This window comes from Neovison vison, chromosome 8 (genome assembly GCF_020171115.1).
Source record: "Neovison vison isolate M4711 chromosome 8, ASM_NN_V1, whole genome shotgun sequence".
Taxonomy (NCBI): Eukaryota; Metazoa; Chordata; class Mammalia; order Carnivora; family Mustelidae; genus Neogale; species Neogale vison.
Window position 1 is genome coordinate 21,090,466 of NC_058098.1, and position 288,358 is coordinate 21,378,823.

General features: G+C 46.4%; 2 protein-coding genes across 2 annotated transcripts; both read right to left on the reverse strand.

The window, feature by feature from the left end:
- Positions 1 to 6,100: 6,100 nt before the first annotated feature.
- Positions 6,101 to 38,787, reverse strand: VSTM2L (V-set and transmembrane domain containing 2 like). The gene is made up of 4 exons (XM_044262320.1): positions 38,667 to 38,787; positions 15,100 to 15,269; positions 13,474 to 13,524; positions 6,101 to 6,416 (listed from the first exon to the last, which is right to left on the reverse strand). Exons 1-4 carry the CDS (start codon positions 38,785 to 38,787, stop codon positions 6,144 to 6,146), a joined length of 615 nt encoding a protein of 204 aa, XP_044118255.1. The 3' UTR covers positions 6,101 to 6,143.
- A 24,075-nt stretch (positions 38,788 to 62,862) lies between these two features.
- On the reverse strand, positions 62,863 to 224,235 carry CTNNBL1 (catenin beta like 1). Its single transcript, XM_044263053.1, has 16 exons — positions 224,122 to 224,235; positions 190,620 to 190,808; positions 186,755 to 186,861; positions 176,832 to 176,971; positions 166,995 to 167,092; positions 159,594 to 159,687; positions 156,636 to 156,727; positions 148,553 to 148,625; positions 148,258 to 148,316; positions 146,624 to 146,772; positions 124,423 to 124,604; positions 91,364 to 91,461; positions 89,217 to 89,297; positions 73,301 to 73,438; positions 72,993 to 73,065; positions 62,863 to 63,052 (listed from the first exon to the last, which is right to left on the reverse strand). The coding sequence occupies exons 1-16, from the start codon at positions 224,149 to 224,151 to the stop codon at positions 62,964 to 62,966; spliced, it is 1,692 nt and encodes a 563-aa protein (XP_044118988.1). The 5' UTR covers positions 224,152 to 224,235; the 3' UTR covers positions 62,863 to 62,963.
- Positions 224,236 to 288,358: the final 64,123 nt, after the last annotated feature.

Below are 288,358 nucleotides of genomic sequence, written 5' to 3' on the forward strand. Positions count from 1 at the left end.
GTGAAGGTAACACACCAGGTCACATGACACTTACTAAGCTAGTCCCCAGCTAGCTTAGATAACGGAATTGCCAGTGTTGGCTTAGACCAAGGTTCATCCACCTTTTCTGTGCCGTGGGACCCCATGGGCAGTCTGGAGGAACCTGTGGACCCTTTCTCAGAAGACTGTTTTTGACTGCATAAAATAAAATGATGGGATTACAAAGGAAACCAATTATATTGAAATACAGTTTCCGAAATATATTTTTGAAAACGTGTGGTAGAGGAATAAACTCGCTTCTTTATTAGTGCATTAAATAACAAATTCTAGCAGCCGATCTAATAACAACCATAATTTCAAAGTAGTGATGAGTGTGAACAATGTTCCGAGATCCTGTAATAACTTCTGTGATATGAAAACATTTGTGATTCCTATTGGGGACAAAGTCACAAAGTTATGGCTAACTGTGGTTTGTTGCTTACGTTCATAGCAGGAGGAAATGCTAAATTTCCGTTGGAGGGTAGTGAAGATGAGATGGATTATTTTTTACCCCATGGAAGTCTGTGAATCCCATGCATACCGTCCACAGACCCCTCACTGGGGTGAGATGTGGACTCCCCGTGAAGTGCCCCTCGCTTAGATTAATCAAGATCCACACGGCAGGGCTGGGAGTGGGCAAGTCTTCACCGAGACAAGTGGCCTCAGACAAGTGTGGATTCCTAAGCTAAATCAGGGCCAAGTCAAGCAAAACAGGAAGTGGGACGGGGGAGGGGATGGCGGAGCATCATGGTGAGAAGAGTGGGATGGCCATGGCTCCAGCGTTCCCTCCACGTAGCACCGGGGACTCCTTCAGAAGGAGAACCCTCCTCACCACCGCAGCGAGAGACCTGGCAAGACCACTCGGACCCCACATGTGGCACATACCAGGATTCCCTTTATTTTATTTACTTAAAAAAATTTTTTTTAAAGATTTTATTTATTTATTGGACAGAGAGAGAGATCACAAGGAGGCAGAGCAGTGGGCAGAGAGAGAGGGGGAAGCAGGCTCCCTACTGAGCAGAGAGCCCGATGCAGGGCTCGATCCCAGGACCCTGGGGTCATGACCTGAGCCGAAGTCAGAGGTCTAACCCACTGAGCCACCCAGGGGGCACCTTTTATTTACCTTTTTTACCTTATTTACCTTTTTATTTACCTTTGTTTCCTCATTGGTTTTTGAAAAGTATCTCTATGCAGATCAAGTTACAAGTGGAACACTTGCCCTTTGCAAATATTTAGCCTACTGAGGTGTGTCCCTTCCATTCCACTCCTTAGAAGTGACCGCAGCTCTCAGCGTGGCGGGTGTCTTTCCAGACAACTTGCTAGCCACGCAGGGCATCCCAACAGCTCACAAGGGAGCCTGTGGGGAAGCTTTGTGAGCAATGCAGATTCCTGGGCCCTGCCCTCCCGTGTGGCTGAATGAAAGCAGCTTCAGTGTGCCAAATGCTGATTTCACGGTGTTCCCTTAAATTCCGCACCCCTCTCCGTTAAGTGTATCAGTGTTGTCTGGGGAGAGCAGTTCGTTAAAGTGCCTCAGATTGAAAGTGTAGATTTCTCTACCTGGTGCCAGTGATCTCCCACACACCTGAAAAACCTCAGGTGACCCAAGCAGGTCCTAGAACCATAGCTAGAGACTCATCACCTGTAACGGCAAATCACTAGAAATAACTTAGCTGTCCATCCATAGGGGAGCCCTTAGGCTAACGTGCTAGAATATGCATCCATGTGCTGGAAGGCTCTTTGGTTAGCAGCCCCAGAGCACGCTGATGAGAAACAAGACCAGTTGCATGTGGGTGAGTGAAACAAACACCCACTCTTATATGAAAAGTTGTTTTTTTTTTTTTTTAAGTTATGTGTGTTTATCTCTTTAAGGGATCATATGGTAAAGTTTTTCTCAAACTACCATCCGTTGGCCACCTCCCTTGGAATCCTGTGGGGCATACAGATTCCTGGGCTCCACTCTGGAACTCCTGGGTCAGAATCTCCAGGGACGGAGCCCCCAAACCTGGGTTGCTCACAAGCTCCCCAGACTCAGAAGCCCGGGTTTGGGCAAAGTGTGGGCCTGGGCGGGTAGGAGACCCCACTCACTTCCAAGGTCCCTGGTGGGGCTCTTGAGTCCCTCCCCCCTCCCCTTGGACCAGGCCCCCATCATCCCCTGCCCCCGACCTCATTCCTTATTCAGGTGCCCGGATGATTTCCGAACTGACCCCAGCCCTCTTAGTTAGCTAATCTACATAGCCAGCCCTTGTCAGGACTAGGAGCATAGTCAGTCCTGCCCTGAACCAGGAAGGCCAACCCCTGGGTTGAAACCTAGTGGCTACACTCTTACCTCCTAAGATGGGACATGCCTGCCTCATACTCTGAATCCTGGGGTAAAGGACCAAGAAGGGGGAACAGAAGTCTGTCCTTACTGTCAGTTAGCCATCCCCACCCTGCACAGGGCAGAAAGAGAAGCTCTGGGACAGGGTCAGCAGGGGAGCCCTGTGAGGGGCACACACTTGGGGGGGGGGCAGGCGTCCAGGGTGTGGGAGGGGTTGGGGCCAGAATTCAGGGCCTTGGAGACCAAGGGAGCTGGGGGCTAGAGATGCAAGAGTATGGGAGCAGAGTGAGTGTAGGGGAGGATGTCCCTGGCCAGGGGTCTGGTGCCTCTCAGGATCATGAGAACCACCTGGGGTTACTAGCTACTGACATGGGCAGAGATCTAAAGGCCAAGAGGGGGCTGAGGACATCCAAATTTATAACAAGCATACCACCGCTCCATTCTTACAATGCAGCACAAAGGGAACCATGGCCCACAACTAACCTGGGGGTGTGCAGAGGTTTACCTGGGATTCTAGAACAGGATGAGTTATAATTGATATGAACTTTCCTGCCCCAGGACTCATGTTTCTCTCCTGTCCTGGAGGGGGAGGGCACAACTTGGCTCTGGCTTCCATATAAAAGTCACAGCAATATTAATGGGAGCCAGAATCCCCTGGGGACCTCCCATGTGCCTGGTGGGGGCCCTCAGGCACGGAACTATAGTTAGGAGTACCCTCCTTTCCCTCAACAGATTTACTGAGATATAATTCACACACGTATCCAGTTCACCCAGGGAAAGTGTACGATTCAGTGGTTTTTAGGATTTCCACGGAGTGGTGCGTCCATCACCACAATCAATTTTAGAGTATTTCAGTCACCCCAAAAAGAACCCCATACCCACCCATTAGCCATCACTGTCCACTCTCCTCTCCCCTGCCCCTGGCAACCAGCAGTCTGCCTATTCCTACTCTGGACAGTTCATATAAATGGCATCGTACACTGTGGGACCTTTTGTGTCTAGCTGCTTGCTCTTAGAAAAATGTTTTCATGGTTCGTCTAGGGAGTAGCGTGTGTCAGGACTGCGATCCTCTTTATGGCCGAGTAATATTTCCAGCATCTGGAGACATCACATTCTATCCACCTGTTCTTCAGTTGATGGGTACCTGGGTTGTTTCCACTTTTTGGCTATTATGCATAAGGTTGCTGTGAGCATTCATGCACATGCTTTTGTGTGGACATAGATTTTCAGCTGTCTTGAGTATATACACAGGAGTGGAATTGCTGGGTCATGCAGTAACTCTCTGTTTACCATTCTGAGAAACCCAGACTATTTTCCCAAGTGGCTGCATCACGTTATAATCCCACCAGGAGAGCATGAGGGTCCCAGTTTGGCCCCATCTTTGCCAATGCTTGTTATTATCTGTCTCTTTGATTCTCGCCATCCTAGTGTGTGCCAAGAGGTAACTCAGGATTTTGATTTCTATCTCCCTGGGAGCCTCCCCATTTTACAGAAGAGGAAACTGAGGCTCAGAGATATGAAGAGCCTTGCTGGAGGTCCTGAGGATGTCCCTCTGCGTGTAGGGACAGTGTAGGTGGTGTTCGTGGTTCCTGTAGGTGCCAAGGAGGGATCACCTGGGTGTGAGGGGCTCACCTGAGAGCCCCAGAAGTACACGCCCTCAGGCAGATCCTCAGCAGGACCGTGGTGGGTGGGACTCCTGTCAGGGATGAGCCAAGGGGGATTTGAGCCCAGGGCATGATGGGAGAGGCAGTGAGGTTCGGTGGGTGGGGGAGGGATGGGGGGGGCGGTCCAGATGTGGCAGAGCAGAGTTCAACAACTGGGTGACCTTGAGCAAGCTACTTAAGCTCTCTGATGCTGTTTCCTCGAATATAAGAAGGTGCTGGCAATCCCTGTTGAGGGCAAATGGGATCCCTCATGGGTCTTAACTCACCCTCCTGCCCCAGAAACACACCCCGGAATCTCATGGTCGCATGCACTGGGAGACATGGGCGAGAATGCCCTCAGCGGTGTTGCCGAGCAGATGGGAACACACATTCTTGTCAACAGTAGGAAGAATCAGTAGGTTAAGTCGTGGGATATACATGCACTCATAAAAATGGGCAAATTACAGACACGCAACAACATGGATGGATCTCCCCAGCAGAGTGGTGAGTGCAGGGATGGATGGGCTGTGACTCCATGCATAGAAAGATCTAAATGATAGACAAAACTCAACTCTATTACTAAAGACGACGTACATTTAGGTAGTAAAGCTGTAAAAAGCACATGAAAAATGTGCTTCCCATAGAAGTCAGGGTGGTGATTCCTCTCTGAGAGGGAGGAGAGGGTGTGAACAGGGAGACACACGGGCTGGGGGCTTCTGTTCTGGAGTGCTGAGCTGCGTAGGTGACAGGCTCACCTTGACCTGCTTTCTAATGTGTTTATTGAACAAACAGTGTGAACATGTCTTATGCACTCCTCTGTGTGTGTATCTCAAAATCTAAGAATAATTCAAGCACCCGGTAGCTGGACAAAGGCCGGTTTCCCTTCGCTCTCTGTGCCCAGCCAACTCTTGTTCTGTGCTGGGGTCGGGTGGGGCGCGGAGAGCAGAAGTGAGAAGCTGCTGAGTGAGGCCGGCCCCTCCCCCGCCACACTGCTCCAGACACAAATGTCCCAGAAAGACACGGCCCAGAGGTTTCTTGAAACCGCTTTATTCAGGTGGGCTGGTAGTCACGGATTGGATCATGTATACAGGTTACCCACACACCCCTGGGCAGAGCCCTCGGCCTCTCCCACATCCCAACTCCATCACTGAGGGGCGGCCAGAGGTTTGAGCCAGTTCCCAGGGGGTGGTGGGCCCAAGAGAAATATTTACAAATTACCAGGGGGTGGGTGTCCCCCTAATCAGAATTGTGAGGGGACTGGTATTGGGGGCCCTTTGGCTCCCAGCAGCCCCAGGCCCTTGGGTGGGCGTGGCGTGGGCCCCAGGAGGGGGCTGGGATATAGGGAGCTGGCAGAGGGGGGCTCCTGGGAGAGCCTCGAAGACCCTTGAAGGGGTCCTGCTGGTGCAAATCTCTGCATAGGGCCACTGGGTCAGAGGGGAAAGGCCCTCCTTCGGACTTGCCATGTGAAGGGGCAGATTCCTGGTTCCCCCACCTCTGTGGACAGTGGGACAGTGAGCTGTTTCTTAGGTATAAGGAAGCTGAACATGAAGAACCCCCCGACCCAGGAGGCCGTGGGGTATCTCCCTCTCCCCCCAGGATGCCTGTGAGTGACCCTGTTCACAGGCCATGGGCAAGGAGATCCAGGCTCTCCTGGGGGCTCTGTGCCTCTGTTCTTTGCCAGGGTAGAGGCCCTAGTTCTGCTCAGAAGATTCCAGTCCAAATTCAGGGAGGGGCCATAGTCCACACCCCCAGGTTCAAGCGGAGGATGATGGGGAAGGAGGGAGAGGAAAGCTGGGAGGCCCCGGCTCGGGACAGGATGGGGGACAAGCAAGCAAAGCAAAACACTGGACTCCACGGAAGCTGGTGACAGAGAGGCAGCCTGGCCCCGGCATGGTGCCCGCCCCAGCATTTGGGGTGGTCGTCCCCTTGGCACACAGAGCCACCTTCTCCGAGCCAGGTCACCGCAGGGGTCTGAAAAGGAAGGGTTGGGCGGGGTTTACATGCTGAGCGAGGGAGTGGTGGGCAGAGGGCCGACGTGGTGGCCACAGGCAGTCTTGGGGATGGGGAGGCAGCTGGACCCAGGCAGTCCCGTCCCCAGCGGTCCAGCGTCTCCTCATGCTGTGGGTAGGGGCGTGGGGCAGGTGGGTGGCCGGGTAGGCATCAGTCTAGAGGCTGCAGGCCTCCTCCTCCACAGAACGCTTCCGCAGCTCCTTGCCTGGCTTCGGCGGGGGCGGGGCGGGCGCGGCGGGTGGGGCTTCCGGCAGGTGCAGAACCGAGTTCTCTCCGGGCTGCACCCGAAGGTAGGCCTTGACCTTGTGGTGCCGGGCCTTGCCGTCACTGAAGTCGATGACACGGCACTCGTAGGTGCCTTCGTCCGTGGGCTTCACCCTTGACAGACGCAATTTGTGGGAGATGTTGCTGCCCACCACCTTGACCACCTGGGAAGGGGGAGAGAGAGACCATGACCTGGCCATCAGGCAGCAGCTGGGAAGATGGAGAGCATTGGTTCTGGGAGCCCACTTGTAGCTCGGGGGCCCCAGAGACACTCCCACAAGGGCACTGGGAGGCTTGCGGGAAAGCGAGTCAAATAGCAAAAAAAGCAGAAACCACTTCAGTGTCCATCAACAGCACGAATAAGTAGGCGGCGGTTGATCGGATGAACTACTGCCCAACAGTTAAAAAGCCTGAGCCAGAGCTGCGCTCCCAGACAGCGGACACGGGGAGGGAGAAGGTCTCACTGCATAGCCCCTGAGGGGCCAGGCCGTTTCTGTAAACAAACGCATAAAAACACTCGGTCCTGGCTTTGGAGACATGTGTGTGCAAGTGTGGAAACAGACTGGAGGGAATGCGGGGGTCCCAGAATAGGGGCTGAGTCTGGGCTGGAGCCCAGGGGAGGGCCGGGGAGCTGCGGGACACGGCTGGGTCAAGTCTCACCTTTGTGTGAAAGGTCCTACTGCCTCAAACACACAAACACACAAAAAAGAAGGCTGACCGCAAACGTATCAGCATGCTAATAACTTCACACCGTTCTCAGGGAGCAAGAGTATCTGTGCTAGTTGTCTTTGTACTTTGGCTCTTTGCTTCTTTATTTATTTGATTAGGTTTTTACATTTTTATTTTAAAATTGAAATATACCTTGGAGGCAGTAAAGAACGTAAGAGTTTGATGGAATTGTATCCATGCACACCTGTGTGACCGCTGCCCAGAGCAAAGCATGGGACACTCAGAACCTTCTAGAACCCACCCTTGTGGCTCTTCCTCATCAACACCCCACCCACCCTGACTTTTGTCACTCCAGACTAGTTGGGTCTGTTCTTGAACTCTTTTGTTTGTGGCCACTTTCTCAAAAGGGAATATTAGTGAGGCTGCTCCGTGTTGTTTGCCCAAAGCTCTGTGCTTTTTCACTGCTGAATAATATTCCATCTGAGAAATAGCCCACAATGTGTTTATCCAGCCACCTGGGTGGGCACGTGTGGGTGGTTTCCACATCAGAGCTCTTACAAACAAACCTGCGGTGATTATAATGCTAAATTTTTTCTTCAATGAGAAGAGAAGAGGCAATTGGCTGGTTTTATAAGATACATGGCTGGGGAAGCCTGGGGAAGGGCACAGGGGACTCTGTGATCTATCATTGTAACTTTCTGTGAGTCGCAATTCAACGTAGGAAGTTAGAAAGTGGGAAGGGAGGTGGTGGGCCTGGAGAGGAAAGGTGGGAAGAGGCTTCCATCCTTCCCTGGCCCCTTCTTATTTGCCATGAAAGGAGACCCCCCTCCCCCGCCTCCTGCAGCCCATGCCCTGCCCACACAGAATGGGGAGATCGGTCCCCAACCTCACTGACCTCACCACCTGCTTCCCCACCTGGCATTACTGTAGGCTCTCCAGGCCCAGGCTGGAGCTTAGTGGGTGTCAGCCCTACAGCCCCAGCCCTATTGGCCCCTTACTCCCCTGAGTGGGGGGCGGGCATAGAAAACCAGCTGTCGGATTCTTGCCGCAAGGCCCAGGTCTCAGAGGGTTAGTCCCTGCAGGTCACCCTTGCCATGAAGAGTCCGGGATGCAAAAGAGGACAGTCTTCACATCTGCAGTGCTGGGTACATGCACACTTGACTTACAATATCTCACTGACCTGTTCGGACCTCCGGCCTCCTTTCAACTCCTCCAAACGCCAAGCTCTTTCCGACCTCATGACCTTTGCGCGTGCTGGTCTCTCTGCCCTGGTGTTCTTCCCCACCTGTCTTCACCTGCTTGACTCCTGTTCATTTTCAACATCACCTCCTCCAAGAAGCCCTCCATCACAACCCCCTGTTTAACTTCTTCGTAGCAGTCATTACAGTTTGAGAACCAATTGTCTGTCGACTTACTTTTTGTTTCTCTCCCTGGCCAAACTATAAACACCATGAAGGCAGGGAAGATAACAATTTTGTTCATCTCAGTGACCCTCCAGGGCCTTGTCCCCTATAAATGACAGCGACAACATTTGTTGAATGAGTAGATTCCCTCTAGGTCCTTCTTCCTCCACGCGAAGTGGTACCCAGATATTGTGCTTTCTAACTTGAGGTCACGTACACATGACTATACCCACTTTACAGATGAGGAAATGAAGTCTCGGAAAAGAGGAGAGGCTTCCTGCAGGCAGTGAGTCAGCGAAGGGCAGAGCTGGGAACTAAACCCAGGCCTGACTCCATGCATGCTATGCCTCCAAATAGTACAACCGGTTCATCCATGGTCACCCAGGCTGGCAGGGTCAGAGGGGGCATGTCCCAGGCTCCAGAAGGGAAGAGGAAAAGTAGGTGGGCAGCGGCAAGGAGCCCGCCCGTCTGAGACCTCCAGCTGGCCATCACTTCCACGAAGCAGAAAAAATGTGGGCTTCTGGTGGAGCAGGAGGCATAAGGTGGGACACAGGCAGAGCTCCCGGAAGGAAGCAGCAGGAGGCTCCCCCCAGCCGCCCCTCTTGGTGTGGGGCTGAGGACCAGCCTCCCCTGCCCAGCCATGGGATTGGCCCAGCTGGAGGCCACAGGCCCCGCTGATTCCATCACCTCTGACCAAGGGCACAGGGAGGCCCTGTGGCCCTGCCATGCTCTCAGGCGAGTTAGGAGATGCTGTTGCAAATGCACAGCGGGGAGCGAATTACCTCAACATCTGTTTCCCTCACGGATATTAATTATCCTTCATTTGTCAACCCTACAAGGCGCTAATGGAGTAATAATGCGAAGCACTGGGAGAAGCCGCTGCTAGGGAGGGAGCACCAGACTCAGCCCACCCCTCCCGCCCCAGGCGAGGGCCTCCCCCCACAGTCTGCGCCCCACCCCCACCCCCTGACCCTGTCGCCCCCTCACCAGCAGACAAGGTGGCCCTCAGGAGAGGAGAGGAGGGAGTCGGGGAGAAAGCTGGGAGGCTGTGTCTGGCCTGACTAGTCACCAGCATCCTGGCTCCCCGGATGCGTTCTTCCTGCATGTGGTGGACATTCAGCAGAGGCCCGCTCTGAGCTGGGTGCCGGGTGCTGGGTCACTGCTGGGAACCAGCCAGACCCCAGCAACACGGCATGGACTCACAGACAGCCAGACCCCACGCCGAACTGGCACTTCGGGAAGAGTCACGCATGAGACACGGCTCTCTCCGGCCCTGGTGTCTATCCCCTGAAGCACCATCGAGAAGGCAAAGAAAAAACCCACAGCAGCAGTAACAGCAACACAGGCAGCCAGTGTTTACCGAGCCCTCGATCACGGAGAGGTAATGGGCTAAAAGCTTCATACATCCTTTTTAAGTCCTGCAATCACCCTGTGTAATAGGCCCTGCCAGGATACCCTTTGTATGGGTCAGGAAACTGAGGCTCAGAGAGGTAAAGTACTGGGCCCAAGGTCACCCAGCTGGGGACAAAGATATCTGGGGCACCTCCCATGACCACAGGGCTACCTTTCACTCCCTCCTACCTCCTTCCCCAGCTCCCCAGCCTTCCTTGTCTTGGGGGAGCCCGGCCCATCCTCAGAGGCATATCCAGTGGGAGGGCGGCATCCTACGCCAGCTTCTTGGATGGGAAAGGAGCAGCCTCTTGGATTTCCTCATTCACACACTGCGCGGAAAACTCTATGGCCCAGCTGTCCAGGAAGACCGGAGAGGCCAGGAGGAGAGGAGACCCCGCACCGAGGTCTGGCTATAAATCATAATCACCTGGGCACAGGTATCGACAGGCCTTAGCGTGTAATTAAGCACCTAATTATGCTGAAAGAGACACGGCGAGTCCATGCCGTGACCAAGCCCAGCCTCCTCCCTGCTCATCCTGGACCCGGGCCTTTCTGGGCATGGCAGGGGCACCCCGGGGCCCTCAAGGTTGGGGTCTTTCTCCAGAGCCAGGCCGGGAGGAATGAGTCATGCTGATGTATGTCCGTGAGGTCAGACCTCTCTGACATGTGGCCTTATGGCTGAGACTGCAAGAGACAGGGAAGGATGGTCCCTGCCCCAGGCCAGGACCTGCTCTGAGCTCTGCCACTCCCAGGCCTCCATCAGCAGCTTCCAGACACTTCCACCAGCCCTCCCTGCCCCACACCGTGTGTTCACAATCCAGCTCAGGGCCCCTCTGAATCTGCACCCCAGGAGGCCTCACCCACTCCAGCCAGACCCTTCCAAGTATCTCTGCCCTTGCTCCTTGTGCATGCTCGCACAGTCTGATCCAGAATTCCGCGCTCTTCCTTCTCACCATCACCGGGCCCCTCTCTTTCCCTCCAGGGTCCAGCCCCCTTGCACCGACTGGGACCCAGCTTCTCCCATCTGGTCATCGTCCAGCCTCCTCCCAGTCTCCCTAAAGCCACCGTGGTCCCTTCTGATCTGCTCTCCATGACAGCCAAACAGATCTTTACACACAGAAGTTTCATAAGAAGTTTTCACTCTAGTAACCACTGTCATTCACATAGCTGATCTCTAGGACTTCCCGTGGTACAAGGTGATCTCGGTACGGGGATGTGAGGTGCCGGCCCCACTGTGTCCTCAGCACTGCTGACTCGGATCCTTCCCAGGGTTACCGCTGCAGCCGCAACAGGCCACAGAGCCCTCCTACACCAGGCTCTGGGAAGTGGAAGATATTTCTTCCCCCAGAGCCTGAGTCCCACGGCACCCAGGACACCTCGCTAGTATGTGACATGTGCTCAGCTCCCGTGGTGATTTTCAAAGTAGGTCCCAACAGTTTAAAATCAGGAGCTGTCCATCGTCATCAGGACTTTTAGAAGACAAGGAGTTACGGGGCCAAATTCCTGCCTGGCTCAGCTGAATCCTACAGATACAGGGCCTGGGTTCTAGGCCCTCTCCATGAGCCACCTTGTGCCTTCAAGTCACCTGTATACATACACATACAGGCATAGATGCACGGCGTGTTGGCAAGTCTGCATACCAAGATCTGTGTCTGGGTTTATACCACTGTTGGCCTGGGTGCGTGACAGTCATTCAGTTATTTATTGGGCACCTACTATGTCCCAGATGCTGTACTAGACTCTGGAAATGTAACAATTACTCAGGCAGGTCCAGCCCTGGCCCCACTGAGTCCAGGGGTGACAGGGGACGGATATAAAACAAATTCACACATGGATGATTGCAGACAGAAATGCAGCCAGGACAGAAATGGGATGCCGGCTGAGCCACAGGGTTAAGGGAGGCATCCTGAGCTGAGCTCTGAAGGAAGAGAGAGGGACAGTTTTCTGGGTGGAGGAACTGCCCGTGCAAAGGCCAGGAGGTGGGCAGGAACGGGATGGTGGCAAAGCAGCCAGAGCTGGGAGGGGAGAGGGAGTTCAGTCAAGCAAGATGAGACAGCCCAGTGGGCAAGCAGAATGAGTTGAGCAGAGCCTTGAAGGCCATGGAGAAAAGTCTGAACCTTCTAGCCTGCAGGAAACCGGGCTGTGCATCTGTTTCCAGGTGTCGGCGGACTCCACGTCTCTGTATTTAAAACTGCCGTGTGTGTGACACTGTCTGGACAAGGAAGTAGCCGATGCCTGTGTGTGAGTTTCGTCCCCAGACCCCCGGAGCCCCAGCTGGAGCAGGAATTGTGGGGGCTGCGGGTCGGGAGTGATTGCACCATCACGCGAGCACATTTATTTTATTTAACTAATTAGCATCTTCGCATTCCCCTCACGTGGGGCCTAGCAGCCTCGAATTCTAATCCTCTAAGTCCATTAGATTATTCTTCCCTTTGCCTGAGACACTCCTTAAACCCCAAACAAAATCCCAGGGGCGAGAGCTGCAGGCGTGTTAATGTATACACAGACCTCTACCCACCCAGGCTTAACCGCTGGGTGTCTGGGCAAGGAAGGGGGTATTGCCTATGGCTGTGCCCTGGGCAGAGGGTAAGGGGCAGGGGTGTAGGGGGAGCTGCGGCTGCCCTAATCTGGAAGTGGCTGGAATTTCCAGACCCCAGCTGGGAAGGGCCTTGGGCAGACTGCACAAAAGTTGCTGTAAAGGCCCTCATTCTCTAATCTGCCCACCTCCTGTTCGGGTGGTTGTAGGAGCCTCCCTGCCTCAGTTCTCCTATCTTCACTACCCAGCATGGAACCCCCTTTGCCTGCTGGGGCTCGGTCTTTGCGCTGTGACTTCTGCTCTGCGGCAAGGCTCTTCTGAACATCTGTGTCTCACTGGGCTTGGGGTCTGGAGCTCCCCCACAAACCCTTGAAAAATTGTGGAAGAATCAGCAGAGAAGAGTGAATTTGGAGGTCACTCCCTGCCCCATACTCACTCATACCCCTGTGGACACCTGCATTTCTGATGTCGTTAGTGGACTTGCTAGCGACCTGGCGGACCTGATACCCCACGCACCGATCCAGTCCTCCTGCACAAAAACTGGCGCTCCCTGAGCCCCCTGGGTCCCCACATGAGGCCCCAGCAGAGTCTAGGGACAAGGAGCTCAAGCCCTGAAGACAGGTAGCTCAGACACATCATGGCAAATCTTTGAGCCCTCTAAGCCTCAGTTGCCCTACCTGTAAAATGGGTGAATGCTTAGCTGTTCCCTACAGAGTTGTAGTAGCAATGATAAAACAAGTCCATGTAGAAGACCTGGCCAATCCCAAAATCCTTCGGCTGTAGTTCTCAGCCCCAGGAAAACCTCATGTCCCACCTCAGCCCTGGGAGCCACATGACCCAAGTGACCGTGACATGACTCCAGTCAGTCATGATGGGCTGAAAAAAGCCAGCTTGGTCCCATTAGACCCTATTGGTTCCCCAAGTTAAAAATGCTGCTGAAAGAGCCACAAAGCATCCGGGCCACCCACAGCCTTGGTCCTGACAGGAGAGAATGTGTCTTCTCTCCCCCTGTCATTTTTTATGCCTGTCATTCAATGAACCTGAAAAATCTGCATCTTTTAAAAAACAGAACGAAGCTGGGTTTTCCCCCCCTTTCTTTTTTCTTCTCCATCTTCACACCCAAGCTTCCAGCTGAACTGGACCCTTTTTTTTTTTTTTTTTTTTAAATTACAGATGTGTCCTCCATTAGAGCCCTTGCAAGAAGTCATTACCAAAACTCACACTTATTTTGGTGGCGTCCTTCCCTGTGTCTTCCTGCTGAGATGCTTTTAGCTGTCGGGAGGGAGCAGGAGGGGCAGAGAGAGCAGAGACAAGGCGTTAGCATCATGGGGCGGGAGCACACGGACAATAGCTAAGATTGTAGCTTCGAGGAGGACAAGCGATGCTGGGGGGGGTCCGGAGTTGGGCGTGCCTCGGCTCTGTGTCACCTCGGGGTGGGCGTGGGGGGTGAGTCTGAGCCAAGGACGATGCAGAGGGTCCCTGTAAAGCTGCGTGTGCTGCGCATTTAGATATGCGGGGATCTGTGGGGGTGAGTGAATCTGCCTTCTGAGTCTGTTGGAATGTCTGTCTCTACACTTGGGTCTCTCTGCCTGTGAACGTGTTCATTCCTAGGTGTATCATACCCGTGGTCGTGTGTTTGTGGCAAATCCCAACAGCGTCCTGCCCACACACTACTCCCTGCAGTCCGACCGCCCATGCGGCCAACTGCAGAAAACCCACAGGCTCTCTGCCTCCGGGCTTCCTCTGTCCCCCACACCCCCAATCTGCCTAGTCTTCTGAGTCCCATGAGGCAGACTGAGAGTGTTGGAGAGGCGACACCCCCCGGGAGCAAGACAGAGTTTAATAGGCATTTGTGAGGGGCACCTGGGTGGCTCAGTGGGTTAAGCCTCTGCCTTCGGCTCAGGTTATGGTCTCGGTCCTGGGATCAAGCCCTGCATCGGGCTCCTTGCTCGGTGGGAAGCCTGCCTCTCCCTCTGCCTGCTGCTCCCCCTGCTTGTGTGCTCTCTCTCTCTCTCATACAGGCATACATCAAAATCTTTAATATGTATTTGTGAACAAATAGAGGCTATTTCATGAACACGCAAGCATATGTGAGCACGCCCATGTGTGAGCATGCAAGTGTGTGAATGTACGTGCTCGTCGGGGAACGAGCGGGCAGATAGGCCCGTGCTCGTCCATTATTTGCATTTACCTTCATATAAGAATGGAAGGGACTTTGGGTTCCCCCAGAAGCAGACCTTGTGACAAAGATTCAAGTGCAACTAGTCTCCCCAGGAGGGGACCCCAGGGAGCATCAGGAGGGGAGTGGGCGGAAGGAAGTCAGTAGTGTGCGTGTTATCCAGCCGGGACCACCGTGGGCAGCCAGAACGGATTCCCACGGCCTCCTTCACCCTCCCCCACCGAGGGAGAGCATGTAGAACTCTCTTGTCACCCCGGCTTCGGGCGAGGCCGCTGGGGGATGCGGCCTCCAGCTCAGTCAGTCATTGCTGGGCTGCCTTGCAGGCCGGTGGGCTCTGTCACCCCGAGAAGATTCTGAGGCAGAGTGGCAGGGCTAGGGGTCGGTCGTGGGGTTGGTGGCAGGCGTGTGCACCTGGCACCAATAGCATCCACTCCAGGGAGGGCGTGTGCAATGATGGGGGTGCCTGCTGTGCCCGGAACCCTTGGCCTCAGTTTCCCCACCTGTACACTGATGGGAGGGCCTCTGTGCTCTTTGCAGGGTCCTCCTCGCTGCCGCCACCCTGAGTGTTCAGCCTAGCTCTGCCTCCTGCTCAGAGCGCAGCAAAACGTCCGCACCCTGGAGGCCAGGGTGGTCCCAGCCCCGCTCAGGGGTCTCCCCAGGGGCTGTACCTGGTTCGAGGCCCACGCCTGCTTGTCCGTCCAGTCCCTGTGGCTCCGCACGTACCACCACTGGATCTCCAGCGAGTAGGAGGGCGAGCCGCTGCCGCGGAAGGAACAGGCCATCTCCACGTCCTCGCCCGTCCGCGCCGTCATGTCGTGGGGCGTCTCTGTGAACAGGGCTGTGTGGAGAAGGGGGTGAGGAGTGGCTGGGGCTCAGGAAACAGCAAGGCCCGTGGGCGCTGGGCTGGCGGTTCGGGGAGAGGGTGGGAGCAGCCGGCTGGGATTGGGAACGACCTGGCTTCACGTGGGGCCCCTGGAGGAGCTCGGCGAGGCCGGACAAGGGTTGTGTGACAGCAGCTGGCAAGACATGGGTACGACAGGGCAGGTCCAGGGCCCTGAGGGTCCCACATGAGCTGGGTCTCTATCCCGGAGTCTGTGAGTGCCATGGGAGACCCACGTAGGGCAGTGAGGGATCAGGGGAGGGCTGGGTTGGAAGGCGGGAGCAAGGAGGCCTAGGAGGAGGTTGTGGTTTTCATCAATTCTTCCAGATTTTTCTAGTCACCCCCACTGGTCTCCCTTCCAGATTCTTCTCAACCCCAAGGCACAGGAGCCAGTGCCGCAATTTTTGTAAAACCAAGTCAGACCAGGGGAAACCCCTGCTCAGAACCTGCTCTAACTCCCCACTGCCCCTGGGATAAAGCCCACCAGGTTGGGGGTTGGGGCCTGCCCACTGCCCTGTGCTCTCGTCTCTGTCCTGTGGGCATGCCTCGCTTTCCCCTCACTTTTGCCCTGACTGTGCCCAATGCTGGAATGCTCTATCCTTGGTCTCTCTTTGCCCAGCTGGCTCCTTCAAATCACTCAGGGCTCTAACTTGATCCCTTTTGTCCTTGACCACCCAGAGCAGGACCCCCCCCATCTCAACCTCCTGGCACCCCCCCGCCATCAGACCATATATCTGTTCACTGCATGCACTGCCTGCTGAGCTCCGTGAGAACAGGGACCTGGAGCGTCTGGGGCCGTGCAGTTCCCAGCACCCAGCAGGCTGTCCGTGACTAGATTGAACATTCTCCATCCTCTGAGGGCCCCCAGGGTGCGCTGGGAGCCACATCTGCCTCCTGTCCTCCACAAGGCCCAGCTCCCCAGGAAAATTCTGGGGCAGGTGGTTCCCCCCACCCCCCACCCAATGACCTAGCAGGAGCCCCGTCCCCTCCCCCCCCCCACACCGCCAGGTAAATGAGAAAACAAATCCCCATTTAATGTGGCCCGCACCCCTCCCCGCCATATGTTCTGTCTCTCCTCTCTCCAAACAAATATTGTCCTGAGATGTAATTAGAATTCTTTCCTCTTCTCAGGAGAGATTATCTCGCCCTGGAAAGACGCCTGGCAACGTGCAGGTCACCCGGGGAATGTGTGTCCATCAGTGCTCCCACCCCCAGCCCCTCCTGGATACTGCAGCCTGCAGGGGGCCCGTCCTCCCCAGTGGCAGATGTGCCACCAGCCAGTCCCAAGGGTCCCTCCTGTATGTCGCCTTCCCCGAGCAGCTTGGGGTGGGAGGAACAGGGAGCCCTGGGCTGGGAGGTAGGGGTCCTGCTCTGGGGCCACTTGCTTCCCACCCCTCCCCAGGATTCCGAGGGCTTTGAAAGCATCAGGATGGACAAGAACCTCCATTGGGAAGCTTCTGCCTTTTCTGCTCTACACGTGGGGTTTCCATGTGGAGCTTGACTCCAGGAACTTGTTTCTGGACTAAGAGAAAGTTTGTGAGGTCCCTAATCCCTGAGGTTAAAGGTTTATGAGGCGCTTTCTGGAGGCTTCCCACATTCCGCGAGGCTGGGAAGGACTGGCCACTGTCCCATGGACACAGCCTGTTTAATGAGAATGGCTGAACTACTGAACACAAGCCCAGTGAGGTACGAGGTGCCCTCGCGTGCAGTCGATCTGAAAGTTGGGACTGTCCTTATTCCCACTGGGCAAGAGACAAAACCGGCCCATGCCCGCTTTTCCCTGCTGGGTGCCCAGGCCCCAACCTACAGAGTCAGCCTCGACGCCCCTCACCCTCCCTTCTAGCCCACATTCAGTCTGCAGGGAGCCCTGGGAATGTCACCTCCTGAATGTCTGCAGAATCCCACCCCCACCCCTGTGCTGGGCCAGTGCCACCACCTCCTGCCCATAGCAGTGCAGTGGCCTCCTCACTGGCCTCCCCATGGCCATCTGTCCTCCAGACAGTATCTTTGCAACTGGTCAGTGAGAGTTATCTCCGCAAAACATAAACCGATCCCAACTCCTTCTTTCCTCAAAACTCTCCTACGGCGTCTACCATGAAAGGGAAGGCCAAGTTTGGGTCCGTCCCCTCTGGTGCCAGCTTCTGCTTTTCCTCTGCTTATTCTGTTCCTGCCACCATGGCCTCCTGGCTGTTCTCTGAACATTCCAGTTGAGATCCTACCTCAGGATCTTTGCCTAAAGGTATTCCCTTTGGCTGGAACACTCTCCCCTCGACCCCAGATTCCCACATCGCCCCCCCCCTTCAGGACTCTGCTCAGACGTCATGTCCTCAAGGAGGCGTACCCTAACTACCTCATGTACATTACATCTCTCGCCCAAACCCATGCTTCAAATTACTGTTCCCTTCTAAGACTTTATTGGTGCCGTCCGACAAACTTTCTGCAATGAGGAAAATGCTCTATATCTGAGCTAATCCAGAAACCACCAGCCACACATGTCTACTGAGCACCTGAAGTGTGGCTAGTGCAGATGAGGAACTGAATTTTAAATTTAATTTCATTTTAACTCATGTAAAGTTAAACAAATAGTCACTTGTAGGTAATGGCTACTGTACCAGAGAGCACCGTGAAAACGCTTGTTTTGTGTTTATTGTCTGCTCTCCTGGGAGAAGGGACTGTCCCTGAGCCTGCCTTATCCACTGATATATCCTCAGCTCCTAGAACACTGCCTAGCACCTAGTAGGTGCTCAGTAAATACTTGCCGAGTGAACAAAAGGACAGATAAGACTGGGCAGTGGTGGAGCAGGGTCTAAAGCCAACAGGTCCCCACCTTTGAGCAGCTTAGGCCAGGCCCAGCCCCCCTCACCTTCCCTGATGCCAACCTGCCAGCTCAGGTAGGACTGCAGGGGGCCATGGAGGCTCTGAGCCATCAGGAGGGACTGAGAGGGGATCACAGTGAATGCTTGGCCCCTTCTCCTAGAACAGCTGAATTTTGATCCAGACCCAGTGGCCTTTGTGAAGAGGGGAGGAGGAGAGTTGGATCCAAAGCAGCCAACTGTGAGACCTGGCTGGCTAAGGGACAGTGAGAGGGACACAGCTGTGACCTTCTCCAGGTGCAACTACTGAGCCACAGGAATCAGAATGTGCTCACCATTTTTCCTCCTGCACCTGGGTAAAAGGGGTCCAGGGCTGTAGGATGACAGATTAGGAAGGCCGGAGCCGGCCCTGGAACCCGGGTCTGTAGGACTCCACCCCCCGCTTCTCCTCCCCTAGAGATGTGTGAGTGGAGGAAGCATGTCTGGCCAACAGGTATGTGGAGGGTCTCCTGGGTGGCAGGAAGGGCAGAAATGGGCTTTCCCTGGGTGGGAACTCCAACGGGGGACCTGGAGAAGGGCCAGGCCTTCATCTACCCTAGCTTAGCTTCCCCCACCCGCGGGCACCCCCAAACTGAAAATACAATCTTGGTGCACTGGTTCTTTTTACTGATGTATCAAGAAAAGGCTCAGAGGGCGTGGGGTCTGGCCTGGCATCACACAGCAGCCAGGGGACAGCAAAGTCAGGTGCCAGGCCCTGAGTCCTTCACCAGGCCCTTTAACTCTCAAACACACTTGGGGGATGACCCCTTCACCCCAGGGGCACCTGTCCTCTCCCTTGTCCCAGTAATGGCCCTCTAGAGGTCGCTGTCCAACAGACCAGAACGCAAGCCAGGGTTGCAGACACATGCAGAAATTGCCATTTTCTAGTAGCCATATTTAAAAAGTTAAAAAGAAATTTTTTTAAACAGATGAAATTAATTTTAATCATGTATTTTATTTAACCCAAGATATCAAAAAAATTATTTCGACATGTAATAGAAATGATTAATGAGATATTTTACATTCGCTTTTGCTCTAAGTCTTAGAAATCCAGCATGAATTGGACACGATTATAGTACATCTCAATTTCAACAAGCCACATTCCCAGTGCTCAGCTGTCACAGGGGCGGGGCGCGCGTTGGCAGGTGAATCCTTCCTCCCCATTGCTCAAGAGAGGCAGCCAAGGCCCAGTGCAGGGCAATGACCCTTCCAAGGCCACACAGCAGAGTTGGGATTTGAGCCCAGGCCTGTCTGACACCCACGGCCATGTTCTTTCCAGGGTATTTAAACTCTGTCTGGTTGCAGAGGTCTTTCTTAAAAAGTAACAGTCTAAGACGGTCAGCCTTATAGGGTCCTGTGGGGCAGGCTGGGGTGCGCAAAGACTTGGAAAAAGCATAGAAGAGGCATTTCACCTTTAAGGCAATCAGGGAAGACTTCTCAAAGGAGGTGCTGTGCTCCCTGCCCACCCACCCCAGCCCCAGGTGGGGAGATGGTCTGGGGCCAAGAGTGGGGAAGGGGTTTGAGGAGGAGGCGGGATAGAAATCTGGCTGCAAGGACTCACGGAGCCAGGTGAGTCATCTGTGTGTGCAGAAACCAGCTCCCTCCCCCCACCAAAGTAGACTCTTGTCCCAGGGTCTCTCTGGTCCCCTCAGATCCTGCCAGGAACTGCTTAGTTGGGATGGGAGAGGGCCCCCAGGATCCTGCTGTCTCCAAAATCAGTGATAATAGGGGCGATGTGTCTGCAAGACAAGTGGGGAATGAGGTTCCAGGCATTTGAGGGCATAACCCGAGTCTCCCTGTCCCTGGGCCTGTCCTAAGGAGCCCCTGATGGAGAAGCGGCATATGCCAATGAGCATCCGGGGCACAGGACTGGAACCAGGGATGGAGGACTGAGCCTCTTTCTGCCAACGGACGGGCCGTGTGGTCTAGGGAGCATCTCTCCCCTTCTCTGAGACTCGGTTTGCTCCTCTGTTCAATGGGGGTTGGTGCTGATGGTCCGAGAACCCCACCAGCTCAGACAAGCTGAGGGAGAAAGTGATGTACTAAGAGCAGTGTCCTGGGCACTGGGAAGGGGAGGGGTCACTGCTACTTGGGGGAGGAGGAGCATGTCAGCCGGGTCCTGAGTTGGTTGAATCCTGATAGGCAGAGGCAAGGAGCAAAGGAGGGGTATGAGCCAAGGCAAGGGGGAGGGAACTCCAGGAAGCTTTCTCATTGTTTTTAAAAAGAACCTGTACCATTTATGAAGCATCTACTACACGCCTAGCACTATGCAGGCACTGTCTCTAAGACTCTCTAATCCCCTCATCCCCATCCGACAGATGAGGAAAATGAGGCTCAAAAAGGAAGCAGGACTTGTCTGAGTTGACACAGAGCTGGGTTTTGAACCTGGGTCTGACTAGCAGTTGGGACCAAGCCCCGGGGCTCCGTCAGCCCCCATCAGGATTTAGTCTGAATTATCAGAAAAAGGTCAGCCACCAGGCTCCACACCTCTACATCCCACTTGCATACCTCCAGAGATGGGGAGCTCAGTTCCTCACACCTCTACTAGAAGCAGGCAGCTCTAACCAGCAAGAGGTTCTTACTCCCTGTCCCAGGTCTGTGAGAAAGGATACCCCATCAACACCAGAAACTGGAAGGCGGTCCGCATTAAGTTTGAGGATGATGATGGCACAGTAATAACGTCGAAGAAATACAGAGTACTTGTGTCAGGCACTGTGCGAAGCTCTGCACGGACATTTGTCCCCACCATGATGCTGTGGGGGCAAGGGGATCGTTATTATCCCCATTGTTCAGGTGGGGAAGCTGAGGCCCAGAGAGGTTAAGGATTTTCCCAAGGCCACAGAGAAAGCAGTTGCATTTGAACCCAGTTCCAGAGCACTTGAGAGAGGAGCCCATAAGTTCTAGACCTTGCTCCAGCGGCCCCTTTTCCTATCCCCTGCCCCATGTCCTTCCCTTCAGCCACCCAGACCAACCCCCCCCCATACCCCGCCCATCTCCAGTTAGCATCCCTGCTGAGCTTGGGACATAAAATCCATCTCTTCTCTTTGACGTCCCCCTGTCCTGAGCCCCCCCCCCCCCGGTCAGGTAACTCCTCATAGCCATCTCAGGGGAGGCTGGTATAATTATAGATTTTTGAGAAGGAAGCAATTGCGTTCTCCTGCCCCAGGGCCTGAGCAGGGCTGGGCTTGCTGGGAAGACAATTAAAACCGATGTCCACAAATTAGGATTCTGCAGGAGGAGAAAGGGGCTTGATTGAATGCAACTTCTTCTTCCTTTCTGCTTTTAATTGGGGGAGCAATGTAGTCATTAACCCCAAGCCCGGTAATCGGGGCATGGTCTGCAGGAAACAGCTCCGGGGCTCTGGCCCGAGTCAGTGGGTTTGGCTTCTGGTAAAGGCAAAGGAGGACCTGGAAAGATCTTGTCTGCTCAGGACCAGGGCCTGACCTCCTTCCTAACCTTCCAGGCCCTGATTCGATACCACATCGAGGGCTCTGTCTTCAGGCCTGGGTTCGAATCCTATTTCTTCTACTTTCCAGCTGTGTGACCTGGACAAGCCCCTTTGCCTCTCTGAACCCCAGTTCTTCATATGAAAAAAGGAGAGAAGGAGAGGGGAGGATGACACCAGACAACCCGTGTCTCATTCCTGGCACAGAGTCCGTGCTTGACAAGCATCATTCTCTTCGTTCACATTCTAGCTCCAAGTTCTGTCATCGCCAGAAAGATTGTAAAGATGCTTCCTCTTAGCTTCATCAGATCAAGCAGGGGTACAGTGTCTCTACCTCCCTCATGCCTGGGCCATGTGAAACCTCTTGTCCACCAGTCCTGTACCTCTGCTCCTTCCTCATTGGCTCCCGACAGCCCCCTGCCCCCTGGCAGCCGGTGACACACAGGCAGGCCACAGGGGACTTGTCTACCAGAGGCAGCCTCAGCCCAGCCCCCAGCCCCCCGCTCCCTCCACCTCTGAGGCCAGAGCCCACGAACCCTGACCCTCTGATCCAGCCCCATATCTCCTCTCTCCCTTCATACAGCCTTCTTTGCCCTTCTCATCTTCAAATCTCTGGTTTGAGGCTGCCTCCTCCATGAAGCCTGCAGGGACTGGACCCTAGGCCACCTATCAGTCTCTCCCAGAATGAAAGCAGACTCCCCTTGGTCCCTGCTCAGCCCATCTCTTGCCAAGTCCTACTGGGTTGTGGCCCGTTCCAGTGATGAACAGATACACAAAATGTAGTTTCTCCGCACAACGGAATATTATCCAGCCTTAAAAGGAGGGACATTCCAACGCAGACGAACCTGGAGGATATGACGCTGAATGAAACAAGCCAGGAGCAAAAGGACAAATACCGTCTGATACCGCGAGGCCCGGAGGCAGCCAAACTCAGAGACAGAGGTGGAAGGGTGGCTGCCTGGGGCAGGGGGAGAGGAGGAGGATGACGGGGGAGCATTGAATGGATGGGAGCACAGCCTCAGCTGGGGACGGGTGCACAGCAACCTGAACGTATTTGACGCCATGGAACTGTATGCCTAAAAACGGTGAAAATGGTAAATTTGATGTTGTTTTACCACAATTTTTTTAAAAAGCCTCTTGGGCTTCCCTGGCCCGCAGCAGTGGCTTTCACACCACAAGCCTCTCCGTGGACTTTGTGCCGGGAGTGCTCCCCAGTGCACGGTGGCGAGGGGGCGCGGCAGGGGAGGGTAACACCGCCCTCAAGTCTTAGCTCCAGCGTCACTGCCTGAGTCTTCCCTACCCCGTCTGTCTGCCTCTTCTCTACTTCACACTTTTCCCTTACCACTTAGTTCTCTCTGACTTCCCTCACCCGATGTCCCTCTCCCACCCTGAGTGTAAGCCCCCCCAAAGGTGGGAGATGGGAGTCGGCTTTGTTGACCGCTGCATCCCAGCAGCTAGGACACCAGGCCCACGAGGCATGCAGTCGGTGTTTGCGGGACACTGCCTGCTATGACACCAGATATACACAGTGGCTCTGGCAGAAGGCAGAGAAAGGATCCCTTTCTCTCCTCTCGGCTCTGGGCCACCTGGGAGCACCAGGAAACCCTCATACTCAGGATGCCCCATGGGAAACTGCCAGCTCTCAGAGCTAGAGTCAGGCTCTTGGGCTGGGCATCCAAAGTCTGTGGCTCTGGTTCTGCTGGACCCCAGCTGTGTGGCCCCTCCTGTCTCTCCCGACACTTCTAAGAGTCCATAACCGACCGACCCGCCCTGCCCGCTGGGCGCAGTTCCCAGAGTCCCGGCTCACAGGGGGCCCTGGGCCTGGAGGTGACTTTCCTGCCCAGGCAGGTGTGGAAGCCATTGTTGGGGCCCCGGATGGCCCCCCTGGAGCGTGTCCTGTGACGGACACTAAGGTGTCTGTGTCTCCCCTTGCCTGGGAGCTCCCCCAGCTCCAGCACTGCCCAGCTGTCCGGCATGTGCTGAAGGAGTGAATGAATGCACAAAGGGAGGAAGTTCACACAAAAACCCAGAGGAGTTCAGTTCTTGAAACTATAAGAAACAAACCGAGGGAGACAGACATCGTTCATTTACTGGGCACCTACTATGTGCCAGAAGAGAATTTCGGGGGGGAACTGTGCCCAAAAGAGCAGGGATAGGCACAGACAAATGAACAATATGGACACAGGCATCCTGAAAGGCCCTGAATGGGGCCCCAGCGGCTGGTCCCCTCCCCACCCTCCCTTCTTCTGGCCCCCCTGACCACTGGCCATCCAAGCCCAGCCTGAGTGCCCCGAGAGGGTCCCTAAAGTTGTCATATGAAATGTGCCCAGAAATGAAATGGGGCAGAAACAAAGGTCAGCAGGGCCAGGAAGTGCTGTGGCGGCCTCAGGGGGAGCTCTCTGAACCCTTGAGGCCCAGGGCCGGCACCAGCCACCCTCTGGGCTCACCTTTCTCATCGGGGACCTGCAAGGCACCAGACAGCTGAAGTGTCTGATCCCACATAAACCTCAGAGTGATCCTGCAGGTCAGGGGTCTTTGACTCTTTACTACAGGTGGGGAAACTGAGGCTCACAGAAGGTCACGGTAGGTCAGGGACTAGAGCTGGGACTGGGACCCGGGTCTTTGAGGATCTGGGATTCAGACTGAGGTCTTGGGAACCCCAAATGCAAAGAACCCCCTACCCCCACCCCATTCTAAGCAGGAAGTAAGTCCACAAGAGGGCTCTCGAAGCGCCCCCCTCCCCCTTCCAGCCACCTGAGCTTTTTCCAATGACTTGAGCAACATCGCTCAGAGAACCTGGGGTCCCGCCCCGGGGACCACAGGAAGCAAGCCCCTCCAGGCACCGTGCACAGGACCCAAGGACTTGAGGAGGTGGTGTTCTTTATCACCTGCCCAATCTCAGAGGGAGGTAGCCTGGTTCAGAGAGGGCGTGTCAGGGTCTGAGGCCACACAGTATGAAGGGACAAAGCCAGATGTCAGCCCCAAGGCTGGCTGAAGGGATCTCCCAGGCAGAAGCCCAGTCCTCCCTTGGCCCTCTTCTCCTTCAGCTTTATGCAGTGTGACTCCTTGGGGGTTATTTCCAGAAAGCCTGCTCTGTGTCCAGCTCAGCTGGGGGCCAGAGCTGCAAAAGGCCCATGGCCACCTTAACTCTCGGCTGGGAGGCAGGACAGGGAAAGGCTGCAGAGGGAGTGTTTGAGGAAGCCCCAGCTCACCTGTGAACCTCACCTTGCTCCTGAAATCAGGAGATGTAAAATGTCCCTAAGAGGAAAAACCAGATAAACTGAATGACAAAGCCCCTACGGACTGAGAAGCCAGGCTTGTAGAAGGAGCCCTCTCCTCCCTGGGGATGGGTACAGCGTCTGCTCTGGGAGGGGCAGGGCCCTGGGGAGCATTCTGGCCAGCTGCCTGGAGGGAGAAGGATCGAGGTGTGAGTCGATGAAGGTTGTTTGATCTTGGAGTGGACAAGTTTTCCTCTTCTCAAGAAGTACAATAAGGGGGGCGCCTGGGTGGCTCAGTGGGTTAAAGCCTCTGCCTTCGGCTCAGGTCATGATCTCAGGGTCCTGGGATTGAGCCCCGCATCGGGCTCTCTGCTCAGTGGGGAGCCTGCTTCCTCCTCTCTCTCTCTGCCTGCCTCTCTGCCTGCTTGTGATCTGTCAAATAAATAAATAAAATCTTTAAAAAAAAAAAAAAAGAAGAAGAAGAAGAAGTGCAAGAAGGCTGTTTGTACAAAAGCTTGGGGAATTGCAGTGTGCCTTGGTGGGAAGATGGCAGCCTGGGCGTGCAGAAGGACCTCAAGTCCTCCCTGCAAAAGCAATGAAGGAGATCAGCCTTCATGGACCCGTCCCTGTGCTGGGCTTCCCAGGATGCACTGGCCAGGGTCTGGCCCTCACGGGGCCCAGAGTTCACAGGAAGGGCAGATACACAGACCTGTGACCACTGTATGGACAATGACTAGGGCTGAACCTGTATCGCCATGTACAGTTGTTCAGGGTGTGCACCATTCACAGAGCCATGAATTGTGGTCCCCCCTTCTCCTCCCCAGAGATATGCAGAAGCTCAGAATGGAGGTGCAAGTATTAGGGAAGATGAAGGCATGCCCACATCTGCCTGGACTCAGGGATAACTTCTGGAAGGTGGGCCACATTTGGACTCGAAGGCTGGTTGGGGTTGGCACGGTTATAAGGAGCTCTGAACAGGAAAGGGCATGCCCGAGGGAGAGAGTCTCACAAGTCCAACCTTTTGGGGACCCCCCCCACCATTTCTGCAGGATCCCTGAAGCACCTGCACTATTATTTACTTAATATTTATTTTCAAAGCACCTTTCCCTTTTTACTTAAATAAATTCAGCTTAAAAGGAGACTTTTATTGCTGCCATAAACGGAAAATCAGCATCACTTGCCATAAATAGAGGGTAACTGCAAAAATAAACACCATGAGAACCATACAGTGTCTGTAAATTCCAGCGAGGGAAGGTGGCTTGCTGAAGGCTATGGGTCTCAGTGTCCATTTTCTTGCAGGAACAGGGGAGGTTGGCGAGAGTTGTGCATTAAATTCAGGGGAGGACCAGGTAGAGATGCTTCTCGGTCAGAAAGACTTGGGATGCAGGGTTGCTGAGGGGCGGGGATGCTTAGAGGTGGCCTGGCTTTGGCTTTTGACTTCCTGGCTATTGACTCTCTGTCACCTTCATCCCCTGTCCCCACCTCCCAGCCCTGGCTTACCGAGAGGCCCAGGAACTGGACCCTCCCTGCCACTCACCTGTCACAACCCTACCGATCCCACCAGTCCTGCCCGACCGGGCAGCTTTCTGTCTGATTCACCGCGTCTTGCACTTGGGGAGGACTGACGCCCTTTCAGGCTCAACGAGGCCCGAAGGAGGCCTGCTTGCAGAAGGAGGGAACAAAGAAAGGAAGGGCGGATGCCCTCATGGTCTCCGCTGCTTAAACCAGGGAAGCGACCTCCTGAGGCATGGATCCCCCCCACGGCCCCAAATGGGGAAAGAACATTATTTTTGTATTAAAACAAACATAAATATATTATGGAATAGAATACGGAATTCATGAATTTTGAATGACACAGGAGAACATCAAAGAAACGTTGCCCCTGGTGGGGCACTGTTCGCTCTGCCTCATGGGCTGACCCCCCCCAGTCCATGGCCCTCTGCCTGGTCCAGTCAGAGGCCTCCTTTGTCTCCACCGCAGGAGTACTGATGTGTCCCTAAGGGGGCAGGTGGGGGAGGGGAACCAGGAGGAGGCAGAGGGATGGGGGGCTGGGCAGTGAAGCCTAGGACTTACGAGTGGGCATGCAAGCTGAGGTTCTGCCCTGACTTGCTGTGTGGCTTCGTGTAAGTTGCCTGCCTTCTCTGAGCGTCCGTTTCCACGTGGCTCATTGTGAGGATGAAATGAATGCAGGATGAAATGAATGCAGGTGAAGAGTGTTTGCATGTGCGGGAACCAGGAGAGCCTCCTTCCCTGCCGTTCTCTGGTGGCGGCTGCTCACTGCTGAGTTACATGCGCGCGCACACACACACGCATGTGTACACACACACATGCAGAAGGACACGTGCCAGGTTGGGGGGGGTCCTTGCCCCGCCCCACTAACTGGGAAGGAGGGCAGCCTCACCCAATAAAAGTCAAAAAGCTGGGCATCTGGGTGGCTCAGTTAGTTGCACGTCGGCCTTCAGCAGGTCAGGATCTTGGAGCCCCAGGATCAAGCCCTGCATGGGGCTCCCTGCTCGGTGGGGAGTCTGCTTCTCCCTCTGACCCTCCTCGCTCTCGTGGTCTCTCAAATAAATAAATAAAATCTTTAAGAAATCCAAAGAGCTAACATTTTGAACACATGCTGTGTGCTAAGTGCCTGGCGGCGCTGTGCCTCGGTTTACTCATCTGTAAAATGGGGATGATGGTAACAGCAACCTCTCGAGGCCGCTGTAAGGATTAGGTACGCTGACAATTATAAAGTGGCCGATCTGGCACAGAGGACTGCTATAGAGATGGGTCCTTTCTACTTAGTTTGTCACTGAGGTAAAATTCACACCACAAAATCAACTGTTCTCACGTGACCGAGCTGGTGGCCCTGAGGGCATTCACAGTGCTGTGTCACCCACCTCCCTCTAGCCCCCCACATTCTCATCCCCCCAAAGGGAAACCCTGTGCCCCTGAAGCAGGTATGCTCCCTTCTGCCATCCCCTGGCAACCACCAATCAATGTCAAGTCTCTGACTGGATCTGCTGTTCTGGAAAGTTCCCACAAACGGAAGAATATAATACGTGGTCTTTGGGGACCGGCTTTTTTCACTTAGCATCATGTTTTCGAGATTCGCCCACACTGTCCCATATATCAGATTGCGTTCCTTTTTATAGAGACGCTCCTTTCTCATCAGATAAAATCTCACACGGGTTCCCCACACAACACGGGAAGTAGCCTCTCTGACTCTCCTGTTCTTGGGGACAAAGAAACTGAGGCACAGAGAGAGTGGGGGGGGACAGGCCCGGTCCCTCGCCCAGCCTTCCTGACACTGCTGGGCGGGCAGTGCCGTTGCCTGCAGCTGGGGGCACGGTGCCTCCCAAGGCCACGGGCACATATTGAGGGAGACAGCAGTGGAATTACAAATCTAGGGAGATTTAAGGAGAGTGAAAATATTCTGGCACTTGCAGGATGTGGGAGCGGAGCAGGTTTCCCCAGTGGAATTCCCGCCTCCTCTTCCCACACATCTGGGCCACAGGGAGGGAAAGGGTTGGGAGGGAGGGAGGCAAGGGTGGGAACGCACAGGAAGGCAGGGACAGGGCCGGGACCAGAATGGGGGAGCTGGGGACGGGAGAAGGCAAACAGGCATCCTCATGGTCGTGCCCACGGCAGGTCTTTTTCTCCTCACCTGTACAGCCTGCGAAGCCGGCGGGGTGAGGCCACTGCACAGACGGCTAGTCAGGCTCGGAGAGCTCGAGGGAACTCAGGATCTGAGCCCTAGAGTCTGACCCCAAAGCCCAGGCACGCACCGTCCTTACTGCCTGCCAGAGGCAGAGAGGGGGTGAGTGCGGGAAGCAGAGGGAGGTTGCAACAGCCACAGCGGAGCAGCTGCCTTGGAGCCCAGAAGGGAGCATCCCCAGGTTCACTGAAAAGCAGAAGGCAGGGGAGAGGGGTGGGGGGCACCAAAGCAGGGGCCAACAAGCTCCAGGGCCATGAAGACCAGAGCAGAAGGGGAGAGGGCACAAGAAAGCCAAGCGCAGAGACCAACAGGAAGGGAGAAACTGAAGCAGACTCTGGCAGCCGTATCATCTCCCCGGGACCTAGTGTGGGGCCAACGCAGCCCCACTTGGGACCCAGGGCCTGCCCTGCCCTAGCCTTCCACACCTGCCTGGCTGTGTGTGGGAAATCCAGCAGCCCAGCCATTAACGTATGAAGTCTGGAGTCAGGCTGACCCCAAAGTGAACCTGAACTGTACCTCCTTGTGGTTGGCAAATCACTAAGCATCAGTGTCCTCACCTGGAAAATGGGTATTGTGGGGACTCAAGAAGATCACCCATGCCTGTAAACATCCAGCACCTAGTGGGCTCCGTGAAGCACTATTAGACTCTCACAGGCTGGACTTTTCCAGCTCCTCTTTCTCCAAGGCTCCCACCTACCCTTTCCTCACCTAGAAGACTAAACTGGCCTGGCCTCTTGAAACACAAGGGCTATTCAGGAACCAGAGAATCTCTAGCTGAAGGGGTTCTGACCCACCCCAGGGCCTTTGTACTTACTGTCCCCTCTGCCCGGGAGGAGATTTAATGGAAAGCAGAAGGGCCAGGATGGGGCTCAGGACTCCCCGTGCCTAACTGGGTTAGGGACCACTGCTGGGGCCTCTGGGGACACAAGGAGACCAGCTGGTGAATCTCAGGGCCCCTGCCCAGAGGTCTTCCATCAGCTGTCAGCCAGCCTGCCTTCCCCCTCCCTCTCCTCTGCCTGCCAGGAGACCATTAGTGTAGGGTTGTTTTGAACGCAATTTCCACTACCATGCACTCTGGCCACCGGGCCTCCATTAGGGACCCTTTCCTGGGGCCAATGACAGGCGGCAAACAGCTCCCCAGTGAGCCAGCCCTAATTGCTGCTGCCTCTGAGGCCGGAAATCATTTTTTTAGAACCTCACAAAGCAAAACAGACACCCTGCAGTCTGTTCCGCACCTTCCCTGCCCTGGGCTAGAAATCAAGCCCAAGGGCTGTGAGAAAGGGGGCCTCGGTCAAGATCCCCAACCCCCAGTTGGCTAGTGAGGCTCAGAGAGTCTGAGTGGGGGCCAGGATCTGAACCCAAGAGTGTTTGACCCTGAAGCCCAGCCAGGCACCATCCCCTACCACCTTAGCACGCCAGGTTAAGGGAAGAGAAGTTTGGGTTCTGCCCCCCTGGCTTTGACCGAGGTGTGGGCCCTCAAACGACCGTACCTCTGAAGCCTGTCTCCTCCTTTGCAAGTTGGGCGTGTTGATGGGGGCCGCAGGGTGCCTGCTGGGGTCACCACAGTCGGGCTCTGACAGGTGGTGGGGCCCCATGAGGAGGTCAGCAGGGCATGGAGAGAGCCAGAGGGTGGAAGAGGTGGGGGAGAGCCTGCCAGTCAGATGAAATTGCTGGGCTAAAGTCCTGAGGAGGGATCCTAGGGGTGGTGAGCATTAGAAAGGAAGCAGGGTAGGTACACACACACACACACACGCATGTGTGCTCAGCTCCTATCTCCTGCCCAACCCACGTTTCCTTCAACCCCTCTGCGGCCAGCCCCAGCATCCTGCGAGCCTGCAAACTCGGACCTAGTCCAGGAAGCAGCCTCTCCCCCTCCTCCTCCAAGAGCACCCCCGCAGCCTCCAAGTCCTGTTTGACCCCCACTTCAGTCCCACCTGCATGCCAGCCACACCCCGCGCCTTCCCCTTCAGAACCCCCTGGGTTGTGGGGGCCGCACCAAGCTTTGACTTTGCTTCGCCCGATACGCATGCACGCTCTCTGGATGAAGCCCCTGCCAGACCCAGGCAGTCGGGGAAGCTCCTGTAGCCTCTGGAGTCCCCGCTCAGCCCCAGCAAGGCCCTAGAGACCAGGAGCCCACTTCCCCCAGGAAGTCCTCCTGACTGCACTGGGACACAGCCACCACTCTGGTGAGAGAGACCCCCGCGGGAGAGTTCACTGCCTGAGCCACTTCCAGGGCTCCCATCTCTGGTTTGCTGTCCTCCCTGACCTCTCCCCCATGCCCACCCGCTAAAGACACTCACCCAGAGCTCGCTGGGGAAGGACAGGAAAGCTTGTTATGTTAGGGCTGCAGTGTGGAGTTGTGGGAGGGGGGGGACTCCACACCCGCTCCTGGCTCTGCTGCGCACTGACCCTACATCCCTGGGCCCCGGCCTGGCTCCTCCCTGGGCCTCAGTTTCCTCGAAGGTGAAATGAAGATCGTTTCCCCTGGAGCCACAGGTGAGCCCTGGGGGCCTCCCCGAACCTGCTGGAACGAACCCGAACCCATGTGGCATTTTTCTGAGGCAATGGTCCAGTTTTCATCAGATGCTCCAGAAGACGGCTACCTCCAAGAAAATTAGGAACCACGAGTCTAGGCAAGCTCCAGGGCCCCCTGGAGCCCCTCCCCCTTGGTCATTCATACCTCCACTTCATTCATTCACCTGGCATCTGTCGAGTGCCTGCTCTGCGTGGGAGTCACGATGACACACAGAACAGACGCATGTGTAATCCCGAGGTGTCACCTGGAGAGAGGAGTGTGTGTGTGCGTGCGTGTGTGCGTGTGAAGACAGAGAGGGGGAGGTGGGGCGACAAGAAGAGGGAGGGAGGTGGATGCAGCAGACACAGGGAGAGGGACAAAGAAAGATGGAGAGTTTGAAAGAGAGAGAGGGAGAGCGAGAGCGCGCGTCCGACCCTGGGAGAGAGCGAGCCGGAGAGAGGGGCAGGCAAAACACTTGCCACAGATGGGCACTGCCAGCCCCCTAATTGATAGCTCTGAGTGAACCCCCCCCTCCAGCTCCAGCTCTAACCTTCCAGATGCTCCCAGAGCCTCCATGCCTCATGTCCCAAGGGCACCCGCTTGCAGGGGCTGGGGAGGCAGGTCCGCATACCGCACAGCGCAGAGGGCCCCGTCTGGCCCCCTCGGCTGGGACGCTACACGGCCACCCAGGTTCCTTCCCGCCCACAGTTCCTCCACCGCACATGACCAAATAGCCGAACACATACACTCCAGACACACGGTCAGGCAAAACCACCAGCCCCTGGCAGAATACCCCAGCAGGAGCGCCCAGGGCCCCACGCGTACTCACAAGGTCCCAGCACCCCCTCCGACACGGCTGGGCTTGGATCCAGGAGCCTAGGCTCTCAGATCACGCTCGTGCAGCCAGACCCAGGCCTTCCCAGCATTTTGGCATCCTGGACCCCGAGAGAATCCAGTAAAGCCAGAGTGCCACTCCAGAACAAAGCAACCGTCCCCACGCCCACCAGGGTCGGTAGCCAGGAGCAGGACAGACGAGCGGGAAAGAACTCCAGCCCTGCAGCCCCACAAGCTGGGCTCGAGCCCGGCTCTGTCATTCAACAGCCGTGTGGCCTCAGGCCGATCCCAGAGCACCCCCCGAGCCTCCATGTCCTGGTCTCTAAAATGGGAACATCCTCCACGTGGACCTGCATGAGGCTGAACGGAGGAGGTGAGGAAGATGCCAGGGAGAGAGAGAAAATGCTCCGGGGATGCTGTCTGGCATCTTGGTTCTCAGACCCCTGAAGCACCACATGCAGGACAGAATCCCTCTCCGCTCCCTCTGCACCTGTCACTAAGAGGACAAAGGAAAGGGTCACAGATGGAAGGATTCTGGAGGCTTAGAGCCTGGGTGAACTCACCATTTTCAGGGGTCACTGAGGCAGGCCCAGAGGAGGGCAGAGACCCGCCAAGCCTACCCAGTAAGGCAGAGGCGGAGGGAGAGAGGATCAAGGCTCAAGGTCTACTTCTCTCACCCAAACTTGGGCACTTTAACCTGGAGCTGAAGTGAGTCACAAAGGAGCCACTGCCCGCACTTCTTCACACAGAAGACAGCAGAGGCCCTCACCCCTGCCATGGCCTCCCTGGTTGGAGGCGGGGTGGCCAGGCATCCTCTGAGTTGGGAGCTCTGCCCCTCAGGGCCCGTCACTAAATTACTATGTGACAGATTGCTGTGAGCACCCACAGTGTTCTGACTTCTCTGCCCACTTCACCAGTCTCTGCTCCTTGGGGACATAAAACAGGGATTCTCCCATAATGCCCCCAGCTAATACATGGTGGGCTCCGGCTTGCACCTCTTGTATGACAGGGAGCTCACTACCAATCACCCTCGCTGCCTTGGGAGTGCCTTTTCCCGGCTGAGCGTCATCTCTGCTTCTTCACTCTTATCACAATTTATACTTATATATTTTTTATAGGTTTAGTTGTCTGAGCAAGAACCTTATCTGTCTTCTTCGCTGATATGTCCCCAGTGGCTAAAAGAGCCTGGTACATGGCAGGTGCTCAAACACTATTTGTTGAATGAATGAAGGAATAAATGAATGCTCACTTCCAATAGCTGACAGCAGCCTCTGTTAGGCCAGCAGCTCGCGACGACAGCACAGAGTACGAGGCAGGAGGGGCAGCCCGTGGGCCAAGAGGCCCCACGTCCAGCCATTCCTGCCCACAGACCTGCCTGTGTACCACCCTCACTGTTCTGTCCTTAATGTTTTCCTATAAACCAACCTTCTATTTTTGAATATCCCTGTTAGTATCCTCCTAAGCAATCATATCTGCGAAACCACAGTTTTGATGTGCTAGGTTTATTTTTCCAATCCACATTAAAATAAATGCATAACTATTAAAATGTAAGAGGTTTTGTCTGGGCTCTGCCTAAAACCATCTCTCAGGTAGGACCAAATCCTGCCGAGGGTCCTGGGGGTTCTTAAAGAGGGGTTTCCACTGGGTGTGATGGGGCAGAGTCTCAGAGACTTCTTGCCTCACCAGGGCTGGGGAGAAGAGGACAGACCCTAGGGCCCCATCCCCTTAGGGTCTTAGCATATCATATGCGCTCCAAGGAGCCGGGTCCAGGTCTGCCCACTGCAAAGTGAAGTCAGCCTTGCCCACCCCAGGGTGTCCTTGTACTGGTCCCTAAGGATGAGGGAGGGGCTGTGATCTTGGGATCATTCCACTAAAAACATGGATTCCTTACAAAATTAAAATCATGGGAATGTTTAAAACTATAATAACTTGGAATACCCAGAAGTTTTAGCATTCGGATCTCAGACTCCACCCCTCCCCTCTCCAGGACTCAGCAGCATTGTGAGCCTGGGCTCTGGGGTCACGTTCCTGGGATCGAATGCAGGCTCCAACCCTTGCTAGGTGAGTGACCTTGGGCAAGCCTTGTAACCTCACAGAGACTCAGTTCCCGCATGAATGCCGCAGGCCAGGGGAAGTCCCCTCCTCTGAGGGTTCTTGTGGGGGTCAAATGCCATTTAAGGCTCCAGCATGACACTCGATCAGCATTTGCTTCCCTAGATCTCTCACCTTATTTGCACAGAGTTGAATAAGGGGACACCACAAGCCAAGCGCTGGCCTCCCCACCAATTTGGGTAAAATGAACCCTTGCCTAGGACCTCCATCTCCCGTCCCGGTGGCTGACCACTCTCCCTCACCCCGACCCTGCCCACTTGTTTGTCACCAGGAGACTTCCCCCCAGCACCCCTGCTGTTACCGTGTCACCGTGTCACCGTGGAGATGAGCTGAATTCCTGTCCCGCTGGCCGCCCACGGCTCCCGTTGCTCCGGGAAAAGGCCGCTGGAGCCGCTGATAGGCAAGGTGTCAAAACCAATTGGTGTGAAGGACTCGGGGAAAACCGCTTGTGAGGGCCAATTCCCCACAGGAGGCCGGGAACCCTCAGCCCAAGGCTGAGTGTTTACGGGCGTAATTGATAGAGTAATCACCAACACCCGAGACAACGCGAACACATTTTTAACATCATAACCTTCGGAAGACAGCACTCAATTTTCTCCATCTTCCAGCCACCAAACTGGCTGGCTTATTGATGGCGAGGTACCCACGGCTGGGTAAAGAATGAGAGAATGCCGGGGTGGGTGTTCAGTGCACGGGCTGTTGGCCAAACGGCCTGTGGCCCCCGCCCCTGCCTCCACACCCCGCCGCTCCCTCCTGGCAACGGAGAGAACCTCAGGACAGCAAATCACTCAATGGACAAAGCGCCGGGCCAAGCCAGGATCTGTGTCTGCACTGGGGTGTATTAATAATTGAAGGTGCTGGCCGAGGGGTGTGTGTGTGTGTGTGTGTGTGTGTGGACGGATGTTTGCTGCAGTGTAAGGCTTTCTGGGGATCCTCTCAGGGTCCACATGCCTGCTCCAGCTTGGCCCTCTCCCTATCTCGCAAACCAAACCAACCCAGCATCCCCTGGCACCAGACGACGTCCCATCCCTACATGTGTCCTCTGGCCTGGCTGAGTGTGTAAGGCCAAGGCTCCCAAACTCCAGGCTGTGTGGGAATCATCTGGGGGAGCTTATAAAATGCAGATTCCAGGGTCTCATAAACAATCATTCTGGCCACTGGGTCTGGGTAGGAGTTTGCTCCCTGGGGTTTGCATTTTAACAAACCCCCTGGTGAGTCCAAGGCAGGAGGTCTGCAAAGATCCTCGCAAAGATCCTGCCTTCCGGTCCCCTGCCCTGGCCAAGATCTGGAAAACGGACCTGAGAAGGAGTCCAGTCCAGCTGTCTTTTTCTAACTTGCATGTGGCCGCAGCAAGATCCCGTCTAGCTGCCGGTTCCTCTTGGGGCCCCCCCCACAGCTTTACCAGTTCTCTGGGGAGCTGGAAGGAAGCGCTGCGATAGAAAGAACAAGTCCTGTAACGTGACCGGCCAAGCTTGCCTCGAGGTCATCCTAGAGGAGGCAGGCACAGCTCTCTGGCTCTCTGTACAGACTCAGTGACCTTGGGCAAGTCACTGGCCCTCTCTGAACCTCAGTATTCTCATATGCCCAACACCAGCCTTGCGTGAATAACATCAGCCTTAGGGAGTTAACACTGGCAAGGGTATTTAGCAGCACAGAGCACACAGTAGGCAGTTCATACATGCTAGCCCTGCTCCCCGCCCCCCCACCACTGCTGGGCTGAAGGCAATGAGCTGACCCTTTCTCCTAAAGAGTAATCAAAACAGCTGCCGTTCATTGAGTACCTAGTAGGTACGAACACGGACCAGTGCAAACCCAGCCTCCAATCCCTTATGCCTCTCCAAGGAGCACGTACCACTCACCCCCCATTCATTCCTCATGCCTTTAAAGGCGCTCTGAGAAGTGGGCTGAGTGGAGATAGCAGGGAGACGGGAGGCGAGCCAGATGTCCTTGCCGACCCATCTGACCACGGGATCTCCCTGTGACAAGTCCCGGGCGGGCACAAGGCATCAGCCTGGCAGCTGGGCTGGGCTCAGATTGAGCTGGAGAGGTGAGGCGCCACCAAGTGGTTGGGGTTCATGGGCTCCTCTGGAGGAGCCCCCACTTCCAGCCTCCCATTCTCACCCCAGACACAGACACCTCCCTAACCCGGCCACATCTCCTGAATCAGCTGAGGACACGCGGAGCCCAGAAATAATGAAACGATCAGGCTCCAATCTGCTAAACAGCAATTTCTGGGCTTTTTCAGCACACACAGCTTTTATCAAATTGGTATTCTCCTCCTGAACACAAATGGCTTATTAGACATGACCCACTTATTCGCCGCGTCTCACTATCATTAATAACAGTTTCTTTTTGTGATTAAGTGAGTGGCTCCAAAACCTTCCTGTGGTCGGGCGCTTGGCCCAGCAGAGGGGCAGCCATGGGGGCTCCTTAGCATCCACTACTTGGTGACTTTGAACCTGGTAATGGTGGGAGAAGGCAGTCTGGCCCCTGCAGAGCAGCCTGGTCTCCTCATTTCAGGAGGGACAGAAGGAGCCCCAGAGGGCTGACCCACTTGCCCAGAACTGCACATGGGGTCAGTGAGAGAAGTCAGGTTCCCCTGCAGTCGGTGCTGCGACTTCTCTGTCCAGCCCGTCTTCGGGGCCTTAGCGGGACCTGGCTAGGGTTTAGAGGCGACATATAGCTGGCAGGGCAGAGCTGTGCCCCTACTAAGCACACCTGGCACCAGAGGGCAGACAGAAACTACCACACAAAGGGCAAAACCTGATTTCCTATGAGGGGGCCCCTCGGGGCCTCAGGAATGATAGAATAGCACCCAAATCCTTGGGGCCTGCTGCTCCAGGGACAGGATGACCATAAAACTCAGAGCCCCAGTCCTCGTATCTCTTGGGACTGCAAACTCAGGAAAACCCTTCCTTGGAAAACCCTTCTAGTCTAAGTTTTAACCGTGCCAAGGAACTGAGCAGAGCGAGGAGGGGAGGGAAGGAGGAATTCCCAGTTTCCTTTAAATGGGAGGGAATCTGACAGGGAGATGAATATCCTGGAAAATGATCTGCCTTTACCCAACAGACCCTGTGGCCAGTCCCAGCTCAACCACTCACTCACTGTGTGACCTTGGACAAGTCCCTTCACCTCTCAGAGCCTTGGTTTCTCCATCCGTGAGTTGAGGGTCAAAATAACCCTTCCCCTGTTCACCAGTGCTCCAGCCACGTCAGTAGAAATTCGATGAGGGATATGAAGGATTCAGAGATGAAACACAGAGCACTTACACCAAACGTGGTGAGGCAGAAGGGTGCAGGGAGTTAGGCTTCCCAAAAAGTAGAGACCCTGAGAAGGGATTTGGAAGCACCCACACCCCCTGCAACAATCCTACTCGTGCGTCAGGCCCCATCAAAGCCTCCTCTAATTACCTACATCCCCCCACTTTCCCATCAAAATAAATCACACAGTTCTCTGCTCTTTGTGCAAACCTCCCCTTGCACCCAGCTCTGGGCTTACAGTGCCCAACCTTGGTCCTGCAGCCTCTCCCACCAGACTGGAAAGGGACTGATAGAAGAAAGGTCTCCATTTTCATTTATGCTCTGGTCCCCATTCTGGAGCCTGGCTCATAGGGGTAGGGGAAGCCCCCACAGCTACCACCTCAGAAGCTACAACTCTGCTGCCAACTTGGGCTCCTTTGGGGCTGAACGCAGCCTCTGACACTCAGGCTACCAATGTGGGATTGCTTGCTTGCTCCCTGGCTCCCATGGTGGCTGAGTTGATTTTCCCACCTTTCCAGTCCTCGGGGCCAAGGATGAGGATGGGTGGGTTCCCGGTAGAAGGATGGCAGGGTCTTTCTGTTCACCCCCAGAGAGACAAAAGCCCCTGGTATCCTTTTCCCCCTTTCACGTCCGTGGCTGGAAGCAGCAATCCCAACTATTCCAATGTCTTTGAGGGGCTCCCACCAAGCTTTCGTCACCCACCCTGCAGGGACACTTGAAGCCCTAGACTGCTGGTTCTCAATAGGCAGGGTTTGCTGTCCCCTAGGACCTTTCCCAGTGGTTCCCAGTGGCATAAGGGGCAGGGGAGGCGTGGGAGGGGATAAGGGCAGCTACAGGGTTAAGCCCACAAAAGGGAAAGGCAGATGGGGAAAGAGGAGTGGGCGAGCAAAGTGTGTTCACAAGTGTGTGTGTGTGTGTGAGTGTGTCTGCAGGCAGAAGGGCAGGCAAGAGTTGTGCAGAGTGTGTGCGCCTGGGCACCAGCTGGTAGGGGGTGAGCCCCCAACCGTAGTGCCTGTGTGTGTGTGTGCAGCGGGCATAAGTGTGAGTGTTTATGAGTGAGGAAGGGGATCTGGAAGGTGTCTGGAGATGTGTGAGGGCAGGAGTTGTGAGTGTGAGAACAGTGAGTGTGCCCCTGGCTGCAAATATCTGTGTAGTCCTGGAGGTGGGTGCATCGGCGCGAGTGTGTTGGGGAGTAGGAGGCTCTCCGCGAGGGCGGGATCGGGTTGCACACGGGGAGCCCCGTCCTCTGCAGGGGTGGTCGGGGCGCCAGGGCGGGTCTATGGACCCGGCAGGGGGCGCCACTGGACTCCCGCCAGGGCCGGCGCGGGCTCCAGCCCCGGGGACGGTCAAGTTGGAGCGGCGCAGTCCGGGGTGGGGTTGGGTGGGGAAGTCCGCGGAGGCGGCGACCGAACTCACCATGGCCGGAGACGTGGTTGTCCCAGGGCGCGTGGCCCGCGGGCCGCGTGGCGCCTCCGAGTTGCAGGAAAAGTGCCAGGTAGTGGAGGGCGCCCAGCGCCACGGCGAGCGGGGCCCCCATGGTGCGCGCTCGGGCCGGGGCGCCGCCGCCTCACATCGGGGCTCAGGAGACCGCAGACCCCGCGCCCGTCGCTCCCTGCCCGATGCGGCCTGGCTGCCCAGCTCCGGCCGCTGCCCCTCGCCCGCCGAACCCGGCCCGGCCCCGGCCCCAGCCCTCGCCCGGCTCCGGCCCAGCCCCGGCTGCGGGTAGCGAGCGCACGCCCAGCCGGCCGCCTCCGACTGCGGGACTCTTCCCTTCCGCGGAAGGCCACTCCGCTCGGCGCCGCTGCCGCCGCACCCCCTCCCTCCCACTCCCTCCCGCCCGCCCAGAGGAGGCGGCGGCGGAGGGATCTGCCGCTTGATTTATCATCAAAGTTTTGCCCAGGCTGGGATTTTTAAAGCGGTACCCGCAACTTCCCCTGCCCGAGAGTGCAAATGGGAGAGCGAGACGAGGTGGAGGAAGCCACCCTAGGGACCTAGTTCCCGCAAAGCACAAGACAACTGGCTTCAGAAACAGATAAACTATCCAGCGGGATAAGGAGAAAAAAACCACTCCACCTGCCGCCAGACACAGCGCTCTCAGAGGGACTCCCAACTTTGCTAGCAGCGCGGTGTTGGGGTCAGGGGGTCGGAGGAGGTGGGGGTGAGGTCGGGCAGGAACCTGGGCTGAGGCACAGGGGACCTGGTGATAGTCTTTAGTTCCCTGTGCGGACGTGTCCTTATGTCTATCCCCATCTGAGCCTCAAAGTTTTCATCTGAGAAATGGGAAAAGCAGCTACCGGCAGGGGTCCTGGTGAGGATTTATGAAATTGTGTATGTTAAAGCGCTTAGCATAATGCCGTCTTCATGGTAGGAGCTGGATAGATTTTACTGTTGTTATCCTCTCTGTGTCTCAGTTTTCCTGTCTGCATAATGGGAGTGAGGCTGGCCAGTTGCTCGGGCTCCTTCTAGCTTAGAGATGCTGGGCCTTACGCGGTGGATTGGATCGCCCCCTTCTGGACTGTAAATCTCCGTTCCTCGGACCGATGGGCCTAGATGAAATGTTGGAGAGGCGGGCAGGTAACAAAGACACTCCCATTCCCAAGACCAGGAATCCAACGAAAGCCTCCGATTCCGATTCCTTCCCTGACGGTTTTCCTGGAGCTGTTGGGACAGACCTTCAGTAGAGACAAGAGGGCCGACCGGTGGCCTCCTTTAAATTTAATTTAAATTTAAATTTCATTTAAATCGGAGAGGTAGCTTCTCCGAGGTCCCACAGAGAGGTCCTTTCCTGCCCTCATCCCTTATCCTTCCTCAGGCCTCTTTCCCTACACGGCCATGTCCGCCGCGGTTTCAGCACTACGGAGGACGACAGCGTCAACTCCGACCCCCAACTTTTTGGCCTCAAGTACCTCGCCTAGGCGGGCGCTTAGATTCGAGGATTCAGCACCATGGACAGACCTTCCAGTTTCCTCTCCTGCCCCGCGGAATGGGAGTGAACGCTGCAAACAGACCACTCCCTCTCCACAGACTACAGGTGGATCCAGCATTGTGGACAGAGCCCCAAGTTTGAGAATGAAGTTAGAACCCGAGGGACAGCTCCCCACCCCATCTTTACTCTGTCCTTGCATCCCCCCCACCTTCCCAGTATTATGGCGGGCAACACACTGTTTGGGGCCTGTGGTCGCCAGTAGCAATCCGGTTCGTTCACATCTATGGACAGCCCCTTGAAGTCCCCAATTACAAATGCTATGTTTCAGCACAACTGAGCCCCAATAGGAAGTTACTTTCAGCACTGCGGACAGATCCCCGCCGTTGACCCATCTTCCCGCCCGCATTCACTAGAGGAAGGGTTTGGTTTTGCCAGATTGGTCCCCTTCTTTTCACTTCCTTCCTACACAGAGATAGCACCTAGGTTATCCTGGGACGGCCAGGTGTCTTGGACTCTACCAAAGTGTTTTCTCATTCATTAACTTGAACCTCACTCCCAATAGAAATGGGCTCCAATGCCCCCATTATAAAGATGAAGGAACAGAATCTTTGAAATCACATAGCAGCACGGAGACTGAAACCCAGACTCTATGTTGCAGCCTGAGACCTCTCCAGGACAATGTGGTGGTAGAAGTCAGGCTCAAACTTAGGGCTTTCTCCTCTTAACCTACAGATTGTAGGCGGGGGGTGGGGGGGGCGGCACAGACAAGGGGACAGGGAGGGAGGGGATTAGAAGAGTGAAAACAAGAGACTCAACTTGGGGGCTGCCAAGGAAGAAGGTCAGAGTGGGACCACAGCCCACTGCTGCTCTGACAATAACCCATTGTTTGACCTTCAAGAATCTTTTCTCCTCATAGTCTAGAACAGGGTTAAACACAGTGACCTCTAAATCTCCTTCAAGGACAGATATCCAGGGATTGTCTGACTTTGAAAAGGCTTACACTGTGAAGACTCTGCCCCAAACCTTCCAATGGCCTTGTTTATTACAGAAATCCCAGCTTCTCTAGCTTGTATTCCAGGTCCCAGCCTCACCTCCTGCACATGCCCTTGGTCCAAATACCATTTCTGCCACATTTCCTCCCTCAACAAGCCTGATCTTCATTATGTCCTTACCCTTCTCAGTGCTTCCCCCTCCTCTTGCATGCCTTCCCCTCTGTCTAGCTAAGTGTCCTATTGACCAAGGCCCAGTCTAAGTCCCCCACAGGGAGAAATGAATTTTCCCAGCCCCCAAGCCTCTGTTGGCTCATCACTTGTACACAACACTGTGCTAAGAACTTGACTTGTCCCACTTAATCTTCAGAACAACCAGGCCAAATAGAGTAGAATAGTGTGGTTCTAAGTGTGGATACTAGTTTTGAATCATGCTACTTCCTAGTTGTGTGACCTTAGACAAGTTTCTTAGCCTTTCTGTGCCTGAACTTCCTCATCTGTAAAATAGAGACTGTAATAGTTCCATCACAAGATTATTGCGAGGGCTAAATGAAAAGCACTACATAGAAAGCCCTTAGTGGTACAGAGTAAATACATGATACATGTTGGCTATTATTATTATCACTACTACTACTCTTATTTGCAGATAAAAGCAGATGCTCAGAGAGGTTAGGAATCTTATCCAATGTCACACAGAAGGCAGTTGTACAGCCAAAACATGTTTGATTCTAGAGCCCATGCTCTTAGGCATAATACTGAAGCACATCTAATGCAATCATCCTCTTTGAGGAAACTTAGGAAACTAAGACCCAGAGAGAGTAAGTGACTCCCTCAGAGTCACACAGCCAGCCATGACAGAACTAGATCCAGGTTCCCTGTCTCCCAGCTCAGGACTTTCCCACTATACCAGACTGTCCCATCTGTATTTCCTACAGCACCTGAATTGTAGTTTATAAATCACATTTACATCCATGATCTCATATAATTCATGCGACAAAGCCTGAGGCCAAAATTATTACCTTCCTTCTTTTACAGATAAGGACACTGACGCTCAGAGAGAGGTGGTAACACGCACAAGCTGGCACAGTGAGGCAGGGCAGAAGCTGGAGGTGAAAGAAGACCCCCAGCCCCTACTCCACCCCTGTGTAATTCTGTCTCTTCTGCTCATGGATTCAAGTGCAGGCACTGCGGAAGCTAGATGCTTGGTAGAGGAAGGAGGGAACCGAAGACTATCCCAGAAAATAGTGTCCAGGAATTCACTAGGGTGGGTGATTCTCGTCATTCTGGGAATGCTCCAGGAGAGAGTAAACGTCCCGTCCCTGGAGGCAAGCATCCCATGGTCACGTGGATGCCATGAGACAAATATCCCGTTTCCCAGATGAGACTCCGAAGGCAAACATCATGTCGGGTATTGCAGGTGGGAAGGACAATCCTTTGATTTTAGTACATATATTAAATAGTTATTACATATAATACAAATACATGTATTTTATAAATATGTGTGTGTGTGTTTAGATCTTATTTATTTGCAAGAGAGAGAGCATGAGTGGGAGGGAGGAGGAGAGGGAGAAGCAGACTCCCCTGCTGAACTGGGAGCCCGACATGGGGCTCAATCCCAGGACCCTGAGATCATCACCTGAGACTAAGGCAGACGCTTAACCGACTGAGTCACCCGGATGCCCCAAGACAATCTATTTTAAGTTCACCCTAGGCAAGGCATCTTGCACTGTCCCCTGCCTCTGACCCAAGCTCCCTGGAGAGCCTCCACCCTCCCCTTGACTCTGGGAGGCCACCCTCTCCCGCCCCTCCTTGAGAGGTGTCACTTGAGCACCATAGCTCTGTCAGTGGTAACAGCGGTAAGATTTGTCCTTTTAATCCAGAATCAATAACAAATTTCATTTAAAAATAAATTAAACCAGGCATTGGAAATCATTCACCGTGTGGGCCAGGGCCCTATATAGCGCCGTCTAAATGGCTTCCTTTCGCTCATCTATCAATGCCAAGAGGGGGGAAATACCTAAGCTGCCTGATTCATGGAGAAACTACTTAAATGTATCAGCCCCTAACAATGAGCAATGTGAGCCCGGAGTTGCGCCTTTTAACACACCAATAACATGTGCAGCGCGGCTTCATGAGAGCTTATCAGAGACCCCACGGTCACTGGCTTCGAGGGAGCCCATTTATAAGGGGGAACAATGGCTTCAGTATGTAGCCGCCTAATTTCCAGAATGCATTACTGAGCTCTGAGGAGCACTGGAATTCTATTAGACTCTTATCTGCCATGGGAGGGTGTGAAACCGGCAGGGAAATCCAGACTTGGTATGGACATGCCCAGAAAGTGCGGGGCCTGACCCGTGGAGGTGGGTGAACAAACCTGGAGGAAGGGGGGGGCAGGCGAGGTCCCGGATGTGTGAAAATATGTGCGTTAATAGAGCTCAGGTTTCCAGCGATTACGTTTACATCAGCGAATAAAACTTGGCAATAAAACATCGGAGCTGCGTCTCAGACAGCATTTCCTTTTACAGCCCGGTGTATTTCACTCATTATAACAGGAGGCAAGGAGCTTCAGGTGTCCCCGTTTCTCCCCCTTTAATTAAATTTCCTAAATTACTGCCCAAGATTTGGATAAAGCGAAAGACTTACGGCTCCACTAATCGCCAATGCAAGCTCCCGCCCCTCACCGTGGTGGCCCTGACTGTACCAGGTTCCAATATTATTAAAGTGAAATACTGTGAGCACTGCCTGCCTGGGCTCTGGTTTGTAAAAGGAGAGGGAGCCTCGGGAGAGAAATTGGCCCAAGCTCAGGAAAGAGGCCTGGGTTCCAGGATGGGCTTTTCTATCACCTCACTGTGTGACTTTGGGCAAGTTACTTCCCTTCTCTGGGCCTCACAAGTCCTACCCCCCTCCCCCGCCTTTCCCTAAACATCCATCCTGAGGCACTTAGAACTGACCTGGGGCTGGGGCAGCCCTTGAAGGCACACTGGGATGACTTGGGGGAGCTTTAACAATATGAATTCTAAGGCCACACCCCAGAGATACTGACACAATTGGTCTGGGTTGAGGTCTGGGTATCAGGCTCCTAAAACATCCCCCAGGTGACTGATGCCAGTGGCCAGCTGGGGTTGAGCACCACTGGCCTCGACACCGTTATGAGATGTTAGTGGATGAACGACTCTGAGGAGTCTAGCTGTGCCTGTGGAGACCCAAGCCCCGCCCGGGGGCTTCTCTCTCAGTCTGGCTGGAACAGGTATCTGGGCCCCCGGGTGTATCTCCTGCAGGGATCCAGGATAGGGTAAAAGAATAGGGCCTCTTCCTCTCCTGTTCCTAGAATTGGGTCCAGCCAGCCTCTGGGGCCAGGAAGCCACCACTCATCTGGAGGGTGGCACGGGGTGTGCCGAACAATGACCCCCACCCAGGTCTAGGGGGCTCTTCTCTTCTGCTGATGGATTTATCCATTCCCCACAAGGGTGGCAGGATCCAGGAGTGGCCTCCGCAGCTGGGCCATGCGCCTGTCGTAGGAGCCAGCCTCCAGGTTCTGATGCCTCTGTGCACGTGCCCCACCCTTGGTGCCGACCCAGGTTGCCGCCTGTGCAGGTTCAGAGCCTCCCTCTGCGCTCTGCCTCTCTCGGAACCCATGTTCCAACTAGGTCAGGCTGAGTGAGGGTCAGGCCTGGGCCAGAGGCCTGGGGCAGGAGGACGTCCTCCCGCCCGTCCCTGCCCCCGACAGACTGCGTAACCTCATGAAGACCTGTGGGGCCCCTTGGAGGTACCCGAGTGCACCACACAGAGTGAAAGCATCATCTAGAACCTAGAATTTAAAATGTCACCATTTTTTTTTTTTAACAGAGAAAGGTCATCAAGGATCAGCCCCCATTTCTCCCATTGTAGAGACCGGGGAACTGAGGCCCAGAGAGGGATGATGACAAGCCTGTGATCTCACAGGGAAGAAACGGCAGAGCCAGGCCAAGGACCGAAACCCCCTGTCTCCAGAGGGGTCTTTCCACCGCATGTCATTGCCTGAGGAGGGCAGAGAGGGTCCAAAGACCTTCCACCCTTCGGCTTCCCAAAAGGGGCACCTCTCTGAGGTCCAGAGAGCACTTGTAAGCTCTGACCCTCACATTGTAACCCAAGCCCAGAAGTTGGGCTCTACCAAGGCCAGTAAGGTGTGCACGTGGTGTGCGTCTGTGTTCTCCCAGCGGGAGGCCTAGGGATAATCTCCATCAAAGGCAATTAAATGCATCAGAGAGACGGGGTTCCTGGGCCCTTCGCCCCGCAAGCTGGGTGCTTATTAAACACGACGGGACAGCAGAGGCTCTGCCAATTCGAGGCTCTGCTTTGTAGGAGTGTTTTTTTTAAATGCTGAAATGACTTTGATGGCACGCTTCACGCCCGTCTAAATATTCCACGGCGGTGACTAATTAGCTAGACCGACACCGCCCAATGGAAAGCAAACGCAGCCTGCTGGTGTAATTTTAAATTTTCTAGTAGCCACAATAAAAAAACAAAGTAAACAGGAACAGGTGAAATGAGTTTAATAATACATACATACATACCCCAAATATCGTCATTTCAACACGTGACCAATATAAAACGTTAGTGAGATATTTTACATTTCTTGTATGTACCTCGTCACCAGAATCTGCGGTGTATTTTATACACGGTGCCTCTCAGTTTGGGGGGCCCCACTTTCAGGGCTCAACAGCCCCATGGGGGGCAGGGCCTCCCCAGCAGACCGCACCGAGCTGGACCACTCCAAGGGGAGGCCTGGGACGAGTATGTCCACGGATCCCGTGCAGGGTGTGCTCGGCGCTGGAATGAGACCCTGGGGACCTGGGACTGGCGCCATCCAGGTGACTCGTCACAGCACCGTGACCAGGGCACTCGCCACACCTCATAAGAGCCATCGTGACCTGGGCTGGACACCTCACATTAGTCTGCCCTTGGCTCCCCTGCTGTCCCCCTGGCCCCCTGCTCTGGTTACCCTGGCCTTCTGGTGGCTCTCCAAATGTCCCAGGGACGCTCCTGCCTCAGGGCCTTTGCATTTGCTCCTCATGTTCCCTGAAACATGCTTCTTTCAGATCTGGTCTCTGATCAAATGTTGCCCCGACCATCTTGCCCAAAATGCCCCTCACCTTTCTCTGTCTCAGCGCTTATCATTATCTGCCACTGTCCCTGTTGATATCTTGACTTTCTGTCTCCCTCCCTGCAGTGTGAACCCCATGGGAACAAGGGCTGTATCTGTCCTGTGCTCCAGCCAGTCCCCAGGGAACAGTGCAGGCTCAACAAGTGATTACTGAAGAAAAAGTGATTACTGAAAAATCACAAGTGTGATTTTTGAAACTTGTCTGTGCCTGTCTCCCCTGCAGCTTGGGAGACCCTCGAGGGAGGGACCAGGCTGCTTCTGCTCATCCCCTTGTACTGTAGGCCCCGTCACATCCCAAAGTGGCCATCCGACCAGTATCTGATCTTCGCTGGTGATGTGATGAGAGCTTGCCCATAGGGTCCAAATCTGAACCCACTGGAACCCCGGGCAAGTGTCCTCACCTCTCTGAGCCTCCGTTTCCCTGTCTGAGACATGTGCTTGCCCTTCCCTCACCCTAGAGCTGTTGCAAGAGCAGAGGACATAGAATCTGGGCACCCAATTTAGCAGTAGGCACCAGGCCAGCTCTCGGCATACCAGCTAATTGAAACAGCCGTGGGTTGGGGGCCCCTGATTCTCCCTAGCGGAGACTGGAGAGGTCAGAGAACTTGGCCAAGGAGCCACATTTGCTTGTTCTCACTCACTTCTACCCACACCCACTGCAATTTTCTCCCCATGCTCCCATCCATGCCCTTCCCCAAATACCACCTGCCCCAAACCCTTGCCATTGCCCAATTTCCTGGGTCACTGGTTTGATTCAGTGGATATTCCCCAGGTGGGCTCCTGTTCAGGTCTGGAGAAGTCTGAGGAGTGAGGGAAGCTCACTTCTCATGGATGACCGTGGTGCTGCCTGGAAATCACTCACATCTCTTCCAGAACTGGCTCCTGTGTCAATTCCTGGAGGGGCCAACCGTCCCCCTCAGGGCTCTCCTCATCCCTTGTCCTCTCCTCAAGGTTCTCGGGGGGGCTTCTAGCCCCACTGACAACAATAGGGATGAGGCTGTCGGCCAGGCCATGTAGCCCCTGGTAGCATTAATAGGAGCATACAGCCTAGAACAAGGGAGGAGATGGTTTGTCCTATTCTTCTCTGTCCAGCTCTGGTCTCCCCTATCCCTGCCCCAGCCTCTTCTGCCCCTTTCAGGGAAGGGGACATGGGGATGGGATGGGCCTGCAGACCACATGCGTTCAGCATCTGGAAGAACTGACGGGTCTGGGCCTGCAGACCACATGCGTTCAGCATCTGGAAGGACTGACGGGTCTGGCTCCGGCTGTCATTGGCCCTGACCCAGGCATCACCTGTCTACAGCATACTCCCTCCTGAATGGCCCCTCACATCCAACACGCCTCCCTCCAAGGCTCTGCTTTTGCCCTCAGTCCTGCCCTGCTTTAGGCTTCCCTGTCTCAGGCAATGTCCCCTTCCCAACCCCCCCAGCTAGCCTGCCCCCAGAGATGGAATCTGTCCCTAAGCCCCTCGTGGAACCCCTGTCGGCATGCACGTTCTCTGAGCTGACAGGTGGGTGGGCACCTCCTCGGTGCAGGAACTTCCCGTGTCCCCGGTGCCCACCCCCATCCCACCAGAAGTCAGAGGGAGCGCTTCGACCAATGCAAATCCCACCCCCCTCCCCCACTTAGAGCTCTGGATGGTTCCTGCTGCTTAGAATAAAATCCAAACTGCTTCCTTAGGTGACCTCACCTCCCACTAGCTCCCCCTCACTCTTGCTTCCAGCCATTTGGCCTTCTGGCGGTTTCTGGAATGTACCACGCTCCCTCTCACCACAGTTCCCTCTGCCTGGAACATGTTCGCACCTCTTCCAGAACTTGGCTCCTGTGCCAGTTCCTGGAGGGGCCAACTCTCCTGCTCAGGACTCTCCTTGCCCCTCGTCCTTTCCTGCGTGGCGCTGCCACCCTGACAGGGCCGTGAGTACCTCCACAGGAAGGTCGGATCTCTCTCCTTCTCTCATTCTCACATTCTCCGAGACTGGCACAGGGTCAGGCCCCAGTAAATCCCACTGAACGAGTAGGGGAGGGAAGTCATGGAGAAATGAAGAGCTGTAACAGTTCGGGGAGTGGAGGCTGTGGGCCCCCCCGGGGGCCTGATCACTGTATTTCAGACATGCGGGGGGCGGGCCCCACTGTGACATCAGCTCCCTGTGCCACTCTGGCGTTTTGGTCCTCCTCTGGGCCTCAGTGTCCCCAGGAGGATGAAGGGCTTGGGCGAGACTTGGAAGGCTTCCCCGCCCCTTGGGGGTCTTTATTCTGGGATGTGAAGGAGGCAGGCAGGTGGCAGAGCCCTGGAGGTGGGGTTGGGGAGGGTTAGACTAGGTCCACGCAAGGACAAACGCTCCCATAGCCAGAGCTGTCTGGCCAAGGGACAGGCTGTCTTGGGAGAAAGTGAGCTCACAGGGCACCTGGGTGGCTCAGTAGGTTAGAGCCTCTGCCTTCGGCTCAGGTCATGATCCCAGGGTCCTGGGATCGAGCCCTGCATCGGGCTCTCTGCTACTTGGGGAGCCTGCTTCTCCCTCTCTCTGTGCCTGCCTCTCTGCCTACTTGTGATTTCTGTCTGTCAAATAAGTAAATAAAATCTTTAGAAAGAAAAAAAAAAGAGTGAGCTCACCACTGCTGGAGGCATGTAATCAGGGGGCCATAGAGAAGACCCCTGTATTGCCTGAGCATTCGGACTTGTGACCGGGCACCCGATCTAGAACTCAGAAAGGCACAGGCTCTGGAGGTCAGTCTCTGCTCTGTTCATATTAGCTGTGTGACCTTGGGCAAGTTGCTTCAGCTCTCTGAATCTCTCAGGGGGTGTAATCCAGGACACAGAGGAAGAGCTTTGAACTCGCGATGTCTTGAGAAGATGCACGGGGCCACCCCGCCCGGCCTGCACATCCAGGATGATAAAAGTTTGGGGTGCACACAGGACCGTTAGGCTGCTTCACCCCCGGAGTCCAGCAAGCGCCCGGCCCCCAGTCACAGGTAGTGTGGGGTGCTCCCTAGCTGCACCCATGTGCCCAAAGGAAGGGCAGGCTTGAGCAGGCCCCCTCACCCCGCCGGGTGGCCTGCCATCCATGGGCCTGTGAATACCTCCTCCTGCACCCCTCCCCCCTCCCCTCCATGCAGGGAGCCCCCTCCTTTCCATGCCTCCCAATCACGGCGAACTGCCTCATCAATCATGTTCTCTCTAATTAACTTCTAATTTACCTCTTTAGTCAAATCTGTTTACAATCAGAGACAAGAAAACACGCAGCAGCTCGAGGTGCGGATGTGGGTCCCTGCTCCGGGGACCGTGGCAGATCAATCAGCCCTTGACCGGGGGGTGGGAGCCTCGCTTCCCCTTCCCTCCAGGGAGGCCCGAGGGCTCTAAAGGGCAGGGGTGGGGGGGTACAGTGGCCCAGTGCCCTGGAATCCAGCACCCCTGTCCCCAGGGGCCACACTGCACCCCTCAGCTTCCCCACAGGCTCCCTTCCGTCTGGGCTTTCTGCCCCACCAGGTGGGGAGCTCCTCGTGGGCAGGCGCACGGCCACGTCCTGGTTCCTCAGAAAATGCTTTGGCGACTCTGAACTTCTGTTTCCTTGTTTGCAGAGTCAGGGATCAAATACCATCCCCCCCTTTGCGTGTAGGCAATGAGTCCAAAAGGGGTCCCCATCTCCAGGCCGGCCCAGCTAGGCCTGAACACTATGCCCAGCGTGGAAGGATCATGGGCCTGGTTTGGTTGGGTTTTGTTTCCACATTTTGAACGTTTAAAAAAAAATTTTTTTTTAAATTAAGATTTTATTATTTATTTATTTGACAGAGAGAAATCACAAGTAGATGGAGAGGCAGGCAGAGAGAGAGAGGGAAGCAGGCTCCCTGCTGAGCAGAGAGCCCGATGCGGGACTCGATCCCAGGACCCTGAGATCATGACCTGAGCCGAAGGCAGCGGCTTAACCCACTGAGCCACCCAGGCGCCCCGAACGTTTAAAATTTTTTAAAAATTTAAATTCGCTTTTAACTCAGGGGAAAGTTGCAAGCACAGCATGTGGTACACCACCGTCTCCGAATATTCTAGCATGCATTTTCTAGAATGAAGACCTATAAAACCACAGTACAGGCACCGGAATCAGGGAGTTCGTGTTGAAGCATCACTACCCTTTCATCTCAGCCGGGCCCTCTTACTGGCTGTGGGCCCAGCCACAGGACCCCGTTGAGGCCCAGTTCTGGCCTCTGTGAAGGGGGTGGAAGCGGTAAGAACCCGAAGTCTACCATGCAGGGCTGCTGTGTGACATCCACAGCTGGTGCATAGGAAGCAGCCTGGGGCAGGGGTGTGAGGTCCTGTCCATGCTGGAGTCGAGAGGGAAGCCCAGGGAGGCCAGGCCTTGTTCTAGGTCACGCAACATGATGGCCACAGTCAGATCCCATGGCCTAAAGAGACAGAGCCCCAAGTCTTGGGTGGCTCTTATGTTCTCCCCGCCAGGGATGGATCACCAGGGGCTCAGAAAACCCCAAAGCTTGTCTTCAGGCTCCGTGACCTACGCAGAGGACGCAAACTGCTGCCGTGCAAAGACAGAAGCAGGGAGGGAGGTGAGGGGTAACGATTATTAATGGCACACCAATAATACTAACAATAAATAATGAGCAGAGTCACCTTAGAGGAGGTCCCTTGTGGGGGTGGCATCTGGGCTCGCTGCAGTGGGGAGGGCCCGGAGCCCCGAGGTGGGAAGGAAGGATGCCCACACTGAGGGCACCGTGCCCTGCCTGCGGGGGACTCTCAGAGGAGCCTGTGACCCTCTGCAGCGGAAAGCGAGGGGACCCTGTGGGCTCCGAGCCTGTCTTCCCACAGTGCACCCCCTTCTGCCTCCCCTCACTCGTCCACATACCCATGCACTGGTTCATTTGACTTGGGAGTCACCTAGAATGTCCCCCCAGCTCTGCCCTTGGCTGCCCCTTCTCATTGTTCAGGTCTCAGCTCAAGTATCTCCCAAGAGAGGCCTTCCAGAAGCATCTTATCTCCAGGAGCCCCCACCCCCACCCCCACCCCCGGGCTGATTTGATTCACTCTTCATTCCATCACCTTGTTTCCTGCATCTCACTTATTTCTACCCAAAGTTACATCATTTAATTCTCTTCTTCTAATTGGTCTGGCCTTGCTCAGTGTCTGTGTCCCCCGAGCTCATGGGTTCCTCCCGAGCAGGGGCCTCTGTTTTGTTCATTCCTGTCTCCCCAAGACCAGCACGAACACAGCGGGAATAGGGCAAAATGAATCCTGAAATTACCCAGTCGTTACTGTCTGCTACAGTGCCTCTTGATGTGGGGGACATGGAAACAGGATCACACAGGGCCCCTGCCCCCCCCAGCTTACAATCCTGCTCAGTATAAAATCACAGGTTCTCACAATGGTTGGGGGGCAGCCGAGCCCGGCGCCTGCACCCAGCACAGCCACAGGGCCAGAACCTGCTCGGACAGCCCTCCAGCTGGGAGATAGAGCCCTAGTTCCCAGGCCAAGCCAGCTCTGCCCCAGCTCGCTGTCCTGCCTGCTGGAGGCCTAGAGCGACCCCTGTCCCCCACGCATCCGAGGGGGTGCTGAGACAGGCTCCCACCGACATGCTCTTTTGTCATGGAGCCCTGACTGGCGGCAGCAGGTGGAGCGTGGGGGGCTCTGCCAGGCTTCCTCCAGCTGGGGAGCCCCTTCCTGGGAGCGGGGACCTTATTCAAGGACCAGGAGTTGTGCCCCGTCCTCCTGTCTGGAGGCCTCGGGGAGATGACAGCTTCTGGCGATGGGGAGAGCGCTCTGCTGCCGGCTGCACTGTTTGTTCATATTCCTGTTTCCCTGCCCATGTTTCTCGTTCCAGACTGTGTAATTAGGTGTCCAGGGGTGTCTCTGATTCTGTTCCGATAGAATTTGCCTTGTTTAATCGGTAACAGGATGGCTGCCTCTGACAGCTGTTTTTCCTAGGAAAAAAAAAGGCTTTTAGGGATGGGGCAGGTTGGGAGGCAGGTGGGCTGGTATTCAAGGCTCCTTGGCTTGAATTTCCCTTTGTCACTGACTTGGGCGTGAGCCCAGGGCCCCGTACTGTCCCCTTCCTGGGCCTCAGTGTGCTCACTGGTGGAATGACGGGAGTGGGACCTTGCGATCCCTCCGTGGTGACTCTGAAATAGGCGGGTGGGCCGTGCACCCACTGAGCCAGCGGTGCTGCAGTGGGGGGTGGGCTGAGCTCCTGGAAAGTCATTTGTGGATCCATTTAAACCCAAGGTGGCATTTTTATCACTGTGTTCTTAAATGTAATTGCCATTTAATTAGATTAATGGTAATTAATAACGCTAATAATGTACGGTCCTTTGGGATGATGACATTGCAAACCCACCTTCTGGAGGTGGAACTGGGCCGTGCCAAGTTCCCAGGATCCCCTCTTCTCTCCCCACTCCCTCTGATCACCTGTTCTCCGCACGCTGGGTTGGAATTGCCTCTTGTCACGATGGTCTTCCCATTAGACCGAGAAGTGCTCCAGAGGGCCAGGGACCAGCACAGGCACTTCCGTACCCTCCCCTGCGACAAAGACAGGGACTGGCCCAAGGAAGAGACTAACACGTGCTGGACGGAAGGAAGGAGAAGTTGTGGGTTGGTGGACAGGTGGTCAGAGAGGTGGGTGAATGAATGGCTTTAGTCTCTGGCCAGGGGAGGTGACCGAGTTAATTGACGCCCTCGGGAATGTAAACTGTGCTCCCCCGCTTCCACCCAAGCAAGTCGGGCCCACTCTAACTCCATAATAGCTTTCAAATATGCTCTTTCCTCCCCATCCTCAAGGTCACCACCAAGGCCTGCCTAGCTACAGCACCAGCCCTCTCCTTCAGCATGAAACGGGAGGGTCATTCAGATTCGCTCAGAGCCCTTCCAGGGCCCCACTGTGTCTTCGGAATAGAGTACCACCACTTGGCCTTGGCCTTGGAGCGTTTCCAACCTGACTCCTGTTCATCTCCCAGTCCCGTTTTCTATCTCCTCTCCTCTGCAACCTCCTCCCCACCCATCAAAATCTCACCACCCTACATGGTTGAATTCAAATGCTACCTCCATCACGATGTGCTCCATGATACCCCAGGAAGAATGAGCTGCTCAGCAATGCCTACAGTGTGTGTGTGTGTGTGTGTGTGTGTGTGTGTGTGTGTGTGTCTTTGACAGTATCGTCCCTCCTGCCTGCCATGAGGACTCCCAACCCTCACAAGAGTGTTGGGATATGTTTTATTGATGATTCTTGGGCTTTGAGGTCAAGATTCAGCTCTTGCCCGGAATAGTTGTGTGGCTATCCAGCCTCTTCCCTTTCCCAAGCCTCAGTTCTCTCATCTATAAAATGGGGACAGCAGCTTGCCCTTCACAGAGTTGTGGTGACAATTAATTGGATTTGGGTCTGTAAGGCCCCCAGCTCAGATCTGGGCTCTTTCCTGCCTCTCTGCCTCTGCCCCTCTCAGAACCTTTCCCGGGAGACCCTCCTGTCTCCTTTCCTGGTGAAGTTCCTCTTGCCCTTTCATCCCCAGGCCATTGTTGCCTCCTTCTGGAAGCGAAGCATCAGGAACTTCCAAGACTCGGGTCAGATATTCCCAGAATCACCGCTTCCCACCCTGACTCAGGGTGCCTTTGTGTCTGTCGCTCTGACCACCACGAGCCTGGGCTAGGTGCGGCCATTCCAGACAGTGGGCCAGAAGGGACGTAGAAGTTAAGGACAGGAGGGACCCAGGTCCTGCTGCATCCGTGGTGGCATCTCCTTCATGCAGGTAGCCAGCTGGGTCCTTTTCCCTATGCTTTGCCGTTCATTCCTTCATCCTCTCTTCCTTCACCCATCCCCTCCCATTCTCCCTCCTTCACTGGGTTGTTATATTCCACACACTCCTGGGATCATTTTTCCCTCCACTGCTTCAAACCCTTGCATGGTTTCCCACTGTGTGTGGAAGAAAATCCAAATTCCTCACTGTGACCAACAAGGGCCTGTGCAGCCTGCTCCCAGCCCCTTCTCTGCAAATTCACCTAGCTTTCCTCATTCACGTGGCACCTAGCTGTTCCTTAATATGCAAATCATGCTCCTGCCCCAGGACCTTTGCACTTGCTCTTCCTTCTGCCTAGAATCCTATTCCCAACTTTCCTTGGCACCTGCTCTGCTTGTCAATTCTGCCTCAACTCAGCATCACCTCCTCAGAAAGCCCTTCCCTGACCATCCAGACAGAAGGAGCTACTCTTCCTTCCTGTCACTCTCTTTTATTTTGTGTATAGCTCCCAGGGCCACCTTGAGCTGTCTTGCTGGTTTGCGGGACAAGGAGCCTCGTTTGTTCTCTAACCCCACCGCCGCACATGGGGCCTGGCACATGGTAGGTGCTCAGAAAAGATTTGCTGAGGAAATGCTGCAGGGGCTCGTGCTGAGCACTCAGCAGAGAAATGGAGGAAGGCGGCTCCTACCTTCAGGCAGCTCACGGGGCAGGTCAGGAGAAGCAGGCTTGGGGAAGGCTTCCTGGGGATCTGGGGAGAGCAGAGAGGGGGTGAAAGAGGAACTAGGGACTTCGGGGTGGAGGGCAAAGTGCATGGGGTTCTCAGGACCTCTGCTCGTCGTGTTCTGGTTGATGAGGGGTGCATCTGCCTATGAGAACAGGACCCATGCTCCTGCCCCCAGGGAGGGCAGTGTCTGGCCCTGGGCGAGTCTTGAGTGACAGCAGAATCATCACAGAGCAGGAACACAGGGATGGACGAAGGCCTGGGGGGAGGGAGCACCAGAGAGGCTGTAAGCAGTGGCTGGGCAGGTGGTCAGGTGAGGCCCACCCACGCCACTCTTGTTCAACACCCCAGCCCCTTAGAGAACAGCTGTGGGGTATGGCATACTCACTCTTTGCTCCTAAAGGACCTTGGCATGGGTGTTTGCTGATAGAAGGACTGATGCCCTCACAGGTTTGCTCATTCGTTCTGGAAGGTATAAATAAAGATGAATCTGCTCCCAGTCTAGTGGGGAAAGGGAACAAGAAAATCCGCTAACATAAGGATGACTGTTAATGATGGTATGATCCTTGATCAGCACTTAACCGTTGGTCAAGGACTTTCTATGTATGAGCTTGTCTCGGGTCGAGATGGCGAGTAGTATCACTGAGCACCATCCCCATTTTACAGATGAGGAGGCCGAGGCCCAGAGTGGGGACCGCACAACTGGGGAGGAGCAGGGCTGGGTTTGAACCCAGGGAGCCTGTCTCCAGCACTCATGCCCGGTCCCCACCGGTCCGGGAGCCAGCCCGGTGAAGCTTGCTTGCATATCTTTTCATCTTAATTACAGAGAGACACTGGCTTACAGCTGGTAAAAGCAGAAACCTGTCCTCAGGCCTTGCTCTCAGGAGGGCTGGAGTGAGGTGAGGAGGGAAGGCAGCTGGCCAGGGCCATGTCCTGTCCTGGCCACTTAATGAGCTTAACTGATAACCATGGGCTTAGGCGGGTTGCCAGCTGTACACCACTGGTAGGGTGGAGGGTGGCCATGGGGCCAGGGGGCGGGGCCTGAGGATCCCCAGCTGTTTGAGCAAATAGCCGGTCTCCGTGACACAGCTGTGTGACCTTGGACACATTCTTTGACCTCTCTGTGCTTCCTTTGCTCATTTATAAAATGGAGGTGAGCATGGCAACATTCTTGGAAGATGCTCCCAGGACGCAGCCAGGGGCTGGGGATGATGGCCTTTAGTTTGGAGACTACCTGGCACGTAGTAGGCAATCGGTACATTTTCTACTCCAGTCTTTGGAAGGTCTCAAAAAAGAACAGAACATTTGCATAAAGGAGAGAAAGGCAGCTGTGGTCCGGCCGAGACAGACTCTCATCTGGCTGTCGCTGACACGGGCGGTGACCTGGATCCTACTTCTCTCTGGGCCTCAAGTGTTCTCATCTGTAAAATGGTACGGCGCCATTTCTTTGCCTCCTCCCTACACTCTGGTGATGTGGAGACGAGCATCGTGGTCTGTCATGGCATTTAGTTGGTGCTCAATAAAGGAGCCCCCGCCACGTTTGGGAGGGCTGGATCTGCTGACCGTGAGTGATCGTGGGACAGTCCCCTATTTTCTTGGGCCTCTTGTTTTCTCGTTTGTAAAACGGTCTGACCCCAGGCATGCTTTCCCTCAGCTCTGTTGTTCCTGGAATTCAGCATCATTGGTTACTGTCTTCTCTGAAACCCACCTCAACTGCACTAGTGGGGAGGGGATGAAGTCTCTGCCATCCTGGGAGGGGCTGGAAGTGGAGGTGGGGGCAGGAATTGCTGTGTCTGATTCCCGAGGGGAGTGAGGTCCCTGCCCACTGCTGCTTCTTGCCTGTTCTAGTGGGGTTGGGGGTGCTGCACTGGGGCAGGAAAAGACCAGACTTCTGTGGTGGGGTGGGGGTCCCAGGAATGCTCGGGGAGGAGGGCCTGGGTCCGGATTCTCCGTGGAGCGGGGCTGAGTGGGCCCAGCGTGGAGGCGGGGCCGGGGAGGTGGGTGGGCAGATTCATTGCAGCCATTCCTCTCCCCCTGCAGCGCCTGCTTCTAATGAAATTTTACGGCAGGTGGAAATGATAGGACTCCGCCAGCCCTAAAAGCACTTCTATTTATTCATTAAAGATATTTATATACTGAGCGGCTCTCTCGGGCGGCCCCACCCGCCTCTGGCTGGGCCATTAAGTGGCTCCCAGCCCTCGGTGCTGGGGAAAGGCTCTGGGGGCAGGGTCCCCTCCCTGCATGGTGACCCGTGGCTCTGCCTCAGCCTGTCCCCACAGGCCACCTCCTCCTGGCCCCCAGCACCAGCTTTTCCTCCTTGGGAGCGTGCCCCAGGCTCTTCTTGGGGCTCCTGCTCCTATGCTGTTGTCCACGATGAGTCCTCCATCAAGCAAAGGAATCTTTTCAAAACTCAGATGGCGTTCCTTCCTGGCCCAAACTGCTCCATGGGCCTCAGGGCCCTCAGATCTGGCCCCTGTCTCCCTCCCTGGTCTGCTGCCCCAGCAGCCCCTGCCTCACTTGGGGGACCAGCCACATGGCTCCTGGCTCTTTTCTGGAGAATGATGGCGCTATCCCTTTCAGAACTCCCCAGTACTCATTCTTTGTTTACCTGTTTATTGTCTCTCTGTCTGTCCCAGGAGCTCCTTGAGGCCAGCAACAACACCTGTCTTGTTCCCTACACAGCTTACGGGGGTGCCCCGAGCTGGTTGCAGGTGGATTTCCACAGGCTGACCCCTCAGAGACCCTCTCGTTCAGTCCTGGAATGAAGGAGAGCCGAGACTCCAAGAGGTGAGGGCTGTGGTCTTGTCTGAAGGAGGCTGGGCTTGAGGCCCCGGTGTCCTGCTCTTCTGCTCCGTGGCATTTCCAGTCTGGGACCCTCACTGAGGCCCCACCCACGAGCTGGAGCTTTCTTGGCGGTGGCCAGACTTAGGTCCCAGCTTCTGCAGCCCCTACCTCTGGTGCCTTTTCCCATCCGTGCCCTGGGGGCCTCCCGCAGCCTTCCTGCTGCCTTAGGGGCCGAGGCCTTGCTTGTCGCTCAGCTGTCACCAGCATTATCTGGGGCCTGGTTACTTCCCAGACAAACTTGGGAGGTCAGATCTTGCTTCAGGGGTCAGAATCTGTTTCTGTATCATTTGAGGACTGGGAGAGCCTGCAGGAAGGGGAGGCAATGCGTCCTAGAACAAGCTCGGTGACTAGACGTGACGCCAAGCTCCCAGAAAGCAGAGGAATCCACATGCGTGTGATTCTGCCGGGTTCTGCCACGGCCAGGTTCTGCCACGGTCAGGAGCTCATTCAGCCCTTGCCCTGGGACCACAGAGCAGTCTCAGCATCCCTAAAGGACCGTTTTACCTGGCCCCTGCCCCTTTGCCTGTGCGATTCCCTCTGTCTCGAAGGACTTTCTACCTCTTGTTTTTTGAGACTCATGGCCCTCTTAAGAGCCCTGAATGTCACTTGAGATAACAGATATGGCGCACTGTCCTAGCTTTCCTGATCCCTCCTGTCAGATTTGGGGACCCTCTCTGTCCCTTGCGTCTCTTAAAGCTCGTTATCGCTTCCTTGGGACACCCTGTTGGGCAACGTGGGGAGCTAACTTCAGGCTGGGGTGCATGCCCCTCGTGCCCAGCATGAGGCCCTGTCCAGAGCACGTGTGCAGCAGACATGCCCTGGCCAGGGTTGGGGGGAGTAGGGAGCAGGAAGATGTGCACTGGGAGGTTACAGTGACATGTGACATGGGTTGGGGGGTGCAGAAGAGGAGTCTGAGCTCAGTGGACAGGTGAGGATCAAGTAGATGGGGGAAGGTACGCAAGGATCCTCACTACGAGCTGCTGGAAGGTGGCTCCTCCTCCCCATTGCTGCAGAGAGAAAGCCTCACCTTCCAGATGTTTCTTGGACTTCCCCCTTCGCATGGTGGAGCAGCCAGGGCCACACTAATGTGATTGCCCATGTCCAGCCAGGAAACCTGGCCTTGGGCCCCCCACCCAGGCAAGTGTCGCAGCCAGCTGCCCAGATGTGGGAGCGAGGGCCACTGTGGGCTCCCGTCACAAGGCCATCAACGGGCTGCTTCTCTGGGGCTTCCTGCACAAGTGCACCAAAGGCTTCTGCCTCTGATGCATTCTGTATGGACAGAATGGGGTGGGGGGGCTCCCCAGAGGTCTGCTGCCACTCTCCAACCTCCCTCGAGCCTCTTCTCTGCCAGTTGGTTGGGAGACGGGGCGGCTCTGAGGTCAGGAGTATGGAATTCAGAGCCAGTCTGCTTCTGTTCTGGACCCAGATTTGTCACTTTGTAAGCCACAGGCCCCGGCGTCTCGTGTCATCTGTGAAAGGGGGCTGATGACAGTGGCACCCTTAGGAATGAGGGTGCCATGAACTGATTGGAGAGAAGCATGAGCTCACAGAATGGACTCGATGAGTACTAGCTAATATGTCCATGTACAATCAATTCATCCTTCTGAAACTCTAGATGACTTCACTCCTGGGAGAAATGCAAGTGAAGACGCAACCACTGTCGCCATCAGACAGGCAGAGACGCCAGGGCAGGCGCCGTGCTTGGTGGGGGGAGTGCGGGGGTGGGGTGGCCCACGAGCCCTCGATGGAGGGCGGGCCACGTGGCAGCAGGTATCACAGTGAAAAACGCGCATTCTGACTCAGCAATTCTGCTTGGGAGTTTAAACTCACATGTGTGTGAAATGGCCAAGGATGTTCACTGCAGCGTTTTACCAACCAAAGATTGGAGACACCCAAACGTCCCTGAATGTGATTAGCGGAATCACGTGTGCCCCTGCCACAGTCGAGCTCAGCGACGGAAGGAGCGGGGCCACTGGTGTGTACGGAGGGTGGAGAGCGAACAAAAAGGCGCAGGACAGAGGGCATGATATGCTCCCGTTTGTGTTAAATACGTTTTTATTCACTTAAAAACACATCCCTGAAAGGACAGTCTGGCTATTCAGCAGTGGCTGCTTCTGGGGAAGGGCGCTGCGGGGGGTGGGGGTATCAGACATGAAATGCCCTCGCGGACCTTCTCAAGTTTACACCAAGGGCATGCGTCACCTGATCAAGAAAAAGGTGGCGGGGGAGCACCTGTCTTTCCCGCAGCCCCGAGAACGGAGGCCCAGCGCTGGGACATCAGCCACTTTCCATGTGGACCAAGGAGGAAGACAGGTTGAAGACCGTGGTTCTGCTCTTAACCTTTGCTGTTGGGTAAGAAAATCTAATCAGGAAGTTTTTGCCTTTAGGAAAGTGAGTCTTGCCTCTCTGTCAACACTAAATTGACGTTCTTGGTAATGGCAGAGGATGCCCCCCGGGCACGGGTGCTCTGGTTGGGGGTGACCCAAGAAGGGTGGCTTCTAGCTCCCCCGACAAAGCGCTCCCCACTCCAGATAAAGGAGGAGTGTGGCCTAACAATCTCTTTAAATTAGACACGACCCATCTCGCTGCCACTGAACTCAGGCGTGTGGACCAGCCCAGAGCAGCAGACTGAGGGAAGAGGTATGTGACATCCTCGCTTCCCTCGTGAAGAAATTCTAATCCTGCTTAAAGGCTGCTTTACTGCCGTGTTTGGATAGGAAAAGGCATACCGCCCTGCTGGGATGGTGGGTGCTGGCACCACGCAGCTATGGGCACAAGGATGGCCATGGGGGATTTGGGTTGAAGGGAAGAGTTTGGGAGCCCCAACAGTGGACAGACGTGGAAGTCAAGTTCAGAACTTCATATGGCATGGGCGGCCTTTACTGGATGCCCAAGAAGTCCTTCTGGAGGGGTTAGGGCTGCTTGACGAGGCAGAAAGGGTCTCAGCAATGAGCAGACACAAAAGGGAGGCCCACACCCCAGGAGCCGGTGGGTTAGCAAGGTTAGTAATGAGTATCTTTACCTTGTTCTTAACACCTTTTCTTAGCCCTGTGCAGGGGGTTGTTAAAATCAGAAAGCAGAGGGTCGAGATTTCTCCTCACTCCGTCTTCCCAGTCCCTGCAGCACCTCTGAACTACAACCCCCTTCTGAATCCTAAGGGATTATATACCTCATGTCCCCCCCCACCCCCCGCCAAAGCCTCCTGTCACAAAACTGATAGAAAAGGGGACCCACTTCCTCATTTGTAAAGTGAAGACAGGAGTTGAAACCTCCTTTTGGCAGAGGGACTTGTCAAACCAACCCCAGGAGGCACCCCCATGTGGGAAGCAAGGCGGCGTGGAGCAACTGTGGTTGAAGCGGGGTGAGCGGCCCGAGCCCGGCGCACCCTCTTCTGTGCTGGCTTCTGACGCGCTTCTGGGAAACCTAGAGCCTTGGGAGAAGGCGGGTCTAGGGGTCGGGCTGTCGGAGAGTGGATGGCTGGCTGCCTACCTTTCTGTCGAATTTTGAACTTCCGTACTGCGTACAAGCCTCACCTGGCTAAAAGCAAAGAGAATTTAAGAAAGAGGACAATGCTGAAGGAATAATGCTCTCTGAAGTATCATTCTTAATTCAAGAAGTCTCTGATTCTGCAGGTTACATCTGGACATGCTTTATTCTTTGTGAATTCATTACACCACATATCGACAGTGGAACCGATCGAAGTGTCATGTCAGTCAGTGATCCGTGGTGGTCTCCCGGTCGAAGCAGCGGGTGGAGGGGAGCGCGCAGCCCGCACAGGCAGGCAGACGCGGCTGTGAACGCAGGTGCTGCTGCTTCTCGGGCCCAGGACCTCGCACAAGTCCCTCACCCTCTCTGGGACCCCCGTCTCCGCTCTCGTGAGTGGGGGGTAACGATGCCAGCAGGGCTGTCGCGCATGTTAAAAGAATGGATGCACAGCAAGAAACACAGAGCAGGTGTCCGATACACGGGCACTGCCGTAGTTACAGGAAAGTGAAATAAAAACACCAAACGCCTAAATCCAAAACAACACTGTAAGGCCATTCTGATTCTGGCTAGGTCCTGGGGCAACACCCACCCCACGACAAGCATGAGCACGCTGTCCCGTTTCCCGCTGGGCTGACAAGAGCACCAGGAGGGCAGGGTGGTCTTACTCGATACCCTCCCAGCTGCCCGACACTGGGCATGACGCAGGTGCCATCTCATTCGGCGTCCCCTTAGGCGGCTGCCCGGAATGGCAACTGGGTCTCCCCCGGCTCGCTGACAGAGCCAGATGGTGGGGGCCGCCCGCAGCCCTATACTTGGGGCTCGATGAGAAGAGCGGGGCCGCCTGGCAGTGTTGGCCACGGGCACCGGCAGGGAGTGCGGCAGCCCCGTAGCCTATGTGCTGACCCTGGGCCATTTTAATGAAATGCTGCTTTTCTGAATTGGCTCATCTTCTACCTCGCTCACGAGGACGCTTTTCTTTGGGACACGCTAAAAGCAGGCTAACGGCCCGCTGACTTCTGTAAAGGAGGAGAGCCATTTTCTCACACCCTGCAAAATGAGTGGGACTCCAATGCTGAAGCCCCAGCATGTGGGGGGGGGAAGAACAAAGGAAATCCTACTTCTAAGGTTCCCACTATGTGCGGCATGCTCAGATGACTCCGCTCACCCGCCCTGAACACCACCCCTCCTCTGCAGAGGAAGGAAGGTAAACTGGCAGGTGCGGCTGGAATTTGGGCCCAAGGCCTGTTTACTTACTTCCGGCAGTGGCGCTCACCCTGACGCATGGAGCTGCCCAGGAGCTAGAGCCCAGCCCAGCACCCGGCCATACCCCAGACCCCGACTCATCAACCCAGGGTGGGGCCCGATGAGAACGTGTTTGTTCATGCTCCCCTCCCGACCAGTGGCTCCGATGGATGCCAGGGTCCAAGATGCTGTTCCAAGGTCTGTGCTCTGGGTGGCAGGGGCCTCGCTGGGCCATGGAGGCTTCCAGGGCTGCTTCCGCCCCAGCCACATGGCTTGTGTCACTGTTGGGGTCAGGGCTGGACCAGAGAGGTCACCAGTCCGTGTGCTCCCCTTCCCTGCAGGACCATGGAGCAGCTGCGCGGCCACGGTGCGCTGCGCCACTGGCTCACTAAGACGCTCTCTGGGCCTCGGTTCCCTCCCAGGGAGAGTGAGGCCCACCACTGAGCTTCTTCAGAGGTGTCCCCGGACAGCCGCTGGGAAAGAGCCGGGGAAAGAGCAGAGGGTACTGCCCTGCTACAAAGAATGCCAGCCAGGAATACCAAAACTAGCTTTAATTTGTCCAAAAGTCACATTGAGCCATGTAAAAACTTTCTGGGAGGCCCAGAGAGAGTCCATGCTGCCTGAGGCCAAGGGGTTTCTAGAAGTTCTCCAGCAAGCCGAGGATGCGCTTCTGCTCGTTCTCCCGGAACTCCGGGCTCCGGCCATCACCGATGTTCTCTGCATACTCTGGGGAGACAAAGGCAGCGTGAGGCGTGGATCCAAGGTGTACGGCTGGGTCCCTAGATGCCCTTCCCTAAATCTTGCTCCTGCTGAGGTGTGTGCTGTGCTAAAGACCCTGACGCCAACCACCACCCCACTCCTGGGTCCTGCATTGGAGAAGCTCAGTCATCAGGGCCCAGCTCTCCCGTCCTCACTCAGGGGCCTCCCCAGCTGCACCCCTCACCCGCGCAGGAGAAGTGGACGCTTGCGACGGGCACGTTCGTTCCGGCCAGTGTTTGTCAGAGTGTGACCCGACCAGCAGCAGCGGCAGCAGGCAGCAACTTGTTAGAAAGGCAGATTGTGGGGCCCAACTCAGACCCACTTACAGACCACGCAGTCCGTGTGAACCAGCCCTTCAGGGAATGACGCACAGAAGTCTGAGAACCACCATTTGAGGCCGTGGGGATAAAGTAATGATCAAAAGAGATGAAAATCTCTGCTCTTGTGAAGCCTACTTTCTAGTGGGGAAACAACCAGGTAAATAACAGAGACGGGGGCTGTCAGAAGGCCTCACAGACATGTGATGAAGATGTGCAGCAAACTCCTGTGGGGAGGTCTGCGAGCGAGCGGCAGAGGGCTGGCCGGTGAAGACTGAGCGGGAAGCTCGCCTGGCTCGGTGGAGGGTGAGTGTGGAGGTCTGTGTGGCCCGAGCTCTGCATGGGGGACAGGAAGGGGCAGGCACAGACCACAGGGCCTGTGCGCTGCTGCAAAGACTCTGGCCTTTCCCCTGTGACCAGAGCTATGGGAGGGCTCCACTCCAGCGGCTGTGTGGGAGATGCCCTGAAGGGGGCAAGGGCAGAAGGAGGCAGATGTGATTTGATGGTGACTGGGACCAAGAAGGTCACAGTGGGAGTGAGAAGTCTTCAGATCTTACATGCATTCTGAAGCCAGGCTGGAAGTGGGGCAGCAGAGAGACACGTGGATATTGACACCACCAAGAAGCATATGACTGAGTCGTGGAGAAGGTGACAGCAAGCCTCGAGCTCCCCCCATGAGGTGACCAGGTGCTGCACCACTAAAGAGGGGTCAGAGTACAGTCCCCTGATGTGAGATTCAAACAGTTGGAAGTTTTTAGGTAAATGGGGAGGTGGGAGAAACAATGGCGTCGAGATGCCCTCCCCTGTCTTCAGTGGCAGGAGGATGTGGGAGAAAAGCACCACCACGGGAGAGGGGGGTTCCGGAGCACAGAGACAAGGAGAACGCTCCAAGAGGGAGGAGGGTACAGAGGATGGCATTGAAGACAGATCTCCAAAGAACACCATCAGAGTGGCAACGTAGGTCACCACGTGATCCGCTTAACCCACACACCCCAGCACAATACTTGTAGCTCTCCATTTCATTTTCAGAAGTATCCCCCCTCCAATTATATACTCACGCTGATTTTAGGGGGTGGGGGCGTATGGTGCAGAAACGCTGTGGAAGTTAGGGACTGGAGGGCAGGAATGGGGGTGGGGAGTGGGCTTCCTATAGTGAGTCCCAGGAGGAAGGATACAGAATGTGCCAGAAGGGAAGGGAGGCCAGCATTCTCACTGCCCACAATCCCAGAGGGAAGATGGTGTGACATCGTGGGCTGGGTTTGAACCCTGTCTCCAACTCACAATCCTAAGTGACCTTGGGAGGGTCTCCTCTGAAAATGTATGGGAAGTACTTGGCAAATAACAGATGTTCGAGACACACTAGCTCCTTCCCTGAGGCTCCTTTGCTCAGGCCAGCAGAGTCATGTATGGAGAGCCCACATATCCTGTAGGTCCCTCTTAAAGGCCATCTTCTTGATGAAGCCTACCTGGTCCTCTCTTCCTCTGGCTCCTGTCGTCAGGCCAGGGTCCCCATCACAGGCCTGAATTCTAGACCACTCCTCTCCCTCCAGATGGGGAGTTTCAGGAAGGCAGAGGCGTGTGCCTTACTTTTGGCTGAATACCCAGCAGAGTCTGGCTGAGAGTCAACTATCAGTGCGGCGAGGTGCACGAGCTCTCCGAGCAGTGATTAGGGCGATGGCTTGCCTCCCTGCCCCACTCCTCACACTGGGCCCAGCTTCAGGTAGAACAGAGAACCCTGGGCCAGAGGCTTTTATATAATAAAACATCTGCTGAGCCAAATCAGACAAAGATTGGGGAGAGAAAAGAAAGTGTGCAACTCCTCCCCTGCTCCCTCCCACCCCCACTGTGCCGGGGAATAACTCTGCTCCTGCCACTTCTTCATTTTTCCTCCTTCCTCTTTATTACTTTGGACATGTGCCGGAAAACGGGATTTGGGATTCAGACATGTGCCAGCTGTGTGTCTCCCCCTGGAAATCATCCTCTTCCGTTAGATGCATCCATCACCTCCAGCAGCACATGGTTGTGATGCCTTCTATTAAAGGCCCCTTAAAGAAAGGGCTGGGGCGATGGGAGAACAGGATCCGGGCTGCGGAGGCAGCTACAGGGCCCTATGTAAGTGCTATCTCTTACTCACGTGTGAATGATCTAGTATTTGATGCCCCAGGAGACAGAGAAATGACCATTACAGCATTTAATACCCCCAGAGGCATGGTCTGGAAGCAAGAGTCTTAATGGATTGAACTAACACTTTGCTCTCCTAATGTATTCTCAGACCCAGGAGGGAGGGAAGTGGAGAAACAGTCTGATCCTTTGGGGCAGTGATTTTCCAACTCAAGCCAGCTTCCCTGTAGGGACTTAATCTCTTTCCAGAGACCTACAAGGTAGAGGAAAGCAGAGTCCGTATCAAGGGGATTAGAAAACGCCAAGGCCTTCGAAAATCCAAGCACACAGAGCACCCATCCCATGGCCTGTCTCCCGTGGCTCTCTGTGGGGAAGGAGGAAGCCATCAGATTCCGGTTCTCTGCGAATGGGTGGAGAATGGAACAGGCGCGATGTGGAAGGGGGCTGTCTCCTCCGCAGCGTGTGCTGGGCGGGTGTGTCTGGTGGCTCATCTGATCTTTGCAGCATCACACAAGGGAGAGAAGCCATTCTGGTTTGCAGACAAGGAAACTGAAGCTTATTAGAGAACTGGAGCAACGTGCCCAAGTCTGGGACGGTAGAGAGGCTGGGATTCAAACCAAAAGGTGTATGAGTTGGGAAAAAGGTACCTGAAGAGCCGGGGGCGGGGGAGCCAGGCCCCACATTGGCATCGTCTTCCTTAAGCAATATGCCGCCTGGCCTGCTCTCCATCCTTTGGGGAGGAAAGTGCTCTGTGAGTGCTCCAGAGCAGCCCAGCCCCCTGGGGCTTCTGGCTACAAAGTGCTCCAGAAGGCTAAGGCTCCAAATGCCATGTCCTGTGGTAAAGGGGCCCCAGTGGCCACAGGTGTGGAGCGGGTCAGAATGTCAGAACCGGCTGGGCTCTCAGAAATGGAGTACAACTCTGAAGGCCGGGTGACCGGCCAGCGCCCCACAGCAAGCCAGCGGGAGCCAGGCCCAGAACCAGGTCTGACAAGGCCCCAGTGCTCTTCCACGACCCCTGGCAGCCGGCACAGCTGTGCCATGCGCCCTCGCCCTCCACCCCCTACCCCTACTCATTCTTTGTTTCCACAGTAGAATCCTATTTAGAGAAAATCTTGGTGGTGGCAGCTACCTCTGGTTATTACAGCTGCTGCAGCAGTTTATAAATATTGAACAGATCCCTCCCAGAGGTCTTGGGGAAGAGTTCTCTTTGCTCTGTGCGTGTGTGTGTGTGTGTGTGCGTGCGTGCGTGCGCGTGTGTGTGTGTGTGTGTAAGAAAGGAAGAGAGAATGCAGGAGAAAGAGAGATGCTAGATGAAGGGGGAACTAGGAGTGGGGGAGCTGGGGGAGCCGGGAGAGAAGAAGAGGGTGAGTCGGGCTGGAGAGAGTGAGAAAGGTGGTTCGCACATCAACTCCCTTCTCTACTGCCCCAGCATTTTCAAATGCTCTTATAATAAAGGCTTTGATGGAGCTCAAAAACAGGCAGCAGTGCTGAACGCATAAATATTAAAGCAAACTTAGACAGCAGGTTTACTATTCAGACATGGAATACAAGCTGTTCTGTTTATGTTAAACGGGAGAGGGAGGGGCCCCGGGGCTGGCGGTGGGGAGAACTATCCTCAGGGCAGAGACTGGGCCAGACTCACAAGCCTGGTTCGGACCCCTGAAACTGAAGCCTCAAAGGCTTACCCTTGAAGAAATGCAGGAGGAAGAGGGGTGAGGGGAGGAGAATGCCCCTATCTGTCACACTGAAAACTTGGAAGACGCAAGAAACCGGGAAAGGAAAATGCATGTCTAACAGATTCGTTAATGACAGTGACAAGCCTGGAAGGTCTAGTGTCATACTTCCCTAGAAGGACACTCACCTGTAGCTACAGGACACAAGTCCATCAGAAATTCCACTAAAGTGACACCCATTTAAAGGAAAAGGATACCATCTGCTTCTCATGCTAACAGGGGTCATGTTCCCATTGTCCCGAGGACGCCTGAGTTGCTGGGAAAACACCCCCCCCTCCCAGGCCCCAGGAGGAATCTGTCCGGGTGCTAGTCCACTGGCCTTCCTGCCAGCACCTGAGTCCAGGCTGCTGTCACCTCCAGGTCAAAGGATTAGGCTGAGGAAGCCAGGGAAGGAGGCTCCATTCGCTGAGCACATACTGTCCCAGCCGCCCGACTGTAGCTCGACTTGAGCCTTCCCAAGGGGCAATATTCACTCCGGGTCTGTGTTTTACAGAGAGGAAACCAAGGCTCGAATGCGTCATCTACCAACTTAGCCAAAGTTGCAGAGAGAGCCAGAATCACGCGCGCCTGTGCGTCTCTGATCGGTTTCCTGCAGGAGGAGACCACACATGGGTTCTAGCAGCGGAGGCGCTGACATGGAGCAAGCACGTGCCACGTGCCAGCCGCGTGTCAGGCTGTGCGTGCGCACGGTGCCTCCCGGGACTCTCACAGAACCTGGTGCGGCAGGTTATCTCCACCTCACAGATGAACAGCTGTGGCTTACGGAGGGTAACGAGCTGCCCAGGGTGAAACGCACGCCTCTCTCCAGGATTCTCTCCTGCCAGCGGTCAGAGCAGCCATGACCTGGGGCAAGTCACGCACACATCAACAGGTCATCTAAAAAGAAATCCTGTCAGCTTCTGCCATTTCAAAATGGCAGAGGCAATGCTCAGGCTACCAAGAGCCCCTAATCAACATGGAAATACAGGTTTATGAGCTTCTAGAGGAAACTTTAAGCCATTATGAAAAAAAACAAATCAAAGGGCCAGGAGCCAATTTCTGAAGGCATTTTGAAGTCTTTGGCTCAGTCTTCTTGCCACCAATAAGAGAGTCTGGGGTTAGTAATCCTCTACGCTTTCCCCGGCACAATAGCCCAGCAGCCATGCGGTCTTCCGCTAACTTTCCCCAGTGACCAAAACATTGAAGAGACTTGCCAGCAGCTTCCACAGTAACCCCTGGCACAAGTATTTATACTAAACAGTATTTCCAGGTCACAGCTCCCACACCACATCCAAGGAGGTGGCCCCTTGATGATGGGCATCTGTGCCTGCCCTTAAGAGGTCAATCATGTGCTTCCAGAACCTCCTTAGTCACTTACCAGCTTCACGGAGACAGAAAGGACAAGGGTGGCTGCCAAGAACCAATGAAATGGGGGGAGGAGGGACAGGAGTGAGTGTTTAATGGGTACAGAGTTTCAGTTTTGCAAGACGAACATTAAAGGTGTGGATAGTGGTGGTGACGGTCGCAATGGTTACAATGGTAAATCTGACGTATATTTTACTACCACAAAAAGAAAGTACTTCCTCTGTGCAGCCCCCCTGGACCCTTGTTCCTTTTAATCTGCAGCAGAACGAACCATGCCTTCATGATTCCTGCTCTATATCTTCGCACTGACTTCATGCTGCCTTGTGTAGTGATCAGTCATTTCACCTGTGGTGGGACTGTATGCTCCCAGGGGACAGGGACTCCTAAGTGTCTCGTTCATCTTAGGAGCCCGCCTAGTGCCCTGTGATGCCAACTCAGTGCTCCATAAAAGTGGATGCCCTCAATTTTCTTTCTTAAAAGATGGGAGGACTGGGGGCACCTGGGTGGCTCAATTGTTAAGCACCTGCCTTTGGCTCAGGTCATGATCTGGGGTCCTGGGATTGAGCCCCACATCGGGCTCCCTGCTCAGCGGGAAGCCTGCATCTCCCTCTCTCACTACCCCTGCTTGAATTCCCTCTCACTGTTTCTGTCAAATAACTAAATAAAATCTTAAAAAAAAAAAAAAAAAAGATGGGAGGACTGTTTAAGCCAATCGACAAAGTTAGAGGTTTCCTTTCTGCCAGATGAAAGACCGACTGTGTCTAGTTCTGAGTTTTGGTCTGGTTTTCAACAGTGTTAGTGACTCAAGTACAAGGCACAAGACTACAGGCAGGAAGACTGTCAGGTCCTCCTAGAGCACATGGTGGGGCCCGCCCTTCCCCAGGGAAGAGACCACCCTCTCCTACATGTGCGCCCCAGTGCTCAGGCCTGGAGCAGCTGCCAGCTCCAGGGAAGGCTGGACTTTGGGAGCGCCGAGTAAGCAGTCTGCAGAAAGAGGGACTTTAATGAGCCATCAATTATTCCCAGCTCTCTTGGCACCCCCCAACAGAAGAGGAGGGAGGAAAATGGTGAGAAAGGGGACTGAGATACAACGGGAAAAGTCCCCTGCTGGGCTTGCCTCATCAGCGTTTTCCTGCGACCTCAAGGGATACATCAGCTGTCATCCTGCCAGCAAAACTTAGGAAATATGTAGGCCATAAAATCAAAGAAAAAGCTTGCATCTAATTAGTATGTTAAAAAAAAAAAAAAAAAAAAGGAAGCAACCCAAACTGAAAAACAAAATTAAAATCAAAGAGGACAGACTGATGAGCTGGTTTTCTTTATGAGCCTTTGTTTTCTCATGTTTTTGATGGAAGGAAGGGTGGAGGAAGAAGGGGGAGGGAGTGAAGGCTTTTAAAGGGGAGGGCCTGAGCAGAGCCTCGTCATCCACCCCGCCGCCAGCCGGCCTGACCCCTTTTCAACACCAACAGGGCCCTGAGGGGCTCGCTGGCTGCAGACAGGCAGGCCACGGGGCTCAGCTCCCTGGCACAGCACCACATGCAGAGGGGCTTCCCCTACGTGGGAGCGAGCCAGGGCGGGCGCCTGCAGTGCACAGAGGGTCGATAACACTTTGATGTCCTGTCCTACCCCTGGGTCTCCTCTCTCTCTGCCTGGAATGTGTCTTTACCCCTGGAACACTCTTTCCAGTCCTGGGAGGAGCCTCTCCCCACAGGAATGGCCTGTCCCTCCAGAACTGCTCTTACCACTCGGTTAGCACGCTGTTCACAACTTCAACCAGCACTTAGCATGCTGTAATTAGTTCCGAGTATCTCTCCCCACCAGACGTGAACGGCTCAAAAATACGGCTCATGCTCACTCTCTTTGCCTCTCAAGTCCTGAACCCAGAGCCGGGCACTCGGCAAATGCCAGCTGAGAAGCTGCTGGAGCATGTATTTCGCTTGAAGTATGGCTGGTCACTTACACACCGGTGTCCCCCAGATTATAAACCCCATGAGGGCAGGCGCCGTGTAGCACCCGAGGATAGTATCCAGCACGGTGCTTAGCCCTGAGGAAAGTCTCAGCAAACATCTGCCAAATTCAACTTGCACAAAGGTGAGGCTGAAGTTAACAATATGTAAGATACTCAGTGGGTTCTCCTTCCGTGCCCAGCACGGCTCTGGGGGCTGAGGACACATGGTGAACAAGCCAGACAACGTCCCTACGTTACAGAGCTTACATTTTCATGTATGAGACACACAAAACGAGTAAACAAAGACATAAATAAAAACAATTACAGATTGTAATAAAGGCTAGGAAGGAAATAAACTGGGTGCTATGATGGGAAGTAACAGATGGAGACAGCCGCACGGATTCAAGATGGAGTCTAGAGGCGGATCTGGCGGATTTACTACTCTGTGGCTGCACAGGGCGCCGGAGGGAGAAAGAAGGGCTGGCCCGAGGCTCCGGCACAGCTCGGGGGAAAGAAAGCAACAGCGGACAGGACCAAGAGTGGCGGGAATGCAGGCGGCATCTGTGCATCAGCAAACAAACCTCCGCTCAGTGTCCAGTGTGTGCCCGACACCCCACGAGACACTGCGGGGCTAGACGGTGCTGAGGGAGACAGAGCCCGGCTCACAACCACTGGAAACTCCGAATAACCTAAGGTATACGTGTGAGAATTTCACAAAGGAAACATCCACCTACTCTGTGTCAGTACCCGTTAAAACACCTTTTCTTCCTCAGAAGATCACTGTTTTGATTGCAGGGACGGAGGTGCAGGAAGAAGGAGAAAGCGAGAGAGAAGAGCTGAGAGCGATAAAAAGTTCTAATTGAACAAGTGGGCGTTAGACGGAAATGCCATTTAAGAACCGGAGATGCAAATCACCACGGCTACACCCCGGGGAGGAGGCGGCAAGCCACGCTGCGCAGAAATTCAGATGAACGCGACACCGAGAGGGGAAGGAGCACCCGGGATGCTGCCGTGGAAGGCAGGGTGCTGGGCTCGCTTCGTGAACGGTTTCCCTTTCTGCTTTCTCTGAGGGAGAAAACAAGATTCTAATACCTCAAATTCTCCATCTGCAAAATGGACACGATGGCAGTCCCGCTGGCACCTGCCCGGGGCGGCTGTGCTGAACACGGGGCTTCCTGCTCCCATGCCTTCAAACACATCCTGTGTCAAGACTTGCCATAAGACTGTAGCCATGCCTCACTTACAGTAAGGATGACGACAATCATCACCATCATATTTCACAATATTCATAACAGCTAACATTTACGGAGAACTTATTAAGGGCCGGTATTTCAATCTATCATCTTATTTAATTTTCTCACCCATACTATGAGATCACATAGCACACGGGTGTCTCGCTCCAGGTAACACAGTAAGTAACAGAGGCAGGACTCAGTTCCAGGAGGCGGATCCCAGTGACCATGGCTCTTAACTTCTCTCCGCCATTTATCTTCACATTTCATCCCCCTGCTTGAAATGGGAGTTATAAGCCACTTACAGGCAAACCCTTAGAGTAAACCTAGCCTACTCCTTCACCTTGGGAATGGGCAGAATATGGGCCAGGGTGGGAAAATGAATATCTGCTCATAGCGACCAGTCTGCCCTGGCTCTCTCTGACCTCTGGCAGGAGCCATACCACGAAGTCCAATATAGGCATCTATACTGCCGTGTGTGTGAGTCTGTGCTAAGGGGCCCACGGGCATGGCCGCATCAGAGTCCAGCTCTGGTATCCTTGTGAGTGCGAGCCTGCTCACCACTGCAGGCCTCATAAGCCACTCCAAGCTGAGGAAGGTCCCAAAGATGTCACGGCATCTGAGGGACTCCCTGGGGTAACTGAGGGCAGGGGGGAGGCTCACCTGACCAAGCACTGTCTGGGTGGCAGGCACTACCTACCGCTGGGCACTAGACTGGACGCTGTCATGCAGTGTCTCCTGAACCTTTGCAAAAGTTCTAGATCACACTCACACAGCTGGGGGAAGGCAGGGTCAAGGCTGGACGGCAGGTTTGCTCTTTCTGCCACACTACACTGCCTCAGATTCACTTCCTGCGGTCTTGCATGATTCTGGGGATTTCCTGTTACTTCCTTGGTTTTTTTCTCCCAAAGAAAGCCATTTCCTTCCACTACATGTAGTTTGCAACTGGATTTTTTATTTGTTTTGTCTTCTTCTTTCTTTTAAATTCTTAACAAATATTTCTAAGCCTTGCTGCCTCTCATGTGTTACATGTTCTTTAAATGCTGGAATGGAAGGGTCAGAGGCATAGAATGAATACCTAGGCTAGTCTTCGGCATCCTAACAGAGATGATCTGGACGCATAGTGCACGTGACAACACAGTGAAGCCTGTAGTGCAGAGAATGCTGGGCACCAAATGCCGGGAGCCTCAGACACAAGCAGCACCAACTCACCCTTGATGATGTGTCTGACGATCTTGATGGAGCTCCCCCGCATGTTTAGGATTTGGTGAACCCTCTGGCGAATCTACGAGGAAGGGGAAGGGAGGGGAGAGAAAGGGAAAGCACTGTTTGTCCTGGCAGACACCAGCATCCATCCTGTAGAGAGCATGCACCGCACACCCACCCCTGATGGAGCGGGCCCACACAGAGCGCAGGGAGGCAAGGAGAGTGGATCCCCTTCTTTCTCGGAGTCTCCGCCCAGGCAGGGGCTCAGGAAGGAGGCAGGCGTGGACAGGCCCGTTGGGGGCAGCCCCTCCTACCTGGGGCACGTTGGCATTGCAGATCTCCGCCATGATGTAGCAGATGTGCTGAAGGACAAAGAGCCCCGCGTCCAAGCGCCGGAGGTAGAACTCGTCCTCCGTGTCGTTGTCTATGATCTCCCCGCGCCGGACCATGTCCTGCAAGCAAATGAGCATTGGGGACAAATGAGCTGGCCAGTGAGCCCACAGTACACAAAAGAATGGCAACTACAACAACAATGACAACAGCACCAGGAGACCGTTCCATTGTGGTCTCCTGCTCCGCCCATTATCTTCTAAAGTCTCCTCCTTACGTTTTCATTTTTAATGGACTAGAGGCCCAGGGAGTCAGATTAAAGCCCTTTTTTTCCCTATGCAGTCAAGGCCAAAATGATCTCATCCTCATATTCAATCTGAAAAATAAGCTGACAGGGACACAAATCTCAGCTGTATCTGCTTCCAGCCATTCTTCACTCTTTGTTTCTGGCCCCCGTATATCACCTCTCTAGAAGACCTGTGGATCTCTTTCCCTTCCCAGTCAGGTGGAACTTGGGAGGAGTGGTGCCGTGTCCACAAGTCTGTCTTGCTGCCCTGGTGAGGCTGAGGGCGACTGTGCCGTACGCGCGCCCCTCGGGCTCACACCACATCAGCAGCAAAACGCCACCACCCCTTCGGTGGCGCTTCACCCGCAGGCACTCCCCTAGGCCGACACCCCGACGAGTGACAGGAGTCTCCTTCCTCAACCGCTGCAACTCCAGACCTATCCGTCTTGCTGTCCCCAGATGTATTCCTCTTTAGCAGATTCTTTTCTTAAACAGCTTTACTGAGATACAATTCACATACCACACAATTTGCCCGTCTAAAGTGCACCGCGTACCGGCTTCTGGTGCGCTCAGAGCCGTGTGACCGGCACCATGGTAGGACAAGTCCACCAGCATGCCCGAGCCCCCCAGCCAGCAGATTATCACCGCCTCTGCCACCAGAGCTCCTCTTCCCTGCCTTCCCTCCTCGGGATCCTTGGGTATCTCCGAGGCCAGTGCTGCCTCTATGCTTGCCTTCCCTGATGACAAGGCTAACACTGCTCCTCTCCACACGCCTCTCCCGCACACGACCTGCTCCCACACGCCACGCTCGCACGGATCCCCACCGTAACCCTCCTCCGTTGTGAACGCCCGTCTCCAACTCCCTTCATTTCACAAGGGTGGACTATGAACTCTGTAAGGCAGGGACTGAATTCTGTCTTCATGTCTCCACTCAGTAAACATCCACACACTGAACGAAAGGGAAAAGACATCTCTGTTTTGGGCTGTCGGCTCTCAGGAGTAAGAACTGGGAGTCGGACGCGTTCCATGTGACTGGCAGACTGGCTTGAGAAGACAGGTGCTTGACACATGCTTTTGATGACAACAATCCATTTCTTAATTCTGTCAGTAGTTTTATGGCTGCGGTTCCCTCTGACAGCTCGGGCTCCTGTCACTGATAGAAGCCCCTGGGACCCTGCTTTCCACTCTCCCAAACTTGGAGGACTTACCGCTTGGTCATCAATCTCCAAAGAGAACCCTTAGAGACTATTTAGACGCAGATAATGCTCTTCTTTATTTGCCCAAGGGGCCGGCCTGTAGCAACACAAGGCTACTTTTCATCTCGCTCCTAAAGGCCTCTGTCTGAGGCAAAGGAGGGCTGCACTGTCTGGCAAATCAGCACCGCTAATTCCTAGCTTCATTTAGTAGCAAATTCCTTGGTAATCTGGTAATGGTGTTAATGTCCATGAGGTAGTCATGGAGCACTGGACTGATGTCCGAGGAGTTTAAAAATAGAAGGGTCTCTTTACTTTCTCATTTACTCATAATTGTAACTTCCTGCTCCAGAACTCCTAAGTGTTCAGCAGCTGGGGGCACAGGAAGCAAAATCACTCCAGACTTCCACTCATGCAAAAAGCATTTGCTGCTAATACTTTACATTTCTATAATGCTGTAGAGTTTAAAGTGTCATTATATATATGGTTCTGACTACCACATTTAAAGAGAGCAGGGAGGGGATTATTAATCCCATCGTACAAATCAGAATCAAAGGCACACAGAGGTTAAGTAAGTTGCCTGTAATTACATGATTACCAGTTACTAGAATATGGACCCCCTGGGGATGGGAATCCTGTCTGATTCACCTCTGAGGTGCAGATGATTAACGTAACACCAAGTGCTCAGATCCCAGCCCAGGTAAGCACCCAGCAGCAAGGGTGCCATTCTAAGCATTGACTTAAGGCAGAAAAAGAATGAAAATGGAGGTAAGGGGATGCTCTGGTCTTAGTCATGGAGGGGCCGACTGTCTGGGGAGGCCATAGGGACCCAGGAAATGACCAGAGAGTAATATGATATTAAAGATAATGACAGGTAGTGGGTGCTGATCAGGGTTGGCTAAGACAGAAGGGCACCTGGAGGAAGTGACTCCCGGGCAGCCTTTCCAGCTCCTGAGAGACAGCAGAATGAAGGCCTTAAGGATGAGGCCTTCCAGGGGTCTGAGACCTCGTGCGGCTCATTGCTCTCTGCTCACCAGCAACCCCCCCCAGCCCCCCTGCCTTGCACACAGAACAGACAGGCCTGCCCTCTGCTCTCTGTCTCTTCACCGTTGTTGGCGATGTTGGTACTAGTCCCACCTCCTAATCTCTATCATAACATAGTTAAAGTCTATAATGGGATATTGCTTTCAAAAATTTTCCTGAGAGTTTTGAAAACTTTTCAAAGTTTTCCAACTTGTAAACTTTTCCAACTACTAGGATTTTTCAGTCCGGAAAACCCCCAAGACTTTGATTTATCCATTTACGGCACCTCCCATGACCCGCCTTCCAGCAGTTATTCTGATGTGTGCCTCTCACATGTAGGCTCCTTAGAAGCAAGAGCTGTGTTTCACTCTTCTTTGTGTCCTAGAAAGCACCTCGCATACCACTTTGAGCACAGGAGGCTCTTGGAAAGCATTTGTCAAACAGGACTGGGAAACGCAGCTAGAAGTTCAGTGCTGCTTAAGGAGCTGTGTGTGCTAAGACTCCCGTGGATGGGGAGGGGGGAAGCATCAGACGTGGTGAGGGACAGGACCATGGTGGACCAGCTGATGGGGGCCTGAACCCTGGCGAGAGAACTGAGACACAATGGGCTGCAGGCTGGGGCGCATGGGTGGCTCAGTGGGTTAAGCCTCTGCCTTCAGCTCGTCATGGTCTTGGGGTCCTAAGATCAAGCCCCTTGTCAGGCTCTCTGCTCGGCAGGGAGCCTGCTTCCTCCTCTCTCTCTGCCTGCCTCTCTGACCACTTGTGATCTCTGTCTGTCAAATAAGTAAATAAAATCTTAAAAAAAAAAAATTAAAAAAATTAAAAAAAAAAAAAAGGGCTGCAGGCTGCCTGTGCAGGAAAACGTCAAACAGGGGAACAGGCAACTCCTGTGTGACAGACGCGCCGGCTCACAGCCCTGAGAGGCAAGCAGAGTGCATGGCTGGGAGCCTGCAGTACCAGCCTCCGTGAGGAGCTGATCAGACGGAGGAGAGAAGAGGTGATGAAGCCCTTAGAGGTTTGCAAACATGGAAACTGGGAGAGGAACACATTTCGTTTGTCCACCTAATAAAGATTTCCTGAACACCAAAAGGTGGGCCAGGTACTGGATGATGAATTAAGAGTCCACATCGTCAAGGAGATTATAGCCTAATAACATTGTCAAATTACTAATTTTTAAAAATGTAATAATGCCTATGATCAAGGGCCTCTCAAATGGTACCACATGCTGTGGGCACCCAGGACACACTTTGTCTGTCTGGAGGGGTCAAAAGACTTCAGGAAATGTACATTTGAGGTGGACTCTGTAGGAGTCTGATAGGCTGGAAAGAGCATTCTAAGCAGAAGGAGAAACAGCATGGATCAAGGCACGGAAAAGTCAGCTTGGCTATGGTGAGAGAGATCAACAGTGGAACATCAGTATCACTAAAAGAAAGGTTAGAAAGGAGGAAGGGAGTGTGGTTTTTTGCTTATAAAGACCCTGGCTGTCGGCAGATGATATTATTTTTGATTGATTGCTACAGATGAGGCACTGTGGGAGGCCGTCTGAATACAGACCTCTGCCGCCACCATCCATCCACCTCAGAGGGCCAGCCAGTGTTTACAGAGGGCTCGTTGTGTGTCAGACCGAGTCTAAGTGCATTTAAATTCCTTTGCTTCTCACAAATATTGGAGGAAACGGGACTCGGCAGAGCAGTCTCCCCAAGGCCAGTGGGTGGCAGAACTGGGACTCAAAACCAAGACTCAAACCCGAGTTTCATGCTGCCATGTTTGCGTGGGTGCAGGTTTTGGAGCTGTTTGCGAGAACAAAGATGCTCACTAAGAGTGGTAGAGGCTCAAGAATGGAGCACAGCAAAATTAAGTTTCTTCCTTCCTGGTGCTTTTTCCTTTTCCACACTCTCCCCTACGATCTCATCTTCTTTTAACCAGACAGGCACATACTGTACCTTCCCATTTCTCTAAATATTGTCATCCAGAAAGGACGGACCCAAGAGACCAATGCCAAACTCCATTTTTGTCTCTCTCCTTAGAACTTCAAGACTCTGACAACGTTCAAGTCAACATTCTACTTTTAGATATACGGCCAGATGATTTGAAAGGGAAAATTTCAAATGTAGATCTGAGATGCAGCTTTAGCTCATCTCCAAGAAAGGCATCACCATCGCTGGGCTGAACATGCACAAAGATGAAACAGAGATTGGCTTCTAAGACGAAGTCTCTGCCCTGACAGTTTCAGAAGCATCATAGAAACCAGCAAGCAGAGAAGGTGACTGCTGTCAGGATAGCACCTTATCTAGCCTGGTACGACTCCGTGGCAGGGAATATTTACTGCTGACTGGATTCAGAAAAGTTGAGCGGAAACGTGTACTCAGTGTTTAAAGGGAAATAAAAGAAGCAGGATGGTTATGTATCATTCTGATAGCAAATAAGAAAGTTTGGGGAGGGACGCCTGGATGCAGTAAGTTAAAGCCTCTGCGCCTCTGCGTTTGCTCAGGTCATGATCCCAGGGTCCTGGGATCGAGCCCTGGACTGGGCTCTCTGCTTAGCAGGGAGCATGCTTCCCCCCACCCCCTGTCCCCGCCTACTGTTATCTCTGTCTGTCAAATAAATAAATAAAAAATCTCAAAAAAAAAAAAAAAGAAAGTAAGTTTGGGGACAGTTCTTTTGGAATATATTCTCGAGTTTTGGTCTGTCTTAAGAAGGAGGAGGATCATATATAACCTTTATTATAAATGGATTAATGAATTTCTGACTCCTTTCTGGATTCTAAAATACCAGATTAAAAAAACTGATGTGGAGATAAGGAAGTGGACCTAACCGTGGAAAGACTTCTCGGCTGTCTGAGACTCCAAGATAGCTGCCGGTACAACCCAACTCATGATCATCTGGCTAGGATTCAGTCTCTGAAGTAACAGAAAAGTAACATTAACATTCTAGCATCACCACAAGCTTTTCCCTACTGTCTTATTTTCCTCACAGAAGGCTCTGGAAGAACTGAAGGAGTCCGATTTAGAAAACTCTGATGGTTACATACTAGTAGCACGTAAGTAGTCTTGCCTCACTAGCGGTAGGGAGCAAGTGACTTCTGCCCCACTGACCAGTGAGACATCCTTCAAAGCGACCGACAAGGAAAAGAGTGAGGCTGGCTGGCCCACGCAGAGATTAAACCTGCAGCTCCCCAGCCTCAGCACGTGGGCACCAAACCTAGTAACATGAGTCTAACAGGCCCAAACATGAGTATAATAGGCCCATTCTAAAAAGATACCTAACCTCCCTTGCCTTCTTTCCCTCTTAAGAGATCCTTTGACATTACAAGAAGCATTTAGACACTGGGTTTTGACATTACAAGAAGCATTTAGACACTGGGTTTTAGACAATGATGATGTATTAATTCTACAAACAGGTTCCTCTGCCAAGATTGGACAGAGTACTAAACAAACTAACACTTGCTAACTTACTGGTGTCCTTAGAGAGGTCATCTAACTTTTCATGGCCTTGGCTTCTTTGCTTGGAAACGAGAAGCCTGCCCTGGATCAGGGAAGGAAAACAGGTTTCACCTGGAGCGCCCACTCTCACGCACCTCAGTGGCTGTCAAGTGCTCAACGTGGAAAAGGGCTGGGGGACTAACGGGAGCTTGTGCAGGAGGAGCCCTGAGACCAGTTAAGCTGTGTCTGCGCTGACGGCAGGGTGGGGAGTGGCAGGAGGCGCCAACTGTCTTCCCTGATCTTGTGCTCTAGATGGCTCCTTTCAGCTTTGATAAACCAGGGCAAATCTAGAACTGAGCCATCTCCATCACCAGACAGGATGGATTTCTGCTTGTATCTGGGTGTCGGTATGGACGGACTGAAGCTGTTGACTGGTGGTGCTCCCAGACAGTCAGAAGAGCCACTGTGACAAAGGCCTCAGGTAGGAGACAGGGAGCGTCACCCTGACATGACGTAGTGGTCAGCACTGACAACGAGCTCATTCTCTCACAGTAAATTAGACTTCCTCGTCCCAAAGAGATGAGAGCCCTGGATCTGCTGCTACATTGGGCAGGACATCTTTAAACAATCTAGACATGAAAATCGAGTGTTCTTCAAAAGGCAATACGATTAACAGAGATTAAAGAGAAATTCCAACAATCCAGTAACTTCCTCAAGTATCGTAAACATACCTACTTTAAAAAATTTCAGAGTGAAAATGTGTGTGTACACTAAACTACATCTAAAATGAGACAGGTGAGTTAAGATGTAAAGGAAGTCTTCCACAAATTCATTCAACTCTCACCGCTGTGGCGAGTGAAGGTGACGGTCCTCTTTGTGAAGCTATGACAACTCGACATCCACAGAAGCACTTTCTACTTTTTTTTTTTTAAAGATTTTATTTATTTATTTGAGAGAGAGAGACAGTGAGAGAGAGCATGAGAGGGGAGAAGGTCAGAGAGCGAAGCAGACTCCCCATGGAGCTGGGAGCCTGATGTGGGACTCGATCCCGGGACTCCAGGATCACGCCCTGAGCCGAAGGCAGTCGTCCAACCAACTGAGCCACCCAGGCGTCCCAGCACTTTCTACTTTTGAGAGCAAAGTATCTTCATTAACCTCACTATGCCCTGTGTTGGGTATGCACATTTCAAATATCATTTCCAGATTCCACAGATGGAAAAACTGAGACAGATGTCAAATGATTGTCACTGAGTTTCGGTTAAAGACTCTGGTGGAACATGATTTCCTAGTCCAAGACCTTTTTTTATTTGTCCTTTCACTCTGGCAAGAGATGGGATGTAGCACATGGAAAATGACAACAGCAACCTTTCCTGAGTCCTCACTGTGTGCCAGGTGCTGGGCTAAGCACTTTCATGGATTTTTCCTCATGAGGAGTTGGGAACTTTGTGTCCGCCTTTCAGACGGGAAAGGAAGGCTTACAGAGGTGGAATGTCTCAGAAGGCCACAAAGCTCATGGTTGAGTAAGAGTTGAAGACAGGATAAAACACACACAGTTTGGCTCCAAGCCTGTGATACCTTTCACAGTCCAAAGAAGGAAAAACTTTGTTTTATAGACCTTTTCCATTATTAACATATGAACAAAGAGCATTTTTTTCTTGATGCCCTATCTAGGGTCTAATGCAAACCAGCTATATTAAATGTGTGGTCCTCTGGTGTCTTCCTGGGCCTGTCTTTTCCTTGTAAATTAAAGGAATTAAAAAATAAATAAATAGAAATTTAAAAAAAGGCAAAGGGGGTCTGGGTGGCTGGTTAAGTAAGTGTCTGCTTTCGGCTCAGGTCATGATCACCGGGTCCTGGGATTGAGCCCTGCATCAGGCTCCCTCCTCAGAGGGGAGTCTGCTTCTCCCTCTCCCTCTGCCGCTCCCCCTGCTTGTGCTCTCTCTTTGCAAGCATGTTCTCTCTCAGATAAATAAATAAATCTTTTTTTTTTTTAAAAAAAGGTGCACGTGTGTGTGTGTGTTTGTGTGTGTGTGTGTGTGTGAATCTACAACTAGGCTAGCAAATTCCACATGCAATTTGGAAGAGTTGAAAAAAACGGAAGACACTCGGAAAGGTTTTGTGTTGCTCATTCCACGAGAGAAGGCTAGAATAAAAACTTAGATGGTAATTCAGTGAATGGCGCATTAAGTAGAACAGATTGCAATTCACAGCAGCATAAGCCTGTTTGGGGACTGCTAAAATCAACAGATTCATCTCCAAAGATACACAAGGAGGTGGTACGTGTGGTGTCAAGGTGCCATTTCTGCAGGGCTGTGTGTTGTTTTCCCCTCCCCCAGCCATATCCTCACTTTAAATGTTAATCTGTCGTCAGGAGCACTACCGAATCACCACCTTTCCACGAGCCTCTATCTCTCTCAGCAGGCAAGTCACAAGCCTCCAAATGAGCATGTGGATGCCATTTCTAATCTGCCCCTGACAGGCAGCGAGCTGCCCCTCGCTGATGGAAGGAGACAGTCATAAAAGAAGCTGCTATGTAGCCAATAAGAATTCCTCTTGCCTTAATAAGAGGGGACGTGACTCAGAGCCCCGATGGGTCACAGTTATGGTCTGTAGTCATGGGTAAGAACACCCCACCATTTACAAAAGGCCCATCTCTTTTTTCTTCAAAAGCAAGGGAAGAGTTTAAGCCACGGGAGAGACAGGTAAGTGGAGCTGTGTGTGTTGGGGTGTGGGGGTGGGGTGCACACAACACCAGCAAACGAAACCTTCTTCTAAGAGCTTCTAAAATAGGGCAGACTATTAGAGAAGGATCCTAGAGACGGCCAGTCATTTTTAGCTGGGGAAACCGAGGCTGAAGAAATAACAAAAGGGATTTTGGGGGGGAGGGGAGAATGCGTAACTAACTGGCAGAAACTCTGATAAGGGTCCAAGAACCTCAGGCCAGACCCTTGTCCACGGTGGAGAACTGACTATGTGTTAGGCCAACCCTAGCACACATGCTTGTGACTCGTTGCTATAAACAATCTCATTAATCTTTAAAATGGTAAAGTCACTGTGAAAACTAAAACACGCAAAGGACAAGTCATCTCCCCCAAAACAGAGGTCGTGTGTGGCTGAGCTGAGATTCAACCTTGGGCCGTATGACCTCAGGATTCACGCTTCCTTCCAGCTACCATGTCTCCATGATGCGTGTGTCTTCCATTTCTACATTTCTAAATTTACTGAAAAAACAAAACAAAACAAAAAATACCCATGACTGCTCATCTGAATCTTGAAAACATATAAGCCAGGCTTGAGAGAACCGGAGCTTCTGTGACAGCAGGTACAAGAACACAAGGCCAGAAAATAACAATCCTGTTGGAGGTGCCGAGGAAGGAAGATCAGGACAGGCTTGTGGAGCCTCAGCTTTAGAGAGAGAGAGAGACAAGTATACAGGCCAAAAACACTTACAATAATAGCTACCACTTATGGCATACTTGATTGTGCCAGAAACTGTTCCAAGTGATTTCTGTATATTGATCTATTTCATCTTCCCTGTAACCCTTCAATATAGGTATTACCATTCTCCCCCTTTTCCTGACGAGGAAACTGAAGCAGAGGCAAGACTTGGGTCTACGGCTTGCAAGCTGCTGCGCACAGGGAGCACAGAGCACAGGGGTGGGGGGAGCAGCATGGGGGCTGGGACGCTTTCTGCAGGCACTGGCCCAGCAACACTAGGCAGCATGCTTGGTACACACTCAACATGCATCTATTGACAGACTTTTCTGCCAAAGCTCTTGAGGATACAGAGGAATTAGCCAGCTGCAGGAGATGGCTGTGGGAAACATGGTACGGAGAGGTATTCTGGGCAGAGAAGAGAAAGGTTAGGAAGGCACAGGTGGTACAGAGCTGTTTTTGCACGTCACAAGGGGAGGGGCGGTAAGGGATGCAGCCCTGAGGTGGGGAGGCAGGGGCAGGCAGGGGCCCCGGTGGGAGAGGCCTAGCAAGGCCTGGAAGGAATGTAGAGCATATCCCCAGGTAACACAGAGCCACTGTGTACTGGGTTTGGGTAGGTGAGTAGCACAGCTGCATTTTCAGTTTCAAAAAAATCTCTGGTTACTGTGTAAGAAATGGATCGAAGAGGAAACAGGTTAGCGAGGAGGGTGCTGCACTCCTACAAGAAGAAAAGATGCTGGCTGCCCAAGTGTCCACGGTGGTAGTGAGGACAGGGAACACGAAGAGGATGCACAGAGATCAGAGGTAAAACTTACCAGACGGACCCAGCGGGCAGAAAGGAGGAAAGAGATGTAGCGCAGGTTTCTGACCTGGTGAAACTGGTGCCTGGCCCCGGTGCGGTGAAGGAGGGGAGGGGATGATACACGGATAGGGCCACAGACCAGGCTTTGGACTGGCTGAGCCACAAAAGCCTCTGCGTGATGGCCCGTGGGAGGGGCTATGAGAGTCAACAGACACCCGGGAGTCCCCGGCGCACAGCCCTAGAGCCTATGAACCCCGCTGGAACAGGAAGGCAGGGAGGATGACAAAAGCCAAACAGAGCATGCAGGGCCACACTGCGAGGTAAGTGGCAGCAGCACAGGATCAGAACTGAGCTCCTCTGACTTCCCTTCTATGGCAGAAAGGATGACGGACTGGGAAGGGGGCAGGCAGGGGGGTTACAGAGGGTAAACGTGCACATGGCTACGTCAGCGGGCATCTAAAAGAGAGGACAAAGCATCAGGACACACCCTCCCCCACCATCACTGGCTTCTACTGGCTATCAGCTGTGTCCTGGCAAATTCTTGAACAGAGAGAGTCTGGGAACGACTGGCTTAAAGAACAGCCGGAGGAACTCTCAGCAGGATTCTCTTTTTAAAGCGCATCCCAGAAGCCTGCCGCCCAGTTAGCAGAAGAATCAATGGCAGTCTCCTACTTCTCCTGTCCTACATCCTTCCCCACTGCTCTAGGATCACGTTCTGCACGCATCCACTCCTGTGCTCCCCCAGCTCTGTAGAGATCTTTAAATGAGTTTCAAATGCTAAGGAAATAGTCCAAGTCTGTTCCAGACATCAAGTCCTGTGGATACTGTTTCATTACAAGGAGTCCATCTTTCTCTTTCCAGGATAAAGCCTAGAATGATTTAACTGTGGCAAAATTAGCATGCAATTTGTAAGTCATTATAGTGCAAAGTATGTGGTGAGAACACTTTATTGAATAAACCTGCTGAGTATAATTTTCCCAGGAACTAAAAAAGGGAAACCTCTCTCCAAGGCTCTCCTCCCTCTTAAAATCCCTGCCAGTACCTATATAATTATGTCTCACTCTGACAGTCAGAAGCCAGGCATCTCTGTACATTTAACCAAGAGAAGCCAGAAGGAACCAACGAGAAGTCAGGACATCTTCCCAATAACAGGGACCTTGCTGTTTTCCGGGCTTGGTGTTGGTTTGGGAGTCAGGTGAAATCTGCTGAGACAAGCATCCTGAATATTTACAGATCACGGAGAAGTGAGGCTCACTAGAAGAGTCTAAGAATTACATGCCCTTTAAAAGTTCAGGTCAAATCTTGTTAACCAGGAGCCCCAAGGGCATGTCCAGATACACTGTGGCCCTGAATCGGGCAGTCACAGAAGACATGCCAATGCAGTGGGCCACGGCCCCAGATGTGGAAGTCTCTGCCAGTCACAGATTATTGCAGTAATGTGAATGTGTATATAGTTACCAGCTTGTCCTGTAGACTCTTCTAAATAGGCGTGTTTCACCTTACTGAACACCGCCACAGGTAGGCCACAGAACCTAGACAGAGGTCCTGAGATACTTTTGATGATGAGGCTAATCATAGAGCAAACCAAAAAAGAGGGTTAAAAATGAGAGTTAAGGAACAATGTAGGGAAAAACCCTCAGACCTTCAATTTTCCTTAATACTCAGGGACAAATACTAATTTCATCTCATAAGTGATGGTCCTTCATTTAGTGCATGTCAATCACTATGTAAGTCCTGAGAAAATGAGGAACAAGAGAGATTACAGCCCCAGAGACAGAGAATAAACAAATACTGAGAGGTGATGAAGTGCCCTGGAGATTGGGGTGATGCTACTTTACGCACAGCGATGACTGAAAACTCTCTGACGGGGTGACATTTAGGCTGAGACCTGAAGGTGGAGGGAAGCTCCAGCAAGGGAAGAGCCAGGACATTGGGGAGAAGCAAATGCAAAGGTGCTAAGGCAGGAAGGAGTGCCCAGGTGCGGGAGAGGACACTAAAGAAACGGGAGGCACCCGGATCATGTGAAATGTTGCAGTCCTAGGGGAGTTAGGAAGTGTGTATGTATGCAGGGTGATGGGGTACAGAAGTCCTTAAAGAGACAATGAAAGGTTCTCTGGCCACCAGCTATGTGCCAAGGCCTGTGAAAGAGCTTTCAGGTGTTAGGTCACCAAATCCCACCTTCTGAATGCACCAAAGTACACAGGTTGGGACATACACCTTAGAAAGAAAACACTACTGAGCAACAAAATAAGGCTGAGAAGTTAAGCTACTTGTCCGAAGTCAGAAAGCAGAAAGAAGCCGGGCTCTAGAGCCCACATTCTCCCCTCTCACCCTCTTCTCCTGGGGTTTAACTTCCCACTCAGCCCCCAAACTCGGCTCTCCCTGTCCCTCCTTTGCTCCTGCTCCTCTTCAGTTGGAAATGCCTGATGCATCTCTGTCTTGTAACATGCAGCTCGTACCCTGCATCATACACAAACAGCTGAGGGTCTCGCAGGGCGCAGTCCACAGCTCCCGGATCCCTGGGCTTCTCTAGGCCTCGTCAGCAGCACCGCTCCTGGGGCCCCTTCTTCCACGGGCACTTCCAACTCTCACCCCCTGCCGGTGGCTGGCCCGGTGCCTTGCAGAGAGCAGGCGCCTGAGAAATATTTGCCAAATGACTGGATTCTGTCCAGTGACTCCTGGTCAATTGCAAACCACGGCCATTCACACCGTGCCTGTGGACATCTGAAGTGTACAGGGAAGATGGGGTTTCTGAGACACTAAAGCTGTCAATACCTGACCTGCCTTATCTGGGGGCAGTCCCCGACCCTGCTATCTAAGTTTTTTGTTGTTGTTGCAGACTTGGTGGAGTGTGGAAGTCCGGGAGATATTTATTCATTACTGATCTGACCGTCAATGTCATCAAATGCATGAGAAATAAGCATTCAATTCAAGTCAACAAATATTTGCTGAGCTCCCAAGGGGTGCAGGACATCTGAGTTTAACAGAGATGGGTGGGGTGAGGCAACAAATTGCTTATGACTTAAGAGAGAAGAGTGCATGAAGGAGAGGTGAAAAAGAGGTCGTTCTGTTCCGAGTCACTCCACACCTGCCAGGCGGCTGCACCTGCCAGGACGGAGCCCGAGTGCTGGCAGAGAGCACTGCTCGCTAATGCATCCTTCGCCCTACCACCCCGCCCTGTCTCTCTGAGCAACACTGGGGCTGCTGAGCACTAATGGCCTTGGAATGTTTGCCAGTGCCCAGCAAAACGGCCTTGGCATCAAGGAGACAGATGTTTGTCAGGGAACGGCAGGAGCCCCGGTGCCCATGGTACACAGGCACTCTGTGAAGGCCGGGGGAGAGTGGCTGTGGCGATTACTCTCCGTCAGTGCTAATCAATTTCACACCCTCTTCAGCGCTGATAATAGATAATCTTGCGGGAAGCGGGCCAAGTTTCCTAACGGCTACATGCAAGCTGCTCCCTCACGCCCCACAGCTTACTCGGTCGCCTTCAGAAAAGCCATCTACTCCAGCTTCCCCTCAAACGAAGTAGATGATGGGGCCAACACTCTGGTCTGTTAGGGGCACTCCTTCTGGGACAGATGGCAAGGAGGATGCCCTCAGGAGAAGGGCCGCCTGGCTCACTTTAAAAGCTGCGCAAGAACGAACACCAAGCAGCAGCGGCTCTCAGAAATGTAGCGACGTGCTTTCCGTACTTTATGCTTCCTCTTTATAATAACCCCCAAAGGGAAGTGTTATTTCCATTTTGCAGATGACACAACCAAAGTTTAGAGAGGTCAACTCATTTGTCCAAGGTCTCAGAGCTAGGACGTGGCAGAGTTGGAATCCAAATCCAGGGTTCTCTGACTCCCCACTCACCCAATACTTTCTCGGAGGCTGCCGCTCCTCTGTATGAAGGGCCGCGTGGTCACCGATCATCCCCTCCCTGTGCTCTTACTCCACCCCACTGCTAGAAGCCGGCCCAGTGACCCAAGGATGTGCGCTTGAACCTGAGGGGCAACACTGAGTTGGAAAGGATCTGAGAGGTGTTTGCTGATACCACATTATAGCTAAGAAGCTGGCTACATGAAGCATGGTGACAAGCCAGGGTCACACAGTGATGGAGAGAGGGTGCCTGCCTAAAATTCTAGGTCCCTCAACTCCCAGGTCCTCCTTCTACCCCTGAAAATCTCCTCTTGTAGATAACATAGGTCTTCAGTCAGAGCTGGAGTTCTAATTGTCTTGTGGCTGTTTCCCCACAAAAGTCTAGGGAAATTTCTTCCAATTATCATTCAGACGAAGAGAAAGAAGACATTATTCTGCCACTTAAACAGTCACTAAGTGTCCACCATGCACAAGTTACTGTAAAGGGAAGAAAGGATGGAGAAGGAAACCCCAGTCAAAAATAAAGGGGGTGGGAGGGCAGAACAAGAACTGCGCGTGCAACACGCTGGCGTCTGCAGTCCAGCCTCAGGATTCGGAGCCTCTGCCTTTATCTTGTAGGAGTGTCACCCCATAAACGAGGAAGTCCCAGTCGGTCAATTCAATCAATCAACAAACATCTGAGGACTTACTAGGGGGAGGGAGATCCCGTGCACGACTCCCACAGCGACCTGTCCCCTGGCATTCATAAAGGAAGGTATAGCTTATGAAGCGGGGGCGGTTGTTACAAAGGGGTGAAGAGAAACAGGACACAGACAAGAGGGTCGCTGTCTCCCCATAAGCTCGGGGCTCTCACCCTGGCCTAAGGTCTAGCTTGGGAGCAAATGCCAGCGCAGTCCCCTGTGCGCTGGGCTCTGCCCCACAGCTGCACTGCTCCACCACAGATGGGAGCTGGGGCCCAACTGGCTCTCCCACCTGTGCGGCTCAAAAGCCTCCAGTATATCTTTAAGGCAAGAAGAACAAAAGAGAATGGAGCAGTAGAGCAAATCAAGATCACAAAGAAAATGAAGTCTATTAGAGACTTTGAAAAAAAGCAAGGCAAGGATCCTCTGGCAATGTGACCGCAGACTGAGGAATGTCTTGCGGGGAGGAGACCGGACATTAAACAACACAAATGCCTGCCCCCAGTGAAGGTGACAGATGAGAAAGGTAGAGGCCAGAGATGGCAGAGAACAAAATGGAAGCAGGTGGAAAGTACAGAAGGCAGGGTAGCAGCATAGCAAGCCCAACTCCTCAAGAAACAAACCTGACAGGCTTCACTTCCCTCAGCAGCCATGAGGGGAAGAAATTAGGGTCAGTCCTCTGGAACCTGGTACACAGGCTTTGCTGCAATACCTCTGAGGCCCTTTCTCCAGGTCTCCAGCTTTTCTTATGTCAGTGAGTGACCTCGACCTTTCCTTCCAGTTCTTATCCCATGATCACCCTTCCCTTGGACGCTTCCCCTATGACTACAGAAGCCAGCAGGGTATGAACCAAGATGGACTCTGCCAGCTCTGCCAGCGTGGAACCAAGTCAGTACACCGCACTTTGGCCAGATGTTTTAAGAGAAGCTCATGTCAAGGGTACTTGTGCTATCACCCAGACCCCCGGCTGGACAGGGATCATTCCGACACGTCCTCCCTCTTAAAGGACATGCACTCCTATTAGAAGATCTAACCACTGGCAGACTGTCACCTGCTCTGCTCTAACAGGTTAGGCGGCACATGAGGGTAGGTGGTACCTCTGCCCTTGCCTGTCCTATGGGGACAGAGAAGATACAAAGGGACCCAAATGAAATGCTAAGTCGACGGTCGGCAAAAGACAGGCGAGGATACGTACGTGTTTCTCCCCTTCAATCTTCTTGTCCGCCACCTGCATTGCATCCAGATACTTAAAATGCAACTCCATCAGTCTGTCAACCTGAAAGAGAGATATTTCAGACATGAGTGAGAAGGAAAAAGAATACCAAGGCAAGAGAACAGTGGGGCTCCCATTCATCTCACTGTCACTCCGTACAATAGGAGACCCACTCTCCCACTTCTGACATCGAGGATGAGCTCTGCTCAGAAACACAGCAGGAATGAATTGAAGAGCCGGGGCAGAACAGGCCAACACCTAGGATGGGTGCAGTCCCAACACAGGCCCATTCCTCAAAGGGCACTGCATTCCGGCCGTTCGAGGGCTCCTGTGAATTCGAGTTGTTGAAAACAAACAGATAAATAAAAATTCAAGTCCCTTCTTGCAAAGAGAAGGAGCCTGAAGTTACATACTTGGTATTCACTTAGAACTTTATAGAAATTTCTTTCTTCCAACTGAAACCTTTCATGTTCAGATTCTACCCCAGAGCTGATCTTTTTTTAAAAAGGTCTGAGTAAAATCTCTTTAGTTGCTTTCGAGTTAGAAGAGAGTACACGAAAAAAACTCTTTCAGCAACTTAAAAAAAGGCCCTGACTTCTGCTCAGCAATAACTTAAAAATCAGTTTTCAACTTAGCAAAAGTCATGCTTCAAACATGGCCCAAGGAACACTTCAAGGAAACTTGAAAAAGTTTCATTTTTCCCTAAGACTTCCAAAAGACTGAACAAACACCGTGAAACCAGCTTAGAGTTCTAAACTATCTCTTTACTAGGATGGCACCACCACGGCTCTTGGCAACCCTGATATTTACTCAAGAGCTTATAGTGGTTAACACCAGATGGTGCTTCAACACGCCCTCAGAGTCCAGGAGGACTGTACCCAAATCTTCTCTGGATAACAATGACGACCCCAAGATCTTATATATTTCAGTTGATAGAGTATCTTCGTGTCCATTATTTCCTTACACCTTAAAAAAAAACCCTGAGAACGTAGGCAGGAAAGATAGTGACCCTAATTTTAGAGACAAAAAAACTGAAGCACAGACGTTAAATGTCACCAGGGTGATATGTCTGCTAAGGTGTTCTGTGCCTAACCTCATGATGGCCTCTTCCCCATGCTACACAGCTAGCGAGGCTAGAGGAAACGGTGAGGCGCAAGCTCAGAGAGACAGCCATAAACCTCCCTCAGAAGGAGGACAAACTTTCAGCCTTTCCTTGGACACAGAAAGGAATTATGGTAAGTTATAAAAGGGGTTTGGGTCTTTGATTTCATTCATCTAGAATGATCTAACTCGTAACTAGCGGCACGCCCACAGTAGACCGTGATCGTGGGCAAGCAATGTAATGCCTTCAAGCCTATTTCCTAACCTGCAAATGTGGACGAAAGCCACACAGAGGGTAAACCCCACGGTGCCAGGAGGATACATGAAACAATGAAAGGAGCCTGCTAAGCCCCCCAAACATTGAATATATGCTGACTCTTAAAAAAAAAAAAATATATATATATATATATATATATATATGACTCTTGCTACTGTTGAAACTCTTATGGTTTGGCACACTAAATCACAATGTAAAAGATGCACCTAATCTCATTTATGTGATCATTCTCTTATCCCACAGGACGTGGAGGACAGGCTCTCCCTTCTCTATGTCCATAACAGAACCTTCCATTACTGCCACCTAGGAAGGCCACATTTAGTCTTCCTTTCCTTGACTGTTGAAGATGGGAATTAACATGTCCATTTCAAAGACAGGGAAAACAAGGCTCAGAGTGGTACACATGTTGAAAATAGCAAAACCAGGTTCAAATCGAGACGTCTGAATCTAAAGCCTATGGTTCTTGATGACTTTGCCCCAATCCAAATCGTATTACAACTCCACTCTCACTGGGTCTAAAAATCACCCTGAGGTACTAGCTGCTGCCACCCCAAGGTGCTACTACTCCCAGAAGGATGGATCTGGAGAGGAGAGGCAGAGTCACAGAAAAACCCGAGACCCAAAGCCATGCTGGAGAAAATACTTTAGGGCAGGAGCGCTCAGCCCAGCACCCCCCAGATGGCATCAGGTAAAGAGCTCTTCCAGCCCCCCAGCCCTGGGCCCGGCCTTACCGTGCAGCAGGCACACCCACCTTCTCACTGTCATTTTCAGTGAATTTATTCAGAAGCCGCGTTCGCTGCTGCCCTCTCAGGTTCCGCAGGAGGGAAGCCAGGATCGAACAGACATGCTCTGGGTTGGGAAGGAGAAAAGGGAACATGCTGTGATCAGAGCGGTAATTATTACCTCTCTTCAAGCCTGATCTGGTTCTATTGGAGGAGGAATAAGTAGGCCTTCCCTGACTGCTGCTATTGATTAATAAGACAAGAACTTAAATTGTGTCACTGGAAACCTGAACTGATCTTGACACGCTGCACAAGAAACATATTCAAAAGGGATGATATCCTCAAGGACAACTTGAACGAGTGAATCAAAACTAAGTCAGAACTTCTAGTCCACCTGGAATTAATTGATTTTATTGTCCACAACAGAACCTTAAACTAATCCCCCATTTACAGAAATAACCTGTGAACACAGTATGAATGTCTGCTATGAGATGAGTATATAATGAACAAACAAGACGTGTTCTATCAAATCCTCAAAATTCCCTCATACCTTCCCCAGGTAAATATCCTGGAATTCAGTAAGGGACCTGACAGGGCACCAGGGTTATCACTGCCATTCTGATGCAGCTAAAACTCCTCCAAGTTTGAAAGCAGTTGGCCAGTAAGTACTTCAAAATGGTAACGATGCTTTTTCAGTTCATGTAACCCACAGGCTTCTATTATGAGCTACTATTTTTCTACTGTGGGAAGAAGAGGGTAATTGAAGGGTATATTATAGGCTTTAGCTGTGAAGAGATTCTTTTCTTTAAAAAGAATTTTTAAAAATCAAGAATAATGACCTTGAAAAGGAGGCGGCAGAAGTCTAGTCGTGGAGAAATGACAGAGGGAAGTTTATTTTGAGATAATGCCCAGAGCGTAGGCAACAAATACTCTATCTGAAAAGTGACTGAAGAACATCTTCACGTGTCAAACTCCCCTTGAGTTCTCAAAAAGTCACCTATTAATTAAAGCCCCCGGTAGGCATTCACCACAGCACAGATGCGACTGTTTGCCCCTCATTTACGTCGGAAGCATTCCCTGCCTCTCCACATCCCCGGTCTCGTACTGCCCGAGGTTGTCTGGCATCCTGTCTTCTATCCACAGTCACCTCTCTGGGAAGGCCCACGCTAGTCCCACTGCTCTAAAAACCACCTACACGCTGACAGCTGCCAAACCTGGGTGTACTGGCCAGTCCTGTTCTCTGAAAGCAGACTCATGTGCTCACCTTTCTCCCTGCTCTCTCCACGTGGCTGACAACAGCTCCTTTTAAATTGGACACATCCCAAATCCAGCTCCTGCTCTGCCTCCTCAAACCTGTTCCCCACAGTCTTCCCCACCTGGTTAATGGCAGCCAAATTCTCCAGTTCCTCAGGCTGAAAACAGTGGAGATGTCCCTTAACCTCTCCTTCTTCATAGGTCTCACAGGAAACCTTGTCAGCTTTACCTTCAAATTATATCCAGAATCCCACCTCTTCTTCCTGCTGCCCCCGCGGCGGCTACTCAGGTCCACACCACTGTCCTTTCTTGCTTGGAATATTCAATTCAATATCCCCTGCTTCCCCCCTTGCTCCCTCTGGCCCCATGTCCATACAGCAGTCAGAACGATCCTTTAGGTTAAAACCCAAAGTCAGAGCCCAACATCTCTCTGTTTAAAGCCCGCTGATGGCTCCCCCACTCACTTGGACTAAATGCCGTTTTAACGTCAGGCGAGCTCCTGCTCTCGTCACCAGATTATTGCATGGCTCTATCGTCACACCAGTTTTACTCAGCTGCCATCTTCTAGATGAGGCTTTTCCTTGACCACCCCATTTAAAAACGCAATACCCTGACACTACCTAGTTCTAAGTCTTAGCTGCTTTATTTTTCTCTTCAGCATAATTACCTTCTAAAACACCATATAATTCATTCATTCATTCATTCATTCTGTTCAGTCTCCCTTCAATCAGAATGTCAGCTCCTTAAAGGCAGGAATCTTTGTCTGCTTTTTTCATTGGTCTATCCCTCCCTGGTCCCCAAACAATGCCCCAGGTTTACCCCAATCTCTCTCTTCCAACTTTTGTGTGAAGCTGAGATTGAGGTGGTATAATCTCCATCTTGAACAAAATGAAGGGAGCAGAGAACAGGGAATAGGATGGGGTGAGTGCAGAAAGCAGACAGTGGACAGCACAGGACCTGTTTTCACAAGAAGGCAAAGACTGTCATGGAACCGATGGTACAGACAGTGAACCAAACAGCTCAGCTCAGGGTGAGAATGTAGGATAAGACAAGGCCATCTTTGGAGGCACATGTCAGGGAAAGTTCTCTGACCTCACTGCATGCCAAGGAGAGGAGAGAAGGACAGAGTAGGGGATGTCATCAGTTCTCAATCTTGGGCTCTGATCTCTTCAGCTGCTGAGCAGATGTGGGATCAGCCATAATCAACGCAGTGAACTCTAACAGGCTCAGTTCTGAAACTTTGAAATTACTCAGCATAACCAGTGGCAATAATCTCCACGTGTACATATGACAATCTGACAACCACAGAGGAAGAAAAAGAAATCAGCCAGAGTTCTCATAGACTATCTGGGCCAAATCTCTCATTGTACAGACGGAGTAAAGAGCACAGGGACTGTCTGCACAGCTAACTGGTGAAAGAGGCAGAGCTCAAACTTCAGATGACTCATGTCATCATTCACTGGCTACTTGCTTATCTTTGTGCTGGCAAGCACAAATAAACACCACATTATCCCTAATCTTAAGGAGCTCCTTATTTAGTGCAGAAACAAAACAATGGTAACAGGGTAGTGTGACAAGTCCCATCACTGAGGTAGGCACAGGGGACCTAGGGAGCACAGAGAAAGGATATCTGACCTAAAAGGATTCCCACTGGAGGTAACAAACAACTACATCTTCAAAAAGTTCCAATACAACAGCTCTGGCTGACAACCAGGTTGAGAAGAGGAGAGAGCAACGCAGGCGGAAAGAACAATATATGCAAAGGCCAGTTTGGATGGAGTGTCATATCCACATGGAGGAGGGGAGGCCAGTTAGGTGGCAGAGGGTAGATCATGAAAAAAAGTTGCAAGAATCCACCCATGAATTTCAAGATGGGGAGAGACAAGACAAAATGTGAGTTTAGACCAACCCTTAGCGCTAGAGTCCTTTTAGAGATGAAGATCAGGAAAATGTTTCTCTTTCCTGATGAATTTTTTATGCTTATCAGGGCTCCCTCTTTGCCTTGGCTACTGGGAAGCTCAAAGATGAGTTTCAGCTCACCGACAGGAAGCAATTTCTTTTACTGCCTTATTAGGAATTCCCACCATGATCCACCAATTGATTTTAAAATAAAAGTAAGGGGGTACCTGGGTCACTCAATCGATTAAGCATCTCCCTTTGGCTTATGTTATAACCCCATCGTGCTGGATCTAGCCCCATGTTTGGTTCCCTGCTTGGCTTCTCCCTCTGCACCTCCCCTCTGCTTACATCCTCTCCCATTCTCTCAAAGAAATAAATAACATCTTTAAAAAATTAAATAAAATAGAAGTAATGGATACACATGGTAAAAATGAGACCATACACAAAGGTCTAAAACACATTCAAAAAGTATTTATTGAACACCTAATATTTGTCTTTTCTCATACTGCTGCCATCATCCTTTTCTTCTCTCCCAAGGGGAAAATACCTATAAGGTATCTTGTGTATATTCTTAGAGGAGAGGAAAAAAAAATAATATACATACATAATAGTAATATACATTCACATAAGATGTAAAAATACACATATATATTTGTGTATATATATACATATAGATGTATATATCTATCTATCTTTCCATATCAGTACACACTTCGTTTTTTTCTAATGGCGATCTAGGATTCCACTGACCTTATTTATCATAATTTAACTAGTGTCCTGCTCAATCATGAGTATTTTAGGTGGTTTCCAGTTTTCGGTTTTGTTTTGTTTTTGCTGTTAGGAACAATGCTGCACCAAACATCCACGTACACATATTCTGGCATGTGTACTTTTTTTCTGGCATTAATACACCTTTGTATGTGTATTTTTTTAAAAAAGATTTCATTTATTTATCTGACACAGAGAGAGAGAGATCACAAGTGGGCAGAGAGGCAGGGAAGCAGTCTCCCCACTGAGCAGACAGCCCGATGCGGGGCTTGATCCCAGGACCCTGGGATCATGACCTGAGCTGAAGGCAGAGGCTTTAACCAACACTGACCCACCCAGGTGCCCCACAGCATGTGTATACTTATGGCAAATTCCTAGCAGTGAAATTTGGTGAGTCAAAAAGTATTCATACAGAATATACTGAAAGACGCTGATAAGTTATTTGCCAAAAAGGTTGTACCAATTTCATGTCCACTCTCAGTGTCACGCACACACACACGCGTGCATGCACACACAGAATGGAAGCAAAATTTTATGTATGTATATACAATAGATATATATATATAGATATATATGTATATACAATAGATATACAATACAATACATATATATATGTATTTATACTCTTACATATAAAGAGTATCCGTTTTCCCATATCCTCACTCAGATTGGATACTATCCACTTAAAAATTATGACAACTTAGTGGGTGAAAAGTGGGATCTTCTTCTGATTAGCATGTTTTTGTTCTTGTTATGAACAAGGTTAAGCAGCTTTTCTGATGTTTACTGACCGCTTGTATTGCTTTCTGGGTGAGCTGCCTGGCCTTATTTCCAATTTGATTTCTATGAGCTCTATGTAAATTAAGACTATTATCCTTTTGTCATATACACTGCAAATATTTTCTCCAGCTGGACATTTGTGTTTTGACAAATTCTTATTCAAAGCTAAGGTTTAGCATCACCATATTGTTTTGCTACAAGTAGCTTCAAGTACCTAGCTGAAAGTAAGTAGGGTACAATAGTAACTGTCACCAATTGTGTATCTGTGACAGCAGGCTTGAGTCTGTACACAATTTTCTCACCGAATCCTCACTACTAAGCCATGAGAAAGGTACCATTCTCATCCCTCTTTTATAAATGGAGAATCCAAGGCTCAGAGAGGTTCATCAACTTACTTAATGTCATGTCCTTCAGTCAGTGGTGGGAACTAGGTCGGAACCCAAGATGCCTGACTCTAAACAATAAGCTTTCCTACTATGTTGTTATAGGTTTTCTGGATATAAAAAGTAACCATCAGAGCTTTTAAAGAAGATAAAAGAAACCAGAAACTAAACCATGCGAAGCCTGATGATGTGCTTCATGTAGGGCTCATTGTGTCCAAAAGGTTGGCACTATGTAAATGTGGATTTTAAAAAAATTCAACAATTTTAATGAAAGAAAATGAAGCAACAGGCCATATGGAGTAAGACGTGAATAACAACCCCTCTTCTCTCCTACTGAGTTACTCTTTCCAGAGGTGATTTCTACCCGAGTCCAAATAAAGAAGAGACTTTGGGTTTTAGGCAGTTCTGCAAATACTGAACCAGAACTTCTCAAATTTCCCTTTTCATCATGCTGATTATGATGGAGGGTAAAGAGCTGGAAGAGAAAGTTCTCTATATACCCGAACAAGATGGGAGGGTGGGGTGCCAATGGAACAGCGCTGCTATCAGGAGCTGTGATTTTCAAAGAGGAAAATGTAATATACAGAATAATCATCTTTTTTGGCACTAGATCATATTAGCATGCATTTCTACAGCTCATCCCAGCCTGGAGCAGGAGATACCTTGATCTATTACAGAGTATATACTAAGAACAAATGGCATTCACCTATTTGGGATTTTAAGCAAAAAAACAGGCTGTTAATTTCCGGAGACCCGAAGCTGCTTAGGTAGCTTAGGTACTTTCTGTCTCTTTCTCTCTGGGTCTTGTGGTTGGCTGTAGGTCACTGGTGCCTGACAGATAGGAAAACACTTCAGCTACCCCAAGTTTTACACACACACACACACACACACACACACACACACACACATAAACACTCACAGTTTCATTAGCCACTAATAAATGTAGCCTACCTAGGAACAGATTTCAGCCCAAGGTAGTGTCAATTTTTCATGCACCAAGAAGATGGGGAGAACTGCTGGCACAGAGAGCAAGGGAGATAACAGGTTTATCTGCTGGCCAGCACCACTCAGCTGCTCTGTCATTTCGACAGGATAAAATGGAGTCGAAGGATGGCTATGGAGCTGTCAACGCAGATGGCGTGGATGTGGTGATTCCCGCTGCAGAAAACCACCTCTAAGGCAGGGTCCAGAGAGAGCAGAACACACACATACACACACACACAGGGCCCGGGAGAGCAGAATGAACACACACACACACACACACACACACACACACACGGTAAAGGAAGCCACAGGTTCCTAGACGGGAAGGCCAAGCCAACCTACAATGTCAAGTCACTAGGTAGGGAGGCTGGGGTCTTGGTGGAATATTCCAGAGCCAGTACTGACACTGTGTCAGTGTGAGCCCCTGCCTGCCGGTGCCCCGCTCAACAGACAACTGCCAGCCTCAGGCACTAATCAGTGACACCACTGCGAGGGGTGGTTCTGGCCCCTCTTCCCTAGCTTTAGGGGCCTCTCAAGGGTGATTAGCAATGGGTTAGACCCCTGGGTATCTGGAGTTTGATTCTCTGGGGTCAGTTTGAGTTCTGTCATTTTCAGAGCTGGAAGGAGAATTAGAAATCTTTGCTTCAACTCCTCTGGAATTTTGAGTATAGAAACCATAGCCCTGATAAGGGATGTGATTTGCTTCAGGTCAAAAGGACCGCTGGCATCTAGATCTGCAATTTATCTTTTTTAAAAATCACAACAGAAACTTTCGAGAATCTGATGAACTCTTATGCATGCTATCCTTTGCAAAACGTTATTATATACAAATGTAACACTTCCATTGAATTTCAGAGTGTTTCCATCTCTTGGGGATGGCTCCTTGGTTAAGAACCTATGATCTAGTATACCCAGATCAGAGGTCTTTCCAGAACGGAACAAACCAGACAGGGGCAGTGACTCCAACTAGCCTCATACAGGGTGCACTGTTTTTGTAAAGGAGGAGATGGACTAACATTTCTCATTCTCAGTCTTAAAAAAGGGTGGTCCAAACCCCAGGAGGTTAACACCTCTCTCTGTGAGGAGAGCTCCTTATCCATAGATAGGTCTGTTAACAACCAGGCCTACTGGTGGCCCACTGCTGATAAAGATGCATAGGTACAGCAGGAAGTCTAACTTCTAGGACCTGCTCCAGAAAGGCCAACAATGAACTAACCTTATGTGGAGCTTTAGGATCAGACAGACTTGGATTTGAGTCTTGCCTCTGGTGCTCACTAAAACGTGGGCATATTGTTTAATCAGTAAGTCTGTTTTCCTGTTTGTAAAATGGGGCTGTCCCTTCCAGCTATTAAATCCCCTGTATCAAATGAGACAGGTGCACAACAGGCACCCAACAGACATTCATTTGAGATTTTCTGTGCTGATGAGGAACATGGCAAGACAGTCTCCAGCCCACATACCTGTCGCAGATCACCACCTAGCGCCTCCCACAGTGCTTCCTGGTCGCGTGACTGCCACTGAATGTGTTTTAGTCTGCCTGTGCCACCCTCACTAGCCTGTGCTGAGGGAAACAGGAACTTAGGTGGCCTGACTTTCTCAGCTGGTGGGGTTATCTTCTGTAACTCGAGATTTGTTCTAACCCTAAGATGGCATAAGGCCAACTTCACTCAGACTCTTTAATCCTAGAATAAATTAAAATAAAGTGCTTGTGCATGACTGCCTATAAAGCCAGATAATACAAGTTCTGGGAGACCTGCAGACAGCCCTGCAGTGGGCGGTGGCTATTTACTAGTAAGCTGAAGGACACAGCACAGAGAAGCAGAGATGGTCCTACCTTTTAATAAAAATAAATGTACTCGGCCATGGTAATCATTTGCCTTTTGATCTTGCTGTGGAATTGAAAACACAGCTCATGATCTGTAGAGGAAATGAAAAATACCTTCTCTTTTATGAGTTTTGTGAGCACAGGATAATTAATTACAGGGCATGAAGTGGTGCATACACCAGCTCAAACTTCTGGGCACCTACTATGTGCCGGGCAATGTAGCAAGTGCTGGGACACAGAGAAGAAAGAAGATAGACCACCCTAAAGGAGCTCATCATCCTAGGAGCGAGGCCAAGAAATAAACACCTACCATTGAGTACGTGAGTGTGTGGTACACGTGGCATACGCAGAGCACACATGTGGAGGGTCCCTAACTCAGTTGGGGTAGGGGAGGAAAGAGGAAGGAATGGGAATGGGCAGGGCTGGCTATTTTCGTCATTTCGCATTTTCAGACTCCTGGAAGTGACACAGAGCTGGGTGCGTTACATAGGCAAGTGAACAGCTGTGAGCTCATAGCTCCAAGCTCTCTGTGGGAAAGTGGATAGAGAAACAGAGGCCAGGATTTTGGGTTCTATGGACACATTTAGTTCCTACAGGTCTCCCAAAGTAGGGATTGGAGTGGGAGGTGGGGAACAGGGGGATGGAGGTGACAGGGAGCACAGTGTCAATCCTTAAACGACTTCCTTACCATTCTGTGCCAAGAAAAAGGCCTCCAGATGTCTGAGGTGTCCTGCTTGCATCTGTTGAAGTTTTGGTTCCAGGAGGCCACCAAAAGGGAAGAAGAGGCACTAACAACCTGAGCTGGGCCACAGGAGGCAGCTTCCAGGGGTCTTAGACACAGGAACGGACATAACTTCATTCATTTATTCATAAAATAGAACCCTACAATGTATAAGATACAGTGTTTGGGGACAAAGACATCCAGACACTGACTCTGCCCTCCAGGTGCTTGCAGTCTATCAAGTCTAAAATTACTTGACAGGAAGTGGTAGTGATGAGAAAGAGGCAGAAACTGAGGAGGCAAATACTCTGCTAGCCAGAGTGTCTGGGAAGACTGGTGGGCAAGATGCCATGTGAGCTGAGCCTGGGAGAAGAGAAGCAAGCAAGAAAAGAGCTTTGAAGGGGAGGAGAGGGAATGGGAACAAAGGTATTCCAACCAGACGGAAAGCGTGCATCAAAGGCGTTAAGCTGGAATGCGCAGGTTATGGACAAAGAACTGGGAAAGGATTTGTGTGGCAGGGGGAAGGGAGGATGAAAGGTGATGAGGTTGGAAAGGTGGGGGCGGAGCGCAGACCATAGATAAGTACAAATGCTGGACTATGGACCCTGATCAGTGCCTTGCTAGCCTAGCATCTAAATACTGGCCCAGCCTGTGTGGTTGGACAATGAATTCAGGGCCCCTCTGAGGCACATCCAGCTTCAAAGCCTGCACCTGCCTTCCAGAAGCCCAAATGGTTAAGAAAGACATGGGTCAGCTACAGCTCTACTCTTAGGATGGAAATGGTCCCTGTACTTCAACCAGGCGGCCCATGTCTTGGCAACATCTTGCAGGGCCACTTTTAAATTCAAGGCCATGCAGCAGGGCTGCCTTTGTTTCCATGGAACATCTAAGGCCATTAGCTCTTTTGTCTTAAGGAGATCATACAGAATTGTTGTTCTCTCGTTTCTAAAATTAAAACCATCTCTGTTTTATTGCCCATCCTTGCTGCCCTCCTGTCCCTGAACTCCCTCAGACAGACAGACAGACATCCTGCTTCCTGGTAAGACTCTAGATGCAAACAGGATGTTTAAAATACCCTAATTAAACCGATCCCGACTTCAGCAGTAGTGTGCTGGAATACAGATTAATCTGCTTCATGCCCGGCACTAGCAGCTGAAGTAGCAGGAGGCCCTGTCAAATCAAGCCACAACATTACACTCCTCTGCCTTTATTACTATTTTTCCCTTTTTACATTCCATTATAATGGACATCTGCTTAGCAGGGGATGTGGTAACCCAAGAAGAGTCACGCGCGTGTGCTCAGCCACTCCAGTCGAATATTGATGCAAGTCAAGTCAAACACTCTTCTCGAAACAGATGGATCTGTGTTAGCATCTATATATAGCCCTTTAGACACATACATACAAAATGCATACATTCCTATTCTTCATAAACATTTACTGACTCCTGAATATGAGGCAGGCCCTGGGCTAGAGAGTGGGGACTTAAAGAGGCAATCAATATTTCCTGTAAACCTACTATGTGCCTGTGTGTACTCTGCATGTATTACTTCACTGAATTCTCGTAACAATCCTAGGAAACATGTTTATTATTCTCCCCATTTTATAGATAAGAAGCCAGAGACTCAGCCAGGGAAAAAAGTTTGCTTCCCAGGGTTTCACAGCTAGGAAGTGACCTAATTAGTTCCACTATACTAAAACTTGATTATCTTCCTCATGAGTTAAAAATACTCCATAAGCAGATTTAAAAACCATTCAACCTCACTAGTGTTGCAGATAAAGCCATGAGGTAGTTTCATGCGATGAAAATTTCACAACAGTTGATGCCTGGAAGGCTGCAGGGCAGTGAGTTCCCTACGCTGCTGGCCACGGGAGTACTCGGGCCACTGCGCCGAAACCACTGCTCTGCCGTAGGAGTCTTCTCAAGAGATGGCAAGCCCGCCTCCCAAGTGGGGGCCACATCATACTCATCTCTACACCTTCAGCACTTAGTCTTGCACCACAAAAATTCAACTAATACTGAATGTGACATCCTAAGAGAACACCATGGTTTTAAGAGTTAGCCGTCAGAGATATCTATGCATAAAAAAGGAGTAACTGATTTCCTGCGGAGGGTCTGGGTCAATCAGGGAATTTTCAGAGTCTCCTCTGAAGACTGAGGAGGAATTTATCAGAGACACAAAGGAGGAACACCATTCTAGACAAAACACAAGAGGCTGAAAGGCACGGAGGTGTGAAGGAGCACAACAGAGGACAGGCTGCAGGGGTGGGTGGTGGCGTGTAAGATGAAGCAAGAGAAGCAGGAACCCTGCACACTCAACTAGAGGCAGGACTTTGTCCCATAAGACCTATAGAACACAGGATGGAGAATAAGTAGTATGGTCAGACTTATGTTCCAGAAAGATCATTCTGGAAGATTTACTAGAATGTACACTGGAGGGAAAGCAGGAACAGATCCAGATCATTACAGAAACATAGGAAACAAATGCAATAAACTGCATTTGGGTGTATCTAATAGTTACTTCTCCCTAAGCAAAAATTGAAATAGTTAATGGTCTTTCAGAAACAAGCCCAGTTTCCTTGCCCCCTTCTGGAGGGAAGAAGTAAAGTATGACATAAAGAACACCAGAAAAGACTTAAGAGACAGGGATTTCTAGTACAAACTTTAAAAAAAGTCTTCTCCTTGGCTCTGCATAGGTCTCTTGTCCATCTACTCTCTGGACCTCAATATCCTTGTCTATAAAAGAGAGAAGTAGCTTAGATTACACACAAGTAAGGTCTTCTCTTAACTGACTTACAAGATTCTACTTATCAAAATGAGATGTGAACTACCAAGTGGCCCAGCAATTTCTCTCTCAGATAGTACTCAAGAGACAATGAAAACACAGGACCACAAAAAGACTCGGACACAGAACATTCTACAAAAACAACGTTCAGGCCAGCTCCACTCGTAATGATCAAAAACCTGAAATAGTTTGGCAACAGGAAAAATGCGCCCACACTATGGAATACTACTCAGGGACAGAAAAGAACAAACTATTGATGTACTAGAGACAGCATGGGTGAATGTCAAAAACAGTCTGCTCAGAGAAAGCTTTATCCCTAAAGGGTATCCGTTGCCTAAGCCTGCAGACATGGAGCTCTAGATGAGGTTTACCTAAGACACGGTGAAAACCTCAGAACAGTGGATGCCTTTGTGGATCCCCCCCTTTGTGGGGGAGGGCTTGACTAGGGAAGGGCATGAGGGAATTTTCTGGGTAGTGATAACATTCTGGACCTTGACAGAATATGTATCTGTCCAAATCTGCCAAACAGTGCACTCAAGATGTGTGCATTTCACTCTATGTGCTTTTTGTTGTTAACTGAACTCTAGGCTAATACTAGGAGTAGGAGTAGGAGTAGGAGTAGGCTAATACTCCTGCTTAAGTGTTTAGGGTGAAGTGTACTGATGTCTGTAACTTATTTCCTGCATCAAAAATTAAAATGAATGGCTGAGAGAAATGGACGGAAGTGACAAAGCAAATACAGTAAAATGTTAACTACAGAATCTAGGTGGTGAGTATGTGAGCATTTACTGTACAATTCTTTCAACTTTCCTGTATGTTTGAAAATTTCTGTAAGAAAATATTGGGAGGAAGAAGGCAAGGGAAAAAAGTGAGAGATGAGCACTTGGAATATAAATGGAATGAGATTCCTAAAGGTTATTTTTCCAAAAAGTAGTTTTTAATATGTCTGTTGTTTGAAATTTTGAATGCATTTTCCATTGAAATAGGCCCACTGAAACCCATTTAACCTGAAATATAGCCAAAATTAATTCAGTATTCTCATTTTTCAGTTGCGATGAGATTCCACAAACATTGCCTAATCACCTACTGACTGCAAAGCAATATGATAGGTGTTGCTTTTGGTTGATTTATTTTCTCTTTCCCATGGGATATCCCCCTCCTTTCAGAGCTTGAGCAGCAGTATGGGTTTAAAAAAGTGTTTAAGTGCTAGCTTAACTAATTTACAGCCTTGAATCTGTGGGAAAATAGGCCTTGCAGCAAGAAAGGGATACATATGCTCAAAAAATACTTCTTTCTGCTACACAACTATTCTCCAAGGGCTCCGAGTGAAAAGAACAGAATGATGTGGTAGCTAACATTCTGTCTCAGGGTTTGAGGGGAAAAGCATGAAGCTCTCTAGGTCAAATGTTTGTGTATCAGGGAAAGCCCGTACCTCAGATGGGTTGAAAGGGAAGTCCATGAAGCTTTAAGGGCCTGCTATGTGCATACCCAACCATCTCCAGTGGAAAATGACTCCAACCTGTAGTTTTTGATGACTCCTACAATGTGCTGTGCCAGTGCAATCACCCCATCACTCTAGTGGCGGCAGTGGGCACTGGGAAATGATGCTGGTTCTGGTGGGCACCATGAGGAATGAACTGGCCACCAGTGACTTCAGGAACTCTTTAGAAGGCCTGGACTATCTCTACCGAAGAGAGATGCTCTATGCCAACTGGTAGCATCCTGACCAGTTAGGACTGCCAGTTACCTACCCATTTTCTTTGATTCCTTACCAATAGAACCCATATATGTCTGGTAATTTACCCAGCTTAAAAAAAAACAAAGGCAGAAAAACAAACGACAGCCTCCCTTATAGCTAGGTATGACCTAGCTTGACCCAAGTGACCCAAGTGACTCACTTTGGGTCAAGACTTAAGAAAAATGGGGAAATGGAACTTCTGGGAGGAGATATGTCACCTTCTGCCCTGCCTCCTTCCCCTTTTTGCTTTTCTGCAGCCTGGAATATAGACACAGTTACTGGAACTCCATGATCAAGACCATGAGACAATCTTGAAAACAGAAGCCAGGCACATTTATATGCGCTTGGGATGCACCAATAAGGAAACAAATATCGCTGGTCCTGTGAGAAGGACAGCAGAGCAGAATAACAAAAAGAACGTGGGTTCCTGAAGACATCTTAAAACTACCAGTCTAGGGGCGCTTGGGTGGCTCAGTGGATTAAAGTCTCTGCCTTCTGCTCAGGTCATGATCCCAGGATCCTGGGATTGAGCCCCATATCGGGCTCTCTGCTCAGCGGGGAGCCTGCTTCCCCCTCTCTCTCTGCCTGCCTCTCTGCCTACTTGTCATCTCTGTCTGTCAAATAAATAAATAAAATCTTAAACAACAACAAAAAAAGCTACCAGTCTAGTTCTATCTCTGGACTTCTTTATTTGAGACAAAAATAAATCTCTAGTGATCTATTTTATTTAAACCAGTGTTGTTTCCAGTCTCTGTTACTAGCAATGAACTGTAGTTCCTAACTGATAACACTAATCCGGTAAGTTCTTTTCTAGGAAGTCCAAAGAGACACTGTGTGCCTAGAAGTCAGGTATTCACTCCAAGAAAGCTGAGTATACAGTCCCACTTGTTTTGGGGGAGCTAGCCACACATCCCAGTGGGGAAAGTCCTAGAACCAGAGGTAACAGCTAGTAAGAAGGTACATTCCCTTTCTTCTCTGCCTCAATGTCTCTAAGGTTCTATACGCTTTTCCATTATATTCTGGAGAACTTGGTTGGAAGCACTAACATGTTTTTGTTTTTTAGGTTATTAGTCCTCATCCTTGTGATGACAGAAATAAATGCCTAGTGTTTCAGGACCTCTGTTTTCTCTCTGCACTCCTGCCAATACTTAGGTTGGTAGCACCCACACCCGGCAATATTGGGAAGAACTGGTCTGAGATGGCCGGAGATGGCCCAGATGCAGGGTTTCTGACTCCCAAGACTGATAGCTCCAGTAATGAAGACAGCTGAATGTCAGGTGTGACTGGTTACAGCTTCCTTTTCCATAGCATATCACTTTTAGGGGTATTCCACCTAAGTGAATTTAAACTGATTCTGTGGCCTAGAAGCTCTCTTCGGGTCTGAAAAGGGCATGATACAGTTACCATCATCTTCCTTCCCACATCCAAACAAAAACATAGAAACCTTCAGATCCTAAAATGAGATAATCCCCCTGAATGTGTGTAGTGTGATTTTTTTTTTTTTTTTTAAAAGAGTCCTTTTCAATGGTTAGCTTACTATATTCTCAGATAGTCCTGAAAGTCTGGGAAGGCTCAGCACAACCCAGGCAGTTTTTTGGATACCTGGGTATGTATGGACATATCTGGGGCTAAGCCTGGGTACCAGAATTCCCCCACATTCTCTCCTCTCCATGATCTGTCCACCATTCCAAGTCCCACTTTCCAAGTACCCGCCTGTCAAGGAGCAGCAGAACTTATCATCACAGCCCCAAAGCAAGGGCGGTGTTCTCGCGCTCTGAAAGCCATCCCTGGATGCCTGCTTTAGATTAGAAATTCAGTTTAGAGAAGAAAAAAAAGAAAAAGGAGAGCCTGTTTTCAGGGCCTTCAGGGAATGATCTAAACCTAGCTCTTCACTCCTTTCATCTGCTTCACCAGGCCTGCCTTAGCGCTCTTCAAACAGCCACCGGCCCCTCCTCCCATTCTTCCGCAGTTGGCGGCCTGGCCCTCCTTCCAGCTGCTGTGGCCTCACCAACTGCTGAGCTCCGCACACTCTTCCTCCAGACTCTGGGGCTTCAGCTGATTTCCACAGAAACCAGAAAACCCTGCTTGCAGACCCAAGGCGGCCTTCTGTTCATTTTCTTGAAGTCTGACTTCTTAACCTTCTTCCATCAGCCAGTAACAGCGCAGAGCGAGAGGATAGGAGCATCTCGGTGCCGCACTAACGCAGTACTTTCATTTCCAGTTTCAGGCTAACGAACTAAACTGTCCTCCAGTCTTGCACACACAAAACCACTGCAAAAACAAGTAGTGATCTCTGTGAAGATGGTTCCTGATCAGATTCTAACAGGGATGAGGCCCTTAATAAGGAGGAGAGAAGGGAAGCTGCTTAATCTTAAGAAGCACTGCACTTGTGAACAGCAACTCCATGTTCTGGTTAGTAAGAGGCTATCATCAACAACTGGCAAATAGATGAAGTGGTCTGCCACCCCCACTGCCTCACACACGCCCCCAGTGCAACTAGTTGTCCAAGAAAGAATGATGGGCCTGAGAGGTCAACGTGACTTTCCCAAGGGGTCTCTCTGAGGAGGAAAAAAGCATTTATTAGTGTTATGTACCAGGTTCCTGTGCTAGGTGCTTTACACACTCTTCCTCACTTATTAATCATGACACTCTTGGAGTAGAATATTCTCCCCATTTTACAGAGGAGAAAAAATAAGGTGCACTGGGGTTAAGTGCCTTACCCAAGTTCTCAGAGCTAGTGAGAGTCCGAGACCGATCTGACCTCCAAGGCTAGCTTTCTTTTTTTTTTTAAAGATTTTATTTGTCAAAGAGAGAGGGGGAGAGAGAGAGAGAAAGAGCAAGCACAAGGGGGAGTGGCCGGCAGAAGGAGAAGTAGGCTCCGTGCCAAGCAAGGAGCTCGATGTAGGGCTCGGTCCTGGGATCATGACTTCAGCTGAAGGCAGATGCTTAACCGACTAAGCCATGCAGGCAACCCCCAACAAGGCCAGCGTTCTTTCTGTCACCCTAAATCTGCCTTTCTAGTGGTGAACTAAAATTACTAGCACCCAAATTTCCAGGGTACTGCTTAGCAAACTGAGTTGTGGGAAATAAAAAGAGGCCGTTTTGAACAAACCTACAAACTGAACTGCCGATGTCCCTTTGCTTTATATAAAACAGATGGTTTCTGGCAAAAACTGACTTCAAAGTAATTTCTGTGAAACAAATCCTACTTGTTTACCACTGTGGAACCCCAGATGCATTCCCAAGGAAAAAATTCCCTTGCCTGCTTCATCATAAATATTTGGTAAGGGGGAATGATGAGCGGCCTCGGCGGATACTTGGCGTGACAGCAAATCAGCAGCGGCATGTCCTTGCTGGTCCTAGGATTCTAGAACTCCCCTCAGCCGAGCCACATGATCTTCCCTCCTCAATGAGACACCCCCAACAGGCCTCTGATGTCACTCTGGTAGCTCCTAGAAAGTCTGTGTGGTAGAGAGGGACAAGCACAGTAATAATCAGAATGGCACTCTTCCTCTGGGACCTCAGTTTCCCCAGTTGTCTTTTGAACAGTGCTCCTAGCCCTCAAAATCTACAAAATTTACAAAATTCTTCTTTCTCTATGTCAAAAGAGAGAATCTTTCTCTTTTGAGGGATCTTTCACATCCCTGTCAGAATATGATCAGGAAGCATCTTCACACAGATCACCACATGTTTTTGCAGTGGTTTTGTGTGTGCAAGTTTGGAGAACAGTTTGGTTCGTTAGCCTGAAACTGAAAATGAAAGATTTTCTCTTTTGACATAGAAAAAGAAGATGTTGACAGAAGGATTCCACTGTTGGAGGCGGTCTGTAATTTTTATGTGTGTGCTTGTGACAACTGAGGGGTGCTACCAGCATCTCTTGGGTGGAGGGGAGGCATGCTGCTGCACACCTTATAATAATGCACACGACAGCCTCCCACCACGAAGAGTTAACTAGCTCAGAGTGTCAGTAGTGCCCAGGCTGAGAATTGCCACAATTGAAGCTACCTCTAACATCTAATAATAAGACACTATAATATCAACAGATCCTTATGTTAGAATATATATTCTAGCTAGAAAAATGCCTATATCCAAGGCTCTCATTCATTTAAGTTATTAATTTTGTAAATTACAAATTGCACACACACAGTGAAATTATATAATGTCTAGTGTTACCTTAAAATATTCCAGGGAGAAAAAAGAGGAGAATGAAATAAGGTTGGAAAATGTTAATCACAGAAGTTGGGTGATGGGTATATAAAGCTCAAGGTATAATTTTCTCTACCTTGTGTTTTTGAAATCTTTCATAATATTTTTTTTTCTTCTTCTTTTTTTAAATACACTCTATGGCCAACAAGGGGTTTGAACTCAACCCTGAGATCAAGGGTTGCTTGCTCTACTGACTGCGCCAGCCAGGTGTCCCTGAAATCTTTCATAGTAAAAGTGTTTTTTCTTCCAAGTGAGTTTTTATTCAGAGGGATATAAAAGATCAAAGGGATTCTACCCCTTCCCCTGCTTCAGCTTGAGACATAGCCTATGGCTGGGCAGAACTCACAAATGAATGGAAAAAAGCCAGCCAAGACCACCACACATGAGGATGCTATTAGGAGCCCAAGAAAGGGACCAGTCTAAATACAAATGTGGAAAACCAGGGAATGCTTCAAGGAGGGAGCAGGTTTGGGGGAAATTCCAAGGAGTAAGTAATCAGTCCCACAGAAAAGGAAGTAAAGGAGTGTCTATGTCAAGGGAAAACATCAAGTGTCAACACATGGCAGTCAAGACACGGAGGAACTACTATAGTGCAGGCTAGAGACAGGGCAGGGACGAGAACGGGAACAGCAAGAGAAGACCATGCGGAGAGGTTTTCTAGGTCATGCTAAACAATCTAGACTTTCTCCTGGACCTGCACGAAGAAGGCCTCAAGAAAGCAGCAGCACAGTCCTGTGATCAGATATGTGTTTTAGAGGTGCCTGAGGCAGTTCACCTGTGCTTTGGAAGAAGCAAAATGGACTGGAGAGAAGCAAGGATTCCAATAGGGAGTCTGTAAGAGGAGAAAAATGTTATCCTCATCTGAGAAAGGAACTAAAAGGGAATGGGGGTTAGTGTGGACTTACTGGAATTATAATGAGATTAACTTAAGGAGGTATTTATGATTATAACTAATTCCATCAATTAACTGCAAAGACACTGAAAGAGAGATATGCCTTAAGGATACCAAAATTGGGATCAACAGAGAAGAATCTACAAAAGGGCTAGAAAAATAAAATAAATTTAGTAGATTTATCAATGATAGCCAAGGAGGACAACAATACACGGGCTGTGGCTCTTTCCTTTCTCAGTTTTTGAAGGTTTCAGGCACATTTAAGAGCTAGGACCCTGAGTCTAGGAGTGTCTGCTCCGGCGGGGTTAGGAGAAGGCTGTCCTGGCCCAGGTCCTCTGCCTCTTGGTCACCTCAACTAGCTTTGACAAATACAGTCAGCAGTCTGGTTCACTCTGTTTATTAGACTCTAACCCTAAGACCACAACATCGAATGCCTGCCTCTTCCAGAGCCCCACACCATATCCTCTGGTACCCTGGTAAATGCTATTCCCTCACCTCAAAGCGCTTCCCTTTCTTGTCCACTTGGGACATTCCCACTCACTTTCAACCTTCATTGGGATCAATGAAGGTAATTAATGTGCCTAAGGTTACTGTGATATTGTGATTTATAGTAAGATACATATATTTGGTCTTTGTCCCCCTTTCTGGCATAAAATTCCTAAAACCCTTGCAATTTCCTAAGTGAAGAGAGCCATAAAGGTGTCTTTTGGCTTTTTAATTAGGTGACTTCCCGAATGCCTAAGGGTGAGCGGCTGATTGCCAGGAAAACCCATCATGTGATTAGAGGGTTATAACTTTCAGTCCCACCCCCAGATCTCCCGGGAGGGGAGAAAGGTTGCAGGTTCAATCTACCATGCCTATATAGAGAAGCCTCCCTAATACCTAAAAGGACAGGTCTGGAGAGGTTCTAGGCAGGTCAACATACAGAGGTGTTGGGAGAGTGGCAGCTGGAGAGGGCATGAAAGCTCCACAGCCCTTCCCCATCACCTGCCCTGTGCAGCTCTTCGTCTGCTGCCCCTGACTCATCCTTTCATATTTAACTGGTAACCTAGTACTTAAATTGTTTCTCTGAGTTTTGTGAACTGCTCTAACAAAATTAATTGAACCAGAGGAGGGGGTCCTGAGAACCTCTGATTTAGAGCCACTTGGTCAGAAGAACAGGGCTTCTGGGCTTGCGAATGCCATCTGACGGAGGAGGGTAATCTTGTAGGACTGAGCCCCGAATCTGTGGAATGTGAAGCTATCTCTGCGTAGATAGTGTCAGACGGAGCTGAATTCTTGTTGGAAAGCATGCTGGTGTCCATGAATTGCTTGTTGCTGTGAGGAACCTCCCTCCGTCACACTGAAAACTGAGTCTCAAAATACAACTGGTGTGGCATTTGAACTCAAGTCTGCATCATGTTCTTTCTAGAAGGCTATTCTGCTATTAAGAACCATGCCAAGCTTCTGGCTCGGAAAAAATATCCAACTTAATATAAAATGTACAGAAAAGAACTTTATTATAATAAGCGTCATTATTTCAAAAATTTAGATTGACGTAAAAAAAATTTCACATCCCACATTACAAAATATACCCGTCCCCCCCAAAAAAAAAGGAAGAAAGAAAAAGAAAAAAATTCACAACCCATTACCAGATACCAAAGCATTTGTTCATAGAACTTTACAGCCATGCCAGTATTATAAATTTTCCTATTATATTTCTAGAAATAACTAAAGTTACTGGATTGTTGCTTTGGTGATTAAAAGTCATTTAACTTCTTGGTTTTCAGATGTCTCCTTGGGAAACTGAAGCACCAGGTCAAGAATACGGGCTTTGTGTTCCAGCAGAGGTTAATTAATTAATTAATTAATTAACTTTTAAAAGATTTTGTTTATTTATTTGACAGAGATCACAAGTAGGCAGGGCAGCAAGCAGAGAGAGAGAGGGGGAAGCAGGCTCCCTGCTGAGCAAAGAGCCCAAATGTGGGGCTTGATCCCAGGAGCCTGGGAAGTCAGAGGCTTTAACCTGCTGAGCCACCCAAGCGCCCCCAGAAGATGTTAATTTAAACCATGTGCATGATTTGAAAAAGTACTTAACTTCTCTGGGGCTGTTTCCTCAGTCATGAAACAGGCTAATGACAACCCACATGGGGCTGATGGTAGGGACACTGACAGCACATATTCGAGGAACACAGCCAATACTCCATAAACACGACACCACTGCTGCCTTGGTCAGCAGAAAAATCAGCCTGTTACCAAGGCTGGCAAACATTGTTATTCTGCAAGCTTGCCAGCCAGCAGGCGTACTTAACAGAGACATGATTTATTAGTAATCAATACATTTAAGAAAGTTGTAGGCATATTTTTTAGTGATTATCAAAATGATACGCTTAATTTATTTTACAGTAACCCTGCAGCAAATAGGGAATATATTAACAATCATTTTCTTTCTATTTTGGAGCCAGGAACAAGAAAGAAAACTATTAAAAGAAAAAAAATACATAAGGAATGTAGACGAGACCAGGGAAAGACCATGGAACACACACCGCCACACTACGGACACTGCATCATTGTATGGTATACAAAGCACTCCCCCCATACATTATCTTAAGCAATTCTCACACTGAAATGTTACTGTTTCCTTCTTAAAGATGGGGAAACAGGTTGGAAGGGGGCAAACTACTTAACCCAAGTCACAGAGCTTGAGCCTCAGTTGTGCCAGAAACATAAACACAGATCCCCTAACCCAGCCCAGAAGCTTTTCTAACAGGCTACTGAAGGGATTTAAAGTTACTATGTCACAGAGGCACTCAGCTGCAGACAGAAAATCACCCCCATGCCCCGTGACTCTCCAGCCCCATTCCCAGTGGTGATCTCCTCAGCCAACACTCCTGCACTTTAATAGACCCACACCTAAAAGAGAAAGGAGCTGCTTCCCTTGGACCTGATACCTGAGAATAATTTCTGTTTGGGGATCTTCGTTTGGCTACCAGAGAAGAATGTTCAACATCTTTCCAACCTCCTTCTTATGCTAATTACAGCTCATCAGCATCTGGACACCCACAAGCAAAATCAATCTGACTATAAAGACAAGCCAAAAACATTTCTTACCATAAAAAACACAACAAAAAAATACAAACAAGTAAGACTGCAACATGATTAAATACATAGAGCATTTCCCCAGCAACCTGCAGGCGGCTGCACGTAAAAAAATCACATCCCATACCCCAAGAGTCCGGGAAGGTGGACACCGACAAACATGGAACTCGTGTAACTGTATTCTTTATGACCAGTGAAAATTATTATTTTCAGTTTACCCCCTTCCACATTGTATCTACTGCTAGATGCCAACATGTCTAACACATTCAAAGTCACACAATTAAAAAAAAAAAACAAACAAACCATTTGAAAGGCCTCTTCACCTCCCCTTACCCTGTAACCAAGGGACCGCAGACGTGTTAGCCTTCAGTCAACGCCTCATTTCCTTACCATCCTGAAGTCCCAGCACATTCACAATCCTTAGAAAAGCCCACATCACCATCTAAGCACAGCTTACCTTTCCAAACTATCTCCTCCACAAGCTGATCATGAAACCTAAAATCTAGCCTGCCTTCTACAAATACCGTCTAGCTTCCTAACTGTATTAAAAGACTCACCCCCCACAAATATGCCCAAGACACACTGAGTAAAAACAGCAGGTTACAAAACAGCACACGCACCACGATTCCATTTATGTAAAATTATATGCACATAGACACAACCCCTACTCCTAACATAGATGTCTGAATGGATGGGGTCCATGATGCTTCTAGTAATTAACTCTGGGTGGTGAGACTGGGGTGATTTTTATTTTCCCTCCATCCTTTCCACAATGCTTGAGTTTCCTACCCTAGGTTATTCTATTCATACTCAGAAAAAGCAACAAAGCCATTTTTAGCAAGCCTCCCCCTAAGACCCACCATGTCAAGACTCTTCACTTGGCATAGAGGGAAAGCAAAAAGGAAGCTTATCTATGCTTCTACTTCTAGCCAGTGGTTCTCAGAACTAGCTAAGCAACGGGCTCTGAAGCTGTTTAAAAATATAGAGGCTCGGAGTCCCAGTCCTCAGAAATTCTGGAAGTGGGGCCCAGGCATGTGTATTTTGTCAAAGCTCTTGGAGTGATACTGATCAGTGGGGGGTCAAAAACTACAGATTTATGTCTCATTCTCAAAAGGGGCCCCACGGAGGGAGAAAACAGACCAGTGCTGAGTGAAGTGTTTAAAGGCAGGCAATTGCAAGGGAAGCAGACAGGACTGTTTAGGAACAGAAACCAAAGGCTGAAGAGGTATTGAGCTTCAGGTCTGGGAGGCCATGAGGAGAGAGGAGGCTATCAGTAGGTAGGTACACTTAAAGCTGGAAGCCAAGAAAAGATGAATAAAGTATGACGGGGCAAATGTTCAGGATTAAGAGACAGAGGACTTTTATGCAATAGTTGGGGGCAGGGCTACTGAGGACTTAAAGAAACTGAATAGGAAAAGGCAATGGGCAGTTTAAATTAGGTCCGCTATAGGTGACCAGCCCTGATTTATGATTAAAAGAAGAACACTGATTCAATTTCTGGAAGCCACAGAAAAATCCTAGCAAAGGCCATGCACTATGCTCTGTGATTTTCCAAGACAACAACTTCTCTGTGCCTCAGTGTTTTCATCCATAAAATGTGGGTAATTGCACATGTTTCATGGGGTTATTGTGGGTTATTAGGTGAAATGAGATAATGCATATAAAAAGCTTCCAGAGTACTCAGAACACCAAATGCTCCCAAATGATAACATTAGGAAGCGAATTTGACTAAAGATAATGTTTTGAATTCTAAGAAACCAGAGCCCTCAGTGCCTGGCCCCTAGGTTACTTCCTCATTTTGGCACCACTTAAAAATGCTGGGGAAATACCATAAAAAGGTTTGGCTACTTCCCTACTGTTGCTTCTACATTCCTGGTATTTGTCTTACTTCTATGAAGGAGATGCATTGCATACAAAACTAGTTCTATAAAATTTAATCAAGATTATAAATGAAAACTAACAGAGTTATATTGACAAAATAATAAATGTACTGGTGGAAAATTCTATATCCAAAATACAAATTCAGCTAATGCTGTCACTAGAGAACTAAGTTTCTACCTGGCAAAATGAAAAACGCAAAAGAAAAACAGGAGGGACTGTTTCTCCTTCATCCTCTCCACTCCGATTTGTGCCAAATTAGCTGAGATAGTCAAACAACTAAAATTATTACTATACCATGATCTGTAAAAATTTGGGGGAGTCCGTTTCTTAGTATAACATAATGAAATAATATAAGAACAGCAACAACCACCACCAACAATGAATGCTTATTATATGCCAGGTACTGTCCTAAGCATCTTACATGAATTAACTAAGTCAGTCCTCATAACAGCTCTATAGGATCCTTCAAGGTCTGGCTTCTGCTTAACTACCTCATCTCTGCCTCCATGCTCGTGTCACCACGGCTGGTGCCAGACTGGTCTCAGAGGGTACTCCTGGGAAGCCAAATATAAATATAGATCTGCCGACATCAGGCAGACTGGTGAAACCGGGAAGTATGAGAAGTTGTCCCAGAAGAATACATTTGAAACAAAATTCCAGATGATTCTTACAGGCAGCTAGGTTTAAGGCTCAGTACAGTCTATCCCTTCCAACTTTTATTTATACGTGCTACTTTATTCTTTCACCTGGCTTACTCATACTGAACACTGACTCAAGAGCCATGTACGTGACGTGGAATGATTTCTAATATCCACTTGCTTTCTCACCACCCAGGACAGATGAGAGAAGCCCCTGGTCCCTGCTCCCACAGTGCTTCACGCTTGCTTCTGCCTTTTACCTTGCAATATAAATACAGGTTTCTATGTCTCCCTAATTGAGCTGTGAGCTTGTTCACTGTCCATCTACAGCACCAAGCCTGGCACAAAACAGGGGCTAGTGATCTGTTAATGAAAGAATGAATGAAGCTTCACTAACCTACCTTCAGGGCTCTTATCCATAGAAACAGACCCTCTACATGCGAGTCAAACTCAAACAGAAGGGTCTGGTACCTCATTTGAGACATGATATATTTTGATGGAATTAGCATGATCAAGATAAGTGAGGCCCCATGTTAACAGGCCATCGAGATGAATAGTGGCTGTTCTATTTCTTTGGAAGTGTTGCTATGACCCAGCTTGTCCATACATGAAGTCCTGGCCATAACTGGGCTTCACACCTACAAAAGTTAATGAACAGGCATCCTACACATAAACGTGAAAACTGGAACAGGTTGACAAAAGGAGACTGATATGCAATATCTATATTATCGTTTTTTTTTTTTATTTTTTAAAAGATTTTATTTTTTTCTTATTTGACAGACAGAGATCACAAGTAGGCAGAGAAGCAGGCAGAGAGAGAGAGAGGAGGAAGCAGGTTCCCCGCAGAGCAGAGAGTCCGATGTGGGGCTCGATCCCAGGACCCCGGGATCATGACCTGAGCCGAAGGTAGGGGCTTTAACCCACTGAGCCACCCAGGCACCCTTTATTATCGTTTATTAAACTGTCATATGCTGGCTATATAGGATGCTCATGATTGTTATTCTTCACACAGCGTTTTTAGAAAGATTTTATCCAGCTTGTTGATCGAAGAGGAATTCAAAATCCAGAGAGCATAACCTGCCTAAGGCTACCTGGTAGTTTGGGGGTAGAGCTGGGATTTGAAGCCAGGTCCATCCGCCTCAAAGACAATCCCTCCCTCCACTGCTCTGTGTTGCCTCTGGATCCCAGCCAGAAGACCACAGGAGCCACCTTGGTGTGGGAAGGAGCTTTGGAAGCAGACCCAGGCTCAAATTCTGCTTTTGTGACTTACTCGCTAAAAGGTATTTGGTAATTAACAAACTCTCTAAGACTCATCTCTAAAAAGAAGATTAAACTGCCTAATTCATAAAGTATGTACCCTGTAAAGCCCTGAGTCTCTTAGTAGATGCCCAATAAATGTGAGCTGGCCATGAGCCTACTTTCCCTCTTGCCCTGCAAAAAAGAGCAGTTTCTTCCGGGATGGCAAATAAATCCTGTTTCACGGTCTTCCTCACTGGCAAACAACTATGTTGTGCTCTAGTTGGGAAAGGCCTGTGGGTAAATCCTTAATATGACTGGAACCAGTTAGCAAGCCAGATGTGCAACACTCAAAATCATCCCCTCAAGCCTGATGATTGGAACACAAACACATTGCTTATTTCAGCATCCCTACATTTTGTCATCTGAGGTCAGGAATGAGACAAGCAGCTGGAGGGAGAGAAAAGGAATTGATCCAGAAACTGTTCAATTATGAGGTTTTCAAATAGCAACGAAACAACAGCAAGACATTTCCATCCTTGTTTAACATAAAGTGCCTGTTAGTACATGACTTAATGCTATTCTTAAAATTAAATACCGCTCGCTCTTCACTTGCTTACTGTTCTGACCACTATAACCAACCCTTTCGTAATTTTCAAGCTTGAGGAATATAAAAAGGGGGAAAAACCTTTGACGTTTCTGTTTACAGACCATGTGGAGAAGTAGGGACATGGGACTCCCTGGTAAGTCCTCTCTGAGGAAGGTTTTTGTTACCTTCCATAGGGGACCAGTACACAGCTATGAATGGCAGACTCGGGGAGGGAAAGCATTTCTTTAGGTAGATACTTTAAAAATCACCAACAGAGTAGAAAGAAGAGAAACACAAATGGGAAACCCGTCTTCATCCCAGCCACTAATATTAAGGAAGCAGACACTGTGCTAATAAGCACTTGATCTGCATAGCACTGAGATAAGATTCCAATATCATCCCAATTTTACAAATGAGGAAATACAGGCTCAGAGAGGTTAAGCAACTTTCCCAAAGTCACACAGCTTATAAACAATAAGACCAAGACACCAACATAAGTCTTGTTTTAATCAAAAGCCCATATTCTTAATCATCTATATCACAATAACTAGCTATATATGCTTTAGCACTCACTGTCCCCCACCCCTGCCATTTCCCTCACTGTATAAGAAGGAATACTATGTATCTTTCAAGGAACACTCCAGTGCCATCTCTTTTCTTAAGCATTCCCAGAATCCTGAGAATACTCTTTCCTTTAGGCCTTTGCAACCTCTAGTATAACAAGTCTTAGTATAGTATGATGTCTAGGGTCAGTATTAAAATAATAATCTATAATACACTAACATTTATCAGACCCCCACATGATGTTAGACCTGCATTAAGCCAGTCACCTCACAGTAATAAATCTCACACTAACCCGAGGAGGTCTGTATTAATCCTATTCTTACAGATGAATAAACAAATATATTTTAAACACTATGGTGGACAAAAGCTGAGTGGCCTTGTGGGAGAACCATACACTGGTTACCAGGGCAAGAATCTCTTGAATTGTGCAATGCTTTTAACTACTAACATGTGCCTTGATCCTAACCGTTGATGGTTAATGTTACACGTGTTAAATAAATTCATCTGTACATTCCACCAATATTTACTGAGCACCTACCATAAGTGAGCCCCGTGAAGGGCACTAGAATTGCCTAGACACAATCTCACTGAGTCATTTTGCCATTTGCTCCTAATAACTTGAGCAATTTGAAAGGGTAAGTAATTAAAGTCTCCACCATCTTAATGACCTGCCCTGGGTCAAAGCATCGAGATTAGAACCAAGGTCTTCTGGTTAAGATCTTTTGATTTCACCAGCAACCCAGAGAAGAGCAAGCTGGCTTGGATCCAGCAGAACACATACTGATGGCTTCGTTTCATGAGACGAGTGTGGGATTTGTGGTCAGAAGCTGAGGGTGTAGGTCTTCGTTTAGACACTTACCTACTATATGACTTGAAGTCATTACAATTTCCTCATTTTCAGGAAGAGAAAAGCCACCACTCTTGTGGGGTAGCTGTAAGACTCGAACGTGATCAGATATGTAAAGATACTGCTACAAGCGCTGACTACAGTAATGGCAAACTGGCACGTTGAAATCCTGGTACTGTCTGCTATTAGCCAATACCCCTCCTCTCCCTTCCACCGGAAGCGCCTTCCTCACTGAGCATTCCTATTCTCCTGCTCCCTTTAATAATGAAGTCATTCTTGTTCGGTATGTTTTTATATTTCTGGTAAATACAGGTAAAACTGCTTTATTCCCTATGTTTATTCCTTCCCTTCTATGAACTGTAATTTTCCAGTTGTGGGCTGGGAGTGTCTCTCTCATCTGGGTGGGGGCATGCAGGACAGATTTTGAGGGGACATGAGAGCTGGGAGGCTAGGGCAGAGAGACTTAGTAAGGCTGTAGTGAGTTAGGAAAGGTGGTAGGTAAGGGCAGAGTCACTGGTACTGGAGAGGACTGACTCACAATGTAATCAATTACGTGTGGGGACCATGAGACTTAAGCACGGCATGTGGATCTCTGCCTTGGCTGGTGGAGTGGAGGGTGGTGCCGTGACCATTTCCAGAGGGAAAAAGCAGATGAGTCTTGGGCAATGAAGGAATAGGAATGGTTTTGAATGAGCTGAGTTGGCCTGTCTGATGGGAGTTTTCTGTTCGTTAATTAGCTGAACTGACTAGAGCCTGGAAGAGACACAAGGTTGAAGATTTGGGGATCAACAGCAGAGAGATGTGGGTTAAAGCTGCAGGAAGTAGATGAAATCAAGGAGAGTGCACACAGTAAAACACAAAAACAACTGAGGGGAAGACACTGCCAACCCATGCAAAAATGAACGCTTGAGAAACAGGGACAGGGCAAGAAAAAAGGATCCGGAGATGGAATACCAGGAAAGAGCAGCAGGCCCCAGGATTTTGTTCCTGTCTTTGTTAAATTTTGAACATAGCAGGAGCCCTGATAAAAGGCAGCACCAAATGATGCCATGTCACTGCCACGACCTACTGTGGAGGCATCAAAAATGTTTCTTTTTCACTGATGCTGACCAAACTCGGTTCTCTTCTGACGGTAGGAAAGGTTTTGCCATTTCCCTCTTCTGACTCAGGCAGGTGGCAGGAGCTCTGGTCTGCACCTCCTGGCTGCTGGGAGTCTGAGAAGTTCCAGGCAACTACACACTTCCTGATGCGTGGAGTCCACTGGAATCACAATTCTTTGCTGATGACAGAAAAGTAGTCTTTAAAACACTGATTTGTTATCAACTGCTGTCACTGTTGATGAGGTAGAATGTGTGCATATGCCTAGCATGCACACCATACACCTACACACTGCTTCCTAGCCCCCGCACCCCCCAAAGCCTGTAACAGCCTCCAGGGGAACCATGTTAAAACAGCGCAATTAACTAGAACTGCTACAAACTCAATAACTCACCTACCTAATGAAGCAATACAAGGAAAATTGGACCTCTTTTAATAAGAATTTTAAAAGAGACAAGACGTAAAGGTCAAATGCCATTTTTGGATCCCAGCTCTTTTCTTCTTCCCTCCCATTCTGAAGCAGTTAATACCAAGGAGACAACGCACACTGCACTAATCCTTATAAAACCAAGGAGGCAGCCAATCACGCTATTATACCCAAGGGCAAATTTTTTTCTTTCCAACCCAACCCCCAAGCTAAGTGCCTCCCCTGATCTTTTTCTGAAAGTTTTATTATGCAAACCTAAAGGGTTTCAATTACAATAATTCTTGTCCTTCTCCAGCCCAACTCACAAAAGCGGAACTAAATTACCAGCAATTCTAGGCCATAACGGTGGTTTTTTTGCTTCTTACCTTCCCTCCAGAGTCACCTTAATCTAGAGAGTCTTCTCTCCCAACCCCTTCTGTCGGAGTGGGGAACACAGCTGTGTTTATGCCACCCCACTAGTTAGCATATCATGACGCTGTACATGCCCATCAACAAGCAGTCTGCCCAGTCTACGCAGATCTCATGGAGCAATTACACTGCAGGCTAGTAAAACCCACTCACACTCTCCCACCGGCTTCCCGGTGACCTCTCAGGATGGGTGCATGGGACAAGGGCCCAGAGGGGCAGGGGAAACAGGGCTGGCAGACATGAGAACTTACACTTCTTAAAGAACCTACTCTATTCTGGCGTCCACACTGAGTTTACATAGGTCATTTCCCCTGACGCTCACAACCACCCCATGTGGTAGAGCTAGTATTTCACAGACAAGGCAACTAAGGCTTGGAGAAGTTTAGGAAGACCACCACGGTTCCTAAGCAGTGGAGCTATTGGTAGCGCACCAAGCGATATGGCTACCTGAGGAGTTTAGTGGATGGTGCTGAGAGATGACAAGTGCTAGGCCTTGACCAGGATGAACTTTAAGGCAATCCACTCTCACACGTGACAAGTCCCTGAGGTTTGATAAGAAAGGGAGCAGCCCAGGGCAGCTCTCTAGGGGTTCTGGGCTGCAAGCTAATTCCCAGCCTATGGTGCTTAATTAGGAGTTGTTGGATTACCAGAAGAAGCTTGTCATAGGAGGGCCTCATTTATATAAGGAAGTTCTATCCATAATGTATGTTAATCTTAAAAATAAAACTGTTAGTAATTTTACCAAAACAAAAGGGTTTTCTCAGGATTGGTAGAGAATTACAATTCAGGCCATTCAAGCTATGACAAATTTATAAGCAAGGCCAGAGAACAAAGGAGAAGACTGCTCTTTTATGGGGGGAGGAGGAGGGTTCTGAGGAGATGCTATAAACAAAAGTACATCTGAATAAACCAGGAGTTTGAAGTGTAGTGGCTTGTCATTGGCTAGGCTACTACTGGGCAAGGGGAAAATCTTTCTTCCTCCTGCTGGGTTAGTAAATTATAAGCTTCCTCCTGTGGGGAGTGCAAGATCTGTCTCTTCCTTTTGGGGTCTGCAACTGATAGCAAGTGTGAGGGGGTGAGAGCTCCCCCTTCTGGCCTCCTTGCTCCATATTAAATGAGGTTTTCTTTATTCAATTTCAGAGGTGGTTCTTAAGGGCATGGCTCTAAAGTGGGGCTTCTGCCATAATTTCAAAGCCAGTGAGACAAAGTAAAACTTATGACTAGCCACCCACTTGTTTTTGTTTTCAAACAATCTACTAAAGTCAACTGCATTGACTTCAACTATGCAGTGTTCCAGGGAGAGTCCCAAATCCTTGTTTGTGCTTAACTTTCTTTAAAAGTCCTTTAGAGAAGTGGCTGCTCATTCCTGCAGTCAGTGAATGTTTACTGTGCATCCCCCACAAGCGGAGCACCAGGCTGAGCCCTGGATCTGAGAGGTGACCTGGACATCGGTTCCATAATCTTAGAGAGGGCTAGGAAGGCAAAATCCTAGGACCAAGACTCCATGTAACACGAGGCTCTATTCTAATCTAGGGGCTCATCATAGGCTTCCCTGAGAAAGGGACACCAAAACTAAGGACCTGAAGTGGTGCCTGGGTGGCACAGTCGGCTGAGCATTCTGACTCTCGGTTTCAGCTTAGGCTGTGATCACATGGTCATGAGATGGAGATCTGTGTTGGGCTCTGTACTCAGCCCAGAGTCTGCTCTTGGGATTCTCTCTCCCTCTCATGCTCTTTCTCTCTCTAAGACGAGTAAGTAAATCTTAAAAAGACACAAAACCCAAAAAACTAAGCACCTGAAAATGACTGAAAGGTATCCAGACAGAAAGGTCAGAGAAAATTGTTGTGGATGGAGGGGAGAGCAGGGTAGAAGCCTGGCAGCCAGAATGAGCTGGGCGTGTCTGCAGATACTCCTAAGTGGTCTGAGGCTGCTGAGCTCCAGCTTACTACTACATAAACCTGGTCCACTTGCATCAGAAGGGCCAGCAAAGGGAGAATAACCCAGAGGAGAGGACAAGACAAAGAAACCATGTGCCCCTGCTCTGCTCTGCCTCCCTTCTCAACTCCCATCAAGGCCTGAGGGCCAGTGTGCCAGGAGCAGCAGCAGCCGGCAGGGGCGGGAAGAGGCCCAGGGCTGCATTTCCTCCTTGGGGTTCACTTCTGCCTGGGTGCTGGTGTGTTCAGAATGCAGCGCTCATCCTCACCAGCCATTACAGGCCAAACATGCCTTCCAGGAGCTGTCTTACCAAGCCATTGCCCTCACTAATATAATGTTATCAAATTTCTAATGCGGGTACTCTAAAGCAAATGTACTGTTACCAGCACGCCACTGGGCACATTTTTCAGAAGGAAACAGCTGCTCACTGAATCTGTCACTTTTCCTCTACTTGGTACCATGTGCACAGAACAAGAGCCGGCTGAGGGCTGTTTTTCTACTGTACCTTCCTTCAAGCATGCTCAAGAGGCAGCATCAGGTCTTTCAACAGAACCTAGTGGGTCAGCCATGGCACAGCTCCTGAGGAGTTTCCCGGATGGCATGATGAAGCCTTGACAACTAGGACCTATGCCTCGGAATCTTAAGGTACAGATATCAGAGCTTCTAGTTCACTAGTCTAGTCTCCTCATTATAGACCTGAAAATGCAGCCCAGAGAAGTCAAGTAAAAGGTCTGTCATTACACAGCCAGTGAGCTGTAGAACTACAAGTTGGTTCCTTTCTCAGCTGATTTCTTTACCGAAAAAACAGATTTATTTTGTAGGTTGTGAGGCCTAAATAAGAGAGCCTGTAACCCAGCAGTGCCGGAAAGGTGGCAAGTGTCCAATGACTAGTGACTGTCTGCAAAACTTTGTCTCTTAGATCTCCGAAACAACCCATTCCCTTTCCTGGGGCCTCATTTTGCTGAATTCCCACTGAGGAGAGAAAACAGACTGGCCATGGGGTTAACGTGTTCACCGCTGGTGTGCGGCCAATAACTGATCAGGGGTCAACTGAACTCTCTCCTTGATCTCAGATCTCAAGTCCAGTTCTTTGCCCTGCCAGTTCCACCCCTGCCAGACTCTCTGTTGTCTCTGGAGGGCTGGTGTGATCAGAGAAGACACCCCTGAAGACAGCCACATCTCCTTCCCTTTAGCTACTCTGAGTTGGAAGAGGCTAATAAGCCAAATCCATTTGAGAAGGGGTAGACAGGAACTCTCAAACTTTTACCTACGAGGGTGAAGAGTGCAAAAGATCCTGTAGATACCCACACCAATTCTACCAATAGCCAACAAAAAAATCATCCAAACCATGGAACAAACATGAACTTCTGACAAGACAACCAAATGGGCCAATCAGCTCCACACACCAGCTCCTCAGTGCCCCCGCTACCCCCTCTCTCTCCCTCCTTTAAAATAACCATCCAACCATGTAAATTGCCCGGTGCAAGTGTCTGTTAGTCTCCAGCAGAACTGTCAGTGCTCCTAAGTTGCTGGCCTTCCAGATTACACTGTAGCTTCTTCCTCGGGGGAGGGATGCAGCAGGCCACCAGACAATAGCAGGAGGAGATTGGCCGAGTAGTAACTACTCTGGTTACGGCATCGCAATTCATGGCAGCATTTTGCTGGGAGTGTGTACCACCAGGGAGGAGAAACATAAAAAGGGGAACCTGGGCTGTAAATAGTTTATTTCGGCAATTCCTGATGTTGGCTGAATCATACTTTAATACAGAAATACAGGAAAGCACCACTCTGGAGGTGACATGTGTTGCCACCTCATTACTCTTTTCAAAAGGGTCTTCCATCAGAGAGACGCCTCACCACAAATTACAGCAAAGAAAACAAAACCCTCACGCACAGACTTATTAATAGAACAGAAGGAAATGGAACCACAGGATTTAAGGGAGCAGAGAACCAAAGCAACAAAGACCATCCGTGATCTGGGGTCTCCGGGCTGCATTTCCATGCACAGAAAATGGGAAGGAAAAAAAAAAAAAAAGTGGCCCTCAGAGTCCGCTCCTCAACCGCACATCACAGTTTTTCAAAGTAGCTCTCATTCCCCACCCCCATTCCTTCTAATGCACCTAAAGTAGGCTGATTTCTCCAGTGAACCCTACCTTCATGTTCCTTCTCAGTGGTTCCCACTTTCTTGATCTTCCTGGGAGATTTCATAAAGAGGGGAAAGATGGTTCGTAAGCCAAGAATATCAACAAACTTATGGCAATTGTCTGTGCCCTCGGGTCCAATCATGGCATGGTCCAGCACTTTCAGGGCACTGCTCCGGGAGATCTTCTTTTCTCTGGGAACAAAAGAGGTTTCATATAAGGCATGTCATAGGAATGTTCTAGTCTCCAAAAAAGTTGGGAGGGGGGTTCTCATTATAATTGGGGGAAAAGAAAGAAAAAAACAAACAACCGTCCACCAATGACAAAATTATTACATAATGATAGATTTACACAGAATATTATATACTTCTTAAAAATTAGGAAAGTCCATATAGAATGACTAAATTCCTATGGTCAGAGTGATAAGCACAAAAGGTAATATTCAAAATTCTATATGAAGCATTACCTCAATTATGTGAAAAATATGCATTAAAAAAGACTGGAAAGAAATGGATCAAAATGTTAACAGGTTATTTCAGGGTGGTGGGATTATGGATTACCTTATTATTCCTTTTTCTTTCTTTTAATAGCTTTTTCAAAATATAATTCCCATACCACACAATTCACCCACACAAAATACATAATTCAATGAATTTTAGTATATTCACAGATATGTGCAACTATCACCTCAATTACAGAAATTTTCACTATCCTGACAAGAAATCCCCTACTCTTTAGCTGTCACCCCCCCCATCTCACCGTAGCAACCACGGACTACTTCCTGTTTCTATGCCTTTGCCTATTCCAGACACGTCAGGTAAAGGGTATCCTACAAAATGTGGTCTTTTGTGACTGGCTTCCTTCCCTTAGCATGTTTTCAAGATTCATCCAAGCTGTAGTATGTGTCGTATTTCTTTTCTGTGGCCGAGTAACACCTCATTGTATGCATATGCTACAATTTGTCTATCTGTTCATCTACTAATGAACATTGGGGGTGTTTCTACCTTTTGGCCATTATGAATAATGCTGCCAAAAACATTCACGTACAAGGTTCTGAGTGGACATATGTTTTCATTTCTCTTGGATGTATGTACACATAGGAGTGGAATTGCTGGGGCATATGGTAACTCTTTCTTTAACTTTCTGAGGAACGATCACTGTCCAAATTGACATGCCCACAAATAGTATGTAGGTGTCCTGACTTCTCCACAGCTTTACCAATACCTGTCCGCTGACTTGTTGGTTCTGGCCATCCTAGTGAGTATGAAATGTTATCTCACTGTAGTTTTTGTTTGTTTGTTTGTTTTTTAAAGATTTTATTTATTTATTTGACAGACAGAGAGCACAAGTAGGCAGAAAGTCAGGCGGGGAGAGAGAGGAGGAAGCAGGCTTCCTGCTGAGCAGAGAGACCGATGCCAGGCTCGCTTGATCCCAGGACCCTGCGATCATGACCTGAGCCAACGGTGGAGGCTTAGCCCACTGAACCACCCAGGTGCCCCTATCTCACTGTAGTTTTAATTTACACTTCCCTGATAACTAATGCTGTCAAGCATCTTTTCCTGTGCTTATTACGCATTTTTTTATCTTCTTCAGAGAAATGCCTATTCAGATCCTTTGCCTGTTTTTTAATTAGCTTAATTCTTTTTATTACTTAGTTGTAAAAGCTCTTTATTCTGGATACAAGTCCCTGATATATGATTTGTAAATATTTTATTCTATTCTAGGAGTCATCTTCTCACTTTCCTGATGGTATCCTTTGAAGAACACCAGTTTTTAATTTTGTTGAAATTCAACTGACTTGTTTTATCTTTTGTTACCTGCATTTTTGGTGTCGGGGCTAAGAAACCTCTGCCAAATCCAATGTCATAAAGATGTACACCTATGTTTGCTTTTAAGTGTTTAATTGTTTAAGTTCCAGTATTTAATTCTTTGATTCATTTTCAGTTAATCTTTGTATGGAGTGTGAAATAATGATACAATTTCATTCATTTGCATGGGGATACCCGACGGTCCTAGTACTATTTGTTGAAGACTAATCTTTCCCCTTTCCATAGTCTTGGTATTCTTGTGGCAAATCAGCTGACCACAGACACAGTTTTTATCTCTGGATTCTCAAATATATTCTAATTTATGCCAGTACCACACTGTCTTGATTATGAACCACTGCTTTGTAGTAAGTTTTAAAATTGGGAATCCTACGTTATTATTCTTTTTTCAAGACTGTCTGGCTATTCTAGGTCCCCTGAAATTCCATATGAATTTCAGGATCAGTCTGTCAGTTTTTACAATGAAGTCAGTTTGCTTTTTGATAGGGATTGTGGTGGATCTGTATATCATTCTGGGGAGTACTGCTATCTTCACACTATTAAGCCTTCGATCCATGAATATGAAATATTTTTCCATTTATCAGCTCTCCTTTAATTTCTTTCAACAACGTTTTATAGTTTTCAGAGTATAAATTTGCACTCCTTTTGTTAAATTTATTCCTAGGTATTGTATTCCTGATGCTATTGTAAATGGAACTGTCTTCATAGTTTCATTTTTGGACTGTTCACTCCAAGTGTACAGAAATACAACTGATTTTTATACACCGATCTCTACATTACTCTGCAACCTTGCTGAACTCACTTATTAGTTCTAATAATTTTTTGGTGGATTCTTTAGGATTGTCTACAGACAAGATAATGTCATTTGCAAAGAAATAGTTTTCCTTCTTCCTTTCCAATCTGGATGCCTTTTACTTCATTTCCTTGTCTAACTGACCTGGCTAGAACCTTCAGTACAAAGCTGAATATAAGTGGGGAAGAAGGATATCCTTGTCTTGTTGGGGATCTTAGGGGGAAAGCATGCAGTCTTTCACCATTAAGCATGATATTAGCTGTGGATATTTTGTGGATACTCTAATACGAAAGGTTGGAGAAGTTCTCTTCTATTCTTAATTTAGGGTTTTTTTTTTTTTTTAAATCATGAAAGGTGTTGGGTTTTGTCAAATGCTTTCTGCATCTTATTATTCCTTTCTCTATTTTCCAGTATCTTTCATTTTTCCATAATGAACATGCATTACTTTCTAGACTTAGGAAAGTTAAATTGTTTTCAAGAAAAAACAAAGGTGATTTTTCCCCTGCCGCTGGCTACTGTTCTTGCAAACAGTTCTTTAAGGGGTATGATTTTCTATAACCTTACAGTGTTTTCTTTTAACACTCTATGAGGTAGAGAAGAATAAGTCAATTGTTTCATATCTTAGTATACCTGGTAAATCAACCAACCAAGCCAATATTCAGTATTCATTGAGGACTTACTCAGTACTGTAGTAGACACAAGAGAAAATAAAAAATTAAGACATGGCTTCTGCTTTCAAAAACATGAAAATCTATTCAGGGAGATTAAATTAATATGAAATAATAAAGCAAAAGTAGAAGTCAGCAAATAAACTTCTCCCCCATGTATTATTCAATCTAGAAATATTTACTGGCTACATCTCCTGTGAGTAAGACAGCTCAAGTTCCAGTCCCCATGGAGCTTGTATTCTAACTGCAGGAGACAAATGGAAAGTCAAGATACTTGATAGTGTTAAATGTCATGGAAATACTGCAATGTAAAAGAATGAACGGAGAGGATATTTTAGGTTAGGTTATTAAGGAAAGCCTCTTTAGGGTTAACATCTGTGTTGAGATCTGAGTGTTGAGAGGATTCAGTCTTGTACATTTTAGGGGCAAACATTAAAGGCAGAAGAAACAGTATGTGCAAAGACCCTAAGGTGGGAATGTGCTGGCATGCTCTAAGAACAGACAGAAGGCTGGCTTTCTGAAGCAAAAAGAAATGGTATTCCTAGCTTAGATCTGAAGGGAAAAATGAACTATACCAAAGGCCATGTTACCTTGTCTTGTATGATACAATAAGACCTTCAAGTAAAGAACTGGTTCTAGGAGTTGGAGATCTAGTTCAATGTACTTGTTCTGAGACCATTATGTATGTTTCAGTTACTTTAGAGGGAGAGATTGTATGTATTTGGAGGAGTACTATAGGAAAAGACAGATATATTTGGATATATCTATCCAAATATTTGGATATATATATCTATATATTTGGATAGATATATCCAAATATATCTGTCGTTTCCTACAGTATATATTTTCTATATATATATTTTATATAGAAATATATACCATATATATAGTATATATTTTCATATATATATATATATATATATATATATATATATATATATATTTGAAAGCAGGTGAGAGAGTAAGAGGGATGAGTGTGAGCTACTCCTAGTAAAGCCTGGAGAAGAAAGTCTATTAGTTTGAGAAGGAAACCAGGGTAAGATTTTTTAAAAAATTATTACTTTTAAGAATATGGACAACCCAATCATATCTTCTGAGCATCAAGAAGCCAATGATGAGGGCACCTGGATGGCTCAGTGGGTTAAGCCGCTGCCTTCGGCTCAGGTCATGATCCCAGAGTCCTGGGATCGAGTCCCGCATCGGGCTCTCTGCTCAGCAGGGAGCCTGCTTCCCTCTCTCTGCCTGCCTCTCCATCTACTTGTGATCTCTGTCAAATAAATAAATAAAATCTTAAAAAAAAAAGAAGCCAATGATGATAAGGATATTAAAGATATAAAAGGGGAGAATGGACAGATGGAATTAAGGTGATTATCAGGAAAGGGGAGGCAAGCCTAACCAAAAAGGTGGAAATAACATAACCCGAAGCTCTTCACCCCATTTCTCACCTGAAAACCAAGGAAAAGGAATCGGAAAGAACATCCCTTTGGCTAGGTCTCTGTAGAGAAAATAATACTAAAACAATGCATTATTAAAGTGCTAAGGATGACAAGGCATGCTTATCCTTGGTGAGAGGAGCCAGCCAAAACTGAGTCCCAGTAAGGGGAAAAAAAGTCGAGTATGTAAAAATCTTTTTTTTTTTTTTTAAAGATTTTATTTATTTATCTGACAGAGAAAGAGATCACAAGTAGGCAGAGAGGCAGACCGAGAGAGGGCGGGGGGAAGCAGTCTCCCCGCTGAGCAGAGAACCTGATGTGGGGCTCAATCCCGGGATCCTGAGACCATGACCTGAGCTGAAGGCAGAAGCTTTACCCACTGAGCTACCCAGGCACCCCTAAGTACGTAAAAATCTCGTTGACAGTGCCCCTTGGGTTTAGCCCAACTGGGTTTACCTGAGACTGTTCCATTTTTGGCACTGAAAGTGCCACATCCTGGGAAACCTCTTATTCCCAGAAAAACCAAGACAGACATCTTACCTGGTGTCAACCTCAAAAGATCAAGGATGTATTGTAAATATTCCTACCTTAACTCTCCTCACCAAAGAATTAATCAAAATAGCTCACAGATACTCACAAATAACACTCAACATAACTACTGAGTTTAAAAGAAAAAAAAAAAGGTTCCTTCTGAGTTCGTACCTGCATGCAGCAGGCACTGCACTAGCTGCTGGGAACTCTAAGCTCCCAGTCTTTGAGCAATTTAAGGACAGTTAAACAAAAATAATATCAAAAGCCCAAAGTGATGGAAATTAAGTCTAAGGAGGTGAGAGGCAGAGAAAATTAATTTTATCTAGGACAAGTCAGTGAAGGTGTCACATGTAGGTAACATCTGAACACAGTCTGAAGAATGAGTATTGGCCAGGCAGAGAGGAGAGTGTGGCCACTGGTGACGGTGTGGGTACACAGCCTGTGCAAAGGTATGGGAGACCATAAGATTATGCCACTCAGGGGAAGCAGAGGTAGCTGTGAATGACCGGGGCTGGCAGATGACTGAGGAGAGGTGGGCAGAGGTCACAACAGACCCTAGATGTGTTCTTGGGGCCCCTGGGCTCCATGCCACAGACACTGAGAAGCCATGAGATGTTGGAGAAAAGGAGGGCACTGGACTGGACGGTAATTCTAGAAAGCTTACTCTGGTGGCCGTGTGATGAAGGCACTAGAGCAAAGACAGGGCTGGGGAGCAAGGAGGACAGTTAGGAGACCATGATACTGCTATCAGTGTAAAATGACAAAGAGTTTATCTACCATACTAGTATAAAAAAAGACATATTTGTGAGACATGAAATCTTAAATATCAGGAGTAGGGTAAACAAGGTTCCAAATTCAGCAGAAAAGGGTTTTTTTGCACCAAGCTGGAATTCTAACAGGAAACAAGGCAAATAATACATTTGTTTTCACTGCGGCTGGACTCGAGCATCCTACTTCACAAAGCTGAATTTGCAAAGGTTATGACTAGGGCACATAACGATGTGAGCAGAAATTAGGAAACCGAGCTATAATATCCTCATTGTTTAGTCACTAGGAAAAGGCCTCCTGACATGAAAGATGGTCATGTACCAGGGCACCTTCAGTTACCATGCAGCATACATTCAAACCATTTCACAAACAACACAGCAATCTTGGAAATACTAAAGGTAAAAGACTCTGATTTGGCCAAGTCTCCCTCTCTCTTTTTTCCTGCCTAAGCAAATTCAACAAACAAAAGATTTAAAAAGTAAAACCTTTCTTCACGTAGGCAGTGTAAGACACGTTTAAAGGGGGCAGTAATTGCATATTGATCACCATTTAGGCAAGCTGCATGGAGGTGAACTTTGGAATATTCATTGGCTTAAGTTCAGGCTTTTAGCAATCAATAGCTGTTTGGCCTGACTTTCTTGGGTTGACTTTATTTGAAATATTTATTCTACTGGAGGACAAGTAGTTTATCTTAGTCTTGTCTGGGTTCATCGGGTTGTCGATCACGCCAGGACCAAAGTGAATGCTAGACTCTGTAAAAGTGGGTGGATGTGGGAAATGACACAGAGTCATCTACTGCTCCTTATTCTGCCAAAATGAACTTTATGATGAGGAGAAAGGGATGGGGGAAGGAAAGTTTCTTAATTAGCTTGTTCTTCTTTACTATGCAAAACCACTTTTGCAATAAACACACATTTTGACTATAATTTTGTTTTGTTCATTTGTTCTTTTCATCAAATATATGAGGTACCTAACAGGTGCCAGATATAAGTTGACGACATAGAGGCAGGCCCAGCTTGTGGGTGTCAGGAACTCAGCTCACAGACGAGACAGATATGCAAATGATGAGTATAATGAGAAAAGCAAAGCACCACAGTAAAGGTTTTGTTCTACAAAGTAGAAAATGACTGCAGGAAGGAGGGCTGATGGTATCTGCAGCACAGAGGCCTCACAAGAGATGATGCCTGAACCATCAGCCATTCACTGGATATCTTTCCCAGACAGGTGAAAAGGGAGAGGGTGTTTCAAGCAGATGGAAACAATAGCACATGAGAAGACACAAGTGAGCTGGGAACATTTAGGAAAGCGGTGCATAGTACAGTTAGAATACAAAGAGCAAGAGGGGCAGCAGCAAAACATGAAGCCTGCTGACTCTGTGTATTAGAAAGATTACACCTGCCACAGTGGATCGAACAGTATGTGGTGGTGGTGAGGGGAGCGGAAGACAGAGGGAAAATATATTAGAGGCAGAGAGATGGGGGGAAGCAAAGTAATAGTAGACTAGGAGTGAAAAGGACTGAATTCAGATTGAACCTGAGGTGCCTATGAGACATAGCGTTGATGTCTAGCTTAAACTTATGGGTCTGAAGTCTGGGAATGAGATTAAAAATAGGGGCAAATTTGGAAGAATTATTCAATCTATGGGCAATGTCTGAATCCATGGTGTAAATACGACTACCAGGAAAGGGTACAGAAAAAAGGGAAGAACCTTGGAGGAAAGTGACTTGAAGAACAAGTGAAAGAGGTAAAGTCTACTCCTTCCCTAAGGGACTGGTGAATGGGGGAAAAAAAAGTGACAGGTAGTCTTTAAAAGATACTGAGAACCACAAACTCGTCCTGGCAAGAAACTTGGATAATGCCATATGAAATCATTTTTGTTTGCTTGACAATGTACACAATAAAGTTAATTTCCTTTTAGCTCCCAGGACAGAAGATCTCTTTCCAGGATCTAGGATTTCTATGAATGAGACCATGAGATCAATGTAACTAAACTAATAATTGCTCTCAAACTATTGTGCCAAAGAACAGTGGTGCTCTGGGAGATGCTAAGAGATACTCCACTGCTAAAACACAATAATGGCGATCTTCTATGTTACTAGACATAGTTTTTCAATTTTCCATTTCTATTCCCATCCATTTTTCATAAACTCCTGGCACCAACCACTGCTTGACTAACTGCCAGAGGACAAAACAAATATGTAAAAAACAGAGGTTAAGATTTCAGTGTATAGCACTATGGTGGGCCGGATATGCAGAGAAACCACTCACAGAATGGCTGAGCTGACAGTGAAGTAAGATGAACAATCAGTGACCAAAATCCAGGGCTCTGAAGTGCACAGGTTGGCAAATGCTATGCAAAGGGCCAGACAGAAAATAACCATAGGCTTCATGGGCCGTGTATGGTTTCTGTAGCATCTTTTTCTTTGTGTGTGTTTTAAAATACATGTGACACTTCTAAGGTACAAAAACCATTCTTAGCTTGTTGGTCACAGAAAAACAGGCCTTAGCTGCCAATTCCCAATAAAGAGGATCAACAAAGCTCAAATCCGGTTCTTCAAAACCACCAATAAAATGGACAAACTTTTGGCAAGGTAATCAAGAAAGAAAAAAAAAAGCACACAGAAAAAAACCAATAACGGGTATGGTAAGAAAGGGCGAGAACTACAGATAGAACCGATACTAAGACGACAGAGCATAAGGCATAATTTTATGTCAAAAACTTGGAAAACAGGTGAGATGGACAAATACCTAGGAAAATATAAATTTCCCCAACTAACTCAACAAAAAGAAAAAAGAAAACCTGAAAGGGTCTACAGCCATCCAGAAAACTCAATCAGTAGTTAAAACCTTCTCTCAAAGCAATCACTATCAAGTTCTATCAAATATTTAAGAAGGAAATAATTCCAGTATTACTTAAACTCCTATATTCTTCGATTCCTTTAATAAAGCTAAAAAAAAAAAAAACAAAAAACCTTTCTGAGAGTAAACTTACGGCTAAACTCACTGAGGTATAGGTATCTAATTCCTACATAAAATACAGAATCTTAAAAAACATTAAAAAGATGGGCTTCTTCCAGGAAACCAAGGCTAGTTCAACACTAGAAAATCCATTAATGCAATTTTCACCATATTAACTTTAAAAAACCATTTCAATAAATGCAGAAAAAGCATCTGATAAAACTGGTTGATCAATTATGTAAAATCTGTGACATTAGTAAGAGAAGAAATTTCCTTAATTGGATAAGTGCTATCTCCAAAAACCTCGAAATAAACATTATACTCAATAAAATACATTCCCTGTAACACCAGGAATAAGAAGTTTGCCCTTGATCACTACTCCTTCCTATTCAACCCCACATTAGAAGTCATAGCTAGTAAAACGTAAATACACACATACACACAACTAATAAATTACTGAAATGAAATGTGACAGAAAATAATCTTGTTCCCACCTATTAACTACTACTCCCTAATAGGGGCATATACCCTGGGCTTTCCTAGTAAATGTTCAACAACTAGCTCTCCAGGAAAAAGGTGCTGATTTGTCTTATTTTTCCAATTTACATGGTGTAAATACTCTCACTATACTGGATTTCAAGTTACCAATGTGATCCCACTAAACATGGTGCTGGAAAGAGAGGTGTACAGTGAGCTTTCATGAGCCTGTATGAGCTAGCTCAGCTCAAACATATTACTGTTTATACTTCCCTCCCCGCACCATGGACATCAAGCTTGGCCATGTGACTTTTTATGGCCAATAAAATGTGAGCATAAGTAATACATGTGTCTTCAGAGGAGAAGTTTAAAGATTTATTGCATTATTCAGCCTTTCTCTCTGCTATGAGAAAGTCACATCCCATTGAACACTGTTCCTTTAGTGTGGATCCCAAAACAAAGATGTGGAGCAGAACTTCAGATGGCCAGTGATGGATGTATCAGGAGTGAAAAATAAATATGTCACTGAAAGTCCTTGAGGTTGCAGAGTTGCTACTGCAACAAAACCAGACTGATATGTGACAGAGCAAAGTTGCTTAATATAAGATCAATATATAAAAGTTATCTGTATTACTGTCCACTAGCATTGAATAGTAAGAAAATGTATACTAGAAGGTATTTTTTTATAAAGGTCTTATTTATTTATTTGACAGAGAGCACGCAAGCAGGAGGAGAGTCAGATGGAGAAGCAGACTTCCCAATGGGTAGGGAGCCCGATGTGGTGCTTGATCCCAGGACCCCGAGATCATGACCTGAGCTGAAAGCAGATCCAACCGACTGATCCACCCAGGCACCCCAACTAGAAAGTACTTTTAAAAATAGATAATACACTCTTGGACTTCCACTTTGGGCCAAGATGGAGTAATAGGGACTAAATTTATATCCCCCCCCCAAACAAACTAACACACAAAAGGACAAAACATATAAAGCAATGGTTTTCAGACACTTGACATCAGGTAGCACAAGACAATGATCCCCAAGAGAGGGAAACACCTGCCATGAGCCCAGCTGGCTGCCTGGGAGAGTCTCCAGACCTCAGAACAGGGTGGAGACACAGGGCAAAGCAATAGGGCAGACAAGTGCAGCTGGAGCTCACAGGGCAGACTGCCAGACCACGAGCCATGCAGAGATATGCACAGGGTCTCTGAGTCTGCAGCTGAGTGCTAATTAGGACGTGCCTGTGAGGAAACTAACCAAGGCTACAGAAAGGAGCCACCTGAAAGAAGGGGAAGCAATGCCTAGAACTCATCCAGGGCCAGAAATAGCTTGTGTTCCCACCAGCTGGAATGGAAAAACTGTGAATTCACAGTTCCTGAGTCCTCAGGAGGGTACTACTTCAGTCCTGAGGGAAAATTGACCAGAGACTAAAGGCTAGTCTGGTCCCACCTAACAGAGCTTAAAAGTAGGCCTCCACAGGAACAAACTACTTCTAGTAATTTAACTATATCTTAGAAAAAGGTTCAAGAATATTTATGAGAAACAGAAACACACACACACATACAGACAGGCACACACTTCCAGCATCCAACAAGGTAAAATTCACAATATTTAAATTTCAGAAAAAAATTAACAGGCATTTAAAGAGGCAGGAAAATATGAACTATAAACAGGAGAAAAATAATAAAAATAACATAGATGACAGAATCAGAAGACGTTAGTTTTATTATAACTATATTTGATATATTCAAGAAGGTTAAAAAAAGCTTGAGTATGCTAACTAGAAACAGGGAAGATATCTACAGAAGAAAAATACATGTCTAATGAACAACACACTAGATGAGATTAAGTGCAGAAGAAAAGAGTGAGCTTGAATACATAATAGAAACTAAAACACAGAAAGAAAGAAAAGACTGAAATTAATTAATAGATTACCAGTGAATGGTGACTGGACAACTTCAAATAGCTTAATACACATGTAATTGGAGTTCTTGACAGGAGGACAGGGACAGGAAAAAAAAATTGAAAATCCCAGTGATTTCAAAAATTTCCACTATTAATGAGATCTATAAGCTCACAGATCCAAGACACTCAATGAAGCCCACACCCAAGAGACATGAAGGAAATTACATCAAGGTACCTCATAACCAGACTGCTCAAAATCAGCAAAAGAGAGGATCCTAAAAACATCCAGACAAAAGGGGACACCATTACATACAGAAGAACTAACATAAGAATGACAGCAGACTTCTCACAGCTAACCATGCAATCCAGAAGACAGTGAAGCAATGTTGTTAAGAGAACTGAATGAAAACAAAACAAAACAAAACTCTATTAAAACAGAATTCTATACCTGGTGAAAATATCATTCAAAGGTGAAGGCAAATATTATTTTAGACATACCCAAGCTGATGAAAGTCATCACCAATAGACCAGCACTATAAGAGATGTTGAAGGAAATCATTTGATAAGAAAGAAACTCATACCAGATGAAAATCTGAATCTATACAAAGAATTCTCAAAGAGCACTGGTGATGGCAAATGTGTTGGTAAAAATAAAAGATTTTTTTCTAATGTTAAAAAAACTCTATAAAATATATTGATTTAAACAAAAAGATAAAACAATACGTATTGATATTTATAACATACATAGAAGTAAAATATATGACAACAATAGCACAAAAACCAGAAGAAGTGGAAGTTTATTGTTGCAAAGTCCTTATACTATAGATGAAATGGTACACTACTACCTGAAGACAGACTGTATATATTAAAGATGTATACTATAAATTTAAAAACAACCACTAAAAAAGCAAAGACAAAGAGCTAAGAAACCACCCAAGAAAATAACACGGATTAATAAAAAATGTTAAGCTAAAGGAGGGCAGATGTGGGGCACCTGGCTGGCTCAGTTGGTACAGCAACTGACTCTTGATCCCAGGGTTATGAGTGCGGGCCCACACTGGGAGTAGAGATTACTTAGGAAACAAAATCTTAAATAAATAAAATTTAAAAAAAAGAAGGCAAACAAAGCAAAAATGTAAATGGCATAAACATCTCAATTAAAAGGCAGAAATTGTTACGGAAGACTCCAATGTAATACTGCCTACAAAAAAACTTCCATATTTTAAATATAAAGACACATAGGCTTGCAGATAGCTGTCTTCTCAACATGTCCTCCCATAGCCTTTTTTCTGTGTACCCATATTCCTGATGATGCCTCTTCTCATAAGACCACCAATTCTACTGGATTATGAACCTATCCTTATGACCCTATATAGCCTTAATTACCATCTTAAAGGCCCTATTTCCAGATACAGTCACCTTGGGAATTAGGGCTTCAAATATGAATAGAGGAGTGACAAAATTTACTCAGTGATAGATGGTAAAAGATGTAGTATGCCTATAGTAATCAAGAGAAAGTTGTGGTGGCTACACTAATATCAAACAAAGCAGATTTCAGATCAAGGGACATTAACAGGGATAAAGAGAGTTATTTCATAATGATGAAAGAGTCAATTAAACGAGACAGCATATACCCCTAAATGTTTAAGCATCTAAAAGAATTTCCAAATACATAAAGTAAAAACTGACAGAACTCAAAGGAGAAACAGACATATTCAGTTATAGTCAGAGGTTTCACCACCCCTTTTATAACTGATAGAATAAGTAGACAGAAAATCTGTAAGGATACAGAAGACTTAAACATCACCATTAACTTAACCTAGTTGATATTTACAGAACATTCTTTTCAGATGCACGTGGAATATTCAGCAACACAGACTATGTCCTGGGCTAAAAACAAGTTTTAATAAATTTAAAAGGATATAAAGTATGTTCTCTGACCACAATGGTACTAAAGTAGAAATGAAAAATGGACATATCATTTGGGAAATCCCCAAATATTTAGAAACTAAATAATACATTTCTAAATAACTCATGGTTCAAGGATGAAATGAAAAGATAAATCAGAAAGTATTTTGAACTGAATAAAAGTATTTTTCAAAAGATTTTATTTATTCATTTGACAGAGAGAGCAAGAGGGCACAAGCAGGGGGAGAGGGAAAAGCAGGCTCTCTGTTGAGCAGGGAACCCGACTCGGGCCTTGATCCCAGGGTCCTGGGCAGAAGACAGATGCTTAACTGTATGAGCCACCCAGGCGCCCCTAAATAAAAGTATTTTGAACTGAAAATACAACATACCAATATGTGTATGACAAGGCTTAAGGCAGCAGTTAGGAATTTATAGCATCAAACATATTAAAAAATAAGATCTTGGGACTCTTGAGTGGTTCAATTGGTTCAGCGGTCAACTCTTGATTTGGGCTCTGGTCATGATCTCAAGGTGGTGAGATCAAGTCCCCTATCAGGCTCTAGGCTCAGCGGGGAGTCTGCTTGAGACTCTCTTCCTCTCCCCGTGTCCTTCCCCGAGTTGTGTGCTCTCTCTCTAAAATAAATAAATAAATAAATCTTTAAAAAAATAAGATCTCAATTAAATGATCTTCAATTCCCACCTGGAGAAATCAGAAAAATAGCAAACTGAACTCCCACATAATCAGAAGAAAAAAAATAATGATCATAGAAACAAACAAACAAACAAAAAAACAGGAGATAAATCAATAAAGAAAAACCTGATTCTCTGACAAGATCAACCAAATGGGTAACCAGTCTGATGAGGAAAAAAAGAAGACATCAGTGGCCAACATTGGGAATAAGGGAGAGCACTCACTACAGATTCTACAGATATTAAAAAATAAGGGAATACTCATGAACAACTTTATGCCAATTTGTTCTACCACTAAGATAAAATGAATTCCCTGAAAGACACTGACTACCTAAGTTTACTCAAATGGGGAAAAAAATTGGTATAAATTTAAAAATTATTTCATCAAAATTTTAAACTTTTCAAAAAACTATGAAAAGGAAGCAGCAAGTTATGGGTTCAGAGAAACTATATGTAAAACATGTATCTGACAAAAGATTGTATCTATGATATATAAAGAACTGTTATAATTCAACAATAAGACAAACAACTCCCCCTCCTCCCACCAAAATGAGCAAGAGATTGAAAAGACACCACACCAAATTGGATGTATGAGTGCCAAATAAGCATATGGGAAAAGTCCATTACCATTAGCCACAGGGGAACTGAAAATTAAAAGCACAAGATATCTATACATACCCATTAAAATGACTAAAACAAAAAACACTGATCACACCAAGAATTAGTGAGGACAGGGAGTAAATGAAGTTTCATACACTGCTGGTGAGAATATAAAAATGGTATGGAGTAACAATTTTGTAAGAACAGATAGATAGTGTCTTAAAAAGTTAACCATATTCCCATCATATGACCCAGACATTCAACTCATAGGCATTTATCCAAGAGAAATGAAAAATATGTACACCCAAAGATATGTACCTAAATATTTGTAACTTTGTTCATTAGAGCAAAAAACTAGAAACCCAATTGTCTATCAACAAGTGAATAAACTGTGATATATTCATAAAATGGAATGCTACCCAGCAAAGAAAAAGGAATAAACTATTGATATACATGAAATGAATCTTGAAATAATTAGTTAAATACGCCAGGCCAAAAAAAAGAGTACAGACTATATGACTCCATTTACATAAAGTTCTAGAAAATGCAAACTAACCTATAATGGACAGAAAGCAAAATCAATGGTTGCCTGGAGACTTGAGCTGGAGGGAGAGGAGTTATGGATTACCAAGGGCCCAAGGAAACATTTGGGTACAATAAATATGTTTGTTGCTATGTTTGCAGTGATGGTATGATAGGTGGACACATGCTGCAAAACTCATCAACCTGTGTACTTTAAATATGTACAATTTAGCAGCCCTGGAATGATGAACAGCAATGAAGTCTGATGGAAGGGCTCCAACACGTCCTTCACCATTTCCTGCCAAGTAATCTTGCTTCAGTTTAATCTGTCTTCCCAGCCACAGCACTTTCCATTTATGAAGAGGTAACACCAGCGTGGAGGGTTGTCGGAAGGATTACTTTGTGCTTTGAAGTGTTTTTCTGATTCCCAGAGAACAGGTGCAAACTACTATTACCCATCTAAGAAAGAATGATAATACTCAGTGAATGGGGAAAGGGAACGCTTGCTCACTGGACAAACAGCAAGCAAGATGTGAGTACGCAGCTTGGAGCACACACTGTATACAAACCCACCAGGAAGCTCAACTGATTTCTAAAATGTCAGCATTATTATTTTGCTTTTTCAGTTAAATTTCAAGTTAAATTTCAGAGACTGAAAGTCAGAAGAAAAGGCTGTAGTTCTTAAAAAAACAACAAAAACCTGAAAAGGACCACAAGAATAAAAATGTAACCGAGTTTGGACCTTCCCATGCTCATTAGGAATAAAACCAACACACAACAAGGTAAAAACAAAGTGAATAAAATTCCAAGATTTAGAAGTTCCCCAGGCCGGCCGGCCTACCTTTACACTTTGGTTCAAGCCCACAATCCAGAACTGGGCCTGCAAAAGCTGACTTTGCAGATGGTATACCATCGTCATTTTTTTGTTTTCTTTGTCGGAGACACTTTTCTTTAGATTAAGGACAATCTTACTGAGAAACCTCAGGGGGAATAAAATGGTGGTTCCTAAAGGGATGTGTCTATGTACCCTTCTCTTTCTTTCTTTCTTTTTCTTCCCCCATCTATACAGTTAATAACCAAGACGGGTTCACTGTGTTTCTGCTACACAACCCCAAGCTGCGTTTGTACACATCCCCTGGGATCTCAGTGGTCTCTTCTTTTTCTAACTGGAACAGGGTTTTACAACAGAAGTAATAAGCTTCATGTCAACATTTTCAAGGAAACTGACAATGTAATTCTTCTGTCTCTCAGTGGCTTTGTTGTTTCTTAAAGAACACTGAACCATTTGAAACAAGGACATACTGTTAAAAAAAGCGCTTTGTGGTGGCAGGAATCAAATGATTTGGAGTACAGTCTATAATTAAACCTGATATATTGAAATCTATTTGCAGCAACCATCTTACCAGAGAGACATCTATAACCAAGAATGCAGAAATGGAAAATCAGTCTCCATGCAGGGGTAAAGAGGACTTTGTATAGTTCTACCCTCATGTCTGGATAAATCTATAATGGCCATTCCCCCATAAGTATAAGTTAGTTTTATTTCTGTGAACTGGACTCTCTGAATCTGATCATTCTGTTAAATTCACAATAAACTGTGACTTCCCTAAATTGTCTTTTTCTCTCCACTATCCCTGACTACAAAAATACCACTTGGTTCATAGTCGTATCTTAACTCTTCTGCTACTAGCCAAAGACCATGCACATCTCTTCCCTATACCATAACCCTTGACAATCAAAGCACAGTGTGTGTGTGTGTGTGTGTGTGTACACACACACAGAATATTCTGTCCAAGAGGTTCTGCGCCTTCTACCCTCACTCCATCTTTTCTCCTTCCTTATCAAAACACTAAGACTAAATAAGAAATTCCTTTGGGGAGGGGATTCCCTAGATGCTAGAATGGCTATCTGCGGCTTTTTCCAAAGCATGAGTTCCATTTTTAAATATCATCTCAACAATCTTTTCTTCCTTTCCAAAATGCTCTGTCTGTCCTTTGATAGAGGAAAAACAAAAAATGAAAAGGTTTTTTTTTTTCTTATTGATTCTGTCGAGTACTGTAAAATCCAAACATTCTTAACATAGGAGTGAAAAAAAGTCACCGGACAACTAAACTAACACCTGGGTGGGAGGGTAAAGCAGAGGAGAAGGCCTGTCCAGTAAAGGCAAAGGCGTAGTAGACCTCCTTACAGCCCCTATAAACAAATGCTGAGAAACTACGAATCTGCATGAAGGAATTCTCTGGACCTTGAGTAGAAAGGTTACAAAAAATGAATGCCTAACCATAACTCTGAAATACCTTGGAGGATGATGGAGGAAGAGTGTTGAGAGGTTCAAGTGTCCCAAAGGAGGATAAAGTGAAGTGTGGACACTTGTGTTGGCTTCTTCTCTGCAGCACAGCATGAGCACGGGCCGATCAGGGCAGCAAGCCCAGTGCTGCAGCTACTGCCTGGCCTCCCCAGTCCTGAAGATCAGGTTCAAAACCTGATCTGACAGGGAAGAGCACCTGGGTGGCTCAGTCAGTTGAGCAGCTGACTCCTGATTTTGGCTCAGGTCATGATCTCAGGGTCCTGGGATGGAGCCCTGTACCTGGCTCTGCGCTCAGCATGGAATCTATCTGCTTGAGGATTTTCTCTCTCTCCCACTTCCCCTCCCCCTGCTCTCTCTCTCAAATCAATCAATCAATCTTTTTTAAAAAAATCTGACAGGGAAAACTAGGACTAAATAGATCTAGGCAGAAGAATGAACTCTCAACTATACAGCTTTTAATAAATCACTCCTCATTCTTTGGGTCTTTGAATGGAATTTGCTAGAAATTCTATAACGCAATGATTTAAAACATCAAAAATGTTTCTCAGATCCTTCTCTCATTCATTTAGAAAATATTTACAACCTAATGTTTATCTATTACTAGGTGCTAGGGATAAAAGAGGAAGGCTTGGTTTCTGTTCTCAGGAGTCTTCCAGTACAGTCAGAGACAAACAGATGCCTTCCACACAGAATGGTAAATGCTCCCACAGTACAAAGGACAGGATGCTAGAACCTAATTCTCAACATTTGTGAGTGGGTGGGTGGGTGTAAGGACAGGGCTGAGGAAGTGACATGGGAGGAGAAGATTCTTAAAGAAATTTAGCCTAATTATCAAGTGTTAAGGAGGATATGCTGGAATTCTCATGCTTTGCAGGCGTGTGGGGGGAGGTGGGGAATAGAAAATGATACAACCACTTTGGAAAACAGCTTGGTAGTTTCTAATAGTGAACTTACATTTCCAATACGACCTAGTCATTCCACTCCTAGGTATTTACCCTACAGAAATGAAAATATATGTTCATCTAAAGACTTTAAAGCAGCTTTATTAATAATAGCAAGACACTGTAAACAACCCAAATGTTCATCAATAGGTGACTAAATTAAAAAAACAGATATACTCTGGAATGCAAAAATATAATGAATACTGCTAAAAGTGAGTAAGAACCAAATTACTGATATATGCAAAATGAATGAATCTTAGAAAGAATGTGTTGAGTGACACGAGCTAAACAAAACACGGACTAAATAAATTTAAATTTAAACACTGATACTTGATTCAGTTATTAGAAAATATTTAAGTAGGTTTGGAGAAACTTAGGTATGGGAATCTACTTTTCAACTAGAAATCTTATGAAATCTAGATACAAAGCAAGTACTTTATGAAAATTTAGCACTGAATTGAGATGTAAACACGCACTAGATTTCAAAGACTTAGTAGGAAAAAAAGTAAAATGGCTCAGCACTATTTTTTTGATTTTTGATTACTTGTTTTTACATGGTTATTAAACTGGGTTAAATAAAATGTATTATTAAAATTAACTGTGTTTCTTTTCACCTTTTTAGCATGCTACTGTAAAATATAAAACTATATACCTTGCTTGCATTACATTTCTATTGGACATTGCCATTTCATATCTTCATTGTGTTGAAAACAAAGATGGATGCTTCTGTCAAAATGAAAACTGTACACTTAAATGGGCATGTTTTATTATAAATAAATTATGCTTCAATAAAGTTGATAAATATTAAATTGGGTAGTATATGTATATGTGTGATAATGTGTATGGGTAAATGACTATCTTGCTAATGACCTTTGCTTATCAATAATCAGAAATGTAAAAAAAAAAATCTCACAGACATGCAAACCCTTAAGAGGAACAGTTCATTTAACACATTAAATTATACTGCCATTACTTAACATCAGCCTCCTTCACTAGTGACTGAGTTTCTTGAAGGCAAGAATCCTATCTTGTTCCTCTCTGTATTAAGCCTAGCTCTTAACATAGTGAGTTAACATGGTACTTTATCGGTGTTTTAATAGCTGCAGAATTGTCCCAGGCACATTACATGTAATTTAATGTCCATAAAATCCCTGCAAATTTGGCATTGTTACTCCCATTTTTCAGATGAAAAACTAAGGGCTAGAGGTCAGAAAGTTTAGAGTAACTCACCAAATATCCACTAATAAGTGAAAGAGCTTTGTTCCAAACCTACATTGACCTCAACTCCCAAAGCCCACTCTTCCATGTTGTACCACACTGCCACCTTTCCAGGAGGGCATTTCATGACTGCTCAATGCCTGAATCATAGTAAAGACTAATACTTAGGGACAGTGCAACCACAGTAACTTTCCTGAACTTCTGTACTATAGCCTCCAAGTCCTAAACGGGCTTCTCTCTAGACGGAGAGCAACTTGGCAGCTCTTGCTAGATCAGGATGAATCTAGTAGGAGAGAAAAAATTCCCTCCCAATTAAACTTTCCACTTGGGAGTCTGAAGAAGAAAAATAACACAGAACAAAGAAGCATGGGAAAAAGAAAAAAGGGAATGCTGAATCTGCTATAATAGCTAGTTAATGCAAAAGAATTAATCTAACAGTAACTTCAGTGTTCAAAAATGAAAAGTTAGGAGATCTAGAGAGGTACAGTTTCTAAGGCTTTTGGAGCACCTTTTTAATTAGGCTCCTAGAATCTCAGCACTCCTGTTTGAATAATCCATATTTCTGGTTATTTATTCAGCTCCCCACTGCTGCACATTACCAAGCCATATGCTACAGGAATACATCACTTCATATTTGTGCTCAACCATCCACAGACACTGGCAGTTCAGACCTTTAAGAATCTTAGGGAAAAGTCCCCGTAGAGTACAGTTTTAAGGTTAAAAGGCCCAGGAAGCCAAATGCATCTTCTTTATATGCTATTTATTGGAGAGACGGTGGGGTCATTTCAACAAAAGGACAGGCAATTAGAAGGGTAAAGGAGATAAACAAACAAAAGACTCAAGAGAATAAAGCTAGCAAAAAATCAGCTGAACACTAAAGGCCTCCGAATAATTCCAATGCCCCACTCTGCACTTTAAAAGATTTTTTAGAGCAATTCCACAAAGGGAATTTTCAATCAATCCCAGGTCTGGTGTGCGCTGACAAACGAAGAGGTCTACTGTGCCCCCAGCCCTCCACAGGCCTAAAGAGAAGATATTTTAGAAACATATTCCTTGATAAGCTTAAATACGAAAACAGTTTTAAACAAAAACATGATCATTGTAGAATTTGCTACAATATCAAAACAATGGAAACAGTCTCAATACCACCAACAGAATACTATGTAAGCTATATTTCCTTGGAGCCCATTATGCATTTATTGAAAACTCTCACGAAGATTATGTCACCACATGGGAAATGCCATGTTAAGTTCAAAAAGAAACAGTATCGAAAATTACATGTGTGACAGGACTAAAAAGCTGGTAAAAACAAGGAAATTATTACAGGAAAGGAAAAAAAAAGAGTGAAAGAAGTCTACACCCAAAGTTGGGCTGTGTTTATGAGATAGCTGTTTTTTTAGCTTCTTAGAGGCAAGAATCCTGTCTTCTTCCTTTCTTTGTAAGCACAGCACTTAGCATAGTATCTTAGCATAGCACAGCACTTATCAGCATTTTAACAGCAGTTTTGCATGTCTATATTCTAAATTATATTTAATAGCTATATTTATTGAATTTATAAAAAATTTTTTCAAAGAACTAGTTCAACAGCGTTTTGCATGATCACGAACAGAAGTTTTAAGAGTGCAGACTCCAGCTCAATTTCATTAAGAATAATAATGACTAGTGTCTTCCACCCATACAAACATGCTCTAGTGGTGCTCAGTTTAAAAAATGGTCCCTTGACCCCACACCACACTCTGGTCACTATACCTCCTGCCCCCATTTCTCTACCCCTCTTCCATGCCAGATTTTTCAAGAGTTATAGACATAAGCTACCTCCCATTTACTTCCAACAGTAGGATTCTATGAAATATACTAAATATGATATCCATTTTAAATACCTTAAGGAATTAGAACATCAATAATAAGATCTATAAAGAAAGTACTATAAAGAAAAGTTCTAGGGGCGCCTGGGTGGCTCAGTGGATTAAGCCGCTGCCTTCGGCTCAGGTCATGATCTCAGTGTCCTGGGATCGAGCCCCGCATCGGGCTCTTTGCTTGGCGGGAGCCTGCTTCTCTCTCTCTCTCTGCCTGCCTCTCCGCGTGCTTGTGATCTCTCTCTCTGTCAAATAAATAAATAAAATCTTTAAAAAAAAAAAAAGAAAAAAGAAAAGTTCTAGAACTTTCACATTTTCATATCTCCTATGCTAGCCACATAGCTCATGTGCAATTTACAGAAAATAATATATAATGAAAAATATGTATAAATAAAAAATGATATTCTGTCAATAAGAAAAATACAGACAAACATATGGCATTGACAGGTCTATGTGTGACACAAAGTTTAAAAATTAACATAGGTTATGTTTAGAAGGTCATGACTAGATTTCCCAAAACCAACACAGTAAGAGAAGGAGCAAAAAGACATTTCCCTTCAATGGAGCGGTCGTATCACCAACTGACACAACAGGGCACAAACAGACCAAAATGTACCTTCTACTTACATACTCCCCCCCGCCCACACATACACACAGAGGCACATGCCGCATGCACATACCCACCCCTGAAGGTCTGTTTTTCATATCTAAGAAACTCAATGGACTCAAAGACCATAGACATGTGTTCTGGAATTTGGGCTAACAGTGAGGAGCTGGACAGAAAAAACAGAGGACTAGGAGATAAGAAACCTACCTGAGCATGAGATTCATCAGCTGCAGACCCTCACCCTTCAGGAAGCGTTCACGATTGGAACTGAGCATTAGGCAGGAACAGAGTGAATCAAACAGGTTCTCCATCATCTCCTGCTCCTCAGCAGTGCTTGGATTGTGTCTTTTAAATACCTGTCAAATGAAGACACCAGAAAGCACAAAGCCAGAAGAGAATATCTTTCATCAGCTAGCACTCAACAGTTTCCAAAGTCTGCTTGTCCTGATAACCCCAACAACTGAGGAAGCAGAAGCTCATCCAACAAGATTCTCAGCATCTTCCATGTTAGAGAACCTGGGCTTTCTGAGTCACAGGTATTAGATAGCTATCAGTTCATACAAAAAAACAAAACACTCAACTGACTATTGGGCCCATGAGTGACTGATGGCTTCAAGGAGGCAGATTAAAAAAAAAAAAAAAAAAAAAGATTAAAAAAAAACACCCAACAGCAACAACGAACCAACAAAGCCCTTTTTCTGTGAAATAGAACACAGATACAGACTATTCTATAAAAGGCATATACGGCTGAAACCACCACCTCCAGGACAAAAAACAACTTTGCCAGCTACCTCAAAAGCCCACTATTTGCCCAGCCGAACCACGACTTATTCTACTCCTTCTAAAAGAAACCACAATCCGGAAGGGCCACAACCCGAGGAAGAATTTTCTAACCATTGGGGCTACTGAACTGCCTCACATAGCAGCTGTGGCTCGAAGTCAGGGAAAGAGCTGAAAGCAGACGTTTTGTCTTTGCCAGACATATATGGCATGTTAAGAGGAAAGCCTTTTAACAGTATATACATACCCATAGACTCTACTACGAAATGATCAATAATCTTGCAGAACAGGACTAAGCACCTTCCCAGAAAACTGGAAACAGATTCATATTTCAAAGCTCTATTTTTTGGGGTGGAGGCCAAGCCACTCTGGCTGCTGGCACCAAGATGGCAGCTGTATGCAAACTGACATCTCAGACACTCCCAACACTCAAGAGTTTATCCAAATGGTCTATTTTCAGTCTGGGTTTTGGAATAGCACAGATGAGATTTGTTAGAAGAAATCTTAACAGTATTTTCAGAATGCCAGCAGAACATTTCAAGTAGATTTACATGTCTTACAATGAGAAAACGGCATTTTCTAATTTCTTATTCCAGCCTCTAGAACCACATCTTTCCCTATCCTCCTCTGTGACCTCCATCCCACTGCACTGGAACTTGGACTCCTCGAGCTTATGAGGATTCTAAATGAACAGAATCCATTTTACTGGGAGATTAAAAGGAAAGGAAGTGAAAAATCTTGGGAGTGGGTCAACTGGAAATAATTTGGTATTCTCGGCCCAAGAATATACACTTAAGCAGGAAGCACACCTCTTCTGAATTGACCAATACCAGAAGACGGAGAAAATCCACAGCAGATACACAGTGGTATCTGGGCATAAAGAGCAAATGACTAAGAACGGGAGGCAAACTACGTAGCTCCACTGTAACCTCAAACCTGCCAACATACTCCATATGGCTTGCATCACATGGCCTATTTCTTCCCACAATTTCCAGCTCCACCTCCCCTTTAAAGCAGGCCATGTATCTTCATGGCAGACAGGAAGCATAAGAATTACTCACGGATAACTGCTGAAGAAGCACATCGATTCCATCCAGCTCCCCAAGCAATTCCCTGTTTTCTAAAAGAGGAAAAAAATAGAGGAAGAAAAAAATGAAGCTAACTGTCAGATTTTACAGCCGTCTAACACTGATACATCAGCAAACAAAATCAATACAGCTTGACAGAGTACAAAAGCTGCACAGAGAGCGAGAGGGAGAGCAAGGGGATGCCAAAGGCAAGAGAGCTCGCTGTCATGATCTGAAACAAGGCTGGCTCCTATCCTAACAGAATATCAATACCGAGAGGGAGCCTCACCATCATTGTCCTGGAGCAATATGGCCAGCACTTCGCTACAATACAGTTTGTTGGCATCGAAAGGCATCTTTGCCTGTGGGGAAATAGGAGAGATGAGAAAAAAACATTAAGGGGCCTTGCTTCCTTCCCCAAGATGAATTTTTCACAAAAACTAGGATCTGAGTTAGAAAGTAGAAGTTAGAAAGCAAAAAGGCAGGTTAAAGGTAAAAAACAAAAAACAAACAAACAAACAAAAAAGCCTGCCTCTGCTCTCAAGAGATCAGACTCAAATACTACATAGTAAAACCATAAATGGCAGATGGACACAATGGCTCTCACATTGCTCATGCCCAGGTATGAAAGTCACGTCCTCAGTGAAGCCTTCCCAGATTCCCCATTTTGAGTCCAGGGACTGCTGTCTAGCACACAGTATATACTGAAATGTGAACTAGAGGAATGATTGAAAGTTTTGAAATTTTAAACTAAAATCCATTATGAAGCTTTGCTCACATATTACAATCATAAAATTAGGCTGACAGATGATCAGAGAAGGTGAAAAGAAAGCAAGTTCTTGTTTAGAATAGTTGAATGTATTTATAACAAAGTAGTTCCTTTTGGATTTTTTTTAATGCTTAAAATTTAATTTGAAATCATAAACCTATCTGCTCGTGTGCCATAATCTGCCTACTATTTAAAAAGGAAACCACATTAAAAATGCAGAAATGTGTTAATATTTTAACACCCAAATTACTACCCACAATTCTTTCCCTGCTGCACGCTCTGCTACTTGGTGTTTCAGAGGGGACATATCTACTGCAGAGACTATCTTTTATGGCTGTCCATATTGTTGCTTCCGTAGCGAGATGCGAATATCTCACCACTAATAAGGCTCCTTTGGATAAAGGTGCACAGAGAAGAGCAAACCTGATCGACGTGTTTTTATTTACTGTCCCTTGATCCTTAAAATGCAGGCACATACACAACAATTGTTAATCAGCAGCAGCCTTGCTACCCACCCAGGTTTTTGAAATGACAAATCATTTCTGTACCTGGAAAGGACAGGGAAGTGTTCATCTTAGAGCTAACACCTCCATCACCTCAGAGCTATTCCCAATTCTGTCTGGACATTGATTTTGTACTTAAGAAGGAAGAGTGGCCCCTAATGAAGCAACACCCAGCAACTTTTCAGTTTTCTATGCACGTCTTTCTCGTCAAGCCCAAGTGCACCCCACAGGGTTTCAGGAAGCAGACCATCTTAGGTTAAAAGATCTGTTAATGCAAAGTCTTACGTGTACTGACTGCAGGGTATGTTCCCTGGGCAAGCTTGAGGCCTTGTTTCAAGAAATTCAGTATAACAGCCAGGGTTTAAATGCAATCTGTAGCGTGTTTCACTTTAAGGAAAACAGTTTTATGAAAATGAAAACATGGTGATAAGCCAAGGGGTAAGCATCTCTATCAGAATCAAGAATTTGTTAATAAAATTACTTATCCAAAATTATTTAAATTATAAGTATTGGTATTTTAAATGACTTAAGCCACACCACTTCACTTATATGCAGCTTTTCAAGGACGAGGGTTCTTGTTTGAAACAAGATGCACTTAACTAAAAGAAGCCAAAAGATCTCACAGCCTTTCTGTGTTTTCGATGCCTCTTGTCTTTTATTTGATTTTATAAATCTTATCTCCAAGATAAGGGGGAGATTTTCTTTTTGTTTTTCAACGAGTATTTGCTGGGCATCTGCTGTATGCAAGACAAAGAAATAAACACGAAAGCACACGTGAACCTTGAATTAGACGTGAATTAGACGTGAACCTTGTCCATTGTTAATGGCATTTAAAAAATATTACACTGAATTAAAATTAATTTTAGAAAGTAATATGGTCCTGTTAAAGAAAAAAAAGAGAAGAATATCAATCTAGGATTGATGCACCTAGGTTTGACTCATGAGCATGTACTACCTACATGAGACAAAATCTGCAGTTCCCAAACTGTGTGCCAAGGTACCTAGGATGTCAAACTCAACTCACAGGGGCACTGCAGGGTACTTTAAAATTTCCAAAGAAAGCACAGTGACATATGACATGTGTTGAACACTGCATTAACTACTAGCTCCAGGTATACTCTTTTGATGACATCCTGTCTTTGTGAAGCTGGTTTTTGGTGGTTGCTGTAATAAAAGAACTGTGTGAAAATCAGTATGGAGCAGGAATGAGGGTAGTGGTGTTCAACTGTATTCCAAGGCTTTAGAAGTTGTGCAGGACTCAAAAGGCACACACATCTATTAATAAGTAACTGCGGTCTTTAAGTATAAAATAAAAATATTTTTTCTTTTAATTCATGTGTATTACTTTTTCAAATGGCTACTAAATTGTTAGGACATAAATACGTATTAAATCATTTGGATCTAACTACTTAATAAACATGATTGTTAGGTCTCTGGCATAGAGGCACAGTTTCATGTAAACACGTAAAAACGAAATTCTAAGACATCCAGGGCACCAGGAACTGAGAGTGGACATCTATGACCCAAGAAATGTATCTCGATCTTAAGTTTTCTTAAAGTTTCCTTGTCTGTAAAAAGCAAATAATAAAATAACAGCCTAATAAAAATAAAATAATAAAACAGATTAACATAACATCAGGAGAGTTACTATGAGAAATAAATAAGGTTATAGTATGGAAGTACCTAACATAAATTAAGTACTAGAAGTTTTTCTAATGACTGGAATCAGAAATATCCAGGCTAGAATCTCAGCCTTATTGGTTTCCAGCTACGTGATCTTGGCCAAATTATTTTGCCTCTCTTGCCCAATTTCTCTTATGTTAAGTAAAAATAAGTAATAATTTCCTCATGGGGTAGTTGGATTAAATTAACCAGCTTATATATCACAGGCACCCAACAGCTAGTTCCCCTCTACTGAGAAGGAGTCCCCCAGGAAATCTCCAGCTTTTGCTGTGACACTTCAAGGAGTTTCCAATGTGCCCAAAGTAAATTTTTAAAAATCAAAATAATAATTTCATCACTTTTTCTGTTAAAATAAAGGTTCTTTGAAAAACTGGCAGGAAGGAGGAATCTAATTAGAAAGTCATTTGATTAGACCCCATAACTCCACAATCCTGAGCCCTAAAATGCTTCAGAGCCTGAAATGGGTACCAGCTGGAAAGTACCTTGCCAAGAGGGAAAGGCTTTGGAGATACCTATGCCCAACTGTCACAGGCTCTGCCATGTAATTCCTGTGGGGTTAGGACAATCACTTCCCCTCTGTAGAATTGTTCCAATAACTGTAAACTGAGGACAGGAGCACTCACTTGGAAGGGCGTAAGGATCAGAAATAATATACGTGAGGTATCCAGAATAACGCTTCCCACATAATCAATAGCCAACACATGACACTTGTAGCAGATGGGAAAAACTTAATGGTGATGATAATGACAACCAAGTATTTTACTTTTGTGGAAAAGAAATAAAGGAAATGGTGGGACTGGTGGGAAGGAAGGAGTCTAATCCTTCATGTCTAAGCAAAGACAAAAAGTCACCAAGGAAGTTTTATTTCTACTTAAGTATCAGCCAGAGATGATGGCCTCCAAGCTTACAAAATATCAAACTGACAAATTACAAGGATAGTTAGTGGACATCAGGAGAAAGGAGAATTCAGTTTGGAGGTATGGTCTCTTGGAGTTTGCAAAGTTAACCAATGGGACTTGAAGCTTCTGGGGGCTCTCTTCTATCCAGGAGCCTGGTGATCCTAAATCTTTCAGCTGTCAGAGTAATTACAGAGTCAAGCATAGGTTTGTACTCAGCATGTACCAGCCTTGAATAAAATTAAACTTCACCTTTCTGGGAACTGCTGCCTTTTTGGAAAGTACAAAACAATTATGCTACCACCCGCAGCCAGAAGCTGCAGGTTATTTCTGCAGCTCACCTCTGGTACCTGGAACACATGGGGCAGGTTCAGACACATCCACAGCTCTGTACAACTGCTGAAGCAGATTGTGCCCTGTAAAATCCCAGCTCCTGGTCATAGGAGGCTAAGAACTTCTCATCAACCAGTTGTACATGTAGTATCGTGTAGCCAATTCTCAATCCATTAGCTCATATGCTGAATGTTGCAACTGTTTCTGAAACATTGACCTCACTGGGAAACAAAGGGAATCCTAATTTTGTTTCTTTAGAAAAGGAAAAATAAAACTTTGGGTTTGGGCATTATTTTCAATAGTACACACGTCCTAAAGTCTTGTATTCTCCATAAAAATGAACTGTGATAGTCTCACTCACAATCCTGTTATCTGCTCACCTGCTAACCCATTTAATGCAATCGGTCTGCAGTGGGTTTCATCCTCATTAGCACAAATTAGTGACATTTCATTTAATGGATGAAGAAATCCGTATCTCTATATACTGCTAGGCTACCAGCACAAAAAGAGGACTCATCAAGGTGCCACTCACTAAAGAATCACTCAAAGACTACTGAATAAATACAGGATGATCAGTTAAAGAACAGGGCTTAACAAGCAACATAAACTTTGGTGTTCTCAGATGTTAACCTACCTCCAACTCACCTGGAGGGCTTCTTAAAACTGATTACCAGTCTCACCCAGGAGGGGTGGAGTCAGCAGGTGAAGGGGTGGATTCAATAATTTGCATTTTTAACAAGTTGCCAGGGGAACCACACCTTAAGAACAACTGAGAGAAGCAAAAATAATGGAGACCCAGTCCTTGCTTTTATTTTATTTTATTTTTTTTTAAGATTTTTATTTATTTATTTGTCAGAGATAGAGCGCACAAGCAGACAGAGTGGCAGGCAGAGGCAGAGAGAGAAGCAGGCTCCCCGCCGGCAAGAAGCCCGATTTGGGACTCGATCTCTCTAAGTCTTGATTTTTTTTTAATCTGCAATGGAAGTTATAAATTTCCTTTCAGTTCTAAAAATGATGGTGGCTACGTGGAAGATTAGGGATTTAAACTGCTTAATGAAGGCTGTGTATACCTGAGAAGTACATAAGAAAGACAGGAGTCATTCCTGGTGGAAAGAGGAGCATGAACAACAAAACAGATACAGAGGTCAAAATCATTCTGACCTTTGCAGAGCAGATGGTAGGTAAAAAAGATGCCTGAAAGGTAATAATAATGTTTAAAAAGGGAGAAATGAAAAAGTCAGACTAGGCCAGGTATAAGAGGACTTTAAAAGTAGGCAGAGAAGGTGGGCTCTGGTGGAGAAGTCATCAGCATCTTGTAGAGGAAGGTTCTGGAATAGAGAATGGCACACTGAAAATGGAGTATTAAATCTAGTGCAGGAGTAGAGCAGAATAAAAATGGCTAACAGTAATGTTCATATCTCCAGAGAACAGAGGGTATCAGTGAGGGCTGTCCATTAGCATCATAGGCAGAACTTCTCTAAAATATGCCAAAGACAGAGACTAGACAATGGGTCTGGAAAACTGGTTTTGTTTTGTTTTTTTAAGTGTATTTATTTGAGAGAGACAGAGTGTATGAGAGAGTGTGCACAAGATGGGAAGGGTCAGTGGGAGAAGCAGACTCCCTGCTGAGCGGGGCTGGATCCTGGGACTCCAGGATCATGACCTCAGCTGACGGCAGACGTTTAACTAAGCCACCCAGGCGCCCCATGGAAATCTGAATTTTTTAGAGTTCTGCTGGTAAAAATCAGGGCCTATGCCCAGCACTCAGATTCAATGTTTATGACAGTGAAAGTTATAGCAAGCACTGTCCCAGATGATGAGAAAAAAGAGCAAGGCATTGTTTTTTTAAAAAACATGCCTTCTTGCTGGCCTCATACTTAAGCAGGATTCTTCTTAATGATCTGGGCAGCACAGGATTTTTCTAAGGGCACTTGCTTACTAGTAAAATAACTGAATAGCATTTTAATGTTTAGATACCCTGAAACCTTGAAAAAACGGTTTTAGAGACAGCAACATGGCTATTTATGCCCTGAGGATTACATAAACATTGTGCCTAAAAGGCAAGAGTCACCAGCTTGCTAGACTATCAAGTGGGACTCTTTACTCTCATTAGGGTAATGTAATCCAAGCTAAACCCCCAAAGGTCTCAATTTTCCTTCCTGTTACCAATTCAAAAAAAGACTGGCAGTGTCAACACCTTTCGAAGGGCAGAGGAGGCCTGACATCCTGGTTTAATGAAGGATCCCTGAAGTCTCAAGGAACTAAAAGGAATTGGTCTTGACTTCAGAGACAAAAGTCATTGGATTGTTTTGTATATTTTACCATTGGAGCTCTCACCTATGGCCACCCCATGAACAGCTCAGGTCCCTGTAATCTATTCCATCCCCTCAACTCTGTGTCCTACTTTTCTCCCCTCCACTCCTCACTCCCAAAATGTTTTAAGGCTTTGGAGAATAAAAATGTGTTGAATGTTGAGGAAAGAAAAAACTGAGAATTACATGGGGAAACAGTTCTAGTCCTAAAAACCAAAAGACATCGAGACTCATGAGAAGAGGTCAAGGAAGTTGCAAAGATGACAATGCATGAATTAACCAGACCTGATTTTTTTTCCCCTAAAAGGTAGGGGTCTGTGTGTGTGTGTGTGTGTGTGTGTGTAAAGGGAGTTGCAATCTACTGAAATAGGCACTGAGTTTATACTCTGCCAGGCAAATGTGCCCATTCCCACTGATGGAAGTATCTAGACGAGCTGAATATGAATACATTCAAGTCATGCTATATAATCTGTGTTACAGATTTCATGGAAACAAATGGTATTTAACTTATTTAAAGTAGGATTGGGGAAGACCTAGATGGTCAGAAAGAAGGGTAATCATTGGGCATATGCCCTCTTAGGCAGAACATTCTTTCTCAGTCCTGCCAAGACAATGGGGGGGCGGGATAAATCTGACCTGACATCCTGAGGTACCTCAGACTTTCTGGATCTCTGTGAAGCTCTGAAGCATAGCAAGGCCATGAACACTTAGAGAATCATTCTATCTATGAACAAATGCCTCCTCACAGAAAAGCTGGGAATCCTTGCTTGCTAACCATTTCAGTAGCATATAAGCAATCCCAAACTGCCTCCCATCATGCCTTTGGTTAAAACTACTCTTTTAAGAGAAGCTCTTGCCACTTGTTCCTCATTTACTCTATGGGACAGCACTAGTTGTTAAAAAGATAGTCAAAGGGGCTATCCTAAGAAGAAAAGAGAATAAATAATCTAACAGAAATATAAATATGCACAAAGGATAATAGTAAATTAAAAGAGTTGAATACAAATATCTAACAAACATGTAGAAGCCAATATTCTTTCCCTGATTTTAAAATTCCAAAATTTAAAAAAAAAAACCCGTTTTCATTTAGCAGATTAACAAAATTTTAAGTTTGATAGTACCCAACGTTGCTAGGGGAAATAGATACTCTCAAATCAGTGGGGCACCCTTACACAGAACAATTTTGCAATACCCACCAAAAATGTTAATGTGTATATCCTTTGATCTCTATCAATTCTAATTCCAGGAATTTATCTTACAGATAAACTAAAAGAAGTGTGCAAGAAAAAAAAATGTGTATGTGTATATGAGAATAGTCACTACAGCACTGCTTTTAACAGTAGAAAATTGTTATACAGCAGTGAGTAAGTGTTATAAAAAGGGGGAATGGCTAAATTAATTTTGGTATATGCATAAAACAGACTACTAGGCAGCTATTAATTCACCGAAAAAGCCAACTTGTAAAATAAAATATTGTATAATTCTATTTGTGAAACACACACACTCCTAGATACACAGAAAACTTCTGGAAGGATAGGTAAAATATTGTTAACAATATTTTAGTTAACTCTGGCAAGTGGAACTAGAAAGACTCTACTGAGGAGAGCTTTTACTTTTATGCCCTCTGTACCACACGAACTTATTTGTATTTACAAAATGTTTTAAATATTTTCAGAGGTATTAAAGGCTACTTTGAAAGCCTCTTCTTTTAAAACAAACAAAGGAAAAGCAGAAAAAGACAAAAGGGATCTTCTAGTGAAGATTCCCAAACTAGATCCCACAGCAAAAGGGACAAACATCGGTGTCGGTGAGCCAGCTTCAGCCAGACCCAGAGGAAAGGCTGGTGTGAGCTGCCGTCCCACAACATCAAACTGACCTTCAGCCTCTTCAACAGCCACTGCAGAAGACCCTGCTGGGCAGCCTCGGTGCACATCTCAGGCCGGAACTCTGCCATGTTTTCCACAATAGCTAAAGGGAGACAGACACCAGTCATTTGGGAGGGCAATTTTGTTTCCATCTGCAACAAGCCAGCTTCTCTGCCCATGACAGACACCGTATTCCTCTTCCCACTTCCTGTATTCCTCCCAGCCAGATGCTATGTTGTCATTATTAGATTAACCAGGGAGATGCTATGGTTTGTTTTCAATTCAAGTAAGGTTGCAAGTAAAACTCATAATGAAAATGATGAAATTCACAAAAGGAATGTGATAGATGTTCTGCGCTCATAGGGAACAACCCCAGAGCAGAACACAGGGAAATGTGGGTATCTGCCCAGGAAGGCCTTCTTAACTCATTGCACTGGGGTCCCAGAGACCCGTAACTGAAGATACAGGACTAGGCAGGAAGCCTAGGAAAAAAAACGGGATGGTGAATTCAGTCTCTTCCCTTTCTGATTCATTCACTTTCAGTTCTCTTTCTCTGGATACAGCAAAGGAGGAAAGCATGATCCTCTTAATTGCACAAAATAAAGTGCACAGAGGGGAAAGGCCATGCCGGCAGAGGTAACTGTCAGGTACTCGAAGCAAATATAATTGGTCTTGCTATCTCCTACAATGGTCAAATTGCTGCTTAATAGAAAATTACAACTTAGGATGCCAAAAGAAAAAAATTATTACATGACTATGATACTAAAAAGGGGAATATTTTTTAAAAACCCCTTCAGTTCCATTCTAACACATCCAATGTTTTCATTTCTTTCAGGGCCCCTTCTGCTCCATATCCTAGGATATGTTACATTATAAAGGAGACATAGTTAGTTCCACGTTCTCTAAGCCCAATGCCCAGACATCAGATTTGAGTTTTGAAGGAGAAAGGGATAAAGAAATCACCATGCCTCTTACGTTCATCTTCACTCCTCTGCCCTTGTCAGCCAGTGGCAAGTTAAAAGACTCAGTGGGCAGCCTCCTCAGGGCATGGAATACAAAGCCAGGTTAGCAGAGTAGTAAGAGACCCCTGAGAGGCAAGGATCATCACAATACCCTAAGTTACTTTTTCACATTTCCTGGGAAAATCAACTCATTCATTTTAATCTCCAATGCCCTTATCTGATTCCTCTGCTTACACTTTAGATGGCTTCCTGTTGCTCACTACAGTCAAATCCAATCATCCTGTCTCAGTTTACAAGGTCTTCCACCATCTGGGCAAACTCACGCCTCCCGTCCCATCTTCCACTACTGCTACCTCTCACTGCCACAGTACATCTCTAATCTTTTCCCAGTCCACGCCCACTCCTGGCTTTGCAACTGTGACTCTTTCCCACCCAAGGGTCCTTCTCACATTTCTCTGTCAAAATGCACCCGTCTTCATACTCAGCCCCATTCAGCTGCCTTTGGAGGCCCTCCCTCACTTCCACACTGTTCTCCACTGACTATTATCCCATTTGTCACCCTGTATTATTTTTTCTTTCCGATCAAGACTCTCCCAGAGTTAAGACCATGCCCAATTCATCTTTAATCTACTTCAGTGCCTAGCCCAGTGCTTCACAAACAGCAGGTGCTCAATAAATGAGAGTGGGATGGACCTCCTGAGCTGCTGGTAGGTGACCATGCTGAAACCAGACAGATCTCCACAGACAGCAAGCCTGGGGCTTTTTTCATTACACCAGGCCCTTTTTATTAACATTCAGTTAAAACTTTTTTTTTTTTTAAAGATTTTATTTGACAGAGAGAGATCACAAGTAAGCAGAGAGGCAGGCAGAGAGAGAGGAAGGGAAGCAGGTTCCCTGCCAAGAAGAGAGCCTGATGCAGGACTCGATCCCAGGACCCTGAGATCATGACCTGAGCCGAAGGCAGCCGTGTAACCCACTGAGCCACCCAGGCGCCGCCCATCAGTTAAAACTTTTGATAAGCTTTCTATCCAGCAAAATCCAGCATTAGGCTAACAGATGGCAACACCAAATTCTAGCTCTAGACTAAAGCCAACCCCAAAGTTAGATTGTTGTGTTCTCTCTTCTCTTATTCCCTCGGTGATATGTCTTCCCTCTTCTTTATGATAATGCTCACAGAAGAGAGTATAAAATCACAAGAGAAATCTGTGGTAGACAAAAAGAGCTGAGAGAAAAATCTAATCTCATCAAAATTTCTGCTTCAGCTGGACTTCATTCGTTTCTCAAGCTCTGCTTAAGATATGTCACCTTTATTTTTTTTTTTTTAAATAAGACAATGACCAGTGATAAAGAGGACTACTCAAAAGCACGATTTTAAATAGGATAATGGTTCAGTAACTTTGCAGGGAGAAAGATCTGGGAGATTTGAGGAGGAGGAAGAGAAATACAGCAAAGACACCCACTTAAATTAACATATGATGAAAGTGCATCCAAGTTAACAGCAATATTTCAATTTGGTTCACATGGCAAACTACACATAAGACAAAGACACACTTAACTGTTTTCCAAATAAACTGTCTTATAAAGGTATTCCACTGTTCCAAAGTTTGTAGTCCCACTGAAGGGAGTAGGAAGAAAAACCAATATAGAGAGATTAAAAATAGTAAAATATACACTTTCTAAAGCTAAAAAAATTTTAAAAATTAAAAAAATTCACCCTGCACAGACATGACCCTAACATTTGGAGGCAGAGGCCTGCTAAAAGGGGCCAGTTTTTGTCCAGGAAGTTACCCGACTTAGTGGATTTCTGCTTTTATTACTTGCAAGCCAAAGCAAAGCTGCCGTTATATGAAATTTACACAAGGGTCTTCATTTCTGGAAAAGCAGTCTGGGACTAGAAGGAAAGAAAACACCACTGCTGTTGACTCTATTATGAAGGAAGAAAGAAATGAGCACCGAACCCCCAAACAAACACAAAGGTCTCAGATCACTGGTTGCCCTGCCCCTCACCTAGAGTGTTGTGGACACCATCCGCCTCTTCTTTCACGGACTCATCCAGGCGCTCCAGATTCTGCACTAGCAGGGCCACCACCTGCCCATCCACCTTCAGCAACAGGGGAGCAAGGGGAGAGAGGGATACATGTCACAGAACAGTCCCAAAATGTTCCCATTCCCATGCTTTCTTCTCACCTGTACCAACAAAAGAACAAATCAGATGGTTTACAGTGTGCTCTTCCATCCCATTACCTCTTTGGGTCTTGAAGAGACCCCAAGACAAAGAAAGGGCAGGCTTCCTTACCCCTAACTTAAGATGAGTAAATCTAAGCTTAAGGAGACAAAGTAAAGTTCAAGGTTACAAAGCTGGTGAGTATCAGCGCTAGCACTTGAACCCAGGCCTTCTGAAATCAAGTTCACTGCTCTTTCTACTTCCCTGTAGAATTGAAACAAACACCTTGCAGAAGTGCCATCTTAAATCGGGTCAATAGTTTGTTCAAGCCAAAATCATGTTTCTAGACCATAGCACCAAGAGATGTTTAGTTGGGAAGTTTATTTGCCATACTTTACACTGACCTCAAAATTTAGGGTTAAACTCAAAACATTCCTAACGTTCTGTGCTAAGCTTTTATGAAACTATTACTTCTGATGAATTTCTAATTCCTTCTTGAGAAGAGTATTAAAGTAATAAAATGCCTGACATTTGTATTACACTTAACACATAGAACAGCAATTAAATTTCTCTAATTTAATTCATACAACCTTATAGAAAACTTTCAGTAGCCATGTCACAGAGCTGATATTCAAAGATTAACAGCTTAGCCAAGACCAAATGGCTACTGGGAAGTAGAAGAAAAGCAAAAATCAACCTTCCTTCTTTGGTTAAATAACACTTACACTACCTCATGCTTCCCTCTGCACACAATCTGTATTCTTAGGGAGACTGCCCTTTGGGTAACCCTTATGCAAACCCAGGAAGGTAACTAAGGAAACGCAGAATCAAGAAGTGATTACCCACCTGGTAATAACTTTCTTATCAGTAGCCAGTCAGTAACCTGCACAGGAAAATAAAACCTGCCGTGTGTCTGTGGTATATCCTCTCTGACTGCCTCCCTTAGCAAACGGGAGGATTTCCCACCCTGGCATACTCTTCCAAGGGTAGTGCAATGCTATGGTACATGACAGATAATCAGTCATTTTGCTAAATTCAAATAAACTGAGAAAACACTTACTTTGTGTGCTGCAATCAGGTCTTTTATAGAATCTGTTCCATTTACTATCACACATCCTCACAGCTCTTATAGGTGAGCAAACAAAGGTCCAGAGAGGATAACTAGCCTGGCCAATGCCACAAAGGTTGAAGCAAAAGTGACTGACTCTAAGCATCTATTTTTTCCAATCATACCCTGTCACTCTGGGGAGGGGGAAAAGAAAGGAGAGATATGGAAACGTATCAGCTCACTCAGCTGATACTGCCTGAGCACCTGTGTATAAGATACCCTAAGACACAGCTCAAACTGAGCTGGAGGATGGAACAATGGCAAGAGAGACAGATCTTGAAATAAGGCCTCCACTCCTGGTGACACTTAAAGAAAGCAGCTGGCAAGGGGGAAAAGCTGCAATTACTGACTGATTTGTGAACCTCAATCATAAATAAGGTAGAATTTTCTAGGCTCTGCCCTTTCTACTGTGAAGAACAATGCAAGACACTAGCTGCAGATCTGAGGGGATACTGATGCCAGAATTGAGGGTGCCCGTAAATACAAGAATGAGCTGTTTTCCCCTCTTATCCCAAGGAGATATACAATCTCACTCTCCAATCTCACAGCCAGCAAAAGCTTCACCAAAGAAATCCACTGCAATGTTTTCCTTAATTAATTGGACAATCTGAGTATGTGAGAGGAAACAGAAAAACATCTGGGGGGAAAATATGAACCATGTCACAGTTTGTTTTTCCCTAAATCACCCTGATTGACTTATAATCTCCCTGAATCCTAAAGCAGCAGACACTGCAAATCCACTGGGTATCACACTGCTTGTCGGTTCTGCAAACTGCTTCACCCGTTTCAATTGCTTATTGCTGCTTTATCTGCACTACTTTCCCCCTTTCCTTGATTCTTCGTTATGTTTCCCATCTCTGCTATCTGGAAAATGGTAGGGGGGAAAGTGACAGTATGCAATGCATTCAAATCCCAGAACTGAATGGATATCTGGCTGGAGGAAATTTTTTCTTGCCACAGAAATCTAACTTCTAAGAGACAGCCTTTTCAAGCTTGCAAAGTATGAAAGTTTATGTTTAGCTGGGTTAAATGCAATTTTATCTGATTGTAGGAGGGTCAAAGCAGTCAAAATACATTTAGCTCAGAAAACCCTTGGAAAAATATCTGTATTATGCATAGCTCTGAATATCACCTAGTAAGAAGCACAAATTAGCATTCTGCCTCACTCACTCTAGCAGCTTGGGTCTACCACCTTCATGCCAATTTTCTGGACCTGTGACTAAACCTGAAACCAAAAATGAATCCTGGTCAGGGACCAAAGTGTCAGCCAGAGCAACCTTGGCCTTGGAAATCAAGATTGTCTTAAGCCTGATGTTTTCTGGTAAGTCCACCAGATACTTCTCCCCGTTATCAGGTCTCCTAAACAATATTCCGGCAGGTCCTACTAAGACAAAGGTCAAGGGCATGTTCAGATATCCTTTCCCACTTGCCCAGGGAAGACGGATACAAGACAGAAGGAAAACATTTTTAAAAAGGACAGATGAGAAAGTTTGAAGGATTCTTTTCCTATCTTGTACAATCTGCCAATAAACTTTCTTAAGAGTGTGGAGTTAAATTTTCTACCTGTTGTGAGTTCTGAAAATTTCATAATTAAAAAACTAAGAAAAAACCTCCTACATCCACTGAATCTTGATCAAGCAGAAAGTTATGAGAGTACAAATGGTAGTATGGTCAGAATGCAAAACTTACACCTGTTGCCACCTACCTAGTAATATTTTAGTTTCTCCTCTTGCTCCTGCAATTCATTATCCAGCTGCCAAGAACGATCTTCCTAAACTGTTAGGTCAGACTATGCTACACTCCCTTGCCCAAGATACTCCAGTTACTCCCCTTCACACCGGCAATTCCACCCCAGCTTCCTACCATGGCCTATAAAACCCTGAGCAATCTGCCCCTGACTGCATTCTCTCCCCTCCCTCCAGCTGTGCTCAAACAGTTTTTCTGTTCCTCAAGTCTGTCAAACTCATTCCTGCCTTAGGTCATCCTTTGCACTTGTCCCATCTTGCCCTCCGTCATTCTGAATGGCTGGTTTCTTTGTGTCATGCCAAACTCGGGCCTTCCCCGACTAGCTAATCTAACGTGACTTCCCAGTCACCGGACATCACATCTCCCTATTTTAATTCTTTATGTAACAGAGAATCACCATCTGCTTTCTCGTTTGATTACTGCTTCTCCCCACACTAGAATTTGAGCTCCACGAAAGCAGACTCTGTCAGTCTGGCTCACTGCTATATACCCCATTCCTACAGTCTAGAACAGAAAAAGTATTCAATAAACATTCAGAGAATGAATGAACAAATGAATTTTGCTTGGGAACAAATACAAACGAAGGGGGACATTAATAGAAATGAGAAGGGATACAAATGACAGGATCCAGAAATTCACACAATAAATACCTTTAGAGCAACGGAAACCTGCCAACCTCAGCCCCACCTGAGCAGCACAAAGGCACTGCCAAGCAGCCCAGCCACAGCACTAGAGAACTTCAAAGCTGAATGTTCACCGAAGGGTTAAGTGAGTGCAAGAGAATGGGTATGGAGGGCAGTCCCCTGAGTCTCCACATCAACGGGACTTTTGTGAAACTCTTTATGACAAACGGTGGCTCCTAGCCACTATGGCCAATGTCGTGGCCCAGCCACATTCCTACCTCTTCTGCTGGGACACCTGCACACATCCTCCCACTGAGCTTCCCTTTGAGGCCACAGAAAGTACCTGCAGCTCTGCAGTCCTTCCTGAGTCTTCCCCTCACAACTGGTTGCTCCCTCCTCCCCACTTCCACAGAAGCGTACATCTCTCATAATTGTTCTTAATATTCTGCCTTGCATTATCATCACTACTCATTTCATCCTCGTTTTTTTTTAAAGCTAAACATCTATCCTCTCATGCCTTACTTTGGTCCATTCCCTTCATAAAAATTTTTTGAGTAGTCATTCAAAATGTTCTTTGAACATCTGTCAAAATGAGAAAAGTGTTTGCTCTTGCTGTATGGCCGATGATACATATCATTTTAACTTGACATTTACTAAGAACTTAGTATGTTCCAGGTATAGTACCTTTATGAAGATAATGGCCAACATATACTGGGTGTTTACTCTGTGCTGGACACTGTCCTGAAGATTCAGTACCTCATTTATTCTTCACTTCAATGTTATGCAACAGGCAGTACTGTTATCCCCATTCTACAGACGGAGAAACTTGAGTACATGGAGATTAGGTAACTTTCCCAAGGACACACAGTTGGTAAATGATACAGCTACCACTCGAGCCACTCTCTTGATGCAAATCCCATCTCAGGAAAGACAAACTTATTAACAGATGTTTATAAGCCAATGTGACAAGTGCCAGGATACACAAAGTGCTAAAAGAACGCAAATACACAAATTCTGTTGGGGGCTAGGAGGATGAGCCTAAAAAAACAATAAAAAACAAAAATAAAACAAAACAAAAACCTCAGAAGAGATAAGCTTTAAGTCAGGCTTTAAAGGATGAGCAGGAGTATTCCAGGTAGCCCAGGAAAAGCAAGGCTTGCCAAGCAGAAGGCAGATGGGAGCAAAGGCATGGGGCTGCCAAGCAGCTGGCAGATTTGGGGACTAGAAAGTAGGAAATGGCTGTCATCTAATCACAACTCTCAAGAAGTCCTAAGACTTCAGAGAAGTGCCATTAAAGCAACATACCCTTGCATTTACTACTCTTAGAAAAGACACTATTTTCTAGGCTACCAAATCAATTTGTTACAAAGCACAAATATTCACCTTCTGCGTAAGTAATAGCAGTGGAAGTGAACCAAATTTTAAGCCCCAACGATCCCCCAAGAATGCCAGGATAGCACTCTCTCCCCAGAAATGTGCTAGTTCATTGCTTAGGACTTCCAATTGGGAAAAAGACCGAGGCAATAACCGCAAACTGCACACCACAATAAATTCTGCTCTGCGCCCTCTAGCCTCTGCTCGTGCTATTCCGGGCCTCTGATATTGGCCCCAAATTAGAACTACAAAGACAACTCAACCCTTGTAATATAAGAATACTTATCAAACTTCTTCCTGAGTGCAGCACAAGGGTAAAAAAAAAAATAAATGAAAGACCACCCACCAGTTCTGCTGTTATTTACTGATGGCTTCTGACTGGCTGCAGACGAGCAAATCATATAGAGGAGTCTAGGAATGTTCAACTGTGATTCACACCAGCCCCACCAGTATAAAGCTGTAAGAGTCAAAATCTTAAAATGATAATAAAAAAAACCTAAACAAACAGAAAACCCTGTATAGCAGCTACCTAATGGCTCCCCAGACTGAGGATGAACTGTTCCTTTCCAAACAAACAATAAAATCTGCACGATCCAGCTTTGGTTGGTGGGCTTAGCGACACAGAAAACACAAAGGGGGCTTTTGTGTGAACTGCTGTTTCTGGGTGTATTTTACAGCAGCAGCCAGGCTAGCTGCTCCTCTCTCGTCTCCCCTATTCACACGGGCAAAGGATGGTAATTAAAATCAGCCCAGGGACCAGGCAGGAAGGCTCACTCAGGGCCACTGTAATTAACCTCTGGAAGGTAAGACTGCACAAATGACACTGTGGGGACACAGAGCAGGAGCAAGTGCCACAGCCTTCCTTCAGATGCTCCTCAAAACAAAAAGACAACCCAACATCATCCTTTTCTTTCTGCACAGTGGTTCCAAGGGAAAATAAAGGTCCTGAATTCTACAAAAGTGGCAGTTCGCTCTAGGACGGAGCCTGAAAGAAAAATGGCAATAGAAATTTTCATCAAACTCAGTCACAAATAGCCCTGCTGGACTCCAGCCTCACGCTCTGTAGCAGACAGTCCTTCATATCTAGTGGGTTCGCAGCCTTTCCATTCACACTGAATGCCAGCAGCAAGCATGGCACATGGGAAATTTCCAGTGTCAAGGACCTTGAGAGAGACAGAGTGAGGAGAGGGTGGGTGGAGCACTGATGGGGTGTCAGAACCATTTGGGGCCCGCCCCAGTCCCAACCATTTCTGATTCAGTGGGTTTGGGATGGGGCCAGAATATAGCCTAACAAACACCCCGGCGCTTCTAATACAAGGGACTACAGCCTTTTCTGATAAACTGTTAAACTGCATCAAAGCCAGTATTTACTAACATTCTTAGCAGAAAGAAAAGACCAGACAACAGAAAACAGAGAGGAAGGAAAATTAACTCCATCCTAGAGGAGGGAGACAGTTTGATGGTAGACAGAGCCCCACAGGTGTCAGGGTAAGAGGCTGGACTAGACTCTCTCCTCCACTTGCCGGCTGTGGTGCCTTTCCAGTCTTGGAGGCCTCTACGATCACTGGTGAAAGAGGGAAGCTGGTGTGGCGGGGATCTGAACATGCGGGCTCTCATTTCTGCTGTACAGGGCCTGGCTGAATGACCCACTGGATGGCTGCCCTTCTGTATCTGGGTTTCCTCACATGTAAAGGGAGGCAAGGAGAATAGACTGGTTTAACTCACGTATAGATTTTTGACTAGCTGCTGCCTAGAAGACTGTAAAGCCTTACCCAGGCTCCACAAAAAAGACACACAGAAATCCACTGGCCCTGTCTCTACAAGGAGGGGCTGCAACTCTGGCTGGATGAGTTAGAAGGTTTGTTCTTGCCATTCTCCGATTCCCTATCTATAAAATAATAATGGTATCTGTCCTCACTGGTGCTCGCAGAGGAGAGAAGAAACATTTGTGAAAAGACCAGCAGCACCACAGTTGGAGGCAGAAGAACAGGAACATGGAGTCAAAAAGAATACAGGTTCAAATCCCAGCTGCGTGACCACGGGCAAGCTATTTTGCCTCTCTAAGCCTCAGTGTCACAGCTGGAAATGGGAATAGTAGCAGTAATACCCATCTAAGAGGATATGGTGAAGATCACATAAAGTGGGAAAAAAATGAGAAAAGGCCTTCCTAAAGCAGATATTTAATAAATGCTAGGCCTCTATAACCCCTCCTTAACACAGTTCCAGAGTATCATGTACCCCACAACCCCACAAGTTGCATTTCTACCTTCTATTCTCCTCATTCAATGTAGCCTTGCCATGGAGCTCACACCCACCTGGTACACTCAGAGAAAATGGTGATGATGTTAACACCTACACGTACCCGCAAAACCCCCGCTGGATGTGCAACTTACCAGAGCATCGATGAGTACTTCCGCTCCCTCTTCACTCTCATGGAGGGTGTCTATATCTGTTAATTCCTGAAGCAAATCAACCACAGCTATGGACACATGTGAAAAGTGTTAAGGGCATCACGTACATACTGAAACCTTACTGACATTTTATTAAAATCTTTGGTTCTTTTCTGTTTCCCTATCAATCATTTTATTACCGTTCACCTTTAATACACTGTGGTTTTATTAACATCTCTTCAACGAGGTTCTACTCATGGTGGGTGTCCAGTAAATGTTGTTAACTGACTCAGTCTTTTTCCTTATGCTGCCTTCCTGGTCACTTACTCCATAGGTTCACTACATTTTCATATTTCAAAATTTCAAATAAATTGCTCAGGAGGTTGCTTTTCCAGTGAGAAGTAGGCCAACACCCTTAACCCTATCTCACGATTTAAATTCTTGGAACTCAGTATAATCTGAACTACCCTGTACAGTTCACCTTCGAAGGCAGTAATGATTTCTGAGATGAGATGGCTGGTGTTCATCTAGAGGTCAGCAGAGAGCGGGGCAGGACAAAATCAGTTTCAGATGTAGAAGGAAGGCTTTATACTGGACTGTGCTAAACCTCCCCCCACCCTCAGCTCCCTCCCCTCAAACACTGAGCTACTATGGACATAAAAGGAAGAACGATAAGATAAACACAAGACAAAAATAGAGGAAGATATATATGAAAGAAAGAAAACAAGAAGGAGAGAAAAAAGGAGTTATGTTTGGAAACTAGAAGGCAGAACAAAACTGCTTTCCCTCCTCAGCTTGGAAACATATTCTCTTTTTTTTTTTTTTTTTTTTAAGATTTTATTTATTTATTTGACAGAGAGAAATCACAAGTAGATGGAGAGGCAGGCAGAGAGAGAGAGAGAGGGAAGCAGGCTCCCTGCCGAGCAGAGAGCCCGATACGGGACTCGATCCCAGGACCCTGAGATCATGACCTGAGCTGAAGGCAGCGGCTTAACCCACTGAGCCACCCAGGCGCCCCATATTCTCTTTTCTCTCTCACTCACTCTTTCACACATACACACACACACACACACACACCATGCTCTGCCAACCTGCATTTCTGAATGTCTACGATGAAGAAAGCACTGTGCTGATGACAAAAGCAAATCCACTATTCATTCCGGGCCTCCGTTTCCTCATCTACAAAACGAGGACGTTCAATAATCAGAGACATTTAAAAAATTATGCACCACAGGCAACTGCCAACATGTAACAAATGAGGAATACAGATGTCCTGTAAAGGGGGCAATCAAACTGAACTCAGAAATCAGCCATGATCTGCTAGAGAAAAACTGGTCAGAAAACAGGCAACTAAAAAGGATGAGGGCAGAAGGGCGAGAAGAAAAGGAGACTGGAAGGCACAAAGGCACATGAAGAGGACACAGAGGATCCGGGAAGGGAGGGAAGGACAGAAGAAAGGGGAGAACAGGGAGAAAACTACAATTAGAGCTCTAGGAGGAAAATAATATTTTGAAAGAATAACCTAACAGTGTACAGACTTGCACTCAAGCAGAGTGCCAGGGCAGGACTGGGCACATGGGAGGCAGGATGAGCAGGTAGTTGAAGGGGGTGGGCTGGGCGGGAAGCGAGGTCTGGAGGAAAAGATACCACATACAAGAGTCCAGAGTGAGACAAGGTCAGAATCAGGGCAGTTTCCCTAGAACTGGAAAGAAAAAAGATAAAGGACACAATAACAGGAATGATAGGGCTTGCTAACAACCAGCTAATGTTCCAGGTATTTTATGAACATCTTTTGCCGAAAGAAAAGCTATTGGAGGGTTGGTTTATTCATTTATAACTGACCAGCTGATCATCATGCACAAGTAACTAAGCTATCAGTGTCATCTTCTTTCACTCTTTAAAGTGTTATGTACCCAAAACACTGGAGTGCTATAAAACTGAATATGTAAAAGAGCTGAAAGGTCTTTGGACAAAACTCCTTTATGTGCCGTGTCTAGTCTTCATCAACCAGAAAGTGGTTGACACAAAAGACCATGTAACATACTTGACATACAGTAAACCAAAACACAGTTGTTTGAATTAATTTTAAAAAACAAAAACTGGCTACCAAATTAACCCCTAGAAACTCCAGAGCCACCCCTGACTAGTAGGAATTAAAGACTGCAGCGGTCACCATTGTAATAATATGTCTAAAAGTCATCATTACACCAAGTGCTGAGCTACCAAATTCTCACAAGGGCATTATAAGATTTTACAGGTCAGAAAGCTAAAAGCTCAAAGCGGTTAAGTAACTCACCTAAAGGCACTGCAATAGTAAGGGGGAATGTTTGGTCCATCTGATTCCAAAAATGATAATTTTGCCACTATACTCCAGATTAATGCACAGGAAAATACAAACCAGCTTTAAACAGGGCTAGGTTCTGGGAAGTTCTAGCCAATGACCCCATTGTAATTACAAAGATCTGTAACATATTTCCACCAAAACTTATTAAAAGTTTCAGGAACAAACAAGATGCTGAAAATTCCTCCTCATCCTCCTCATCTAAGAAACTCCCGAATATATTCTCTTGAAAAGTTCTTACATGTACATCATAAAAATCTTACCTATTCACATGTTTATTTAATGTATATATGACATTTCATCTATGTATCCATCCATCCATCGACCCACTGTGGAGCCAGATGTCTACAGGACAAGAATACGAATCAGGCACATAATAAGCACTATCATTACCTCCCTTGAACAATGCCACACAGAACTAAGTATTTATTAACTCATCTGTTCATTAAACAACAGCCTCAAAGGGTGCCTGGGTGGCAGAGCTGGCTAAGCATTTGCCTTCGGCTCAGGTCATGATCCCAGGGTCCTGGGATCAAGCCCCACAACAGGCTCCTTGCTCAGCGGGAAGCCTGCTTCTCCCTCGCCTGCTGTTCCCCCTGCTGTGCTTGTTCTCTGTCTTGCTCGCTCACTCGCTGTGTGTGTCAAATAAATAAATAAAATTTAAACACACACACACACACACAAACAGCCTCAAAACACAGATGGGGTATATTTGAAAGAACAATAGATGAAGAGTCAGAGCAAACATGAGGACAGGAGTCATGTCGTATTCATCTCTGCTTCCTATCTTTAGTGAACTGACCTATCCCCAAATTATCACTAGCCATGTAATCCTGTCCAAGCCCCTTTATCTCCTTATAGCTTAGTTTCCTCGCCTATAAATTGGTGGCAATAGTTTCTGCCCAGCCTATCTTGCTGAGTAGCTAAAAGGAATAAATAAGGTCACATATGTCGAAAGCCAAGCAAATCAAAGTACTAAGAAAATATGAAAACGTTTTATAATAAAGACTGTTAGTCAAGTCTTCCCACAGAATGGCCAAGGCCCTCACTGTTGCCTTCACTTTTTCCTGAAGCCTCTAAAATCTAAAATGTAAGCTAACAACAGCATGGTCTCCCTTTATGGGTCACAATGGGTTAGAAGATCTAATTTTATTTTTCGGCTATGCTACAGACATTCAGATTGATCAAGTCCTTTTCCAGCCTCTAAGGTCTATGGGCCGGGTATCATATATTTCTTTCATTAGTCTTATACCATGCTCACAGATGTGTCACATTAAACCTAGGAACTTTTTTTAAAAAGGAAAATAATTGACAATGGTGGTGGTTTTATGTAGGACAGGATAAATGTCTAACTTTTTACCAAGGAAAGTCATTTTTAGAAATGTTCCAGTGGTTATCTCCTTGCCTACCCTCCTGCCTCAGTTGAGAAGTCAAACATGAAAGGAGATATCAGCTATTGGGTCTGGTAAACATCTCATCAATTCTACTGCTAGCTGATTTTACATAAATTCCTAACTTTCACCAAATAACATTTCAGCAAGGCAGTAATGAGTCCATATTGTAATCAGCAACTCCTGGGTAATATAATATTACGCAGAAGACAGAGGTCATTTGAAGACCAGAAAGAGGAATGAGAACCCAAACTAAAGATAGACAAAGGGACTATCTTGATGAGAAAATTCAGCATGGTCTGCCGCCCATCCAACATTTCTTCACAAGCAGACTGGGCATGGGTGATAGGTTTTTCCACTGTAGTTACAATTTCATTTCACAAGGTAAAAGGCTCTCCCGTCCAAGTATAATAGGAAAACAGAGCGCCTGTCTCTCTGTGAATTACTAAAACACAGTTTTTGATAGCCTATTTTGTCATGTCGAGTAGAAGGGCCACCCCGCACACTCCCTCTGTACCTGTCCACTACTGGGGCAATAAGCTAGTGTAATAAGAGATGAAGTAGAAAAGACCAGCTGGACACAAAATGGTCCATAATACAAAGGCTTTTGGAAAAAGAGGTAGTATTTACTTCCACTTTTTGGTTTATATATTTGCTTTTGGGTATGATCCATGTAGAGTTTGGGTACAGAAACTGAATGTTAATCTCATTAATCTCCAATTAGATGTGTCTGTAAGGAACAAAGTTACTTAAAAAAAAAAAAAGATAAGAATAAGATGTAGTAAGCAGATGGTTTTTTTGAAAAAGTCATTTTGGGGGCACCTGGGTGGCTCAGTGGGTTAAGCCTCTGCCTTCTGCTCAGGTCATGATTCAGGGGTTCTGGGATTAAGCCCTGCATCAGGCTCTCTGCTCAGCAGAGAGCCTGCTTCCCCCCCCCCCCTTCTGGATGCCTCTCTGCCTACTTGTGATCTCTGTCTGTTAAATAAATAAATAAAATCTTTTAAAAAATAAAAAATAATAAATAAATAAATAAATAAATAAGTCATCTCAAAAAGGATTCCTTAAGAAAAATAAACCAGTCTAGATTCAGGGACTACAACTGATTTAATGGAACAAATGTCAGTTTAAAAACAAACCAAAAAAACCAAACTTTTTTCTTTTACTTCTAGATTAGGACAATGATTAGGAAAGGCTCGGTTAATGTAGATCAATTTCAAAACACAGACACAATGGTCTTTTCCTCCTTTTAAAACAGTTGGCACAGAGCGACCTAGAATAAACCTGGACTCTTAATTTTCTCCCACTCCTAGATCAAACTAAGATGAGGGAGAAAATGCACTCATTCAAGATTCATTAAGTACCTACAAATGCTAATGGGCACTATTATGCCACAGGGGAGATGTCCAAAGCACATTATAACCACCCTAACCTTCTAGGGGCATGGCATTCACCTAAAATTCATAAACAAGAACAAAAGCTACATTAAGAGGTCCTTTCCCTAGATTGACATTTGGCTCTTTTTACCTGATCTGACTTTCTTCAGAGCGTATCTAAAAGGCTCCAGAAAAATGGGTGATTTATCTGCACAGATTATCAGACATGTCAGACTACTGATGAGAAAAAGAAGTACCTTCTCTTCAATATAGTTTTGATTCTGGAAATGTCAAGATGAGAACAGCTCCCAGCAAAGCAATAGCTCAAGATTCACAAGTCTTGTTAGACAGTGTTTGCAGGAAAGCACTGGAGCAATAGCCAACTCCCTCCCAGTCCAATTAGAAGAAAGCCCTTAAGAGGCTCAAACTCTTCCCAGCCCTAGTCCTGCTCATTAACACTGGGGCTCTAACACATGGCACCCCTGACTATTGTACACACCCTGTGGGACACTATGGTGTGTTGCAGTCAGTTTGTTTCCCTTCAGCTTTCTCAGACCCAAACTGCTCAAATTCAATTGATCCCTGCTGGTCTAAAAAAAAAGTCTGCCTGCTCTTTATTTTCCAACCCCCACAGTAATTCTTCACAAAATCCAAAAGGACAACTTTGCAGGTCCTCCTGGCTTTCTAGAGTCAAAGAAAACTAGGCAGTAGTATAGAAAAGAACAGAGCTAACAACCATTCCGTGAAATTATCCCAGACCAAAAAAAAAAAAGCTGTCCCATCAACACCAATGATCTCCTATGTAACTAACAAATTTCTCCCTTCCTGCATTATTGGTATGCAACCCACTGTAATAATGCCTTAGGACAACATTACGATGAGACCTCATTTTTCTGAGTCACAAACAGGTAGAGACAAAGCAGTCTTTGAACAACCTGGGATACTCAATAAACCCCAATTTCTTTCTTTCTTTCTTTCTTTTTTTTTTAAAGAATAGAGCACTTAGTTGGAAAGCAGTAGTCTTGGTGTTTTGTTTTTGTTTCTGTTTGTTTGTTTTTAATAAAGTCCTGAACCTGATATCCTGGTTAGTTTGTAGTGACTACATGAGCACGTCAGCTTCTAGCATGTAAGGAATGGCAATTTCCACTGCCAAGGTACAGACCATGAAAATAAACTAGAAACACACTCTAATTTCCACATCTGTCAAAAGCTTACCCATCTCCAATGCCCAATTCCCTTATCACCCCCAAGCCAGAAATGACTCACACCTCAGAACTCCAAAGGCATTTTGTGAGCATAATACTCCAAGGGCACTTACCACACACAGTAAGTAACTTGTAAGTGAGTGAGTGTTTTTACTCTACTGGAGTTATCATTTCTTGTTTCCCCAATAGGACCCAACAGGGCTTATCACAAAAAGGAGGAAGCCCATAAATGCCATGATCTACCACAAAGACTTTAGAAAGGATTCCACTCACTCAAATTGAGAATGTGGCTAATGATATACAAAGATAGGATGTTTTTGGATTTGGTGCTGTGGTGATTTATTTTTTGGTTGGTGGTAAAAGGGGTGATAAGTCACCATCTGGGGTTTTATCTTCCCCTTGTTTTATTCCTCCTTGTTCCTTTAGGCAAAATGAGTAAATATGGCTTAAAATGGGCCACAAAAACTGTTTGTTTAGCAATACCTTAAGAAAATATCTTTAAACGTACCTTTGATTTTATGTTTCTGTAGAAACACTCCAAAAGGTTCACAAAAAAGGGCTCTAAACACATTTAAATGACTACTTCAAAGGAAAAATTGTTTTAAAAAGCAGTATTTCTAAAAGGCAGCAGCTGTTGGATCCTACCGTGTGTTTCCTTCTAGCACATTCGGAGTGACTCTTCAATACCGTGTGAGGGGTATGCCCCTCCCTTTCTGCCCCTCACCCCCAGAGGTGCTCTTCACAGACCAGAATTCCACTCTGCAGCCAGCCGATGGCTGGGCTCCAGCCTCTCAAGGGGGGGAGACAAGGCACAGAAGCGCTGACAGGCCCTCACGAGCAGCAGTGATGCAGAGCGCCGGAATAAACTCTGAAGCTGCTTCTCACGGTTGAAAGGACAAGGCACAAGCTGTTTTCTCGCATCCTCTGCCTCTTAAGGTTACAACGAACCAGACTCTGATCCAATTAAAATCCCTACAGTTGATGTTTTCTCAGAGAAGGACAAAGCAAAGATGACCTGGGCTTGTCGGGAGCACAACCAGCCACATAAGGTGTTGGTTGATAAATGAAGAGTTAAAAAAGATGAAAAATTTAAGTCATGACTGCCATGAAATTATTTATTCATGGTAAGGTGTTTCGGGCAGTTACAGCTGTACAACAGTAAATTGTTAACAAGCATTTCCCGAAGAAAAATCTCCATTATAGATCACAGATAAGACAAGATGCAGAGTACATTGCTACTGGGAGATCAGCGTCCCGGAATGGGAGAGGATGTGTCAGATGCAAGTCAAGAGGGCCTACCCTATCCTGAAACCACTTTCAAGAAAAACTGTACTTTGAGGAGGATGACATTTACCCTAATTGCTGCAGCTAATTAAAATTAGGTAATTAAAAAAATTTCAAATGCACTTTAAATTTGATGTAGGGCATAATTAAAAATCAGATTTTTAAAAAATATCATTAGGGCAGTAAGGTGAAGGTTGGCATACTGGGTGTGGGGGGGAAACAAAACGCAGTTTAGCTCTCAGAAAACAGGAGGGAAATGGCAGTCTGTCAAAGTTATTATAGGGGGACTTGTTTTTTTCCTTTTTAAAGACCAGAACTTAACAACTTGGAACATCTGTGCCCTTGCCTTTCCCAAGTATGCTGATGTCGAGCGGCACTTCTTGTGTCAGTCTCCTCCCCAGCAGGAACCAGGCTGGTGAATCAGCAAAATGTCAGGATCTTCGGGAAGCTGCCACTATTACTTTGAGTTAGCAGGAACAGAAAAAGAACGAGAGCTGTGTTTCCAGAAACAAACTTGGTGATTCCTGTGTGAATACACAAGGTAGCAGATGACACTATGCAACTCTGTTAGGGATGTAATAAGTCCTGCAGGGGGAGGGTTCAAGACGCATTTGAAACAAGGCCAGCCTGGAAATCGGGGGCCCAGAGGGCCAGACTCAACCTCAACCTTAGCTGTCCACTATTTGGACCTCTGATTTGTCACTAAATAAATAAATAAGGCAATGGGCTAAATCATGTATTAGGTCTGCTTAGATTCTGAAAATCTACCGTTCTGTAGGTGAATTAAAAGGTGAAGTCACAACTAAGAACTCTTTCTACCTTACTAACTCTGTGAGGACTAGTCAGTACATTGAATAGGGCTGATTATATGGTAGATATTCAAATATATATTTACTAACTGATGCTGCTTGAACATCCAGTCTAGTCCATGGTTCCTCGGGGTCTAGTACAGTGCCTGGTACATAATAAGCACTCAAAGCACGTCTACTACATGAGTTCATGAGACCCTATATTAAGCTGATCCAGAAACAAGCTGATCCACCAGGGTTCTCGTACAACCCAGAACCCAGCAGTAAACCCTGAGGAACACAGCAACCTGGGGACAGACAGAGTGATTTTTAATGCTACCTAACCTTACAAGTCTCAGAAATGGCTTAAGATCACCTCTCAAGAAGCCTGCATTAAAATTATTCACTGATTTATTTCTATGAGAATTATCAGGCAGGAAAGAACCTAGTCAGACATGCTCTCAGGAGAGAGATTACCAGGAAGATGAAAATAACATGAAGCAGCAGCAGATTCCCCGTGAATATCACTCAGGCAGACTAACTACATTTGTCTCCTACCTTCAGAAATCTGGATTCAAACAGAACTATTGGAAGAGAATTCGCTTTAATGAACATATCCCCGACCACGGGCATATCAAAACCCGTTTGCAGGAAGCTGCTGCACATCTGAGAGCAAAGACAAAGTATAAAATGGTTTTGGAAGTCATGGTTCAGATTCAGCTAAAAGTAACATTTACTAAGTGCCTACTGTGTATCAGAAACTGCTTGGCCCTCACATGGTCTCCTTTAATATTCCATAACAATGAAAGGCAAAAGTTATTGACTCCATTTCTGCAGAGGACAATACTGAAGGCTGGAGGGCCATCAAATTTCACACAAGAAAGTAAGCTGGGATCAGTAAGTAAGCTAGATCATCTGTTTAGGTCTAATGCTCATTCGACAAATACTACGTGTTTCTGTGCACTGAGACTTTTTAAAGGAATAGGGAATGTAGTGCTGGACAAAAGAAATTAAAATCCCCGTCTTCCTGGACATTCCAGTGTGCTTTCTACCACGGTTCACTGCCTCCTCTTGTCTCAACTCCACTGGGCCATCTGTTAGCAGAATGATGTCTAGATCAACAGATTCAAATCCTATCTGGCCATGCCGCTATAAAGGACCTGGAAAATCAAGACCCTGAGAAATTAACGTTATTAAGGTATGAACAGATACATCACAATGAATTCCAGCACTAATAAGAGAAAATAGGACAATTAAGGATTGCCCCAGATTTATTCATAGATAAAAACAGATTTTCAAATGAGTAAAGAGCAGCATGTGTTTCAAGATGGGAGATAATTAGAATGAAAATAGAACACCAGACGTGACAGCAGACATCAGCAGAGACAGACAGAAGAGAGTAAACAGTATTCCCTCACCCTGTCAGCCTTCCTACTGAGAACAGATCTGCAAGGATATCTGTATTATCGTGTCCAAGTAACCCAAGGAGAGACTGCACAGCATTCAACTCCACCAGAAGGTGGTACAGGTCTGGCATGGTGGCCACCACATGCATCTCCTGAATGATGTCATTTAGGTCCAGCTCAGATTCCATAAACCTAGGAGGGGAAAACAAGACAGCATCAGTGAAAGGAAAGGGGTACCATCAGCACTGAGGAGCAAACAGCAACATAATCCAGACACGGAAACAATCTGTCAAAGTGTCTGCAACAGACCAACCAGGAAGTACACTCATCCAAACATCATACTGTCACACAATTTCCTTGAGAAATCGATTTCCTCATTACAAAAATCAATCTTGGATTCAGATCTCATTACAGGGTTCCCCTTACTCTTGCAGTCACAAGAGTGAAACATTTTAGAGGCTCCTGAAACATTTTGTAGCATTCAATGATCTACCCACCAGTCCTGTGGATTAGCTACCATGACCATGGTGTTGCCCTGACATAGTTCTCCCACTAATCCAAAAAGGGTTTCTCTTACCTGCCACTTCGGATCAATGGCCAGTTATCCCCCTTACCCAAAGGAAGATACTGAGATTCTCCTGCCATCCAAAACTACCCTGCCTTCCACCAACCCTCTCTTCGGTGAGCTGATTTGGGGGCAGCTCCCACAGTAAAGCAGCGCTAGTCTCCCTCACCCTGCAATCACCACCACACCTTACATGGCAAGGCAGATACTCCACTCATAGTTCCACACCCGTACCCTTCAACAAACCTGTGCCCAGGCGCTAAGAACAAAACTGTTGTGCATTCACCTCTCCCAGTCCTCCCCTGGTGTTTGACATATCAGAAATGCCCACTAAGCCTTTGATGAACAAGACAGGAAGGTTTGCTCTGAGGAAGAAGTGAGCCAATTCATGTAAAGCAACTGAACAATACCCGACTTGAGAGTAACTGAAGGGAAGCCGTGGTGATGTTGTTGTGGTTGTTGTTGTGGTGGTGGTGGTGGTGGTTGCTGAAATAGGCTCCATGCCCAGCATGAAGCCCAATGCAGGGCTTGAACTCATGACCCTGAGATCAAGCCCCATGTCAGGCTCTGCATTCAGTGTGGTTTCCCTGAGATTCTTTCCCTCTCCCTCTCCTTCTCTCCCTGCCCCTCCTCCTGCTCACATGCTCACTCCCTCTGTAATACATAAATAAGTAAGATCTTTAAAAAAAAAAACAGAAAAAAAAAAAAAAAGACCAAAGCTGAGACCAAGAGTCACATGCTTAACCAACTGAGCCACCCAGGCACCCCAGTGGTGGGTGGTTTAATAGACTTTGAGTCAGACTGCCTGGGTTTGAACCTGACTTTAGCCACTTACTTCATTTCTCTAAGTCTCAGTTTCTCATCTGTAAATAATACCATAAAGTTACCTCCCAGAGCTACTGTATAGAGTCAATAAATGAATATATATATATAATATATAAAAATTAAGAAAAAGGCCTGGCCTATAAAAAGCTATGTGTTTGCTCTCATTTCTTCTTCTCCTGCCATTACCAATATTATTTTGTCTATCTTTGTTTCTAGAATGCAAGCTTCTTAAAGATAGAGATTATATCTTTTGTCTCTATATATCCACAGCTGCCTGCTTAATCAAATGGCCTCAATTTAATTTTATATTTTATATATGCTTTAATTTATATATGCTTTTATTTATATATGCTTTAATTTAAAAAAAGAAAAGAAACATAAGCAGGGACTCTTAAAGTTACATATGCCTCATTCAGATGCTGAGGGCCTGGGCAAAGACCACCTCTCCAGAAATCTGCATTCTGCAAGGAAAATAATCTAGACTATTTAGACTATTCTTTAAAACATGCAGACAATATCCTTACCATTGTTTTTTCCCCCTTATTATTTTTAATCGTAACATTTATATATTTTTTTATAATTATAAAATACTACTTTTTATAGAAAACTGGGAAAAGACAAACTTCAAAAAAAATAAACAGGGGCGCCTAGGTGGGTCAGTTGGTTGAGCAACTGCCTTTGGCTCGGGTCATGATCCCAAGGTCCTAGGATCGAGCCCCACATCGGGCTCCCTGCTCAGTGGGGAGCTTGCTTCTCCTTCTCCCTCTGCTCTTCTGCCTACATATGTTCTCTTGCTCTCTCTCAAAACAAAAACACAAAACAAAACAAAAAAACCACAGAAATCATCCGTTATCTCAGTGACCAGAAATAACCACTGGTAATATTCTGGTAGATTTAAGTAGTTTTTCTAAACTCCTAACCTCCCCCACCTGCCCCCCCCCCAAAAAAAGGAGCCTACACAGTATACAGTTCTATATTCAATTTTTGCTATTGTTGTTAACATAGGCTGAACAATTTCTCTTATCATTAAGCATTCTTCTACAATAGGAAAAGCCAGTGTCAGACGCAGCTGTCACTCCTTCTCCCAAGGCAAAATTCCTCATTGAACCCAGCGCCCTTCCATGGTTAGCCCAGACATGACTTCAGAATCCTTCTCAACACGGTGTTCCAAGAAGAAACCACTAATCAGTCCCACAGTGGGTATAGGAGATTAAGCCCATCTGAAATTTCTATTCTAAATAACACATTTTAAAAAGCTACATGGTATTTCCTTATGTGGATCTATCATAATTTATTTCACCAGTCGCCCCTTTGTCAGACATTCAACTGGTTTCCAATCTTTTCCCTTATAACAAATGACACTAAAATGTATGTATTCATCAGTACCATGTTAGGATAAATTCCCAGGAAGGTGCCCAGGCAGAAAGAATAAATAACTTAAGAGATTTTGCTATAGCCTGCCAGAAAGGTCCCAGCAGTGTCAGGAGTGCCTATTTCCTCCCGACATTCCTCAAAGCCAGTATTATCTATTTAAAATCTCCTCTAATTTGAGAGAAGAAATATAACATTTTTTATTTTGCATTTCTGATAATATGTTAAAATTCTATTAATGTTTACTATTATTTGTGTTTCTTTTTGACCATTTTTATATAAGGGTGCTCAACTTACTCACTGATTTATAAGCACTCTATTAAGGAAATTAATCTCTGCCATATATTGTAAAAAAAAAATAATAAACCAGTGAAAAATATTTGCCCTTTAATTTTCACACTGTGCTTTTTAACCTCGGTGGCTCAGTTGGTTAAGCAGCTGCCTTCGCTCAGGTCATGATCCCAGCGTCCTGGGATCGAGTCCCACATCGGGCTCCTTGCTCGGCAGGGAGCCTGCTTCTCCCTCTGTCTCTGCCTGCCTCTCTGTCTGCCTGTGCTCGCGCTCTCTCTCCCTCTCTCTGACAAATAAATAAAATCTATAAAAAAAAAAAAGTTTTTAAAAGTCTGAGTAGTTAAATCTTAGCCTTTATGAACTCTATGCTACATGTGCCTTGAGTAAGATTTTTTCCTACGCTAAGATCAAATATATTTTACGATATACTACTTCTGTGTTTATACATATTTAAATGTTTAGGAGTAAGTAATTCTGAGATATATTTTAGCATATGAAATAGGGCAAAGATCTAGCTTTATTTTCTGCAAATGTTTGGCCAGTTGTCCCCAAACCATAATCTATCCTTTTTCCACAGATCTGAAGAAATACCACCTCTATCATACACTAAATTTTAATGTGTACTCTAATCTTTTATTATTATAAAATGGCTTTTCACTCCATTTCATGGATTTGTTTGCAAATTCCTGAGCCAGGACCAACCACATTTCCACCTTATCATGGCATATTTTATCTCTGTTATTACAAAACACTCCTTTGTTCTTCTTTTCCAATGCTTCCTTATCTATTCTCACCTGCTTATTATTCTAATTTCAAAATTATTTTTCTCAAGATTCTCCTCCACACCAGTTTTTTTAAGGCTGCTTCATCTATGCTTATAAACAGATTATCCTTTCAGATCACTCGGTTCCTTATCATCTAAGGCGTGGAAGCCAAATCATAATCATGACTTGGGAGGGCTGGTGTACAATTCAGGTATTGAGACAGTAGATCTGTATAATCCTTGAACCTGAAAGGCTCAGTAAATTCTAAGGCTTATTTGCCTTACATGAGTACTAGGGAGTAACTTGACAAAAGACTTTTACAGTTCACTGGGAAGAACTGGCAAGGGCATTAACAGTCTAAGCAAAGTCATGCTGAGTGCAAGGAAAGGGTTTGGGACCTTGGGGTATAATCAATGAGTGAATGTCACCCTGGAGAGAAGCCTCTTGGTAGCATCCTGCAGGGCTCCATCCTTAGGCCTGTTTTTTGTTTTTTAAAGATTTTATTTTTAAGTAATCTCTACACCCAATGTGGAGCTCAAACTCACAACCCCAAGATCAAGAGTCACATGCTCTTCCATCTGAGTCAGCCAAGCACCTATTAAGCCTGTTTTTGATGAGCAACTTGGGTGAAGATACATAAACGGCAAACTTAACAAATGTCATATGACACAAAGCTTATAGAGACAGTGAACACAGCAGCTGACGGAATCAATTCAAAAAGTTCCTGACAAGCAATAATGATGGGCCAAATCCAACAGGATGAAAATTACCTAGGATTCACACGGAGTACTGCACTGAACCACAGTCAGGTACAAATGCACGGGTGAGAAAGATATAGTTTAGTGAGAGCACATGTGCAGAAAGGACTTGATGGTTTTAGTCAATTTTAACTGCAATGCAAATCAGACCTGAGACAGTTCTGCCAGGCAGAGACTAATTCTCCTTCATCTCTGGATGCCCAGCACCAGGCAATACTCCCTGGTCCACCACAGAAATCTGGCAGATACCTGCCAAAGCAAGGAGCAGAGGAAAGTAGCTGCCACAAAAGCTGCTGTGGTTTTAGCCTGCTTAGAAGAAGATAACTTAAGAGTTAGCATGCAGATCAGATGACCCTTAAGGTCTAGGACATCTGTTCTAGGAACCATACTTTATGTCGAAACCTAAGGAAACAATTCAGGGAAGCAACTGAGATTATAAGGAGTCTAGACATCCTCTCATAAAAATGTGTTGAAATTCTTTTTCATTCCAAGTTGAAATCTTAGGAGTTAGAGCTGCCAAAGATGAAACAGGTTTCTTTGTAAAGTTAGATCCTTGTCACTGGGGTAATTAATAATGAGTGACATTAAAAAAAAAAAAAGATCAAGGAGAAGGAAGAATGGACTGTACCTTTCAGTCCCTTCCAACTTGGAAATTCTTCTTCCAACTATGCAGTTTTAACCCAGTGTTTTTACGTTTGAAAGTCATAAAATTATCAAAACAAAACCAACAAAATAAGCAAAAATTCAACTATGAGGAGGGAAACATCCAAAATTACCACTGGGTCCAGTGTTACATTAATAATGAGTTATAGTAGGAAACGCCTGGGCTTGGGAATGAGACTCACTGGGGTCATATCCCAAGCCATATTTATAGGCTGTGTAACCAAGAGTAGTGTGTCAACAAGCATTCATGGGACATATATTAGGTGCCAGTCACTGTGCTGGGCACTGAGGAAATACCAAATAACAAAACAATCCCAGCTACTGTCCTCACAGAGCTTCTAGCAAGGCACAAATCTAAACAATTTATTCAATGCAATTAATTGTATGGATGTCCAGTGTCGCCCAAGAGAACTGTTACTGGAACACAGAGCACAGGGCCCCAGTCTGAACAATGCAGACAGAGAATATTAACTAATCTATTTCTAAACTTCAACTTCCTTAAACTTCCTAGCTAAATTATAGTGAGGATTAAAAGAGATAATAAATGTAATGTGCCTAACAACAGCAGGCACATAGCAGGTGCTCAATAAATCTAGATAACTTCAAGTCTGCTCTGCTCTAAAAAAATGTTCTTCTCTTTTGGCTGACCAAGAATAAGCCTACTCATTTAAAGCACACACTACAATATTTGTAGAGGACTGACCGTCTAGGGATTAGACATACCTTTAGAAACAGCTGATGCATAGCTGGAAGAAAGGATCAAGTTAGAGGTCAATGGGAAAGCAATAGAGCAACATATTAAAACAGTAACCCAGTCTCAGGCAGGGTCATCAATTCCATCTGGTATGACAGAGAATATTGTGCTCATCTGCCCACGTACATTTGCTTCAGACCAGCAGGATGTTCTCCTTCAACCACAAGAGTGAATGTTAGCAAATGACCAGTGAAGTAAAAAAATACCAGAAAAGCAAGAGAAACCAACGAGATCTCCCGCAATCACAAAACCAGCTATCAATGCATAGGAAGTATGAGGTTTCTTGAACCCAAATGAATCAGCAATTCTCAAAGTGTGGTCCTGGGACCCCATGGTGGGGTAGGAGGTAGCCAGAGATCCTTCAGAAGTCTATAAGGCTAAAACTATTTTTAGGGTAAATCCAAAACATTATTTGCCTTTTTCACTCTCATTCTCTGAGGAGTATACGGTGGAATTTTCCAGAGGGCTGCACAACACGTGGTGCTATCATTGCCCCGAGGGCAATAAAATGTGTGCTTATATATTCTAAAATTTCCTAAGATAAGCACTTTGGGGTACTCAAAAATTTTAAGAGTACAAAGGGGTCCTGAGCTACTAACCTAAAGAATTCTAGCCCTACAAAAATGAAGAGGACGAGAGAAGGGGCACATACTACTCGGTGTGATGTTTGGGAGAATGAGCGCACAGGGCAAAGCAGACGCTGTGTAAGGAGAATTGTCAATTGAATCTGAAATGCAGCCAGATGAAGAGAGGCATTTTTGGGTATGCAATCAAAATGACAATTGCATATATGGGAAAATAAATCTGAATGTTTCTGATCTCAACCGGAAAGCTTCATTCAAATATGCTCTAGCAATTTTCATCTTAATTGCACCTCACTGGTCTAGAGAATTATAAAAGACACTGCACCAGTAAGAATTCAAGAACTCAAGGTTAAAACACAATGTAGTTTCCTAACTGCTTTTGGATATGAAAAAAAACGTTCTTTACGCAAAATTTCAATTTTCAAATGTTGTGACTTAAAAACTAAAATAGTGTATAAATTTGGATGGAAAACACTACTGTTGCTGTTTTTTTGTTTTTTGTTTTTTAAACAAAATATTTTCTTAGAAACACTTTATAAATGGTAACACTGGAGCATCTGTGGTACCTAAGATGTAGATGGTGAATATAACCCACAGAAACTCAGTGTTCTACACTGACAGAAGTACACCTACAAGCCAACAAAGGCAACATTAGCATTCCAAGAAGTACTGTGTTTCTTAAATTTCTAGTGTTACCAACCTACAGCACAGCTTCCTCATACTGTATCTTCAGGTTCCAAGCAATGGGAATGTAGTAAGGATGACCTCAACTGTGTAAGATCACTCATATTTACTGAGCACCTCCAGTATGGCAGGTACTGTGCTAGGTACTACAAACAGAAACAAACAAGACACAGTCTACCTCCTGAAAGGCACATGGAGTCTAATGCAGGAAAACCACTGAGTAAAGAAATAATAGACCAAATGACAAAAATGTTAAAAACTGATCACATTCACCGTGGGCAAGAATTTAGGGAAAGAGACCTCCTGGTGGGAGAATAAAAGGCCAGGATGTGAAATCTGGCAGGAGCTTTCAAAGTTTAAAATACATTCTCTTCAACTGGGAATTTAACACTTAGGTATCTATCCCACAGAAATAATGTGCACTAAGACACATGTAAATGGAGGTTCACTGCAGCATCGTTCACAAAAGTCAGTATTTAAAATAACCAAATATCTATCCAAAGAAAAAACTGTAAATAAATTGCGGTATCTTCACACCATGAAACACTCCACACCAGTCACAAAACATAAGGTAAACATGCATGGAAAGATCTCCTGTCATGTAGGTAAAACCATCAAGGCTCAGAATATGTACAGTATGATTTAGGTAGGGGAATGGCTTCCATATGCAAATGTATGTACAGAAAACAATCTAAAAGAAAACTCAGAGACGATCTTTGGAGAGTGAAATGGAGAGGCGGTCTGTACAGTGAAGGAGAACTTTCATTTTTTACTTAACCTATGCATGGTTGGTGTTTTTTATAATGACAGCCTGCTCGTGTGTTACTTGTGTAATCAAACGCACATATACAGACACACAGACACAGTTCTCCTACATGGTAGAGGTCAGCACTAAACTGACAGGTCTCTCATGTTGGGAGGGCTGAGCTCTGATCAAGCTGCTACTCCTGTTGAAGACGGTTGTGGCCTGGGTCTGGTAACAAGGCTCTCCTCTCCCTACACCTCCTTACCTATAGCACAGAGAGGACATACTGAATCACATGAGCCTCACTAGGTTGCCAAGAAGACTCTGTGCCTTTGTTCATGCTAATCACACTGCCTGGCAGACCTTTCTAGGTTCTTTTCTGCCTATTAAAATAAAAATCAATCTTCAAGGCCCAGCTCAAATACCACCTCTTCTGTGAAGCCCTCAACTTGCCCCCAACTTGGTATTCATGGTTTCTTTCCCTATGCTCCCACAGCCCTCTGCTTGTATCTCTTTTAAAGTGTATTTCCTTCTACCCTGCATTTATAGTCAGTCTCCCTAGTACCCTATAAACTGGAGTACAAAGACTGTACGATTCAACTCTTTTTTTTTTTTTTTTAAAGATTTTATTTATTTATTTGACAGACAGAGATCACAAGTAGGCAGAAAGGCAGACAGAGAGAGAGGAGGAAGCAGGCTTCCTGCTGAGCAGAGAGCCCGATGCGGGGCTCGATCCCAGGACCCTGAGATCATGACCTGAGCCGAAGGCAGCGGCCTAACCCACTGAGCCATCCAGGTGCCCCCCGATTCAACTCTTAATTGCCTAGAGGCCTTGGGTCTATTAAGATTCATTAAAAGTGTACGTCCTAAGAGGCAGAAAGACAGGGAGGGAAGAGAGATTTAGAACATTAAAATCTGTATAAATATGAAAATTCCTTTAGTTAGAATTCATTTTTTTCCCTACCTAAATCAGACTGTATATATTCCACACCTTGATTTTTTTGGTCACATACAGGTGCTCTTTCCATGTCAGTACTCATCAGGATGGACTAGAAGACACCAGATTCCTCATGATGGCACCACACAGCACATGGAGGCACAGGTGTGGTAAAATCACATGAGCTGTCATTTCGTGAGCACCTACTGTGTGCAAGGCACTGAGCTAAACACCTGCCATCACTCTCGCTCAGTCTTCACAATAACCCTGTGAAGGAGGTATTCTTTATGCAGATGAGACACCTGAGACTAAGAAAGGAGAAGCGACTTATTCAAGGTCACATAGGAATCACACCCATATCTGTCTAACTGCAAAGCCTTGAACATTTTTCTCACCAGTAAAGCTATCACTGATGACAGGCATGGTCCATTTTCTTTGCGCCTTGAGAAGAACAATACAGAAAAGAGCTAACTTAGTAGTCCAGATCTTTAGAAGACTCTAGTCCTAGGTTGGCATCTGGGAACTTGGCTTTTGAAAGGTTCCCTAAGTGGTAAGGGGGTTTTGCTTACCTGGAGCATTTAACTTCTGCTTTCCTTCTGGGAGAGTAGAATTTTGATAGTCATTGCTGACAGAGAAGGCCTACGTAACTTGTCCTCAATAAATATCCCGGACTCTTTAGTCTCACTCAAATGGGCTTCCCTGGACAGAAACACCACACAAGTCGATGTATTTCACTGCTGGAGAAAGGAACATGTCTGCGTGTATCCCAGGAAGAAAAAAGACAAGGAGCCTATGCATGAACTTCTCCAGAGTCTGACTGATCTGTCTTTCCCTCCTGCTGATCCTGCGGTGTACCCTCGAATACCACTGGCTCAGAGCCTTGAGTGTTTGCAGTGATTTCCCAAAAGGTGTGTTGTGCTGGAACTCCTGACACAAATCACAAATGCAAAGCAGGCAAACCAAACAAAAAACAAAACAAAAACAACAAGCACAACACATAGGAGGAAAGAAGGTTCAGCAAAACAGAGCCTTACTTCTCTGGATTATCTGGAAACTTGATCCGTAACTCTTGGTTTTTGTAAGATCTTTTCTCAAATGTAAGGATCATTTTCTTCACGGAGCTCTCATCTAGTGGTTCCTCCTGGTACAAAGGGAACAAACAGCAACAATTTCAGTCCAAAGGAATTTCTGATTCACTGATCACTACTTGTTTTCCCCAGCTCTTAAATGGTATTCTGCCACTCACATTTCTGGGTTAAATATACAGTACATACTTATCTCCCCCATTGGAAAGAAGTTTAAGGGTTTATATCACATTTTACTTTGTATCACTGTCTCACAACTAGCTCAGGAAGCTCAGTTTAAGGTTTGAAAGACAGCTCATTCAACAAATATTTCATGAGCATACTGTATGGCATGGAATAAACAACAATATTAGATAGTATTATTTAATACTTACCCATCCTTCTTGTTGTACAGGTAAGATAACTCTCAGGTTTAAAAGAACGTGTTCAAGGTCAAACCCTGAGTCAGTGACAGCAGACCTCAATCTTTCCTCCGCCCCGGCCAGGGGTCAGCAAACTCCAGTCCACAGGCCAAATCCAACTCACAGCCTCATACCTTAAGAATGCTTGTTAAATAGCAACAGTCACAGCTTTGCATTTCTTACACATTACTGTTTTGGGTCCTTACTAGCTGCTGAGAAGGAAATCAGAGAGGCCCAATACAGCATCAAGAATTTAGGAAACTCACTCAGGGGAGACATAAAAAACTAGTAGACCATACAGTGTTCTTATTTCAAACACTGTAATAATAACTACAGAGGTAAATAAAATGAATTTTTGTAAACAGAATCATTTCCCCCCAAAAAATCGACACTAAGATTTCAGGAATGTTTTCTCCTCCGCTCCATTTCAAGGTTACAGTCACGTGCTGCGATGCACTCTGCCTCTCTTACACCCAGCTCCTGGCTTCACAGTTTTTGTGGCCACTGACCACAGCTTACAACTAAAAGCAATACAAAGACTGCTATTAAGAGAACCAGAAACAGATCCTTTTGGAAAGCACTGAATCATCTCATAATTGTATAAGTACTCAAAAGTGTTAGATATTATTTTATTAAATTTCAATGTTCATATGTTGGGGTTTTTTGGTTTTGTTTTGTTTTCTTTTATGTTCAGTTAGCCAATATATATCGGGTTTTATGTAGGAGTTATTTATAAATTCATTTTGGGCATGACAGATTTCTTAGATTTTATCAATGACTCCTGGACCCCGAGGGCCTCTGTTGGACTCCCACCCCATGCCCAGTTATCTGTAGCATAAAAAGAAATTTCAGAAACTGAACTCAGTGCCCCGGCTCAGTCAGGACTCAGAGTCAAGCTTCACTACTCACTAGCCACATGGCAATATTACTTTGCTGAATATAATCCTCAAACCCTCACCAAGTCCAATTGACTCTACCTCACAAGTCCTTCAATTCAACCACCTGGCATTCAGAATAAAATTCTAAATCCTTCACATGACCCATGTAAAGAAGGTCTGGCAGGATCTAGCCCAGACAATCTCCAACCCCCAACCAGACAATCTCTCCAAAACACCCCTTTTGGTGGCCCATGTCTACTTGTTCACTGCTGACTCTCCAGTGCCCACCACAGTGCCTGGCGCATAGCAAGCTCCCAGGGAAGATGTGCTGAAGGAAGGCAAGCAGGCAGGGAGAGATGGAGGGGGAAAATATTACCTGTCTCTTTCAAGGTCATGGAGATGACCTATAGAGATGGGCATAAACTGTTGTACAAACGAAAGGACGCTACATTAATGTAAACCCTTATTGTTCTACTAGCAACAGGGATGATGTATCCAATGTGCCACATGGATTTCACTACGTAATCTAAATTTTTAGGAAGGGTTAAGTCACTTTCAAACAACTTCAATCTCCACTTCTTTTCTTTCCCCTAGCTAACATCTTGCCCACTCTGTAGAAAAAATGGTTTAATAGTACAGCTCTCACAGGATCCCCCAAATCTTAGCCTCTCCAGGGTTTGGCCTTCCCTCCTTTAATTTCCCTCCAACGCTGGGGGAAAACTGAATTATCCGTCTTAGTCATCGACCACAGCAGTATCTCCAATAGCTCAATGTCAGAAACCAGAAGGAGATTTCAGAAAGATGAATGCTGGTGATGTAGCACAAAAAGGACAATAATATTTTACAAGTCCACGTGACTTTACAGGGGCAAACATCACTTGTTTTTCATTAAATGGGACTTTGGTGGCAGTGAGAAAATAACTCCTGGACTTGCAGTCTTCCATGTGTCATTTTTACAAAGCGATCTCTTTTTCCCTTGTCCCTTAACAGAAGGCCTGGTCCCACACTACATTTCTGTCTCCCAGGCTAGAAACCACTTACCCATGACAGCTACTATCCTAATCCTCCAGTACCAGCCTTGCCCTACATGGGAATTATACCTGCCAATTAACTGCTGCTGCAGGGCTAACAGATTGAGCCGAAGCTAGTGAGGAGGGCGGGAGGGAGAAAGGGAAGAAGGGGGAGTGGAGAGGAAAGGAAGAAGGGAGGATGAGCTATACACACTGTTTGTCTAAGCCAGCAGGGTTACTGCCCTCAAGGGACGAAATTCAGGACTGTCTCCCACCACAGATTTCCAAAGTGTCACCATCTTTTAGGGGCAGACCCCAAATTAGCACTGGTACGAATCCTAATGAGGAGAGAGTTATTGTCACAACACAGTAAAGACCTTTTTGGAATATGAATCCATTTTTTTTTTTTCTTTCTCAGATTCACACTCCAGCTTCATTTTTTAAATCCAAACTTAGCATCATGTCTTTCAGGGAACCAGAAAACAGCTGGCTCTTAAGAATCTATTTCCATAATTCATATTGAACAAAATGCCAGAGTGAAATAACATACAAGTTAACACTTAAGGATATAAAAAGACACTTAGGTAAGGTCATTTTATTTTTAATCACTGGTATTTTACCTCTACTCTTTTTAGCTTCATTTATTCATTCAATAAATATTTATTAAGGCCCTCCAAGAGCTAGGCACTGCACTGAGTGCTAGAGATACAGCTGTGAACAAACAGAGCCAGTCCCTCCTTGCCTAAAAGGTGAAGAAGAGGATAGCAAATGAGGAAAATAAACAAGCCAGGATTTCAGATCACGGTAAGCGCCATGAAGAAAATATACTGACCAAGGTGTAGGAGAATGACTTACATGTCTATCTCAGAGAGAGGAAAAGTTTCTTTGAGGAGGAAACATCTGAACTGAGACCCAAATGAGAAGAATCCCACCATGCAAAGCCTTAGGGGAAGAGCATTCCACAAAGGGCACAGAAGAAAAAAGGTCCAGAGGTAGGAATGAGTACGCATTAAGGCATCCTGAGGACGAGCAAATAGCACCTCTTTTCCAAAACTGTATTTTTTCAGTTACACCTAAATACCTAATCTCTTACCTCCACCTTGAACTTCTCCACCTCTGTTGCTTTGCTAATGCCATCTCAACTGAAAAGCCTTCTTTCACCAGTCTGATAAAATTCTGCTCCTCTTTCAAAGACTAATGACTACATTAAAAAATGGAAGTGCCGTCCATGTGTCCAGTCTAGGAGGCCTCCCTGACCCTCCCCAGTCAACAGCAACAGCCCCACAGTTCAGTGCTCGGGCCTCGATTAGGACACGTAATCCAGAATACTTTAAAAATGATCTTCACAATTTGAAAATGCTTTCCAACTCCATTATCACACTTCCCCTTCATGTCAACACTGTGCAGTAAGTATTCTTAACCCTATTCTACAGATGAAGCTGCAAAGTTCAGAGAAATTAAGGATTTGACCTAAAATGACAGTCTAGAGCCACTGAGTCTGGGCCAGCCTAGCCTGCCACCTTACCTCTTCCTCTTCCTCCTCGCCCTCTCTGTCAATAATCTGCAGCAGTCTCTTTTTGTCATCATCTGCTTCTTCTACCACCGTCATTTCCTCTTCCCGATAGCGGCCGCGGTCTCGGGGACCAGCTTGCCTCCGACGCATTTTCAGCTCTTCCTCTTCATCATCCCGGGGACGTTTTGTGCCCCTGTTGGGCTAAGAAAGAAAAAAAGAAACATGGGATTCCAGAGCTGGAAAAGACCTAGAAGGGCACACATAGCATACATTCTAGAAGCTTTCAAGGATTCACCAATGAAAAGCTCCACAGTATGATTTCTCCCACAAAATGAAGCTCCAAGTGGTCCAAGAAATGACCATTTCTTCAGACCCGTAGTGATTCTATAAATATATGACTGAAGTCTCCCACAAGGGAGCTGGCTTTTTTTTTTTTAACAGAATTTTTTTAATATGCAAAGTTTTATCACTTCACAAAAGTTGCTGTGTATACAGAAATCACATGGAACACAGACACTCTTGAGATGGGTTAGGCTCAATTTACTAGTTATGATACAATCCCCAACACCAAACCCTTTGCAAGGTTTTAATTCACGTCTAAGAAAGAGTACAGTCACTCACAAGTACTCCGTACAGAGAAGATTACATATGTAACATCCAAGGGTCTATTGCACTCCGAAGTCCTACTTTACGGAAGAGCTGGGTAGAGTAATGGCCAGAGGTAGTATTACCCAAAGTCACAAAGCCAGCAGCAGCACTGAAAACACAATCAGCACTTCCTGACTTCTGGTCCAGGGCTCTGGCTGCCACACTGTTAGGTCCTCGTTTTGCCTTTGACACTGCAGTCCACGGAGGAGTTCTTAACAGCGGCCTTCCATTAAATTGGAATAAAATGAAACACTACTGGAATGGGCTTCAGAACTGAGGACAGACAGCACTGCACCAGGAATCAAAGAGCCCAATGTCTCCAAGCAGCTCAGGTTACTACTGGTGCAGCTCTGGGCACGTCATTAACCTCACTATACCTTCGCTTCCTCATCTTCAAATGGCAAATGGAAATTATAGCCTTTTTCTCTGTGAACTTCAAAGGATGCTTCTATGTGTGTGTATTTTTACCATTCTTTCTTCAGCTTCACTGAGATGTAATTGACATATACCATTGCATACAATGTGATATTGACTCATGTATATATTGAAAAATGATTACATTTGTTAGTATTGCTAACTATAGTCACTCTGCTATACATTGGGTTCCTAGAACTTATTCATAACTGGTAGTTTGTACTACAAGGTGCAAACTTCAGTGAAAGAATGCTTGGTAAACAAGGGGCATATGGGTGTCTCAGTCCGTTGAGCATCTGCCTTCAGCTCAGGTCATGATCCCGGAGTCCTGGGATGGAGCCCTGCATTGGGTTCCCTGATCAGTGAGGAATCTGTTTCTCCCTCTCCCTCTACTACCCTCACCTTCCCCCTCGGGCTCATGCATGCTCTCTCTCTCTCAAATAAAGTCTTAAAAAAAAAAAAAAAAAAAAAAGAACGCAAATGACAACAGTACTAAACAAACAGAAAAGATTATTACTATAAGGTAATTCACATGATTCTGTCTTCCTCAATACAAGACATCTGTGTTAGGCTCAATGAACTTTTCTTTATATGTTATGATAACTACACATAGTGTGTGATAACTACACACTAATAGTGTGCTAGGTGCAACATGATTTATTAGGATCAACAGAGAAGAATGCCACATTTCCTGCCAACCTGCTAAGTTGTTTGGTGGTGATAAGAGACAAATTTCTACTATACACGTTACGCATCTCACCTTGTGGCTTATAACCCACACTGCTACTGAACTCCACTATCCCAATGGTGCAAAGTCATTTCCCTCTATAGTCACATACCCTGCTGGTTCCACATACCAGGTGTGCCAGTAAGTCTAAGCATACGACATTGCTTAGAAAACTCACATTAGACAATTAGGTTTGTAGGTTACCACCTGCTATTTTTCACTCTGTTCCTAGCCTCCATGAGATAGATTATAATTTCATATAACACTCTATTCCATAAATACAAAAATTATAAGAATCTATTGTCATCATCACTGGTCGGCACTGAGAAAAAGAGGAGAAAAAAGAAAGAAATCAACATGCCAGTCACCATGGACTACAAGCAAAAGGAGGTGGTGGTTTTCATGTGAGAAAGGAAGGAAAGGTAACTTGATCCTAAAGGAGGGCAGACTTCAAACCAGAAATCTGTAGCTCCCCAGCAGGTAAGGAACTTCAGCCCCCTGGGAGCACTAATTCTTTCAGGCTCATAAAACGAGGCCTGCTGTGATTCTGATTAGCGTGAGGCTGCTGCAGCAGTCAAATCAAAGCACGAGCTCCATAGTTCTCCACGGAAAGGAGATTTCTGGATTGTTTATCTCTGAGGGCAGAGAGAAAAGGCAGTGGACCACAATTAAAAGGAGAAAGCCAAATACCGCCACAGTTAAGAAACGCAAACCTAAAGAATACTGGCAGTCTCTCTTTGGAATACATCTTCCAATCTACTTTTTAAAAACAAACATTTCAAAGGTAGGGGAGGAGTTTCACTTTTACCTCTAATAATTGTCCTTGAAATAGCACTTCCCTCCTGCAGAACTTAAAGCACCTCTCTTAATCTTCACCGCATCTCTGGGCAAGAGAAGTAGGTTAACAGTTCTATTTTCTAAGAGGGTAGACAGGATGCCCGAGATCCTTTAAAAAACCCTTGCAAAGACAACCTGGTCCCTTCTCAAAGTTGAACCTGATCTCTGGGAAGTTTGCTAATCTACCATGATTCCAGGACCCTAACTGAGACAGGTCCAAGGGACTTTCAGTCAAGATTATATATGACTTGGTCAAGTTAAAATGGTATTTGTTAGACCATTCAACAAACGATGTATTGAAGAACGGCAGGACTTGAAGGTCTTCAAGTAATAAGGCAGCCCAGTGGCAGTCCCAGGCTTCCATCTGGGTCACGTCTAAATGGGGAAACGAGGACAGACATGGCCAGGATGGATTCTTGAGACAAGAATAGCTCTGTTAATCTTTAGGAATAGTCTAAGCATAACACCCCTAAGAGGGAAAATTTCAGGTTCGCGAACTCTTTCTACAACTCCCTGCTCTGTCACACGGGACATCCAGCTCGAGCTCCTCGCAGGACAACTCTCCAGCGGAGCAAAGCAGAACCCCTCAGGGTGCTCCGCCATGATTCCTTCACCAACATTATCTGCTCCCACCTCCAGCGGACAGGTAAGGCGTTCAAAGGCCCAGAGATATTTTATTTCAGCCATTTTTTTTCTCCCAGGGCAAAATTTTACGAACTTTTGTTCTTCTCAACAAGCGTTGTCTCTTTTTCAGACACTAACCCTCCAAAAGAGAAGTTTCTACTCATATCTGAAATTTGACCACTCTCAAGAATAAAGTTTAGGATTCATTTCTTTAACAAATATTTATTAAATGCCAACTATGTATATTTATGTCCCTCTGCTGGCCACTGGGACATAAATGTAAGACAAGCATTGCTTTGCTATCATGGGGCTTAACAGTCTAGGACATAGCTGCCCAATTAAAATGAAATGCAAACCATAGATGTAATTTAAAAATTTTTAGGGGCCACATTTTAAAAAGTAAAAAAAAAGCAGATGAAATTAATTTCAATGCTTTTAATCCAATATGTTTAAATATTATTTTAACATGTAATCAATATTTTAAAAATTACTAATGTGATATTTTACTTTTTTTTCATACTAAACAAGTCTCTGAAATTTGGCATACTATTACATTCAGAGTGTATCTCAACCCAGACCTAGACCCATTTCACATGCCCAGCAGCCATATACAGCTAGCAGCTACCATACTGGCTACCATAGGTCTCCACAGGTCTAGAAGATTTTCATCCAAGGGCTTCCTGATCCCTGATAAAGACAAAATGGAACCATCTTTCCAGCAACCCTGCATAAAATAGAAAGCTGAAGTTCTATTTGTGAAAGGTCCCCACAAAAATTTATAAAGCTAACAAGACCCTGACCTGGAAATAAACATCTACATTGTATTTGCCAATATTTGCTATGGAGAGAGGGAGAGAGTGATCAGTTACTCAAAACAAAGCAAGAATACATAAGTGGGGAAGAATCTCAGAGCTGTCAGATGGATCCCACTACAGAAGAGCCAAAGGCCTCTGGATTCAGGAAGGGAATACAACACTCGCAGCCTGTCAGAGAGGTCACGGCTCAGGCATGAGCTCTCCTTGTGTCTTACAAAACCAATCCCAAAAGGATTAAGCCATTCTTACCAGTCACCTTTGGAGATTAATTTGTTTTGGTATCTGAAAGGTGTTTGGAATCCCTCAAGATGAAGGAATGACAAAAGAAACTGTTACTCATAAAGTCATTTCTTGGTTTCTGCTGCCCACAAGACTAGAGAAAAAATGATTAACTCTTAACTTCTGATGTACCAGAACATCAGCCTTTAAGGATTTAAAAAATCTACTACATTCCCTGCCTTACTCCCAATAGGTGGTGAGTGGTATAAATGCTCTCTAAGCATTTGCCACCATCCAACCACCCAGCTGGTAGCCTTTCTAGGTTACATAAAGGACTTCCACTTGTTCAAAGCTTATGGGAAGCTTCAAGATTATATACATAAGATGCTATTACTTTCCAAAAATCTTGAAGCCTATTATGTGTGTGTGTGTGTGTGCGTGCGTGATGGATGATATATATATCCATCCCCCTGGAAACAGAAATCAAGACATCTCCACGAAAGCTTGGAAAGAGTTAAAGAATTAAATAAGTAATCTGCCTAGGATACTCCCTGCGTACCCAGACAATATCCAACCTAAGCTGTAGGTTTCATTTTTCCCTCTCTCCCTCTCTATTTTTTTTTTTTTAATTAAAAAGCAGTGAGAAGCTGTAGCTATAATGAGGAGCTGTGGGAAAATGCAGTTATATTGGGCTCAAAGTAATGTACCATAGGAAGAGGCTACATCACCAGAACGAATCCTAAATTAAAACTCCACTATGAAACCAACTCCATTTCCTCTGAGCATGCAATCTATATTATCGCATTATGGTCTTGTCTCGACCTCAATTAGACTTGGGGTGGGGGTGGGAGAAAGGGGCCTTCTATAATAAGCAATAATGGCATCATTATGATAAATTATGAAAACACACAGCACAATTATTAATGTGAAGAGCACATCTATACCAGGATATAACAGTGGAGATGTGGGGGAGGGGGCAGCATCTAAGTAAGTTCAATATTCCAGGTTACCTGGGTTAGGAGGGGGCGATTTTCATAAAATGTACTTTCATGTTAATAGAAAAAAAATAGGTTCGATTCTATTTAAAAAAATGGAAAAAGTCAAAGGAAATCTTCTGTAACCTCATAATAAGCCAGGAATTTTTCACCTAGCACCAAGAAGCTTCCGGACTTCAGAAAAGGGACTTCCGACTAGGGGCATGAAGTACGATTTCCTCAATATCAAACAATGGGAAAGACTTAGAAATCTGAGCTCAAACGGATAATCTAGTTTATCCCTCTCTTTATAGAAATAAGGAAATCAGAGCTCTGTGGCTTTAAGCAATCTGTCTGTGATAGGCAATAATACAAAACTTCTAATTCCCAATATAGTGCTTTTCCTACTTTGCAATACTAACTAGTCATTGCTAACCTATTTGCAATTGGTGATACCCTACATGGAGAATGAGTTTAGGAGTCAAATCTTTCTAAATTCAAATCCTAGTCTCTCTACTTAGTTAGCAGTCCTGGAAAGTAATTTAGGCCCTCTAAGCTTGAGTTTTCTCAATCTATAAGCTAGAAACAATAACACTTTCATACATTTATGTGTATATGTGTATGTATGTATGTAAGCACAAAAAGGCCAAGGTTTCTAGAGTGCCCAGCAGAGTTTGGCTCATAGAAGATAGTACATGTAGCCTCCACCTCTCGGACACACCTGATTCAAAAATCAAACAACTCCAAGGTTGGAAAGGGTGTTAACCATTAATAGATTTTAAAGGGAAAATCCTTTTTTAAAAATTTTTATGTCAAAATATGACAGGCCCCACCTGCTACTGCACCTTTTAATATCCAATGACTGAGAAAGAACACAAATATATTACTATTTTGCAATACTTTAATTGCATTTGTGTTTTTAACTCCTATATTTACAAAAGATTTACACAGAGACAGAGAGATAGATTAATTTTGAGAGAGATTTTGAGGGACTGAGATTCATTCTACAGAAAATGCCTGTGTACATTTGTCTCAATTCACAATCTCCTACAGTAATTCTGAACCACTAGAGACACCCAGACTTTAGGAAGTCTTGAATCTAACCCAATCATCTATTTGAGGTTTGAATCCCCTTTAAAACACGATCACTGGGTAGAGACTGGAGCTTTCCTAACACTTCCAGTGAAACTTAACCCCTCCCTAAACCGTGCCCCCTCCCCCACCAATCTTTGGATCACTCACAGAGTTTGTTAAATTGAGGAGAAACCTTCCAACTTACAACTTTCTTCCTTGGTCCTTAATCTTCTCTTTAAAGCAATATAAACAAGATTAGTCCCACTCTCTCATTTAAAAAAAAATTTCAGATTATTTCAAGACAGTAATCCTATTTCTTTCTTCCTCTATCATTACCTTTTCTTTTTCAGAATAAACACTTTCAATATGGCGGGGTGCACACAATTTAGGGGACAAAGGTAGGTATACAGATAATTAAATTCCTTCCTGCCATTAGGTTTCGTAATTTTAAAGCTTTCTGATACCTCTAAAGGTAATTAGACATATGGAATGTCACGAACCCAGGCTGTGGATGGATTGGTATAACCAACTTGAAATGCTCAGAAATCATCTGCTGTTAACCTCGCCTGATTACATTTTGTCAGAATAAAAGGGAATTTTCAAACATTCATTTTTACCAGATGGTAGTGAGTGGCCTGACCCAGAAGTTACAGATGAGCTGCAGTAATGAGTTTTCCCTTGCCTTTGCTGGCTGCACATTCACCGGTGACATTTTACAGCTAGGACTTCTGGCTCAATCAATATTTGCAGGCATGAAACCTGCCAAAGTTAACATCAGGGCTCCCTTGCAAATTTGCTTAAGGCACCAGAACTGAAAAAGCTCACAATCTCTAATGCTGCAACTACCATCAGCCAAAGTTCATAATCAGGGATCAAAGCCATCAGAGACAGAAAATTCTACCTACCTCAACTCAAAAGGTTATTGTGATGACTAAAACTCCTTACAAAGGGGCCCTATGTAAACTATCAAGCGCTATATCAATAAAGGATTATCATAGATATTTTTAGGAAATATCCAAGAAATATTCCGGGTATTCATACACAATTACATATTATGTCTTTATAAGAATTAAAGCTTAGGGAAAACAAAAATCAATGAATCATGACAATTTACTACCTTTCTTTTTCTGGAAGAAAACCAAGTACCAAAACCTCAAAATCTCAAAGCAAAATTATTGCAAATATAAAACAAAACTCTCATTTACTTGATTCCCAATTAAAAAAAAAAAGGTACTGAGAACACAATAATTACTGGAGAACATGGGTTTTAACTGCCCACAAGGAGTCAGGGGTGGGGAGGAATCAATGTAACAAAAATTAAAATCACCAAGACTCTCACTTAAGATCTATAATCTGATTGGCTGACAAGTAACATGGATGTGATTTAGGATTTAAATCACTAGTCATTAAGATTCTACTTAATCCATTTATCCTACCAAAAAATTCTTACTTCTTTTTAAAGCCTGAAATATCTTCATCTCACCTCCAAAGGGTGTGTAGATTTCCTTTTTTAAAAGTACAGACTATACTTTAGCATCCATGATTTACTTTGACATCTTCTCTGATTAATTCTGCAGCTGCATCAGAAAGCTGAATGTTGATTCAGTTTCTTTATTTATCAAGGCTAACAGAGGCAGATACTTGTAAAATTGTTGGAAGGTAAACTATCCCATTTTAGCAGACTTATTAGGAATGTTTTGTCAGTTACACCCGAACCATCATCATTCATTCATTCACTCAGGAAGTGTTTACTAAGCTAATAGAACCTGAACACCACTCTGTTAGGTGCTAGAGGGAGTATCAGACATCAATCCAATAACAATAACAACAGAATTGCACTGATCTAAAAGCAGCAGCATAGTACAATGCAAAGAGCAGCAAACCAATAATCAGAAAGAAAATGTAGGTGTTTGTGAATCACTTAAGAGTCACATGACCTTAGATAAGTCATTTGACTTATCAGCGCAGCATTTCTAAAAAAAAAAAAACCGCTCTGCCCTTGCTCTACATCACAGGACTGTCTTAGTAAGATAAGGGAGAGTGAGATTAAATAAGATAAAGACATAGCACTTTGAAAAGAAAACAGAAACTATGATTTAATTTCCCTTAATGATTGCAAAGTTCTAATATATACAACACTTTTAGATTTACTTAAAATCAGCTTTTGACAAGGAATATCATCACAATTATCACAAAAGAAAAAAAAAAAAAAAAACACCGAGCACCCCATAGGTATCTAGAAAGGGACCCAATGTCACTAGTAATGAGGAAAATGCACATAAAAACCAGAAGATATCAGATTGGCAAAAAATGAAAAATTTAAAATCTAGCCATGTGTTAAAGATGTGGAGAAACAGGAACTGTTAAAACTTGCTGATAGGGGGTGCCTGGGCGGCTCAGTGGGTTAAAGCCTCTGCCTTCGGCTCAGGTCATGATCCCAGGGTCTTGGGATAGAGCCCCACGGGCTCTCTGCTCAGCGGGGAGCCTGTTTCCTCCCCTCTCTCTGCCTGCCTCTCCATCTACTTGTGATCTCTGTCAAGTAAGTAAATAAAATGTTAAAAAAAAACAACAACTTGCTGATAGAGAAGTATAAATGAGTACAGGACTAACTGGTGATACCTAATAACACTGAAAATGCATATATTCTGACTACCCCAGCAATTCTTCTCCCAGGTGTATACACAGAAATTGTCGACATATGCACAAGGAAATACTTAAATAATGTTCACTGGAACATATCTGTAATAAGAAAAAAGAAAATTTCAACAATTACTGGCTGTACACATAACAATAATAAAATGTGTGGGAATAATAATCACCAAATACAAGATAGTGATTGCTTCTAAAGAGAGTAATAAATTGGATTAGGGAGGGGGCACACAATAAAATGGGATTAGGGAAGAGTATATAGGAGACTTCAATTGTATTTACAAAATTTTATTTCTTAAAGATCTGAAGTAAATTTGGCAAAATGGTATGGTTATGCACACAGTTACAGGGAGAAAAGGGGGACCACTACAAGCTAGCAGGGAATCCTGCAGAACAAGTCATGTCCCACTGGTTGCAGTTCCTTGATGTTGTTGCGGCTCACTAAGGTTAAGGGTTTACAACACATATTGGGTAACTTTTTCTCAACAGGGTCTTTCACAAAGTTACTCAAGCAGGCAGAAAGAGAAATGTGGATGAATGGCAGCACAGATAGGTAGAACCATAATTGGTCGAACCAGAAGAGTATAAGCACTGTGGAGTCCTTTTGTTTAAACTCAAAATAGCAAAGACATAAAGTCCCTGTCAGGAAAAATGTGACTTAAAAAAATTCAGTCAGAAAAGAGCTGATGGCTTCAGTAAATCTCCAATTCAATGAATCAACAGGATGACCAACTTTAAATATCCTTAAAGCTAATGCATATTAAGGTCACACTATCAGAAGTGTAACATCCAATCTGGCTACAGTCTCGCAGCATTGAATTAGCTACCACACATGAAAAAGAGGCATTAAATCTAGATAATGTATGAGCAGGACAGTACAGGGTCTGGAAACCCTGCTATAGGGAAAACCAATAAGGACATCAGCAAAGATTCAGGGAAGAACCCAGGAGTCACCTTGGGTTATTTAAACAATGCCCTGGAACGGGGAAAATCCGTACTGTGCTACCACAAATAGCAGATCACTTTCCTTTCCTCTTTCATTCTGGAGAAATCCTACTCAGCCTTAAGCTCCAGCTCTAAGGTCACCTTCTCTAAGGGTATTCCCAAAACTCCAGTAAGACCTTGGAGCTTCCTCAGCAGTGTATCTGATCATCCCTCTATCAGCACATAACACATGCATTGATAAATCTCCATCTCCTCTACCAATTCATAAACTGGGTCCTCAAGAGTAGGAACCATGGGATCCGATCCTTGTGGCTAACACCTCAGCATCCAACGGTGCCCAACATCAGAACAGGAACTCAACCCATGCTGCTAAATCCGTGATCGACAGATGGAGGAGGACAGCTAAACCAATGAACTACCCAGGAATCATAACTTACTATTAGCAAATATATATAAGGTACACATATTCTCAGGGGTCCTTGGGTCTTTAACTTGACTGCGGCCGGGCAGGATTCATTTGCACCTACATATCTGATCATTTTATGCCATCCTGGATTGTATTTTTATGTATCGCTTTGTTAATTCTCTAATGGTGGCATCAAGCGATATAAAGAATAAGAACAGTAAAACTCAGATTCAGACAAAGAATATCAGTTCAACCTCATAATTTACCAATGAATAGACCAAGACTCAAGGAAGTGACAGGACTTGAGCGTGAAATCATAGACAGAAAGAGGTCTGAAACCTCTCAATTTTTTTTCAAGATTATATTTATTTATTTGACAGAGAGAGATCACAAGTAGACAGAGAGGCAGGCAGAGAGAGAGAGAGAGGGAAGCAGGCTTTCTGCTGAGCAGAGAGCCCGATGCGGGACTCGATCCCAGGACCCTGAGATCATGACCTGAACCGAAGGCAGCGGCTTAACCCACTGAGCCACCCAGGCGCCCCTGAAACCTCTCACTTTCACGGGAGCAGTACACACAACCTCCAGATCCTTTTCCTTAGTCACAACCCTAGAAACTATAATCTGAAAGGCCTAATCTTCGTCATCACTCCCTGTTGCCATCATCTTTCAACTAACTTTAAAATTTCTTCTGCTACTTTTCCATCTATGGCTTTAACCAGGAAAGCTCTTCTCTGTCACTTCTCCTTGCTCATTTGTAAAAGCATAGTTTTTTCTCTGTACGGAAATTGCGCTAAGAACTCCCTCCCCAGACCATTTAGGGAACCCACCCAGTCCACTCTGAATCTTTAAATATTAAGTAAAAAATTAGTATGGCAATGTTATTTTAAATTATTTATAGTTAAAGCAAAGCTCAGATACAATGAATTCACTTTATTCTTTCGGGTGACACAAAGGTTAGATACTTTATAAGTGCTTGTCACAGAGGCAGGGGAGAGGTGGAGTACCGGTTCAGCAAGCAGCAGCCCCACGGAGTGGTTCTGCACGTAATATGGCACACCTGTTACATGTAATTATGCTGACAGAGAAGATTCCAGCCAGAGGAATATTGCTCCTAGCAATGGACAGTTTCATTAAGGCTAAAGTGGGGCAAGGAAATCTTTAATTACCTTTTCTGTAAGTTGCCTCTGAGGTCACTGCCAAGACTTAAAACTTCATTCCTCTTTCAAACAGAAAGAGTGGTTGGGGAGAAAGTATGTACACTCACAGGGAGACAGATAGGAAAGAAAAAACTGAAGATGTTCTGAAAAAATGGGAAGGAGGGGGGATGAATAAGCTGGGACTGAATTAGTGAGAACCAAATCGTAAGTAAGAAATAAATAATTTCATTCATTTACATAATCAAGATCTTTCACAGCTGCTCATTAATTCCTTAACGGTTCTGATCCGGTTTTGATCTCAGGAACCTAAGACATTAGCTACCACCATTACTTGCTTTCAAAGCTAAAACTTAACCCACATAAGCCTGTTACACAATAGCTGCCACATTTATTTCAAGGAAGACAGAACTCACATCAAACTTTACCCTGAGTATCCTGTTAAAGAGAGTATTTTTCAACATTATGGGTAATACTTTAAAGTCTGAAAACATAGCATGATTATATAATATACTTTCTGTCTAGTGCCCATTTACCTCTTTCAGCTTGAACAAAGTATCTAGTGTATCTGGCCTCAATACATGCTTGTTGATGAGCCCATCAAAAACAATGAAAAGAGATGCTTTCATGTCTACTTTTGTCTAAGATGCACTTTATTTTCCTCAACTCAAAGGCTTTACTATTTCTAGAAGCTTTACAAACTGCTCAAGTTTGCAAAACACCTCCATTCCCAATAAAGACAAGTATGGGAAATGAGTTCTTCTTATAGTCAGAAATATTTCCTCCACCTAGAACACAGAACGAACACTGACCACATGGCCACATGGAATACGGTCAAAAGGAACTGTCTGGGAGCCTGTCTGTAGATTGCCACCTACAATCTCCCCCTGCGAGCTCTATCCCCACCACTACAACTCTCTTGCAAGAAGGTTATAAAACTGACTTTAAAGTGATTTTAAACTAGTAACTCTTCATTTCAAGAACATTTTAGGACACTCCATTTCCTAGCAGTAGCATCTAGTAAACCAGAGAAGGCAAAAATGCCCATTTTGCTGGGCAGGAAGGGACTCTACCAAGGATTAAGATAATTAAATAACTGTCTTATAGAGAAACATAAATAAAAGAATAAAATAATGTGAACCATCTCGCCCCTTTTTAAAGTTTTCTTTGAAGCTTGGCAGGCTTCAGTACCAAAACAAAAAGCAAAATAAAACAAAAAAACCCTTAAGAACTGGCTGCCTTAGAAAAAGGTACCTGAAAACAGCGCAAATGGAAACTGTTTTTTTGCACAATGCAGAGCCATTATTACACGTTATGGTAGCTTTACTTTCTGAGAAAGGAAAGGAAAGTGAATTTTCATAAGCAAGCTTCCTCTGTGGGTGAATCGCTAGTCAGTTACAACCAACTCAGAGAGAGCCATCAAGGCAAACTACCCATTAGCTGTCAATTTAGAATGACTCTAGAAAGCCAGTCCCAGAGCTCCACTGATACCTCTCAACAACCTCTTAATCTTATTTATAACACCTGTGTTAAAGCAGCCTGCCATCAATCCAACTCGCCTCAGACTGAAATTACTTAGAAACTTGAGAATCCTGGCAAACATACCAAAAAACAGAGAGACGCTGGCTGAAAAATCCTGCACACAAAGGAATTTGGCCATTTCTTTTAAACAAAAGCTGCATAAGGAAGCCAGGCGGGGCCTCGTCAGGCAAAGTCAGATATAAATCTTGCAAAGGGCTTCTTAGGAGGCACTGAGGTCAGAGAATCTTAGGGTTTAAAGAAACCATAAAGAATTCCTCCACCGCTTCTCACCAAGTGATTATCCAAGCTGTGTAACAGTTACCATTAACTGTGTGATTATGTTCATTATCTTTTTTCTCCCCACACAGCCCTGCTAGGTAGGGGACACCGGTTCCCTGTTTTTGCAAGTAAAGAAACCAAGGCTCAGGGGACTTGCTTAGCGAACTGCCTAAGCACCTAAAAAACCGATGCTAAATGAGTCCTATGGAAAGGGGAGACTGGTGCATTGAGAAGAAAATGGACTTCAGCAGTCAGACATCCAAGTCTGTTCCTAGAGTGTGACCCTGCGTAAATCACCATCTCATCCCTGGAAAAAAATGCTGTCCCAGTGAGGAAGCATCTAACCCAGTAAAGTACTTAATACATGTTATGTAAGGGAAAAAAAAAAAAATCAAATGGAAATGGATATGCCAGATACAACAACATGAAATAAAAACTAGTCTTGTTGTTTGTATTATCTCTTACTTTTTGTCTCTAAGGTTGGGTAAAGAGAAAACAGCAATTACGGCCCACAGCAGACCTGCAGCAAATCCTGGGCAAATAAATGGATCAATCAATCTGCTGCTTTGGAGTCAGAGACAACTCCAGTCCAAAAAAAAAAAAAAAAGGCCATCACTCTCAGGTTATGACAGTATTAGAATCAAGCTTTTATGAAGATCATCTATTGTTTTTTTAAGGCAATGACTGAATCACTGTCACAATGGCTTACTCTACTCTCCATTGAGAAAGAAGAGGCAAGAAGGAGAAGGCAACTGTGAAGGTGCTAAAGGCACCTACCTAAAGGCTAAAGATGCCTTTAGAAGAAAACCAAATTCAGCTGCTAATCGCTGATTCACTGCTTCATTCATTTCCTTATTCCTTCTTCCTTATTTCCATTCTTTTTTTCCTTTTTTCAGTCAAGAGACATTAGTGAGCTTGTTCTACATAGCATGCACTGATCTGATCAGTGTCCTTGAGGAACTCAAAGTCTAATGGGAAGAAAGACACATAACCAAGGAATTTCAATACAGAACTGCTGGGAAAGGCAGTCCACACATGCAGTATTTCCAACCCCCACTCAGCTGCACAGGAATGGGCCTCAGGCCTGGGATGGGTAGTAAGGAGCCCATTCGGCTTGTGCCAGGCTTAACACCTTGTATGGCAATATCGGTCTGTTTTTGCTCAACGAGTGTCCCCTTGCTCTGCTTAAACATGTACATCAGTGCCCCTCAGGCACACCATCAGCTTTCAGGTTGGGGTCCTTCTGCTGCAAGAGATGGATACATGTAGGTCACTGCCCTGTGCCAGCTTCAGAGGAAGGAGGAGGGCCCCGCTAGCCACAAGGGACTAATGTACCTCCCAGTAGCTGGTCTTGCTTTGCCTCTTCTCTGTGTGAGTAAAGCATTATTCCATCCAGTACCTGACTGTGTGGGGTTTTCACTGGCAACTCCAGTACCAAGATGCAATGGGCAGAAGTGTCTGGAGTCCTCTCCCGGGACTGGTAACGGATGGGAGTGTTCTGCTCCCCTGGGTTTGATAACCAGTGCACGGTGTTCTGATGGACAAGAATGATACACATGGTAGACTCAGGCAGTACAAGACTGCGGTGATGGTAGCATTCTGCTGCATTCTATTTCCTAAGACACTTCTGTTTTTAAGCTCCCTTCACCCACCAGAGCCCTCTATTAGGAAAATATTTTGCCATTTGCTTTCTTGTGTCTTTGGGCAAGTTTACTAAACCTCTGTGAGCTTCCTTTCCTCATCTACAAAATGGGAATAAGAATACTGACATTCCCAGGGTTGCTTTTGGGATGAAATGCAGTAACACCTATAAACTGAACAGCACAGTACCTGGCTCTCAGTGAGCTGGTAGTTCCTAGCCCTTTGTTCTGTTCTGGTGTGGTGGCGCAGAGCGGGAGAAAACACATACTCTTTTTTACCACACTGAAATTTCTACGAGCTCCTCTATGAGCTGCTTTTCATTCACTTCAAATCAGGACCATACTTTCCCTGTTAAGTAACCCTTTTTTGCCACAAACACAATCTGTCAATTGAAGGCAAATCTGCCATTAATGCAGAGGCAAGATTTCAAGCCCAGCCACACACCGCCTCCTGATATTATCCTTTTAGGCTCAGTGTCACGCTCCTGAAAAAAGCTCTATGCGGGGCGCCTGGGTGGCTCAGTCGGTTAAGCCTCTGCCTTTGGCTCAGGTCATGATCCCGGGGTCCCCGGATCGAGCCCCGCATCGGGCTCCCTGTTCTGGGAACCTGCTTCTCCCTCTCCCTCTGCCCCTCTGCTCTCTCTGTCAAATAAATAAATAAAATTTAAAAAAAAAAAAAAAAGCTCTATGCACTGTATACAGCAATCGAAAAGTTCACATGGTCAGAAGTGCCTCAGCCTCACACAAGGTGAACCATGGCCAAAATTGCTTTTTTAATTAAAATAAGACTTCCTGAACCTCTTGCTGACAATCACAACTGGATGTGCAGCCCAGGATCAGACAACCAGTCTCCATCTTTCTCTAATGGTAAGCACACAGAGGAGATAGGGGGAAAATTACTAATTTAAGCAAAATGTTTAATCATCTAATTATGGGACAGGCTCCAAGAAGATGGAGAGTGATTTGCAATCCTCATTATGGAACCCGCGTGTGACCACTGGCAAAAGTCGTGTCATCCAGAAGGCCGCTATCATCTCTTCTTCCCCCACTGAGTTTTCTGTGTCCTTGTAAATGCTGTGGGAATGAAAGAAATCTTTGGAGGGAAAAAGTCTCCCCAAGTTCATTATGCAGAATGAGGTATAAGGATCCCCAGTAAGAAGCCAGGGAGATAATATTTAGTGACTTTACACTGGCAGCTTGAGCAGCCCGAGGGCCTTTGAAACTCACAAGTCTTGTAAAAACTGCCCAACTCAGGTGGTGGTTAAGCAATTCTTTTTATTTGCTGAAAAGTCCTGTCATCAGTGGTACGAGATGCATTGAGAATTAGGGTGGTGCCTACCAATAGCACCTTTGGTCAGAAGGAAATCTGTTCCTCTGCAGATATGCTTGTTACCACTGCTAATTTGTGTTATCTCTGCCCATTCAGATCTCCGTGCTAACTCAGGAGAAAAAGTCCCTGCCAACCAAGTCTGACAAGTCTGATGCCACTGGAGAATCAGCCGAGACAGCAAAGGCAGGCAATTATTCCCTTTCATTAGAGAGAGTTCTTTTTAAGTTTGGTTTTTTGTGGGTTTTGGGGTTTTTTGTTTTTTTTTTTTAATTTTGAAAACAAAAAGTAGCCATTCACAGCTACTGCTCACTGCAGTCACTTACACAACTGGCAGAAACTGAAATTCCCCCCCTAAGCCAACCAGAAAGAGCTGTGCCCCTGTAATTATCCACTGTAATGTAAAACCAGACACAGAGAGGATGGCCACAGCAGATCTGGGCAAGACAGCAGTGATATTTAATCATCAGTCCAGACCATCTGCAACTGTTTTGCAGAAGCACATAAAGTTTATGGATTCCAAAGCTCCCTACAAGTTACCAGGTGCTGAAGGTCAGCTGCACTGTCCTCTTGTCCACTGGGGCTGCTTTCTTCATTCTCTCCAGGCCAGGGTGCTCAACAAAAGGCACTATGCCCACATTCTCTGAGCCAAGCCTGGCAGGAGGAGAGTGTTGCTTCTTGATTAAGCCAGAACGTAGATTAAATGTTTAGAACTGGGAGATTCTGAAAACAACCTAGGTGGGAAAGCAATTATCCTAGGGAGAGCAGAGCTTCGGCTGCAGCCCCCTGCAACACAAAGGTGAATTCTACCCACTTTGAACACCTAAGCTGGCCAGGCTTTTCCCTTACAATCTATTCTACATTCTGCAGATGCAGTGCTCTTTTCAAACATAAACCAAATTGTGGCACTCCACGGCTTCAAACCCCTAATGGCTTCCCACTGTACTGACAACAAAATCTAAACATTTTAAGGTTACCTCCCCTCCCCACAGCTGACCTCTGTCCTTAATTGTCTCCTTCTCACTCACCATGCTCTAGCCATTTGCTTCAAACATGATAAGTCTGTTCCCACCTTAGGGCTTTTGTACTGGATTTTTCCTAGGCCTATGCTGCTATTCCCACAGCTCTTGAAAGAGCTTGATCTTTCTCATCATTCAGTTCTTAATTCGAATATTACCCCCTCAGAAAGGCCTTTTAGAACCTTCTGATGCTCCACCATCACTCTATTACATCAGCCCATACTTTCCCCTTCATGTCCCTATTTGAAATTATCTTGGTTTTGTGTATGTGGTATTTGTTTGCTTGTGTATGCATTCTTATTTATTTGTATTTGTTTTGCTTGTTGATTGTCTGTCTTGCCCCCCTTGGATATAAGTTGCATAAAGACAAGGCACTGCAAATGTCTTGTGCGTATCTACTCTCAGTGTCTAGTATAACAACTTGCATTTAGTAGGCATTTAATAAGTATCTGTTGAATAATTAAAGGGAAGGTTCAATATGTATCACTAATCTAAATGCAATTTCCTAACCCTCAAACACCTAGACTGGCTCACAGGCTGTCAGCATGTTTCACAATGCCTTAGAAAACACTGATTCTTTACCAACCCCTGGTGAATGATGAGGAAACAATGGCAAAGACAAGACCAAGGAAAACTTGTAGACTCTCAAAGTTGCAGAGTTTGGAAAATCTGCAAGCCTTTTGGGTGGAGTCTTGCCCAAATTGTCCTTTCACAGGAGGATCAGATGGGCTAGCAACAGTGATTACCAATGGCTGGGGCCAAGACCCAAAGTTTGGGTCTTAAAGATCCAGCAAAGGCAGGGTAAACCATATGAGGCAGCCCCAGCCCAGTCAGCCAGAGTCCTTCTGGATGAGGCATCAGTTGGGAGCCGAAGAACAGATGTACATACTTGGGAGAGGGAAAAGAGAGAGAAAATGAGAGACAGAGCCAAGAGCAAAGCTCAAGATAGGAATGGGGCAGAGGCATGAAAAGGTCAGGAACAAGCACATGGGGTCTCAGGTGATTGCACAATCTAGATTTCATGGGCTGGTGGGTGTGTGAAGTTGGATATAAGACTAGCTTAAAAATATAGTGTCAAGGCCCATGAGAGACTATGGACTCTGAAAAACAGTCTGAGGGGTTTGAAGTGGGGGGGGGTTTGGAGTACCAGGTGGTGGGTATTATAGAGGGCACGGCTTGCATGGAGCACTGGGTGTGGTGAAAAAATAATGAATACTGTTTTTCTGAAAATAAACAAATTGGAAAAAAAAATATATAGTGTCAAGGCCATCAGACAGGTAAATGGCTCCCCTCCAGAAATACAAGCAGCCATGAAGGAAAGGGGCACTCCACAGAAGGCCAGGTTAAGCTTCTGTTTGTGAGTGCTAGTTTCTCCTGAAAGACTCATGATTAGTGAGCACTAGTAACTGCTCAGATATTCTTCAGTCTCCAAGATAGCAGTGGTGGACAAAGAGATCTGGAAGAAATGCTGGATGAAAAATGAAGACAGGTGACACTAATTTGATTTCTAGTATCTTACAGGCCTTCAGTAATTAATAGAAGAGCCCTCAAGTTTTATCCAAAGATGACCAAGAATACTAATACTTCATCCAACCAACAGCCACAACTTTTCAGAAATCGTGGAAAAAGAAAAAGCAAAAAGGGCCTCAGAGGTTAGATTTTACCTATTGTATCCTATTAAACAAACACCACCACTAAGAAGTAACAGGTGACACCAAAGAAAAGCAAGAAAAACTATAAATAACAGGCATAAGAACTCAAAATGTCTCTGTAATACTCCCAATGTTTTAATGCAGGAGTAAAAACTTTCCACACTTCAAAAGATCAAGGGAGAAATCTGGGCACAATTAACATGTGTTCATAATAATGGCCCTAAGACAAGAGTCTGACCTATTGAGAAAGGCAAAAATGTTTGTTTTAGAAAGAAACTCCAAACAAAATGATGAAAAATTCAAGTTTTAAATATGGAAAAAAGCATGGTTCTTTTCTAAGCCCCATTTTATGACCTGAGGCAAGTCACTCTCTGTCCCTGTGCCAGGCCTTCCCCATTTGTAAAAGGAGGAAGCTCTTGGCTGGCACTTTTGCTGCTCTTCTCAGTTGCTGCTATGTGGAAAATCTGTTCAGGAAAAGTACCCCATTTGCCAAAGACACCAAATAAAAGAAGCGTTAGTGCAATTCAATACAACCCTCACCTTTTTAAAAAAGGAACCTCAGGGGCACTTGGGTGGCTCAGCTGGTTAAGCATCTGCCTTTATCTCAGGTCATGATCCTGGGGTCCTGGGATCAAGCCCCAAATGGGGCTCACTGCTCAGCAGGGAGCCTGTTTCTCCCTCTCCCACTCCCCCCGCACGTGCACTCACACTCTCTCTCTCCCTTTGTCAAATAAAATCTTTAAAAATAATAGTAATAAATAGGGAACCTCATTGGGGGTTTCTTTTCATGACAACCCCCAATTCATCAATGATAATGTCCTTTTCTTATTTCTTTATTGCTGCATTTTAACATTCTTTTTCTAATAATCATTTTAGTAACATATAATGTATTATTTGCCCCAGGGGTACAGGTTTGTGAATTGTCAGACTTACACACTTCATAGCACTCACCATATCACATACCCTCCCCAATGTCCATAACCCAACCACCCTACCCCAGCAATGCTCAGTGTGTTCTGTGAGATTGAGAGTTTCTTATGGTCTGTCTCCCTCCTGATCCCATCTTGTTTCATTTTCTCCTTCCTTACCCCCCAAGCTCCCCCACGCCGCCTCTCAAATTCCTCATATCAGGGAGAGGATATGATAATTGTCTTTCTCTAATTGACTTACTTCACTCAGCATAATACCCTCTAATTCCATCCATATCACTACATATGGCAAGATTTCATTTCTTTTGGTGGCCGCATAGTATTCTATTGTGTATATCTATCACATCTTCTTTATCCATTCATCTGTTGATGGACATCTAGGTTCTTTCCATAGTTTGGCTATTGTGGACATTGCTGTTATAAACATTCAGGTGCACATGCCCCTTAGGATCACTACATTTGTACCTTTAGGGTAAACACCCAGGAGTGCGATTGCTGGGTCGCAGGGTAGCTCTATTTTCAACTTTTTGAGGAACCTCCATGCTGTCTTCCCAAAGTGGCTGTACCAGCTTGCATTCCCACCAACAGAGTAGAAGGGTTCCCCTTTCTCTGCATCCTCTCCAACATCTGTTGTTTCCTGACTTGTTAATTTTAGCCATTCTGACTGATGTGAGGTGGTATCTCATTGTGGTTTTGACTTGTATTTCCCTGATGCCAAGTGATATGGAGCACTTTTTCATGTGTCTGTTGGCCATATGGATGTCTTCTTTGCAGAAATGTCTGTTTATGTCCTCTGCCCATTTCTTGATTGGACTATTTGTTCTTTGGGTGTTGAGTTTGATAAGTTCTTTACAGATTTTGGATACTAGCCCTTTATCTGATATGTCATTTGCAAATACCTTCTCCCATTCTCTAAGTTGTCTTTTGGTTTTGTCGACTGTTCCCTTTGCTGTGCAAAAGCTTTTGATCTTTTGCGAATATCTTCTCCCATTCTGTCAGTTGTCTTTTGGTTTTGCTGACTGTTTCATTTGGCTGTGCAAAAGCTTTTGATCTTGATGAAGTCCCAATAGTTCATTTTTGCCCTTGCTTCCCTTGCTTTTGGCTATGTTTCTAGGAAGAAGTTGCTGCGGCTGAGGTTGGAAGAGGTTGCTGCCTATGTTCTCCTCAAGGATTTTGATGGATTCCTTTCTCTCATGGAGGTCTTTCATCTATTTTGAGTCTATTTTTGTGTGTGGTGTAAGGAAATGGTCCAGTTTCATTCTTCTCCATGTGGCTGTCCAATTCTCCCAACACCATTTGTTGAAGAGACTGTCTTTTTTCTATTGGACATTCTTCCCTGCTTTGTTGAAGATTAGTTGACCACAGAGTTGAGAGTGTATTTCTGGGCTCTCTATTCTGTTCCATTGATCTATATGTCTGTTTTTGTGCCAGTACGATAATATCTTGATGATGACAGCTTTGTAATACAGCTTGACGTCTGGAATTGTGATGCCACCAACTTTGGCTTTCTTTTTCAACATTCCTCTGGCTACTCAGGGTCTTTTCTGGTTCCATATAAATTTTAGGATGATTTGTTCCATTTCTTTGAAAAAATGGATGGTATTTTGACAGGGATTGCATTAAATGTGTAGATTGCTGTAGGTAACATAGACATTTTCACAATATTTGTTCATCTAATCCATGAGCATGGAATGCTTTTCCATTTCTTTGCGTCTTCCTCAACTTCTTTCATGAGTACTTTATAGTTTTCTGAGTACAGATTCTTTGCCTCCTTGGTTAGGTTTATTCCTAGGTATCCTATGGTTTGGGGTACAACTGTAAATGGGATCGACTCCTTAATTTCTCTTTCTTCTGTCTTGTTGTTGGTGCACAGAAATGCAACTGATTTCTGTGCATTGATTTTATATCCTGACACTACTGAATTCCTGTATGAGTTCTAGCAGTTTTGAAGTGGAGTCTTTTGGGTTTTCCACATAAAGTAACATATCATCTGCAAAGAGTGAGAGTTTGACTTCTTTGCCTTTGCCTCTTCTTATGCCTTTGATTTCTTTTTGTTGTCTGATTGCTGAGGCTAGGTCTTCTAGTACTATGTTGAACAGCAATATTGATAGTGGACATCCCTGCCATGTTCCTGATGTTAGGGGAAAAGCTCTCAGTTTTCCTCCATTGAGAATGATATTTGTGGTGGGTTTTTCATAGATGGCTTTGATGATATTGAGGTATGTACCCTCTATCCCTACACTTTGAAGAGTTTTGACCAAGAAAGGATTCTGTACTTTGTCAAATGCTTTTTCAGCATCTACACTGATTGATTTGCGGATGTTGACCCAACCTTGCAGCCCAGGAATAAATCCCACTTGGTCATGCTGAATAATCCTTTTAATGTACTGTTGGATCCTATTGGCTAGTGTTTTGGTGAGAATTTTTTGCATCCCTGTTCATCAAGGAAATTGGTCTGTAATTCTCCTTTTTGATGAGGTCTTTGTCTGGTTTGGGGATCAAGGTAATGCTGGCCTCATAAAATGAGTTTGGAAGTTTTCCTTCCATTTCTAATTTTTGGAACAGTTTCAGGAGAATAGGTATTAATTCTTCTTTAAATGTTTGGTAGAATTCCCCTGGGAAGCCATCTGGTCTTCAAGAGCCTGGGACGCTCTTGTTTGTTGGGAGACTTTTGACGACTGCTTCAATCTCCTTTCTGGTTATGGGTCTTTTCAGGTTTTCTATTTCTTCCTGGTTCAGTTCCAGTAGTTTATACATTCTTAGGAATGTATCCATTTCTTCCAGATTGTCAAATTTGCTGGTGTATAGTTGCTCATAATATGTTCTTATAATTGTTTGTATTTCTTTGGTGTTGGTTGTGATCTCTGTTCTTTTATTCAGGATTTTATTTATTTGGGTCCTTTCTCTTTTCTTTTTGGTAAGTCTGGCCAGGTGTTTATCCATCTTATTAACTCTTTCAAAGAACCAGCTCCTAGTTTTGTGCATTTTTACATTCTGATGGTTCTTTGGCATCTTTACCTTCCTCTGCCCAACAGCTGCTCCTGGCCAGAGCCCCCACTCCATGTTTCAGCTTCTCTGTCAGTAATTATGTACCCCTGAAATGCTCAAATTTCCCTTATCATTAATATGAGAAGCTATTAGTTGTTCCCATGGAAGTATTAATGTTTGAGGAGGCCCATAAAAGATAAAACAAACTCTAGCCACAATTCTTTTATTTTATCCAAAGCTGCGAAGAAAATCACATTCCAACATGAAACACCAGCAGAAGACTGATGTACTGTTAATGCTTAAATTTATCAAAAATTCCAAAAGTAATTTTTAAAAAAGATTTTATTTATTTATTTGACATACAGAGAGAGACAGCCAGAGAGGGAATACAAGCAGGGGTAGTGGGAGAGGGAGGAGCAGGCTTCCCGCTGAGCAGGGAGCCCGATGCAGGGCTTGATGCCGGGACCCTGGGATCATGACCTGAGCTGAAGGCAGACCCTTAATGACTGGGCCACCCCGGTGCCCCTCCAAAAGTAATTTTAAACTCAATTGTTCTTAACTTAGGGGGAGGTTAAATAAAAAATTAATCCTCAATTAATCCTCAACAAACATAAATAATGCCAAATACTAAAATTAACAGGTCAGGAAACAACTGATGTTGGCAATGATGCAGAGAAAGGGGAACCCCCCTACACTGGTGGTGGGAATGCAAGCTGGTGCAGCCACTCTGGAAAACAGTATAGAGGTTCCTCAAATTGTTGAAAACAGAGTTACCCTATGACCCAGCAACTGCACTACTGGGTATTTACCGCAAAGATACAAATGTAATGATCCAAAGGAGCATGTGCACCCCAGTGTTTATAGCAGCAATGTTCAAAATAGCCAAACTATGGAAGGAGTCCAGATGTCCATCAACAGGTGAATGGATAAAGATGTGGTGTGTGTGTGTGTGTGTGTGTGTGTGTGTATATATCACATATGGGTGCTGGACATGGGGAGGGTATATGTTTAAGGAGCATCGGGTATTATATAAGACTAATGAATCACAGACCTGTACCCCCCAAACCAGTAATACATTGTATGTCTAATTAACTGAATTTAAACTTTAAAAAAAAAAAAAGGAAAAAAAAGAACACCAAACAATCTGTTCAATAAACAAGTATACCTGCCTTTGGAATACAGTCAGACACACTCAGAGGGAAGCATCATAATACTCTGTGCTTGAGGTCAAATTCTTCTCAGTTCAGTCAATGGCTTTGGACACTGCTGGGTAGTTGAAGGGAGGTCTAAGGAGCCCAAGCAGATAATCTGCTCACAGGCAACTGATGATCTAAAATGAGTTAACAGATGAAAATGCACTGTGTTTGTCTCACTAGATTGTTCACTGAGCTCAGGACAAAGATAATCTAGTTTCTATCTACCAACCCACAATGGGGTTTTAAAATTTAGGCCAACACACTCTCGGATCAGTCACTCCTAGAACACTGCAGAAAAGAAAATGGCTTTGAACTATTCAGCTGAAATACTAGAATCAAATGTCTGACTCTGGAAAAAGTAAGAGAATTTCTGCTGTATCTTACAGCCATACAAGACTCAAACCAAAACCAACCACTTCAGGAATCTTGGGGGGTAAAAAAAAGAAAGAAACAAAAAGAAAGGAGTAATTTGTAAATGAGATTTCTGGCTCCAGGGAAGGGGAACACTGAGATATCTCAGCAATATTAAAGAGACCTGGGGAAAAGAATTACTGTGTTGATGAAATAATTCTTGATATCAATGACTGCTAACTGTGGTGGAATAGGGTTGTGCTTTAATCTATTGAAAACAGTTCTATACTGTAGCATGTGTGGGTGACAAACTGTTCTCATTTCCTTTTATAGCATTCTAAACCTTAATCTCCGAGGGACCAATGACCTTGGGAATACTGAGGCAGCCTTATAGAATTGAAAAAAACATTTTTTTCTTTTGCTAAAGCATGTGTGTTGATTGTAATTATATCAATAATTAAAATTTAACAGCTAACATTTACTGGGCACTTACAATGTGTCAGACACTATACTACTTAGCACTACCCACCCTGTCTTATTTAATCCTGTATTTTTAAAAAGATGACATAATGGAGATTTTTTTTTAAATGGTGGGCAGAGATAAACTGTTATAAAATCTCCATTTTAAAGATGAAGACCTGAGGCTTAAAGAGGTTAATTAACCACCCAAAGATAAACAGCTAGCAAACAGCAGAGGTGGGATTCAAATACAGGCAGTCTGACCCCAAGGTAGTGTTCATTCACTACACTAACATGAAAAGACACCTAATGGACACACTCAGAGGACACATGCCTTGAATTATTCTCTCCAATAGAGCTGACAGGCTTTTCTGAGCAATCCGTATTCTCAAATGTAGTTATTTTTACATCTGAAAACTTCTCTATTGGTGTAAATTTTATAAATTCAATCCCCCAATTTATTTATTTATTTATTTATTTTTAAAGTAAGATCTACACCCAGTGTAGGGCTTGAACTCATGATCCTGAAATCCAGAGTCGCATGCTCCACTGACTGAGCCAGCCAGGCATCCCTCTAACCCCCAGTTTAAAGAACACCTAGTGAGGGACTACAGAAAGTATAGCTGTCCTCCTCAAGTTCACCTCCAAAATTAGGCCATCTCAATAAAACCTACCTCCAAGGAAGCTGAAATAGGTAGGACTGAAGTCTGTGACCAGTGAAAACTGTTCTGTTGGCCTATCGAAGAAATAAACCCATGATCAACATGCCAATATACGATCCACAAAAATAAAAAGTAAGACCAACCAGAAAGCTACTTATTTGACAAAGCCCCAAGAGTCTATACTATGATGGAAGGAATAAAGAGAAGACTGAAGAAGCAACACTTTCTCTGTAAAGCTTTCCTGGTGGAAGAGCTGCTCCTGCTTGTGCCACCAAATTTTGTTCATTCTTCTGTAACCACAATGACACTGTGTACTAGAGTATCAGTTTTCAAATCTGTGGAATGCCATCCTTAGACGACTGCAAGCTCTATGAGAGCAAAACTGTGGCTTAAACATTTTTATATCCTGACACTGTCTTGATCCCTGAGAAAGGAGGTAGACCTCTTTGTTCACAAGATCTTCCATGAGGAAGAACCTTGTCCTTCAACTTTGAGAAATAGCTCCAATGCTTCTTTAAAGTCTGCTGAACAGAGACACCCCTGACTAAAATGCAGAACTGGGGACAGGTGGTAGAGCAGGTGGAGAGATACAGAGAATTATGTGATCCCAGAATATCTGGCCAGAACAGACAGATGAAACTGACAAATGAAACCTAGATCATGGCTGTGGAGCTAACAGTTGTCTATATCAAGGTGCTGAAAGACATAGGAATGGATGAGTTCATCTATGATGAGGGACAGGATTATAAAATTAAATTCTAAGAAGAGTCAAGGGTGATGAGGCTCAAGAAAATCTTTTGCAGAGTGTATTGGCAACCTCCAAGAATGCAGGTTTTGGACATCATACAAAACAACTGATAAGTACTCTTCAAAAAGGTCAAGACCATAAAAAACAATGAAAATCACAACGAAAAGTAACTGCAATATGGCACTGTGGATAGGATCCTCAAACAGGAAAAGGATACAAGTGGAAAAAGTAGTGACATCTGAATTAAGTCTGTGGTTCAGTTACCAGAATTATGAATTCCTGGTTTTGATCACTGTACTACGGCTATAGAAAATGTTAACTTTAGGGGAAGTTGGATGAGGAGTATATGGAAACTCAGAAACCCTACTGTTTTTGCAAAGTCCTGTAAATTCAACATTAATTCAAAATAAAAGTTCAAAAAAATGTAGGTTTTATAGCAAGAGCAGCAAGAGATGATATGGATGAGGAAGACAATTCAGAAACTGAAGTAACATATATGAATCAAACATTCTTGATGTCTAACATGAAAACAAAGACATACAAGTCAGCAAGCAACAAGATATCAGAACAAAAACTTTTCAAAGGGGAAAACAGCCAGAGCATATTTGAAGGTATATACTGGTTCATTCAATCATTAAACAACCATTTATGAGCCATCAGTTAGGGTTAGACACTTTGCTACGTGCTGGTTCCTGCCTCTGAGTTAACCATGTAGTGTGTGAGGAGGCACAGAAATATGTGTTTTGTGAGTATGAAGAGAATGTGCCAGGAAGAAAGAGGATGAGAAAACTGCAAAGCGAGGAAATGAAATTAAGAAAGCACTCAGGAGGGCGCCTGGGTGGCTCAGTGGGTTAAGCTGCTACCTTCGGCTCAGGTCATGATCTCAGGGTCCTGGGATCGAGTTCCGCATCGGGCTCTCTGCTCAGCAGGGAGCCTGCTTCCCTCTCTTTCTCTCTGCTTGCCTCTCCATCTACTTGTGATTTCTCTCTGTCAAATAAATAAATAAAATCTTTAAAAAAAAAAAAAAAGAAATCACTCAAGAGATGAAAGAGAAAACACCCTGAAATGGAAATATCAATGAAAATAGCTCTTTATCTGTTATAGTCCCACAAGTAACAAGAAGTAACTTTGAAAAGCACTAGTCTAAACTGTCATGCAAAAAGTGTCTATATCACGATGCTATAAAACATCGTGAGGAGAATATTCTCAGGGTTATAGGTGGAATGCGGCCACTACAGAATGAGCACGTGTGTTCAGTCTTCTAAAACGTTTCTTACATACACCCCATCAACAACAACAACAACAAAACACACACAAGAGAAAAGCTCAATTACAAACTACAGCAGTACCTTCCGGAGGAAGAGGCAGATGATAAGAAATACAAACGATTACACGCACAGGGGAAAAATGTCTATTACAGCAAACTTGAACCAATACTTTACATACCTACTAGATTAATGAGACAAAATTAAATTGTGACAACTGGTAGTATCAAGATTATGGTAAAACTGGAACACCTACTGCTGTTAGCACCATAAATGGATAAAAGATGAATTCCATATGAGCACAGTGTGTTCCTTAATGTATCTGCAGCTGAGGTGACCCCATCACCTGCCACTCCCCTCCGTTTACTCAATGCTCCGACATTTCACTCCCATGCTTCTGCTCTCACTAATGCCTAGTCAAGAATGACTTTTCCTTGGCCTCCTTCATTACCCACAGAACTCCTATTCATTCATCATGGCTGAGATTCCAACATCCTATCCTTTTTCTTCAATGAGCACATCCATTAATACATCCCTTCTCCAGGCATATCCAATCGTTCCTTCCATTGTGCTTCCATAATACCTTATTCACACAGTTCATTGTTGAAGGAAATGTCTGTCTCATTCCTCAAGTTACGAATTCTTTAAGGTCCAGGACGATGTCTTAATAATTTTTGTACATGTAATACTAAGCACAGGAGATGGCACGGGAGATGGTAATTTCTAACAGCAGGTGGAAGGATGAAATGCCAAACAAATGAAGGGGGAGGTAGGAGGGGGAAAATGCCAAACAAAAAGTTTACTGCAATAGTATCTCCAAAAACAAACTCCTGAAGACCATTAAATAATCATAAATAATTCCTCTAAATAATAATAGAGGAACAATTTAGGGAAAAATGGTTGGTCTATCACCTGAACAAAAGGTATGAAAACATTAAAAATAACATGAGGACCATGCAGAAACACAGGAAATATTTCTGGCAGTGTTAAATTAAAAGTGTAAAACACAAAACAGTAATAACACAATGGTTATTGCTATGCAATATACAGTAACTGTGGGACTATAAAAATACTTGTTAGACTAGGGTCCTTTTCCTTTTCTCAAATACTTTCTTTTAACACTATTCCTGTCAGTTTATTGTCATTAAAATTTTTTTATTTCAAAAGAAAGAAATAAGGGGAAAGGAGCAAGATTTTAAATTCCTACAGGCCCCTGCAATCCAAGGAAATGCTATGGTACTACTGATTGGTCACAAAAGGAGTGAGTGTCTGCAGTCTTGCTAAAACCAAGGGTCCCTGACCCCAATCTGCCTCAAAGAGAATACTTCTCATGTCACAAAGCAAGTCATTTCCACTGAGCCAAGCTGCACTAAATGTGAATTCTTTATTGCAAAACTTCGAAGGTAAGAACTTTTTCCAGACATCTGTGGAATTAGTATTAATGAGAATGCCCTGAAGTTCGTATGCGTGCCTGTGCAGCAGAAACTTCTCAGCCAAGGAACTCCTGGGCACACTTCTTGATGAGATGTCTAAGCCCGAAGGCATCAAAAAAGTACATTTCCATATTGGGAACATAACTGGACTTTTTCCACCACCTCCTGTCCACATTGTAATTCTCCTGTCTTCTCAAATGAATAGTTAACATATGTCAAGGATATAAGGCATATACTGAGGCACTTACTGCCTAACTCTATTACTAGAAGAACCAATCTCAGCAGAAAATTGGAATCTTCCCACCACGCTGTACCAAAAATGAAATTTAGGAAGCACCCAAAAAATATTAAATACTTTAAATAAACACTTCTTGACATTACATATTTTTCTTGCATACCTTAATCTCTGAATTCCAGGAAAGGAAACTAATAACTCTTAGAGCTCTATCCCCCCATTTTATAGGTGGTAAAAAGATAGACAGAGAGGGGAAGTGACTTGTCCTGAGTCACCCACATAAGTAATGATAAAGGGAGGATTAAAACTCAAATCTCCCAGATTTTCAGCCCCGATTCATTCTCCTACATCAAGCTTTTTTATCCCTTGAAAGCTCTAGAGCTCTCTTGGCCTAAATAATTAGTATTTAGTATTTGGCCTAAATAATTAGTATTGAATTTAAAGTTAGAAGAGATCTCAGAGAGACTTACGTAATCCCCTCATTAGGCATATGAGGAAACTGAGGCCCAGAAAGATTAAGTGATTTGCTCTCAATATCGTGGATAGCAGGGAAAAAATATGACTTAGGCTCAAAAAAAACTAAAACTAACAGCTATGAAAAGGGAGGGCAATCTCAGCTGGGAAAAATTTTAAAAGGAATTTAGATCATTCTAGACCAGGTACACTTTCAAAATGTAGTCCCTGGACCACAGCTTCAGCAACACCTGGGATCTTGTTAGAAACACAAATTCTAAGGTCCCACAGGAGACTTAATGAATCAAAGTCTGGGGGTGGGGACGTTCAAATCAGACAACAAGTCCCTGAGGAAATGAACTTCAGTGGTCATGCTGAGTCCACTTTGTAAATCACAACTATAATCAACAGCACTAAAAATATGCATTCTTCTATAGGTGTACCATACTTCAGTTTTATTCATTTGGTTCCAATTCTGGCTCTGCTCCTTACTGGCTGTTTGTCCTTGGGCAGGTAACGGACTTCTCTAGCTCAAGCTTCCTTCTCTGTAAAATAGGCAAGCCATCCACCTCAAAGGGCATGTTGAGAATTAACTGTAAGAATGCATCAGAAAGCACTTTAGTTCAGCATCTGGCCCAGAGTAGGCAGGCAGTACAGCACAGTTATTAGAAGCTTCAGCTATGAAGCAGGTACTTTTCTGCACCTCAGTCCCCTCATCTGTACAACAGGGATTAAAGATAGTACCTTCTTCATAGGGTTGTTATAAAGATTTTGAGAGATGGTGCAGGTAAATAATGCATCTTTCATCCTATAAAATGTTGCTGTCTTTGAAGAGTTTTTGCATCCATTAATTCAAATGACCTTCAACCATTTCCACAAGAGGATGGGTGCTACTTCATTGATTATGGACTAGATTCCAGACTATACCATCTTTTAGGAATAGAAGGAGTAGACATCAGTCCCGCAGAAAGGAAACTGCATGAATAGTGCATGTGGGAATGAACAGGACTGAAAATAAGGAGATGGGGATTCTGGTTTCAACTATGCTACTACTTTAGCCCACAACCTTGGGGAACTGCTTTACCAGAATGGGGTTCACTTTTTATTGGCAAATAAGTGGTCCGTGTGAGGTTATCTATAATATCTCTCCAAATAAAATTCAAACTCCTTATCATGGCCTACAGGAAGGCCTACATAGTCTGTCATCTGTCTACATTTCCTATTCATCACCTACCATTCTCCTACTCACTCACCATGTTCCAGTTCCATCAACCCTCTTCCTGATCTTCTAACAGGCCACACCAGCTTCTACCTCATAGCCTACATACTTGCTCTTCCCTCGCCTTGATCCTCTGCCCTTTTACATGATTGGCTCCTTCTCAACCTTCAGTCCTTTAACATCCATTCCTTGGAGTCCTTCCCAGGCAGTATTACCGAAAGTAGTAGGTCCTATCTCCTACTGCAGGGGTTATTTTCTTTTGTAGCACTAATAAAAAAATACTGAAAGCCATAGATGAGCCACATATGTAATTTTAAATTTTCTATCAGTCACATTTAAAAAGTTTTAAAGAATGTAACATTAATTTTTTTTAAAGATTTTATTTATTTATTTGACAGAAAGAGAGAGATCACAAGTAGACAGAACAGCAGGCAGAGAGAGAAGGGGAAGCAAACTCCCTGCTGAGCAGAGAGCCCGATGCGGGGCTCGATCCCAGGACCCTGAGATCATGACCTGAGCTGAAGGCAGAGGCCCAACCCACTGAGCCACCCAGGCGCCCCGGAAACATTAATTTTAATAAAATATTTTCTTTAAGCCAATATATCCCACATATCATCATTTCAACATGGAATCAATATAAAGATTATTTATATATGTTACATTAATTTTTTTCATACTAAGTCCTGGAAATCCAATGTGTATTTTACACCTATTACTCTCAATTCCAACTAGCCACATTTCAAGTGTTCAGGAGTCACAGGTACCCAGTGGCTACCACACCAAACAGCACAGTTCTATAGTATACCCTGCTTATCCTTCAAAGTACCTATCACAACCTGAATTTCTTCTTTGTTTACACTTATTATCTTGTTACTTTCCCACCAAGCTCTTCAAAAACAAGAACTCTGCCTATTTTGTTCAGTGTTCTATACTCAGATGACTTGGTGCCTTGCACAGTAGTCGTTCAATAAATTTTTGAGCAAATGAATGAACCTCTTTTAGCTTTAATATTCTGAGACAATGGGCTAGCCATTCTGCAACTCCCCAAAAGACACAGAACCACTTATTCAACAACCCTCCTATTTCCTGTCTTCTTTCATGTTCAATAACTGTCTTAAAAAGAGAACTCTCTTGACTATATATCAACCATTCCTTCAAAGTTCTTTTCTACAATGTCTAGAGTCTCCAAGGTCCGTTCTTTGTATGTTGGCTGAGGGAGTAGCATGAGTATAACTGCTAACATGCACTGAACTTTAACTCTTTGACAAGCATTGGTCTAAGCATTTTACATTTCACAACGGCTTCACAATAGACTTCTGTGGTAGGTGCCATCTTTGCCCCTATTTACATATGACACCAATGCATAGGGAGGTTAAGTATTTTGTTCAAGATTACAGCAGCCAGTTAATAGCAAAATAGAGATTCCAAGGAACGTGCAGCCCCTCACACATAGCTCTTAATCATCTATTCTCTACTGCAAAGCTGTCCAATGGAAATATAAGACCATTTACATATGTAATTCTTAACAGCCACACTAAAAGGCTAGTAGCTACATTAAAAAGCCAACAGAAACAGGTGAAATTTATTTTACATTTTTTTCACCCATTACCCATATGATTAATCAACATGATCAATAATCAAGGTAATTGATCAATATAATAAAATCAGCATAAAAACTTTATTTTTCATATTGAATCTTCAAAATTTATCATGATTTTACACTTAAGAGTACTTTTCAACTCATACTAGATCCACTTCAACTGGACACATGGACAGCTACCATACTGGACAGCAAGGTTCTACTGCCTCTCACAAGGAGCCACGGCAGGAAGTCAAAGATGGGGAAACTTTGAACTGGGAGCCAGGACACCAATTATACAGAAGCTCTAATCCAGCTCTTACTTGTTGAGTTATTCTGGATAAGTCCTTTCTGCCCTCTGTACCAATTCCCACCAAGTTGCCTGAGCAGGGAAGACAAGATTCCTAGGGTCCCATCCCATGCTAGAATTCCAAGTATCTCCCAACAATGGCAGTTAAAATGGGAACAGATTTTGCACTTTAAAATTGGCTTTCACATCCAGTAGTTAATAGAGTCCTCAAACAACCCTATTGGGTAGTTATTACTGTCTCCGTCTTATATGTTCAAAAACTGAAGCTCAAAGAGGGCAAAATGACTTATCCAAAACCCACATGGCCAGTCAGTGGGGAAGCCGGGCCTCAACTACAGGAAAGACCAGTGCCCTCCCACCACCACCATCACCACCACCACCAACAACAACAACAATAACAACTCAGCGACCAACAACAACAACTCAGCGACCGGGGGACAAGAGAACTGAAGGGAGATGTTTGTGAAGATGATCTGGGGCCTTCAGAAGAGTTGAAGGGAACCAGGCCCCAGTCCAGGGTAGGCTAAGAAGAGACCCAGACTGGAGTTGAGAGGAAGGGGCCTGGGCTCTGAGAAGGAATAAGCTGAAAGGGCCCAGGAGAGTCTCAGGGGAGTGAAGTGAAATAAGCTCGGACGTGAGAAATGAGGGGACACGGGCCGGGGACAGAGGTGAGAGGACGTGAGATGAAGGGACTCTGGTCCCGCGACCGGAGACCCTTGCCCGGGTGAGGGGACGGTAGCCCGACCCTTCTCGTCTCTCATACCTGGTAGCTGAGAAGTTCACCCACATCCATGGTTCCAGGCCCAGACAACACCTGCTACTCGAGTTCCCTCCACTCACGCCCAAACCGCGGCCACCTCCACTGCAGCTCCAGCCACACTGCCGGAAAGCGCTGTGAGCGGGCCGCAGAGCCAATGAGGTAAAAGTATGAGTAACACGAAATCCGGCCACACTGCGGTAAAAGGGACTGCCACCGTAAAGCGCGCTGCATTTACGACGGTGCTGCTTCCGCCCGGAGCCTGAAGAGAGCGGGGGGAAAGGGGGCGGAGACTTGAAGGAGGGAGGTAAGGTGAGAGAAAAAAACCCAAAGGAGCCAAGATTTATTGGGTGCCCCCTATGTGAAGGGCGGAGCGTTGAACGTTTCACTTGTGCTCTCCTAATCCTCCCATGACCTAGTCAATTTTATCCTCATTTCACAAATAAGGAAATGGAGGCATAGAACTGCACTGTCCAGTTCTGTAACCACTAACCACATGCGGCTACTGAGGGCTTCAAATATAGCTAGTCTGAACGGAAAAGTGCCATACATGTAAATAAAATGCACACCGGATTTCTACGCGTTCTATTGATTACATGTTGAAATTATATTTTGAACATATCGGGTCAAATAAAATACAAAATTAATTCCCCCGTTTCTCTTTACTTTTTAAATGTGGCTAGTAGAAAGTGCAAATTACCTATGTGGCTCTCTTTATGGCTCCCTTCGTAGTTTTGTTTGTTGTTTTTGTCTTTAATGATACTGATTCAGAAAGTATATTATCCAACGCCTACAACTATTACTGACTGAGAAACTGTTGGCAATCACATCTCCCTCTCTGGGCTTCTACTTACTCATCTTTGCAAGTCCCAAGGGGAACTGGGTGATCTTGTTTCTACCCCAGAGATATAAAAAGGTTTTCTGTAGGAGAAAGTTGGCCATGATTAGAAGAGAATCATTCAAAGGGTGCATCTGAGCTCCTGAGATTTAAATAAGAGTGTTAAACCTCTCCCTTAGTCGTCTTAGACATTTAGCCCCCTGACCTTCACATCCATGACATTTGTCTTAGTCCATCCAGACTGTTATGAGAAAAATATCACACACTGGGTGGCTTGCAAACAACAGAAATTTATTTCACACAGTTCTGAGGCTGGAAAGTCCAAGACCAAGACACCAACAGATTTGTTGTCTGGTGAGGTTGCATTGTGGTTCATAGACTTTCTCACTATGTCCTCACAGATAAAAGGCTAAGGGATATTTCTACATCCTCTTAGAAAAGCACTGATCCCATTCATGAGGACTCCACCCTTATGACCTAATCACCTCCTGAAAGCCCCACTTCCTAATACCATCACCTTGAAGGTTAGGATTTCCATTTATGGATTTTGGTGGGATACAAACATTCCGCCCACAGCACCCTCCCTATCTCAGCTCTGCTTATCTCCAATTATACAGAAGTTATTCCTATAGAACTTTTCAAAAAGCCAAATATTCTCTTCTTCCTGGCCACCAGCCCCATACTTCATCCAACTCCTTCTCATCCTTCATGTCTTAAAGGTCACTTTCTTAAAGTAGCCTTCCTCAACCCATCTTCAGTCCAAGTAAGCAACTCCTTCTCATTCCTCATAATTTTCTTTCCCAGTACCTCCTCTGCGGCACACAGATGTCCATCTGTAATTTTCTACTTAGTGGTTGATCACTTGTTTATTGATAGCCTCGTTTACTGGACACAGTCTCCATGAGAGCAGGAACTGTGTCTGCCATGCTCACCGTTATATCCTGGAACAAAAAGCCTAGTACTGTGCTTGGCACAGGAGGAGGTTTCATGATGGCCTTTATGGGCCATGGTAAGGAGACTGGGTTTATTCTAAGAGCATTGGAAATAAATTGAAAAAATTTTTTTTATTTTCTTTATTTGACAGAGAGAGAGATCGCAAGTAGGCAGAGAGGCAAGGTGAGAGAGAGGGGGATGCAGGCTTCCTGCTGAGCAGAGAGCCCAACTTGGGGCTTGATCCCAGGACCCTGAGATCCACCTGAGCCAAAGGCAGAGGTTTTAACCCACTGAGCCTCCCAGGCACCCCAGAAATAAATCAAAAATTTTTAAACAAGAAAGTTTTGCAATTGGGCTTATGTTCTTAAAGAATCACCTATGCCATCTATTTTGAACTGAATTATTTGAGTGTCCTCCCCCTCCTACCTCCCTTAGCTGAATGGACTGTGCCTAATTCAAGGAGACAGGATGAATAAAGGTGGCAATGTACTTTTGGAACTGTGTAACCTTTAGAATTATGTCCCAGTACTTGGTGTTCTGGAGCCAGCTTGTATAAATAAGCTAGCAAGAACCTATGATTAAATTTTCAGGAAAATTTCAAGTTGACCTCAGGTTGGTTGCTTGAAATTGGCCACGGTGGGAGTATTTACACCATGAAAATCAAACAAGTGTTACAAACAAATGCTACAGGGTTACTGGTGTTTCAGAGAGCTGATTGTTACACATTTACCAATACACCACTGACTCTGATTCTCCTCAAAGTTCCACTGCATCTACTTGTCTGCTCTCTGGCAAGTTACTTTCTCTCTCTAAATTGTGTTCTCTTCATCTATAAGGAGACTCATTCATTCGTTTAACAAGCATTTGCTGAGTGCCTCATCCATGATCAACACAACTCTAGGCTCTGAAGATGCAGAAGTTTGTATGAAAACGAGTTCCTGCCCTCTTGGAACCCATATTCTAGTTGGAGAAAGCCTAATGAGGAACATAGTGTTATGATCCCCATTTTACAGCTGTGTAAACATTGTCAGCCAGCTTCACCTCTACATGCCTCATCCCCTTGCCCTCAAAGTGGGTATTCAATTGCACTGACCTCATAAGATTACAGGGAATTTATATAAGATGCTGCACGCAAAGCACTTAGCAGGTGCAGAAAAGTACTCCAAAACTGTTTGGTCTTAATGTTATGGGCAGTTAAGTGGGAATTGAATGAGCAGAGAAGCAGGAAAAATTAGATCATTCCTATACCCTTTCTTTTGCATTCAATCTTTTCTGTGTGTCTTTAAAGACCAGGTGTTAAAACACAGAATCATAAGGCAAACCCCATGAAAATCAGATTCAGTGAGCACCTTGCAGCATGGCTAAAGTACTCTGCCAAGGAAGGTCTCCCAGAGAAGATGCCATTTGGACTGGGGTTTAAAGAATGAGAAGAGTTTGCCAAAAAGATATAGTGGTAAACTGGTGACCCAGGCAGAGGAAGAAGCGTAAGCAAAGACATAGAAGTTGGAACACTTCTGGTAGATGAGGCATAGGATATACAGAGGAAAAAATGGGAAGTAAGGCAGGAGAGGGTGTCTGGGGAAGATCTTGAATAAGGTTGCCAAATTTAATGCATAAAAATTTAAGATATTCAGTTAAATTTGAATTTCAGTTAAACAATGAAATTTTTTAGTATGAATATGTCCCATGCAATATTTAGTAACGTATTAAAACTTTTTTGTTGCTCATCTGAAATTCAAATTTAACTGGGCATCCTGTATCTTATGGCAGTCCTAATCATGGAGGATCTTGAATATCATACTAGGGCACTTCAATTTTATCTTGATGAGAGCATTCATTAGTACTTTCTTGGGAATCTCCAGAGGATAAGGTTTGAGCGACCCATCCTTCAGGTCTTAGTTATTGTCACTGTATCAGAGGGGTCTCCTCTGACTTACAAGATCTAAGCCAGTCTCTCTGCTTCCCTCAAGATTCTCTATCAGCATTCCTAACTATTATCTTTAGAACATTCGTGATTGGTGTTTCTATATTTATTTGCTTTTCATTTGAAGTCTGTTTTCCCTTCCATATTCTCAGCTCCAAAAAGCCAGAGATTGCTGGATTGTTCACCATAATAACCCCAGAATCTAACACAATACCTAGCATTTAATTGGCACTCATTAACTAGTGGCTGGTTTAATGGATGAGCCAATCAATCTACAGATTGAGTGACTCATTCCCACCAGTAATACTAATACCTTCAAATCCCTACCCCAAATCCTACTGCTATGCTATTCCAATTTTAAAGATGTGAAATGGAAGCTCAGAAGAGCTACAGTGTATGCTAAGTGAAATAAGTCAAACAGAAGGAGATAAATACTATATGATCTCACTTATATGTGGAATCTAAAAAACAAAATAGCTTGTTGATATTGGTGACTGCCTGAGGTGGGAGTTGGGGGGTCAGAGAAATGGGTGAAGGGGTCAAAGTTACAAATTTTTGGTTATAAAATGAATGTCACGGGGATGTAAGAATAGCTTGGTGACTGTAGTTAATATGGTACTGCCTATTTGCAAATAACTAGGAGAGTGGATCTTTAAATTTTTCATTACAAAAAAAGTTTTTTGTAAATATGTAAAATGATGGAAGTAAACTGTACTTGTCATGGTGGTTGTTCTGCAGTATATGTAAATATTACATCTTTACATAATATACCTGAAACTAATATGATGTTATGTCAATTATACCTCAAAAAAACTAACAATGTGGGGGAAGGGAGGCGTCTATGAACTATGCACCAAGCAGTCCAGAAACATGGTGATGAAGATGATGATTTCAGAGTGGAATCCACAGAGACAGGAGAAGGGCACCACCCAAGAGACCAACTGCTGAGATGTAATCTTTTTTAAAAATGTAACTTGGAAGAATTATCCCTTCCAGAAAGTTTTTAAATAGCTGTGGGTTGCCTAGCTTCCTTATACTTCAAGCTTTAGGTGCTCCAAGATGTAATCAGAGTAGCTTCCTCCATCTTTCATTGCCTCAGTAAATTATTTATTGGAACAGCCTTTAAGAAAATATCCTCAAAAAACACTCATAAAGTATATTTATCACCAATATTGAGTTCCTACCCTGCAATTGTGGGTTGATTGGAAACATGTAACAGTAACTTCTCTATTTAGGCACTGAATGAGTGGAGAAGAGTTACAGGGTAGGCAGTGGAAAGGGGAATATGTTTTCTGGGGGGCAGAATGCAATTGCTGGGGCTCATCACCCCAATCCAAATCCCTGGATCCTCTCCACTCTAATATTTTTTAAATAGTTGTAAAAACTGAAATGTAGAGAATTTAGTTACTTACCCACAGTCATAGAGTTAGTAACTGACAATACCCCAAACCAAGCCTGTCTGACCATACATTTCACAGCAGGGATCTAGGCTCAGTTAACCTTTCAAATGGTACCAATACTTATGATCCAGGCACAGATGATTGTTGAATGCTAAAGAGTAATTCTCTCTCCCAGCAAACCTTGGTCTTAATTAGATACAAGAATTTATATTCTTAGATATACTGTGAGCCAAGTAAGAACTCAATGGTCATGGATATGCAAAGAAAAGGAATTATTTCGAGTTTTGTTGACATGTGATGATAGAATTGGATTATGTTGTTGGAAGAGTCCTAATCTTTCAAAGATACATACTAAAATCTATATATGAAATCTATATATGAAATAATATGAAAACTAGAATTTGCTTCAAAAAAATCCAAGGTGGGGGCTGGTGTGGGTGCAGACAGAAGTAGAGATGAGAGACTGATTGGTGAGTTGATAATGTAGAAGCTGGAAGAAGGATAGGTTGGAGCTCATTTTATTATTCTTCTGCCAACAGGATGGCAGCAGCAGTTCCAGGCACAACATCAAGAAGAAGAAGAGAGATCATCCTTTTCTGAGCCTTTTTCTTAGGAATTGGGAATGAAGGAAGCAAGGATGCAGGTAGGGACCAACTATGTCCATTGCATAAAAAAAGGATTCTGCAGTCAAATATGTATGACTGGAAAAGCTATGAAAACCAGCACTCACAATGGCTCATAAGAATGTAATCACTTTCGGGACACCTGGGTGGCTCAGTTGGTTAGGTGTCCAACTATTGATTTTGGTTCCGGTCATGATCTTAGGGTTGTGCAATAGAGGCCCTCAGCAGGCTCCACACAGCATGGAGCTTGCTTAGGATTCTCTCTCTCTCTCTCTCCCTCTGCCCACCACCTTGCTTGCTCTTTCTTGCTCTTTCTTGCTCTTTCTCTAAAAATGAAAAACAAAACAAAACAAAAAAAACAGTGTAATGACTTTCATAAACCCCTAATTTTGAGGGACTTCCCTCATTAATGTTACAGACCAATGGTCCTCATGAGTCAGACTTTCCAGAGATGCTTTCGTGATAAAAGATGGAGAGAACTATTTATGCAATTACTATTTGGGGGTCAGTGAAAGAATATCGGTCAAGATCACTTCTGGCTTGGGAAATAAGCAGTCTCCTTAACCAGTGAGCTGAAGCATCTGTTTATTACTGAGCCTTAGCACTAAGAATGTATATTAGTTATCAATTGCTGTGTAACAAGTTATCCAAAAATATAATGGCTTAAAAGAACAATGGACATTTATTATATCACACAGTTTTTGTGGATCAGGAATTTGGAAGCAGCTTAGCAGGCTATTTCTGGATAAAGGTCACTCCTCAGATTGTAGTCAAGATGCCAGTCACTTCCAAGATGGCTTACCCAAAGGTTGACACTAGTTCTTGGCCAGAGACCTTGCCACATGGATCTCTCTATCTAGCTGCCCGAGTGTTCTTATAACATGGTGACTGGTTTCCCCAAGAACAAGTCATCCGAGAAAGACCAACACCAGGTGGAAACTGCAATGTCTTTTGTGACCTAGTCTCAGAAGTCGCAGCCCATCATTTCTGCAATATTCTATAGGTGACACAGGCCAGACCTTTCATCGTGGGAAGGGACTATACAGGGAATGAATGTCAGGAAGTGAGATTCACTGGGTCCATCCTGGAAGTGGAGCCTCTGATTCCAGTTAAGCTTTCAGATGACTGCAACCCGGGATGATATCTTCACAGCCACCCCATGAAACATGGGAGCCAGAATCACCTATCTAGGCTGCTCCTAACTTCCTCATCCACAGAAACAGTGAGCTAATGAATGCTTTGGTGTTTTAATCTAACTTTTTAGGTATTTTGTCATGCAACAATAGATAAACAAAATCAAAGCAGCTTAGGTACCAAAGAGTGACATTCCCATCATTGGCAGCCCCTGTGATTTATTGATAAACTGAGCATTCGATTAGTACCCATTAGACTCTGAACCATTGCCAGCAGATATCAATGAAGGCAGAGAATGGCCATGTACCCCAGATCGGCTAGAGGGGAAGCTGCTGAGTTTATACCTTCTCACAGAGGATCACAAGGCACCTTAGTATATCGAAAGTTCTGAGCGGTCTTGCAGGGGGAAACCTGTTCCACAGGTTTTCCATCCCCTTTGAACACAGAGACCATTTTTCACATAACGCCTATTAACGTCCTATGGAAATGGTGTATGAAAAACATACATCAAGAAAACAACTGATCCATCTCTTCAGTTTTGAATTTTGGCTTCAAAAAAAAAATCTGTATACATCCATTTATATATATTCCAAAGGCCTAAATTTCCCCAAGGTTGACATCCTGGGCATATAAATGATGTCCCATTGCCATTAAGTAACATCTCTGACTCAGAGCTCCTCTGTCCATCAGTATAAGTCCGTCAGCAGAGCTCCCATAAATGACTGAGTTTTTCTGGGTGCACATAAGCCCAGGTGTACTCCTGGATGATCCTCTCAAGGGATCCTCTGCTCCAGCCTCTTCATTGGCATCTGCCCCCCCATGCCCCCTCCCCAATGTCACTGGAAGGAACCTCACCGCTGCCCCTGCTGCCCTGTCCAGGGCATTGCTCTCTGGCACTCCAGAAAGTGCCATGACCTCCTGAGTGGGTCACACAGTCCTGTTGTCTTGCTCTAAGGAGGCCACCAGTGGGTATTAAGCAGCTAACTAGCAAGTATGAAAACAGGAAGTTTGTCCATTAATAAATTTGCCCCTCTTATTCTAACCAACTCATCCAGTGGTTTTCAAATCATGCTCCCATGGAACACTTCTATGAACTGGACCCAGCTGTTCTAAAATTCAACCGTGGAAGATGGGTAGTTGTAGGCCAGTTCATGGAGAGAAGGGTTAATGGGAAGAATTGCCTTTATTTTAAATTATTCCCCAATGCATTTCCCCCCAGTTTTAGTACCTGCTTCCACATTTTATGGTAGAGTGAAAGATGGTATGTGATTTTTGCACATTATATATTCAGTCATTTTAAAATTAGTTTGTCCCTATTTCATGGTATTCTGCAAGAAGGACTGTGATTTCGAGGTATTTCTCCACCATCTGAAAATGTTGGGGGAACACCCAGGTTGTGCTATTTGTGACAGTTCAGCTGAGGGGCCGTATTTGAGCACCCACAATGTATCAAGCACTGTGACAGGGGCTGGGAAATATTTTTAAAAGAGCACAATAAAGGGGCGCCTAGGTAGCTCCATCGAATAACCATCCGACTCTTGATTTCAGCTCCTGTCGTGATCTCAGGGTCTTGAGATCAAGACCCCCATCAGGCTCCATACTCAGCATGGAGTCTCCTTCAGATTCTCTCTCTCCTTCTCCCTTTGTCCCTTCTCTACTCCCACTCTCTTTTAATTCATTTAAATCTTTTTAAAAATGAGTACAATAAAGTATATGCCTTCCAGAAACTTACAATATAGTAAAGGAGATCCACACATCTTGATTTTTCTTTTCCTTTCTTCCTTTCTTTCTTTCTTTTTTTTTTTTTTTTTTTTTTTTGCCACCGTGCCATTTATCTTTATGCTACTTTTCCCCTAGGTTCTCAACATTAAGGCTAGGGAATCAAGACTCTTAATTGTATCCATTCAACAAATATTTATTGAAAGCTAACTAAGAGGAAAGCAACATCAATTACATTCTGGTAAGTTCTGGAGTCCAAATCCTGGCTTCGCAGCTCCTGCCTGTACAACCCTGGGCAAGTCACTTCACCTTCTAGAGACTCTTTTCCATCATCTTTCAAATGTGGGTAAAAATAGTGGAATAATCAAAGCTCTCTAATTTCTGTAATAAACAAGAAAATGGATGTTTATTTCTCCCTCATAAAGTAGTCAGAAGAGGATGTTTGGCACATGACCTCTTATACTTTAATGCAGTCATCCAGTTTCTTTCCACTCTGTGGCTTTCCATCCATCTTGAGGAACATCGTCTCCAGCTAGTGGGTGAAATGAGAGAGCATGGAGACCCAGGAGAGATGTAATATACAGGAGCCTAGCTTGGAAGTGGGGCATTTCACACCTGCCCTCATCCACTGTCCAGAAAATAGTCACATGGATACTACAATGTACAAGAAAATTAAGAAATGTGGTCCCTCTGTGGGCTCAAGAAGGAGAAGGGGTAAGATTCAGTGAACTCTGAGCTGTCTTCCTCAAACACTTACCTCACAGTGTTCCTGAGGATTCGATATGAATGAATATGCCTGGCATAGAGTAGGTGCTCAGTTAATGTTGGTTTAAGAAGTCATGAGCTATGTTTGGGCAATAATAGCATTATTTATCAAACATCCAAACCATGTATCAGGCACTGGCCTCTGTTGGGTCCCTGAGCCTCCCAACAACCACACAAAGCCAGAAGATTACCCTTTCCTTACAGAGGAGAAAACCAACACACAGAGAGGGTAAGTGATCTGCCCAAGGCCACACAGCAAGAAAGAGTTAAGCCAGGATTCAAACCCAAGTTAGTGTGACTCAAAAGTGATCTTTTCACCAAATTGTGATACTGATGGAACGCACAGAATACACAGGTTTGGACCACAGGAAGAGAGCTGCCTTGGGCCAGTCTTCATAAGAGGTGACATGCAAAAGGAAACCACACACACAGAAACCAAACAAACCTTGAAAAGTTCCTGGTGAAACTGCAAAGGGCCATTATTGAGTAGCAAACATGAAAATGTGCTAACTATTCTCCTCACCCATTTCTAGTCCCACTGTATAATCTACACACCACCAGCCAATCTCTCTTTTCCTATCCTTCCCTGTGGAATCTTGTCTGCCTCTCCCCTGCCTCCTCCCCGCAATGACGGCCCTCCTGTTATGATTTTAGACTCTTAGTTTCTTTTTTTTTTTTAAGATTTTATTTATTTAGTTTTGAGAGAGCGAGAGAGAATGCATGAGTTGGGGGAAGGGACAAAGGGATTGGGAGACGCAGGCTGGACTCAATCCCAGGACTCTGGGATCATGACCTGAACCGAAGGCAGATGCTCAACCCACTGAGCCACCCAGACAACCCCCTCTTAGTTTCTTTTGAATTCATCTCTATACCCAGTATTCCAATTGGCACAAGAAAGGGCTCCATAGAACCTTCATTCATCCATTCATTCAGTCAACAAAATATTTATCGAATTCTTGCTATACACCAGGCAGTCTCTTGGGCTCTGGAATTCAGAGTCTGGTAAGAAAGAGAGATACTACTGCATAATCACACAAATATGACCCAGAAGAGAAGGAATCCAGTTGTCTCAATGGAGAACTGAGGGAACATAACCAGCATGGGAGATGGAATTGTGTGACCTAGAGACCTAAAGGATATGGAGGATTATCTAGGTGATGTGGAAGGACCAGGCAGTGAGATCAGCATGTGCAAATGCCCTGTGGTGGGACAAAGCACATTGAGGAATAGAGAAAAGGCCAGGAAGGCTGAAGCCCAGAGACAGAGAGAGAGGGAGGAAGGGGTGAGGGAAAGCAGCAGAGGTGGGCAGGGACCCAGCCCACTGAGACCTTGTAGAACATAGCAAAGTATTGGGGTCTTTAACCCAAAGAGCAAAGGGAATCCATCAGGGGGCTTTAAGTCAAAGGATGTGTCTTGTCAGTGCTTCCCATCCATACACCCTTGCCCTTCCCTACATTTCAGTGTACATTGAGCAGATTTTCAGTTCCAAATGCCAGCACCTGTGTTCCTTACCCAAGGACTTTCTTTGACCACTGGAACCTGCTTTGCCTGCCTGTGGAACAGGTTAGAGATGCCAGAGAATGAATACCCTTCCCCATCTCCGGAACAGTGCTCCACCGGATGAACTTAGAAGATAAATGCCCACATCCCTCACTCCTCAGATGAGATACCTCTGAGCTATGTGTTGTTCACTGGCTCCTGGAAGTGCCCAATGAGGTCAACCCCAGGTGCCCACAGTATAACCCTTTGCCTTCCCTTCCCTGTCCTTCTTTCGCTTGCATACCAGTGCTTCCCAGGATCACTTCTCAAATAAAACTCTGTACATCTGAATCCTTATCTTCTAGGAGATCCCAATTAAGATCATCTATCATAAGGGCAATAGATTTGAGGGCAGCAGGGGAGGATGGCGTAGACCAGTTGACAGTACAGGAGATGATTGGAGTTTGAACTTAGTGGCACTGGGCACAGGGAATAGAGGAGGGAAACTCCACAGGATCCAAATATACAGCGGATGTGCAGGAAAAAGGAAGAGGGCGATGTGAAGGCTGCCTCCTGGGCTTTGTCCTCCCTAGAAGGGAGGGCAAGGGAAAAGGTCAAGAATACATATGTTAATATTTTTGTGCATGTCACAGAACAGCTTGTAACCACCAGATTTTCTGGAACTCTCTGCTGTCTTCTCGCCCTGCCTTGACTCATCAGACTCTAGAACAACCTAGCTGCCATCATTCAGGGAAGCCTGCGTTTTCTCCTGCAGGGCAGGATTCAATAACAGTGTTCTCATCCAATAAAGGAGTCTGGCGCACAGGGACAAAATATTGAATTAAAAACAATACCAGAGCCACTGAGCTCACACCACCCTTGAACTGCCTGTGCGTGGCTTTGCTCTGCAAATTGGTAACGGGAGCCCCAGGGAAATACTGTCCAGGAGAGCAAGGAGGAGCAAAAGTGGGGGAAGTGGGGGAGTTGTGGGGGGGAGCAAAGTCAACTCTCAGCCACAGTGGGCTGAGCCATCACCTGGGGGCAAGGATTCAGCTGCCAGAAACCCAACACTGAGCTTGTAAGCCCTGGCCTTCGTCCTGTCTCCATGAAGTTACCTTCAGGGAGGGATTCTGAGATCCTCTGAGATCAGGCATTCTTGGGTCTGCAGCCTGCCTTCCCCACTACTAGTTGACCCAGTGACCTCGGATGAGTCCTTAGACACTCTGAACTTCAATTATTTGTTGTTGATGTTGTTGTTCCAAGGCCCAACACATGCCAAGCACTTACTTAATCCTAAAAACTACTCTATTCCCATCGAACAGATGATGAGCCAAGGCTCAGAGGAGTTAGGTAACTAGCCCGGGGTCACACAGCCAGGTCTAGCCAGATTTCAGATAAAGCAGTGTAAACCTTGCACGTGCTCTGTTAACTACTATATAAAAAATTCCTTCAGATAAGAAATCCCCCATTTTCAATACGTTGGGGGATCCCGAGGCTGCTGGAGTGGGGAGTGGGTGTTTCTCTCTCTCTTGGCCGTTTCTTAACACGGCATCCAGCCTCATACCTTGATCTCCCTCCCCCTGGTTTCTCACCCCTGCCACTGATCTCTTCACTTCTTTCCCCTAAACCTTCAGCATCTCAAATGACAAATTCTTCCCCCCTGGCCCTTAGGGAGCAGCTTCCCACCTCATCACCTTCCAGCCACCTCACCTGACATCTTAGTGTTTGCCCTAAGTGCCCTAAGGGGTTTTACCTGCCCCCAAGGAGGCTCATCAAGGTATCCGTTCAACCCAAATAGTTGTTTTCAGGAAGAATTCTGATGCCCACTGTTAAGGTGATCAACATTGCTCCACCATGTTTGAAAAGCCTGGAGCTCAGATGGGGTCCAGAATGGAGCAAAGAAGTTGAGAAGCTGAGAAGCTACAGGTATGCCCAGGTTGTTGAGGCTTACATGGAGGTGAATGATGTCACCCAGGGGGAGTGACTGGGACAAGAAGGGCAGAAGCCATGCCAGGGCCACAGGAGCTGGTTAAGACCCCTGGCCCGGGTTGGAAATAGAAAGAGGGAAGTGGTCATAAGGAGACCCTGAAACGTTGGAAGGGGCTAGGAGGCCCTGGGCAGCACAAGGGTGTTGGAGGGTGTCAGTCAAGGTTCTTGTCATTGGGACAGAAGTCCAACAAGAATGTATTGGCTCCTGCTACTGAAGAAAGCTTGACTAGTCCTGGCTGAGTCCAGGCAGTGGTCCCCTTTGGGCCTCAGGAAACCAGGCATTATGGGCTCAGAGGGTGCCAGGCCCATTCGGTCAGCATCTGTCTCTGCTTTCCTAATGCTCTCATATTGCATTCTGACTCCTTCCACGTGCTGGGAAGCATGACTACCTGTAGCCTCCAGATTGAAATCCCATGTCTTCTACCTTAGAAAGAGATTGGGTAGGGCCACCCAGGTGGCTCAGTTAGTTAAGCATCTAACTCCTGGTTTTGGCTCAGGTCAGGATCTCAGGGTGTGACAGCAAGCTCCTCATGGGGCTCCCTGCTCAGCAAGGAGTCTGCTTCCTCTCTCCCTCCCCTTCTGCCCCTCCCCCTGCTCATGCACAAACATTCTCTCTCTCTCTTTCTAAAACAAATAAATAAATCTTTTTTTTTTTTTTTTTTTTGAAAACAAAGAAAGCTATTGGCTCTCTCTCTAGGTCTAAAAATCCCACGGAGGGCTGCCTGGGTGGTACTGTTGGTTAAGTGTGAGACTCCTGGTTTTGGCTCAGGTCATGATCTTAGGCTCATGAGACTGAGCCCCCACTTGGGCCTGGCGCTCCACAGGGAGTCTGCTTGAGATTCTCTCTCTCTCCTTCTGCCCCTCCCTTTGCATGCTTTCTCTCTCTCTCTCAAATAAATAAGTAAATCTTAAAAAACAAAATAAAATTAAAAAATGAAAATCCAATGGAAGTTTTTAGACTGGCTTAGTTCCAGTCGGGTGTCCACCTCTAGCTCAATTAATTGTGATCAGAGGGGTAGAGCCAAGGAAAAACATGTCTGCTTCTTTGGGAGCCATGTGGGTAGAGGCAGGTACAGCAGGATGAAAGTAGGCCCAGACCACCAAGGACATCCTCAACACTTGGAAATACTGACTTCAGAATTAAGTCCAAGGGGTGCCTCTACAGAAATGAAAACCACCACCACAAGCAACGGTGGGGAACCAAAGAGAGAGTCTCCCTCTCTGCGGGAGAGCAGAGGCTTGACCCAAGCCAAAGAGGCTCAAAGAGTGTGAGGCAGGCCTAGGGTTTTACTTTACTGTCTGTTGGCAACAAGAGTATCTGTTGGTAAGGCCTGGTTGGTGGGGAGACCTGCTTGCTGATCCTTCTGCCTGGTATATACTTCTGGTGACACCTACTTCTCACGGCTATCATTGACCTTAGGATGCAGAATAATTTAGTTGCTTGAGGATGTGAAAGGTCCAAACAGCCTTGGCCAAGGGGAAATTCTCTTACGTAGGCCCGTCTGGGGCTGACTTTTGGCCGCAGAACCTCAACCCTTCCCATGAGAACTCCTGCCAAAACGTGACTCCAGCACTTCCGTTCTCCTCCTCCAGCTTGGAATGCAGCTCCAAGACCTCAAAACCTACACAATCACAGTACAATGGGAACTGGATTTGAGCTACTGGGCATCAGCCAACTGCTAGGGTGAGTGTTAGTGTTAGGGTGAGTGTGTGTGTTAGGCTGAGTATATGAGGGAGTATAAAGTCTTCAACGGAAGCCAAAAAATTCAATAATGATAGAAACAGCCATTTCCAAGGTGACATAATGAGTACTTACTATGCACCCTGCCCTGTCCTAAGCAGCCCTTTTTCTGCATTACCTTATTTAATGATCAGAGCCCTGTGATGTGAGTATCATTCTCATTCCCAGCAATTGAATTCCACAGACATTAAGTGACTTGCCTAAAGTCACCCAACTAGGAAGTGGCCAAGCTGGGACTTGAAGCCAGCTCTGTGTAACTGCAAAGCCTATACCTTTAACCCTTGGCTTTGTCTCTTATCCAAGTCTGAGCTCTGGACACAACAGTGTGGCTTAGTATCCTTCTTCTTCTTTTTTTTTTTTTTAAAGATTTTATTTATTTATTTGACAGACAGAGATCACAAGGAGGCAGAGAGGTAGGCAGAGAGAGAGGGGGAAGCAGGCTCCCTGCTGAGCAGAGAGCCCGATGCGATGTTCAATTCCAAGACCCTGGAATCATGACCTGAGCGGAAGACAAAGGCTTAACCCACTGAGCCACCCAGGCGCCACAGGCTTGGTATCCTTCTTAAGGCCTGAATCTGTCAGAGCGCTGTAGGCTGCAAAACCAAAACCACCAACTTAGCTGATTAACAGTGAGAAACTGTGTATCAACTCAAAGATTAAGTTCCAAGGCTTGGTGGCTGGAGGAGCCATTAATTCAGCTGCTCAGTGAAGCCCCGCCCATCTTCCCACTGAGCCTTCATTAGTTTGTCAGTTTCCCCACCTGGTCACAATATGGCTGCCACACCGCCAGGCATCCAGTACAGACGTGACCACGTCCGGCAAAAGAGGCTCTTCGTCTGAGAATAAGAAAATCTTTCCCAGACTTCCCAGAAGTCCTTGAGGAAACATTCTTTATATCTCATTGGCCAGAATTGTTCCCATTCCTGTTTCCAAACCAGTCACTCACAAGGTAAATGGAAATTTCACAAATGGTTTAGTAATGCTTGTGGCTCTGTTAGGAGGGAGAAAGAGGGCAGTGACTGCTCTGGGGCAGGCAAACAAAAGTGTATGCTACTCCTTTCGTTTCCCTCCCCAGTCCCTAATACCTTCTTTCTCTACCAGCTCTCATTTTATTCACTGTGCAAGAATCAACTCAAATATCTTCTCTTCAAGGCAGTCTTCCCTGACTTTCTTCCCATCCAATTAATTACTCTCTTCACTGTGCTTCCAAAGAACTTAGCACACGCTACATACATGGTCTCTGTTACATCATTACGCACTTAGGCCAGGGTTTGGAGAAATTGGATCCAGGTTCAAATCCCAGGTCTGCCACTTCCTTCCCAGGCAACTTTGGGTATTACCCTTCCTCTTTTCAAGCCTCAGCTTCCTCATCTGCAAAGGTACACATTCCTTTTTAGGCTGTTTTGAAGATTAAGGCAGGTAAGGTGTCTGGGATTATTAACAATAACTCCTCAGAAGGAAGGGGGTGAGAAAGGACACTATCAGGCTGGAGTAGGCAGGAAAGCAAAAGTCGTTCCCAAGTCTGACCACATGGTCCCCTTCTCCTAAAGGTTCCCCCCTTCCCTGATCCTCCCAAGAAAGTCATTTTTCATCCCCAAAGTCATTTGGCTTAGAGAGAAAGGGGAGATGCCGTGGCAGGGTCTGCACTGTGCCTGCCCAGGCACCATCCATCACCAGGCCGACAGGAACTCACCTCCCACAAATAAAGTTATGACAAGCATCCCCAACCCATTCTTTCAGCCATCGCCTCCCTGTTTCCATCATCGCTGACATTATAAGCCATCAGCCAAGCTGTTTGTCATGCCTCTGACAGGGCCTTGGCATCACGGGTAGGAGGGCTGAGCTAAGCTATGGCTGAACCCAAGGATGGGTGTCCTGCCCCCACCCACCACTGGTGAGCATGAGCTATTTCACACATGCTCCCAGAAAGGGTTACTCCCCTGACGGGGAGGGGTCCATAGTTAGAGCAGAACTGGAGGGGAACTGAACATGCACTCATTTATCCATGCAGCAAACATTAGTGAATATCCCTGCTGTGGTTGGACCTGTGTTAGGCACAGCTGCAGCCACAAAGAGGAATCATGTATAGTCCCCACCTTTGAGCAGGTGTCCAGTCCAATGGGGGACTGAAAAACATGCCATGTCAACAGATAATGCCAGCACAACTGTGGCAGAGGCAGTCAGGGGGACTGTGGAATCACAGAGAAGAGTAGGAACATCAGGGAAGTCTTCCTGGAGGAGGTAACACTTGAACTGAGATCTCTAGGTCAAAGAAAGACATGTGAAGGGGCAGGGTGAGTGATTCTTTGAAAGGTTCCCTTTCTTGCATACAGGTTTGTTTGCCTATAAACCCCAAAGGGCAGAGTGGAGTGCTGGCCTGGGAAAGAGAAGAGGATTATCATACAGGCCAATAGAATGGCATGTGCAAAGGTCCTGTATTAGTTTCCTAGGGCTGCCATTACAAATTACTACAAACTCAGTAATCCAAAATCACAGAAATTTCTTCTCTCACAGTTCTGGAGGCCAGAAGTCCAAATTCCAGGCATCAGTAGGGCTGGTAATTTCTGGAGCTCTGAGAAAGAATCTGTGTTATGTGTCTTTCCTAGCTTCTCATGGTGGTAAGCAAGCCTTGATATTATTTGTCTTAGAGATGCAGCATTCCGGTCTCTACCACTGCTCTCTGTCTTCACATGTCCTCCCCTCTGTATCTCTGGCACAAATACCCTTCTCCTTTCTAAGGGCGCCTGTCATTGTAATTTAGAGCCTACCCTAAATCCAGGATGCTCTCAAGATCCTATATTGATTCCATTTTCAACAATCCTATTTCCAAATAAGCACACATGTGCAGGTGCTTGGGGTTAAGACTTGGCTTTTTAAGGGAGGGGGACACTATTCAACCCAGTAAGGATCCAAAGGCAAGAGAGTATGGCATATTCAGGAAACAGAGTGGCTAAATGTGGCTGGAACATTGACATGGGGGTGGGGGTTGGATCCCATCTCTACAGCTAATGAGCCAGATGGCCTGGTCCCAATCCTTCAACCTCTCCCAGCCTCAGTTTGCTCACCTCCAATGTTCATTGCCCTCTGGCCTTCTTAGGACTCTGGTCAGAGTGAAATGTAAATTCCACTTTAATTCCATTCAAGGGCCAGCTCCTCAGGGGGAGTATATCAGTCAGAGACCTTGAGTTTGCACGAGACAGAAACCAACGTACACTGGCCTGTGGAGGGGGGGGGAAGTGTTTAGTAGCTCACATAGGTAAAAAGCCCAGGAATAGAGCTGCTTCCACCTCTGCTGGATTCAGGAGCCCAGATGATATCTTCAGGATCTTGTCTTTCCACCTAGCATCTCGGACCTGTGCCACTTCATTTTCTGGTTTCCCAAGAGGGGTGCTTAGCACTGGACCCTATATCTTCCTTAGAGCTGCCCTCCACCCTCGTCCTCTCCGCTCTGGGGCTTGGAGGCTGACCTGCATGGAGTGTGTCAGCAAGCTCCCCTGCCCTCTGGCTTCCATAGGGTTTGGCCAATGGGAAGCAATGGCAGGCAATTAGAGGGAGGAAGGTGGAAGTAGGCTATTTCTCCCTCCCAGGTTCCTCCCTGCCATCTCCTCTACCTAAGGCCCCATCTCATATCAGGTAGCTCTCCCTGAGAGCACAGCTCCTCTCTCTGGATTCTAGGAACCACATCCTGTTCTTGACCTTCAGATCAAGGGGAGTTCAAGGATCTCCTCTACCACTAGCCCAAAGGAACTATCCTTTGTGAATTCCCTAAAAACTGCTAACACCTTTGGTAGTTCCTTTACTGTAGTCTCCTGAAATTACAGTGTAAGTGCCTCTTTCTCCTTAGGGACCCTGCCTGATCCACCCCACAGCTCATGGCTCTGTTTGACCCTCCTTTTCCAGATTGTAGACAACCCCCATGGGGTAGACTGCTACATTGGCAGCTCATAATGAACCATGCTTCCCAGGAGTAACGCCCTTGGGGGTCCCCTTCTACATATAATGCAGGGTTTGACCATGTGACTTGCTTTGGCCAATGAAAGATGAGCATATGTGATCAAGGAGAGGCTTTATGAGCTCTTATACAGCTGGCGTGCTCCCTCTCAGGCTCCTGCTGCCATGCTGTGAGGAAGTCCAGGCTAACCTGGAGAAGAGAAAGACCTCATGCAGAAGAGAAAGACCTCATGAAGAGTTTGGAGAAGATGACAATGGCACATGGGAATAAAGAGGAGAACTGAGGTGCCCCAGTTAACAATCATAGCAAAGATTCCAGGCTCTGAGAAAGGCCTTTGTACTGGCTGGGGGCAGAGCGGGGGCAGGCAGAGGGGCAGGGATGGAGGTAGTCTTAGTGGGGGGATGTATTTAGCACTAACATCGTTTAGGATCGGCAGCACACAGTGATGATAAAAAGCAGATTGACTCATAGTCAGTGTTATCATTTTTAAATTCAGCAAAAAATGCTCCTTTTTATTACCCGCATTTGGGGCTAACCACTCCTACCTCCCTAATCCCTATCCCCCGCCCCCAGTCCAGCCACAGCCGAATGCAGCCACATCAGTGACCCCCGCCAACAGGTACCGAACGACTGTCAACCAGCAGAATCATAAGAAATAATAAGTCCTTGTTGCTTTAAGCACTAAGTTTGGGGGTGGCTTGTGACACAGGGATGAATAAAACTAACAGCAACAGTTCTACACTGTTGCAGGTTCAAGTGCAGTTAGGGCAAGATTTTTCTGGCAGTTACTGCAACAGTCCTGGGGCTCACTCTGATTGGGTCTTCCTCCGGCCATGGGATAGTTATGGACCAATTACCCAGCTAAGGGAATGTGATGCACTGATTGGCCAAGCCTGGTCACATGCTTCGTCCTGGAGCAGGAGGTGGACACCCACACAGACCAGGCGGACTGAGAGTAGGGGAGGAGGTGGGTGCTAAAGGTAGAAGAGGGGAAAGGGAAAAGATGAGCGGAAAAGGAGGCTGAGGACACTTTGTGGGGCTGAAGGTCAGGGAAGACATCCTTGGTGCTCCCCATTGAGCTACCATTTGCACCTACGGGAAATGGGTAAAAATGCATCCCACAAGCCAAGGACAGCTATCCTATGGCGAGGAGACCATAAGATTTGGACCATGGACCGACCTGGCTTCCAACTCTCACTTCCTTTTTGAAAGCTGCTGTAGGCAAGCTGCTCTCTCTGGATTCAACCTCTGTGAAGTCATCTGTAAAACAAGTTTGTTAATTCCTGCCCGGATGGGTTGTACCCCATGGGATCACCTCTGTTGTGGTGGACAAAATGAGCGGCTGCTCAGACACCCCTTCAGGGAAGGGCTTGCTGCCCGGCGTGGGGACTGCGGCTGGCAGACAGCCTGCCTCCCCTGGCTCTTCCAGGTCCGCCTCTGCTACGGAGAGCGCCTGTGGCCCGCGAGGTCACTCCCTTTCCCTGGCAGCCCTCAACATGGTGACTAAGCCGAGGGGTTTGAAGGTTTGGCCATTTGGGCAGGTGCAGAATGGTCCTGCCAGGCAGTGCTCGGAGGCTTTGCGGAGCTCCGATCGGTTGATTTCACTGGTCCTATCCTGCTTCCTCCCTTCCCTTTCACACATGTGGGTCCCTAATAAATATCTCACGCCCCATAATCTTGCTTATGGAGGTCCCGATCCGTCATAGAGGTTTCAAATGCTTAACCCAGCACTTGGCACTTCCTAGGCAGTTGGTAAAGGATCGCTGAGCGAAAATTGGCTCCTTACTCAGGAGAAGGAGAAGAGGAAACCGGGCGGGGGAGGGGTATGTGTGGTGAGGGAGGCTGGTGCGGGTGTGGGGGTTGCCAGGTGTTGGGGCCTGCAGGCTGGCAGAGGCAGCTCCTTCCTCGGAGGGAACAGAAGGGTCTCTCCAGGGTGCCCTCTCCACCCCTGCACATCTGCAGCCCCCTGCTTGCCAAGCAACAGGATCCATTATGAATGAGGCCTTACCTGTCCTAGCAGGCCTGAAGACAGGGGAACGTGGGGCTTTCCTTTAAGCTGGTGCCTGCTCCCAGCAGCCTAGCCTATCTGGGGTCCCGAGGCCTGGTGGCAGAGACCACACAAGTCCAAAAGCAGAAACCCCCTCCCCATTTTGTGGAATCTTGAAAGTTCTAGAACCTTGGAAGGGCAGAGTCTGCATTCTAGGGCCACTGTCACAAAACTGCAGACAACTCCTAGAATCTTAGAATAAGGGAATCCAGCATCTTCCATCTGGAAGGAGCCAGGCAGGCTCTTCATTTGAGCTTTTCTCTCCCCAAGGAAGGAAGGGAGGAAGAAAAAGGAAGGGCCATGGAGTTTGGGCACCGAGGCTGGAGAACATCAGGGACAGCGGAGGGTGGGAGATGCTGCGGGTGCCCTGTGCCACACATCATATCCCTCCTCTCTGCTGTAGCTGTGGTGCACAGAGCCCATGCGCACTGACAGCGTCCTCCCTCAAGTGCCTGGCCAGCATCTTAATTTGTCTACCTCAAGGCTTTTTTGGAGCCCCCCCACCCCCACCATCTCTTGCTCAGCCCACCCACAGGCTTAGCGCAAAGATGTGAGGGAATAAATGCCCCCTGGGGCAAAGCTCAACCCCTGGAGGGATGGGATTTGTTGGATAAGTGCCCCAGCCTCCCATCCTCTGGATGAATGAGTGTACAGAGTAAGCAAAGGGATCACTGGATGGAACCTCAGTTGTCCATAGCAGCAACTGGCTACTTTTCCTGCCTCCCTCATTCCTGCTTCCTGGGATTACCTCCCAAATAAATGACTTGTACCCACGTCCTTGTCTGGGGTTCTGCTTTAGGGGAACCCAATCTAAGACAGGCTGGGTCACTCCCTAATGTCTCTGAAATCCCCTTTCACTCCTTCTCGGATCTGAATCCCAAATGTCACCCGCCCTGCTGTTTCCAGGTGACTTTTAAAGAAATGCCCCCACTCCCCTCACCAGGCAGAAAGACTGGTAGATCTTGACCTTTTTCCAACCCACCCCTAGTTCTGAGAAATTCTAATGAAGGGCTTTGTCTGGGCACCTAGGGGTCCAGGTGCTTCTGAGGCAGCAAAGAAGAGAAGAGACTTCCCTGAATGAATCTATACCAATGAAATCATCCAGTGTGCCCTATGTGCCTCCCTACCTTTTGTTCTTTGGCTGAGATGTTGCCTCCAATCCATTATATTCCCTCCTCCCAGCCTCCCCAGCCTGCAAGTCACGGTAGCAGAAATGCTGAGCTGGACTGAAACTGTAAGGAAAGCCCTATGCGGGTACAGAACTGTACAGTTTGCAAAGAAATATACTGGCTCCGAAGTATTTATAAAGCCCTTTCCATTCACAAAGTAATTCATTAGCATTATTATTGATGTTGTTTCAGTCCAAACATTTGTTAGTCTCTGGGATAAATTATTTCTCTTTAAACCTCTCTTTTACCAAGCAAGAGTAAAGCCTGGCTAGAAAAGTCGCATAATCAGTATGTTTTCATTCGCTCACTCATTCATTCACCTTTTGGGAGCATCTCGGTGTCCAGGCCATGGGGGTGCATGATGGAGCCCTTTCCACCAGGAGACGATGGCCGAATAGGGAAGCGTATTGCTCAGTGTCTATCCAGGAAATACTGGAATCTTTTTACAAAATAAAAACTTGAAGAGATGGAAGACGGTGGAAGAACTGAGAAGCTGAGGACAGTGATGCGGCTTCAAGTCTAGTAACAGCAGGAGACTGCCCCCACTCTGAGACCTAAGAGACAGAGGCAGAGCGGGTGTCGCCGGCCCAGGAAGACGGTCACTTGGGATATGGAACCAGGAAGGAGCTACGGCATGGATGAGATAAGGCACTTTCAGATTTGCTACCCAAAGCCGAGAGGGAGAAATACCAAGGTTTCTCCGTTCCTCCCAGCCTCCAGTCTCCCAGTAATGCCTCCCATGGGCCAACCCCAGCTGGAAACCAGTCATCCCAGAAGCCTGGAAAACACAGCCTGAAGGAATCAGCCCCTGGCAACATGAAGCACAGTTAACCCTTCTGTGCTCCACCACAATCGGAAATGACAATAATATGAATAACAGCATCGCATGCTAACTGAGCAATTGTCATGTGTCCCATATTGGGCTCAACACTTTGCACTCATTTCACAGAAATCCTCTGAATCTCTGTACACCGAAGTCACTGAATCTTCCCAGCAACCTCACAAGATGGATATTCTTATCTGCACTCTGTAAATAAGGAACAGAGGCCCAAGAATCAGTCAACAAGTCAACAATTATTTGTCGGGCATGTCCTCTGTGCTGGGCCTTGCACAGGGATGACCAGGGGAGTCAGGGGACCTGCCTCCATGGAGCTGGCAGTCTACTAGGAGAAACACCATGAAAAACTAACCAGAAACCATTGCTGGAACAACTACATCCTGGGCGTAATAGGATGTGACCTAGTCTTGGGGACTAGCCGAGGTAATGGTTAAGCTGAGGGTGAAAGATGAGAGCAGACATTGTTTAGTGTCACAGACCTTCACCTCTATCGGGTCCTGGGGCCAACCCCCAAGACCCACCCCCACCCCCAGGAAGACCCCACTTCCGGCTAGCCACCCCCTACCGCTGGGCCTGGCAATACCTCCTAGACCACCGTTGATCGGCACCTGGAATGCATTCAACACCGCCCCCCTCCCCAACCCGGCAGAAGTCAGGGCCTTTAGGAACAGACTGACGCGCTCAGGCTTGTCCTCCAAGCCCTGCTGGCCGCCTGGAGCCTTGGCAGACAGTCAGGAGGAGGTGGCTGGGAAGGAAAGACAAAGAGAATTCGATTTCCATTTTGCTCCTGGTTCCCTGTTTCCAGTCCAGATGCCTCCAGATCTAATTCCGAATAAATAATTGTACTGAGTAACCCGGGTCCCTTGGTGATTAAGTAAACACGCCGAGGCGGTGGAAATTGAATTAGTGCGGTGTGCTCAGCCATTATTACCCGCCCCTTCTCATGAATATTAATGAGGGGTTATTAAGAAATGTAAATGCTGCCTCAGGAGGTGGGGAGACGGGGAGGGGGTCAGGGTGAGAGGACGCAGTGTTCAGAAGGCGGCGTGATTGAAGGCATTTAAAAAATTATGTCAGATCTTTCTCTTCCACGCCGTGGCAATGTTTCTGGGTGCTTCATTTTGATGAAAACGAGGGTAAGGGAACAAATTTTAATTTGAGGATAAAATTAGCATTTTCCAAGCAGCCTTGGCGGCAGCAAGGACATATTTTGCCAGGAAATGGACATTTGGGGCGGGGCAGCGCAGGGTTGGGGGAGCCGCGGCTGATGGACGATTAGTTCTCTCAGTTCATCTCCAGGCAAGGGAGTAAACAAATTAATCTCTGCACAGGGAGCAGCCTGGAAGATGGCGGAGGCCTGGAGGTGTCATCAAGGCCTAGGATCATCCTTACTGCTGGTTCAGAGAGGTTAGGCACTGTCTGAGGTCACACAGCAAAGTAAGGCACTCCACCTGGGTTCTGTAGGCAAGATGAGAGTGGGGAAAAGGGCTGCGTCTCCCAGACAGGTTTTAGGCAGTGAGGCAGCCCCTCCTTTCTGACCCTCTGGCTGCCTCATCTCTTTGGCTCCAGCTTCTTTCCCAATCTGTGCTGCCAGGTTCATCTCCCACGCTTTCACTATGCCCTGTTTCTGCTCCACAACCTTCAGTGGCTCCCTATTGCCCTTAGACTGCCGATCAAGCTCCTTCTCCTGACATTTGAGTCCCTCCAGTATCTGGCCACAATCCATTTTTCCAATTTCAGCAACCACTGCCCCTTGCAGCTGTAGTCAGATGCATCTATAATGGTGAGAAGCAGAGAAGAAAGGAAGGCAAGAGCACAGGAAAGAAGGGAAGAAGAGAGTGAGAAAGATGAACCTAATATTACATATCAGAATACTCGAGATTTACTAAAAAATGTTATACAATAATGATCATGATGACAATGATTATAGTCATTGCTGCTTCTGTTGAGAGTGTCACTCTATACCAGCCTCTGGCTGAACACCACTTCGTCCTCCTGTTGTCCCTGTGAGGGCACGTTGTTATCGCCATTTCACAGAGGCGGAAACAGACATCACACACATCACAAATGAGAGAACCAGCCTACTAGACATCAAACCTGGAATTTTCAACTACCGTACCTCCCATGTCATGTGGAAGTCATTATCCCCATTCTACAGATGAAGACAAGGGGGCTCAATGAGGCTAAGTGATTTGTCCTACAAGTATGGAAAGAAACAAAGAACCAGAAGTAAGAGGAATCAAAATTCCCTAAGCCAGTCTTGGTCTAGCCTCGTAAAGCTAGGTCTAGCCGCTAGTATATAGACTCTCCAGGTCTAGCCGCTCCCGGAGAATCCAAGCAAATGTCCCACACACCCTGGTCCCTACTTCCTGTAGACATTTCAGGGGAAACTCACAGACTCTCAGAGACCCAGCCAAACCATGCCCCCAAAAATGTCCACCGGGAGAAGCCTGCAGGTTGGTCTGGCTGGTTCCCGTAGGTGTCTTTGTCCAGGAAACCCAGGTGAAACCCAGGCCTGAGAAACACAGCCCAGATGTGGGGCCTGAGGAGTCAGCCCCCTATGCTCAGGATAGGAAAGAGTGAATATGATCAAACTCATGCATTTTAACAACATCTTCAGAACGCCTCGCTCCACGCGCTTGCAGGAATAAAGGCTGGCAGGTGCAGCCGAGTTAATCAGAGTGGATAATAGAGGGAAAGACAGGAATCACTGGCCAAATTGCAGCAGAGAAAAATGGGGCGAAATCATGAAACGCAAGTCAAAAGTGTCCAATTAAAGTGTGATGATGTTTAAAGGGCAAGAACCACATTCTCAGTCCCTTGGAATTTCTAATGTGGTCCCTCTCTTGGGGGGTGTGTGTGGATCAGTGGTACATAAGATAATTTCTGGATATATACAGATGGACTTTTTTTTTAGTTGAATAGGTATGTTCAATGGGTGTTAGAAAAAAATATAACTAGTCCATAAAATCCGTGATTTGATGTGTATTATTACCTAGAATGAGTCTAAATTTTGTCCAGAGAAGCTATTTAATTGCTAGTCAATTAAAAGAAAAATTGTAATTGTATAGATGGAAGAAGGATATGGCAAAAAAATATGAAATTGGTACTTATGTGACTGAAGTTTGGGAAACAATATTCTAGTTTCTTAATACTCAAAGTGGAGTCCATAGATCAGCGTCTTCAGAGAGCTTGTAAGAAGACCCTCCAGAGACCTAAAGCATCAGCATCTGCATTTTAATGAGATTCCCTGGTGATTCATATACATGTTTGTAAATGCTTTGTTTTTAAGGCACTGACCTATCTTATTTATCAGAGGAGGAAAGAGTGAAGACCTTTTCAGATGTGCTCCCAGGGGAAGAGCACTGGACTGGGAGTACATTCCAGCCATGAGACTATGACTCTGAAAGAGTTTACGCCCTTGTAACTACACAGCAGGAGATTGAGGTCCAGAGAGGGTTAAGTTCAAGACTGCAGTGTGATTGTGTCAACATGGGGACCAGTCCAGTTCTTCCAACACCTCGGCTGGCGCAGGAGGGAATTTCTGACAATAGAATTGCAGTCAACACGGTGATGTGGCTTTTTAAAAAGGGATTGTTAAAGTATCACAAGGAAAGAAAATTATAGACCAATATCTTTTATGAACACAGATATAGAAGTCAGCAACAAAATAGTAGCAGGGCAAATTGAGAGAACCCTGGCTGGCTCAGTTGTAGAAAGTGGAACTCTTGATCTCAGAGCTGTGAGTTCAAACTCCACATTGGGCATAGAGATTACTTAAAAAATAAGTAAATAACCTTTAAAAAAACAAATTGAGCTACATACAAAAAGGATTATACACTGTGATCAAGTCGGATTGTCCTAGAAATACAATAATACACTATAATAAAAAAACACTATAATACACCATATCAATAGAATAAAAGACAAAACCACATGATCATCTCAGTAGATGCAGAAAAACATTAAATACAATACAACACCCTTTCATGATAAAAACATTCAGTAAACGCAGACTAGAAAACAATTTCCTCAAATTCTGCTAAAGGCCATCTATGGGGAAAAAATGATACCTAACACACTAACACGACCAAATGTATTTTCCCCCTGAGATCAGGAACAAAACAAGGATGCCTTTTCTCACCACTTCTATTTAAGATTATATTGGAGGTCTTAGCCATGGAAATTAGGCAAGAAAAAGAAACAAAAGACAATAAGACTGGGAAAGAAGAAGTCAAACTATCTCTGCTTAAAATGAAATGATCTTGTATATAGTAAATTCCACAGAATTCATATTAAAAAAAACTATTAGAACTAATAAATAAATTTATCAAAGTCACGGATCCAAGATCAAGTTAAAAAAAATTCATTGTATTTTTGGGGTTCCTGAGTAACTCAATCAGTTAAGCATACAGCTCTTGATTTCATGTCATGGTCTCAGGGTCATGAGAGTCTGCTTGAGATTTTCTCTCTGTCTCTCCCTCTGCCCCAGCTTGCATGCTCTATCTCTCTCTAAAATAAGTAAATAAAATCTTAATAAAAATAAATAAATCTTTTAAAGAACTCATTGTATTTCTATATACTAGCAATGAACAATCCAAAAATAACACTAAGAAAATAATTCTATTTACGATAGCAGCAAAAAGAATAAAATCCTTAGGAATCACTTTAACAAAAGCAGGTAAAGCTGGTAGTCTAAAAACTACAGGATATTGTTGAAAGACATTTAAAAAGACCTGCATAAATGGAAAGGCATTCCGTGTTTATGGGTCTTGTTAAGATAGACTTAATCTTGTTAAGATAGCAATTCTCCCAAACTGATATACTAATTTAATGCAATTCCTATCAGAATTCTGCCTAGGACTTTTTTTTTTTCTTCCAGAAAATGACAAGCTGATTCTAAAATTAAAAAAAAAAAAAGCAAGGTGTCTCAGATAGCCAAAACAATCTTGAAAAAGAACAGATTCAGAAGAATCACAATTCTTGATTTCAAGACTTACTAAAGGAGCACCAGGTGGCTCAACCAGTTAAGCATTTGAGTCTTGATCTCAGAGTTGTGAGTTCTGGGCATGGAGCCTACTTTAAACAAACAAACAAACAAGCAAGAAAAATTACTAGAAAGTTGCATTTATTAAGACAGTGTGGTACTGGATAGACATAGAGATCAATGGAGCAGAATTGAGAGTCTAGGAATAAACCCTTTCATTTACAGTAAATTGGTGTTCAACAAAGATGCCAATGGGGAAAATTGTCTTTTCAATACACGGTGCCAGAACAACCGGGTATGCACACCCAAAGCAATGACATTGGACCCTTACCTCACACCATACAAAAATGGACTCAAAATGGATCATAGCCCTAAGAATAAGATTGTAAACTATAAAACTCCTAGATTATGAGAACAAATTATGAGAACAAATCTTCATCACCTTGAGTTTAGTCTCTTAAACTAAATTCCAAAACACAAATAATAAGAGAAAAAAAATAGATAAATTTAACTTTATCAAAACTAAAAACGTTTTACTGTAAATGTTACCACCAAGAAAGCAAAAAGACAATCCATAGACTGGGAGGAAATACTTGCAAATCACTTATCTGATAAAGCAGTTGGACCTAGAATCTGTAAGAACTTCTACAATTCAACAACAAAATAACTCAATTTTTAAAATGGGAAAAGTATCTGAATACACGTCTCAAAAAAAGATACATAAATGGCTTAAAAGCACATGAGAAGGTGATCTACGTCATTAACCATTAGGGACATGCAAATAAAAATCAGGAAATACCCCTTTGTACTTACTAAGATAGCTCTAATTTAATAGCAAGTGATAGGAAGTTTGGGACAAAATTGGAAACCTCATACATTGCTGGTGGGAACATAAAATGGTGCAGCTGTTTTGGAAAACAATCTGGTGGTTCTTCAAAATGTTAAACGCACAGTTACCAAAAGATGCAGCAATTCCAGTCCTATGTGTAATACCTAAGAGGAATGAAAACACATGTTCACACAAAAACTTGCTCACGAATGTTTATACAAGTATTATTTGTAATAATCAAAATGTGGTGGGGCGCCTGGGTGGCTCAGTGGGTTAAAGCCTCTGCCTTCGGCTCAGGTCATGATCTCGGGGTCCTGGGATCAAGCCCCGCATCGGTCTCTCTGCTTGGCAGGGAGCCTGCTTTCCCTTCTCTGTATGCCTGCCTCTCTGCCTACTTGTGATCTGTCTGTCAAATAAATAAATAAAATCTTTAAAAAAAAAAAAAGTGGAAACAACCCATGTAAATGCCTAAGTTAAATGTGGTATATGTAGATAATGGAATATTAATTGGCAATAAAAAGGAAGAAATATGTATATATGCTACAGTATTATGCTAAGTGAAAGAAACCAGTCACAAAGGACGGCATCGTATATGATCCCGTTTATATGAAGTGTTCAGGACAGTAAATCTAGAGTTGCAGAAAGTAGACTCATAGTTGCCTAGGTGAGGGAAGGGAGAGGCCTTGTGTGGTGTTGGGAGAAATGGGACAGTATTTATTTGGGGGGTGATGAAAATGTTCTAAAATTTATTGTGGTGGGGCGCCCGGGGGGCTCAGTCATGCAAGCGTCTGCCTTTGGCTTAGGTCATAATCCCGGAGTCCTGGGATCTAGCTCTGCATCGGGCTCCCTGCTCATCGGGGAGTCTGCTTCTCCCTCCCCTTCTCCTTTCCCCTCTGCTTGTCCTCTCTCTCTCTCTCTCTGTCTGTCTTTCTCATGGTCTCTCTCAAATAAATAAATAAAATCTTTAAAAATAAATAAAATTGTGGTGACGGTTTTATAACTCTATGGATAAACTCTGTGAATCAATTCAAAACCATTGAGTTGTAGGCTTTAAATAATGAATTGTATGGTGTGTATGGCTCCCCAAAGATGTGGCTTCTTAATTCCAGAACCTGTGAATATGTTAGGTTACACTGCAAAGAGTTAAGTTGGCAGGTAAAACTTAACTTAAGTCGATCAGCTGACTTTAAAATAGGGAGGTCACCCTGGATTTCCCATTGGGCCCGACATAACCACCAAGGACCTGAAAAATTGGAAGAGGGAATCTGAGGAGAGAACAGAGGAGAAGATATTGCAAGGACTTGTCCCAGTGTTGCTCACTTTGAAAATGCAAGAAGGGAGCCATAAGCCAAGGAATGCAGGAAGGCTCCAGAAGCTGGAAAGCATGAGGAAACAGATTCTCCCCTGGAGCCTTCAGAAAAAGAACCCAGCCCTCCTGACATATTGACCTTAGCCCAGTGAGATCCATGTCAGACTTCTGATCTCCAGAAAAGGATATATTTGTGTTCTTTTAAGTCACTAAATTTGTGGTGATTTGTTGCAACAGTCATACATGTGGTATGATAACTAATACATGTGGTGTGCAAGTTAGAGCTCAATAAAGCTATTTTTAAAAAATGTTATTGTCTTAGGCTGTGTAAATAGAAGTATGGTGTCTAGAAGGAGGGAGGTGATAGTCTCCTTGCACTCTAAATCTGGGGCTTGGGTCTCAATGCACCATATAGGGAGTGTAGAAAAACTAAAGTGGGTCCAAAGAAAGGTTCTCTGTGATGGTGAAAAGGTCCGAGATGATTTTGGGTGAGGACCCATCAGGGGACTTGGGACAGGTCAGCTGGAAGGAGAAAAGCCTGAAGATCTGCATCTGCCTGTCCCTGGATTCTGTTGTGGGGCACTGAGGTAGGGTTGCATTCTGTAAGGCAGATCCAGGGCCAATGGATTGTATTACCTATGGACAGTGTTTGGCTTGGGGTGAATTTCTTCTTCTTTGTTTTCAGAAACATTTTATTTCACCCACAATATGTGTTTTCTTAGAAAAATGAGAAAATACAGATAAGCAAGAAGGAAAAACAAACAAACAAACACTTAACATACTATTGCACATTATTAGTGCTCCTAGTTTCCCTGATCTGGGAAGGTGAAACTGTCTTTTTCATTGTTATATACCCAGAGTTTAGCTCCAGGTAGATGACCATGGAATTCTTGTTGAATGAATGCATAATGCACACACATATCTTTAATTCACAAAAATGGGATCGTACTGTACATATTGCTTTATAACCTTCTTTTCCCTCATTACCGATATGTTATGAGCTTCTTTCCAGTTCAATAAATCTACATTTACATTAGGGATGTAATCGATATTTTGCCAGGCAGCAAATAGAATTCAGAGGGTCCGTGGATTTGAATAGGGAAAACTTCTCTCCTTATTTGCCCTAACCTCTAACTGAAATTTTGAATTTTCTTTGACGTAAATATAAGCAACAAGTCATGGTAGTATCAGCAGAATCTTTGACTTCATCACCAGCAGTGAGCACGGATAGATATTTTCACATCAAATGAATATTGTTGCAGACAGTTTGAAACACTGTTTCCAGTCATAATGACTCTGCAATGACAATGGTTATCATACCTGCCTCTAGATCTTGTTACTGAATATGTTAATCAAGAGGTACGTATAGGACTGTATCTGAAATATTTAATATTTAATTATTTAATTACTAAAAATTAAATATTTACTCTTTAAATATTTTGATAACTGTATTTTAATATGATCTTTTTGGAAAGCTTAAACATTTTATTTTATGGTTAAAACCATTATTCAGGGCACTCGGGTGGCTAAGTAGGTTAAAGCTTCTGCCTTCGGCTCAGGTCATGATCCAGGTTACTGGGATCGAGTCCTGCATCGGGCTCTTTGCTCAGCAGGGAACCTGCTTCCCCCACGCCCTCTCTCTCTGCCTGCCTCTCTGTCTACTTGTGATCTCTGTCTGTCAAATAAATAAATGAATAAATAAAATCTTTTTTTTTTTTAAAGATTTTACTTATTTATTTGAGAGAGAGAGACAGTGAGAGAGAGCATGAGCGAGGAGAAGGTCAGAGAGCGAAGCAGACTCCCCATGGAGCTGGGAGCCTGATGTGGGACTCGATCCCGGGACTCCAGGATCACGCCCTGAGCCGAAGGCAGTCGTCCAACCAACTGAGCCACCCAGGCGTCCCAAATAAAATCTTTTTAAGAAATTAAAAAATAAAACCATTATCAAGAGAAAGGGTCCGTAAATCTCACCCAAAAAGTCCATAGCACCATAGAGGTTAGAAAGTTTGGATCTCCACTATCATCTTTTTCTCCTAGTTTTTATTCTGAAATAACCATAAGGGTATAGAAAAGTTGTAAAAATAATATATGTATTCCTCAGTCAGTTTCCACTAATGTCACCATGTCACAATATCATAGGATAATTATTGAAGGTCAGAAATGAACACTGATACAATGTTATTAAGTACAGCTGACCCTTGAGTAAGCGGTGGGGAAGGTTAAGGACACCAACTCTGCCCCAAGCACAGACAAAAATCCTTATACAGTGGCACCTGGGTGGCTCAGTGGGTTAAACCTCAGCCTTCAACTCAGGTCATGATCTCAGGGTCCTTGGAACGAGCCCTGCATCTGGCTCTCTGCTCAGCAGGGAGCCTGCATCCCCCCCCCACACACTGTGTGCCTCTCTGCCTACTTGTGATCTCTGTCAAATAAATAAATAAAATCTTTTATAAAAATCATTTACAATATTGTACTGCATCTACTGAAAAAAAATCTGCCCATATAAGTGGACCACACAGTTCAAAACCATATTATTCAAGGGTCAATGATAATCTTCAGGTCAGATTCAAATTTTGCCTGTTTTCCCACTCTGTGATGTCCTTTTCCTATTCTAGGATCCTACATTGCATCGATTTGTTAGGTCTCCTTGGTTTCCTTCAATCTGTGATAATTTCTTAGTCTTACCTTGTCTTTCATGTCCTTGACACTTGAAAATTACTGGTCAGTTAATTTGTAGAGCGTCCATCAATTTGGGTTTGTCTGACACCTCATCATGATTAGATCGAGGGTATGAATTTTTGGCAAGAATAATGCAGAGGTGGCGTTGTGCCCCTTCTCACGGTGTCTTATTGCAGTACGTGATGCCAGTCTGTCTTACCCCTGTACACAATGGTCTCAGAGTATCCATTATATAATTAATTGGATGTAACATAATTTACTTAGTCGGTCCCTTCCAATGAACTTTTGACTTATATTCACTTAAGGCTGTTAGTTACAAAAGCACTGCAATGAACAAAGAAGTACTGTGTGGTGGGCAGAGCTGCCTGTAGAAGCAAGCAGCAGCCAGGAGTGGTGATGAGCCTTCTGTCCCTGGAAGCATGCAACAACAGAATGGTATCAGATGTGGCTCCCATTTCCCCAGCAAAGGGTGTCTGGTGACAGAGAACACTAAAAAAAAGCACAGAGTCCGTAGGAATGAAGGTTCCCTTCCCTGGACCTCCACTCAGGCACCCCATCTGCAACGTGGGGCCTCGGCCTGGGTGGGAGGCAGAAACCGCTCCCCAGAATATGCCAAGTCTGGTTAGTATTCTGAGCTCCCTGCTCCACTGATGGCTAATTGCCCCTAAGAGTTGAGATCACTGGAGGGGAAAATGCAAGGCGGCCTAACCTTTGCTGGGCTCAGCAAGTCAGCCAGCCTCCCAGCTCTGCACAGCCACTCGGCTTGACCCCCTCTCTCTGCTGTGACTGCTAATGGAGTGGGGCGGCTCAAGGTCCCAGTGCCCAGCAGAGGAGTCCCTTTGTGACTGATCCAACTCGGGAAGGCTGGGAACTGCTGCATTCCTAAAATGTGCAAAAAACCACCATTCTAGAAACTATTTGCTAACACCTAGGAAAGCCATTCCCATGCCTACTCAGCAACCTAGCTATTCCGTGTCCAGGTACATACCCAACGAAGTATTTACATCTATCAGAGCCATGTTCCTAGGAGCGTTATTCACAAGCGCCAAAAGCTAGAAGCAGCACAAATGCTCATCAACAGAATGGAGAAACGAATCGCGATACACTCATACAATGAAAAGCTATCTGGCAATAAAAAGAACAGGCTGCTGGTACAGGCAACAACGGGGACGAAATCTCCTGCTATTGTCTGCAGTGAGAGAAGTCAGACACGGGAGGGCATTCTGATGAGTCCGTGTACGTGAAGTTCAAAAACAGGCCAAATACCGTCCTGGGAATGAAAAGGTAACCATTAGGATACCTTTGCTGTGGGAGTGGGGCGGGCGTTGACTGGGGGGCTTTTAAAATGCTGCAAGTGTCCTAGATCTAAGTCTGGGGGTGGCTTCTGTGAATGTATACAAAACTAAGAGTTCATCCAACTGTGCACGTGGGTGTTATGGTGTGTAAGTTATGCATAACAGCAATGACAAGAAGAAGATGGATGAGAGCCAGGAGCAGGCTCTGTGGACCCAGAGAGGTGGGAAAGGGCACAAACGGGTGGTGACAGGTCTCATCTCTGTTGAGAATGACTATGTGATCCAGGCAACCCCATCCACTTCTCCAAGTTCTTCAGCTGGAGGGGTGCACCTGGTGCCAATTGTCCTTGCCACATTACGGTGAGGTGTGCAGGAGGAAGTGTGTGAGAACCCAGCTTCTAAGCTAGAAACTGATGTCCCGGAACCGACTCAACCAACATGTATTACCCCCATAGGTGCCAAGCACTGGACTGAGCCCCTACGGTGTGCACACAGATTAGTACCCAATACCTTCCTTGGCAGGAAGTCTTAGACTAAGCAGGGATAAAGGAACGACCCCCAAACAAACCATTACAAAGCACGATGAGGGTTATAGAGACGCCAAGAGGTCTCTATAGCTGGCATTGTGGCATGGCCTTTCAGGGGAGATGACATAGAAGCAGAGACTTGAAGGACAGGAAGGAGCCGGTCCTGCAGAAAGACGTTCCCGACAGAGGAGTCCCCAAAGGCAGAGACCAGACAGCTGGAAAGAGCCACGTGGACTCACAGAACTGAAAGGAGGCTTGCATGGCTGGAGGGGGCAAGTGGGGAGCGGGGTGTCCATTGGGGCAAAGCCGACACAGCCTGGTGGGCAGGGGTAAGGGTTTGGGGTTTAATCTAAAGCTTATTGGAAAGATAACTGGATTATAAACTCTGATAAGAGCATAGAATCAAGGAATGACATGATGTGATTTGTGTTTTCAAGAGATGATTCCCTGGAGCACCTGGGTGCCTCAGTGGGTTAAGCCTCTGCCTCCGGCTCAGGTCATGATCTCAGGGTCCTGGGATCAAGCCCTGCTTTGGGCTCTCTGCTCAGCGGGAAGCCTCCTTCTCCCTCTCTCTCTGCCTGCCTCTCTGCCTACTTGTGATCTCTCTCTCTCTCTCTTTCTTTTTCTCTCTGTGTGTTAAATAAATAAACAAAATCTTTAAAATGTAAAATCATTAAAAAAAAAAGAGGGGGGGTGATTTCCCCAACTAGTTAGGAGCCAAACACAAAAGATGACAATCTAGATGATTCTATTTCTATGAGATCCAAAAATCTTACAAAAGTAACCTGGAATAATGGAAGTCAAAATAGTGACTAACTTTGAGGGTTGCAGTCCTGGAGCTGAAGGGCTGGAGATGTTCGGTATCTTGCTCTGGATGGAATAGTACAAAAAATGTCAAAGGTCATCAAGATACCCAGTTAAGACTGGTTCACTTTAAGGCTAATTATTTGTGTGCCACCTCTCAATAAGCAAAATAAAATTTTAAATTAGCATTTTTATCGGTTAACATTATTTTTAAAAGGTTTATTCAGGTATCATTTCCATGCAGAATTGCATGGAAACCTTATTGTTTTAAATCTCCTTTTAAAGTGTGCAGCTGGTGACTTTTGACAGACAAGGACAACTGCCACCACGATCCAGAGAGAGAACATTTCCATCACCCCAAACATTTGCCCTGGGTCCCTTTGCAATGGATCCCCTTCTCCAACACTAGGCTTCTGGCCACACCTGGTCTGATTTTTGTGCTTAGAGCTTGATCTTTTCCTGACTATCATTAAAGGACTCATTTAGTGTTTAATCTTTGAGATTAAGAACAGTCCTTCTTTCCTGGGACAGAAAGCTTTCGAGATTCATCTATGTTGTTGTGGATATCAATAATTCTTTCTTTCCTTTTTTTCCCTCCAGTAGTATTCCACAATTGATGTAACCATTTGCCCGTTGATGAACTTTTGGGTTGTTTCCGGGTCTGGGTGATTATGAGTAGAACTGTACAAACATTTGTATACATAGCTTTGGTGGACATCGGTTCTCATTTGTCTTGAATACATATTTTTAGTATTAGGATTCCTGTGATATAAAGGTACATGTTTAACATTGTAAGAAAGCGTCATGGTGTTTTTCAAAGAGGTTTCCAGAGACTAGGTAACATTATCTCATTTTATTTTCAGGGTAGGTGAGGAAAAGGAGGCTCAGAGAAGCTAAGCAACTTGCCCGAGGCCCCACAGTGAGTAGGTGACAGTGGCGGGTCCCCAGAGCTCCCACAGGTGCACGCCCCCTCTCAAAATGCCCCAGAAGGGCCACTCCCAAGAGCAAGGCCACAAGTGAATGCTCTTTGCCCAGAGCCAGGCAGAGACACATCCTAAACTAAGCATTAGGACTGTGGCAGAGAAGACAGCAGTGGGCTGCATTACCCTCCACGTGAAAAAATAAGAAAGAAGAGCCAGGTGACATGAAATTGGAGAAAACTGCCAGCTACAAGCCAAGTATTAATTCATTTGAAGCCAGTCATTTCCTTCTGCTCCTGATGTCCCTCGGTCCCCTGGCTAGTTTTCAAATTAAAGAGCTGAGGATCCATCTCTCTCCCTTGACCCCCAGGCAGCGAAGGCTGACAGGGCTGGGGGCTGTGGCCAGAATACTTCTGGGGACCAGCACACCACAGCTACTACCCCCTGCCCCAGACAGACGGACAGACCGGGGCCCCCGACTTGCTGGGAGGTGGGTTCCCCCAGCCTGAGGCGGGCCTGACCCCCTCAGGGCCGCTGGGGGATGGAGGTTAATGAGATTTTGATGAACCTGCAGAGTTTCCATTTTGCCAGGGAAAAGGCTCGGAGCCTGGCTAATTAAAGGGAACTGACCTGTAAAATGAGTCTGGGGATGGATGGCAGGGCAGGAAGACCAGCTGAGGGAGGACGGGAAGAGGCGTGGGACCCCAGCAGCCTTGTCAACACATTCTGGTCTGAGACGGAGAGCGGACTCAGAGACTGGAAAGGATTTGCCTTAGGACACACAGTGCATCCAACAAGACCGGAGTCCTAAAAGAAGCAGGGTGAATGGAGGGGGAAATCTGAGAAACGGGGAGATGAGCAAAGAGACAGACTGAAAGGAACTCATGTTAGCATCTCACTCAATCCTCACAGCTCCACGAGGGAGGCAACACTACCCCCCATATGGGGAACCTTTGAGGTTCAGAGAAGTTAAATGACTTGCCCAAGGACACTGAGCCGGCCAGATCTAGCTGCCCCATGCTTTTGATCACCCTTCTCCATGCTTGGGGTGACCCTGGGTCCCAGTTTATACATGCTATCCTGGTACAACTATGAATAGCACCCCTTCTGCTGTCCTCTGAGACCCCACTGAGACAAAGTGTTGTATAGCTTCCCTACCTTGGTTGCTTCTTATCAGGTGGTCCCTGGGGGACACGACTAGTCCAAGATCCCACACACGACAGTCAAACCTAGACACAAACTCTATTGTGTCACGTCTCAGAAAAGAGGAAGTAGAGCCCAGGGCTGAGAAACTTCAGCTCTGGAGTTAGTCGAACTGGGCTCAAACCCAGGGCTGTGTGACTTTGGATTAGTCACTTGGCCTCTCTGGGCCTCATCTATTGAGTAGAGTGACCAATAGTTTGAGCAATAGTTTGCTCATCTATTGAGTAGAGTGACCGTGGCTACTCCTGCAAGTTGTGGGAATGATTTCGAGGGAAGACAGTATCAAGTGCCGGTACACACTTGCTGCGATTACCTGAAGGATGAAGGAGTCGACGTTATGCCCTTTCTGGGGCAGTCTGTGGATTTCCATGGCATGTATGTAGTTTGTGTTTGTCCTGGGATAAAGTTTGTTTCAAGACCTTTCTCCCACTTCTCACTTTGAAGTTCCCTGCCTCAGGGCCTTTGCACATACTGAGGCTTTTGGATTGCTTTTTAGCTAAAAATCACATGCCAGGCATCATTCTAAGCATAGTACATATGTCCCTTTACTTAATTCTCACAATAACTCTATGTTTACAAGAGGAAAAGCTGAGGTACAAACAGGTTAGTCAGCTTGTCCAAGATCACACAGCTAGTCAGTGGCAGAGCTGGGATTCAAACCCAAACAGCCTGACTTAAAAATCTACTCTACGTAGTACTTCCTTCTATCCTGAAGGTGTTTCCCCACTCCCACCATTGACTAGTCCCCTGCCTTTGCCTGGATAACTTCCACTCACCCTTCATGTCTCTGCTGAAATACAACTTCTTCCAGGAGACCCTCCGTGATTGCCCAGCCTAAATCACAATTCCCAACCCCGTCTGAGGAGTACCCACTCATCCCTCTCTTCACGTTCCTTCAAAGTTGAATTCAGTCTGTCGCTCTCTAGTTATCTGATCATTCGTCTTCTCCCCTAGACAGGATATTTCAGGAAGGTAAGGACCATTTTTATATCCCGAATATCTGGAACCTTGCCAGACACATGGTAGGTCTTTAATACATATGCATTGAAGGAAGGAATAAATGAAAGGAAGAAGGCAGGGAGAGGAGGAACCAGAAGCCCCCCTAAGAATAGGAGCTATCCCTGACAATGTCTTGTTGTCCAAGGAGTCCAGCCCAAGTGTCCTGTGCATAGCAGGGCTCTTGGTGTCTGTTGACGGACTGTATAGAGTCCTAGGGCTGTGGGCGACCAGATAGGGCAGGGCTGGGGTCAAGCCAGTGGCAAGGCTCAGGGCAGGTGCAGACTCAGCCTCTACAACCATCAGCCTTTCTTCCCCCACCCCGCCCTTCCCTTCTCCCTTCTTCTTTTCCTTTCTGAGATGGAGCAGTGAAATGATTTTTCTACTTGAGCAGTTTTCAATTTAGATTAAGAAAAATGTGGTCTGCAGTCACTCAGCAAAAGGCCCCAGCATCCCCGTCCCTTCAGGGACTGGGAGGTTTCTCCGCCATTGACAGAGCGGAGCTGGTTCTAGAGGTGGGAGGGGTGGGGTCAGGAGGGCATCTCCCATCCCCTCTGTTCTCCTCTCCACACCCATCCCCATGGGAGTTAGCCTCCTCCTGCCTTCCCAGGCAGGGGTCCAGGATCTGGAATCAGTCAGAAATTGGTGGGTTCAGACTCTAACCCATGCAAAGTGTGTGACCTTAGGCAGCTTCCGTACCTCTCAGAGCCTTCTCAGTTCGTCCATAAAAAGGGTCAATGGTAAACTCTCTAATTTGGTCCCTGCCTCCCACCCAAATCAAAAGACCCCCTCCCAGCCTCCCAGACTGTGGAAGAGTAAAAACAAGGACAACATGACATGAAGCTGGGGTATGACAAGGGCAGAAAGCAGGAGAGAGGCTCATGATAAGGGAGGCTTGGCTGGCCCAGGAGTAGATGGAGGATTTCCAGGATACCCTCCAGGGCCTAGAGATCAACCTGGGTCAAGGACAAGGGCATCTGTGTGTGTCAGAAGGCAGAGGAGGAATGAAGGAGAACTCTGGGACCACTTAATTTCTTCCTAATCCAGAAATCTTTATTTCAGGGATAACTTGTGCTATTTGTGAATGCTGCCTTTCAAAATGGAAGATACTTTGGTTTATGTGAGTAACTCAAGGGCAGGTATTAATCGTAGTTCACAGAGCCAGTTCTGGAATCACGCATGCCCGGGTCTCTTTCCTGCTCTTTCCCTCTGTAGCTGTATGATCTTGGGCAAGTTACTTAACTTCTCTGAACATCTCCAAAATAAATGCATAATTTTCACACTGCTCTGCTTCTAGTGTTTCCTTTTATTTTATAAATCAACTTTATTGAGGTGTAACTTACGAATGATAAAATGTACCCATTTTCTACATACATGTTGATGGGTTTTGACAAATGTATATACCCACGTAACCATCACCACGATTAAGAAAAAGAACATTTTTTTATATCTTAGAAAGTTCTCTTGGGCACCTGGGTGGCTCTGTAGAATAAGCGTCTGCCTTCAGCTCAGGTCATGATCCCCAGGGACCTAGGATCGAGCCCCACATCAGGCTCCTGCTTCTCCCTCTCCCACTCTCCCTGCTTGTGTTCCCTCTCTCTGTCTCTCTTTCTCTGTCAAAAAATAAACAAAATCTTTTTAAAAAAATTTCTCTTGTGCCCCTTTCAAGTCCTTCTGCTGTTTTTAATATAAAAATAATAGATTTTCCGACCCCCGCGACAACAGATCTTGGCATCAAAGAAGCAGTAAAGGAAAGCGTGCAGTATTTACACTGTTACTCTGCCTATCTGCTCCCCATCCCCACAATGGCACGCACACTGCCATGTAGAACCAAGGACACCCAGAACCAGAGGACGCAAGGTGGTTCTCCCAAAGGCGACTGCCTTCAGTGAGCCACTAAACAGCCAGTCCCTCAGACAACAGGTCTAGCCGGCAGCTGGGCTCCCTGGGCCACTCGCTGCCAGGTGTCTTTCTATCTGACACCTCTGTGAGGCTGTGAGCTGCTCCAAGGAGAGTCCATGGCTATCACATGTTACCCGCCCCTGTGTCCTCTATGCCCTGCAAGGGCTTGGCACACAGCAGGTGTTCAAAGGTACCCACAATGGGTGGAGGAGAAGGGGAGCCGCCGGCCAGAGGACCCCCTGACAAGGTGTGAGGAATGTCATACACCTTAACCAAGGGTTTCTCAAACATCTACCCTTCACGTCCTGCGTGTACAAAGGTCACACTGGGAACTACTACTTGATATTCTTTATATTGACTCCATTAGTCTTCATTCTCTCTGCGTTTGTCTCACCTTAAGCAACAAAGGCATCACATCATGGTTCGATCTGATACATATGTATCAGATCTGATCTATCATATCCATGCATATATGACTATAGATCCTATATAACAATATGCCGTATATACTAAACCATTGATTTTAATATGATCTCGAAGTTTTCAGGAAAGTTGCAAAGAACATCCATATGCCCCCTTTACCAGATTCACCAGTTATTTACAATTTGATCCATCTTTCTCTCTCTCTCTATATATATAAACTTAGGTATGCACAGCTGTGTATTTTTCAATTAATCTTCAAGTAAATACTGTAGTAGACTGTATTACATTTAAAAATATTTGTTGCTGTTCCCTTGGGTGGCTCAGTCAGTTAAGCGTCTGCCTTCAGCTTGGGTCATGATCCTGGGGTCCTGGGATGGAGTCCGCATCGGGTTCCTTGCTCAGCGGGGAGCCTGCTACTCCCTCTGCCTGCCCCTCTCCTGGCTTGTGCTCTCTCTTTGTGTCAAATTTTTAAAAAAAAAATTTTAAAAATACTTACTGCGGGGCACCTGGGTGGCTCAGTTGGTTAAGCAAATACCTTTGGCTAGGGTCATAGTCCTGGGATCCTGGGATTGAGCCTTATGTCAGGCTCCTTGTTCAGCGGGTAGCCTGCTTCTCCCTCTTCCTTTGCCTGCTATTCCACCTGCTTGAGCTCTCTCTTTCTGTCAAATAAATAAATAGAATTTAAAAAAAAAAAAACTCATTGCCCTCCTTACCAGGTGCCTCCCTGCAAAGGACTGTACTTTGGCCAATGAAATGTGGGTAGAACAGTGGTATGCCTTCTCTGAATGGAAGCTTTAAGAGCCATCGCCATGGGGCACCATAATGGCTCAGTTGGTGGCACATGGGACTCTTGATTTCGGGGTCATGAGTTTGAGCACCACGTGGGCTGTAGAAATTATTTAAAAATAAGATCTTTTTTTCTTAAACAAAAACTTAAAAAAAGAAAGAGAGGAAGGAAGGAAGGAAGAAAGGGAGAGAGAAATGCCATCTGGTAGTTTTGCCTTGGTTCTTTTCCCTCTGCATCCTAGGCTGGGGCTGGCTTTGAGCTCGGTTCTCAGAATGAGGACATGGAGTAGAATCAAAGCAGACCTGTGACATATGCAGTGTAAGCAGAAACTAAAACCTTACTGTTGAAAGTCACTGAGATTTGGGAGAGGGTCATTCGTTAACGCAGCATTACTTGAAGCTGACTGATACAAATGCACCCGTATCAACACGGAAAATGTCTGTGTATCATCTACAAATACATAGCACATTTGAAAAACATGGTATTCATCACATTGCCCCCCAAAACCAGTAGAATAACCCATTTAGCAGAGGAGGAGACTGAGGCTTGCAGGGGTTAAGGAGTTTGCCCAAGGCTTCTTGCTAGGGAAAATGGCAGAGGTGATTCAGGGATGGCTAACTTGGAGGGGGAGGGTTCGGGCCAAGGGAGAGGTGACAGAGTTACCAGCTGGCAATGGACAGCAACGGATGGCCAGGGAGTTCTCTCCTGGACAATCTTTCTCCTCTCAGAGCCTCCTTTTTTCCCCTTCATGCCTCAAGACCATGAGAAGTCCCTGCTGGCTCCCTTCCTGAAGGTTCTTCTCTCCGCTGAAAGCCAGGCGATTCCCATTAAGGAGTTAGATGCTAACTAAAGGTGTTAAGTGCTAATTAAAGTGCTAGCACCAACTAAGGTATTAGCCAATAAGGATTAACAGCTCTCGGGGTGATGGCATATTAATGAGAGGCCCCAGGAAGACCCAAACTATTTCGAGAGCCAGGGGAGCAGAGCTCAAAAGGTGGCAAAGTAATTTGGTTCTGCGATTCTATTGTGAGCTGCGTCCTGTGCTAAGGTGTGTAACTAACACGCTGCATATATTTATAGCTTTATAGTATGCACAGCACTATAAGCACAGTTTATAAGCACTTAACAGTTTATAAAGCACTTCTTCATCCATCCGCCTCCCTTGCTCTTCCCATCAGTCCAATGAAGCAAGCTGTGTTACCCCCAGTTTACCACTGAGGGAACTGAGGTTCAGAGAGGGGAAGTGAGTTACTCAAGGTCACCTGCTGGTGGTGGGGACTTTCTTCCAGGATTATCTGACACCCAGCCCAGAGTGCCACCCGTGGATCCCAACCCCATAACAAAAGTAGGGATCAGAGCATTTCAGTTTAATTCTGCCCTCTTCCTGGGCTTAAGGTGGACTCTTATCCCAAGGAGTCAAGGCCAAGGCCAGGCTGGTTTTTGGAACACCCATGCCTACAAGGGCCCCCTTTTTTGATAATTTCTATTCACCTTTTCATATCCCACTCTACATTTTACTCTATTCGACTTCAGATTCAGTACCACCTTCTCCTGGAAGACTTCCCAGATGGTCCCAGATAGGCAGCCTCTCTTCGGGCTGGGCCCACCTGAAGGGAGCTGAAAACACAGAAGGAGGGGCTCTCTTTGCAGGGCTTGGACCCACGGAGGCCCTGCAGCTTCTGAAGCTGCTCAGAAAAGTTGAGAGCAGACAAATACAGCTTCTCCCTCACTCTTTCCTGCCCATCTCCATATACTAAGATCTGGGGGGACAAATTAAAGAAGATTGGGTGTATCCTTAAAGTATGCAGAGTGCAAAACATCATTTCACAGAGTATGTTCCTCAAGATGTTGTCTTGCAAGATACTTTGTGAGAAAAAGTCTAGAATCAAGTCTAGAAGTGCTCTTTAGGTCCTGGAGTACAGTGGAGTTCTAGAAGCCTTCTTCCTTGCCTGGTAGTGAGCCTTTCTGGCCTGGAGGTATGCAAGTGGGGTTTGCAGCAACACTCCAAGTAGTACATGAAGGGGGGAGCTCTTAGCACCAGTCATCCAGTTGGACTAAATGGTGTTTAAGGCCTCTGAGAGTTCTGCTCTCCCCAGACCCTTGAAACACGAAGCCCACCTGTGATGTCATCAAGACAGGGACCTTCAAGACCCAGGTCATATACCACCTCCTTGAGGAAGTTACTCCTGATGCCCCTGCAGGCAGAGAGAGTTCTGCAGAAAGGAGAGTTCTCTTTCTGTCACTTTGTATAGGTTCTTTTGATCCCTCCTGCTAAATATGGCCAATCTTTTGTTGGCTGGCTCGTGTTTGTATCTTATCAGGTCTGCTGGACTAGAAGCTCAGAATGTGAAAACTGAAGCCAATCCATACCCCTTTATAACCCAACCCAGTGCCTTACATGTCACAGATGTTCAAATAGTGTTGGGTGAATGGATAGATGGCTGGATGAATGGATGAATGGATAGGAAATTGAAAGGAAGGAAGAAAAGAAAGAAGAAAAAGGAAGGATGGAATAGATGGATGGGAGGGATGAGGGAGGGACAAATGGATGGATGGATGGATGAATGGATGAGTGGATGGATGGATGGATGGATGGATGGATGAAGGAGTGGATGGGTGAATGGATGAGAGAATGGATGGATGGATGAATGGATGGATGGATGGATGAATGGATGGATGGATGGATGGATGGATGAATGGATGGATGGATGGATGGATGAATGAGTGGATGGATGGATGGATGGATGGATGAATGGGTGGATGGATGGGTGGGTGGGAAGAGTATAGATGAATGGGTAGATGAGATAGAGAGATAAAAGGATGGATGGACGCGGAGGTGCACAAGCATGTGGGTGGGTGGGTGGATGAAGGGAGGGAGGGACAGATGGAGGGATGTCCGGCTGAAAGGATGGAGGGATGGAAGGACATATAGAGACTGGAGCCTTGTGCAGTGGAAGCTCAAGAATTTCCACGTGGGTACAATAAACTGGTTGGAAGGGAGACATGACAGTATATTTGAGAACATCTCACAAAAGATCAGAATACAATCCACTGTCCCCATGAAAGAAAAGAAGAAGCGGTGATAGAAATTAGGGAGAGTTCAGGCCCCGCTACGCCACCCGTCAACACACCCCCCCTACAGGTGTGACTATCATAGTCTAAAATAGCGAGTTTCTGAAAAATCCATGCTCCTAAGAAGATTCCAAAGTTTTAAGGTTCTGTGTTGCTGCGACTTAGAATTTAAGGCTCTGTGTCTTTAAGAACTCTTTAATCTCTACGCACGTGACCAGTGCACTTTGTGCCAGGCGACATTCTGAGCACTTCACAAAGAGTATCTCCTTTAATCAGGACAACCATCCATGTTGTAGATGCTCTTATCCTCATACTGACGCACAGAGATGATAAGTAATTGGCCTTAGGTCACACAGCTAGTAAGTGGTGGGACTTGGATTTGAACCCCAAAGGGCTAGGCAGAGCCTGGAGTCCATGCTTTTTACCATTGCACGATGGAGGCTCAAGGCTTGGAGACTCTGCAGCTCTGGGGCTCTCAGTGTCTCCACACTCAGGAGGCCAGGCCTTCCCTCTGGGGAAGGCTGGAAGGAGCCTTCAGGGGCTGAGGGAGAAGAGGGAAGAGGGGGCCTGGCTGGCTCCTTTGAGCCTGAGCCCTGCTGATTTCAGGTGCCTGGCCGTCACTCTTCCTGTTAACCTTGGGGGAAAAACACATTTGTGGCAGATAACAGGCATGAGGGTGTGCCGGCCCGCCGCCCGTTCCCGGGCCTGATGGATGGGCTACACGGGCCCCCCCTGACCTGTGTGTGTACCGTTATCTGCTTGGCCAAGGGAGGCTGTTCATCATGTCGACAGCTTGGCAAGGCACACCTGCTGGGCCCGCATCAGCCAGAGCCTCTAGCATCCCAGGAGGAGAGAGGAGAGGTGACAAGATGGGTAGGGCTGGAGAGACACAGAGAGGACCAAGAATCCCATGACAGTAGCAGCCCAGGCCCAGGGTGAACCCAGAGGGATGCACCGAATTCTGGGCACGAGGTCTGGCTTCTGTTTCTGGAAGCACCATGGATGTGCTGTGTGACTATGGGATAGTTACTTAACTTCTCTGGGCTGTAAAACAAGATTTGACTTTATCCGAAAACTGAAGGTCATCTTTCTTCTCCTTTTTCTCATTTGCACATCCAATAACTAGGCTCTGTTGGTTCTGCCTCCCAGTCCCATCCGTTTCTCAGCATCAACCACTGCAAGCATCCTGGATCAGGCTACCATCCTCTCTAACTAGGGCTCCCTGCCTCCTTTCCGGCCCCTGCTTTCCATTCTCCACCCAGCAGCCAGAGGGAGCTTTGTTAAAAAGCAGGTCAAATGACTCCCCTGTTTAAAACCGCCTGTGGCTCCCTATCACACTTGGAAAGAAATCCAAACTCTCTGAGCCCTACACCACCTGGCCTCCCCTCTGCCCCCTGTCTACCATCATGTCACACTTGCTTGCCCACACCAAGTTCCAATCACACTGCCAGGTCCTTCTGCACCTCTGGGCCTTTGCACAGGCTGTTCCCTCTAATGGGAAAACTCTACTCTAATTCTTTGCATGCCTGGCAAGTTCATTCCCATCCACAGATCTCAGTTCCCCTGCCACCTCCTCTGAGAGGTCTTCCCGGCCTAAAATAATACTCTAGCCCCTAAGCCCGCTCTATCCACGCACACAATATATTCCCTTCCCAGCCCCCATTACAACCCCAAATTGTGTTGTTTATGCATTTGTGTATTTATTGTCTGCCTTCCCCCACTAGAAAATAAGATCTTTTTTTTTTTTAAGATTTTATTTATTTATTTGACAGAGAGAGATCACAAGTAGGCAGAGAGGCAGGCAGAGAGAAAGAGGAGGAAGCAGGCTCCCCGCTGAGCAGAGAGCCCGATGCGGGACTCGAGCCCAGGACCCTGAGATCATGACCTGAGCCAAAGGCAGCGGCTTAACCCACTGAGCCACCCAGGCGCCCTAGAATATAAGATCTTAAAGGACATAGATTTTTGTCCTATTTACCACCATGTCCAAGAACGCTTCCTCAGTTCTAAGCCAGATACGTTCTTCTACCCCAGCTTTGTCCCATCCCTCTGCTTAGAACCCCCTTCCTTCTCTTCTTTCCCTGCTTAATTCCCCCTCATGCTTCAGATCTATGGCGGATTGTATTTTCCAAAGATGGTCGCCGCAATATCTTTCATCCGACGTGTTCTTCATGAAGTGTGATCTTGACACGCCTCCCTTTGATTCACGGTGGACTCCTGACCAATAAGGTGCAGTAGAAGTGACACTGGGACCCTTCTGTGTCCTGGACACTGGCTCCAGATCCAGATGATGTCATCTTAGGAGGAAGCTCACGCTAGCCTCTGCAGAGTCACCACATGGAGAAGCCCGAAGATTTTGTGCAGAGAGACTGAGATGCCCAGCAGTCCCTAGCTTCACCAGACCTGGCCACCCTCCGAATGAAACCTTGGGAGGAACTCAGCAGAGCCCTTGCTGAATTCCTGATCTACAGAAACCATGGGCAACAACAAAGTCATCGCTGTTGTTTTAGCCACGAGGTTCATTTGTTATGCCTCAATAGATAACCAGCTCCCATGTCACCTCCGCAGGGAAGCCCTCCTGGACTAGGAGCATGAGGGCAGGTCCTTGTAGTTCTCTTTTATGTTTCTTTGTAACTCATCACCACCGGTAATAACTCCGTTATTTATGTGATGGTTAACTTTTGTTTCTTTTCCACTAAAACTTGAGCTCTGTGAAGGGAAAGGGATCATTGTTTCACTCGCCACACGAGACTGTTGTATACCCAACATCTTGCATCATGCCCGACACATAATAGGTGCTCAGTAAATACCACTGAATTGAGGATTTTGCTAAACTATCACACCAGCCCTGTGAAGTGGGCTTCATTCCTTCTAGGCGAAGAAACTGAAACTCAGAGACGTTTAGTCCTTGCCCAAGGACACACAGCAGAACAGGATCCTAGTTGAATGCTCAAATGCCAAATGCCCAAAGCCAGAGCCTGGGATCCTGGAAATGTGAGCTAGGGGCAACCACAAGTGTCTTTGTATTTTACACTTGGAAGACGAGTGGCCCAGAGAGGAGAAGGAATTCCCTCAAGGTCACATAGCTCACCAATGTTCAAGCTGGGACAAGACCCAGCGCCCACAGTCCCAGTCTCGAGGTCCTCTTGCTACATTCTCAAATCTGCTGTGAAGGCCTGCTGTGCAGAGAACAAGACAAGAGGGTCAGAGACAGGAAAATACACTGTCCCTTTGGGGACAGGTAAACCTACCTTCCTATGTACAAAACAAAGGGAACCAGAACAATTACCTATGAAAAAATATACTGTATGCAGAGAAGCCTAAAAGATTTCTCCCCACAAGTGTACATTCTTATCACCACCTTCCACAGGGGACACTGAGGCTCAGAGAGGTCAGAGGACTTGCCCAGGGTCAGCAAGCTTCTAGGAGGCAGGGGCAGGGGGGGGTTTGGAAACCAGATCTGTCTGTCACCAGGGCTTCTTCTGGTGGGCCTGGCTACTGCACCAAGAGCTAAGGGAGCCTTGAGGTCACCTATGAATGGGGAATCAAAGAAGGCTGCATGGAGGAGGAGCCCCTGAGTTGGGCTGTTCTCAAGACTGAGCTGGGGAGAGAGTTCCAGGTGGAGACGGGGAGAATGGGCAAAGTTCAGAGGTGGAACGGGCCAGCAGGCCCGGTGATCCAGAGGGAGGTGTGTGGGTGGAGGCTTGGAGGGACGGACCATGCTGGGCTAGGACTGGACCCTGCCCTTCAGCACTTCGTCAGCCCTCGCTCCCCGTCACCTTCCCCAGCACCTGGCCCCACTGCCCCCCTCAGCAGAGCAGGGACTGGGAAATGGATGAGTCTGTTTATGAAGCCCATAATGTTGCCAGCAAAACAAGGCACTCAGCAGAGCAGTGCGGCGCCTCTAATGGGATATTATTTATGTCATTTTCCTCCTGGCGCTGGAGCCATTACCATCCTGGATAGCGTTCCGTCACCCTCCACTCCCCCAGTGATGTTCCAATGTCATGCTGAAGGATGTGTGCTGCCGTCCTCATGGCTGGACCAGGGGGAGGGGGCACTGGCTGGGGCCGGTCAGGCAGCCTCCCACTCTGCCAGTCAGAGGTCACTGGGCCCACTCCTGCCAGTGGAATCCAGCTTGTTCCAATAGCTGTTGGGGCAGGCCATCTTGCCAGGCGTTAAGAATCTCCCGCGGCTCCCCATTGCCCCAAAGATCAAGTCCTCCCTCTCCAGCCAGTCAATAAGGCCTCTCTGGGCTTGGGTCCACACCCCCTATCCAACCTCATCAACTTGTGAGTAAGCTCTGGAATCAGACCCACATGATGCACCAGACCCAATGTACAAGTCTTCCCAGACTGACTCCGCCCCCCCACCCCCGCCCCCGTCCTCTCTCCCTCAGGGCTGAGCCTGGACTCTGCCTTTGCCTCCTCTTCTAACCCAGCAGCCTTAGTCTTCCCTGGGGAAAGACCAGCCTTCAGTATGGTCTCCATCAGGCTGAGCTGCAACAGCTGACCCTGGTCTCCAGCCTAATTGAAGGGAGGCTCTGGTTCCTTCTGTCATTTTCGAGTTCGGACAAAGCACAGGTGCGAGGCTTGGGGTCCCTTTCTCCAGGAGCTTCTTGGAGCTGCCAAGTAACAGCAGCCCTGGAGCAAAGTGGAGGTCCTGACGTCAGGAGAGAGGGGGAGCCACGAACTCATGGACCCTTCCAAAGGTTGGAGGCTGGGTGTGACTTGTGCAAGTGCCACCCACGTGACCCAGCGCCCTGCCACGTGGCTCACATCTGCCCAGCCCAGAGACACATCACCTTGTATTACCCTCCTCCCCAGCTCACTTCCCTGTCCCCTTCATTCTTGTGGCCCCAGAACTGCACCCCCAGAAAGTAGGTAAGCCTTGCTTCCGCCTTCTGATTCAACCGCAACTTCCTCTCCTCCGGCTGAAGGACATGGGGCAAGTGAAGGACCCTCTCTGAGCCTCAATTCTTCAACTATCAACGGAAGGTTGTGGCAGGCTCCGGAGACTTGCATTCCCCCACCTGGGGAACCCCTCCCCGGGGTCAGATGCTAGCATGTCGCACTCTGCGAACAACCCCCTTGGTCCTTCACATTGACCTTAGATGTGGTGCTCCCCCATCCTGGGCCCTCCTCCAGATGTCCCATCTTCTTTGCTTCCTCCCTGATTTCACTGAACCATGGACTGTGTTCGCCTCTCCCGCGGGACTGAAAACCCCCAGAGGGCAGGGGTGGGGTTCTGCTCCCCTTTATCCACTATTCTTAGCACACTGCGCTACACAGATAGGGAGGGGTAGCGAGGGCAACTTGGTTTCTTGACTGAATGCATGGATTTACTTCTTTTTTTTTCTTTTTTAAAGATTTTATTTATTTATTTGACAGAGAGAGACACAGCGAGAGAGGGAATACAAGCAGGAGGAGTGGGAGAGGGAGAAGCAGGCTTTCCACCGAGCAGGGAGCCCGATATGGGGCTCGATCCCATGACGCTGGGATCATGACCTGAGCTGAAGGCAGAGGCTTAACCCACTGAGCCACCCAGGTGCCCCCGACTTCTTTAATTCTCATTGGCACTTGGCACACGGCATTCTAGGGATTATCATGTCCGAAAAATTTGTTGACCCGTCCATCACTGCTTTTACCCTTCTAGATTCCTTCTTTCCTTGGATTTATTTCATTATATCTCTAGTATCTTCAATTGACATTTTAATTAATTTTTTTCAGTCTTGTTTTCTAACAAATGCATTAAAGGCTAAACATTTTCCTCTGAACATTATCTTGTCTGCCTGCCACCAGTTGGAGTAGGACATCTTCTTATTAGCTTTCAGTTGTAAATGGCCGTATTTTATCTCCATTTTACAAATGAAGAAACTGGGAGTCGCAGGGGTGAAGGGACCTGCCCAAGGCCACAGCATGAGAAAGGGGCAGCAGAGCTGGGATTTGAGCTCAGGACTCTAGGGTCCAGTCTCTCTCATTCTCTCTTTCTCTGTTTTTAATTAAACCTTTTCTTTTGAGATACTTGTACATTCAAATGCAATTGAAAGAAATAATACAGAGCGATAACATGCATCCTATATCCAGTTTTCCCCAATGAGAACATCTTGCACAATTACAGCACAATATCCCGATGAGAATATTGACATACAATCCACTGACCTTCCTCAGATTTCTCCAGTTTTGCTTGTATTCGTGTGTGTGTGTGTGTGTGGGTGTGTGTGTGTGTGTAAGAGGCCCGGGGCAGGCGTGCGGTTCTAACGATGTGATCAAATGTACCAGCTCTCTTTGCCGTGTAAGATGGTACATTCTAGAATCTGAGGATGCTGAGCGTCATTTCTGCCAAGCAAGGGTTCTCATACACTGTTCCCGGAAGCAAGTCAAGCCTTGTTAACCGGGTGCTTTCCTTTTCCCCTGGGCCCTAGCCTCAGCTGGGCTTCCCTTCCGAGGCCCAAGCCTTGTGCAGCCGAGTGCCTTGGAGACCAGACTTGACTGCTGCTGGCTGACAGCGAGCATCCCTGAAACCCTCTCCTGGTTTCTTCCCACCTCCAGTTGATTCCCCCATAGACCAGCCCAAAGCTGACCTCTCCTCTTGCAGGCTGTTGGCCCCATGAGGCTATGAGGCTCGGAGCCTGCCCAGTATGGCTTGGGGAACACCTAACAGCCCCACCCACCTCAGCAGCTTTTATGGGAGCTGAGGGCTGGGCAGCCCTCTCCAGCACAGTGGGGCGCTGGGTCACGTGGGTGGCACTTGCACAAGTCACACGCAGCCTCCAACCTTTGGAAGGGTCCATGAGTTCGTGGCTCCCCCTCTCTCCTGACATCAGGACCCCCACTTTGCTCCAGGGCTGCTGTTTCTTGGCAGCTCCAAGAAGCCCCTGGAGAAATGGACCCCAACCCCTGCACCTGTGCTTTGTCTGAACTTGAAAATGACAGAAAGACTCAGAGCCTCCCTCCAATTAGGCTGGAGCCTGGGGTCAGTCTGATGGAGGTCATGTTGAAGGCTGGTCTTCCCCCAGGGGAGACTGAGGCAACTGGTTAGAAGAGGAGGCAAAGGCAGAGTCTAGCCTCGGCCCTGAGCGAGAGGGGATGGGGTGGGGGTGGGCAACAGAGTCAGCCTCGCAAGATGCATTCATTGGGTGCACCATGTGGGTCTGGGTCTGATTCCAGAACTTACTCAAAAGTTATCAGAGCTGAGGTTGGATAGGGGAACATGGACCCAAGCCTGGGAGACCTTATTGACTGACGGGTCGGGGGCCGGACAAAGGCTCCAGGTTTTCTTTCCCCTTCTCTTCCCTGGTCTCCTCTTGCAGAATAGGGGCGGGGGCAGGTGACATCCCAGGTGGTCTGTGCTCATCAACAGGGAATCTGGGTCTGAGCGCTGCTGCCAGACCCTGGCTGTGCCCACCCCCCCAACACACACACACCTCACCCCGCCCCCAGCATTCGAAAAAGCTTTAGGTTCTCCCCTCTGGAATATCAGCCTTCTTTTAGCAGCCCTTCCTGCGATCTGTCCCACACCCCCAACCTCAGATCCCAGAGTCTGCCATGCCCCAGCCCTGCTCAAACCCCTTCAGTGGCTCCCACACACCCAGACAGGGGCTCACTCCTTCTCTCAGCATTCAAGAGTCCCTTGATGTCAGCCCCCCTCCCCTGCCTCCTCCCCCTCCTCATCTGCCCTACCAACACACATATACCCTGGTAGCCCACAGCTCCTCTCACACCTCTCTGTGCCTCCGCTCCTGCTGTTTCCTCCACCGAGAACACGGGAACACAGAGCCCCTAGACACCCTGCTCACACGCTGCTTCCTCAGGGACAACACCCTTGACCTTCCCCATCAGGATCACTTGCTGCTCCCTGACAGCCCCTGGGTACATGGTTTCTTCCAGCGTCAGGGCACATGTAGGAGTCATCATAGGTCACTTTCCTTCGTTCACTTAGCCATCCTGGCAGCTGGTGCGATATTAAAGCACATTTGAATACATCCCTCATTGACGCCGTACACCTTTGACCACTCCCATTTTACAGATGAAGAAACCGAGGCTCAGCCATATAGGAAATTCTCCCAAGGCAGGCCAAGTGAAGGCCAGGCATTCTAAGTCCAGAGTGAGCCAATCCTAACTCCTCTGTCGTGCCCCTTTGCTCGGAGTGCCCCAGCTTCAGGGGGTGAGGGGAAGAAGACTGTGTGGTTCATTGAGATTCCACCAGGACTTAATAACCCTGGGCCCAGGAGTGGTAGGTATATTTATTAGCATCAAGGTGCTCTGAATGGAATATGAGATAAAGAGTGGCCAAGTAAATGCATCTTGCACTTTCCTGAGCACCTACTATGTGCCGGGTACTATTCCAGGTGCTAAGAATAGAGCTGTAAGCTAAACACAAAACTCTCCCTGCTCAGGTTTCTGGTGATGGAGCGGGAGGGTGGCGGACACTGTGCTGGAGAGAAACAGGCCCACGGAACACAAGAGACTAAGGGCTAGAGCCTGTCAGATGGCCAAAGGGGTAAGCAGGAGGATGGCAGCATGAACATGGGCTTGTCCACAGCAGAGGATGAAGGCCCCCCTCCTGGGGTCTGCGGGAGAAGCAGATGTGAGAGGAGACAGATCTCATTTTGGGGGTAACAGCGTGAAGAATTGGGGGCAGTGGAGAGAAGCTGGGAGGGAGGGTGCATGGGCCAGCTCCCCTCCCCACCCCCACTCCTGCCCCAGGGTGGTTATGGCTTCCTTCACTTCCCTGCCTGGCCTCTAATAGGCTCAGAACAAACAGCCCACGGGAGGGGCCATCTCACGTCCCCCTCCGCAGCCTGGGCTGTGACGCTGCTGGCAGCACTAAAAGTAGCAGCGTGACGGAAACGGCTGCCGGGTTACTACTTCCTCGTTGGCCTTATTTATGGTTCTCCCTGCCTGCGCTCCTGCCCTCCAGCCCAGGCCCTGAGGAAGAGAGAGCAGGGCTGCTTAGACCTGCCTGGTGACTGGTGACCTTAGGGACACTGACCCGAGCAGGGGCAGAAGGTTTGGGAACCTGGGTCACTGCTTTGCATCTGTCAGCCCAAGTGCTCATAACTGAGGTCACTTCCAAGAGGAAGCCTCAGACATCTCAGTTTTACTCAAGTTGGGGGGCTGTAGAGGGACCTGAGCTATAGGGAGACCTCTGTGCCAGGCCCTTCATACACATAATTGCCTTCAATCCCCACAATCATCCTACTGCTTTATTTTAGAAATGAGACAACTGAGACTCAGAGAGGTTAGTTAATGTGCCCAAAGTCACACAGCAAGTAAAAGGCAGATCAGGATTTGAACTCAAGCTGGTCTGATTCAAAGACCTTCACTTTTCCCTCTAGAACTCTGGGTCCCCAGGTGCCTTTTTCCCTCTCTGGCAGCTCCCACAAAGGCCAGTGCAAAATCACGAACAGGTTGCCTACCGGGTACGGTGGGGTCTGGTAGCAGTGTGGGCCATGAGACCACACGAGCCTGAAGTCCCGGTCCTGACTGCCACAGCATGACCCTGACACCACAGACAGATCTCTTTCCCTCGCTGGTCCTTCCCCCATCTGCCAAGGGGCCATGGTCAGATCCTTCCTCTTGATCTGTGGCTAAGGGTGGACGTGATGCCAGGCAGGAACGTCTGGAATCAGGCGCCGTCTAGAATCAAGGTGGTTATGGCATGCTTGAAATCCAGGAGAGGATTAAAAAAAAAAAAGGAGTTTTTTATTGTTCCAGCAGCAGTGGCAGCATCTTTGCGGCAAACTTCACCTGTTTACAGTCCATTAGAAGCCATTATTGCTGTGTCTAGGGCAGATGCACACCCCTGACCTTGATGCGTGTCTGACAGCCTCAGACAGCAATCTGGGGAGCAGGAGTCCTTTTGGCGGCATTGAAAGGGTCACAGGGGCTGGAGGCCTTTTCCAGTGGGCTCCAGGTGTTCAGGGACCCCCAGGCCTCCTGAGGGATCCCTGGGTCACCAGCTCGCGTTTGTGACTCTAGGAGAGCAATAGGGAGTGAGGAAGGAACACTTATCGAGGACTGCAGGCAACTCAGAAGAGTCAAGTCCAGCCCCCTCCTGTGTGCAAGAAAGGAAGGGACAGGGACGTGCCCAAGGTCAGAAGAAGAGAGCCAGAATGACCTCCTGGGAGTCCCAGCCTAGGCTTTGAGATGCTAATGGGGGAAATCTGGGCCACTGGCATGATGGCAGCTGGACAGGGCGGAGAGGAGGCTTCCATATCATGTTGCATAGACTGCTGCCACTTCTGATTTCCAGAAAGGCAGACCCTGGGCATGGGCAGCTCCAAGCCAAGCTTCTTCCCACCAGCTTCCAAGGCCTGTGAGAGAGAGGAAGAGAGGCCACGAGAGAAGGTAGGCAGCTGCTGCAAGGTGCAGAATCCGCACATTTTTCTCAGAACCCTTACATTATTTTTCTACCAGGCTCCCCTTTTCTGCTTTTTTAAAGTAACTTTTCTCCAAAGTTCTGTCGGTCCAAGAGTTTCTTTTCATTCCCCTTCAACAAACTCTCTTCTCAGAAAAGAATTTAAAATCTCATTCATACTCAAGTGTAAATGACTGACAATGGCTCTAAGGCAGTGACTCTCCCTTACACTGTAGCAGAACTATAAGAAAGAAGTAGGAATAGAGCCACACATCTCCCCTACTCCACCTAATTATGAACTTGTCTTTCACTGGTAACCTCTTAACCTCAAAAGTCTTTCCTTCAGAAAGCCTTCTTTAACCCCACAGGTAGACTCTGGTCCCTCTGTCATACACCCTCAAAACTGAGTCCTTCTCTTCAGGGACCTCTGTCTTTTGGTGTGACTTTTTGATGGACATTGTCACCTGCACTAGACTACAAGAGCCCTAAGAGCACCTTTTGCTCTCCAGTACATCTCTAGGGCTTTAGTAAAGCCACGAGAACATCTCCTATGAGATACTTAATCAATATCTTTTTTTTTTCAAATTTTATTTATTTACTTGACAGAGACAGAGAGATCACAAGTAGGCAGAGAGGCAGGCAGAGAGAGAGGAGGAAGCAAGCTCCCTGCCTCACAGAGAGCCCGATGCGGGGCTCGATCCCAGGACCCTGAGATCATGACCTAAGTCGAAGGAAGAGGCTTTAACCCACTGAGCCACCCAGGTGCCCCTCAATATCTTTTGAATGACTGCATGAATTACCAAAAATGAAACCTGAGGCAGCTGTAAAGTCTGGACTCTGCCGTCATTCCATGAAGAACCACCACTCAGCCTCCTGAAAGCATTAATTCTCTTATGACACTGTGGTAGGTCCTGTTGGCACCCCACCCCATCCAGACCTCTTCCCCAGGTGGGCACACCCCTCCCTCTGCTCCTGTAGAGTTGATGCCCTCCGGACAGATTCCCCCCTTCATCTGAGTCCGAATGCTCTTCAGGTGGGTGAAGCAGAAGGAGGGCACACGAGACAGAGGGAACAGCGTGTGCAAAAGCAAGGACGCAGAAAGAAGCATGTCTTCCTTGTGGTTCCCGCTGAGTGCGTGGGACATGCAGGGATGTGCGGTGGGCGTAGGCTGGGATCAGATGGGAAGAGTTTTGATTGCTTGGGTGAGGAATCTGGACTTGCTCCTACAGGAAGCTGGATGCCCCTGTTGGTTTTTAAGTAGGTGTCTTGCTGTTTAAGAAAATCACTCATGTCCAGGAGCATTGTATTTTAGGGCTATAGGCATATAAAGAGAAGTAGGTACATTCGAGAGAGTGATAAAGGAGATAAAAATAGCAGGTTTGGGGGGGCTGGACATGAGAGGTCAAGAAGAAGGAAGGGTCCGAGGTAAGGATGCTCAGGTGTCTGTTTTGGGTGGGGCCACTTGCTGAAGTGAGCAAATTCAGGCAGGTTGGGGAGGAGAATGAGGAGTTGAGTTTGGGGCCTGCCCAACTGGTGGGTCCCCCAGGGGGACTGTTTAGGAGGCAGTGGATACGTGGTTCGTCTCCCCATTCAGGACAGGGATGGGAGATGAAGTTAGTTTCAAAAACTCTGATGCACTTTGTGATGTCCAAGACATGGAAGAGGCGGGGAGCAGAAGAAAACCTTGATCCTAAAAACAGCAGGGTGAGGGGTTTAACCCAGTCTTTGGTGTTGAACTTTACTGTCCCAGATGAGCAGGCTGGAGTTGAAGTCTTCCAGATGCAGCCCTTTGGACGTCAAATTCCTTAGGGTCATAGTTTCCTGGTGCCTGGTGCCATCCCCACTCTGCCCACCCCGCCCCCATCCTTTCTCCACCCCTCTCCCACGTAGCCTTTCCAAAAAAAGAAAGGGGGAAAAAAAAAAAAAAAAAACAACCCGGTGGAATGGATGATTTGGGAGCTGAAAACCTCCAAATGGGGAGGTTATATCCTGGAGACAGCAGCATCAATCACCACATTTTCATTATTAAGTAACATCGCGGTATGCTGGGCTGATTCTGCACCTTATCTGAACCTCGCAGCTGTGCCCTAAATTCCAGCCGCGGCGCCTGTCTGCAGGAATTCAGTTGCCTGTGTTTAAAATGAGTGTTAGCATCTATCATTTCCCTACACCAAATGGTTTTGTGTCGGTGGTTGGCAGTGCTAATCCGTCACTGGGGTACTCCATTGCCCGGCTCGATACCCTTTTGGTCGCTGTTGGTGGGGAGAGGACCGGGAGGCCCCCAGGATGGGGGAAATGTCACTGTGAGGACAATTGCAACATTTGGGACTCTTTCACAAAATAAGTTGGGGCGGGGGAGGAAAGCCATTTATGTCTGTTGCACTCTCTGACTTCTTATCCCACTGATTCCGGGTGCTCCAAGGTCTTCCATCCTCCATTCCTTGGGTCAGTATAAAAGTTGTGGGATTTTGTTCCCAAAGACCTCAGGTCTTGGCTCTGTCCAGGGTCCTTTAGCTCCCAAGGGTGCAGAATCCTAGCACGTGAGTGCTGAAGAGAGCCACAGCCCATCTGGGCTGGTATGTCTCAACCTCTTTGGGGACTCAAAACTTTTTAGGACTCTCAACTCAGAAAAATACACAAACCCCAAATCTTGCTAATACCTCCCCAAATTAGCCTATTATTTCATGGGGTTCCCAGACTCTCTGCTTAAGAATCTCAGATGTAGTTGAACCTCCTCTTTTTACAAGTGGAGGAGGGGAGGCTGTTTGTCAATGTCTTCGGAATGAATAGATAGCATTTGGGGCAGGGCAAACGAATTGAAGACGGTGAGGTGTAGTGAGAACAGAAGGTCTTAACACCCCAAAGGACCTGGGTTTGAATCAGCTCCACAACGGGTGGTTCCTGGTTGTGTGACTGGGGGTAAGTGAGAGACTCTGAAATTCAGTTTTCTCATCTGTGAAAGTGACTAATGAGGTCCAGCATGCAGGACTGCAGTAAGGACCCGTGTTCATGGATGCAGCTACCCACACCCCCCCTTTCAGAAATGAAGGGGTTAATCCCAAGTGTTGGGGGTTGGCAGCAAGCTGGAGCTGTCAGTCCCAGCCACAGCTAAAGAGAGCTACTTCACTCAAGGTAGACAGCCCGCATCCAATATTTGATTCATACGGCGGCCCCCAACTCTGGGCCACTCTGAAATCTCACCCCCGCTTCAGAAGCCTGCAGAGAGCTGACTGGGGCCTCTGTGGAGGCAGTATGACAGCTGGGCCTTCCTTCCACCCAGCCCGGTTCCATAGGCAAGCGCTGACCCTCACAGCTTCCCAGCAAGCCCCCTGCAGGCTGATTTCCATTTCGGAGGCTGCCTCCCCCCAACCCACCCCCAGGGAACCCCGTCTGAGGGTTCTGTGTGATCTCTCTGCGTCTGTCTGTGTCTATCTACACTCTATGACTAGATCGGATCCTTTGGTTAGAAGGGTCTTGGTGTTATCTTGAAGTTCTTGCTGTGATTTGAATTTAGAAGCCAGGACCCCTAGCTCCCCGTTTAGTGCTCTACTGGACCAAAAAGCTGTTAGTTCCAGTCTTTGCATCTCCCCTGTCCTTTTCTCTCTCAGTCCACTAGCTTGGTGGCTGTTGGAAGAAGATGATACATGGGCTGTTGTCATGTTTTCAGTTCAACCCTCTGCCTCTGGGCATCAGAATAATTCAAAGTGACCGGGCAGAGATGCCTGGGCTCCTTGGCAAAGTGTCCCGGCGGGGGGAGGGGCTCCTCCTTTTGTGTTCCACCCCAGAGATATCCCTTTCCCCCTTTCATATCTGCTTGGGCCTCAAGAGATACCTGAACACTTGCAGCAAAATCTACAGCCAGAAAACCCACATAGCCTACGTTCAGTCAATGGGGGATGAGCACGTGCTGTGCATAAGGCTCTGTGCTCTGGGGAAAATGATGCCTAGTCGTTCTTAGGGTCCCTAGGAATGGATACACTCATTCATGAAGTTAGCTGTTCAACCAATATTTAAGAAGCCAAGCCCTCTGTGGGGCCCTGAAGAGATACAGTGAACAAAAAAGATGTGATCTCTTGGGGCGCCTGGCTGGCTCAGTCAGTGGGGCGTGTGACTCTTGTCCTCTGGGTCGTGAGTTCAAGCCCATGTTGTGGGTAGAGCCCACTTCGAATGAATGAATGAATAAACAAACAAATAAGTAAATTTTAAAAAATAGAAAGAAAGATGTGATCCTTGGCCTAAAGAGATCATAGCCTAGTGCCTCCCACGAGTAGAATTTTCCCACAGACTTTTTCCGCTTAGGTGTTAAGGACCCTTCCTTCTGCTAACCACAATCCCTCTGACTTTGACTTCAACTTGTCATATGGTTATTTTCCCATCCAGTGTGGCTCTTATCTCACTGTTCAAGAGCCAACTCCCCACCAGGCCCTACAGATCTCTCTGCTACTCCTTTTTTTAAAACCGGCTCAGGATAACTCTAGACTGAATCAGACTGAAAAAGGCCAAGGTCAAGGGGAAAAAAAAGAGGCCAAGGTCAGAAGACCATTCACTATGGTCGCTTTACTGGCATCACTTGGTGACCAGATGGTGCCTACTCTTAATCTTTGCCCACACTCCAGGTCTGAACCCAGAGGGCTGGTGAGGCTGCCCATCACTGATGGAAAGCATCATTTTTCCATTACGAGGGATTGTCTTGCTATGCTTGCATCGTCCCTCTGCAAGAAACAATTATACTTCTATTATGAAAATTGGAAAACCGAAACACAATGCTGAAAAATGACTTGACCAAGGTCATACTACTCTCCTGAGGTTCGAATTCTCCCAGTAAAGTGAAAATGAGAGATTGACACATGGTAACATCCAGGCAAGGGGAGCAAGCGACAGATCAGAAGAGAGGCGAATATGAGGGAGTAGAGAGAAATGTGACGAGGGACAGAATTAGAGGCAGAGGCAGAGGAAATGAGAGAAAGAGAGAGAATTCAGCCCTAGTGATGACTTCTTTGCTTTCCAGAGGCATTTATCTTTCATTTGACCTTATAAGAGTCTATTTGTGTTGAGATTTTAAATTGAGAATTTCTTCTCTTTAAAAAACATCCCTGTGCAGTTAGCACAGTTCTATATTAATTTCTATTCATGCCAGTGGCTGCAGTATTTATTCTCCTCCAAAATCATTGAGTTGGAAGGGACAGAGTGAAAGTCATTTGGCTTGTGTTTGTTTGGATTCAGAACCCGAGGCCCAAGGGGTGGGGATGAGGTGGCGGGGGGGGGCGGGGGGCTGGGGTAGGTGCCTCAGGCTGAAAACCGGAGGGCAGCGCCCACAGTGTTGTCAGGCACTTGACTTCTGTCCAAACTATACCGCGTCCTGCATTTTTAGCTCGAAAGCCCCTGGGCATGGAACTAGAGGACAGGCCAGATCTATGCATGCCCTGGGATTCAGCCATCCAGCATCCTGGAGGTGATTTTTGAACTGGATCTTAAAGTTTTGGGCAAATTGAAAGTCACTGTAACCCAGAGGTCAAGTTTGAGCCTGGGTTTCTGACTGCCTGGGCCTCTGGGCCTCAGTTGTCCTTGTTTGCAAAATGGGGTCAGTAAGAATGTTGACCTCCTAGTGCTAGTGTGAGGATTAAGGAAGTGACTGCCCATGAAGGGCCTGGCACAGTGCCTGGCATTCAGGAGGTGCTCAATAAATGTTTGTGGGTGGATTGAATAGGGTTCATGCATTTGTGAAGAAATTCTGCAAGCAGAGGAAGCTTGGAGAGGTGACTAAGAGTGTGGGTTCTGGAAACAGACCTGTGTCCAAACTTACTGTCTATTCATCTATTGGCTGGGAATCAAAATGTTTGGATTTGCGTCCTGGCTTCACCACTTACTGGCTCTCTAACTTAAACCAATTGGTTTACTTCTTTGAGCCTCTGTTTATTTATAATTAAAATGGAGATGATAATGCTTTCTCTGTGGTTTTGCTGGGAAGATGAAATTGAAACATACTTATGAAGAGCTTAGCATTCACAAAATAAAGAAATGCAGCGACAGCCTTAGAAAACAGATGGAACCATAAGTGCAAAGGCCCAGGGGCGTGAACAGACACGCTGTGGAAAGGAGACTGGAACAACAAGGCACGACTAGAACAAAGAATGAGTGGCAGGAGGTGAGCTGTTCATGTAGACAAGGGTGGAAATGCAGGGCCTTCAAGGCTGGTCTAGAGATCTCTGACTCCTTCCTAAAGGCCACAGGGAGCCACTGAGGGTTAAGCAGGGAGAGGACATGGTTCTATATGGATAAGCTGAGCTCTTAGTCCCTGTGGCCATTGCCTATATGGGTATGAGGGCTTTAGCAATCAGGGTAAGATGTCTCATTATATGGATGGGAAAACCAAGGCCCCACATGGGGAAGGGTTCGCTCAGTTCCTAGAGGGAGGCCTCAGTGGATCCAAGGTCAGAATCCTGGACGTTAGCTCAATCATTTATCTTCCCATACTCCTGGGCTTGGGTAAAGGCCAGAAAGGCCCAGCATCTAGGGACAACTTTAGAGCAAGGAACTGGGTGTTGCATAACAAACAGCTCGAAAAATCTCAGTGGCCAACAACAGGGACATTTAATTAGCTTGCAAATCTGTGGGTCAGCTGGGGTGGCTCTGGTCCACTCCCTCCTCCTCCTGGGACCGACAGGCCAAGCTGGGCTTGCTCCTGGGGCAATGGCAGGTGGACAGCAGGCGAGCCTGCCCACAGAAGCACTTGTCAAGCCTCTGCTTGCTACCCCACGGCTGGCATCCCCCTGGCCAGAGCGAGTCAGACAGCTGAGAGTCACAGTGGGAGGGCACTGCAAAGTGGCCAAGGATATGGACATCTAACTAGGCTCATATTCAGGACAGTAATAGAGAGTTGGAATCATAATCTATTCTATCACAGGTGCTTTTAGAGGCCGTGTGGAGCTCCAGGTCCTCTTCCTGGCCTCAGATATCCGTTTTGTCATTCCAGCCGTAGCCCCAAGAACAGGTGTGGGGAAGGCTGTTGCATTTCCTGAACGCACATGCCAAGTGCCGTCTTCGTGCTCTCCAAGCCCGTGTTTCATTATGCACACCACCCTCCCCAGGCTCCCGTGCCATGCCTCCCTCCCCTGCCTGACGACCTCTAGCTTTGCTCCTACTCCAATGTGCCAAGCTCTCTCTGTGCCTTCCCACCATAGGACCCTTGCCCGTGCTGCCCCCTCCAAGGCTGACGCCTTGGATCTCCCCTGAAATACCTTCCCCTCAGACTCCCCTGTCTGAGTCTCTGGTTGTAATCTATCACTGAAGCTTGTTTATTTTCTTTACAGTTCTATTCATTGCTTGCAATGGGGTGTTCATTTATTGGTTTTGATCCACATCTCGCTCTCTCTTAAGACTGTAAGCTCCACAAAGGATCCTGTCTCTAGTACCTGTACAGAACCTTCCACAAAACAGATATGCAATGACTATTAGTTGACAGGAAGAAGAAAGGAGGGAGCGAGAGAGGAAAGAAATACACCATGAGGTTAAAAGTTCTTTGTGCCCGTTTTACAGATCTAAAGAGTGATCCAGTAAGTGAAAGCCCTTGTCTGCAGCCCACAACCACACCACTAGGAGACTGACAGAAACCCAGGCTTAACACACCCCAAATCTTTCCTCTAGACTGGTGACCAAAAACAATCTTGACCATACAAATTACGTAGTCAATTACATAGCGAATGCCCCTGTGTCAAGTTTGTAGCTTAAACAATAGAACATTATATGGAGATCTTTGAGGTCCCCTGAGTTTTCCTCCTGGACCCCAAGCCTCCTTCCTGGCCTCCGCAGAGGTGACCACCATCCAAAATTGGCTGTTGAGCATTTGTGTGCATGTTTTCATATTTTGACTCTGGTATGCTCAAATAGTGTTGTTGGGTTTTTGTTTTTGTTTTCTTGAAGGCCACTGACTTTGCTGATTTTAAAACCTTGACAAAAACAGTGACAGGTTCTGCAAAAAAAAAAAAAGGAGGCAAATGGCACAAAACAGACCAGAGGTGGGGCTGCAGGAAAGGGAAGGGGTCAGGAACCCACTTGGAAAAGCCTTTAAGTGTTGATAGAAACGGGGGGTGGTGGGGGGAGAGACATGTGCAAAGAGTGAGAATCCCAAAGAAGTTGGAATGGTGAGAGGAAACAGTGCCCCCGAGACTTTGGAGGCCATTGGAGGCAGGGACACCAGCAATCTCTCCTTGGATAGCAGGGGGAGAAACGCCCCTTGTTGCACACTCTGGAGACTCAGTGCCCGGGATGGGGCTTTTCGGAGGGGGGGACTCCCCAGATGGCCAGACAAGAAGGTGCAGCTCCACACTCCAGAGTGCCCAAGGCAGTCCAAGGACTGGTCACTCTTGGCACCCTGTGTGTCCCTCAGCCATTCCCGAAAGAAGTCTCCAGCTTTCATGAGCACAAGACACGGGCCAAGGGCCACACTGGCCTTGTCAAAGCCCCCTCCCTCCAGCTTGTGTCTGGGACTTCAGTACGCGCAGCCAGGCTCTCCACTGGCTTTTCCCGTGGGCTCCACCACGGGGCACCTGGGGGAGGTTATCATCCTGACCCAGGGAAGTCCTCTGCTCTGTTTCCCCTGACAGCCCCTCCTTCCCATCACCCAGCAAACAGTATTGTTTTACATTTGTAGACTTTATATAAACAGTGGCATCCTCTGGGTACCTTTCTGCAACCTTTTTTTTTTTTTTTATTCCATTCAGTATTAGGCTGTGAGCTTCATCCCAGCAGCTCTATTCATTTTCGCTGCTGTGTATCCTTCCCCTGTATGAGTAGTCAACGGTTTATTTATCTATTCTCCATTACTGATGGATTCTTAGGTTGTTCTAGGCTCTAAGCAATGAGTGGGCCTTTCTTCAAAAGAAGTGTTTTGTGGAAGCTAAACATAAAAGGCAGATAAAAGCCAGCTGCTCTGTTTCCATTGGAGAACGGGTGACCCTCAAAGCCCACAGAGGGGTTCTGCCCCAAGAGGTCAGCCAGTATTCCAGGGATCTGCCTTCCCAGCAGTCAGGTCGGTTGAGGGGTGTAGCCAGAGAGACTAGAGAGACTAGAGAGGCAGGATGGTTAGAAACAGGCTGACACATCCTCCAGTTTGAGTCTGCAGATTCAGAGGTGGGCCAGACCTTCGTTGCTGTCTTTTCTGGGTCTATTCAACCTCATCTCCAGATACACACACGGACACACACATGCGTGTATACACAGAGGCACAGACACACTCATTTCCTCCACAGACCTTATCGTCTAATACACTTTATATATTTCTCCTGTTTATTAACGTCAGCTCCCTAAGGGCAGCGGCTTCTGTCTGCCTTACTCACTGCTGTATGCACAGAGCCTAGAACAGTGCCTAGCCCACAGGAAGAGCTCAGTAAGTACCTGTGGACTAGATGGCTTTCAATTTCTTCATCTATCAAATAGAAATGCCTCCCTAAATCATAGAGCTAGTATGAGGATCACATGGGTTAACAAAACACGGGCCAATAAGTGCCTCCTCCCCTTCATCCAGGTTCCCCGCTGACTCAGATTCTCTAAGAGGTCTATCCAGAGTTGGTCTATGGGGAGTCGCTACCCTTGGAGTTGCTG

Coding starts and splice junctions, on each gene's coding strand:
- VSTM2L (XM_044262320.1), bottom strand. CDS start 38,787: ATGGGGGCCCCGCTCGCCGTGGCGCTGGGCGCCCTCCACTACCTGGCA. Junction 15,270..38,666: donor CAACCACGTCTCCGGCCATG/GTGAGTTCGGTC, acceptor TTCTCCACACAG/CCCTGTTCACAGAGACGCCC. Junction 6,417..13,473: donor AGGACGCCACCAAAATAAGT/GTGAGTTTTGGT, acceptor CCCCCTTCCCAG/GTGGTCAAGGTGGTGGGCAG.
- CTNNBL1 (XM_044263053.1), bottom strand. CDS start 224,151: ATGGATGTGGGTGAACTTCTCAGCTACCAG. Junction 159,688..166,994: donor AAGTACTCATCGATGCTCTG/GTAAGTTGCACA, acceptor CTGTTGCTGAAG/GTGGATGGGCAGGTGGTGGC. Junction 148,626..156,635: donor GGCTGTTGAAGAGGCTGAAG/GTCAGTTTGATG, acceptor ATTTCCCCACAG/GCAAAGATGCCTTTCGATGC.